This window comes from Salmo trutta, chromosome 31 (genome assembly GCF_901001165.1).
Source record: "Salmo trutta chromosome 31, fSalTru1.1, whole genome shotgun sequence".
Taxonomy (NCBI): Eukaryota; Metazoa; Chordata; class Actinopteri; order Salmoniformes; family Salmonidae; genus Salmo; species Salmo trutta.
The window spans coordinates 32,708,396-32,996,753 of record NC_042987.1 but is presented as its reverse complement, the minus strand read 5'-3'; the positions used below and the strand labels follow the sequence as shown (position 1 = coordinate 32,996,753).

General features: G+C 42.7%; 11 protein-coding genes, 5 non-coding genes and 1 pseudogene across 48 annotated transcripts; 9 read left to right on the top strand and 8 right to left on the bottom strand.

Moving 5' to 3' along the window:
- The first annotated feature begins 8,306 nt into the window (after positions 1-8,306).
- On the top strand, positions 8,307-20,852 carry LOC115170020 (CMRF35-like molecule 3). 6 transcript variants are annotated; one of them, XM_029726241.1, is made up of 6 exons: positions 8,307-8,352; positions 15,094-15,435; positions 17,179-17,373; positions 18,302-18,406; positions 18,667-18,710; positions 20,480-20,852. In XM_029726241.1, the coding sequence occupies exons 1-6, from the start codon at positions 8,307-8,309 to the stop codon at positions 20,804-20,806; spliced, it is 1,059 nt and encodes a 352-aa protein (XP_029582101.1). In that variant the 3' UTR covers positions 20,807-20,852. The 6 variants fall into 6 exon arrangements, with proteins under 6 accessions (XP_029582101.1, XP_029582100.1, XP_029582102.1 ...); XM_029726240.1 differs by lacking the exon at positions 8,307-8,352 and adding an exon at positions 14,574-14,818; XM_029726242.1 differs by lacking the exon at positions 8,307-8,352 and having other exon boundaries at positions 15,016-15,435; positions 17,179-17,241; positions 18,311-18,406.
- A 7,495-nt stretch (positions 20,853-28,347) lies between these two features.
- On the top strand, positions 28,348-34,691 carry LOC115170019 (CMRF35-like molecule 8). Its single transcript, XM_029726237.1, has 6 exons — positions 28,348-28,535; positions 28,813-29,154; positions 32,459-32,707; positions 33,728-33,832; positions 34,081-34,124; positions 34,310-34,691. Exons 1-6 carry the CDS (start codon positions 28,490-28,492, stop codon positions 34,634-34,636), a joined length of 1,113 nt encoding a protein of 370 aa, XP_029582097.1. The 5' UTR covers positions 28,348-28,489; the 3' UTR covers positions 34,637-34,691.
- A 45,143-nt stretch (positions 34,692-79,834) lies between these two features.
- On the top strand, positions 79,835-93,639 carry LOC115170021 (CMRF35-like molecule 5). Of its 2 annotated transcripts, none has more exons than XM_029726245.1 (6): positions 79,835-80,097; positions 80,375-80,716; positions 88,716-88,838; positions 89,543-89,641; positions 91,335-91,378; positions 92,379-93,639. In XM_029726245.1, the coding sequence occupies exons 1-6, from the start codon at positions 80,052-80,054 to the stop codon at positions 92,463-92,465; spliced, it is 741 nt and encodes a 246-aa protein (XP_029582105.1). In that variant the 5' UTR covers positions 79,835-80,051; the 3' UTR covers positions 92,466-93,639. The 2 variants fall into 2 exon arrangements, with proteins under 2 accessions (XP_029582105.1, XP_029582104.1); XM_029726244.1 differs by having other exon boundaries at positions 88,713-88,838.
- A 99-nt stretch (positions 93,640-93,738) lies between these two features.
- Positions 93,739-103,318, bottom strand: LOC115170023 (ras-related protein Rab-6B). Of its 3 annotated transcripts, none has more exons than XM_029726246.1 (8): positions 103,074-103,318; positions 99,570-99,628; positions 99,179-99,244; positions 98,569-98,674; positions 98,301-98,412; positions 96,432-96,525; positions 96,088-96,154; positions 93,739-94,612 (listed from the first exon to the last, which is right to left on the bottom strand). In XM_029726246.1, the coding sequence occupies exons 1-8, from the start codon at positions 103,141-103,143 to the stop codon at positions 94,548-94,550; spliced, it is 639 nt and encodes a 212-aa protein (XP_029582106.1). In that variant the 5' UTR covers positions 103,144-103,318; the 3' UTR covers positions 93,739-94,547. The 3 variants fall into 3 exon arrangements, with proteins under 3 accessions (XP_029582106.1, XP_029582108.1, XP_029582107.1); XM_029726248.1 differs by having other exon boundaries at positions 99,191-99,244; positions 103,074-103,309; XM_029726247.1 differs by lacking the exon at positions 103,074-103,318 and adding an exon at positions 101,565-101,728.
- Positions 103,319-131,466: 28,148 nt separating this feature from the next.
- On the bottom strand, positions 131,467-177,235 carry LOC115170016 (kinesin-like protein KIF1A). 22 transcript variants are annotated; one of them, XM_029726225.1, is made up of 50 exons: positions 176,896-177,233; positions 174,999-175,193; positions 168,396-168,469; positions 167,904-168,086; positions 163,037-163,105; positions 161,148-161,326; positions 160,891-161,002; positions 160,480-160,557; positions 160,191-160,256; positions 160,066-160,083; positions 159,810-159,888; positions 159,564-159,642; positions 159,164-159,306; positions 158,958-158,996; positions 158,341-158,367; positions 157,749-157,879; positions 157,384-157,463; positions 157,196-157,271; positions 156,974-157,053; positions 156,576-156,682; positions 154,455-154,553; positions 153,989-154,169; positions 153,816-153,888; positions 153,620-153,716; positions 153,331-153,491; positions 151,979-152,157; positions 151,681-151,818; positions 151,279-151,397; positions 151,046-151,140; positions 150,785-150,920; positions 150,184-150,382; positions 148,761-148,851; positions 148,471-148,589; positions 148,319-148,392; positions 148,101-148,209; positions 147,919-147,985; positions 147,737-147,821; positions 147,299-147,404; positions 146,858-146,881; positions 141,966-142,080; positions 141,692-141,825; positions 141,498-141,559; positions 140,043-140,188; positions 139,557-139,745; positions 139,286-139,357; positions 136,867-136,973; positions 134,091-134,213; positions 133,614-133,806; positions 133,197-133,315; positions 131,467-132,987 (listed from the first exon to the last, which is right to left on the bottom strand). In XM_029726225.1, exons 2-50 carry the CDS (start codon positions 175,102-175,104, stop codon positions 132,948-132,950), a joined length of 5,178 nt encoding a protein of 1,725 aa, XP_029582085.1. In that variant the 5' UTR covers positions 175,105-175,193; positions 176,896-177,233; the 3' UTR covers positions 131,467-132,947. The 22 variants fall into 22 exon arrangements, with proteins under 22 accessions (XP_029582085.1, XP_029582077.1, XP_029582072.1 ...); XM_029726217.1 differs by lacking the exon at positions 158,341-158,367 and having other exon boundaries at positions 150,184-150,364; positions 157,749-157,948; positions 176,896-177,235; XM_029726212.1 differs by lacking the exon at positions 158,341-158,367 and having other exon boundaries at positions 157,749-157,948; positions 176,896-177,234.
- A 14,145-nt stretch (positions 177,236-191,380) lies between these two features.
- On the top strand, positions 191,381-199,985 carry thap4 (THAP domain containing 4). Of its 2 annotated transcripts, XM_029726211.1 has the most exons (6): positions 191,381-191,557; positions 195,142-195,295; positions 198,082-198,191; positions 199,112-199,215; positions 199,577-199,693; positions 199,739-199,985. In XM_029726211.1, exons 1-5 carry the CDS (start codon positions 191,533-191,535, stop codon positions 199,691-199,693), a joined length of 510 nt encoding a protein of 169 aa, XP_029582071.1. In that variant the 5' UTR covers positions 191,381-191,532; the 3' UTR covers positions 199,739-199,985. The 2 variants fall into 2 exon arrangements, with proteins under 2 accessions (XP_029582071.1, XP_029582070.1); XM_029726210.1 differs by having other exon boundaries at positions 199,577-199,985.
- Positions 199,986-200,026: 41 nt separating this feature from the next.
- LOC115170014 (bcl-2-related ovarian killer protein homolog A) lies at positions 200,027-206,555 on the bottom strand. Its single transcript, XM_029726209.1, has 4 exons — positions 206,237-206,555; positions 205,117-205,245; positions 201,909-202,072; positions 200,027-201,299 (listed from the first exon to the last, which is right to left on the bottom strand). The coding sequence occupies exons 1-4, from the start codon at positions 206,442-206,444 to the stop codon at positions 201,174-201,176; spliced, it is 627 nt and encodes a 208-aa protein (XP_029582069.1). The 5' UTR covers positions 206,445-206,555; the 3' UTR covers positions 200,027-201,173.
- A 13,109-nt stretch (positions 206,556-219,664) lies between these two features.
- On the bottom strand, positions 219,665-219,737 carry trnav-cac (transfer RNA valine (anticodon CAC)). The gene has a single exon. It is a non-coding gene; the product is annotated as a tRNA-Val (tRNA).
- A 953-nt stretch (positions 219,738-220,690) lies between these two features.
- Positions 220,691-220,763, bottom strand: trnav-cac (transfer RNA valine (anticodon CAC)). The gene has a single exon. It is a non-coding gene; the product is annotated as a tRNA-Val (tRNA).
- A 3,699-nt stretch (positions 220,764-224,462) lies between these two features.
- On the bottom strand, positions 224,463-224,535 carry trnav-cac (transfer RNA valine (anticodon CAC)). The gene has a single exon. It is a non-coding gene; the product is annotated as a tRNA-Val (tRNA).
- Positions 224,536-225,192: 657 nt separating this feature from the next.
- trnav-aac (transfer RNA valine (anticodon AAC)) lies at positions 225,193-225,265 on the top strand. Its single transcript has one exon. It is a non-coding gene; the product is annotated as a tRNA-Val (tRNA).
- Positions 225,266-225,668: 403 nt separating this feature from the next.
- Positions 225,669-237,774, top strand: stk25b (serine/threonine kinase 25b). Of its 2 annotated transcripts, XM_029726207.1 has the most exons (12): positions 225,669-226,065; positions 231,447-231,677; positions 231,866-231,922; positions 232,212-232,320; positions 235,267-235,424; positions 235,795-235,980; positions 236,360-236,505; positions 236,705-236,810; positions 236,899-236,970; positions 237,093-237,229; positions 237,334-237,348; positions 237,451-237,774. In XM_029726207.1, the coding sequence occupies exons 1-12, from the start codon at positions 226,036-226,038 to the stop codon at positions 237,488-237,490; spliced, it is 1,287 nt and encodes a 428-aa protein (XP_029582067.1). In that variant the 5' UTR covers positions 225,669-226,035; the 3' UTR covers positions 237,491-237,774. The 2 variants fall into 2 exon arrangements, with proteins under 2 accessions (XP_029582067.1, XP_029582068.1); XM_029726208.1 differs by lacking the exon at positions 237,334-237,348 and having other exon boundaries at positions 225,670-226,065.
- Positions 237,775-239,858: 2,084 nt separating this feature from the next.
- Positions 239,859-256,907, bottom strand: LOC115170012 (septin-2B). Of its 2 annotated transcripts, none has more exons than XM_029726205.1 (13): positions 256,642-256,907; positions 254,320-254,357; positions 251,557-251,671; positions 250,090-250,176; positions 249,777-249,900; positions 249,212-249,346; positions 245,419-245,536; positions 245,045-245,146; positions 244,568-244,713; positions 243,962-244,078; positions 242,177-242,249; positions 241,806-241,903; positions 239,859-241,488 (listed from the first exon to the last, which is right to left on the bottom strand). In XM_029726205.1, the coding sequence occupies exons 2-12, from the start codon at positions 254,341-254,343 to the stop codon at positions 241,817-241,819; spliced, it is 1,128 nt and encodes a 375-aa protein (XP_029582065.1). In that variant the 5' UTR covers positions 254,344-254,357; positions 256,642-256,907; the 3' UTR covers positions 239,859-241,488; positions 241,806-241,816. The 2 variants fall into 2 exon arrangements, with proteins under 2 accessions (XP_029582065.1, XP_029582066.1); XM_029726206.1 differs by having other exon boundaries at positions 243,995-244,078; positions 256,642-256,896.
- Positions 256,908-260,481: 3,574 nt separating this feature from the next.
- trnap-ugg (transfer RNA proline (anticodon UGG)) lies at positions 260,482-260,553 on the top strand. Its single transcript has one exon. It is a non-coding gene; the product is annotated as a tRNA-Pro (tRNA).
- Positions 260,554-271,550: 10,997 nt separating this feature from the next.
- LOC115170011 (transcription factor Sox-14-like) lies at positions 271,551-273,290 on the top strand. The gene has a single exon (XM_029726203.1). It carries the CDS (start codon positions 271,907-271,909, stop codon positions 272,639-272,641), a length of 735 nt encoding a protein of 244 aa, XP_029582063.1. The 5' UTR covers positions 271,551-271,906; the 3' UTR covers positions 272,642-273,290.
- Positions 273,291-274,729: 1,439 nt separating this feature from the next.
- On the top strand, positions 274,730-277,295 carry cldn18 (claudin 18). The gene is made up of 5 exons (XM_029726202.1): positions 274,730-275,088; positions 275,963-276,127; positions 276,433-276,580; positions 276,680-276,790; positions 276,934-277,295. The coding sequence occupies exons 1-5, from the start codon at positions 274,872-274,874 to the stop codon at positions 277,034-277,036; spliced, it is 744 nt and encodes a 247-aa protein (XP_029582062.1). The 5' UTR covers positions 274,730-274,871; the 3' UTR covers positions 277,037-277,295.
- A 739-nt stretch (positions 277,296-278,034) lies between these two features.
- The window catches only part of LOC115170009 (selenoprotein F-like), a 14,548-nt pseudogene continuing 4,224 nt past the window's right edge, over positions 278,035-288,358 (bottom strand).

Below are 288,358 nucleotides of genomic sequence, written 5' to 3'. Positions count from 1 at the left end.
GAGGATACCATTTAAAGTGATCTAGAGAGGATACCATTTAAAGTGATCTTGAGAGGATACCATTTAAAGTGGTGCATGACCACTTAACTTACCTGGGACTAAAAATACCTAGAAATCCAAAGCTCATCTTCATGCTTAACTACAGTGAACTGGTTGCAAAGCGAAATCAAAACATAGAGAGCTGGAGAATACTGCCTCTTTCTATGATGGGGCACATTAATGCAATAAAAATGGTTTCTCTTCCCAGGATCCTTTATCTTTGCCAGGATCTTCCAATTTTTCTTACCTCTTCATTTTTTAAGACTTTGGACTCGACAATCTTGTCATTTGTCTGGGGTTACAAAAACCATTGTAAAGCCCAAGGAAAGTTTTGATTTAGGCCTACCCATCTTTAAGCATTACTACTGAGCTGCAAATGCCAGGGCATTAACATACTGGCAACTAGGTTTCCCTGATAAGTTGGACACTTGTCCACCTGTGGCTAAATATGGAAGTCAAGTCTGAAACAAGTTCCTCTCTTCCAGCCTTGCTTTGCTCCAAGGCAGAGTGCCCGAACAAACTGACAGGCAACAACTTTGTTTTGTGAAATTCTTTAAGAATTAAGCATGTTTATAAGGTGCCTGATACCTCTGTATACACCCTGATATGCTTGAATCATTATTTTGTTCCATCTCGGTCTGATAAGGTGTTTGTTGAATGGAGGGAGAAGGGGCTGGCCACAGTTGAAGACTTATACATAGATTAGCATCATTCATCCAATTAAAGAATCAATTCAAAGTCAGACACTAAAGTCAGACACTATATCAAAGGGAAAATTCAAAATGTTGACACCTTCCATTTACAACATTTGTTTTATGATTTCCTACAGCGCCCTCCCAACTCAAAACACCTCATCTCACAATTTGTCTCCTTTTTCTCCAACTACACAGAGGCCTCTACTGGTCATCTCAAGGAGACCTGCGGTAAAGAGTGAAATACTGAGATCTCAGATGATCTGTGTGTAACGTCTGCTTCCAACTCACACTCTCAAACACATAGATCCCGTGAACGCAGCTCACTTTCCAGATCCCAATCACCTGAATTCTGATCACCTGTTCACACACCTGTATGTCATTCACACACACTATTTAGTTCAGTTCTTTGCACCCCATCATTGTGAGGTGTTTGTTTTGATATACATTCTAGTCGGAGCGCTGTTATTTTTGTATTAGTCCTCCTGTGTATTGTAGTTTTTGGGTCATCCTCACTAACGATGCCTTTTTGCCTATTCCCCTGCCTGTACTTTTGCCTATCAGATTTCCTGTCATCAACCTCTTGCCTGATCTCCCGGACTACGTTATTAGCCTTTTCCTTGCCTGTACTGTTACCTTTCTGGAGTCCCTGTGTATGACTTTCTGCCTGCCCCTGGACCCGGCTACCTACCTCCTCCTATGGTCCTTTACAAATAAACACCTGCTGCGCCCTGTGCTTGAAACCAGCAGTCTGTTTCCCATCGTATTCAGTACACTATGGGGAGAAGCACTGCCTCTACTAGTCATCTCAAGGAGACCTGCGGTAAAGAGTTAAATATTGAGATCTCAGATGGTCTATGAGGAGAAGCCCTCCCGGTCTAGAATTCACTCCTGTTCCATCATTGCCAGATATAAATTGATACAATACAAAGTCATGCATAGACTTTATTACTCCAAATTACATAGAATTTATCCCCAGGTCTCCCCACTGTGTGACACATGTAAAGCCTCAGAGGGTTCATTAACTCGTCTTTTTTGGCTTTGCCCCTTACTTAATAATCTTTGATTGGTACTCAAAGGTATATGAGAGGGCCATTGAACATGATGCAGAACTTGCTCTCCTTGGCTGAGTCTGTTCTAAGATCATCCTATGAGGAAGGGTGACAGCAAAAAAATGATCCTCACAGAATGGAAGTCACCCACCCCCCTTTGCTTCCATATATGGCTAGCAGAAATGATTAATACCATTTACTTGGAAAATATTCGTTTTTTCAGGACTAACTTCTCCAGCAGATTTCTCAAGATTCGGGGTCCGTCTCTGGACCATCTTGACAGACACTGATTGTGAACACTGACTAGGAACGCTTACTGTTGTAACTGTCACTGTTGCTCTGTTCTTGTCCCATGTCTTGCTTAAGCAATACTTAATTTCATGTCTGGCAGCTGTGTTTTTTTGTTATTCTTTTGTGTTCTCAGTTTTCTCCTATCACAGCCATTAAACGATGTAACTGTTTTAAATTCACCATTGGCCTCATGGTGAAATCCCAGAGCGGTTTCCTTCCTCTCTGGCAACTGAGTTAGAAAGGATGCCTGTATCTTTGCAGGGACTGGGTGTATTGATAAACCTTCCAAAATGTAATGAATAACTTTGTCAGTTTATTTATTTCCCATCTACCAATAGGTGCCCTTCTTCGTGAGGCATTGGAAAACCTCCCTGGTCTTTGTGGTTGAATCTGTGTTTGAAATTCACTACTCAACTGAAGGACCTTTTGTATGTGTGGAGTACAGAGATGAGATAGTCATGTTAAACACTATTATTGCACACAGAGTGAGTCCATGCAATTTGTGACTTGTTAAGCAAATGTTTACTCCTGAACTTAACACTTTCAATAACAATGGGATGAATACTTACTGACTCAAGACAATTTCGCTTTTCATTTGAAATACATGTGTAAAGATTTCTGAAAACATAATTCCAATTTGACATTATGGGTTATTGTATGTAGGCCAGTGACACAAAATCTCAATTTAATAAATGTTAATTTCAGGCTGTAACGCAACAAAAGTGGAAAAAGTAAAGGGCTGTGAATACTTTCCAAGGTACTGTACATCTCAATCAATTCAGGAAGTAACCAGCAATGCAGATTCTCTTCTATGCTTTTCATTAACCACGTTTCCACCCACAGTTTGATGCATATAAAGTCGTACAGTCTGAAAAAAAATCACATCTGTGGTAGAAACTGTAAGTTTAGGTACAATTTGATAAACGCTGACAGATCATTTGATCTTTCGATATGGTGGGGTCTTTTTGTGTCTGTAAAATTAATAATGCGAGAAAAGCTGGTGAAACTCCTTTATGCGCAAATATTTACACAATAACAATCATATCGAAGTAAACTTGGAGTCACGTAATGATGTGGTGTGTGGTCCTCCCACTACAACTCGGGAAACTATGCAGTTTATTCGGCTACAGATGAAATAACTTTTGATGAACTTCATAGGGTAGTGAAAGTGCACAGTGATGAGCTTGATTCTCCTTTCCAATGAATATCGCTGGTTATATTCTGGTGACACATCGATTGAATTTTGACTGCCGTTTGATAAATACAAATATTCTCGCGCTTATCCATAATAATCTCATAATGAAGACTAGCCTACCCAGTACCCTCACAGTCTACTGTATCTTTGAGCTGTTGGCTAGAGCGCACATGCCAAGACCAGAGTAGAAACATTTGCTATTTAACGTAAATGTTTTTGTGACCAACAATAGGTGGAGTTTAAAATGTGATGGAAATACATTGAACTTTGGATTTTTTTTTCGGGTACATGAAAACTTTAGCAGAAAAAAAATAAGTATATCATCACAAACCGCAACAAATTTGTTTAGTGGAAATACCATTGGTCGGGGGAAAAAAAGGTTTTGGTTGTTGCTGATTTTCGAATATTTCGGCGAAATTCTGTCACAAATTGGATGGAAACCTAGCTAAATAGAAATATTTTTGGAATTGGAATTTGGTTTACTTTTTGAATTGACTGTAATTTAAATGGAATTGACACCAACTTTGTTGGAAGTTTAGGGATTTCATCTGTTACACACTCAAGCATACTGTATGTATGAGACACATTCTCTCTTTCTCTCCCTCTCAAACCCAGTTTCACCAACTCTATCATCCCCACCTACCGCCACCTCCCAACCTACTGCCAACTCCATCTCACCATCATCCATTTTACCATCAACACACAACAGATCTGGTAAATAGACGTTGAGCCTTTTTACACTACGCTAGTTTGTAAACAAATTTTCGTATTGTAAAGAGAAGGATCTGGTGTCAAATCTGACTTTGGAATCAGATTCCCAAGCCACATCCGCAGGTAGTGTGGGACACTTCTATACCAGATTCCCCACTCTCAGAGGTATAGTATAAAAACGATGTCTCTCTGACAACACATGCCCCTGCAAGAATGACTTTAATACCAGCACACAGCATTTGTAGTGTTAGCCAAATGAAGAATTAAAACCTTTTAAAATATCAACACATTTGTGAATTGATGCCTAATTCAAGTGTGCAATATGGTTTAGATGAGAATCTCCTGTATAGTTTGAACAGCTAGCCTTCTTTTGTCAGTCTATATACTATGGTGTATACAGTATGCTAATAGCTGCACCCAGACATGAAGCATGAATGTTGGCCAGCACATCCAAGGCTAATGTGAGGACAGGATGTAAACAGAAAAGTTACACATCTCATGAGGAAGAGAGGCAGATCTTACTTCACATATTAGTGTAAAAGGCCCTATGTAAGTTGAACAGAAGTGCTGATTGTAAAGTATGTGTTCTAATGGTACTGTTTGTGTCTGTGTTCTGATACATCAGTGGTCATCATAGTATCTGGGACTCTGGTCATGCTGCTATTGGTGCTTGTGGTCAGCCTGCTCATTGTCTATAGATGGAAACTCAACCAGGAAACAGGTGGGTAATAATCTCCCTCACACACACACACACACACACACACACACACACACACACACACACACACACACAAGGGGAAGTTACTCACACCCCGTCTTCAATTCCAAGAATCCATTTGCATATACAATCCTCCTTTGACCCTGGTTGAGAAATAGAGGTCTCATTGTGAACAGGGCTCTGAAAACCACCTGAACAGACTGCTGGGGCACAATAGTAACATGTGTGAAGTGTGTGTGTGTTTGTGTTCCACAGCTGACTCCTCAGCACCCAGGGTGAACACAGACACTAGGATCAACATAGAGGACAGTGTGTGTGCGCGGGCCTGTCTGTTTGACTGACTGTGTGTGTGTGTGTGTGTGTGTGTGTGTCTTCCACAGCTGACTGCTCAGCACCCAGGGTGAACACTGCGATCAACATAGAGGTCAGTGTGTGTTCGTGCAAGCGACTGCCTGTGTGCATCATTGCATGTCTGTCTTTGTGTGACAGAGAGAGAGAGAGTTAGATATATATTTATATATAAATAGATAGATAGAGAATGTTCTAACCCCCCAACCCCTCTTTTTATGCTGCTGCTACTCTCTGTTTATCATATATGCATAGTCACTTTAACCATATCTACATGTACATACTACCTCAATCAGCCTGACTAACCGGTGTCTGTATATGGCCTCGCTACTGTATATAGCCTGTCTTTTTACTGTTGTTTTATTTCTTTACTTACCTATTGTTCACCTAATACCTTTTTTGCACTATTGGTTAGAGCCTGTAAGTAAGCATTTCACTGTAAGGTGTATTCGGCGCACATGACAAATAAACTTTGATTTGATGTTCTTCCCTCTCTCATCATGTCCTCATGTCCCTCTCCTCCTTTTCCTCCTCTCCAGGGTTGTCATGGATATGGTGACTATAAGGAAATAAAGGACCGCTCCCTACAGTCCAGCTCTGGTGGTGCGACCACCACCATCTACGCCAACGCTAACTTACCCACAAGCCCCTCTGACTCTCTCAATTACACCAGTGTCAACTTTCACAAGAACCCCAGCTGCCCCAATGAAGTTTCTGTCGCTTCTCTAAAGTGGCCACTTCTTCTGGTGACTATGCTACTGTCAACATTGGTCAAAGCCCCACCTACTCTACTGTCAATCATCCACACAGCACCTCTGAGGCTCCTCCCATCTACTATAGAGTCAGCAAACCCAGAGACACCTGAGTCACTGACAACCAATCACGAGGGACATGTTATTATAATAGTTATAACTATATGTTCCACTGACAGCCTCTGTTTTTAGAAAACAGCTGCACGATCAGGGCCTGACTTCCCGATAGCGATAGAACTTAGGCTTACAAGTGTTTTAACGATGCATAGTTCCTACAACGGCCGAAGATGTAACTTGCGTTTTCTAAAACACCACGCAGCGAGAACATTCGCTAAGTGACCATTGGACCATGTGTCGATACTGATAGGATGGAAAGAAAAGCAGTGTCAGTTTCTACATTCAAATCTTACCATGGCATTAGAATTATTGGACAATATTGATGACTGTTCAGCTCCTAGATATACTGAACAAAGATATAAACGCAACATGCAACAATTTCATTAGTTACTGAGTTACAGGTCGTATGAAGTAATAAGTCAATTAAAATAAATAAATTAGGCCCTTTTTCTATGTATTTCACATGACTGGGCAGGGGCACAGCCAGTCATGTGAACCTAGATGCAGAACCAAGCCGGGGGGGGGGGGGGGGGGGGGAGAATTCTCTGTCAAAGACCCTCAATTATGGAACATCTTGTCCTGTCAAGTAAGAGGGGCAGACACCGTTGAAGATTTTAAATCACTGTCAAGAACACACCTTTTAAAATCACAGTTAACAATGTATCTTTTAGCTTGGACTTTAATCAGGGATTGTTTTAGACATCCTCTGTGTTTTATGTTATTTTATTCATCCTTTTACTGCTTCCTGTTTGCTTCTACTTTTTTTAATTTGATTGTTTTAATGTAAATTGTGTTGCAATTTTTAAAGCACTTTAAATAAAGTGGCACTGCAGTTAAAAATGTGATTTGCCCTTTTTTTATGATATTTCTCCACTATGAGGTCGAAATAACACTCTGAAATTGTGAAATTTATGATATTGCCCTTTTTGTGTCAGGGCTGTTTGTAAAAAAAAAAAAGCCTGGATTTTCAGCTTGGTCAGGTGGGATGGAGTTTTTGGCCAAGATCTTGATGTCACAATCTGATCGTATTACAATAGACCAATGACTGTTCCTCTGGGTAAAGGGGTGAGCTCTAGACCAATCAGGGCTGTGCATGTCAATATCTTCAAATTTGTTTCCAAATGCCCACATTTTTATTACATAAACACACACAGTGATTTATTAGACATACAATGATGATTAAAAAATACAAGACTGCATGGGGGCATTAAGTTTGATTTCATTAGATATTTTCACATCAATGGGAAAATGTAAATGTTTATGAATGTGTGTTGTCCCTGTCAACTAGATACATGATACATAAACACACTCCCTCTCAAAACGATTTGTCATTTGCCTGAGAAAATCACATAGTGATTGTTGGTCATATATTGAACTGATTTAACAGTCACCAGGGTTACAGTCACCTTACAAGTCACGTCTGTAACTCTGGTGCTGGACTCCTCCTAGTGGTGGTCTTCCGTCTTTGCAGTCTTTTACGCGTCCTGCATTCAATTTCACACTAAAAACTGTATCTGCCCTTTCTAAAATACATACCCATATGTCCAGTTATAAATCAGATCCGTCCTGAAACTGTACATGTGTAAACAAGTATTATTACTCCGTCTGGAAAACACACCTCATTCACCTTTTACGGTTACAAATAACGCCCTATTTGCTGAATAATTGGTAACAAAATAGTATGGAATTAGGACATAGCAGTTTCTAAAAAGCAATGACAAATCTGATCAAACGTTTTTTGAATGTGTTGACAGTTTGTTTTAATCTATGATGTATTTAACAAAAGGACACTAACAGAATCTGAAAAGTGTGTTAATGGTCAGTTTAAAATTACATTTAAGCAATCGTTTGGGCAGTTATAAATGTAACTCATTAATACATGTTAATACATGTTCATAGGTTTCCACTTTACAATAAGGTATCCTTTCTGTAGTTTTACATGTTGGAAATGTATATGAACACGATCAGTGGGATTAAACTTTATTTTAACGTATCCTCACAGTAGTTATTAATGTAAATAATTTATTGATCAGAAATAGCATCTTGATTTGTGCACTTATTCCTTGACCATTGATATGTTGTAGGTCATTTTGAGATCTTGTGGAGTACATCACTGACATGATGTCAGCTGGTCCTTTTGTGGCAGGGCTGAAATGTAGTGGAAATGTTTTGGGGGGATTCAGTTCATTTGCATGGCAAAGAGGGACTTTGCAATTAATAGCAATTCATCTGATCACTCTTCATAACATTCTAGAGTATATGCAAATTGCCATCATACAAACTGAGGCAGCAAACTTTGTGAAAATTCATATTTGTGTCATTCTCAAAACTTTTGCCCACGACTGTACAGGGTCTAAAGAGACTTGAACTAGTTGGGATCCAGAAGTCATCATGGTTATCCTGCTGGTCCTCACACTGAAGATTGTCCTCCTCTTAGGTGAGTACATCAGACTGAATGAACACATCTCCAGTGACTCCTCTATAGTTGGATACATTTGGTTATAACATTTTACAGTGTAACTCCATTCACTCACTGATAATGTTGTTAGATAAAGGGGAGGGGACACTGAGGAACACAAGGTCCAGTATGTACTGATGAATGTGATGGGGAACACCAGTGGTGTACCAGACCAGAATCCACTCTTACAGTATGTGAAATGGAAGCTGGGGTGTTTGTACTGTTCGTAAGGAGACTGTTGGTGTGTCCTACAGCTGCTGTGTGGAGTGTGTGTTCAGCAGAGTTGATCACAGTGGAAGGATATAAGGGAGCAGAGGTTCAGATCAGATGCCCCTATAAAGAGGGGTGGAGGAGCCACCAGAAGTACCTCTGTAAAGGGGATTGTCCTGTTTATAATAAATAATTCACTGTCATGTCCTTGGAACCATTCCTTGACAATCCTAGCCTTGTGTCATGGGTCATTATCCTGCTGAAAAAATCCATTTGCAAATGGATACACCACTGCCATGATTCACCTGATTGGCAATGATGTTCAGATATCTTGTGGCATTCAAACGTTGCTCCACTTTTATCAAGGGGCCCAAATGTTTGCCATGAAAACACACCGCTCACCACAACCACCTGCAATGTTGACATGCGGCATGATGGATGCACGTAGTCATGTGGTTTTCTCCATATCCTAGTCCTCACATCAGCGTAAGACAGCAGCAACCGGGATTCATCAGACCAGGCCACGTTTTTCCAATTCTCCAGTGTCCAGTGTTTTTGTTTCTTAGAACCACTGCAAATGCAGATTCTTGTTATTTGCTGAAAGAAGTGGAACTCCGTGAAGTTGTTGGCTGCCAAACCCAATTCGTGTCAAGGTACGACAAGTTGTGCATTCATTTATGAGTCTTTCGGCACCAATGTTGTACTGGACTGTCAGTTGACTAACTGTAACCTGTCTGTTGCTCTGCACAATTCCTGTCAGCCACCTCTGTCCTCCTTAATCAATGACCCATTTTTCCCACTGGCCTGCTGTTGGCTGGATGTCCTTTGGGTGGTGGACCATTCTTGATACACACAGGAAACTGTTGAGCGTGAAAGACGCAGCAGCATTGCAGTTCTTGACACACTCAAACCGGTGCGCCTGGCACCTACTACTATACCCCGTTCACTGACATATTTTGTCTTGCCCCTTCACCCTCGGAATGCCACACGTACACAATCCATGTCTCAAGGCTTAAAAATCATCCTTTAACCTGTCTCCCTCCCTTCATCTACACTGATTGAAGAGGATTTAACAAGTGACATAAATACGGGATCATAGCTTTCACCTGGATTCACCTGGTCAGTCAATATCAATGGAAAGAGCAGGTGTTCCTAATGTTTTGTGTACTCAGTGTATATTAAGGTTACGACTGCATTTCCATTGTGAGACAGATTGATCAGGACACAGTTGTATGTCAGTGAAGTGAGAAGCTTAGATGGAATACAATGAGGGAGAGGGCTGGGTGTGTCTGTCTGACTGGAAGCGTGACAAACAGCTGGACCACAACTTAACTTCCTGTGTGATGTATTACATGTTTCTACATCTGTCTCAGATTCAGAAACCTGTCAGTATTACTCAACTGTCTTCAGATGACCTATATTTAGGGCATCCTGTGTATGAGAGATAGAGAAAGGGAGAGTTGATTTATTTTCCATTGTGTACTTTAACTATTTGCACATAATTTAGGCACTTTACATAGCCATACTATGACATTTAAAATGTCTATTCCCTTGAAACTTGTGAATGTAATGTTTACTGTTTATTTCACTTTTGTTTATTATCTATTTCACTTGCTTTGGCAGTGTAAACATATGTTCCCATGCCATTAAAGCCCTTTGAAGAGAGAGAGAGAGAGAGAGAGAGAGAGAGAGAGAGAGAGAGAGAAAGAGAAAGAGAGAGAGAGAGAGAGAGAGAGAGACAGAGAGAGAGAGAGAGAGATTTGCGCAAAAGAGGCAGAGACAGACACTGGCTTGGGAAAACAGAGCACAAGCGGAAACATTGTGTTAGGCGCTGATTCAGATTTAATGTCCAAATAGAGAGAGAGAGACCAGATTTTTTGGAGAAAAAAAATTCTGACAAGGAACATTTTTGAGAGAGTGAGAGAGAGATTTTGTTAGCTAAATGACAACTAAAATATCTGACCAGGAAGATTAGAAACCACACCTCCTTCTTTACACCTGTCAGTTCAATTTCAGGCAAATTCAGCAAATACACTGACATTACAATTCTCTTCAATCAGAATCAGAATCATCTTTATTCACTAAGTACATTTACACATACTCAGAACATTGCTTGGTGTAATGGTGCTGCTAGTGATAGACAACATGCTAGTGATATACAACATGCTAGTGATATACAACATGCTAGTGATAGACAACATGCTAGTGATATACAACATGCTAGTGATAGACAACATGCTAGTGATAGACAACATGCTAGTGATATACAACATGCTAGTGATAGACAACATGCTAGTGATAGACAACATGCTAGTGATATACAACATGCTAGTGATATACAACATGCTAGTGATAGACAACATGCTAGTGATATACAACATGCTAGTGATAGACAACATGCTAGTGATAGACAACATGCTAGTGATAGACAACATGCTAGTGATATACAACATGCTAGTGATATACAACATGCTAGTGATATACAACATGCTAGTGATATACAACATGCTAGTGATAGACAACATGCTAGTGATAGACAACATGCTAGTGATAAACAACATGCTAATCAGCCCCTCCAGGATAAAAACATTTTAAAAAGTGATTTCCTCGGCCAAAAATGCTTGATTTTGTGGCAGCTTTTCTGAAATTCTGCAAAAAGAAATTAACGTTAATTTTATATAAAGCAATAAAAAGTTATATGTGCTCAGTTTTATGAAGATTTTAGTTGAATACATAATACAAAAACAATTAGAAACATCTGAAGTGCTCAATTTAGTTTATTTTCCTGAACAAACAGCTCTGTCATAATCCACTCTCACATTCACTCACACTCACCTCTCCTCTTCATCAGGCTTGGGGCTTGTTATCAACATGAGATATACCTCCCATTCCCACTCACACTCACCTCTCCTCTTCATCAGGCTTGGGGCTTGCTATCAACATGAGATATACCTCCCATTCCCACTCACACTCACCTCTCCTCTTCATTAGGCTTGGGGCTTGCTATCAACATGAGATATACCTCCCATTCCCACTCACACTCACCTCTCCTCTTCATTAGGCTTGGGGCTTGCTATCAACATGAGATATACCTCCCATTCCCACTCACACTCACCTCTCCTCTTCATCAGGCTTGGGGCTTGCTATCAACATGAGATATACCTCCCATTCCCACTCACACTCACCTCTCCTCTTCATCAGGCTTGGGGCTTGTTATCAACATGAGATATACCTCCCATTCCCACTCACACTCACCTCTCCTCTTCATTAGGCTTGGGGCTTGCTATCAACATGAGATATACCTCCCATTCCCACTCACACTCACCTCTCCTCTTCATTAGGCTTGGGGCTTGCTATCAACATGAGATATACCTCCCATTCCCACTCACACTCACCTCTCCTCTTCATCAGGCTTGGGGCTTGCTATCAACATGAGATATACCTCCCATTCCCACTCACACTCACCTCTCCTCTTCATTAGGCTTGGGGCTTGCTATCAACATGAGATATACCTCCCATTCCCACTCACACTCACCTCTCCTCTTCATTAGGCTTGGGGCTTGCTATCAACATGAGATATACCTCCCATTCCCACTCACACTCACCTCTCCTCTTCATCAGGCTTGGGGCTTGTTATCAACATGAGATATACCTCCCATTCCCACTCACACTCACCTCTCCTCTTCATTAGGCTTGGGGCTTGCTATCAACATGAGATATACCTCCCATTCCCACTCACACTCACCTCTCCTCTTCATTAGGCTTGGGGCTTGCTATCAACATGAGATATACCTCCCATTCCCACTCACACTCACCTCTCCTCTTCATTAGGCTTGGGGCTTGCTATCAACATGAGATATACCTCCCATTCCCACTCACACTCTCTCTCTCTCTCTCTCTCTCAAAAAACCCCATATATATTCAAATATGATCAATCGCTTTCAATTTGAGGATCGATATTTCTTTTGCATAGATTGTCTTCAAAATACTTGAGATTGTGATTTTTTTCTGAAAGGGTCGTAAGGGAGATAAAGAACAGAAAACGTAGAAATAGAGTATTGTGGTTGATATGTACTTTTAAAACAGTATTACCATTTCAAAAAAATCTTGAAAGATTGTGCTTTCGTGATCCGTATTAAGTTTTACAGAGAGTTTAAAATGACAAAGAGGACAAATTGCACTCTGTGCTTTGAGCAGCGCTCTCCATAGACAGACTGGGGAGAGCAGAGTGCCGACCACCCTACTAAAGCCAAGGTTAGCGAAGTAAAAGTTTGAGCAGAACGCCACTCACCTTGATTCTTTCAGTGCTTGCCACAGTCCTCCCTGCTACCACTTCCGTCATGGTGATCTGCCGCTGCTGTGGGAACTGTTCTGACCTTCTCATATGCTTGCTGATTGGAAGTGACTGTTGATTGTCAACTTTCTCTTGTGTCCAAAAACATTTGGAAATTGTTTTGCACGGTCTTTAGCTGTTATTTTGTTGGCAAATGAGATTGATTTCTGTTCATTGATTGTACTGCCTGTCAGCCATCAACAATCACCCATCATCTTTGCATGTGAATGTGAAAACTTTGTTGACGTGTGGTTGGATTGGGCCATTTTCCATGGTAACAGTGCAGTAATTGGTCAAAATTACAAACCCGCTTTTGATTGGACCCTTTATTGAGCTAAAAGTGGGGGATTGGTCAAAATTGCGAGCTCTCACATAATATGCGCTGATTCGTTGGTTTTGCATTGAATTATGCGATCACAGAATTGTGGAATCCTGGAGGGACTGGCTAGAGATAGACAACATGCGAATGATAGACAACATGCTAGTGATAGACAACATGCTAATCATAGTGATAGATAACATGCTAGTGATATACAACATGCTAGTGATAGACAACATGGCAGTGATAGATAACATTCTAATGATAGACAACATGCTAATGATAGTGATAGACAACATTTAGAGACAGAATACAGACAAAAGAGTTTACATACAGTATACACAGCTAGGTAGAGTGAGCATAGAGCTATAAGAGAATGAGCACATATGTAAATGTATAGTGGCTATACGGCTGATCTTTCCTGTAAGCTTCTTTGCCCTGGAGTTGTAAAGGACCTCGATGGAATCAAATCAAATTGCATTTGTCACATGCTTCACAAACAACAGGTGTAGACTAACAGTGAAATGCTTATTTACGGATCCTTCCCAACAATGCAGAGAGAGAAAATAGAAATGATAGAAAAATAGAAAAATAATAACACAAGGAATAAATACACAATGAGTAAGGATAACTTGGCTATGTACACGGGGTACCAGTACCGAGTCCATGTGCAAGGGTACGAGGTCATTTAGGTAGACCAGCCTTTCAAAGCACTTCATGGCTACAGACGTGAGTGCTACGGGTCGGTAGTCATTTAGGCAGGTTACCTTGGCGTTCTGGGGCACAGGGACAATGGTGGCCTACTTGAATACATGTAGGTATTACAGACTCGGTCAGGGACAGATTGAAAATGTGAGTGAAGACACTTGCCAGTTGGTCAGAGCATGTTCTGAGTACACGTCCTGGTAATCCGTCTAGGACTGCTTTAAAGTCCCTGGCCACTAGGAGCGCCGCCTCTGAATGAGCATTTTCTTATTGGATTATGGCCTTATACAGCTTGTTGAGTGCGGTCTTAGTGCCAGCATCGTTTTGTGGTGGTGAATAGACAGCTAAAAATAACTCTTGGTAAATAGTGTGGTCCACAGCTTATGGTGGTTATGCCACACATTTAAGCCAAGTTTATGAACCCTTTATAAAACAGGACATACGGTTATAGATGATTTATAACACATTCATGTAGTGGTTATGAAGCCTTTAAGAAGGCTTTATAAAGGCTTTATAAGGTGCACTTCATTTAAAGCAGGACTAGGTTTTTATTTAACATATATTGTTGGAATAAACTATTAATAAATGGTGAGCAAACTCTTTATAAATGTCTTGGTTTCAGGAAGTACTTAGTCAAACAGAAGGACTTCCGCGGCACAGCGTACACACACACACACACACACACACATTGAGAGTGGTTCTCATACACACTGCAGGAGCAGACCTTCCTGTACTGGGGTGGTAACTGGACGTAGAAGTATTGAGGGGACTGGAGTAAACAGGATGTACAGGGTATAAAGAGACTTGAACTAGCTGGGAGCCACAAGTCATCATGGTTATCCTGCTGGTCCCCACACTGAAGATTGTCCTCCAATTAGGTGAGTACATCAGACTGAATGAACATATCTCCAGTGACTCCTCTATAGTTGGATACATTTGGTTATAACATTTTACAGTGTAACTCCATTCACTCACTGATAATGTTGTTAGATAAAGGGGAGGGGACACTGAGGAACACAAGGTCCAGTATGTACTGATGGATGTGATGGGGAACACCAGTGGTGTACAAGACCAGAATCCACTCTTACAGTATGTGAAATGGAAGCTGGGGTGTTTGTACTGTTTGTAATGAGACTGTTGGTGTGTCCTACAGCTGCTGTGTGGAGTGTGTGTTCAGCAGAGTTGATCACAGTGGAAGGATATAAGGGAGGCAAGGCAGAGATCAGATGCCCCTATAAAGAGGAGTGGAGGAGCCACCAGAAGTACCTCTGCAAAGGGGATTGTCCTGTTTATTATAAAGACAAAGTTATTAAGACTGAGGAGGGGGGAAACAGTGCTTCTAAAGGGAGATACTCGCTGAAGGACAACAGAGAGGAAAGTGTCTTCATTGTGACCATCACCAACCTGACGTTAAAGGATGCTGGGAGTTACTGGTGTGGAGTGGACAAATGGGGGCAAGATAACTACATTAAAGTCAACCTTGAAGTCTCTGAAGGTAGTGTAAACCTTTGATTCTCATCCTCAAAACTTGATCACTTTCATACCCAACATATTACATTATACATTCCTAATCAAGCTTCTGCTATTGACCCAAATCCACTTCATTCTGTGTTTTTCATTCACTGTTGCAAACTGTTTTTTTTTTTATTAATGATGTATACACATTTATCTCAAGTCAAAATTCCACCCTAAACGAGACCAGGTCATTCAACTGGCGTGAACAATGGGATGAAAAACACACATTATAGTGCATGTATCGGAGGACAGATCACAGATAATGTCACGTTTGTGTGTAGAGAAGGACCAAGGTGCAGCGTGAGTATCATTCCACATCTTTATTAATATGTGAAACTATGCAAGACATACAATAAACTATGAACAAAACAACAAACCATGATGACAGAGGTGCAACATGCACTAACTCAAAATAAGATCCCACAAACAACAGGTGGGAAAAGGCTGCCTAAATATCATCCCCAATCAGAGACAACGATAGACAGCTGCCTCTGATTGGGAACCATATCAGGCCAACATAGAAATAAGTAACATAGATTTCCCACCCTAGTCACACCCTGACCTAACCAAATAGAGAATAAAAGGTATCTCTAAGGTCAGATAACTATACATTAGACAAGGAAGTTTCATGGTGTGCAAGTCTTTGTCATTGTAGTTTCCAAACCACTCTTGTTCTGTTATGGTATGTATTTATTTGATAATAAATGGGCTGAACTTCTTTCTGAGCGCTAGGCCTACATGTTTGTTTAAATGACAGATTGGTGCTGTGAGAATCCCACTGCAGTGACTGGCTACAGTATGAAGAACGGTCAGTCTCCATCCACTGTGTTTATGATGAAAAGTATGAAGACAATCAGAAATACTTCTGCAAAGAGAAGACATGATCTAAGTGTCTAGGTGATGTTAAAGTGACAACAACCAAAAGCCAGAACGGGAGGTTCTCACTGTTCCACAACAAGACAGACAGAGTTTTCACCATGACCATCAGCAGACTAACCCAAGAGGACGCTGGGAGATATCTATGTGGAGTACAGAACAACCACACATTTGATACCATGTCAGCAGTCAGGCTATGACTGCGTGTACAAAACGTTAGGAGCACTTTTCTAATAATGAGTTGCACCCCCTTTTGCCCTCAGAACAGCCTCAATTTGTCAGAGCATGGACTTTCCAAGGTTTCGAAAGCATTTCACAGGGATGCTGACCCGTATTGACTCCAATGCTTCCAACAGTTGTGTCAAGTTGGTTGGTAGTGGATCTCTACTCCGAATATCTTGTTCCATCTCATCCCACAGATAATCAATTAGATTGAGATCTGGTGACTGGGCAGGCCACTGCAGTGAGCTGAATTCACTGTTGTGTTCGTGGTCCAGACATCACTAGAGCACACAGATCATATTATCACCATTCAGATAAGTGAAGAGCATATTACTTCCTGGTACACATTATGATGCTGTGTTATTATTTAGTTATTATTAAGGCACATTTCATTCTATCACATAAACATATTTGTGTATTATACATAGATGGATCTGGCGTCAAATCTGACTTTGGAATCAGATCCCCCCTCTTAGTGGTGTAGTGTAAAGACATGGTGCTCCGACAACACATCTCTGTGCAATAACTACTTTAATACCAGTAGACAACATTTTGTTGTGTTAGCCCAGTGAAAAATGTCCACACATTGTCACAACAACTGTGTTTTGTGGTCCTTTGTTTTTAGCGACACCAACAATAACCACCACCACAAGAAAACCTGCTACAACAACAACAGCATCAAACCGAGGTTCACCAACGCTGTCATCCTTAGCCACCTCCATCTCACCATCATCATCCATCTCATCATCATCATCCATCTCACCACCATCATCCATCTCACCACCATCATCCATCTCATCATCAACACAAAATGGATTTGGTAAATAAACTTTATGACTGCTTTTACACAGGCATCTAAACACAGCCCAAAAATCTGACCACTCAGATCAGCCCCGAAAAAGATAGGATGTGAAAAGATCTGATGTCCTTGGTCAAAAGACCAATTAGTGGAAAAAACTGTGTCAATGCAGCCTATGAGCCTTTTTACGCTGCACTAGTTTAAAACCAGTTTCTCAACACATAATTTTGTAATGTAAAGAGACTGATGTGGCGTCAAATCTGACTTTAGGTAATGTGGGACACTTTTATACCATATTCCTCCTGAGTGGTAGTGAAAAGACAATGTCTCTCCGATTCCACATGCCCCTGCAATAATTACGTTAATACCAGTAGACTGTCACGCCCTGACCGTAGAGATCCTTATTATTCTCTATGTTTGGTTAGGTCAGGGTGTGACTCGGGTGGGGAGGTCTATGTTTTCTGTTTCTTTGTTTTTGGGCCAGTGTGGTTCCCAATCAGAGGCAGCTGTCTATTGTTGTCTCTGATTGGGAATCATACTTAGGCAGCCTGTTTTCCACCTGTGTTTGTGGGAGGTTATTTTCTGTTTAGCATTCTGAGCCTGACAGAACTGTGCGCGTTCGTTTTTTCGGCGTTTGTATTTTGTTTGAGTGCTTATTGTAATAAAGTATCATGAACACTTACCACGCTGCGCCTTGGTCCACTTCTCCCTCTTATGACGAGTGTTACATAGACAGCATTTGTGTTGTGTGAGGCTGCGTTTACACATTGTTGGCCACCACATCCAAGGCTAATGTCAGGACAGGATGTAAACAGAAAAGTTACACATCTGATGTGGAAGAGAGGCAGATCTTACTTCACATATTACTGTAGAAGACCCTATGTAAGTTGAACAGAAGTGCTGATTGTAAAGTATGTGTTCCAATGGTACTGTTTGTTTCTGTGTTCTGATACATCAGTGGTCATCATAGTATCTGGGATTCTGGTCATGCTGCTATTGGTGCTTGTGGTCAGCCTGCTCATTGTCTATAGATGGAAACTCAACCAGGAAACAGGTGGGTAACAATCTCTCTCACACACACACACACACACACACACACACACACACACACACACACACACACACACACAAGGGGAAGTTACTCACACCCCGTCTTCAATTCCAAGAAACCATTTGCATGTACAATCATCCTTTGGCAGTGGTTGAGAAATAGAGATCTCATTGAGAACAGGGCTCTGAAAATCACCTGAACAGACTGCTGCAGCCCAATAGTGACACGTGTGAAGTGTATGACACTGTGTGTGTGTTCCACAGCTGACTGCTCAGCACCCAGGGTGAACACTGGGATCAACATAGAGGTCAGTGTGTGTGCGTGCAAAGCCTGCCTGCATGCGTCATTGCATGTCTGTGTGATGTGTGTGTGTATATATATATATATATATATATATATATATATATATATATATACACTGCTCAAAAAAATAAAGGGAACACTTAAACAACACAATGTAACTCCAAGTCAATCACACTTCTGTGAAATCAAACTGTCCACTTAGGAAGCAACACTGATTGACAATAAATTTCACATGCTGTTGTGCAAATGGAATAGACAACAGGTGGAAATTATAGGCAATTAGCAAGACACCCCCAATAAAGGAGTGGTTCGGCAGGTGGTGACCACAGACCACTTCTCAGTTCTCATGCTTCCTGGCTGATGTTTTGTTCACTTTTGAAAGCTGGCGGTGCTTTCACTCTAGTGGTAGCATGAGACGGCGTCTACAACCCACACAAGTGGCTCATGTAGTGCAGCTCATCCAGGATGGCACATCAATGCGAGCTGTGGCAAGAAGGTTTGCTGTGTCTGTCAGCGTAGTGTCCAGAGCATGGAGGCGCTACCAGGAGACAGGCCAGTACATCAGGAGATGTGGAGGAGGCCGTAGGAGGGCAACAACCCAGCAGCAGGACCGCTACCTCCGCCTTTGTGCAAGGAGGAGCAGGAGAAGCACTGCCAGAGCCCTGCAAAATGACCTCCAGCAGGCCACAAATGTGCATGTGTCTGCTCAAACGGTCAGAAACAGACTCCATGAGGGTGGTATGAGGGCCCGACGTTCACAGGTGGGGGTTGTGCTTACAGCCCAACACCGTGCAGGACGTTTGGCATTTGCCAGAGAACACCAAAATTGGCAAATTCGCCACTGGCGCCCTGTGCTCTTCACAGATGAAAGCAGGTTCACACTGAGCACGTGACAGACGTGACAGAGTCTGGAGACGCCGTGGAGAATGTTCTGCTGCCTGCAACATCCTCCAGCATGACCGGTTTGGCGGTGGGTCAGTCATGGTGTGGGGTGGCATTTCTTTGGGGGGCCGCACAGCCCTCCATGTGCTCGCCAGAGGTAGCCTGACTGCCATTAGGTACCGAGATGAGATCCTCAGACCCCTTGTGAGACCATATGCTGGTGCGGTTGGCCCTGGGTTCCTCCTAATGCAAGACAATGCTAGACCTCATGTGGCTGGAGTGTGTCAGCAGTTCCTGCAAGAGGAAGGCATTGATGCTATGGACTGGCCCGCCCGTTCCCCAGACCTGAATCCAATTGAGCACATCTGGGACATCATGTCTCGCTCCATCCACCAATGCCACGTTGCACCACAGACTGTCCAGGAGTTGGCGGATGCTTTAGTCCAGGTCTGGGAGGAGATCCCTCAGGAGACCATCCGCCACCTCATCAGGAGCATGCCCAGGCGTTGTAGGGAGGTCATACAGGCACGTGGAGGCCACACACACTACTGAGCCTCATTTTGACTTGTTTTAAGGACATTACATCAAAGTTGGATCAGCCTGTAGTGTGGTTTTCCACTTTAATGTTGAGTGTGACTCCAAATCCAGACCTGCATGGGTTGATAAATTGGATTTCCATTGATTATTTTTGTGTGATTTTGTTGTCAGCACATTCAAATATGTAAAGAAAAAAGTATTTAATAAGATTATTTCTTCCATTCAGATCTAGGATGTGTTGTTTAAGTGTTCCCTTTATTTTTTTGAGCAGTATATATATATATAAAGAGAGAGAGTTATAGATATATATATATACATATGTCCTCATGTCCTCCTCCTTTTCCTCCTCTCCAGGGTTGTCATGGTGATGGTGACTATGAGGAAATAAAGGACCGCCTCCTACAGTCCAGTTCAGGTGGTGAGACCACCACCATCTACTCCCCGGCCAACTTACCCACAAGCCCCTCTGACTGTCTCAACTACGCCAGCGTCAACTTCCACAAGGACCCCAGCTGCCCCAATGAAGCCACTGCCGCCATCACTAAAGAGGGCACTTTTTCTGGCGACTATGCCACTGTCAACGTAAGTCAAAACCCTGCCTACTCTACTGTCAATCATCCACACAGCTCCTCTGAGTCTCCTCCCATCTACTCCACAGTGAGCAAATCCAGAGACACCTGAGTCACTGACAACCAATCACAAGGGACATACACTCACTGGCAACCAATCACAAGAAACATGTCATGAACTACGTTTACCACTAACAGCCTCTTGAGCACTGAGCTCTGTTTTTAGCAGACAACTGCATAATGTGCTTCATGTCCTCACAATGTGTTTCCCTGACTTCTCTCTTCCATCAGATGTGTTTCCCTGACTTCTCTCTTCCATCAGATGTGTTTCCCTGACTTCTCTCTTCCATCAGATGTGTTAACCTGACTTCTCTCTTCCATCAGATATGTTTCCCTGACTTCTCTCTTCCATCAGATGTGTTTCCCTGACTTCTCTCTTCCATCAGATGTGTTTCCCTGACTTCTCTCTTCCATCAGATGTGTTTCCCTGACTTCTCTCTTCCATCAGATGTGTTTCCCTGACTTCTCTCTTCAACTTGTCATAATGTTTATGTCATTTAATTGTATGTTAATATCTGCAGATAAATATTGGCTCACTATTTGGCAAGCACTGAAAAAGGTATCACACCTTTTTGACCAAGGCGTTATAACAGTCTATTAATGTTTTTTTACAAATGTATAATTGATTAAATAACCATGAATGATGTATTTAGAAAGTCCTTATAAAGGGTGCCTTTAAAAACACCCCCTTTTAGCTTGGCCTTTAACCAGGGATTGTTTTAGACGTCCTCTGTCTTTTATGTTATTTTATTAATCCTTTTTACTGCTTCCTGTTTGCTTCTACTTTTTTAATGTGATTGTTTTATTGTGAATTGTGTTGCGATTGTAAATGCAATTTAAATTAAAGGATAAGTGCAGATAACTTCCTTTTTTTATGATATTACCACACTATGAGGTGGAAATAACACTAGGAAATTGTGAAAATTATGATAATTACCTTTTTGTGTGAGAGCTGTTTTAAAAGAATGCCTGGAATTTCAGCCTGTTCATGATCCCACAATCTGATCTGATTATAAGGGAGTAATGACTGTTCATCTGGGTAAGTGGGTGGGCTCTAGGCCATCCTATCAGCCAATCAGGGCTGTGTTTGTTTCCTAACACCCACACGATCAACGGCCAAAAGAGGCTCAGGGAAATACATTATAAAAAATATTATTTTTACATAATTTCATCAAATAAACACACACAGTGATTTATTAGAAGTACAGTGATTATAAAAAAATAAACATTGGAATAACTGCTTGGGGGCCTTAAGTTTGATTTGATATTTTCACATACAGTATGTTACAGTTGATCCAAAACAGAGCAGCACGTATTGCACTTAGATGTACACGGAGGTTCAAATGTCAACGACATGTATGTCTATCTCTCCTGACTCAAAGTTGAGGAGAGATTGACTGCATCACTATTGGTCTTTGTGTGAGATGTTGATGTGTTGAAGCTACTGAACTGTCTGTTTAGGCAGTTGGTTCACAGTTCAGACACTCATCGGTACCAGACAAGACATGCAACCAGAGGTCTCTTCACATTCCCCAGGGCCAGAACAGAGGCTGGGAAACACAGTATTAAGTAGAGCCACGACTACATGGAACTCTCTGCCACCCAGGTAACTCAAGCTAACAGATACAAGACCAGCTTATGGCAGGATAGAGACTGTGAAGAGACACAGACATGTTTATGCATTTTGTATTGTTTTCTGCATTGTATTATGTGTTGTATTATGTATGTGATACGTGGTTAGGATTCGACTGTGATATGTGGTTGTCTCGTCTGGCTATCTTAAGATGAATGTACTGGCTGTGGGTCACTGTGGATGGGAGCGTCTGCTGTATGGCTCAATTGTAATGTAAATGTAGTGCTGTATACTTCTGTACTTTATTTGTTATTTTGTTTCATGTTTGGACCCTATTGTGATTTTTTTCAGTACATATGTGGCAATGATTTATTTCAGAAAACTAGTTCCCTCTATGTGCTCTAGGTCATTGGACACCGTTAGACATGCACGTGGTTATTCTTGTAACTGTTATGGCCAACTATGGTTACACCTCTTGGGTCTTTTCCAGAACAGGGGGTTCCCCTTTCAGGGGAGTCAGCAGGATGTCATGTATTGGTTAATCCTGTAGAGTGCCATGGTCTGTTGCTATGAAACTATTTCTGTGACTCTACAGGTTGCATGTCCTAATATGAAGGCAATATAATAACGGTGGCTAAATGCCAGTGGTGATAAGCCATTAAGAGGAGTTACTATGAGCATGACGTAAGAAGGACAAATGTATAAGTATTCTGTGCCAAGGTTGGAAGGCAGTTGTTTTCATGATTCCAGCTCGGCTTTTATTATGAAGTAATAAAAAGTCTATTTGAACTCACATGCTCCGGTATTTGTGAAATTTGATTGACCAAATATTTCCACGACAACCCCAGGAAGAGTAGTTGCCTCAGCAACAGCTAAAGGGGATCCTAATAAATAGTAAATACTACTAAATACATCAATGTTGCCTCTAAACTGCACCTCGCGCTGGCGAGCAGTACCCCGAGACTGCCATGCAGAAGAAATATCAGCACACGGAGAGAAGCATGAGATTGAACTTTACTCAACTTTCCAGAGCTGTAGTAACCAACCGGTGGATTGCAATCGACTGGTCGATCTCTGAGCATTTCTGTACAACGCCCAACGATAAAGCCTTGTGTTCCTATTTTTTTTACTGTCTCGGGCTGTTATTCATCTTGGGCTGTTAGCGGTAGGAGAATTGTTGCCATGTGGAACCATTTCATGTGTCTGAAGGTTCAAACTCTGCCTTCCCGGCGGGCCCAGAGAGCAAATCAAGTGCACTAAATAGGGCTACCGCTGGCCAATCGGATGGCTTAGAATACCGTGTCTGCAGTAACCTATCAGGCATAAGAGAAAGCTTCAAAAAAATATCCTAGTGTGAGAATTCAAAACATTTAAAACCATGACTAGAAAGAGGCTGTCAACGAATACAGCAAATGGCCGTGATATGTGGTTGTCCCACCTAGCTATCTTAAGATGAATGCACTAACTGTAAGTTGTTCTGGATAAGAGCGTCTGCTAAATGACTAAAATGTAAAAAGTAGAACTGCTTTTTTTATGAGTGAGTTCATGTTTAACTTCTTACTCGCCACTGTCAACACTTTGTATTCAACACTTTTATAAGCCACAAAATACGCATTCTTCCTATTTCCACTCAGCGCTACAACAAGCACTGCAGCAGTAATGAATGAGTAGGAAAGTGTATCTATGGGCTTGCGTTGATGTTATTATTAGCACATTGGGTCTTTTTTAATATCGAGGAATATTTAACTTTCTCTGTTCATAGGAATAACATTAATTTGTTCCTGAGGCAGAAATAACGCTGTGCGACTCGAGTTTTGCCATCAGCTGAAAGAAGGTGTCCCTTTTTGGTCAGTGTCAGTGGAGGAAAGGGAGAGAGGAGGGATGTTGAGAGACGAACCCTCTGTCTGCTGCTCTCTCCCTCCGCTGAAATTGACCATCAGATACAGCCATCAACAGCCCAGTAAAATACAAATAAAAAGTTAATTATTTAATTGTATGCAGACTCAGTTGTGCCTCACAAGTAATACAACAAAGGATGTATTACCGGTGTGATCATACAGCCTACCTCAAATTTTGAAATAATATTTTTTTGAATGGCCCGGACAACAATGCATTGGCAGGGCAATTCAAGCAAAGCAAACATGCGATGATAATGTATCGGGCTTATATTGTAGCTTACAGCACAAACCTCATTGCTGCAGAACTGTTTTTATTGGTTAATGTTGCATAGGCTTATGTTTTGTAAGTCATGCTAAAAAGAACCTGAGCTTGTCACAGTATCCAACGAAGGTGGCGCCCCTCCTCGGTCGGGCGGCGCTCGGCGGTCGTCGTCGCCGGCCTATTAGCTGCCACCGATCTATGTTTCTGTGTCTTTTGGTTTTGTCTGTCTATCCCGCACCTGTTTCGTGTCTGTCATTAGTGGGGGGTTGTTTAGTGTGTATTTTCAGGTTGGGTTCTCGTGCGGGATTGTTTATTGTCTACTCAGGACAGTTGTGTGTGTGGCCTGTTTCGCTGGCCTGTCAGCTTTATTGCCGGGCTGCGCCCCGTGCGTTTTTTCTCGTGTTTATTTTGGGAATGTGTTTTCCCTGGCGGACTTTATTGAGCGCCCTGTGCCTTTCGGCTATTGTGTTTTTTCCCGTTGCATTAAAACACTGTTGCTCCGGCCCTCTGACTCCTGCGCCTGATTCCGCATCTGCACTGGTCCTAGAATTCCGTTACAGAATCCCGCACCACTCATGGTGGTCTCTCAACACGCCAGCCTCCTCCACCGCCTAGGCTCGGCCATGGACCAGGTGTTGGCCCGGTTGGAGAGCTGGGAGAGAGGTGCTTCCCCAGCCAGACCAGCTCCGGTCCCTCACCCTGCGCCCCTACCCACACCCACTGAAGCGGCGCCGGCGGTATCCGGATCACACCTCCCAGGGAGTTAGATGGGATGGCCGCTGGGTGCAAGGGTTTTTTGCTCCAGTTAGAACTGTACCTGGCGACCGCCCCCCCCCCGACGAAGAGAGGGTGAGCATCCTCGTCTCGTGTCTCACGGGTCGAGCCCTGGAATGGGCCAATGCGGTCTGGGATGGTCCAGACTCGGCTCGGGGCAACTACCCTGAGTTCACCCGCCACTTCCGGGCGGTTTTCGATCATCCCCCGGAGGGCAGGGCGGCGGGTGAGCGGCTATTTCATCTGAGACAGGAGACGAGGAGCGCTCAGGATTTCGCCCTGGAATTCCGGACTCTCGCCGCTGGATCGGGGTGGAACGAGCGGGCCCTGATAGACCACTATAGGTGTAGTCTTCGCGAGGACGTCCGCCGGGAGCTGGCTTGTAGGGACAACACCTCCACACTAGACCAACTGGTGGATTTGTCCATTAGATTGGACAACCTACTGGCTGCCCGGGGACGTTCCAGTCGGGGCCTGTTCGTTCCGCCTCCCAGTCCTCCTGCTCCACAGCCCATGGAGATAGGGGGGGGGCTGCGTCGAGGAGGACCGGAGGGGGGGTCTCTCCTGCACCCGCTGTGGGCGCAGAGAACACACTGTGGACCGGTGCTGGAGAGGTCCACCCGGGAGTTCGGAGGGCAGGCAGAGCACTACTTCGACCCCCCAGGTGAGTCCGCACCAGCCACACCCAGAGCCCCCTGTCGAACACATGTACACCTCGGTTTGTTTTCCTGATTTTTCCCCTCACTTCCAGTATAGGGCACTAGTCGATTCAGGTGCAGCTGGGAGTTTTATGGACCGTGGGTTAGCTAAGAGGTTAGGGATTCCCCTGGTTCAGCTGGACCAACCCTTCCCCGTGCATGCCCTAGATAGTCGACCGCTAGGGTCAGGCCAAGTAGGGGAGGTCACAGTGCCACTGGTTATGCAGACGTGGGGGGGTCATGAGGAACGTATCAGCCTGTTCCTCATTGACTCCCCGGCGTTTCCGGTGGTACTGGGAATCCCCTGGCTAGCCACTCACAACCCTCAGATTTCGTGGAGGCAGAGGGCTCTTACGGGGTGGTCGAGGGAGTGCTCAGGTAGGTGCATAGGAGTTTCCATCGGTGCGACTACGGTAGAGAGTCCAGACCAGGTCTCCACCGTGCACATTCCCTCAGAGTATGCCGATTTGGCTATCGCCTTCAGTAAGACGAAGGCGACTCTATTACCACCCCATCGACGAGCGGATTGTTCGATAAACCTCCAGGCTGACGCGGTTCTTCCTAGGAGTCACGTGTATCCTCTGTCTCAGGAGGAGACAGTGGCTATGGAAACATATGTCGCTGAATCCTTGAGACAGGGATACATTCGGCCATCCAAGTCCCCGGTCTCCTCAAGCTTTTTTTCGTGAAGAAGGAGGGAGGTCTGCGCCCGTGCATTGACTATAGAGGTCTAAATGCTATCACAGTGGGTTTCAGTTACCCGCTACCTCTCATTGCTACGGCAGTGGAGTCATTTCACGGGGCGCGCTTCTTCACGAAATTAGATCTCAGGAGCGCGTATAACCTGGTGCGTATCCGAGATGGAGACGAGTGGAAAACCGCATTTAGTACCACATCGGGCCATTATGAGTACCTCGTCATGCCGTATGGGTTAAAGAACGCTCCCGCTGTCTTCCAATCCTTTGTGGACGAGGTCCTTAGGGACATGCTCGGGCAGGGTGTGGTGGTGTACATCGATGACATCCTGATCTACTCCGCCACATGCGCCGAGCATGTGTCCCTGGTACGTAAAGTGCTTGGGCGGCTGCTGGAGCATAACCTATACGTCAAGGCTGAGAAATGTGAGTTCTCCAAACGAGCTGTCTCTTTTTTGGGATACCGCATTTCCACCTCGGGGGTGGTGGTGGAATGTGACCGCGTTACGGCTGTGCGTAATTGGCCAACCCCAACCACTGTGAAGGAGGTGCAGCGGTTCTTGGGGTTCGCTAATTATTATCGGAGGTTTATCCGGGGTTTTGGCCAGGTGGCGGCTCCCATTACCTCACTGATGAAGGGGGGTCTGGTGCGGCTACGATGGTCAGCAGAGGCGGACAGAGCCTTCCATCGTCTGAAGGTGCTGTTTACCAACGCTCCTGTCCTGGCGCATCCGGATCCCTCTTTGCCATTCATAGTGGAGGTGGACCCGTCCGAGGCTGGGGTAGGAGCTGTGCTATCGCAGCGCTCGGGCGTTCCTCCGAAGCTCCGCCCATGTGCATTCTTTTCCAAGAAGCTGAGCCCGGCGGAGTGCAACTATGATGTGGGGGACCGGGAGCTGTTAGCCGTGGTCAGGGCTTTGACGGTGTGGAGACATTGGCTTGAGGGGGCACGTCACCCTTTTCTCATCTGGACCGACCACCGTAACCTGGAGTATATCCGGGCAGCGAGGAGGCTTAATCCCCGTCAGGCAAGGTGGGCCATGTTCTTTACGAGGTTTCACTTTACCCTCTCGTACATTCCAGGTTCCCGGAACCGGAAGGCTGACGCACTGTCGCGTCTCTACGACACCGAGGAGCGGACTTAGTGCCAGCATTGTTTTGTGGTGGTAAATAGACAGCTAAAAATATATCTTGGTAAACAGTAAATAGTGTGGTCCACAGTGTGGTCCACAAAATGGTGGTTATGTCACACATTTAAGCCAAGTTTATTAACCCTTTATAAAACATGACATACATTTGTTATAAATCATCTATAACCGTATGAAGTACTTATGAACCTTTTAAGAAGAATTTATGAAGACTTTATAAGGTGCTCTTCCTTTAAAGCAGGATCATGTTTAACATATATTGTAGGAATAAATGATTAAATCACGGTGAGCAAACTATTTATAAATGTCTTAGAAATTGTTTATTGATGGAAGTTATTACAAAGTGTCACTGAGAAGTGAAACCGTTTCAGGAAGTACTTAGTCAAACAGCAGGACTTCCGTGACTCAGTGTAGACACACACTCACACACACACACACACACACACACACACACACACACACACACACACACACACACACACACACACACACACACACACACACACACACACACACACACACACACACACACACTCTCTCTCTCTCAGAGTGGTTCTCATGCACACTGCAGGAACAGACCTTGCTGTACTGGGGTGGTAACTGGACGTAGAAGTATTGAGGGGACTGGAGTAAACAGGATGTACAGGGTCTAAAGAGACTTGAACTAGCTGGGAGCCACAAGTCATCATGGTTATCCTGCTGGTCCCCACACTGAAGATTGTCCTCCTCTTAGGTGAGTACATCAGACTGAATGAACACATCTCCAGTGACTCCTCTCTATAGTTGGATACATTTGGTTATAACATTTTACAGTGTAACTGCATTCACTCACTGATAATGTTGTTAGATAAAGGGGAGGGGACACTGAGGAACACAAGGTCCAGTATGTACTGATGGATGTGATGGGGAACACCAGTGGTGTACCAGACCAGAATCCACTCTTACAGTATGTGAAATGGAAGCTGGGGTGTTTGTAATGTTTGTAATGAGACTGATGGTGTGTCCTACAGCTGCTGTGTGGAGTGTGTGTTCAGCAGAGTTGATCACAGTGGAAGGATATAAGGGAGGAGAGGTTCAGATCAGATGCTCCTATAGAGAGGAGTGGAGGAGCCACCAGAAGTACCTCTGTAAAGGGGATTGTCCTGTTTTTAATAAAGACAAAGTTATTATGACTGAGGTGGGGGAAAACAGTGCTTCTAAAGGGAGATACTCTCTGAAGGACAACAGAGAGGAAAGTGTCTTCATTGTGACCATCACCAACCTGACGTTAAAGGATGCTGGGAGTTACTGGTGTGGAGTGGACAAATGGGGACAAGATAACTACATTAAAGTCAACCTTGAAGTCTCTAAAGGTAGTGTAAACCTTTGATTCTCATCCTCAAAACTTGATCACTTTCATACCCAACATATTACATTATACATTCCTATTCAAGCTTCTGCTATTGGCCCGAATCCACTTTATTCCATATTTTTCATTCACTTTTGCAAACAGTTTTTTCAATTAATGATACATTCCCATTTATCTCAAATCAAAATTCCGCTGTAAATGAAGCCAGTTCATTCAACTGGCATGAACAATGGCATGAAACACACAGTATAGTACATGTAATGGTTTAACTTGTAAACAATGTAATTGTAAACATAAACACTATAAAGACTCAAACCATGGTAAAAACTACAATGTTGATCTCGTGGATGGTCAGTCCTTGCATCTATAGCTCTGTTTATAAATGTTAGTGGTTAAATTTCTCCAGCCCAAACCCTCAGCTGTTTACCAAAAACAGTGATGGTGTGGCCACTTTGTTGATGTTTGAACTGCGGATATCCCCTTTAAGAGAACCGCGTCTCACATCAAAATTCTGCCCTAAATGAGTCCAGGTCATTCAACTGGCGTGAACAATGTGATCAAACACACACAGTATAGTACATGTAATGGAGGACCAATGATCACATCATTAATACATTAGACATGGATGTTTCATGGTGTGCAAGTCCTTGTCATTGCCGTTTCCAAACCACTCTTGTTCTGTTATGGTATGTATTTATTTGATAATAAATGGGCTGAACTTCTTTCTGAGCGCTAGGCCTACATGTTTGTTTAAATGACAGATTGGTGCTGTGAGAATCCCACTGCAGTGACTGGCTACAGTATGAAGAACGGTCAGTCTCCATCCACTGTGTTTATGATGAAAAGTATGAAGACAATCAGAAATACTTCTGCAAAGAGAAGACATGATCTAAGTGTCTAGGTGATGTTAAAGTGACAACAACCAAAAGCCAGAACGGGAGGTTCTCACTGTTCCACAACAAGACAGACAGAGTTTTCACCATGACCATCAGCAGACTAACCCAAGAGGACGCTGGGAGATATCTATGTGGTGTACAGAACAACTACCCAGGCGATACCCTGTCAGCAGTCAGACTATAGACTGAGTGGACAAAACATTAGCAACACTTTAATAATATTGAGCTGCACCCCCTTTTGCCCTCAGAACAGCCTCAATTCGTCAGGGCTTGGACTCTACAACATGTCCAAAGCGTTCCACAGGGATGCTGGCCCGTATTGACTCCATTGCTTCCCACAGTTGTATCAAGTTGGTTGGTAGTGGATCTCTACTCCAAATAGCTCATTCCATCTCATCCCACAGATAATCAATTAGATTGAGATCTGGTGACTGGGCAGGCCACTGCAGTGAGCTGAATTCACTGTTGTGTTCGTGGTCCAGACATCACTAGAGCACACAGATCATATTATCACCATTCAGATAAGTGAAGAGCATATTACTTCCTGGTACACATTATGATGCTGTGTTATTATTTAGTTATTATTAAGGCACATTTTATTCTATCACATAAACATATTTGTATATTGTACATACAGTTGAAGTCAGAAGTTTACAAACACCTTAGCAAAAAACATTTAAACTCAGTTTTTCACAATTCCTGACATTTAGTCCTAGTAAAAATTCCCTGTCTTAGGTCAGTTAGGATTACCACTTTATTTTAAGAATGCGAAATCTCTGAATAATCTTCGAGAGAATTATTTACTTCAGCTTGTATTTCTTTCATCACATTCCCAGTGGGTCAGAAGTTTACATACACTCAATTAGTATTTAATAGCATCGCCTTTAAATTGATTTACTTGGGTTAAACGTTCTGAGTAGCCTTTCACAAGCTTCCCACAATAAGTTGGGTGAATTTTGGCCCATTCTTCCTGACAGAGCTGGTGTAACTGAGTCAGGTTTGTTGGCCTCCTTGCCCACACACTCTTTTTCAGGTCTGCCCACAAAGTTTCTATTGGATTGAGGTCAGGGCTTTGTGATGGTCACTCCAATACCTTGACTTTGTTGTACTTAAGCCATTTTGCCACAACTTTGGAAGTATGCTTGGGGTCATTGTCCGTTTGGAAGACCCATTTGCAACCAAGCTTTAACTTCCTGACTGATGTCTTGAGATGTTGCTTCAATATATCCACATAATGTTCCTCCTCATGATGCCATCGATTTTGTGAAGTGCACCAGTCCCTCCTGCAGCAAAGCACCCCCACAACATGATGCTGCCACCCCCGTGCTTCACGGTTGGGATGGTATTCTTTGGTTAGCAAGCCCCTTTTCCTCCAAACATAACAATGGTCATTATGGCAAACAGTTATATTTTTGTTTCATCAGACCAGAGGACATTTCTCCAAATACGATCTTTGTCCCCATGTGCAGTTGCAAACCGTAGTCTGGCTTTTTTTATGGCAGTTTTGGAGCAGTGGCTTCTTCCTTGCTGAGTGGCTTTTCAGGTTTGGTCAATATACTGTGGATATAGATACTTTTGTACCTGTTTCCTCCAGCATCTTCACAAGGTCCTTTGCTGTTGTTCTGGGATTGATTTACACTTTTCACACCAAAGTACGTTCATCTCTAGGAGACAGAACACGTCCCCTTCCTGAGCGGTATGATGGCTGCGTGGTCCCATTGCGTTTATACTTGTGTACTATTGTTTGTACAGATGAACGTGGTACCTTCAGTCATTTGGAAATTGCTCCCAAGGATGAACCAGACTTGTGGAGACTTGGCTGATTTCTTTTGATTTTCCCATGATATCAAGCAAAGAGGCACTGAGTTTGAAGGTAGGCCTTGAAATACATCCACAGGTACACCTCCAATTGACTCAGATTATGTCAATTAGCCTATCAGAAGCTTCTGAAGCCATGACATCATTTTCTGGAATTTTCTAAGCGGTTTAAAGGCAGAGTCAACTTAGTGTATGTAAACTTCTGACCCACTGGAATTGTGATACAGTGAATTATAAGTGAAATAATCTGTCTGTAAACAATTGTTGAAAAAATTACTTGTGTCATGCACAAAGTAGATGTCCTAACCGACTTGCCAAAACAGTAGTTTGTTAACAAGAAATGTGTGGAGTTGTTGAAAAACGAGTTTCAATGACTCCAACCTAAGTGTATGTAAACTTCCGACTTCAACTGTAGATGGATCTGGCATCAAATCCCCCCTCTTAGTGGTGTAGTGTAAAGACATGGTGCTCCGACAACACATCTCTGTGCAATAACTACTTTAATACCAGTAGACAACATTTTGTTGTGTTAGCCCAGTGATAAATGTCCACACATTGTCACAACAACTGTGTTTTGTGGTCCTTTGTTTTTAGCGACACCAACAATAACCACCACCACAAGAAAACCTGCTTCAACAACAACAGCATCAAACCGAGGTTCACCAACGCTGTCATCCTTAGCCACCTCCATCTCACCATCATCATCCATCTCACCATCATCATCCATCTCATCATCATCATCTATCTCTCCACCATCATCTATCTCTCAACTATCATCCATCTCACCACCATCATCCATCTCACCCCCATCATCCATCTCATCATCAACACAAAATGGATTTGGTAAATAAACTTTATGGCTGCTTTTAAACAGGCATCTAAACACAGCCAAAAAATCTGACCAATCAGATCAGCCCTGAAAAGGATAGGATGTAAAAAGATCTGATGTGCTTGGTCAAAATACCAATTAGTGGAAAAAGAACTGTGTCAATGCAGCCTATGAGCTTTTTTAAGCTGCACTAGTTTAAAACCAGTTTCTCAACACATCATTGTCACGTCCTGGCCAGTATATAAGGTTAATTGTTTGTAGTTTGGTCAGGGCGTGACAGAGGGTATTTGTTTGATGTGGTTCAGGGTGGTGTGTTTGATTTAAGGGTGTTGGTTTTAGTAATTCCGGGTGTTGGTTTATGTTTGGGTATTTCTATGTGGAGTCTAGTATGTCTGTTTCTATGTCTGGTGAATTGGGGTTGGGACTCTCAGTTGAAGGCAGGTGTTGTCTATCTGCCTTTGATTGAGAGTCTCATATATGAGGGTGTGTTTGTGTTTGTGATTTGTGGGTGATTGTTCTGTGTAAAGCCCTATGCTTTGCCAGACTGTTATTTGTTCGTCTTCGTATTTTGTATGTTCATTCTTATAGTAAATAAAAGTCAAGATGAGCATTCACGTACCTGCTGCATTTTGGTCCTCATTCACCGACGACAACCGTGACAATCATTTTGTAATGTAAAGAGACTCATCTGGCGTCAAATCTGACTTTAGGTAATGTGGGACACTTCTATACCAGATTCCTCCTTCTGAGTGGTAGTGAAAAGATAATGTCTCTCCGATTCCACATGCCCCTGCAATAATTACTTTAATACCAGTCGACAGCATTTTTGTTGTGTGAGGCTGCGTTTAAACGTTGTTGACCACCACATCCAAGGCTAATGTGAGGACAGGAAGTAAACAGAAAAGTTACACATCTCATGAGGAAGAGAGGCAGATCTTACTTCACATATTAGTGTAAAAGGCCCTATGTAAGTTGAACAGAAGTGCTGATTGTAAAGTATGTGTTCTAATGGTACTGTTTGTGTCTGTGTTCAGATACATCAGTGGTCATCATAGTATCTGGGATTCTGGTCATGCTGCTATTGGTGCTTGTGGTCAGCCTGCTCATAGTCTATAGAGGGAAACTCAACAAGGAAACAGGTGGGTAACAATCTCCCTCACACAAACAAACAAACAAACACACACACACACACACACACACACACACACACTGTGTCAAATAAAGGGAAATAATATTGTCGCACCCAGTTTTCATATCAAAGAAATCATTTGCATATACAAATATTATTTGGCCCTGGTTGAGAAATAGAGGTCTCATGGTGAACAGGGCTCTGAAAACACTAATAGTGTGAAGTGTATGACACTGTGTGTGTGTGTGTCTTCCACAGCTGACTCCTCAGCACCAAGGGTGAACACTGGGATCGACATAGAGGTCAGTGTGTGTGCGTGCAAGCGCCTGCCTTTGAGCATCGTTGCATGTCTGTCTTTGTGTGACAGAGAGAGAGAGTTAGATGTATATTTATAGATAGATAGATATATAGAGAGATAATGTTCTAATCTATGTTCTTCACTCCCTTATCATGTCCTCCCATCCCTCCTCCTTTTCCTCCTCTCCAGGGTTGTCATGGTGATGGTGACTATGAGGAAATAAAGGACCGCCCCCTACAGTCCAGTTCAGGTTGTGAGACCACCACCATCTACTCCACCGCCAACTTACCCACAAGCCCCCCTGACTCTCTCAACTACGCCAGCGTCAACTTCCACAAGAACACCAGCTGGCCTAATGAAGCCACTGCCGCCATCACTAAAGAGGGCACTTTTTCTGGTGACTATGCCACTGTCAACGTCAGTCAAAGCCGTGCCTACTCTACTGTCAATCATCCACACAGATACTCTGAGGCTCCTCCAATCTACTCCACAGTGAGCAAAACCAGAGACACCTGAGTCACTGACAACCAATCACAAGGGACATACACACACTGGCAACCAATCACAAGAAGCATGTCATGAACTACATTTGCCACTAACAGCCTCTTGAGCACTGAGCTCTGTTTTTAGCAGACAGCTGCATAATGTGCTTCATGTCCTCACAATCACTGACTTCTCTCTTCCATCAGATGTGTTTCCCTGACTTCTCTCTTCCATCAGATGTGTTTCCCTGACTTCTCTCTTCCATCAGATGTTTCCCTGACTTCTCTCTTCCATCAGATGTGTTTCCCTGACTTCCCTCTTCCATCAGATGTGTTTCCCTGATGTCTCTCTTCCATCAAATGTGTTCACCTGACTTCTCTCTTCAATCAGATGTGTTTCCCTGACTTCTCTCTTCAATCAGATGTGTTTCCTTGTCTTCTCTCTTCCATCAGATGTTTTTCCCTGATGTCTCTCTTCCATCAGATGTTTTTCCCTGATGTCTCTCTTCCATCAGATGTTTCCCTGACTTCTCTCTTCCATCAGATGTTTCCCTGACTTCTCTCTTCCATCAGATGTGTTTCCCTGACTTCTCTCTTCCATCAGATGTGTTTCCCTGACTTCTCTCTTCCATCAGATTTGTTTCCCTGACTTCTCTCTTCCATCAGATGTGTTTCCCTGACTTCTCTCTTCCATCAGATGTGTTTCCCTGACTTCTCTCTTCCATCAGATGTGTTTCCCTGACTTCTCTCTTCCATCAGATGTGTTTCCCTGACTTCTCTCTTCAATCAGATGTTTCCCTGACTTATCTCTTCCATCAGATGTGTTTCCCTGACTTCTCCCTTCCATCAGATGTGTTCACCTGACTTCTCTCTTCAATCAGATGTGTTTCCCTGACTTCTCTCTTCCATCAGATGTGTTTCTTTGTCTTCTCTCTTCCATCAGATGTTTTTCCCTGATGTCTCTCTTCCATCAGATGTTTCCCTGACTTCTCTCTTCCATCAGATGTTTCCCTGACTTCTCTCTTCCATCAGATGTTTCCCTGACTTCTCTCTTCCATCAGATGTGTTTCCCTGACTTCTCTCTTCCATCAGATGTGTTTCCCTGACTTCTCTCTTCCATCAGATGTGTTTCCCTGACTTCTCTCTTCAACCATATTTGTTTCCCTGACTTCTCTCTTCAATCAGATTTGTTTCCCTGACTGATGTTTATGTCACTTAATTGCATGTTCATATCCGCAGATAAATATTGTCTCACTATTTTCCAAGCACTGAAAAAGGTATCGCACCTTTTGACCAAGGCATTACAACTGTCTATTAACATTTTTTTTACACATTTGTAAATGATTAAATAAGCATTAATGATGTCATGATAAACTCCTTATAAACGGTGCCTTTAAAAACACCCACTTTTAGCTTGGCCTTTAACCAGTGATTGTTTTAGACGTCCTCTGTGTTTTATGTTATTTCATTCATCCTTTTACTGTTTCCTGTTTGCTTGTACTTTTTATTTGATTGTTTTAATGTGAATTGTGTTGCGATTTTCAATGCATTTGAAAATGTGATTTTCCAGTTGTTTTAATGATATTTCCACCATATGAGGTCGAATTAACACTCTGAAATTGTGAGAATGATGATAATGCCCTTTTGTGTGAGAGCTGTTTGAAAATAATACCTGGAATTTCAGCCTGTTCATGATGCCACAATCTGATCTGATTATAATAGACCAATGTCTGGTCATTTGGGTAAGTGGGTGGTCTCTAGACCATCCTATCAGCCAGTCAGGGCTGTTTATGTAAATATCTTCACATTTGTTTCCCAACGCCCACACGATCAGACTGAGAATTTCAATGTCCACAAGAGGCTCAGGGAAATACATTATAAAAAATATACTTGAGTTATTTTTATCAAATAAACACACACAGTGACTATTAATAAATTACATTGAAATAACTGCATGGGGGCCTTAAGTTTGATTTGATATTTTCACATACAGTATGTTGCAGTTGGTACAAAACAGAGCAGCACGTATTGCACTTAGATGTACACAGAGGGCAAATGTCAACGACATGTATGTCTATCTCTCCTGACTCAAAGTTGAGGAGAGATTGACTGCATCACTATTGGTCTTTGTGTGAGATGTTGATGTGTTGAAGCTACTGAACTGTCTGTTTAGGCAGTTGGTTCACAGTTCGGACACTCATTGGTACCAGACAAGACATGCAACCAGAGGTCTCTTCACATTCCCCAGGGCCAGAACAGAGGCTGGGAAACACAGTATTAAGTAGAGCCATGACTACATGGAACTCTCTGCCACCCAGGTAACTCATGATAGCAATAAAAACAGATAAAAGACCACCTTATGGCAGGATAGAGACTGTGAAGAGACACAGACATGTTTATGCATTTTGTATTGTTTTCTGCATTGTATTATGTGTTGTATTATGTATGTGATACGTGGTTAGGATTCGACTGTGATATGTGGTTGTCTCGTCTGGCTATCTTAAGATGAATGTACTGGCTGTGGGTCACTGTGGATGGGAGCGTCTGCTGTATGGCTCAATTGTAATGTAAATGTAGTGCTGTATACTTCTGTACTTTATTTGTTATTTTGTTTCATGTTTGGACCCTATTGTGATTTTTTTCAGTACATATGTGGCAATGATTTATTTCAGAAAACTAGTTCCCTCTATGTGCTCTAGGTCATTGGACACCATTAGACATGCACGTGATTATTCTTGTAACTGTTATGGCCAACTATGGTTACACCTCTTGGGTCTTTTCCAGAACAGGGGTTACTCTTTCAGGGGAGTCAGCAGGATGTCATGTATTGGTTAATCCTGTAGAGTGCCAAGGTCTGTTGCTATGAAACTATTTCTGTGACTCTACAGGTTGCATGTCCTAATATGAAGGCAATATAATAACGGTGGCTAAATGCCAGTGGTGATAAGCCATTAAGAGGAGTTACTATGAGCATGACGTAAGAAGGACAAATGTATAAGTATTCTGTGCCAAGGTTGGAAGGCAGTTGTTTTCATGATTCCAGCTCGGCTTTTATTATGAAGTAATAAAAAGTCTATTTGAACTCACATGCTCCGGTATTTGTGAAATTTGATTGACCAAATATTTCCACGACAACCCCAGGAAGAGTAGTTGCCTCAGCAACAGCTAAAGGGGATCCTAATAAATAGTAAATACTACTAAATACATCAATGTGAAAATTAAAATGTTTATTAATGTGCGTTGTCCCTGTCAACTAGATACATAAACACACTGCCTCTCAAAATTATTTTTCATTTGCCTGAGAAAATTACTATGATTGGTGGTCATATGGTGAACTGATATAACAGTCTCTTCCTGTATGTCTGTAACCCTGGTGCTGGACTTCACCTAGTGGTGGTTTATAGTCTTTGCAGTCTTTGACTTCTGTCCAGTGGGACAGAGGGTTAATACTCACCATCAATGTTGCCTCTAAACTGCACCTCGCGCTGGCGAGCAGTACCCCGAGACTGCCATGCAGAAGAAATATCAGCACACGGAGAGAAGCATGAGATTGAACTTTACTCAACTTTCCAGAGCTGTAGTAACCAACCGGTGGATTGCAATTGTTACGAACCGGCTCAGGGTTCGCAACAAAAGGGAGACAACGTGGAGACAAGGTGTATCAAAAATATATATTTATTAAATAAAGCAACTAAGAAGTTAACAATGGCATGTGTAATCAGTAATCAGTAATGTAAGTGAGTGTGTTGCATACTTGAATGTAATATTGCAGAGTGTTGAAAGGTGCCAAAGCAAATAACCAAAAGAACCACAAAACTCCCCAACCAATATCAACAAGGTGTCTGCGTGGAGAGAGTCTTCTCAATGAATGGGGAAGAGGTCCATTTATCCTGGGAAACACCTGAGCCCAGGTGTTTCCCCTTCATCTGACGACCCTTCCAACTCCGCCCACCGGCCTCCTAATAAAGAAACAAGAACAAGAGAGAATACGGCAGACAGAGTGGGAGGGTCGTCACACAATCGACTGGTCGATCTCTGAGCATTTCTGTACAACGCCCAACGATAAAGCCTTGTGTTCCTATTTTTTTTACTGTCTCGGGCTGTTATTCATCTTGGGCTGTTAGCGGTAGGAGAATTGTTGCCATGTGGAACCATTTCATGTGTCTGAAGGTTCAAACTCTGCCTTCCCGGCGGGCCCAGAGAGCAAATCAAGTGCACTAAATAGGGCTACCGCTGGCCAATCGGATGGCTTAGAATACCGTGTCTGCAGTAACCTATCAGGCATAAGAGAAAGCTTCAGAAAAATATCCTAGTGTGAGAATTCAAAACATTTAAAACCATGACTAGAAAGAGGCTGTCAACGAATACAGCAAATGGCCGTGATATGTGGTTGTCCCACCTAGCTATCTTAAGATGAATGCACTAACTGTAAGTTGTTCTGGATAAGAGCGTCTGCTAAATGACTAAAATGTAAAAAGTAGAACTGCTTTTTTTATGAGTGAGTTCATGTTTAACTTCTTACTCGCCACTGTCAACACTTTGTATTCAACACTTTTATAAGCCACAAAATACGCATTCTTCCTATTTCCACTCAGCGCTACAACAAGCACTGCAGCAGTAATGAATGAGTAGGAAAGTGTATCTATGGGCTTGCGTTGATGTTATTATTAGCACATTGGGTCTTTTTTAATATCGAGGAATATTTAACTTTCTCTGTTCATAGGAATAACATTAATTTGTTCCTGAGGCAGAAATAACGCTGTGCGACTCGAGTTTTGCCATCAGCTGAAAGAAGGTGTCCCTTTTTGGTCAGTGTCAGTGGAGGAAAGGGAGAGAGGAGGGATGTTGAGAGACGAACCCTCTGTCTGCTGCTCTCTCCCTCCGCTGAAATTGACCATCAGATACAGCCATCAACAGCCCAGTAAAATACAAATAAAAAGTTAATTATTTAATTGTATGCAGACTCAGTTGTGCCTCACAAGTAATACAACAAAGGATGTATTACCGGTGTGATCATACAGCCTACCTCAAATTTTGAAATAATATTTTTTTGAATGGCCCGGACAACAATGCATTGGCAGGGCAATTCAAGCAAAGCAAACATGCGATGATAATGTATCGGGCTTATATTGTAGCTTACAGCACAAACCTCATTGCTGCAGAACTGTTTTTATTGGTTAATGTTGCATAGGCTTATGTTTTGTAAGTCATGCTAAAAAGAACCTGAGCTGTAGATCTCGGCTTGCATTTTGACTCAGAAAGTAATCTTGACTCAGTAAAGGTAGGTGACCACTGTTCTAGAGTTTTCCCTGTTAAAACTATCAAAGTTTCCCTTTACTGTGGCAATTGTGATTGAATCAACGCAATATTAGTCACTTTCAATGCAACATACTGAAACAAAACGAATTAGGCAAGAGATTTTGTTGTAGACAGAATGATTCAGATTATATTGCATTGACACGCACGACTAAGCCATTACACTACACAGACCGGTGCGGCATTATATTTTTTTGAAATGTTCCTACATTCTTTACAAATGTAATGCGGAAATGTCTTGAGTCTATAAGTGTTCAACCCCTTTGTTATGGCAAGACTAAATAAGTTCAGGAAGAAACATTGGCTTAACAAGTCACATAATAAGTTGCATGGACTTCTTAAGGCTAGGGGGCAGTATTTTGATGTCCGGATGAAAAGCGTGCCCAAAGTAAACTGCCTGCTACTCAGGCCCAGAAGCTAGGATATGCATATTATTAGTAGATTTGGATAGAAAACACTCAGACGTTTCTACAACTGTTTGAATAATGTCTGTGAATATAACAGAACTGATTTGGTAGGCGAAACCCCGAGCACAATCCATCCAGGGAAATGTTTTTTTGACGTCAATCTGTTTTCCATTGAGGTTTCTATGGGAAGACCTTTTTAATAGGAATATGGTTGCAGTTCCTATGGCTTCCTCTATATGTCAACAGTCTTTAGAAATTGGTTGATGTTTTTCTTTTGAGAAATTAAGAAGTAGTCCTGTTCTTTCCATGTGTCACTCGGAGGGACTCAAGTCTTTTGGTGCGCATGACCTGGAACGCGCTTCACATTGTTTTTATCCGGTATTGAACACAGTATTTCCCGTCTTAAATTGTATCAATTATTTACGTTTTAGGGTACCTAAGTTTGGATTAGGAAAGTTGTTTAAAATGTTTGGACCAAGTTTACAGGTAACTTATTAGATACTTTGTAGGCATGTTGGGCGAGTTGAAACCGGTGTATTTCTGAATCAAATGCACCAAATAAATGGACATTTTGGGGATATAAAGAAGGAATTTATCGAACAAAAGGACCATTTGTGATGTTTCTGAGACATTTTGGAGTGCCAACAGAAGAAGATCTTCACAGGTAAGGCATGAATTATATCGTTATTTCGGACTTTTGTGTCGCACCTGGCTGGTTGAAATATGATTTTCATGTGTTTGTATGCGGGGTGCTGTCCTTAGATAATTGCATGGTCTGCTTTCGCCGTAAAGACTTACTGAAATCGACACTGCGGCTGGATTAACAAGAAGTTAAGCTGTATTTTGATGTATAACACTTGTATGTTTTATGAATTCTTATTATGAGTATTTCTGTTTTTGAATTTGGCGCGCTGCAATTTCACTGGATGTTGTCAAATCAATCCCGTTAACGGGATTCGAGCGGGAATGGGGGTGAATGTCACGTCCTGACCAGTAATAGGGGTTATTTGTTATTGTAGTTTGGTCAGGACGTGGCAGAGGGTATTTTGTTTATGTGGTTCGGGGTGGTGATTTATTTAGTAGGGTGTTTGTTTAGTTAGTTCCGGGTTTTTTGGGGTTATGTTCTATGTTTGTATTTCTATGTGGTTTCTAGTCTGTTGTATTTCTATGGCTAGTTGATTGGGGTTGGACTCTCAATTGGAGGCAGGTGTTTTCTAGTTGCCTCTGATTGAGAGTCCTATATATGGGTATGTGTTTGGTTAAGTGTTTGTGGGAGATTGTTCTTGGATTGCTGTGTTGCCTTCAAGACTGTTATTTTGTCGTTCATCGTTTTGTTATTTTTGTATACGTGTTTGGTTGCTTTTTTCCTTCTTTAGATGAGTATACATGTCCCTGCTGCGTTTTGGTCCTCTCCTTACGACAACCGTGACAGAATCTCCCACCAAACATGGACCAAGCAGCGGAGGAAGGAGCGGCAACAGGTGGAATATCGGGAGACATGGGCAGAGATGAGGATAAGAATTTCCAGGGCTATGGAGGAGTTAAGGGAGCCTGAGAGGCAGCCCCAATAATTTTTTTGGGGGGGCACACGGGAAGTTTGGCTGGGCGAGGATTGAGCCCCAGGCCAAATCCCCGTACCTTTCCCAAACAACCAGTGACTGGACAGGTCCCGTGCTTCGGAGTAATGTGTACTATGGCAAGGCCAAGTATTTTTAGGCCGGTATGCGCAGTACCAGCGCCCCGCATTTGCCAGGGGGAAGTGGGCATCCAGCCAGTAAGGGCGATGCCAGTTCTGTGCTCGAGACCGCCAGTACGCCTCTACGGTCCACTGTTTCCCGCTCCACGCACTAGCCCTGAGGTGCGTGTCTCCAATCTGGCACATCCTAAGCCAGCACCACACACCAGGCTTCCAGTGCGTAATCTCAGTCCAACCCGTCCTATTCCTGCTCCCCGCACTAGTCCCGAGGTGCGTGTACCTAAACTGCCACTTTCAGTACCAGCACCACGCATCAAGCTTCCAGTGTGTCAGCCTAGTCCAGTACGTCCTGTTCCCGCTCCCCGCACTAGCCCTGAGGTGCGTGTCCCCAAACTGGCACGTCCAGTACCAGCACCACGCATCAGGCTTCCAGTGCGTAATCCCAGTCCTACTCGGCCGATTCCTGCTCCCCGCACTAGCCATGAGGTGCGTGTCTCCAGGCTGATACCTCCAGTACCAGCACCACGCATCAGGCTTCCAGTGCGTCAGCTCAGTCCAGAGTATCCGGCAACAGTGTCCAGTCCAGAGTATCCGGCAACAGTGTCCAGTCCAGAGTATCCGGCAACAGTGTGCAGTCCAGAGTATCCGGCAACAGTGTGCAGTCCAGAGTATCCGGCAACAGTGTGCAGTCCAGAGTATCCGGCAACAGTGTGCAGTCCAGAGTATCCGGCAACAGTGTGCAGTCCAGAGTATCCGGCAACAGTGTGCAGTCCAGAGTATCCGGCAACAGTGTCCAGTCCAGAACCGAGTGAGTCTGTCTGCGATCCGGAACCGAGTGAGTCTGAATATAACTTTGAATTGTGTGAATCTGCCTACAGCTCAGAACCGAATGAGTCTGCCTACGACCCGGAACTGAGTGGCTCCGCCTACGGTCCAGAGCCAAGAGGCTTTGTCTACAGTCTGGTGGACAGTAGGCCGGAGCCAGAAGCACCTCCTGTATAGGTGGGTTGGGGAGGGGGGGTGTAGCACAAGTGCCGGCGGTGACGGCAGCCACCCTCCCTTCCCTCCCATTAGTTTAGGGGGATTTTTGTTTGTTTTTGGGGATTATGTTTTTTTTGTGTGAGGTGCATCTGGGGTCTGCACCTTTGGGGGGGGGGGGGGGGGGGGGGGGGGTTACTGTCATGTCCTGACCAGTAATAGGGGTTATTTGTTATTGTATTTTGGTCAGGACGTGGCAGAGGGTATTTTGTTTGTGGTTCGGGGTGGTGATTTATTTAGTAGGGTGTTTGTTTAGTTAGTTCCGGGTTTTTTGGGGTTAAAAACATACAAATTATTTTAAGAATTATAGATACAGAACTCCTTTATGCACTCGCTATGTCCGATTTTAAAATAGCTTTTCGGTGAAAGCACATTTTGCAATATTCTGAGTAGATAGCCCAGCCCTTCTGTCCAATCAGCAATCAACAGTCAGGCTGTAGTAATGTGCTTCCCAAATGGGTCCCTTTTTCCAACATAGAGGTCTAGTCAAAAGTAGTGCACTGAAGTAAGAGGGTGCCATTTTGGACGCATACGTAGTGTACACGGTCGCCATGGAGCCCCCTCAGCTCATACGTAGTGTACACGGTCGCCATGGAGCCCCCTCAGCTCATACGTAGTGTACACGGTCGCCATGGAGCCCCCTCAGCTCATACGTAGTGTACACGGTCGCCATGGAGCCCCCTCAGCTCATACGTAGTGTACACGGTCGCCATGGAGCCCCCTCAGCTCATACGTAGTGTACACGGTCGCCATGGAGCCCCCTCAGCTCATACGTAGTGTACACGGTCGCCATGGAGCCCCCTCAGCTCATACGTAGTGTACACGGTCGCCATGGAGCCCCCTCAGCTCATACGTAGTGTACACGGTCGCCATGGAGCCCCCTCAGCTCATACGTAGTGTACACGGTCGCCATGGAGCCCCCTCAGCTCATACGTAGTGTACACGGTCGCCATGGAGCCCCCTCAGCTCATACGTAGTGTACACGGTCGCCATGGAGCCCCCTCAGCTCATGGGGAGCCGCAGCCGTGTTCCAACGCCACGCAGAAATTCCCCATCGTCCTTCACGCCATGCAGTGTTAATCCTTAGAGCAAACTTCCATATGTTTGGACAAACTTAATTAACACCAAACACTTCCTAACAGAGCTGCATTAGTCTAAGCTGATATTTTTTTTCTTCTAATTAGATCATTTTTATATGTGCGACAATGTTCAGGCGATGTTTAATGGCCATCGAATACTACTAACGTATATTGTGGTCTTCATTTCAATTCCTCCTCTGGCTTTTGCATCAGCCATCAGCCATCAGCTCAAGTGATGCAAAGCCACAGCACCAAGGCAATTAATCACTAAGTCATTAGCTATGCATCAATTACTCAAGACGCCTGCCACGTTTTTGATTAGAGTGAACGAATCATGGAAGGCTGACTAACTGAATATTTAAGAGTCCGCTCCAATACGCTCTTTAATCCCTCTCTGTCTGACGACCCCTGGCAGAAGGCAGAGCACATCTGTCCATGATACAGGAACGTATTGATCAGAACAACCCTATATCGATAGACTGATACACATACATTCCAATGGTGGGTTCCCCAGTTCCTTTTGTCAGAAACGTAGTCCACTTGCTGCATGGTGCCCGCTCAGTGGTGTGGCTGTATACCTGTCTGCCAGATATCTGTATGCTACTTCTTGTAGATTAAATAATATATTTAGTTGGACAATAATCAGATCTGTAGCCCATAACCTGTATGGTTCAAGTATCACTGCCCCTCCCCTGGGATGTGTGCTCACTGTGCTGCTATGGGCTGTGGTGCTATGGTCCCACTCAGTACTCAATAGTGGTATGAAACATAACCCTGGGTATTAGTGAATAATTGTTCACTAGCCAGATGATAGAAAGTCATTGCTCATCAGTAGGGCCATAAACAAAAACAGATACATTAACAGTAGGGCTACATCCCTGGCACCATCAAGGGGTGTGAATAGTTGCTGAAGGCACTGTAGCAGACGCTCTTATTCAGAGCATTTAGGATTAAGTGCCTTGCTCAACGAGAATGAACAGATTTTTACTTAGTCAGCTCAGGGATTCAAACCAGCATCCTTTCCGTTACTGGACCAACCCTATTAACCACTAGGCTACATGCCACCCTAAGTACAAAATCATTAACAAATTATTTAAAAGTTGTTGTCACATCTGCTCCTGCTATGCCCTCTTGTGTTCATCCGGTGTCTTCTTGACCTGCAATTACTCCCCCAGTACACTCTCTCTCTCTCCCTCTCTGTGTGATTGTGTGGTTGGAGACAGGTGTGCTGGAGTCAGAGCGCATTCCTACCAGCTGCAACTCGTTCCATAATCAAGACCTCTACAAATACTCAGTCCTGACACTTCCACTCTGCCAGATCGTAATCTCTGCTCAGTCAGTTTATGATTCTAGCTATTTATGATTATTCAAGGTCCTGTTACCCTGCTGTGTCTGCCTGCGCTTTATCCTCTCATTGCAGTTTTGCCACTCTGGCTCCTGTCTCCTGTTCCACATCTCACTACCCTGTTCTGGATTCACCACACCACCACTCCATTGGATTCCCCTCCAGACCTGTTTACCATTTTCCAACCCAGCTCACTCCAGCCTCAGCCTCCATGTAGTTTCCTACAACTCATCCGAGCTGCCCCGGATGTGCACTTCATATCTCCCTGTGTTACAATAAATACCTTGGTTCATTCATCCCTGTTTCCTCGTCTGAGTCTGCTCTTGGGTTCCCCTGTGCCGCTCCGCCTAACAGTTGTTTGAATAACTGTCTATATACAGTAAGTTTTTGTTTAATATGTATTGTAGGAATACATGATTACTAAATGGTGAGTAAGCTATTTATAAATGTCTTAGAAATTGTTTATTGCCGGACATTATTATCAAGTGTTACTGAGAAGTGAAATGGTTTCAGGAAGTACTCAGTCAAACAGCAGGACTTCCATGGCTCAGCGTGGACACACACACTCAGAGTGGTTCTCATGCACACTGCAGGAGCAGACCTTCCTGTACTGGGGTGGTAACTGGACGTAGAAGTATTGAGGGGACTGGAGTAAACAGGGTCTAAAGAGACTTGAACTAGCTGGGAGCCACAAGTCATCATGGTTATCCTGCTGAAGATTGTCCTCCTCTTAGGTGAGTACATCAGACTGAATGAACACATCTCCAGTGACTCCTCTCTATAGTTGGATACATTTGTTTTTAACTCCATTCACTCAGTGATAATGTTAGATGGAGGGGACACTGAGGAACACAAGGTCCAGTATGTACTGATGAATGTGATGGGGAACACCAGTGGTGTGCCAGACCAGAATCCACTCTTACAGTATGTGAAATGGATGCTGGGTTGTTTGTACTGTTTGTAATGAGACTGTTGGTGTGTCCTACAGCTGCTGTGTGGAGTGTGTGTACAGCAGAGTTGATCACAGTGGAAGGATATAAGGGAGGCAAGGCAGAGATCAGATGCCCCTACAGAGAGGAGTGGAGGAGCCACCAGAAGCACCTCTAAAGGCAGCAAAATGGAGTGTATAAAATTTTTGGGAGACAACGATATTGAGACTGAGGATGAAGAATGGACCTCTAAATGGAGATACTCCCTACATGATGACAAAGGGGTCAGAGTCTTCATTGTGACCATCACCAACATGGTGTCAGATGGTGCTGGAACATACTGGTGTGGAGTGGAACGATTTGGACTGGACCCTGAAGTGTATGGAGGTACTGTAAACCTTTGATTCTCCTCCTCAAATCTTTACCACTTTCATACTCAACATTTTACTTAAAATATTCCTAGTGAGGCCTCTGCAACTGGCCCGAATCCTAACTTGAGATCCCTACACATTACTCAAGATTTCAGGCAAATTTTTTATTGGCTCAACCTCAATGCGTGATTTACATGATCATCCACAAGATGATGGAAAAAGGAAACCGCACACTGCTCTTGATCGTATCACTGATCTTTAATAAGCTTACGTATCGACCTCACTGCCATTGTCAGAGCTTTTGTGAGTTTAAAAAAAATTAGCACCCTTATGTAGACCTAGCCCCACCCACATCCGTTCCACGCATCGAAAGGGGTTGAGGTGAAGGAAAAACAAATAAGTGCTACCAAATATATTAATATTCATTTCATAAATATTAGAATAAAGTGTGTAAATAAGACGTATTAAACACAATGAGGACATAGACCTCCCGAGCAAGTTTCATTAATCATTGGGTACGTTGTACGAAAAACAGAGTAATCTTAAATAGGAGCATAATTCATGTTCAAATTCATAACATACATAGGCATTTCATCATTAAGACCTTTATGAAATAATGTCTGGAGGGTGAAAATCCCAAAACATTCTCTTTTACTCAGAGTATTATTGTCACCTCCCCTGTCTGATATCTTAACTTTCTCTATGCCACAAAATCTAAAGGTAGAAACGTCATGCTTTAGGTCATTCAAATGTACTGCGACTGGATAATCCCTGTCATTTCTCCTGATTTAACTTTTATGTTCACTGATTCTCTGTTTGAGAGAACGAGAGGTTTTACCTACATAGCACAGCCCACGTGGACATTTAATAATGTAAATAACATGGGTGGGGGAACATGTAGTAACGTCATTTATTTGAAACCGTTTTCCTGTATGTGGGTGGCAGAAAAATTCACACTTCATCATATTGTTGCACTGTGCGCATCCTCTGCATTTATAGCTACCATTTGACAGAGGGCGTTAAAGAGCCTGGCTGATTTTCTTTTGTGGCTGGCAGTTGGCATGAACCAATTTATCGCGTAAATTGCGACCTCTCCTATACACCATAAGTGGTGGATTTTTAAATTCAGCCGCAAAACTGGGTCCGATGATAAAATATGCCAGTGTTTCTTGACTGCATCTCCCACTTTTCGCGGGTTCATGGTGGTTGTGAACATTACGGAGTGTTCTTTAGCTTTAGCGGGTCTTTTTTGTTGCAGTTCATCTCGTGTTTTTCCCAATGCCAAATTAAGAGCTTCATCCACACATTGTGGCGATTAGCCTCTTAGAAACCTAGTGCGCATTTCCCCTGTTTTTTTCTAGATAATCCTCTGTAGAGTGACATATACGACGCAGTCTGAAACTGGCTTCTTGGAAGTCCTCTTTAATGGCTTAGGATGGAAGCTGTCCCCCTGTAATAGAGTATTTCTGTCCATTTCCTTTCTACACAGTTGTAAACAGGGTTCCATTTGATTTCTCAATCCACGTATCGAGGTAATGAACACGTTGAGTGTCACATTCAATAGTGAATTTGAGATTGGGGTCAGTGTCATTGCGTAGTGCCATAAAGTCTGACAGCTCTTTTTCCGTTCCTTCCCATATCCCAAAAATGTTGTCAATATATCGATACCACTTCAGGACTTTATTCTAAAATTGATTTTTGTTTTCATTATTAACAAAACGTTCTTCAAAAATACCCACATAAAGGTTAGCATAGCTCGGAGCAAATGTGGAGCCCATCGATGTTCCATTCTTTGGAGGTAGTATTCATCATCAAACCTGAAATAATTATACGTCAAATCCTATTCAGCCAGCTCTAGAATAAAGTTTGTTGGTGGATATTCGTTACTGTCTCCCAAATAGTGAGCTAGTGCTGCCAGCCCCCCCCCCCCCCACATGGGGAATGCTGGTATATAGACTCTCCACATCTAATGTGACCAAAATACAGTCTTTTATTAAACCCATTATTGGTGAGATCTTGTTAATGAAGTCTATAGAGTCTTTCACATATGATGGCAATGCTTGCACATGAGTTTTAATAGTCTACAAAGTTCGACAACGGCTCTAGCATTGAGCCTATTCCTGCAATCACTGGTCTGCCTGGATAATTGCCTTGTTGTGTTTTAGGTTTGTGTAATTTCGGTAAAATGTACAGGCGTGGACGTATGACACATTTGCAGCAAAGATATTCAGGTTTTGAGATAATGTCACGTCCTGACCAGCAGAGGGAGTAATTGTATTAGTTTTGGTCAGGATGTGGCAGAGGGTTTGTGTTTTTGTATGTATTTCTACGTTCTGTCTAGTTTAGTTTTTCTATGTTTAGGTTTGGGTGTTGGACTCTCAATTGGAGGCAGGTGTTTCTAGTTGCCTCTGATTGAGAGTCCTATAATTAGGTGTGTGTTTGGTTTGGATTTTGTGGGTAGTTGTTTTTGCATTGCTTTTAGTATAGCCTGCAAGACTGTTGTACTGTCGTGTTTCTTTGTTTTTTTCGTGTTCACTAATAAATAACAATGATGAGCGCGCAACCCGCTGCGCCTTGGTCCATTCCTGACGACAGATGTGACAGATACGGTTGTTTAATAGGGCTTGCTCCAGATTAGAGCATATTTCCCTTTGGAACACCTGTGTGGGATCAACACTCAGTTTTCTATAGAAACGTTCATTGCTGAGTTGTCTCTGAATATCTTCTTTATATTTTTCATAGTCTAAAACAACCACAGCACCCCCCATATCTACAGGTTTAATAACCAAAGATGAATCTTTCATTAATTCATTAATTTCATTAATTCAAGTGCCTGTTCTTCTGTTCTAGTGAGATTCTTCTGAATGTGGATTGTTTGTCTCGTATATACTGACATTGCTTCTTGTTCGACTAACCTACAATAGGTATTAATCGAGGAGTTGTTAACCATAGGACAGAATTTGCTATTGGGCTTAAAATGGGTACAAGTTCTTTGATCTGTTTCTAGGCCTGAAACAGTGTTTTGAGAAAACACTCGCTTAAGTTTAATCTTGCGAAAGAATTTAAACAGATCTACTTACGTATCGAATGGTTTATCTGTACATGTAGGTACAAAAGAGAGGCCCTTAGATAAGACTGAGACTTGTGCGTCAGTAAGGTATTCTTTTGGAGAGGTTAATTACCCCGTCCTGCTGTAGCTCCATGTCCACGGCCTGTATTCCTGGTCCCCTCTTCGACCGCTTGCCTCTCCTACATCGTTTCTTTTCTTTCGCGGAGCCTTGTGTTGCTTCCGGGCTAAACTGTGTGCGACGGTAGCTGGAGTCGCTGTCTGTAGGGAATTCGCTCTCAGTGGATGCCTCTGTGTCCAAGTTTCCATGTCCTCCCGCTTCTGCGTATCTGCGTCACCCGATCAGTAGTGCGTCCCTACGTCAGCCTCTCCGTGCTCCTGTCCTTACACCTAGTTGAGCTGGTAGTCCTCTGTGTCTTGCTGATATTTCTTGATCTTTGTTGCTTGTAGAAAGTCTCTGTATTTCCCAATGGACTGATTTATCGTGTCTATGGTTGTGAAATTAGGGCCTAGAATCTCCTTCATTACAACCTCATGTTCACTAATCTAAACTTCAACTTCTTTTACTTCCTTCAACACATGTTCAATGATTAACTTCTCTAGGGCCAGTGGGACGATTTCATCCCACCTACGTAACAGCCAGTGGAATCCCGTGGCGCGTTATTCAAATACCTTAGAAATGCTATTACTTCAATTTCTCAAACATATGACTATTTTACACCATTTTAAAGACAAGACTCTCGTTAACCTGTTAGGGCTAGGGGGCAGTATTTACACGGCCGGATAGAAAACGTACCCGATTTAATCTGGTTACTACTCCTGCCCAGTAACTAGAATATGCATGTAATTATTGGCTTTGGATAGAAAACACCCTAAAGTTTCTAAAACTGTTTGAATGGTGTCTGTGAGTATAACAGAACTCATATGGCAGGCAAAAACCTGAGAAGATTCTGACCAGGAAGTGGCCTGTCTGACAGGTTGTTGTTCTTCTTGCCTCTGTTTATTGAAGACTGAGGATCTTTGCTGTAACGTGACACTTCCTACGGCTCCCATAGGCTCTCAGAGCCCGGGAAAAAGCTGAACGATATCGAGGCAGCCCCAGGCTGAAACACATTATCGCTTTTGACAAGTGGCCGATCAGAGGACAATGGGCTTAGGCGCGTGCCCAGGTCGACCCTGTGCTTTATTTTCTTTCGTCTGTTTACCTAATTGCAGATTCCCGGTCGGAATATTATCGCTTTTTTACGAGAAAAATTGCATAAAAATTGATTTTAAACAGCGGTTGACATGCTTCGAAGTACGGTAATGGAATATTTAGAAATATTTTGTCACGAAATGCGCCGTGCTCGTAACCCTTATTTACCATTCGGATAGTGTCTTGAACGCACGAACAAAACGCCGCTGTTTGAACATAACTATGGATTATTTGGGACCAAACCAACATTTGTTATTGAAGTAGAAGTCCTGGGAGTGCATTCTGACGAAGAACACCAAAGGTAATCAAACGTTTCTAATAGTAAATCGGAGTTTGGTGAAGGCTAAACTTGCTGTGTGTCTAAATAGCTAGCCCTGTGATGCCGGGCTATCTACTTAGAATATTGCAAAATGTGCTTTCACCAAAAAGCTATTTTAAAATCGGACATATCGAGTGCATAGAGGAGTTCTGTATCTATAATTCTTAAAATAATTGTTATGCTTTTTGTGAACGTTTATCGTGAGTAATGCTAGTTCTGAATGCTAGTTCTGGGGGGTATGCTAGTTCTGAACGTCACATGCTAATGTAAAAAGCTGTTTTTTGATATAAATATGAACTTGATTGAACAAAACATGCATGTATTGTATAACATAATGTCCTAGGGTTGTCATCTGATGAAGATCATCAAAGGTTAGTGCTGCATTTAGCTGTCTTCTGGGTTTATGTGACATTATATGCTAGCTTGAAAAATGGGTGTCTGATTATTTCTGGCTGGGTACTCTGCTGACATAATCTAATGTTTTGCTTTCGTTGTAAAGCCTTTTTGAAATCGGACAGTGTGGTTAGATTAACGAGAGTCTTGTCTTTAAAATGGTGTAAAATAGTCATATGTTTGAGAAATTGAAGTAATAGCATTTCTAAGGTATTTGAATAACGCGCCACAGGATTCCACTGGCTGTTACGTAGGTGGGACGATTTCTTCCCGCCGGCCCTAGAGAGGTTAATCTAACCACACTGTCCGATTAAATAATACTGCCCCCTAGCCCTAACAGATTAATAGCATTAAATCTAAAGAACATTTGTTGAGGATTTCACCCCATTTCTGAACGAAAGTTGTAATTTTTCCCTATTGTAGGCTCCTTCTTTATTCTCAGTCCACTTGGAATGAGCTTGTTGCGCCAATACTCGCTAAGAGTAGTGCCATGTAGGAACAAATGAGTAAAGGAATGCATCTCAAGTTAGAGTTCTGCCCTAAACTAGGTTAGCTCATTCAACATTCGTGAACAATGGGATCAAACACACCTATAGTATGTGTTGGAGGACCACAAATTACCAACAATGATGAGACAGCCTACAGGGAGGGCCCTAGGAGTGTGGTGCCAGGAAAATAACTTCTCACTCAACGTCAACAACAAAAAAAGGCGCTGATCATGGACTTAAGTAAAAAGCATAGGGAGCACCCCCCTGTCCTCATTGACAGGACCGCAGTGGAGAAGGTGGAAAGCTTCAAGTTCCTCTGAGTACACATCACTGCCAAACTGAAATGGTCCACCCACACAGACATTGAGGTGAAGAAGGTGCAGCAGCTCCTGTTCAACCTCAGGAGGCTGAGGAAATTTGCCTTGCCACCTAAATCTCTCACAAACTTTTACAATACAATACAATTTTACAATACAATTGAGAGCATCCTGTCGGGCTGTATCACCACCTGGTACAGCAACTGCACTGCCCGCAACCACAGGGCTCTCCAGAGGGTGGTGCTATTTATAGAATGGATGAAATGGAGGAGGGGTCACGAGTAATTAGAATTGGGGTTTACAAACGAAAAATGAACTTTTAAATGTTTTTAGTTCATGTACATGAAGGGCATTGTGGTGCGGTGGTTATGGAGAATCGGAGGGAAAAGAGACCAGTGAATCGTTAGACTCGGTGGCGAGATAATGTTGCGGTATCTAAGGGTAGTACATGCTAAATAAAGGATACATAAATGATGGGGTGGATTAAAACAAACATTTAATGATTGGAGTGAGGACAGTGGATTTACCATTATCATATTTGCTTTGTAATTAACACTTTTGGATTGCTGATTAGATGTAGCATAGTGAATGCTAACAAAATGTACACTTTCTTTTCCAGGAGAGGAGGGGGTTTCATTATCTCCCTTTGGAATGTTTCTGTGGTCTTGGGGAGAGCAGTTAGTGATATTCGGCAGTTGTATGAGTATAAAAGTCTCCCAGCTAAGTAAGGCCTGTTAATTTTTGACCTACGGTTTACCACACACACACAAACATGCACACACAACTTCCCGGTTAGGAATATGGGTTAGTAGTGTTAATACCATGGGATTTATTGTGAGGGATCTTTTCAATTTGGTTTTAAATTGGGTATGCAGAATGATGGACATGTTTAAAATGGTTTCTGAAGGACAGGGAAAGAAAAGGGAAAGAAAATACTTAATGGTGTTGAATGACCTGTGCCTTTCTGGTGAGGCCTGATCATCCTCATTAGTAATGATCAAGACAGGTGGGATTTAATTATATTATGAAGGAAGGACATCAGTCTCTAGTCTATTTTACCATTACCTTTTGGAATACCATTATTTCCTTATGGAGTTGTCAAGAGTTGTAATTCTAAGTTGATTTGGTTATTCAAATTTGTTTATTTTAACATGCAGTGTTTGTTTTGAATTACAGTGTGAATCATGTGTTCAAAGGAAATTACCAGTTCCCTGGGGCCCTGGCCCTTTGGTAAATACACACATGTATTTTGTTCAGCCTACATATAGAAGGAAAAATATGTTAATAAGGATTGACAGTTACTCCAAATGGATTGTGATATGTATATTGCTGATTTTGTTTTTGTCTGTTATGATACAAATTTCCCCCATGGGTTAGAGTTCTACCTCCCTGATCTGGTTACTCTTCCAGAGAGGTTGCCAGTTTAATAAGGGAGTATGAACCAAGTTTGAAAATGATTTCAACAGTAACAGTATGTTGTTAAGCTCTTTGACATATGTCTTAGGAATAATAGTATTAAGAAAATTAAATCAAATCAAAGTTATTTATATAGCCCTTCGTATATCAGCTGAAATCTCAAAGTGCTGTACAGAAACCCAGCCTAAAACCCCAAACAGCAAGCAATGCATGTGAAAGAAGCACGGTGGCTAGGAAAAACTCCCTAGGAAAAACTCCCTACAAAGGCCAAAAACCTAGGAAGAAACCTAGAGAGGAACCAGGCTATGAGGGGTGGCCAGTCCTCTTCTGGCTGTGCCGGGTGGATATTATAACAGAACATGGTCAAGATGTTAAAATGTTCATAAATGAACAGCATGGTCAAATAATAATAATCATAGTAGTTGTCGAGGGTGCAACAAGCACGTCCGGTGAACAGGTCAGGGTTCCGTAGCCGCAGGCAGAACAGTGGGAACTGGAGCAGCAGCATGGACAGGTGGACTGGGGATAGCAAGGAGTCATCATGCCAGGTAGACCCGAGGCATGGTCCTAGGGCTCAGGTCCTCCGAGAGAAAGAAAGAAAGAGAGAAAGAGAGAATTAGAGAGAGCATATTTAAATTCACACAGGACACCGGATAAGACAAGAGAATACTCCAGATGTAACAGACTGACCCTAGCCCCCCGACACGTAAACTACTGCAGCATAAATACTGGAGGCTGAGACAGGAGGGATCAGAAGACACTGTGGCCCCATCCGATGATACCCCCGTACAGGGCCAAACAGGCAGGATATAACCCCACCCACTTTGCCAAAGCACAGCCCCCACACCACTAGAGGGATGTCTACAACCACCAACTTACCGTCCGAAGACAAGGCCGAGTATAGCCCACAAAGATCTCCGCCATGGCACAACCCAAGGGGGGGGCGCCAACCCAAACAGGAAGACCACGTCAGTGACTCAACCCACTCAAGTGACGCACCCCTCCCATGGACGGCATGGAAGAACACCAGTAAGTCAGTGACTCAGCCCCTGTAATAGGGTTAGAGGCAGAGAATCCCAGTGGAAAGAGGGGAACCGGCAAGGCAGAGACAGCAAGGGCGGTTCGTTGCTCCAGCCTTTCCGTTCACCTTCACACTCCTGGGCCAGACTATACTTAATCATAGGACCTACTGAAGAGATAAGTCTTCAGTAAAGACTTAAAGGTTGAGACTGAGTCTGCATCTCTCACATGGGTAGGCAGACCATTCCATAAAAATGGAGCTCTATTGGAGAAAGCCCTACCTCCAGTCGTTTGCTTAGAAATTCTAGGGACAATTAGGAGGCCTGCATCTTGTGACCGTAGCGTACGTGTAGGTATGTACGGCAGGACCAAATCGGAAAGATCGGTAGGAGCAAGCCCATGTAATGCTTTGTAGGTTAGCAGTAAAACCTTAATCAGCCCTTGCCTTAACAGGAAGCCAGTGTAGGGAGGCTAGCACTGGAGTAATATGATCAAATTTTTTGGTTCTAGTCAGGATTCTAGCAGCCGTATTTAGCACTAACTGAAGTTTGTTTAGTGCTTTACCCGGGTAGCCGGAAAGTAGAGCATTGCAGTAGTCCAGCCTAGAAGTAACAAAAGCATGGATTAATTTTTCTGCGTCATTTTTGGACAGAAAGTTTCTGATTTTTGCAATGTTACGTAGATGGAAAAAAGCTGTCCTTGAAACAGTCTTGATATGTTCTTCAAAAGAGAGATCAGGGTCCAGAGTAACGCCGAGGTCCTTCACAGTTTTATTTGAGACGACTGTACAACCATCCAGATTAATTGTCAGATTCAAACGAAGATCTCTTGGTTTCTTGGGACCTAGAACAAGCATCTCTGTTTTGTCCGAGTTTAAAAGTAGAAATTTGCAGCCATCCACTTCTTTATGTCTGAAACACAGGCTTCTAGCGAGGGCAATTTTGGGGCTTCACCATGTTTCATTGAAATGTACAGCTGTGTGTCGTCCGCATAGCAGTGAAATTTAACATTATGTTTTCGAATGACATCCCCAAGAGGTAAAATATATAGTGAAAACAATAGTGGTCCTAAAACGGAACCTTGAGGAACACCGAAATTTACAATTGATTTGTCAGAGGACAAACCATTCACAGAGACAAACTTATATCTTTCCGACAGATAAGATCTAAACCAGGCCAGAACTTGTCCATGTAGACCAATTTGGGTTTCCAATCTCTCCAAAAGAATGTGGTGATCGATGGTATCAAAAGCGGCACTAAGATCTAGGAGCACTAGGACAGATGCAGAGCCTCGGTCTGACGTCATTAAAAGGTCATTTACCACCTTCACAAGTGCAGTCTCAGTGCTATGATGGGGTCTAAAACCAGACTGAAACATTTCGTATACATTGTTTCTCTTCAGGAAGGCAGTGAGTTGCTGTGCAACAGCTTTTTCTAACATTTTTGAGAGGAATGGAAGATTCGATTTAGGCCGATAGTTTTTTTATAATTTCTGGGTCAAGATTCGGATTTTTCAAGAGAGGCTTTATTAATGCCACTTTTAGTGAGCTTGGTACACATCCGGTGGATAGAGAGCCGTTTATTATGTTCAACATAGGAGGGCCAAGCACAGGAAGCAGCTCTTTCAGTAGTTTAGTTGGAATAGGGTCCAGTATGCAGCTTGAGGGTTTGGAGGCCATGATTATTTTCATCATTGTGTCAAGAGATATAGTACTAAAACACTTTAGTATCTCCCTTGATCCTAGGTCCTGGCAGAGTTGTGCAGACTCAGGACAATGGAGCTTTGGAGGAATACCCAGATTTACAGTGAATGGATGGTCGGGCATTTCCAGATTCAGAAGTGTCTTAAACTGTTATTTTGCTCTGTCCTCTCAAGTTATGGCAAAAGTGGTGTTAGATTGTGTCTTAAAACCTGTTTGGGCTAGGGGGCAGTATTGAGAATTTTGGAAAAAATATGTGCCCATTTTTAACTGCCTCCTACACCAACTCAGAAGCTAGAATGTGCATATTATTGTTCAGGGTTGGATAGAAAACACCCTAAAGTTTCTAAAACTGTTTGAATGGTGTCTGTGAGTATAACAGAACTCCTATGGCAGGCAAAAACCTGACAAGGTTTCATGCAGGAAGTGGCCTGTCTGACAAGGAGTCGTGCGTCTTGCATCTGTTTATTGAAAAGTAAGGATCTTAGCTGTAACGTGACAATTCCTAGGGCTCCAATAGGCTCTCAGAACCCGCGAAATACCTGAAGGTTGACGAGGCGGCCTCTGGCTGAAACAAATTATCGCCTTTGGTAAGTGGCCAATCAGAGGACCATTGAATGAGGCGTGTGCACGATTCGCCCCCGTGGAGAAATTTAATTCGGCTGTTTAGGCTCATTGCAGATTCCCGGTCGGAATATTATCGCTTTTCTACGAGATAAATGGCATAAAAATTGGTTTTAAACAGCGGTTGACATGCTTCGAAGTACGGTAATGGAATATTTAGACATTTTTTGTCACGCCAATGCGCCATGCGCGAGACCGTGATGTAGCATTCTGATAGTGTCTAGAACTCACGAACAAAACGTTGCTGTTTGGATATAACGATGGATTATTTGGGACCAAACCTACATTTGTTATTGAAGTAGAAGTCCTGGCAGTGTATTCTGACGAAGAACAAGAAAGGTAAGAACATTTTTCTTATAGGAAATGTGATTTTGGTGAAGGCTGAACTGGGTGGGTGTCTAAATAGCTAGCCCTGTGATGCCGGGCTATGTACTTAGATTATTGCAAAATGTGCTTCATCCGAAAGCTATTTTAAAATCGGACATATCGAGTGCATAGAGGAGTAATGTATCTATAATTCTTAAAATAATTGTTATGCTTTTTGTGAACGTTTATCGTGAGTAATTTAGCAAACTGTTAGTAAATTCCCCGGAAGTTTGCGGGGGGTATGCTTTTTCTGAACGTCACATGCTAATGTAAAAAGCTGGTTTTTGATATAAATATGAACTTGATTGAACAGACATGCATGTATTGTATAACATAATGTCCTAGGTGTGTCATCTGATGAAGATCATAAAAGGTTAGTGCTGCATTTAGCTGTGGTTTGGGTTTATGTGACATGATATGCTAGCTTGAAAAATGGGTGTCTGATTATTTCTGGCTGGGCACTCTCCTGACATAATCTAATGTTTTGCTTTCGTTGTAAAGCCTTTTTGAAATCGGACAGTGTGGTTCGATTAACGAGATTCTTGTCTTGAAATAGCTGTAAAATAGTCATATGTTTGAGAAATTGAAGTAATAGTATTTCAAACGATTCAAAAATCGCGCCACTGGATTGAAGTGGCTGTTACGTAGGTGGGACGAATTCGTCCCACATGCGCCAGAGAGGTTAATGCATGGAAGGGATAATTTGACCATGAACAGTGTGTGAACCTCCAAACCCTCCCTAACCGGCTGAAGAAGGAGCGACAAAGGTGTTCAATCCGACAGTAACTTTTAACACTCCTATCTGTGACCTGAGTCCGAGCCATTAACCTGAGTATGGGCGGCAGGAGTGCGCTATGAGTCCTGAGACCACGCATGTGGAGTGATCATGGAGAGAGATCACGTTCAAATGTCTCTCATGCTGCTGGTGTACTGGTGGGAAAAATGGACCAGGCAGACTGGTGGTGGCGCCTCAGGTGAGAGACTCGTGTACGTGGGAAAAACTGATACATTTCTTTGGATGTTGAAATCGGGACATTATCAAGGGTCATCAAATGTGACAGGCATGAGTTACATATGTGCCGTTGGGAAGATGAACTAACGCTATCTGAAGAAGAACCAATGAAGATACGCTAGAAGATAAGTGCCGGGAGAAGGGGGAGTGGTCAACCGTGCCCGTAATTGTTTAGTTGGGGTGTCAGGTTTATTGAGGAGGTTTGCACACTGCGAAATTTATAGTAATTGGACTAGGAATGCATTGAGATACCGATCTGTCATTACAATGCCACTTGCGACAGGAAAACAGGGACAAATGGGGGTTGTAATGAGAATAGTTATTACCAGTAATATCTGGTCCCGTTTATAAATGTACATTCTAACCGTGATGATGTGTGCTAGGTTGAGAAGCTTGAATTCGAATGATGGACTCAAAGTAAAGCACTAAGGATTGTCATTCTAAATTTGGGTAGGATAATTTATAAAATGTTTTAATTATGATTTGGATAAAGCAAGAGAGAGAGCGCTACTCTCAATCTGTGGGTGGGTGCACTGCTAGAATTTATTGGGCCTAGGGAGGGTTTCTCTCCTTAGAAACCTTATCTTTAAGTGTCCTCTGAGAGGGCGGTTACTAGAGAACACTAGATGATAGCTGGAGTCAACCATGAAGGGTTTTTTGTTTTACAACGTCATCATAATCCTAATGTTAAAGCATATCAATACATATGGATTGCTGCATGATACGGTACAATCAATTGCATACAAGGCTCATAGTCCCATTAATTAAGGGTGGTGTTAAAATATTAAAGATTTACTTTCTCTCTTCCCTGTTCAAGTCAATATGTTTTTAGGTGTCGTGGAACATAGGGGTGATCTTTGTTCCAGAGGAGCCATGCAAATGAACTGAATCCCCCAAAAACATTTCCACTGCATTTTAGCCCTACCACAAAAGGACCAGCTGACATCAAGTCAGTGATTCTCTCGTTAACACAGGTGTGTGTTGACAAGGACAAGGCTGGAGATCACTCTGTCATGCTGATTGAGTTCGAATAACAGACTGGAAGCTTCAAAGGGAGGGTGGTGCTTGGCATCATTGTTCTTCCTCTGTCAACCATGGTTACCTGCAAGGAAACACGTGCCGTCATCATTGCTTTGCACAAAAAGGGCTTCACAGGCAAGGATATTGCTGCCAGTAAGATTGCACCTAAATCAACCGTTTATCGGATCATCAAGAACTTCAAGGAGAGCGGTTCAATTGTTGTGAAGAAGGCTACAAGGTGCCAAAGAAAGTCCAGCAAGCGCCAGGACCATCTCCTAAAGTTGATTCAGATGCGGGATCGGGGCACCACCAGTACAGAGCTTGCTCAGGAATGGCAGCAGTCAGGTGTGAGTACATCTGCATGCACAGTGAGGCGAAGACTTTTGGAGGATGGCCTGGTGTCAAGAAGGGCAGCAAAGAAGCCACTTCTCTCCAGGAAAAACATCAGGGACAGACTGATATTCTGCAAAAGGTACAGGGATTGGACTGCTGAGGACTGGGGTAAAGTGATTTTCTCTGATGAATCCCCTTTCCGATTGTTTGGGGCATCCGGAAAAAAGATTGTCCGGAGAAGACAAGGTGAGCGCTACCATCAGTCCTGTGTCATGCCAACTGTAAAGCATCCTGAGATCATTCATGTGTGGGGTTGCTTCTCAGCCAAGGGAGTGGGCTCACTCACAATTTTGCCTAAGAACACAGCCATGAATAAAGAATGGTACCAACACATCCTCTGAGAGCAACTTCTCCCAACCATCCAGGAACAGTTTGGTGACGAACAATGCCTTTTCCAGCATGACGGAGCACCTTGCCATAAGGCAAAAGTGATTACGAAGTGGCTCCGGGAACAAAACATTGATATTTTGGGTCCATGGCCAGGAACCTCCCCAGACCTTAATCCCATCGAGAACTTGTGGTCAATCCTCAAGAGGCAGGTGGACAAACAAAAACCAACAAATTCTGACAAACTCCAAGCATTGATTATGCAAGAATGTCAGGATGTGGCCCAGAAGTTAATTGACAGCATTCCAGGGCAGATTGCAGAGGTCTTGAAAAAGAAGGGTCAACACTGCAAATATTGACTCTTTGCATCAACTTCGTGTAATTGTCAATAAAAGCCTTTGACAATTATGAAATGCTTGTAATTATACTTCAGTATTCCATAGTAACATCTGAAAAAAATATCTAAAGACACTGAAGCAGCAAACTTTGTGTAAATGTAATATTTGTGTCATTCTCAACTTTTGGCCACGACTGTACAGTACATATGAGATGAGTCATGCAAAATTTGCAAACATTATTAAAGTGAGTAGTGTTCCATTATTCAAGTTGGCAGTGATTTCAAGTCTAAGGGCAGCAGTCTCTAATGTATTAGTCATGGATATTTAACAGTCTGATGGCCTTGAGATGCTGTAGAAGCTGTTTTTCTGTCTCTCAGTCCCAGCTTTGATTCACCTGTACTGACCACGCCTTCTGCATGACAGGGGGGTGAACCGGCAGTGGCTCGGATGGTTGTTGTCCTTGTCCTCTTTAGCCTTCCTGTGACATCGGGTGCTGTAGGTGTCCTGGAGGGCAGGTAGTTTGCGGTGATACAGCCCGACAGGATGCTCTCAATTGTGCATCTGTAAAAGTCAGGGTTTTAGGTGACAAGCCAAATTCCTTCAGCCTCCTAAGGTTGAAGACGCGCTGTTGCACCTTTTTTACCACACTGTCTGTGTGGGTGAACCATTTCCGTTCCACCCATTGTCCTATTATGCTGCTTTCAAGAGGATTTGTTGCTGATCTTTTGAAAACGATGCAAACGCTTGCATGGCAGCATTTCCTCCAAATGCAGCAGGCTCCATTTCCACCTTACACTCCATTTTCCTGACCAACACCTATAACAGGACTCTGTTTATTTTCCCTTTCCTCCCTGTTTCCTTGTGGTTTCAATGGGCCATTGAAACCACTGTTAGTGACTTTCACTGTGGCTGCATTAATCACCCGTACAGATGCGGAATAAAAGGAATTAGCTTCCACTCTCTACCCTGCATGTGGTATTTCATCGCCGCGAGAATGCTGGTCCACTACCCCGCCCGCAATTGCTGTTTTGATCACAGGTTTCAAACCTGCCATCAAAGCCGATGTACAAATTCTATCAATGTTCTCACGTACCAAGTCTTTCTGCAGCTGAGTATGTCTTCTAATTCCGGGTTTATCAGTTTGTATTTCTTGTTGATAGAATGCTGACATCAAAACGCTAGTATATTGAGCTTTTGATTCTGGTTTTATGTCATTGTGCCAAGTCACAATTGCCTCCCTGAATTTTCTATTAGACTGGAATTTCCCAATAGCTGGGAAATGCTGACCAATTTGATGCAGTTTGCAAAATATTTCCCATATTCGAGCCGAATTGGTAGAATGCTCACGTGCCTCTTTCAGCACCTCTAAAGATTTACTAAACTTTTCTTCCTCTAGCCCCACTTTACAGGGAGAATTGGGGCCGCCTGTCGCCATTTCAATAGTTATTATTCCGAAACCTCTCCCAACGGTGTCCAGTGTATTTAGAATTCTTCACTCCCGGCTCTAATACACTCCTTCTATTAACTATTTTCCAAAGTAGCGCTACCTACTTCCCCGGGGGAATAGTTATGGTATGTGTGCCTATTAATTGGTCACGGCACTTAATACTTTGTATTAGAACCAATACTATAGCGTCTGCAAATGTATTTACTGGAGAATACGGATGACCTAATATTTTATTCAAGTGTTACGCCTTAAATATCACTGTTGTTGATAACACACATTACCAAAATGATTCACAGTTGTCTTCCTATTTCCACATAATCTGTCACGGTTCCCCGTCCCAATAGGGCATAAACCAACCTCTCTCCTTATTTTATTTATTGAACCTTTATTTAAATAGGCAAGTCAGTTAAGAAGAAATTGATACTGCTAATATACTCAAATCATGTTCAAACAACATTTGAATATCTTCTTCCTTTTCACACCATGGATGAGGCTCTCCTCCAGACACTTTATCCATCCCCTGGCACTATACTGCCTCACAGCCACTGCGGCTGAGACTTTCACCCTCTCGTTACAGGCTTAGCAGGGAACCAACCCCACCCAGGTCTTACCCCCTGGGACTTACCCTCTGCAGGTACCAGCCTGCTCGGGCTTACCTTCCGGGACTTATCCCACTCTTTATGATACTAGCAGGAACCAACCCACTCTGGATTTACCCCCTAGGACTTACCCTCTGCAGGCACCAGTCTGCTCGTGCTTACCTTCCGAGACTTACCCTATACTGTAGAGCTACAACCGGTCGTAATACAGTGGGACTACTGAATAATCTCAGGCTTTCTAGGTCCGTATCCTATAATTGACTCAGCCTACGACTCATCTCCCCAAGATTTCAGAATGAGTGATAAAAGGTGTAGGAACTGTGCCTGCTCCTGTTCACTGATTCAGAATCTCTAGTTCGACTGTAAATCATGGTGAACCCTGCTCACAGCGCCAACTGTTAGGTTCTAAATTACCATTAGTAAAGCTTAAACCAAGTTTATTCACCCATTGGGTCACACAGCTGCATAAGACAAAGACATATTTCCACCAGTGGAAGTATACAGTTGAAGTCGGAAATGTACATACTATTAGGTTGGAGTCATTAAAACTTGTTTTTCTACCACTCCATAAATTTCTTGTTAACAAACTATAGTTTTGGCAAGTCGGTTAGGACATCTACTTTGTGCATGTCAGACTTTTTCCAACAATTGTTTACAGACAGATTACTTCACTTATAAATCACTGTATCACAATTCCAGTTAGTCAGAAGTTTACATACATTAAGTTGACTGTGCCTTTAAACAGCTCGGAAGATTTGAGAAAATTATGTCATGGCTTTAGAATCTTCTGATAGGCTAATTGACATAATTTGAGTCAATTGGAGGTGGACCTGTGGATGCATTTCAAGGCCTACCTTCAAACTCAGTGCCTCTTTGCTTGACATCATGGGAAAATCAAAAGAAATCAGCAAAGACCTCATAAAAAATTGTAGACCTCCACAAGTCTGGTTCATCCTTGGGGGAAATTTCCAAATGCCTGAAGGTACTATGTTCATTTGTACAAACAATAGTATGCAAGTATAAACACCATTGGACCACGCAGCTGTCATACCGCTGTCACGCACTGACCATAGAGAGCCCTTGGTTCTCTATGGTATAGTTGGTCAGGGCGTGACTGGGGGTGTTAAGTTAATTTCTATGTTGTGTGATTGGTATGGTTCCCAATCAAAGGCAGCTGTTTAGCGTTGTGTCTGATTGGGAATCATATTTAGGCAGCCATTTCCCCACTGTGTTTTGTGGGATCTTGTTTTTGTGTAAGTGCCTGTTTGCACTTCACTGTCTTCATGTTTCGTTTGATCATTTATTGTTTTTGTATTTTGCTGAAGTTTCACGTTATAATAAAGATGTGGAACGCTACTCACGCTGCGCCTTGGTCCAATCATTACGACGATCGTGACAGAAGATCCCACCACAACAGGACCAAGCAGCGTGCCCAGGAGGAGAGTGTATCCTGGACTTGGGTGGAGATCCTGGATGGGAGGGGATCCTGGACTTGGGAGGAAATCCTGGCAGGACGGGATCGCCTTCCTTGGCAGGAGCGGCAGAGGGAAGGTTATGATGGACATAGAAAGCCCAAAAAACAGCCCGAAAATATTTGGGGGGGGGCACAAGGGGTGGTTGGCGGAGCCGAGGAGTGAACCAGAGCCAGTCTGGGAGAAGAGGGAGAAACTGGAGGAGAGTGAATGGAGAGAATCAGACACCATCAGTGAATTGAGGGAGAATTTGGAGGAGAGAGAAATGAGAGAGTTATTGAATTGGTGGAGGATGCACGACATTTGCCCTAAGGAGCGTGTTATCGGTTTAATGCCACCTGAGTCAGCTCTCCATACTCATCCTGAGGAGCGTGCTCTCAGTCTGGTGAAAGTTGTGCCGGCTCCACGCACCAGGTCTCCAGTACGCCTTCCCAGCCCTGTACGTCCTGAGCTAGCTCTCCACACTCGCCTTGAGGAGCGTGTCATTTGTCCGGTGCCATGTGTGCCGGTTCTATGCACCAGGTCTCCAGTGCGCCTCCACAGCCCAGTATGTCCTGTGCCAGCTCCTCGCACTCACCGTGCGAAGGGTGTCATCAAACCGGTACCATTGATGCCGGCTATATGCACTAGGTCTCCAGTACATCTCCACAGCCCAGTACGTCCTGTGCTAGCTCCACGCACCAGGCCTCCAGTGCGCCTCCCCAGTACGGTACGTCCTGTGCCGGCCCCATGCATCAGGCCTCCAGTGAGCCTTCTCAGGCCAGAGCTTCTGGCGACAGTTCCCAGTCCAGAGCTTCCAGCGATGGTTTCCAGTCCAAAGCTTCTGGCAACAGTTCCCAGTCCAGAGCTTCCAGCGATGGTTCCCAGTCCAAACCTTCGGGCGACGGTTCCCAGTCTAGAGCTTCCGGCGACGGTTCCCAGTCCAGAGCTTCCGGAGACGGTTCCCAGTCCAGAGCTTCCGGAGACGGTTCCCAGTCCAGAGCTTCCGGAGACGGTTCCCAGTCCAGAGCTTCCGGAGATGGTTCCCAGTCCAGAGCTTCCGGAGACGGTTCCCAGTCCAGAGCTTCCGGCGACGGAGTACTGTCACGCCCTGACCATAGAGAGCCCTTGGTTCTCTATGGTATAGTAGGTCAGGGCATGACTGGGGATGTTCTATGTTGTTTATTTCTATGTTGGTGTGCTTGGTATAGTTCCCAATCAGAGGCAGCTGTTTAGCATTGTCTCTGATTGGGGATCATATTTAGGCAGCCATTTCCCCACTGTGTTTTGTGGGATCTTGTTTTTGTGTAGGTGCCTGTTTGCACTTCACTGTCTTCACGTTCCGTTTGATCATTTATTGTTTTTGTATTTTGCTGAAGTTTCACGTTATAATAAAGATGTGGAATGCTACTCACGCTGCGCCTTGGTCCAATCATTATGACGATCGTGACAACCGCTCAGGAAGGAGACGCATTCAGTCTCCTAGAGATGAACGTACTTTGATGTGAAAAGTGCAAATCTATCCCAGAACAACAGCAAAGGACCTTGTGAAGATGCTGGAGGAAATAGGCACACAAGTATCTATATCCACAGTAAAACGAGTCCTATATAGACATAACCTGAAAGGCCACTCAGCAAGGCACTGCTCCAAAACCGCCATAAAAAAGCCAGACTACGGTTTGCAACTGCATATGGGGACAAAGATGGTACTTTTTGGAGAAATGTCCTCTGGTCTGATGAAACAAAAATCGAACTGTTTGGCCATAATGACCATCGTTATGTTTGGAGGAAAAAGGGGAGGCTTGCAAGCCAAAGAACACCATCCCAGCTGTGACGCACGGGGGTGGCAGCATCATGTTGTGGGGGTGCTTTGCTGCAGGAGGGACTGGTGCACTTCACAAAATAGATGGCATCATGAGGAGGACAATTATGTGGATATATTGAAGCAACATCTCAAGACATCAGTCAGGAAGTTAAATCTTGGTTGCAAATGGGTCTTCCAAATGGACAATAACCCCAAGCATACTTCCAAAGTTGTAGAAAAATGGCTTAAGGACAACAAAGTCAAGATATTGGAGTGGCAATCACAAACCCATGACCTCAATCCTATAGAAAATTTGTGGGCAGAACTGAAAAAGCATGTGCGTGCAAGGATGCCGACAAACCTGACTCAGTTACACCAGCTCCGTCAGGAGGAATGGGCCAAAATTCACCCAACTTATTATGGGAAGCTTGTGGAAGGCTACCTGAAGCGTTGGACCCAAGTTAAACAATTTAAAGGCAATGCTACCAAATACTAATTGAGTGTATGTAAACTTCTGACCCACTGGGAATGTGATGAAATAAATAAAAGCTGAAATAAATCGTTCTCTCTACTATTATTCTGACATTTCACATTATTAAAATAAAGTGGTGATCCTAACTGACCTAAGACAGTGCATTTTTTTAACTAGGAATGTATTGTATGGATTTAAAAAATGTATATCATGGTTTTTTTAACCCCTTTTTCGTGCTATCCAATTGGTAGTTAGTCTTGTCTCATCGCTGCAACTCCCATACCGACTTGAAACACAACCCAACCAAGCCGCACTGCTTATTGACACAATGCCCACTTAAGCCAGCCGCACCAATGTGTCGGAGGAAACACCGTACTCCTGGCGACCATGTCAGCGTGCGCTACAACCGGCCCACCACAGGAGTTGCTAGTGTGCGATGGGACTTGGACATCCCTGCCGGCCAAATCCTTGCCTAAACTGGATGACACTGGGCCAATTGTGTGCCGCCCCATGAGTCTCCCAGTCGTGGCTGGCTGCGACAGAGCCTGGACTCGAACCCAGAACACAGATCACTGCGCCACTCAGGGGGCCCCCTAAAATAGATTATTTTTTAAAGCCTTAGCAATCTACACGTGATACGTGATGTTTGCTAACTTATATATTTTTTTATATCTTATTTACATAACTATTCAGACCCTTTGCTATGAGACTCATAATTGACTTTCCATTGATCATCTTTGAGATGTTTCTACAAATGGATTGGAGTCCATCTGTGGTAAATTTAATTGATTGGACATGATTTGGTAAGGCACACACCTGTCTATATAAGGACCCACAGTTGGCAGTGCATGTCAGAGCAAAAATCAAGCCATGAGGTCAAAGGAATTGTCCGTAGAGCTCCGAGACAGGCACAGATCTGGGGAAGGGTACCAAAAAATGTATGCAGCATTGAAGGTCCCTAAGAACACAGTGGCCTCCATCATTCTTAAATGGAAGAAGTTTGGAACCACCAAGACTCTTCCTAGAGCCGCCCGGCCAAACTGAGCAATCAAGGGAGAAGGGCCTTGGTCAGGGAGGTGATCAAGAACCCAATGGTCACTCTGACAGAGCTCCAGAGTTCTGTGGAGATGGGAGAAACTTCCAGAAGGACAACCATATCTGCAGCACTCCACCAATCAGGCCTTTATGGTAGAGTGGCCAGACAGAAGCCACTCCTCAGTAAAAGGCACATGACAGCCTGCTTGGAGTTTGCCAAAAGGCACCTAAATACTGTCAGATAATGAGAAACAAGATTCTGTGGTCTGAAACCAAGATTGAACTCTTTGGCCAGAATGGCATGCGTCACGTCTGGAGGAAACCTAGCAGCATCCCTACGGTGAAGCATGGTGGTGGCAGCATCATGCTGTGGGGATGTTTCTCAGAGGCAGGGACTGGGAGACTAGTCATGATCAAGACAAAGATGAACGGAGCAAAGTACAGAGAGATCCTTGATGAAAACTTGCTCCAAAGCTCTCAGGACCTCAGACTGGGGCGACAGTTCACCTTCCAACAGGACAACAACCATAAGCACACAGCCAAGACCATGCAGGAGTGGCTTCGGGACAAATCTCTGAATGTCCTTGAGTTGCCCAGCCAGAGCCCAGACTTTAACCCTATCTAACATCTCTGGAGAAACCTGGAAATAGCTGTGCAGCAATGCTCCCCATCCAACCTGACAGAGTTTGAGAGGATCTGCAGAGAAGAATTGGAGAAATTCCCCAAATACAGACTCGATGCTGTAATTGCCGCCAAAGGTGCTTCAACAAAGTACTGAGTAAAGTACTGAGTAAAGGGTCTGAATACTTACATAAATATTACATTTCTGGGGGATTTTATTTGACAAATTAGCAAAAATTTCGAAAAACCTGTATTTGTTTTGTGATTATGGGGTATTGTGTGTAGATTGAGGTAAAAAAAATAAATGTTTAAATAAATTTCAGAATAAGGCTGTAACGTAACAAAATATGGAAAAGTATATGGAAAAGTGAATACTTTCCGAAGGCACTGTACACGGGGTACCAGTACCGAGTTGATGTGCAAGGGTACAAGGTAATTGAGGTAGATATGTACATATTGCAGGGGAGGCTCCTCAGAGGAAGGGGAGGACCATTGTAATGTAACATTTTAATTGTATGTGTCCACATAACTGAGTATGTGACTAACCTTGTGAAACTGCCCTATTATAATCTCCTGTTCTTGGGAGTATAATCCTGTGTTTCAAACCAATTTGCTCCTGTGTCCTTGTATAGATAAAAAGGGAACTGAGAGTCCTGCCCAAGAACAGGAACTATAAAGAAATGTGCTTTTCACCCAATGCTTTGGAATTCAGACTGTCTACACTGTAACTCCAGCAGATCCTTATTTTATAATATCCACCACAATTTGGCTGACGTATTGTTGACCTTTAGCTCCGAGAGCTGTGACTCTAGGGTAAATTCCTCCTCTTCAAACGAGGGACGTCCACTGGAGTTGAGGGTCAGCAATCGCTCAGTCAATGTTTTACTAAACTGGTGGGTCATCATTTGAAGATTCTTTATGTGAATGAAATTGCTTTGCGATAAGGGATAGAGGAGCATGCTCTACCGCACAGTGCGATGCGGGTAGACCGGTTAGGATGTCATGTTAGACTAGAATATCAGGTTAGGGATGGACTTACTAACCAGTGGACAGGAAGAACTTTTTCTCATACAGTTGAAACTAACTATAATAACAAAACTGTGTTTATGTAGGTACGATATCCATTTGGACTAGTTCTCCAGTGGTTCAACGACAATAGGGCAATATTTTAGCAGCCATGCAATTGCATGGTTTAGGTTGTAGGAACTGATCACTCCTCTATGTTGTGTGTGAGTGTAAAGAGATAGGAACTCAAGATGAGATCATCCTCGAGCAAAAAGTGTTTTCCAGCCACCACATGCTACACAGGGCCATTGAAAGTAATAGTAAGCAAATGGGGACCGATTGTTGCGAGAACGTGTTACAATGGCACAGTTTAACAAATTTAGATTTTCCCGAAGAAGGCACCCTCAATGTCGTTAAGTTGAAATTAGTCAGAACAGTTGGAGAAAGTAGGGAAAGGCAAGAAAAATAATATAGGATGGGATAATTTTAGAAAGTGGGAAGTTGAAGCAGAGACAAGGACAGATAGAGAGAGGATAAGTGCAGAGGTAATGATGAAATCTGAAGAAAAGAAAGGTAAAGCAAGTAGGAACAGATGTAAAGATGAACTGTATCAACATCATCCACCACACTACACTCCCCCCACCTCCACAACCAGGACCCTCAGCAGCAGGAGTGGGGGCTGTGGGGGCAGACGGCGGAGAATCTGAGGAAGACGAAGAAGAAAAAGAAACACCTTTGACCACCACACACACTGAGTTCCGACACCTCAGGACCGCCCCTGCCGAGACCCTAAGCCTCCCAAATGACTGGTCACCAAAATGACCTGTTGAGTTTATCCAGACTTACCACTCCATCCCCCTCCTGTTTCCACACCACCCAATGCTGCACTGTTTCCCCTGACGTCAATACCAAATCCAGTGGCGGGCCATGACGCGAACGCCACTCCAACCATCCTCCTATAATAATCTCCTGTTCTTGGGAGTATAATCCTGTGTTGCAAACCAGTTTGCTCCTGTGTCCTTTTATAGATAAAAAGGGAACTGAGAGTCCTGCCCAAGAACAGGAACAATAAAGATATGTGCTTATCACCCAATGCTTCAGAATTCAGACTGTCTACACTGCGCTGTGTAACTCTGTTATTCTCTCTGAGCTCAGAAATAAAGAATCTTGGTTTGATTTGGACTCCAGCAGATCCTTATTTTATCATTTCCACCACACCATCCTACTCAATGTATTTCAGAAAAATGAAAACAGTTAAACATTAAAAAGTTATCCTTTTTAGATAAAACTATACTAAATATGTATATTCACGTCACCAAATAATTGATTAAAACACACTGTTTTTCAATGAAGGTATACAGTAGCCTCAGCAGCACTCTTTAGCGTAGCACCATGGTGTAGCTGGAGGACAGCTAGCTTCTGTCCTCCTCTGGGTACATTGAACAATTCAAAACCTACAGTAGGAGGCTGTCACGTTCGTTGTAATGATTGGACCAAGGCGCAGTGTTGCTCTATAGGAGAAAGCCCTGCCTCCAGCTGTTTGCTTAGAAATTCTAGGGACAATAAGGAGGCCTGCGTCTTGTGACCATAGCGTACGTGTAGGTATGTACGGCAGGACCAAGTCGGAGAGATAGTTAGGAGCAAGCCCATGCAATGCTTTGTAGGTTAGCAGTAAAACCTTGAAATCAGCCCTAGCCTTTACAGGAAGCCAGTGTAGAGAGGCTAGCACTGGAGTAATATGGTCAAATTTTGGGGTTCTAGTCAAGATTCTTGCAGCCGTGTTTAGCACTAAGAGCCAGAGAGAGATAACTATCTATGTTTCGTAGTGTATATTTTTTTATTTTTACTTTCATTACTTAGCTAGCAAATGCAGCTATCTAGTTTAGCCTACTCAAACACCCGGTTGAAATAGAGAGGGATGCTATGTTAGCTAGCTGGCTATGGCTAGCCAACACTGGAACTCTTCCAAGTCAAGGTAAGCGTTTGATTTTATTAATTTATTATCACCGTGGCCCACCGATGTAACTGCTAAATTGCTTGCTGTACACGGTACTGCATGATTGTTGCCGGTTTACTAACGTGTTAGTTCTAGTAGCTATGTTGACTATGACGTAAATATGGTGACAATGATGTTGTATTGTGCATTGAAGTCCACAAGCAAATGGAAAGGTGAGAAAAGGAGAGAGCGTAGATGTGAGAAGGAATTATATATACAACAAGCAAAGTGATCATGTGGTTTATATGTGGTTGTGTTCGCGTGTGATCAGGGGTGTATTCATTCTGCTTATTCTGTTAAAAAACTTTTCTTAAACGGAAGTAAATGGAATGAAACGGAGAAAAACACCTACATTTGTCCAACAGAAACTCTCGTTTGCAACTGTTGGAATAATGATAACAACCTAGATCAGCTAAATGCAGGCAAGAGAGTGCATGGCAGTATTGAATGTGTCACTGTCTGTCAGCTTGATTACTCTTATTTCTCTCGACCTGTGCACCTACGTTGTAACTTTTAATTGTTGGACTAGGTTATGTATAGGGAAAATTCTAGTATCATGTAGTAGCCTAAACCAATCGATGTTACATTGAGCTGGGTGAATGGAATATGAATAACAGTCATCCAATATGCTATAATAGAAATAAGGCTGTGTTCATATATTTTTTTTAAATGTCCTCCCTCATCATAAACAGCACAGACAGACACTGACATATAGAGTTGAAGTCGGAAGCTTACATACACCTTAGCCAAATACATTTAAACTCAGTTTTTCAAAATTACTGACATTTAATCCTAGTACAAATTCCCTGTCTTAGGTCAGCTGGGATCACCACTTTATTTTAAGAATGTGGAATGTCAGAATAATAGTAGAGAGAATGATTTATTTCAACTTTTATTTCTTCCTCACATTCCCAGTGGGTCAGACGTTTACTTACACACAATTAGTATTTGGTAGCATTGCCTTTAAATTGTTTAGCTTGGGTCAAATGTTTCGGGTAGCGTTCCACAAGCTTCCCACAATAAGTTGGGTGAATTTTGGCCCATTCCTCCTGACAGAGCTTGTGTAACTGAATCAGGTTTGTAGGCCTCCTTGCTCACACACGCTTTTTCAGTTCTGCCCACACATTTTCTATAGGATTGAGGTCAGGGCTTTTTGATGGCCACTCCAATACCTTGACTTTGTTTTCCTTAAGCCATTTTGCCACAACTTTGGAAGTATGTTTGGTGTCATTTTGTGAAGCGCACCAGTCCCTCCTGCAGCAAAGCACCCCCACAACATGATGCTGCCCCCCCGTGCGTCATGGTTGGGATGGTGTTCTTCGGCTTGCAAGCCTCCCCCTTTTTCCTCCAAACATAACAATGGTCATTATGGCCAAACAGTTTGATTTTTGTTTCATCAGACCAGAGGACATTTCTCCAAAAAGTACGATCTTTGTCCCCATGTGCAGTTGCAAACTGTAGTCTGGCTTTTTTATGGCGGTTTTGGAGCAGTGGCTTCTTCCTTGCTGAGAGGCCTTTCAGGTTATGTCGATATAGCACTCGTTTTACTGTGGATATAGATACTTTTGTACCTGTTTCTTCCAGCATCTTCACAGGGTCCTTTGCTGTTGTTCTGGGATTGATTTGCACTTTTCGCACCAAAGTACGTTCATCTCTAGGAGACAGAACGCATCCCCTTCCTGAGCGGTATGATGGCTGCGTGATCCCATGTTGTTTATACTTGCGTACTATTGTTTGTACAGATGAAAGTGGTACCTTCAGGCGTTTGGAAATTACTCCCAAGGATGAACCAGACTTGTGGAGGTCTACCATTTTTTTCTGAGGTCTTGGCTGATTTCTTTTGATTTTCCCATGATGTCAAGCAAAGAGGCACTGAGTTTGAAGATAGGCCTTGAAATATATCCACAGGTACACCTCCAATTGACTCAAATGATGTCAATTAGCCTGTCAGAAGCTTCTAAAGCCATGACATCCTTTTCTGGAATTTTCCAAGCTATTTAAAGGCACAGTCAGCTTAGTGTATGTAAACTTCTGACCCACTGGAATTGTGATACATTGAATTTTAAGTGAAATAAACTGTCTGTAAACAATTGTTGGAAAAATTACTTGTGTCATGCACAAAGTAGATGTCCTAACCGACTTGCCAAAACTATAGTTTGTCAACAAGAAATTTGTGGAGTGGTTGAAAAACGAGTTTTCATGACTTCAACCTAAGTGCATGTAAACGTCCGAGTTGTCACGCCTTCTTCACGACTGTGTTGGTGTGTGTGGATCATGATAATTCCTTTGTGATGTGGACACCCAAGTAACTTGAAGCTCTCATTCCACTACAGCTCGTTGATGTGGATGGGGGCATGCTCGGACCTCCATTTCCTGTAGTCCACAATCAGCTCCTTTGTTTTGTTAACATTGAGGGAGAGGTTGTTGTCCTGGCACCAAACTGCTGGGTCTCTTACCTCCGCCCTGTAGACCGTCTCATCGTTGTCGGTGATCAGGCCTACCACCGTGCTGTTGTCTACACACTTAGTGATGGTTTTGGAGTCGTGGGTGAACAGAGAGTACAGGAGGGGACTTAGCATGCAACCCTGAGGGGTCCCTGTGTTGAGGGTCAGCGTGGTGGATGTGTTGTTGCCTACCCTCACCACCTAGGGGCGGCCCGTCAGGATCCAGTTGCAGAGGGAGTTGTTTAATCCCAAAGTGTTGAACGCTGAGCTGTAGTCAATGAACAGCACTCTCACGTAGGTGTTTGTTTTGTCCAGGTGGGAAAGGGCAGCGCGGATTGCAATAGAGATTGCATCATCTCTGAATCTGTTGAGGTGGTTTGCGAATTTGAGTGGGTCCAGGGTGTCTGGGATGATGGTGTTGATGTGAGCCATGATCAGCCTGTGAGCTAAGGCTACAGATGTGAGTGCTATGGGGCAATAGTCATTTAAAGAGGTTACCTTAGCATTATTGGGCACAGGGGTTATGGTGGCCTGCTTGAAACATATTACAGACTGGGTCAGTGAGAGGTTGAAAATGTTAGTGAAGACACATGCCAGCTGGTCAGTGCATGCTCTGAGTACGTGTCCTGTAATCCGTCTGGCCCTGTGGCCTTGTGAATATTAACCTGTTTAAAAGGTCTTACTCACATCGGATTTGGAGAGAGTGATACACAGTCATCCGGAACAACTGGTGCTCTCATGCATGTTTCAGTGTTGCTAGCCTCGAAGCAAGCATAAAAGTTATTTAGCTTGTCTTGTAGGCTCACGTCACTGGATAGCTCATGGCTGTGTTTCCCTTTGTAATCCATGATAGTTTGCAAACCCTGACACATCTGACGAGGATTCAATTTTAGTCCTGTATTGACGCTTTGCCTGTTCAATGGTTTGTCAGAGGACATAGCGGAATTTCTTATAAGCTTATAATGGATTTTCTTATAAGCAATTAGTGTCCCGCTCCTTGAAAGCAGCAATTCTAGCCTTTTGCTCACTGCAGATGGTGCCTGTAATCCATGGCTTCTGTATGGGATATGTACGTACGGTCACTGAGGGAATGACATTGCTGCAACTCCCCAATGGGCTCGGGAGGCAAAGGTCAAGTCATGCATCCTCCGAAAACTTAGCCCGCCAAACTACGCTTCTTAACACCCACCCGCTTACCCCAGAAGCCAGCCACACCAATGTGTCGGAGGAAACACTGCTCAACTGATGACCGGGGTCAGCCTGCAGGTGCCCTGCTCGCCACAAGGAGTCACTAGAGCGTGATGAGCTAAGTAAAGCCCCCCTGGCCAAACCCTCCCCTAACCCAGATGACACTGGGCCAATTGTGCGCCACCCTAGGGGACTCCCGATCACAGCCGGTTGTGATACAGCTCAGGATCAAACCCGGGTCTGTAGTGACGCCTCTAGCATTGCGATGTGCCTTAGACCACTGTGCCACTCGGCCACATCAATGCACTTAATAATGAAGCTGGTGACTGATATGATAAACTCCTCAAATCAGATTGCAGCCGATGACCGTCTCTGCAGACTGGACAATGAATTGCAGTTTGTCCTTGCAGCGGGTAGATGCAGACCCAAACCAGACGGTGATAGAGGAGGTAAGGATTAATTCAATGATTGATGTATAAAGCCGGATCAGAATTGACTGGGAGATTGAGTTTTGTCAGCTGCTGCAAGTAGTACATACGCTGGTGTGCCTTCTTGGTGACCACTGTGACAATGTCCTCCCTTGTGAGGTTGTGGGAGATGATGGTGCCCAGGAATTTGAATGATTCAGCCATGCTAACAGCTGAGCCATCAATCTCGAGTGGTAGAGATGGTGGGGAGCATTTTCTAAAGGCAACTGTCATTTCCATGGTTTTGTCCGTGTTGAGTTCCAGGTTCTTGTGACTGCTCCAGGCCACTAGCTGGTCGACCTCTCCACGGTACATGGACTCATCGCCGTCAGTGCTGAGACCAACCAGAGTGGTGTCATCTGCAAATTTTGCATTATTATAGGTGCAGTCATTTAGAAACATTTCCAAAAATGTGGATTTGGAATTTGGTTTACTTTCTGAATTGACTGTAATTGAAATGGAATTGACCCCAAACCTGATAGTAGTTGAGTGATTGGAAATATGTGGGTGGCAGCCTTCCAGCTACCACAGAACTCCTGTACTTCATCCATTGTCGGTCTACCTCCATCACCACCAGCATCTTCAAAGGGAACTGGGACTTTGTCAGTGGACAAGGGGTCCTCAGATTCAGGGTTCTCAATGGCTGGGGGGCAGCTCCTCACTGTCACTGTCAGAATCTGATTCCTGACTTTCAGACTCATTGTCAGAATTTTTAAAAATCTCCAGAATTTCCGCATTTGTGAGTTGTCTCCTTTTGAAAGACATTGCTAATGCTACAGCTTAGCTCACTAGCTACATACATAAACAACAACACTGAATGGTTCAGAGTGAGAGGTTATGTGATTGACTGCCTGCACGTGCCATTTGTATCAAATTATTGATATATTTACTCTTTTATTCACGTTTTTCAAGTGCCGGTGATGAATCATGCATTCCGATTCTTGCATTGATTGTAATGTGCACATATTATGTGTGTAAAATACTTTTTTGAAGGTTGTACTGATTATGATGAGCTAAGCTAATTCCAGCAATGTGTGTGTAGCCATGTTTGTTGACATACAATGCATTCTGGGTTTCACATAATCGTCTGTTGGACCGAAAATGTTATAACAAAATGAGGGGCATAAGGGTTCACTCATTTTTTGAGGACTTCCGGAAATGAATGGTGGGATGTGAACAATGGTGGACGACACCACCCTTTGAACATGCATACTATAAATAGACCAAACTCATCTTGTCTCCTCTTATTATTATCTTTGGTTTCTGTGAGGAAAAAAAGCATGGCAGTGAGCAGAAACTACCCATCGTCGGATTACTTTCGATTTCTAGAAGGTGTTTTACTCAAATATTTCGATCCATGGTGAGCTCACCCGTGATGTGATTAATTATAAATAGTAATTTATATTAGCTAATTCATATTGTAGTTGGTCAGCGAGAGTTATACAAATATGACCGCATGTGTTATTTCAATCTTTCCTCAATTAGCGCTAAGACAAATGTAGCCTACATTTTTCCAATTTGGATGATTGTGTTATGCTGTAGATACTTCTGTGAATGTCTGAACATTGCATCCAAAAATAAACTGCTCACATTCTGAACATAACTTTGTAAGGACTGTGTTTGTGCAAAATGTTTCTGAAAAAAGTGTGGCCAGCTCAAATGCTGATTGTTGCATCATTGGAAACTGGCCGTTCTAAATAAGCATTCTAAAGAAGCGTTCTAATCACACCAGTTTGATCGTACGCTACAGGGACCACTGTAGAATGATCACACCCGTGTGTTGGTACATGTGAAAAGGTTAAAGTGTACATTTCCCAGCTGTCAGGTTTACATCTAAATATTGCGAAATGTATGTGATTAAACATGAAACTATTTGTGAAAGATGTAATGGGATGTTAACCTTCTAAATGAGAGTATGGATGTTCATATAAAGTTTAACTAGTCAGTGGCCACGCCCCCGTGAGGCCAGACATAACATCAGGTGTCATAGAACCGCCACATTTTTCCACAGAGTATTAAACCACTTCCTACAAAATATACATTAAGTCAGAGAACATCGGAACATCGGAGTCCCCACGTTGGAACTGCTACAATTCTATAGACCAAAATATGGAGCTGACGCTACATGTTGAAATGGTTAAGAACTACAACTCTGTAGGCCACGGAGACCATACAGATGGCTTCCCTGTGGCTCAGTTGGTAGAGCATGGTGTTTGCAATGCCAGGGTTGTGGGTTCAATTCCCACGGGGGGCCAGTACAAAAACAACAAAAAAATGCATGAAATGAAATGTATGCATTCACTACTGTAAGTCGCTCTGGATAAGAGCGTCTGCTAAATAACTAAAATGTAAATGTAGTGTTGGCTACACGGCTGGAAACGGTTAAACTCTGAGAATATCAATCCCTACAGAATAGGAGCAAATCCTAGACGTATAATTACTAGTCTGCAGCTGGAAATTACGTAAGTCTAGGACAAGAATACCGACAACTGCCGAAACAACTGTTCTATAAAACATCCATGTGTACGCCTGACGTATCCATAATTAACACAACCAGAGACTTTCTGTTGATTGACACTCCAGCAGACGGACCGGATTCCAACAGAGAAGACAACGACATACGGGTGTAAATATTTACCCTACCATTTAAAAGTTTGGGGTCATTAGAAATGTTCTTGTTTTTGAAAGAAAAGCTCATTTTTGGTCCATTAAAATAACATCAAATTGATCAGAAATACAGTGTAGACATTGTTAATGATGTAAATGGCTATCGTAGCTGGAAACGGCAGATTTTTTACGGAATATCTACATAGGCGTACAGAGGCCCATAAAAGGCAACCATCACTCCTGTGTTCCAATGGCACGTTGTGTTAGCTAATCCAAGTTTATCATTTTAATAGGCTAATTGATCATTAGAAATCCCTTTGCAATAATGTTAGCACAGCTGAGACCTGTTTGCCGATTAAAGAAGCAATAAAACTGGCCTTCTTTACACTAATTGAGTATTTGGAGCATCAGCATTTGTGGGTTCGATTACAGGCTCAAAATGTCTAAAAACAAAGTCCTTTCTTCTGAAACTCGTCAGTCTATTCTTGTTCTGAGAAATGAGGGCTATTCCATGCGAGAAATTGCAGAGAATCTGAAGATCTCTTTCAACGCTGTGTACTACCCCCTTCACAGAACAGCGCAAACTGGCTCTAACCAGAATAGAAAGAGGAGTGGGAGGCCCTGGTGCACAACTGAGCAAGAGGACAAGTACATTAGAGTGTTGAACAGAGGTGCTGATTGTAAAGTATGTGTTCTAATGGTACTGTTTGTTTCTGTGTTCTGATACATCAGTGGTCATCATAGTATCTGGGAATGTGGTTATGCTGCTATTGGTGCTTGTGGTCAGCCTGCTCATAGTCTATAGATGTGAATTCAACAAGGAAACAGGTGAGAAACACTCACTCTCACACACACCCACACAAATAAGGAAATTACTCTTTTCACATCCAGTTTTCAATTCCAAGAAACCATTTGCACATACAATCATCCTCTGGCCCTGGTTGAGAAATAGAGTTCTCATTGTGAACAGGGCTCTGTGTGTGTGTGTGTGTGTGTGTGTGTGTGTGTGTGTGTGTGTGTGTGTGTGTGTGTGTGTGTGTGTGTGTGTGTGTGTGTGTGTGTGTGTGTGTGTGTGTGTGTGTGTGTGTGTGTGTCTGTGTAAAATGTTCTAGTCTATGTTATCTATCAAAGACCCTCAGTTATGGAACAGCTTGCCCTAAAATTAGCAGAAACCATTGAGGTTTTTAAAATCACAGTTAACAATGTACCTTTTAGCTTGGACTTTAATCAGGGATTGTTTTAGACGTCCTCTGTGTTTTATGTTCTTTTATTCATCCTTTTTACTGCTTCCTGTTTGCTTCCACATTTTTAATTTGATTGTTTTAATGTAAATTGTGTTGCGATTTAAAATGGACTTTAAATTAAAGGGCAGTGCTGTTAAAAACGTAATTTGAAATTACAGTATTTTGTTTACATTGTTGACAAAAATGACAATCCATTTTAATTCCATTTTGTAACATAACAAAACGTGGAAGAAATCTACGGGTGTGAAAACTTTCTGAAGGTGCTGTAGCAGATGGTCTTATCTAGAGCGACTTACAGAAGCAATTAGGCTTAAATGTCTTGTCAACGAGAACACCCTGATTTTTCACCTTGTCAGCTCGGGGATTCAAACCAGCATCCTTTCGGTTACTGGCCCATAGGTTACCTGCCACCCTAACTAGTAAATCATTAACAAATCATTTACAAGTTGTTTGAAAATCTGTCTATGTACAGTATATGTTTTTATTTAATATTTATTGTAGGAATAAATTATTAATAAATGGTGAGTAAACTGTATATAAATGTCTTAGAAATTGTTTATTGCCGGACGTTATTATAAAGTGTTACTGAGAAGTGAAATGGTTTCAGGAAGTGCTTAGTGAAACAGCAGGACTTCTGTGGCTCAGCGTGGACACACACACTCAGAGTGGTTCTCAAACACACTGCAGGAGCAGACCTTCCTGTACTGGGGTGGTAACTGGACGTAGAGGTCTGAGGTGACTACTCTGCGTCTTTTATCCGTATTTTTTTAAACTGCACTGTCAGTTAGGGGCTCGTAAGTAAGTATTACAATTTGATTTCGTTTGATTTGACTGGAGTAAACAGGGTGTACAGGGTCTGAAGAGACTTGAACTAGCTGGGAGCCACAAGTCATCATGGTTATCCTGCTGGTCCCCACACTGAAGATTGTCCTCCTCTTAGGTGAGTACATCAGACTGAATGAACACATCTCCAGTGACTCCTCTCTATAGTTGGATACATTTGGTTATAACATTTTACAGTGTAACTCCATTCACTCACTGATAATGTTGTTAGATAAAGGGGAGGGGACACTGAGGAACACAAGGTCCAGTATGTACTGATGAATGTGATGGGGAACACCAGTGGTGTATCAGACCAGAATCCACTCTAACAGTATGTGAAATGGAAGCTGGGGTGTTTGTACTGTTTTTAATAAGACTGTTGGTGTGTCCTACAGCTGCTGTGTGGAGTGTGTGTTCAGCAGAGTTGATCACAGTGGAAGGATATAAGGGAGGAGAGGTTCAGATCAGATGCTCCTATAGAGAGGAGTGGAGGAGCCACCAGAAGTACCTCTGCAAAGGGGATTGTCCTGTTTTTAATAAAGACAAAGTTATTAAGACTGAGGCAGGGGGAAACAGTGCTTCTAAAGGGAGATACTCGCTGAAGGACATCAGAGAGGAAAGTGTCTTCATTGTGACCATCACCAACCTGACGTTAAAGGATGCTGGGGGTTACTGGTGTGGAGTGGACAAATGGGGACAAGATAACTACATTAAAGTCAACCTTGAAGTCTCTGAAGGTAGTGTAAACCTTTGATTCTCATCCTCAAAACTTTGTCACTTCCTAACTAAACATATTATAATATACATTCCTAATCAAGCTTCTGCTATTGACCTGAGTCTTAACTTGAGATCCTGCACATTATTCAATTTTTTATGCACATTATTCATTGACACAATGCATGCATTGTTCTGTTATGCACATATAGCAATTGCAGGGGCAATCTGCAATTGCTACGTACAGTACCAGTCAAAAGTTTGGACACACTTACTCAATCAAGGGTTTTTCTTTATTTTTACTATTTTCTACATTGTAAAATAATAGTGAAGACATCAAAACTATTAAATAACACATATGGAATCATGTAGTAACCAAAAAACTGTTAAATGAATCAAAATATATTTGAGATTTCAGATTCTTCCAAGTATTCTTTACTTTGATGACAGCTTTGCACACTCTTGGCATTCTCTCAACCAGCTTCATGAGGTAGTCACCTGGAATGCATTTCAATTAACAGGTGTTTCTTTCCTTCTTAGTGCAGTTAAGCCAATAAGTTGTGTTGTGACAAGGTAGGGGTGGTATACAGAAGATAGCCCTCTTTGTAGAATGCTGTGGTAGCCATGCTGGTTAAGTGTGGCTTGAATTCTAAATAAATCACTGACAGTGTCACCAATAAAGCACCATCACACCTCCTCCTCCATGCTTCATGGTGGGAACTACACATGCGGAAATCATCCGTTCACCTACTCTGAGTCTCACAAAGACACAGAGTTTGGAACCCAAAATCTCAAATTTTGACTATTCAGACCAAAGGACAGATGTCTAATGTGTGTTGCTCGTGTTTCTTGGCCTAAGCAAGTCTCTTCATATTATTGGTGTCCTTTAGTAGTGGTTTCATTGCAGCAATTCGACCAAGAAGGCCTGATTCACACGGTCTTCTCTGAACAGTTGATGTTGAGATGTGTCTGTTACTTGAACTCTGTGAAGCATTTCTTTGGACTGCAATTTCTAAGGCTGGTAACTCTAATGAACTTATCCTCTGCAGTAGAGGTAACTCTGGGTCTTCCTTTCCTGTGGCGGTCCTCATGCGAGCCAGTTTCATCATAGCGCTTGATGGTTTTTGCGACTGCACTTGAAGAAACTTTCATCGTTCTTGACATTTTCCGGATTCATGTCTTAAAGTAATCATGACTGTTGTTTCTGTTTGCTTATTTGAGCTGTTCTTGACATAATAGGGACCAAATATGGCTATCTTCTGTATCTCACCCTTACCTTGTCACAACACAACTGATTGGCTCAATCGCATTAAGAAGGAAAGAAATTCCACAAATTATCTTTTTAACAAGGCACACCTGTTAACTGAAATGCATTCCAGGTGACTACCTCATGAAGCTGGTTGAGAGAATGCCAAGAGTGTGCAAAGCTGTATACAAGACAGAGAATGTGTCACATCTTCCGCCGAAGTCGGTCCCTCTCCTTGTTCGGGTGGTGTTCGGCGGTCTACGTCACCGACCTTCATTTTCATTTTCCATTGGTTTTGTCTTGTCTTCCATCACACATGGTTCCAATTCCATCAATTACATGATGTGTATTTAACCCTCTGTTCCCCCCCATGTCCTTGTCCGTAATTGTTTGTTGTCAGTGCTTGTGCACGTCTTGTTCTGGTGTGCGTCGGGTTATGTACCCATGTATTTTATTGTTCTGTATCCGGTGGGTTTTGATAATTAAACTTAGCCGTTGGAAACACAGTTTTGCTCTCCTGCGTCTGACTTCTCTGCCGCCAGTACGCACCCTTGACAGGATGGCTACTTTGAAGAATCTCAAATATAAAATATATTTTAATTTATTTCAGACTTTTTTGCTTACTACATGATTCCGTATGTGTTATTTCATAGTTTGTCTTCACTATTATTCTAGAAATACAAATAAAAATAAAAATAAAGAAAAACCCTTGAATGAGAAGGTGTGTCCAAACTTTTGACTGGTAGTGTACATTTTTGTACTTTTAAATAAATGATATATTCCCATTGATTCTTGAAGTATATAACTTATAAGTGCCTCATGAGCTTAGTTCAACTGTCATACCCCACTAAAATTCAAAATATAAGCTTGTTTTACTCCATTGTTTGTAAACAAACAAACACTGGATAGACAAACCATGGTTAAAACTACAGCTTTGATGTAATGGATGGTCAGTGTCTATATTTCTCCAGCCCCATCCGTCAGCTGTTTAACAAACAGTGATGGGGTGACTGCTTTGTTGTTGTTTGATCTTCATTTTTTCCCCTTTAACATCTCAACAAGATTTCACCCTAAATCAGGTCAGATCCTTCAAGTGGCGTGAACAATGGATTAAACACACAGTATAGTACATGTACTGGAGAACCACAGATCACACATCATTAATGCATTAGACAAGGAATTGTCTTTGGAGTTTCCAAACAACTCTAGTTCAGTTATGGCATATCCTTTTCTTGTGATAAATTGGTTGAACATGTTTCTGAGCGCTAGGCCAAGATGTTTGTTTAAAATGACAGATTGGTGTTGTGAGAACCTCACTGAGGTGACATTGTGTGTATTGTGTGTATGAAGAAAAGCAATGCCACGTAAAATGCCACGTTCTCACTGTTCGACAACAAGACAGCCAGAGTTGTCACCGTGAACATCACCAGCCTAATCCAAGAGGATGCTGGGAGATGTCTCTGTGGTGTGCAGAACAACCACACTCTTCATACCCGGTCAGCAGTCCAGCTAGATTTCAAGAGTAAGGGTTCTGTTGCATGAGCCTATTCTGCATTGTGAGACAGATTGATCAGGACACAGTTGTATGTCAGTGAAGTGAGAAGCTTAGATGGAATACAATGAGGGAGAGGGCTGGGTGTGCCTGTGTGAGTGGAGGCGGGAAAAACAACCAGTAGTATATTAAATGTGTCTACATCTTAGACCTAGCTACATGGTCTGTAACCTGATTTGATGTGACCATAAAGTAAGCATGTGCGGCTAGGTGTTGAATTTAAATTTTACAGACACTCTTATCCAAAGCGATTTATAGTAGTGAGTGCATACATTTTCATATTTATTTGTACTGGTTCCCATGAGAGGCAAACCCACAACTCTGGCATTGCAAGTGCCATGCTCTACCAACTGAGCCACACTGTAATGAGCATGATGAGAGACAGAGAGCTGGTTTCAAGCATATGGCGCAGCAGGTGTTTATTGTAAAGGACTGTCATGACGTTGGCCTGTGGGTAAGGTTTATGACCCCCATAAATACCTTTCTCCCTTCCCCTCTCTCTCTGACCCTACTGAAGGACTTTTGAATAGCCTTTGTTAAATATAGAGAGTCTGGAAACATCAAACAAGTGGGGGGAAAGGAACCATATTTCGGTAACAGAACCAGTTAGAAATATACCAGGTACTTAACCTGTTTAGGATAGGGGCAGTATTTACACGGCCGGATAAAAAACGTACCCGATTTAATCTGGTTATTACTCCTGCCCAGAAACTAGAATATGCATATAATTGTTTGATTTGGATAGAAAACACCCTAAAGTTTCTAAAACTGTTTGAATGGTGTCTGTGAGTATAACAGAACTCATATGGCAGGCCAAAACCTGAGAAGATTGCATACAGGAAGTGCCCTCTCTGACCATTTCTTGGACTTCTATAGCCTCTTTATGGAAAATAGAGGATCTCTGCTGTAACGTGACATTTTCTAAGCCTCCATAGGCTCTCAGAAGGCGCCAGAATGGGGAATGATGACTCTGCAGTCCCTGGCTGAAAAACAGTAGGGCATTTGGATAGTGGTCGATCTGAGAACAATGAGACGGGTGCGTGCGTGCACGTGAAGAGTCCATTTTACATTTTCAGTCTTTGAACGAAAACGACGTCTCCCGGTCAGAATATTATCGCTATTTTACGAGAAAAATTGCATAAAAATGGATTTTAAACAGCGTTTGACATGCTTCGAAGTACGGTAATGGAATATTTTGACTTTTTTTGTCACGATACGCGCCGGCGCGTCACCCTTCGGATAGTGTCTTGAACGCAAGAACAAAACGCAGCTATTTGGATATAACTATGGATTATTTGGAACCAAAACAACATTGGGTGTAAACTAGAAGTCCTGGGAGTGCATTCTGACGAAGAACAGCAAAGGTAATCCAATTTTTCTTATAGTAAATCTGAGTTTGGTGAGTGCCAAACTTGGTGGGTGTCAAAATAGCTAGCCATCATGGCCGGGCTATCTACTCAGAATATTGCAAAATGTGCTTTCACCGAAAAGCTATTTTAAAATTTAACACCGCGATTGCATAAAGGAGTTCTGTATCTATAATTCTTAAAATAATTGTTATGTTTTTTGTGAATGTTTATTGTGAGTAATTTAGTAAATTCACCGGAAGTTTCGGTGGGTATGCTAGTTCTGAACGTCACATGCTAATGTAAAAAGTTGTTTTTTGATATAAATATGAACTTGATTGAACAAAACATGCATGTATTGTATAACATAATGTCCTAGGAGTGTCATCTGATGAAGATCATCAAAGGTTAGTGCTGCATTTAGCTGTGGTTTTGGTTTTTGTGACATTATATGTTAGCTTGAAAATGGGTGTGTGATTATTTCTGGCTGGGTACTCTCCTGACATAATCTAATGTTTTGCTTTCGTTGTAAAGCCTTTTTGAAATCGGACAATGTGGTTAGATAAAGGAGAGTCTTGTCTTTAAAATGGTGTAAAATAGTCATATGTTTGAAAAATTGACGTTTTTGGATTTCTGAGGTGTTTGAAATTCGCGCCACGCCCTATCATTGGATATTGGAGCGGTGTTCCGCTAGTGGAACATCTAGATGTAAGAGGTTTTAATGAGTATGGATGTCAGTTCGGTTGTCATCTGAGACTTTATGACTGATGACAGGACAACATAAACTGTACCTGGGAAAGTCTACACATTCTAGTTATCAGATTCACATGGAATTGTTGTGCAATTTAAATGTTTGATATTGAAACTGTTTGTTAGGAGATTAAATGTAATTTTAGCTTCCAATAGAGAGAATTGGGTTTTCATAAGGAAAGAGCCCTGACCAATCAGTGGCCCACCCCTGTGAAGAGACAGGGGTTATAAACGATGAAACACACCCTTCTCCCCTCGCCACTATATGTCTTTGACAAAATGTAACCAGCCAGTTCCGGGTACGTGAGGTCTGCAGCCTCTGCGTTAAAAGGACTCACATGTCAAATACAGAACTAAGCCAACCTCAGCGTGAGCTTTGGTTGCGAATGGTATGAACTTTGAACTCTTATTCACTACAGAAGTGATACTTCCTAGTCGTTGAGTTAGCAGCGGCCGCTGTAGACGTGGGCTAGGAAAGGACGGACGACGTATCCACTCTAACACACAACGAAGATACTACAACGTATCCATTTTACCACCAGAGACATTCTTCCGAGGACAGGAAGATCTTTGTTGGCCAACACAGCCAGCATCTACGACCAACCTACCGAAGCGCAGATCAGAGTAAATATTTATTGCATTTTCCTTTTCCAAATGGGCGGTAATTTAGAATGCATACGATACTGTATTTACGATGGCATAGCTGCTTTCTTTATTACTCAATCATCCCGCTCTTTCATTCAAGCCCAACCCCCTTTCTTTGTCTAACAAGCCGCCATGCCGGTTTAGCCCACTAGGGCACATTCTCCTATCATTTCCTTGTAACCATATCTGTTTGTTATGCATTTCTGTGAATTATTTAGTTAGTAAATAAATAATTTTAAGACAATTGATGTATGGATGACTCATAGTGAAGACTGGGTTCGTGCAGATTTACGATTTACGACGTTTGGAATGAGATTGACGTGAGGTAAACTAACACATCATTAAAGGAGGCTAATCGATCAGATATTATAATATCTGAAAGTTAAATTAGGAAAATTATAACTTTGTAATCTGAATATTTTCCTTGGTGCCCCAACCTTCTAGTTAATCACAGTTACACGATTAATCAGTTTAATCACGTAATAATAATTACAGAGAGTTATTTGATAAACATGTCTTCCGTTTTAATGATGCCATAGACACGACAGGACCATAGGAGGAGGCAGGTAGCTGGGTCCAGGGGCAGGCAGAAGGTCATACACAGGGGGTCCAACAAGACAACAGTACAGGCAGGGAAAAGGCTAGTAATGTCACCTGGGAGATCAGGCAGATAACAGGAAATCTGATAGTTTTTGCCTGCCTCACTAGCCTGTCATACACAGGAGGATTAAATTACAGTAAAAACAGCGCACCAAATAGAAGCGTGTCACAAAACAAACAATACCTCACAATGATGGGGTGCAAAGAACTGAACTAAATAGTGTGTGATAATGACATACAGGTGTGTGAACAGGTGATCAGAATTCAGGTGATTGGGATCTGAAAAGTGAGCTGCGTTCAGGGAATCTATGTGTTTGAGAGTGTGAGCTGGAAGCAGACGTTACACACACGGGACCACAATGTCTGTACCCAGGAGACAGCCATTTTATCTTAGGTCCAGGGCCAGCTCCTCCTTGACCTCTTGGTCGGCCAGTCCAAGTGGATTATTATTTGTTCAGATGGTGACGAAAAATAAATATGTAGAAAAAAGAAAAGTAGAAAAAAAGCATGCCCAAACTAAAGACTCAAAAACAAACGAAAGGCCTCATGGCTACCAAACAAAAACCAGCAGCCTCATGGCTCTGCCAGCTGGGACACTCACCTTAATTGGCAGCACTTGTGTGCAACTAGAAACTTGGCTCAGCATCTAGACCCAGTTGGTGCTGCCACCTGAGGATGTAGTGTGAAAGTGTATCTTGGTAGTGTGTTTGTCTATGTCCTAACACTAACCTTCCCCCATATCATAACACTATCAACACACAACGGATCCTTTTTACACTACGCTAGTTTGTAAACATATTTTTGTACTGTAAAGAGACAGATCTGGCGTCAAATCTGACTTTGAATCAGATTCCCGCCTCTGAGTGGTATAGTGTACAAACAATGTCTCTCCGACTGTCACGGCCTGACCAGCAGAGGGAGTAATTGTAATTGTATTTGGTCAGGACGTGGCAGAAGGGTATTTGTTTTGTATGGTTCGGGGTGGTGGTTTGTTTAGTAGGGTATTTGATTTATGTATTCCGGGGGGTTTTGGGTTATGTTCTATGTTTGTATTTCTATGTGCTTTCTAGTTCTTTGTATTTCTATGTCTAGGTTTGGGTGTTGGACTCTCAATTGGAGGCAGGTGTTTTTAGTTGCCTCTTATTGAGAGTCCTATATATAGGTATGGTTTTTGTTTTGTAGTTTGTGGGAGATTGTTCCATGTATAGCTTATGGCCTTACAGGACTGTTTATTCGTCGTTGTGTTTCTTTTGGTGTACGTGTTTATTTTGTTTTTTCCTTCTTTCCTTAATAAAAGAAGATGAGTGCACATATTCCTGCTGCGTTTTGGTCCACTTTATCCGACGACGACCGTTACACCGACAACACATCTGTCACTGATTCCCCGTACTCCTGCTCATTCCGTGCACCAGTTCCGGAGGTCTACGTCACCGGCCTCTAGGCGGCACTGAACTGTCCTATTACGCACACCTGGTTCCCATTCCCCCTGATTAGTAATTGTATATATGTGCCCTCTGTTCACCATTGTGTGGTCGGTTATTGTTCCCATGACTGTTGATCTTGTGAGTACCTGTGCTTTGTTGTATTGTGTACTCGTTATTATGGGTCTCGTCCTGTGTATTTAGAGGTTTAACCTCTTGTTTGGGTTACATCCCTGTGTTTTTGTACATGTGTGTGTTTTGGACTTCGTCCCTGTGTCTTTACGTGGCATGTTGTATTTGTGGGTGGAGTTTTAAAACCCCCTATTACGTATTCCTGTCTCCAATCCTTTTATACAACGTGACAACATCCCCCTGCAAGAACTACTTTAATACCAGTAGACAGCATTTTTGTTGTTAGCCAAGTGGAAAATTGTTACTTTGTTTTGTGGTCCTTTTTAGCAGCACCAACAATCACCACCAAAACAGAACCTACTACAACCGCATCAAACCCAGGTTCACCAACTCCATCGTCCTTAGCCACCTCCATCTCACCATCATCCATCTCATCAACACACAATGGATCTGGTAAATAAACTCTTATGGCTGTGTTTTTCACTAATTCAATCAGATCAGCTCTGAAAAAGATGATTTGAAAATATCTGTGATTGGTCAAAAGTTGTGTGAACGCAGCCTATGAGCCTTTTAAAACCACTGTATACTGGTTTCTCTTTGAGACTGGTTTCACAACACGTACTTTTGTAGTGTTAAGTTACTGATTTGGAGCCAAATCTGACTTTAGGTAGTGTGGGACACTTCTACACCAGATGCCCCACTCTGAGTGGTATAGTGCAAAGACAATGTCTCTCGGGCAACACATCAGATCTTTTTCAGAGCTGATCTGATTGGTCAAAAGATCAGAATTGGGGCTGCCTGTGTAAATCAGCCTTAAACAAATGGGGAAACTGTTCACACCTGTGAATTGATGCATTACTAAAGTATGCAATATGGTTTAGATGAGACGCTCCTGTATAGTTGAACAGCTAGCCTTCTTTTGTTAGTCTATATACTATGGTGTATGCTAATAGCTGCACCCATACATGAAGCATGAATGTTGGCCACCGCATCCAAGGCTAATGTAAGGACAGGATGTAAACAGAAAAGATGCACATAAAATGTAACATTTTATCGAAGAGGCAGATCTTACTTTACATTTTAGTGTAAAAAGGCCCTATGTAAGTTGAACAGAAGTGCTGATTGTAAAGTATTGGCGCTACTTGTCTGTGTTCCAGGAACATCAGTGATCATCATAGTATCTATGAGTCTGGTTACATTGCTGCTTGTAGTCAGTCTGCTTATAGTCTACAGATGGAAATGCAACAAGGAAACAGGTGAGAAAACATGCTGTCAAAACATTTAAATGCCCCTTTTCACACTTCATTTCAAATAAATAATTTGCATATTCATGATTGCACATTTCGTCACAATTGTTTTTAGTGTTCTCTTGAGGACTCATGCCTGACTGGCTAGTGCATTCTCTACTGGCTAGTGCATTCTCTACTGGCTAGTGCATTCTCTACTGGCACTGATTAAGATTTAGTCTAAAGTGCATTATAGTGATTTGGAAACAAATAATTAGTAGGAAAACCTGTCATTGTGATGTCATCAGATTGACTTTAGGTGTAGTATAACGTTAGCTAGCTAAGAGTGTTAGTAAATTCACTCTGGCTATCTACTCTGATTTCAGAGCATTCATCTGTGACAGGAGTGCAGAATAACTGAATTTACGAACTGCAACACCTGCTGATTATGACCGGTGTCAGTAAACGTTGGCAAAAAAACGCCATTAAATTGTTGCCCGCAGCAGTTATAGTATCAAAGCTCTAGATAACATAAACAGCCTAACCAGCTCTGCTAGGATGAGTAAAATGGTCAGTGTCACACCCTGATCTGGTTCACCTGTCTTTGTGATTGTCTCCACCCTCCAAGTGTCGCCCATCTTCCCCATTATCCCCAATGTATTTATACCTGTGTTCTGTTTGCCAGTTGCCCGTTTTTGTTTCGTCAAGCCTACTAGCGGATTTCCCGCTCTCCTGTCTCTAGTTCCTGGTTTTTTTGTTTTGATCATTCTGCCTGTCCTGAGCCTGCCTGCCATTCTGTACTTTGTCACACCACCCTGGATTATTGTCCTCTACCTGCCTACCGTTCTATACCTTTCGTACTCTGCTCTGGATTTCTGACCTTTGCCTGCCCCCCTGTTTTTGTAATAAACTTTTGTTTCTTCGAAACTGTCTGCATCTGGGTCTTCTCCTGAGCCTTGACAGAGTGAGAAATTCCCTCATTTGTGTCGGTAGTATCTAGCAAGTTAGCTAACTTTAGCCAGTTAGCTTGGGCGCTTGACTGCTGTTGTGAAATCAGAATGCTCGGATCAACCCTACTCCTCGGACGGAGCGTCCAGTGTTCTCTCTGAACTCTCCGAGAGTGACACGCTCTGAATTTACTATGACAATCTGACAATGTTCTGAATTTACAAATGCCCAGAAAACACTGAGCGCACTCTGGCACTCCAGAGTGAATTTACAAACACACCCATAGTATGTTAGCTAGATAAGAGTGAGGGGAGCACACTGAATTATCGCTAATTAACATGAGCATTGCTAGATAGTTTTGACAAACTTGGCTAACTAATGACAACATTGCCATCTGTCTAAAGTAAATTTGACAACATATTGATGACAAAATTGTTTCCTACAAAATAGCTGCCTAATGACAATGTCATGCATTTCCAGGCTACTATAGTGTAATTTAAACAAAACAATCATAGCCCCTGTTAAGAATGACTGGGCACCACTCGACTTTTGGGCATCAGTATGGCTGAGCGTCATGAGAATGTTGATGACAATGGTGTGACGTAGGTGCAACATGAGTACAAATCATCCTTTGGCCCTGATTGAACAATAGAGGTCTCATTGTGACAGTGTGCACTCAGCTCCCTGTTCTTGGAAATGCAGCTCTCAAATCCACCTGAACAGACAGCTGGAGCCAAATAGTGAGCTGTGTGGTGTGTTTGTCTGTGTTCTACAGCTGTCTCCTCTGCACTGACGGTGAACACTGGGATCAACAGAGAGGTCAGTGTGTGTGCCCCCGTTGGTGGAAATGCAGCTCTCAAAACCACCTGAACAGATTGCTCAGTATTGGGTATCCAGCAATGTGTAACATAACTGTGTAGCTTCTTGATATGTCACCTGTCAGGTGGATGGATTATTTTGGCAAAGTTGAAATGCTCACTAACAGGGATGTAAACATTTATGTACAAAATTTGAGAAAAGCTTTTGTGCATATGGAACATTTCTGGGATCTTATTTTAGCTCAGGAAAAACATTTTTGTTACTTCGAAACTGTCTGCATCTGGGTCTTCTCCTGAGCCTTGACAGAGTGAGAAATTCCCTCATTTGTGTCGGCAGTATCTAGCAAGTTAGCCAGTTAGCTTGGGCGCTTGACTGCTGTTGTGAAATCAGAATGCTCGGATCAACCCTACTCGGACGGAGCGTCCAATGTTCTCTCTGAACTCTCCGAGAGTGACACGCTCTGAATTTACTATGACAATCTGACAATGTTCTGAATTTACAAACGCCCAGAAAACACTGAGCTCACTCTGGCATTCCAGAGTGAATTTACAAACGCACCCGTATGTTAGCTAGATAAGAGTGAGGGGAGCACACTGAATTATAGCTAATTAACATCAGCATTGCTAGGTATCTGACAAACTTTGCTAGCTAATGACATAGACAGATGGCAAAAGTAAATTTGACAATTTTGATGACATTGTTTCCTACAAAATATCTGCCTAATGTAGCAATGTCATTGAGTGTGAGCATGCTGTTTAATCAGCTTCTTGATATGCCACACCTGTCAGGTGGATGGATTATTTTGGCAAAGTAGAAATGCTCACTAACAGGGATGCAAACAAATTTGTGTACACAAATGTAATGTTTTTTGTGCCTATGGAACATTTCTGTGGTCTTATTTCAGCTCATGGGACCAACACTTTGCATGTGTTTTTGTTCAGTATATGTTCTTCCCGCTCGTATGTCCTCCCATCCCTCTCCTCGTTTTCTTCCTCTCCAGGGTTGTGATGGTGTCTACGAGGAAATAGACGACCGACCCCTAGAGTCCATCTACGCCAACTTACCCACAATCCCCTCTGAATCTTAACTATGCCGGTGTCAACTTCCACAAGGACCCCAGTTGCCCCAAAGAAGCCAGTGCTGTCATTTAAGAGGGCACTTCTTCTGGTGACTATGCCACTGTCAACATTGGAAGGAGTAGGCAGGGTTTTGACCATCTACTCCAGTCAGCAAACCCAGAAACACCTGAGTCACTGTCAACCAATCAGAAGGGACATACACACACTGGCAACAAATCAGTGACATGTTATTAACTGTGTGTCACCTCTTGAGCGTTGAGATTTAATTTGTGCAAACATCTGCATAATCTGCTTCATGTCCTCACAATCAGATGTGCTACCTTGACTGCTGTCTTTCATGTCTCTGCTCACCTTGTCTTAATGTTTAGGTCACTTAGGCCTAATTTGCATGTTAATATCTAAGTAAATATTGGCTCACTATTTGGCAAGCACTGAATTTTGACTAAATGCATTATAACTGTCTAATGGTTTTTAACAAATAGACATTAAGGGATAATCAACAAGGGACTCTGCATTCTGTGGAAAAATAATGCACGATTTGGAAGTTGTGTGCCACCACGCACAGCGCCGTGGCACTAACCTTCACGGAGTTTCATTATATTCCAGGGAACGCATAGAGCCCCGAGTTGACTATACCACGGCTATAACACATTTTCCTCTAGAAATGCACTGATATAGCTAGCTGGCAAGTTTCCTAGATAGCTACAGTAGTTACCTAACCAAACAGACTTGCTACAGTAGATTAGCTAAGCAAACCATCAGTCCTCCTAGCTTGCTATTAATGAAAATCAATATTGCCAATTATGTTTTCAATTTGACTTTTGCTTTCAAAAGCAGGTTAGACCCCTGGTAGTGTCAAATAGGTAGTAGTCTCTAACCATGTTCTCCATTTCCCCCCACCATGTGCCCACTATGCCCAACATCATTAAATAGCTATTGACTCGATACCGGTACCCCCTGTATATAGCCTCGTTATTGTATTACTTGTTTCTTTTATGATTTTACTTTAGTTTTTAGTAAATATTTTTGTAACTCTTTCTTGAACTGCATTGTTGGTTAAAGGCTTTAAAGTAAGCATTTCACGGGAAGGTCTACGCCTGTTGTCAGAGCCTGTGACAAATACAATTTCAACTGTAAATGAGAGGATCATGTTATGTAGAATTAAAACATGTTATATTCTGACTTAGTCTGATATACAGTATGTATTTGAAAGGATCATAAATATAATGACGAGTAAAGCAGAAGAGACACTTTTGAAAGACGAGACCATTTTGAAATGTGTAAGTGTGGATGGTTAGAAGAGTGAAGCCCTTTTAAGCTTTTATTAATCATTAAACATTGTTACATTATTCATACCGGTGAACAATGACCACTTCTACTAAGGGACGTTCACGACATACATATTACATTATTATATACAGTGCAGTACAGTGGATCGTTATGTGAGTTGCCGGGGGAACGGGAGGAGGGCATGTGAAATTCCATTGGCTTTTTCTTCTTGTACCACAGCACAGTTGTTCTATAAAAGTTGCCCATTGAGTTACACATTTTCACAGCTACAGTAACTTAAGGGTGAATCTACAGTAAATCAACTCCTGTGGGGAATATGAATTGGGACACATTGTTGATATGAGTATGCTATTATTACGCTATAAAACATTCTAAGTTAGTCGAGCAGCTCCGGGGTTCGAGAGCCAGAGGAGAGGCATGAGATCAGCGTGCATGCGTGCTGCAGACATTCAGACAGGGCAGCCATCTTGAAAATGGACTGGCCCACTTTTCCCCATTTAAGCCTCATTTTTGGTGCTTTCCCTTTTATATAAAAAAATACAAAACATAACGGCGAAAATAATTCAAGTTTCATTCCATTTTCCCTTTTTTTTCTTTTTTTTTTCTTGTCTGGCACTTAGCTACATATTGACAAAGTATACAATATTTTACAACTGAAGACTGAAATAACACTTGATTCGTCTAATCGGATATATACGGTATAAGGCCCATATCCAATCAGAAAAGTCAACTGGAAGCTAACCAGTAGGAAACAACACAACAAGCCTATGGTGTGAAGGAAGCTGTCCGACAGCTCTGCATTAACACGAGCACCCGCCCTCTGGGACAGTGGGTTCTGCTGGTTTGTCCAGCTTTATGTCAATCACTGGAAAGTGTCCAATTAAGGAAAACTTGGGGAATACATAGAAAATGGTTAAACATTATCTGCATATTCCATTCTAAACAACAAAACTGTGTCACATAACATAGTCAACAAAAATTACTTTAATGCAATATAATAGACCCTCTACCTTTCTCTCTCACATCACACAATTCCACACTATATGTCACTACAGTACACCGTCCTTCCAACCACAATAGTGTATTCTTCATCATGTCTCCCTAGTACAGCTCTGCTACCTAACTTGAGCCCTAAGGGCCCCGACATTATACATCGGGTTAGGAAGGACCTGTTTTTTAAATCAATAACTAGGGTATTGGCCAGGCTTGGGTATCATTTTAAAGAACTATTCAATTGATCAATAACATTTTGAAGCTGAGCCATTCACACCCTCCTGCTCTTATTCAGTGTCTCTGTACAATCATCTCTTAACATCATAACACGGTGTCAACTGGAGAGATTATTTCACACTTTTGTCAGAGTTTAGAGTGATCTAAAGAAGCTACTTAACAACTGTCAGTCCCTCTCTCGTCTGGTGAGCAGCCAACTCAGTCAGTCCCTCTCTCGTCTGGTGAGCAGCCAACTCAGTCAGTCCCTCTCTCGTCTGGTGAGCAGCCAACTCAGTCAGTCCCTCTCTCGTCAGGTGAGCAGCCAACTCAGTCAGTCCCTCTCTCGTCTGGTGAGCAGCCAACTCAGTCAGTCCCTCTCTCGTCCGGTGAGCAGCCAACTCAGTCAGTCCCTCTCTCGTCCGGTGAGCAGCCAACTCAGTCAGTCCCTCTCTCGTCCGGTGAGCAGCCAACTCAGTCAGTCCCTCTCTCGTCCGGTGAGCAGCCAAGCGGAGCCATTGTTATGGATACTCACACATGTAGAGAGCGTATTGGAGCAGATAAACGCAGCAGTGCAGGGATGGAGCGGGGGACAGACAGAGAGGAGCAGCTAACAGTACGGGCCAGGGAACGGTAGGGCCTGAATGTCGTGGGTATTGGAAGGGCTCAGGCTTAAATTTCATGCCCGTGTAGGGCTCTACTCCCTAGGTCCTACCCTGCTATACCGTCACTAGGCTGCTATCCTGCTATACCATCATCAGGGGGGATCCTTTCCCCTTGTCCTATACTGCCCTACAAAACCTTTCATCTGTTGTAAAGGCCAGGTATGTTATCTGATTAATGTGGTATTTAATTCCTGAAACAAGAACAAGCCAATCGATCAAAATACATCATGAAGTACCATAACGTAGTTACTGAACTTTGCCTTCGTAGGGCAGTATAGATTCCATACAAACCAATGATCATATTACTGGTTCACTGCACAGGAGATGGCAGCCTATTTCTGCCTACTTCTTTATTACCGTACCAGCAACCACAATGAGTTAAAGGATTCTTTCCCTCTACTGAGTTTCTCTTCATTGTTATGAGCCTTGATTAACAGTGGTGAGTCACTCTCTCTGTTCTAAAGGATACTGCCTTCAGGGTTCACATCGTCCAAACTCTCCATCCCAGGTAAGGTTGCTGCCACACGCCGAAACAGCTGGAGAGGGAGGGAGGGAGAGGGAGGGAGGGAGGGAGGGAGGAAGCAAAAGAGAGAGGGAGGAAAAGAGAGAGGGAGGAAAAGAGAGAGCGAGAGAGGAGGGGAAATAGTTTGAAAGAATAGAATCAAACTAACATAATAAAACAACATACTAGAAAGAATTTCCACAGTCTAAATCTTATGTTTGAGTGAGTGACATGAAGCAAATTAAGAAGCTAAAATTCTGAAATGTTGACTGCCTAATTAAGAAATGCTAAATTTATATAGCAAGAATCACCTGTTTGACATTGGTGCCTGTCTTGGCACTAGTTTCGATGAACATCACGTTCAGTTCTTTGGCTCTCTGCTCTCCTGCCTCAATAGTGATTTGCCTGTGGGAGAATCAGACCATAGCATTCAAATGTTTCAAGGGAAATACTTGATAGACATCGTAAACGATTTATGTAGAACCAATGATGTTGAACAATTGATGCATAATTGAATCAAATCAGGTGACTCATGTTCACGCAGTAAATGCATATATAATCCATTTAAAGGGATTGAAAAAGTAGCTTTAAGGCAGACAAACTACCCCTCCGGAAAGCTTATACAGGGATTCTGGCCCATGTTGACTGCAATGCTTCCTACAGTTGTGTCAAATTGGCTGGATGTCCTTTGGGTGGTGGACCATTCTTGATACACAAAGGAAAGTGTTGAGTGTGAAAAACCCAGCACCGTTGCAGTTATTGACACATAAAACAGGTGGCTTGGCATCTACTACCATACACCATTCAAAGGCACTTAAATATTTTATCTTGCCCATTCACCCTCTGAATGGCACGCATACACAATCCATGTGTCAATTGTCTCAAGGCTTAAAAATCATCCTTTAACCTGTCTCCCTCCCTTCATCTACACTGATTGAAGAGGATTTAGAAAATTACATAAATAAGGGATCATAGCTTTCACCTGGATTCACCTGGTCGGTCTATGTCATACTAAGAGCATGGGTTCCTAATGTTTTGTACAGTCAGTGTATATGTAATACATTTATCAGATATAAACTAGAGCAGGGATCATCAACTAGTTTCAGACAGCGATCATCAACTAGTTTCAGACAGGGATCATCAACTAGTTTCAGACAGGGATCATCAACTAGTTTCAAACACGGATCATCAACTAGTTTCAGACAGGGATCATCAACTAATTTCAGACAGGGATCATCAACTAGTTTCAGACAGGGATCATCAACTAGTTTCAGACAGGGATCATCAACTAGTTTCAGACAGGGATCATCAACTAGTTTCAGACAGGGATCATCAACTAGTTTCAGACAGGGATCATCAACTAGTTTCAGACAGGGATCATCAACTAGTTTCAGACAGGGATCATCAACTAGTTTCAGACACAGATCATCAACTAGTTTCAGACAGGGATCATGAACTAGTTTCAGCCACAGATCATCAACTAGTTTCAGACAGGGATCATCAACTAGTTTCAGACACAGATCATCAACTAGTTTCAGACAGGGATCATCAACTAGTTTCAGACACAGATCATCAACTAGTTTCAGACACAGATCATCAACTAGTTTCAGACAGGGATCATCAACTAGTTTCAGCCACAGAACACATTTTTTTGGAGGATGGTCGGGGGGCCGGAACATAATTACTAATAATTTGTAGAGCGCAAATTAACAGCAAGAAGCCCAGACAGATATAATGTTTCACTAAAACATATTCATTACAAACCTTGCTGACATTTGTATACAATCATGTGTCTTTCTATTATGCATGGGAACACTTGGGACCATATTTCTTACATTAAAATAACTTGGAGCTGATTTCCTGTTGTTTTTACAGTCTTGCAGTCCTGGGGTGTCAGGTAGCCTTGTGATTAGAACATTGCGCCAGTAACCGAAAGGTTGCTAGATTGAATCCCCGAGCTGACAAGGTAAAAATCTGTTCTGCCCCTGAACAAGGCAGTTAACCCACTGTTCCTAGGACGTCATTGTAAATAAGAATTTGTTCTTAACTGCCTTGCCTAGTTAAATAAAGATAAAATAAATAAAAAATGATGTCCAACAACCTTGGGGGACAAATACTACCACCCGTGGGCCAAATACGGCCCGCGGGCTGCCAGTTGCGGAACCCTGAACTAGACCCACCTCTTCTCCTCCAGGTCTGTCTTGTTGCCCACTAACATGATGATGACATCACTGCCCCTCTCTGTTCGAACATCATCAATCCACTTACAGGTCTGCTGGAACGAGTTCACGTCTGTGGAGGGAATACATCATTTACAACCTTTTTACTGTATTTTACTGTGTACACCAAAACGACAAGCCATTATAGTACATTATAGTAGTGTGTGTGTGTGTCTGTGTCTGTGTGTGTGCGTGTGGTTCTGCTTGTTGTGTGAGTTGCAGTGCTCACTTGTGATGTCATACACCACCACAGCGACAGTAGAGTCCCGTATGTAGCTAGGAATCAGACTCCTGAAGCGCTCCTGGCCAGCTGTATCCCACAGCTGCAGCCTCACCTAGATAGATAGCATACACAGAGATACAGTACTGGCTAAACAACAGCTCTGTATTGACACGTGTATTTAAGTTCATTTCACCAGGTAAGTTAAATGAGAATACATTGTCATTTATGAATGCCTCATCGATGTAATTAGTATGTAGTATGTACAAGTATGTATAGTTCTGGTGGAAGGAGTATGTATAGTTCCAGAGGAGGCTGGTGGAAGGAGCTATAGGAGGATGGGCTCATTGTAATGGCTGGAATGGAATAAATAGAATGGAGCCAAACATGTGGATTCCATATGATTTATGGGGTTGATACCAATCAATTTATTCCATTCAAGCATTACAATGAGCCTGTCCTCCTACAGCTCCTCCCACCAGCCTCCTCTGGTATAGTTAGTATGTATTGTATACTAGGAGAATTGGAGTGCTATTGTACTAGTTAGCGTGCTAGGCCACTAAAAGTGTAGAAATAATGTAGTCTGTGTTGATCTGTGTGTTCCTTTCAGGAAACTGACAGAGTTTCTTACTGTTCGGTCCTCCAGGTACATGGTCTTTGATAAGAAGTCAATCCCAATGGTTGCCTGTCAAATAAAACAACAGGAAAGTGATATTAGCAATAATAGAACAATAAAATAAGTCCCACAGGGTACAGTGTTTCACCCTCTATAGTTTGTTATTCACAAAATAAAATATGTATTGTGATAGATAGGAAACATAAAAAGCTATTCAGTTTGTAGGCCAAGTACTGACATCTAATCAAATCTATGCTAATTAGATTTGTATTGCCCTTTGTACTATAATTGATGTCCTGTAATTTCTTTGTAATTGATGTCCTGTAATTTGTTTGTAATTTATGTCCTGTAATTTGTTTGTACCTGAACATTAAATGAAGGAGCCAAGTTTTACCTGATATGTGTTGTCAAAGCTGTCGTACATGAACCTGGTGATCAGTGATGTTTTCCCCACTGGAAGATGAACAGAACACAAGGGTGAACATACATACATACATACACACACACACACACACACACACACACACACACACACACACACACACACACACACACACACACACACACACACACACACACACATACATACATACATACATACATACATACATACATACAGTGCATACAGAAAGTATTCATACGCATTGACTTTTTCCACATTTTGTTATGTTACGGCCTCATTTTAAAATTGATTAAATTGGAGGGGGGGGTTCTCATCAATCTACACACAATACCCCATAACGACAAAGTAAAAACAGGTTTAAACATTTTTGCAAATGTATACAAGATAAAAAACTGAAATATCACATTTATATAAGTATTCAGACCCTTTAATCAGTACTTTGTTGAAGCACCTTTGGCAGCAATTACAGCCTCGAGTCTTCTTGGGTATGACGCTACAAGCTTGGCACCACTGTATTTTGAGGAGATGCTCCCATTTTTCTGTGCAGATCCTCTCAAGCTCTGTCAGGTTGGATGGGGAGCATCGCTGCACAGCTATTTTCAGGTCTCTCCAGAGAGGTTAGATTGGGTTCAAGTCCGGGCTCTGGCTGGGCCATTCAAGGACATTCAGAGACTTGCATTGTATTGGCTGTGTGCTTAGGGTCGTTGTACTGTTGGAAGGTGAACCTTCGACCCAGTCTGAGGTCCTGAGCGCTCTGGAGCAGGTTTTCATCAAGGATCTCTCTGTACTTTGCTCGTTCATCTTTCCCTCGATCCTGACTTGTCTCCCAGTCCCAGCCGATGAAAAAAATCCCCACAGCATAATGCTGCCACCACCATGCTTCACCGTAGGGATGGTGCCAGGTTTCCTCCAGACGTGACACTTGGCAGAACAAAGAGTTCAATCTTGGTTTCATCAGACCAGAGAATCTTGTTTCTCATGGTCTGAGAGTCCTTTAGGTGCCTTTTGGCAAACTCCAAGTGGGATTTAATGTGTAATTTACTGATGAGTGGCTTCCGTCTGGCCATTCTACCATAAAGGCCTGATTGGTGGAGTGCTGCAGAGGGTTGTCCTTCTGGAAGGTTCTCCCATCTCCACAGATGAACTCTGGAGCTCAGTCAGAGTGACCATTGGGTTCTTGGTCACCTCCCTGACCAAGGCCCTTCTCCACCGATTGCTCAGTTTGGCCGGGCGGCCAGCTCTAGGAAGAGTCTTGGTGGTTCCAAACTTCTTCCATTTCAGAATGATGGAGGCCACTGTGTTCTTGTGGACCATCAATGCTGCAAAAATGTTTTGCTACATTTCCCCAGATCTGTGCCTCGACACAATCCTGTCTCGGAGCTCTACAGACAATTCCTTTGACCTCATGGCTTGGTTTTTGCTCTGAAATGCACTGTCAACTGTGGGACCTTATATAGACAGGAGCCTTTCCAAATCATGTCATTATGGGGTATTGTGCATAGATTGATGAGGAAAATGTTTTATTTAATATATTTTAGAATCAGGCTGTAACGTAAAAAAATGTGGGAAAAGGGAAGGGGTCTGAATACTTTCCTGACGCTCTGTACATACATTGCTTTCAGAAAGCATTCAGACCCCTTGACTTTTTTCAATCAAATACATACATACATACAGCTAACTGCCAAAATAATTCTGGAGTTGTGCCTGAGACAGAGTTTTCCAACACCATCAACAAAACATCAAATGATGGAATTTCTTGTGGAAGACTGGTGTCACATCTCTCCAATAGAGTTCCAGACACTTGTAGAATCTATGCCAAGGTGCATTGAAGCTGTTCTGACACACCCTATTAAGACATTTTATGTTTCCTTTATTTTGGCAATTACCTGTATGTACCGTGCAGAACATACATTGTCTACATACATACATAAATAAATACATACATACATACAGTAAATACATACTGTTACGAAATCAATAACTTGCCTATGGATAATGTTGCACTCGCTTTGTCTAGGTGTCTTAGGCTCCTTGTAGCTAAGTACATCACAGTTAGTAACCTACAGAAGGCTATGGGCAGTGGCCATTACAGGCTTGAAATCAGCACCACACCGCTACATTACCACATACCTTACGGAAAACCATTAGGGTGTTAGCTACATACAAATGCAATAACACACATGCTCACAAACACACACACACACAGAGAGAGAGAGAGAGAGAGCGAGAGCGAGAGAGAGACAGAGAGAGACAGAGAGAGACAGAGAGAGAGAGAGAGAGAGACAGAGAGACAGAGACAGAGACAGAGAGAGAGAGAGAGAGAGACAGAGAGAGAGAGAGAGAGAGAGAGAGAGAGAGAGAGAGAGAGACAGAGAGACAGAGACAGAGAGAGAGAGAGAGAGAGAGAGAGAGCACCATGGGCAGCTACATCTCAGATTAATTTTCTATGGAAAGCCATGACACCTACCATTACATACACACGCACATACGGTACACACACACACACACACACACACACACACACACACACACACACACACACACACACACACACACACACACACCCTAACACAGCATTCATTCTATTACAAATAAACCAATAGTATTTTTCACTTCCATGATCGTACCGAGATGTGTATAGCCATTCCGACTGTCTGATGTGTGACCAGCGACCACATATTCCAAGAGGTGTATAGCGCTAAACCATTATCGATCTAGACTCCTGAATCTGTGCCATATCAACCACGTAAACAGTCATTGTTCCCTAAATGATTGAGTTATTCAATACATCATCATGTTACGACACGGAAAAACCATTCGTGACTATCATTATGTTACGGAACTGTGAGTCAAGTGATGGAGATTGGAGACAGTGACTGCGAGGTTTATACATTCTACAGACATCGCCAACCTGGGTGTGTCCCGAACTGACACATGGGATCTGTTTGTCTGTTTATTCCTTTTAAACCTAAAACAAATTCTAGCTTGTCATGTCATACATTGTAATGTTACATTTACGCCTATAATCAACGATGGAATTGTGATAACATGTTATTATAATCTTGAAACAGAACGAATCTTTCTGCCGGTCACTGCACCACATCAAAACATCCAAATTCGTATTTCACGTCGTCTACTGTATTCTTTCTCTAATACCAATGATATATAAAAAAAATAAAACATGTTTAAATAGAGAAATTGGTTAAAATAAAATATTAACATCTGGAAACCCGGGAAGACAGATGTATTTCATGACGTTTTAGATCACAATGGATGACTAATCACATTTTCTACAAAAACAAAACCGTGACAGGAACCGGTGAATTGGTTGGTTGAGCTAACATATTACACGACCTCTCAAAACATTTACAAAATAATGAAAACTTTCAAATAGACCAAATAACACAGTTATGGCCTTCAGGGTGCATTAGCATGTTTGGCAACTGTTAGCCAAGCAAGCCTCCAAGCCAAGGCTCTCCAAAATGCTCGACTCACCGCTCTGTTCTCCTAAAAAGACGAGTTTAAATTTCCTCAGAGGGTTCCCCAAGTCTCCTCCGGCGGACATGGTTACAGCGATAAAACTCTATCGGATTATAATAGAGGTTTTCTGATGCAGAGGCGTTGTTTCTTTCACTATCGGTGTGTCGGGATCCTCCTCTGCTCACATAATGATGGGAATGCAGCTCAGCATCGTCCTGTCAATTTAGGATGCGTGTGCGCCTGTGCGCGACCTCACCTTATTCGTTCTCTCACCTTCTGAAATATTACGGCATTTTCTTCCGTTATCCCTTACATTTACACCGTGTATGCATATTCAGCAAAGTAAGTAACATAATGCAATAGCTGTGTTTTCAGGGTCGTTTTTTTCCCAAACACATTGTATTATAAACAATTTGTGATAGTAATATGACATTCACTTTCATTCACATATAGTGTAATTGATACAAATCTTCATAAAATTAAAAACGAAGCGAATACTGTACAATATACCCGTAGCATATACCGTTTTTCATGATAAACAAACCGAAAACATTCCTTTATCAAAATCCCATATGAAGTTATCAAAAGTCCCTTCAAAATAAAATCTACAATGTTAATACTACATAATATAATAATGACATGGTCATTTAGCAGGCACTTTTATCCAAAGCTACTAACAGAGCTGCCATTGACAGTGGCACATATTCAGTTTAATTGGACAATGCGGGAATTGAACCTGCAACCATAGTGTTTCCAGTATTGTGATCTAACTTGAGCTGAAGGATCCAATGGCCTTGACCCTCTCAGGCTCAGTGCCTTCCTCTTACACCGGCCTCCCAGGCTCCTTCTCAATACTCAGGCCAGGCCTGTGCTGGTTGTAATCTCCAGCCAGCCAGGAATAAGAGCACTGGCCCACCTGTAGTCCAATAACCCGAAAGGTTGCTGGTTCGAATCCCCAGAGCTGACTAGGATAAACATCTGCTGATGTGACCTTTAACAAGGCACTTAACCCGAACTGCTCCTGTAAGTTGCTCTGGATACGAGCATCTGCTAAAATGTGTACATTTCAAAGTTCACAAAAAACAAGGACAACAAGACTTTGTTCGTGGTGACCCCTAATTTACAAGCACATCAAGTGCATTTGCACCTGTTCCGAAGGATGTTGTTTGTTGTTATAGTAACCGCAGGCGCTCAGTTTATTCCCAGAGGCCTGCTTCCACCAGACACAGGCATAGTCAATGGCCGGTTTAAACACAGCAAGGGCTGGCAGCCAGGCTGAAGTATATATGAAATACATGAGTTGAAACATATTTGTAATCTATACTGAACAAAAATATAAACGCAACATGCAACAATTTCAAAGATTTTACTAAGTTACAGTTAATATAAGGAAATAGGTCAATTGAAATAAATTAATTAGGCCCTAATCTATGGATCTCACATGACTGGGCAGTGGCACAGCCATGTGTGGGTCTTGGAGGGCATAGGCCCACCCACTTGGGAGCCAGGTACAGTCAAACCGAATGAATTTTTCCCCACAAAAGGCTTTATTACAGAGAGAAATACTCCCCAACTGTCAGGTGGATGGATTATCTTGGCAAAGGAGAAATGCTCACTAACAGGGATCTAAACAAATTTGCGCACAAAATTTGAGAGAAATTAGCTTTTTGTGCATATGGAACATTTCTGTGATTTTTTTTCTCAGCTCATGAAACATGGGACCAAAACTTTACATGTTTTGTTTATATTTTTGTTCAGTGTAGATGGGGTTGTGGGATGAATCCAGTGAAGACCATGAGGATCATGGAGGGCAGGAGATGGGGGTTGCTCTTGGTAGAGGAACCTGGACGGGCAGTGCCCATCCCCATGACGGCCCCACCAACAGTCACAGCAGGCACAGCGGGCACAGCAGGCACAGCAGGCACAGCAGGCACACAGCTACACACAATGCATAAGCAAAAGGTTATGCAGCCTCTGACTAGTTTATATTACAGTCTTCCAAATGTCTTTGAAATACTGCTGTCTTGCCAGTTGCCACAGATCTGTGACCAGGCTAGATATCAAATATAATAATAATAATACAATAATATATTATTCTAATAATTTATAATCATAATATAATCATAATAAGTATATATTATAATAATCTAGAATAACAATAGCAATCTATAATAATAATCATAATTTATAATAATAATCGTGAATAATAATATATAATAATAATCTCTAATAATAATCTAATAATACTAATATATAATAATATATAACAATATTCTCTAATAATAATATATAATAATAATAATCTCTAATAATTACCTCTAATAATAATATATAATAATATATAATAATCATCATCTCTAATTATAATATATAATAATAATCTATAATAATATTCTCTAATAATAATATATAATAATAATAATAATTTCTAATAATAATATCTAATAATAATATATAATAATAATAATATATAATAATAATATATAATAATAATAATAATATAATAATAATAATATATAATAATAATAATATATAATAATATATAATAATAATAATAATATATCATAATAATAATAATCTCTAATAATAATCTCTAATAATAATATATCATAATAATAATCATCTCTAATAATATAGCATAATCATCATCTCTAATAATAATATATAATAATAATATATAATAATAATAATATATAATAATCTCTAATAATAATATATAATAATATATAATAATAATAATATGTAATAATATATAATAATAATATATAATAATAATAATATATAATAATAATAATATATAATAATATAATAATAATAATATATAATAATAATATATAATAATAATAATATATAATAATAATATATAATAATATATAATAATAATAATATATAATAATATTTAATAATAATAATATATAATAATAATATATAATAATAATATATAATATATAATAATAATATATAATAATAATATATAATAATAATATATAATATAATAATATATAATAATAATAATAATATATAATAATAATATATAATAATAATAATATATAATAATAATCTATAATAATAATAATAATATATAATAATAATAATCTATAATAATAATCTATTATAATAATAATAATATATCATAAAAATAATATATAATAATAATATTAATAATAATCTATTATAATAATATATAAAAATAATATATAATAATAATATATAATAATATTATATAATAATAATATATGATAATAATCTCTAAGTATAATATATAATAATATTATATAATAATAATATATAATAATAATCTCTAATTATAATATATAATAATATTATATAATAATAATAACATATAATAATATTATATAATAATATTATATAATAATAATAATATATAATAATAACCTCTAATAGTAATAATATCATATAATATTAATCCATGGGACTTTTGTAGCACTTTTCAAGGACCCAAAGTCGCTTTACAATTGTAGAAACTAAACAGATCAAACAAGGCAACACCAGACTAGCAGCAGGAAGAAACAAAGTCATGAAACAAAGAGAAGGGGGAGGGGTTTAAGCAGGGAAAAGAGTGAGATGTGCCAGTGTGTGAGTGAGCGAGCAGGTGATGTGCATGTGTGTGTGAGAGATAACATTTGATTTGATTTGAGTGTGTGTGTGGGGGGGGGGGGTGGTTAGGGGTAGGCCAAGGAGAAGAGGTGGGGCTTTAGGAGAGACTGAAAGATAACATTTGATTTGATTTGAGTGTGTGTGTGTGGGGGGGGAGTCACAGATGGCTGGAGGGAGGGAGTTCCAGAGCTGTGGAGCTTGGACTTGGGAACGGCAAGGTGGCCTGCTGTGGTGGAACAGAGTGAGCGTGTGGGTTGGTAGGGGAGAAGAAGGTCGGAGAGGTAAAGGGGGCAAGGTGGAGAAGAGCTTTGTAGGTCAGAAGGAGGATCTTGTAGTTAATGCGTTGAGAGACAGGGAGCCAGTGGACTTCATGGAGGATGGGGGTGATGTGCTGCCACGACTTTGGGCTGGAGGAGTCGGGCTACAGAGTTCTGAACCAGTTGGAGCTTATAGAGGGAGCTTGCGTTGATGCCGGGAGAGTTGGAGATTAATACATGTATGAGGGTTTCAGAGGCAGGACGGGAGAGGGAGGACCTGACTTTGGAAATATTGTGGAGGTGGAAGAATGAAGATTTGACAGGGGATTTGATATACAGTATTTGACAGGGAATTTGATATACAGTATTTGACAGGGGATTTGATATACAGTATTTGACAGGGGATTTGATATACAGTACTTGACAGGGGATTTGATATACAGTATTTGACCGGGGATTTGATATACAGTATTTGACAGGGAATTTGATATACAGTATTTGACAGGGGATTTGATATACAGTATTTGACAGGGGATCTAATATACAGTAATTGACAGGGGATTTGATATACAGTATTTGACAGGGAATTTGATATACAGTATTTGACAGGGAATTTGATATACAGTATTTGACAGGGGATTTGATATACAGTATTTGACAGTGAATTTGATATACAGTATTTGACAGGGGATTTGATATACAGTATTTGACAGGGGATTTGATATACAGTATTTGACAGGGGATTTGATATACAGTATTTGACAGGGAATTTGATATACAGTATTTGACAGGGGATTTGATATACAGTATTTGACAGGGGATTTGATATACAGTATTTGACAGGAATTTGATATACAGTATTTGACAGGGGATTTGATATAGAGTATTTGACAGGGGATTTGATATACAGTATTTGACAGGGAATTTGATATAGTGATATAACTCAGGATAACCTATTCAGTACCTGGACTCTGTGAGAGTTTAGTGGGTCGATAGTGACATTAGTGCAGCCAGTGTGACAGAGAGAGATGTACTCTGTGTTGTTCGCTCCACACACAGGGTTAAAGACATAATTCAGACAGGAACAGTTGGAGTTACAGAGAGGGAGAAACCTGGTAAAATAATAACAGAATAGAATAGACTAGAATATTTGCCAACCTATCAGCGATGGTTGCTTTGGCTACAACGGTGCAATATGTTGAGTACACAATACAGTCAGTGGTCTATATAAAGTGAATGACGTAGAGACAGCATAGGGAGACTGAACATTAATAATTGAGGTAGGATTTGTATCGCCAAAGGTAACAAATGTCACACAGTAAAGTGCAGCACAGTAATGAGGGGTATTTTCATACAGTCCACTGGTCCAGTGTGTCACTGTAGCCCACGTTGACCCCTGCCACTCTCTGAGTGGAACAGCCCATGAAGACGAGAGGTACACAGAGCAGGATGGAGAGGGAGAGAGGTACCAAACACAGATTCATCACCCCCCCGCCCAGCAGCAGCCCTACAGCAACCGTGGGCAGGTTGATGCCCCTGGACAGAACCAACAGGGTGGAGGTCACAGTTGGGTTTAGGGTGGAGAGAGAGGGATGGAGGAAGAGGGATGGGGAGAGAGAGGGATGGGGAGAGAGAGGGATGGAGGAAGAGGGATGGGGGAGAGAGGGATGGAGGAAGAGGGATGGAGGAAGAGGGATGAGGAAGAGGGATGGGGAGAGAGGGATGGGGAGAGAGGGATGGAGGAAGAGGGATGAGGGAGAGAGGGATGGGGAGAGAGAGATGGAGGAAGAGGGATGGAGGAAGAGGGATGGGGAGAGAGGGATGGGGAGAGAGGGATGGAGGAAGAGGGATGGGGAGAGAGGGATGGGGAGAGAGGGATGGAGGAAGAGGGATGGAGGAAGAGGGATGGAGGAAGAGGGATGGGGAGAGAGGGATGGGGAGAGAGGGATGGAGGAAGAGGGATGGAGGAAGAGGGATGGGGAGAGAGGGATGGAGGAAGAGGGATGGAGGAAGAGGGATGGAGGAAGAGGGATGGGGGAGAGAGGGATGGGGAGAGAGGGATGGAGGAAGAGGGATGGAGGAAGAGGGATGGAGGAAGAGGGATGGGGAGAGAGGGATGGGGAGAGAGGGATGGGGAGAGAGGGATGGAGGAAGAGGGATGGAGGAAGAGGGATGGAGGAAGAGGGATGGAGGAAGAGGGATGGAGGAAGAGGGATGGGGAGAGAGGGATGGAGGAAGAGGGATGGGGAGAGAGGGATGGAGGAAGAGGGATGGAGGAAGAGGGATGGGGAGAGAGGGATGGGGAGAGAGGGATGGAGGAGAGAGGGATGGAGGAAGAGGGATGGGGGAGAGAGGGATGGGGAGAGAGGGATGGGGGAAGAGGGATGGAGGAAGAGGGATGGGGGAGAGAGGGATGGAGGAAGAGGGATGGGGGAGAGAGGGATGGAGGAAGAGGGATGGGGAGAGAGGGATGGGGGAAGAGGGATGGGGAGAGAGGGATGGAGGAAGAGGGATGGGGGAGAGAGGGATGGGGAGAGAGGGATGGGGGAAGAGGGATGGAGGAAGAGGGATGGGGGAGAGGGGGATGGAGGAAGAGGGATGAGGGAGAGGGATGGGGAGAGAGGGATGGGGAGAGAAGGATGGAGGAAGAGGGATGGGGGAGAGGGGGATGGAGGAAGAGGGATGGGGAGAGAAGGATGGAGGAGTAGAGGTAAGAGGGGATGGGGAAGAAGGATAGGGAAGAAGATTAATGGATGGAGAGGATGGGGGAGAATAAAGGGGGTATCGGTACAGGAGCAGAGAGAGAACGGTAGGGGAAAATTCCATTGCATCTGAAAGTCATTGCTTCATATTTTTCTGTCTGTATGTGCTCTTCTTATTACTAACGGTGGAACAGTGACATACTTAAACCTATCTTGTCCACGTCTACATAGATTCAGAGCATCATGGAACCCAGGAGGTACCAGAAGGCTGGCCCAAAAACAGAGATGGCGAACGGGGTGGCTGGAACACATAATAAAGTAATTGTGAATAAAATATCAACCAGGTGATACATGAAATATAACTCATCACCAAGGCCAGATTCAACGAACCCTCAGAAATGATTTCATTGATAAAATGCTCAGATCAAATTAATATCTCCAACAAAACATTTCACAACAAAACATTTCACTGTTAGTCGACACCTGTTGTTTACGAAGCACGTGACAATTATTTATTTTTTTAGCTAAAGAATGTGTCAATGAACATTTTGTCTGGTTCTCCTATTAGAAACGTCATTACAGATTCAGGCAGTACTGTAGCAGTGGCTTACCAATGTAAAGAGCAAAGTCATCCACATAGGAGATGCCAAACAGCACCTGGGAAGCAGCCAGGGTCAGCCACTGTGTACGCTCCTCAGAGGGGTGTCCGCTGCCCCCCTGTCTGCACACCTCAGGGGCAGAGGAGTTCTCTCTGGGAACACACACGTCCCACAACCCTTCAGCTAAAAACAACAACACATGCGTATATTTCTCTGTAATCAGTTCAGTACCTTTGAAAAACATGCAGTGAGCGTTATTATTGCTTGTGCCAACCCATTCACATGAAGTACAAAAACATTTAAATATATATATATATATTTACACTACCGGTCAAAAGTTTTAGAAAACCTACTCACTCAAGGGTTTTTCTTATTTTTACTATTTTCTACATTGTAGAATAGTAGTGAAGATATCAAAACTATGAAATAACACATATGAAATCGTGTAGTAACCAAAAAAGTTTAAACAAATCAAAATATATTTTATATTTCAGATTTGTCAGATAGTCACCCTTTGCCTTGATGACAGCATTGCACACTCTTGGCATTCTCTCAACCAGCTTCACCTGGAATGGTTTACCAACAGTCTTGAAAGAGTTCCCACATATGCTGAGCACTTGTTGGCTGCTTTTCCTTCACTCTGCGGTCCGACTCATCACAAACCATCTCAATTTGGTTGAGGTCGGGGGATTGTGGAGGCCAGGTCATCTGACGCAGCACTCCATCACTCACCTTCTTGCTCAAATAGCCCTTACACAGCCTGAATGTGTGTTGGCTCATTGTCCTGTTGAAAAACAAATGATAGTCCCATTTACGTCATTTCCCACTAAGCCCAAACCAGATGAGATGGCGTATCACTGCAGAATGCTGTGGTAGCCATGCTTGTTAAGTGTGCCTTGAATTCTAAATAAATCATAGACAGTGTCAACAACAAAGCACCCCACACCATAACACCTCCTCCTCCATGCTTTACGGTGGGAAATACACATGCGGAGATCATCCATTCACCCACACCGCATCTCACAAAGACACTGCGGTTTGGAACCAAAAATCTCCAATTTGGACTCCAGACCAAAGGACAGATTTCCACTGGTCTAATGTCCATTGCTCGTGTTTCTTGGCCTAAGCAAGTCTCTTCTTCTTATTGGTGTCCTTTAGTAGTGTTTTTTTACAGCAATTCGACCATGAAGGACTGATTCACACAGTCTTCTCTAATCAGTTGATGTTGAGATGTGTCTGTTACTTTAACTCTGTGAAGCATTTATTTGGGTTGCAATTTCTGAGGCTGGTAACTCTAATGAACTTATCCTCTGCAGCAGAGGTAACTCTGGGTCTTCTATTCCTGTGTCGGTCCTCATGAGAGCCAGTTTCATCATAGCACTTGATGGTTTTTGCGACTGCACTTGAAGAAACGATCAAAGTTCTTGAAATGTTCTTGATTGACTGCTCTTCATGTCTTAAAGTAATGATGGACTGTCGTTTCTCTTTGCTTATTTGAGCTGTTCTTGCCATACGGACGTGGTCTTTTACCAAATAGGGATATCTTCTGTGTATACCCCCCCTTGTCACAACACAACTGATTGGCTCAAACGCATTAAGAAGGAAAGAAATTCCACAAATTCACTTTTAAGAAGGCACACTTGTTAATTTAAATGTATTCCAGGTGACTACCACATGAAGCTGGTTGAGAGAATGCCAAGAATGTGCATGTCATCAAGGCAAAGTGTGGCTATTTGAAGAATCTCAAATATAAAATATATTTCGATTTGTTTAACACTTTTTTGGTTACTACATAATTCCATATGTGTTAATTCATAGTTTTGATGTCTTCACTATTATTCTACAATGTAGAAAATAGTAAAAATAAAGAAAAACCCTTGAATGAGTACAGTAGGTGTTCTAAAACTGTTGATATATATATATATATATATATATATATATATATATATATATGTATACTGTAAACAGTGACAGGATTTACAAAAGAATCGCTTGATAACCTGTTGAAATATAACTAAATTGCTATAATGTTAAACTAAAACTGAGAATTTAATTATTCAAGGTTTTCTCTAGAGGATGCTATCATGAGCCCGCCAGAGCAACACAATTAGACCTGTATTCATAGTCAAACTAGTATCATGGACTTCCTGCACTGTAATGCTTAGAATTTTGGCAAAAATGCACTGTAATATATTGAGTAAAATATTTGGGTTTGTCTCCTTACCAGCTAACATAGAGTGGTACTGGTAGGGCTTGGACAGGAAGTGAGGTAAGGTCAGGGTGGCAGCAGCACAGGACATGAACAGCCCTTCCAGGCCATTGAAACGAGGCCGGTGGACCCGGCTCCTAAAGTAACTGACAAACACCACTAGCACCATGTTCCCCATCTGCAGGACACACACATGCAGTCACAGCCCAGTGGGCTTAATACAGTGGGCTAAATTAGAGTGTTTCTTAGCAATCTTAAACACATCTACTTTGAAACAAAAGTATACACCTCACACACATGGTTATGGGCTTAAAAAATAATACACCTATACCATGTCAGATATAGATTTGAAAGAGTTTGCATCCCAATATTACACTTTAAATATGCAGTGCATTTGGAAAGTATTCAGACCCCTTGACTTTTTCCAGATTTTGTTACATTACAGCCTTATTCTAAAATTGATTAAATATGAGATTTTCCTCATCAATCTACACATAATGACAAAGCAAAAACAGGTTGTTGTTTTTTTAGGTCGAACAAATTGTCTGTAGAGCTCCGAGACAGGATTGTGTAGGCACAGATCTGGGGAAGGGTACCAAAACATTTCTGCAGCATTGAAGTTCCCCAAGAACACAGTGGCCGCCATCATTCTTAAATGGAACAAGTTTGGAACCACCAAGACTCTTCCTAGAGCTGGCCACCCGGCCAAATTCAACAATCAGGGGAGAAGGTCCTTGGTCAGGGAGGCAACAAAGAACCCGATGGTCACTCTGGCAGAGCTCCAGAGTTCCTCTGTGGAGATCGGAGAACCTTCCAGAAGGACAACCATCTCTGCAGCCCTCCACCAATCAGGCCTTTATGGTAGAGTGGCCAGATGGAAGCCACTCATCAGTAAAAGGCAGCCTGCTTAGAGTTTGTCAAAAGGCAACCTAAAGGACTCTGACCATGAGAAACAAGATTCTCTTGTCTAACGAAACCAAGATTGAACTCTTTGGCCTAAATGCCAAACATCACGTCTGGAGGAAACCTGGCACCATCCCTACGGTGAAGCATGGTGGTGGCAGCATCATGCAGTGGGGATGACGAAGGTTCACCTTCCAACAGGACAACAACCCTAAGCACACAGCCAAGACAATGCAGGAGTGGCTTCGGAACAAGTCTCTGAATGTCCTTGAGTGGCCCAGCCAGAGCCCAGACTTGAACCCGATCGAACATCTCTGGAGAGACCTGAAAATAGCTGTGTAGCGACACTCCCCATCCAACCTGACAGAGCTTTAGGGGATCTGCAGAGAAGAATGGTGGAAACTCCCCAAATACAGTTGTGCCAAGCTTGTAGCGTCATACCCAAGAAGACTCGAGGCTGTAATCGCTGCCAAAGGTGCTTCAACAAAGTACTGAGTAAAGGGTCTGAATACTTATGTAAATGTGATATTTAGGTTTTAATGTTTTTTATACATTTGTTAAAGTTTATAAAAACTGTTTTTGCTTTGTGCTTATGGGGTATTGTGTGTAGATTGATGAGGGGAAAATAACGATTTCATCCATTTTTTAAAAAAGGCTGTATCAAAATGTGGAAAAAGTCAAGCGGTCTGAATACTTTCCAAATGCACTGTACATCCATAAAGACTGAAATATAACAAAAATGTTTGTCATAGATACACTGTATTTTCAGCTGTTTAAAAAAAAGTGTATTAATTCATTTTTAATTTTTTGTTAAAAATGTGCCTTTATTTTTTCTAGGCAAGTCAGTTAAGAACAAATTCTTATTTTCAATGACGGCCTAGGAACAGTGGGTTACCTGCCTTGTTCATGGCAGAACGACAGATTTGTACCTTGTCAGCTCGGGGATTTGATCTTGCAACCTTTCGGTTACTAGTCCAACGCTCTAACCACTAGGCTTATGAAAAATATTAATAACATTCCATCCAGCTAGTGCTGGAGAGATTTTACAGTTACACATGACTTTGTGCTATCCCAGTTGAGAACGGCAGATGGTGCTATACCTCGTGGAGGGAGGAGATGGTGCCCATACTGTAGATATGCTGTTGAAACCGGAGGGGTGCTCTATTGTGGTGATGCAGCTCTTGACGTAGGCACTTTGCAGCAGCTGGATGAGCTGGAGCAGACTGTGACACAGCACAAATAGCTTGGGGGGACAGTGAGGGAGGAAGAGAAGGGAGAGAGGGGGGTAGAGAGGGGGTAGAGAGATAAAGAAGAAAGGAGACAGAGACAGAAAGAGAGACGAAGAGAGCGAGACAGAAAGAGAGAGGAAGAGAGAGACGAAGAGAGAGAGACAGAAACAGAGACAGAGAAATAGACAGAGAGAGACAGAAAGAGAGATGAAGAGAGAAGCGAAGAGAGAGAGACAGAAAGAAAGACAGAGACAGAGAGAGAGACAGAAAGAGAGACGACGAGAGAGACAGAGAGAGACAGAAAGAGAGACGAAGAGAGAAAGCAAGCAAGCAAATTTTCATGTTTAACTGTATGTCCCACTACTGCATGGGCCCCAATTGGATTCTTGGAAAATCTAGTATAACACCTGACAGAAGTATGGCTCAACATCAGGGAACTTCCCATAATTTATACTGAAAAAATATATATAGGAATATCTACCAGAGCTGTTGCCAGAGAATTGAATGTTAATTTCTCTACTATAAGCCGCCTCTAACTTCATTTCAGAGAATTTGAGAGTACAGTCGTGGCCAAAAGTTTTGAGGTGGCCAAAGGTTTTGAGAATGACACAAATATTAATTTTCACAAAGTCTGCTGCCTCAGTTTGTATGATGGCAATTTGCATATACTCCAGAATGTTCTGAAGAGTGATCAGATGAATTGCAATTAATTGCAAAGTCCCTCCTTGCCTTGAAAATTAACTGAATCCCCCAAAATCATTTCCACTGCATTTCAGCCCTGACACAAAAGGACCAGCTGACATCATGTCAGTGATTCTCTCGTTAACACAGGTGTGAGTGTTGATGAGAACAAGGCTGGAGATCACTCTGTCATGCTGATTGAGTTCGAATAACAGACTGGAAGCTTCAAAAGGAGAGTGGTGCTTGGAATCATTGTTCTTCCTCTGTCTGTCATGGTTACCTGCAAGGAAACACGTGCCGTCATCATTGCTTTGCAAAGAAGGGCTTCACAGGCAAGGATATTGCTGCCAGTAAGATTGCACCTAAATCAACCATTTATCGGATCATCAAGAACTTCAAGGAGAGCGGTGAAATTGTTGTGAAGAAGGCTTCAGGGCGCCCAAGAAAGTCCAGCAAGCGCCAGGACCGTCTCCTAAATTTGATTCAGCTGCGAGATCGGAGCTCCACCAGAACAGAGCTTGCTCAGGAATGGCAGCAGGCAGGTGTGAGTGCATCTGCACGCACAGTGAGGCAAAGACTTTTGGAGGATGGCCTGGTGTCAAAAAGGGCAGCAAAGAATCCATTTCTCTCCAGGAAAAACATCAGGGACAGACTGATATTCTGCAAAAGGTACAGGGATTGGACTGCTGAGGACTGGGGTAAAGTCATTTTCTCTGATGAATCCCCTTTCCGATTGTTTGGGGCATCCGGAAAAAAGATTGTACAGAGAAGACAAGGTGAGCGCTACCATCAGTCCTGTGTCATGCCAACAGTAAAGCATCCTGTGACCATTCATGTGTGGGGTTGCTTCTCAGCCAAGGGAGTGAGCTCACTCACAATTTTGCCTAAGAACACAGCCATGAATAAAGAATGGTACCAACACATCCTCCGAGAGCAACTTCTCCCAACCATCCAGGAACAGTTTGGTGACGAACAATGCCTTTTCCAGCATGATGGAGCACCTTGCCATAAGACAAAAGTGATAACTAAGTGGCTTGGGGAACAAAACATAGATATTTTGGCCAGGAAACTCCCCAGACCTTAATCCCATTGAGAACTTGTGGTCAATCCTCAAGAGGCGGGTGGACAAACAAAAACCCACAAATTCTGACAAACTCCAAGCATTGATTATGCAAGAATGGGCTGCCATCAGTCAGGATGTGGCCCAGAAGTTAATTGACAGCATGCCAGGGCGGATTGCAGAGGTCTTGAAAGAGAAGGGTCAACACTGCAAATATTGGCTCTTTGCATCAACTTCATGTAATTGTCAATAAAAGCCTTTGACACTTATGAAATGCTTGTAATTATACTTCAGTATTCCATAGTAACATCTGACAAAAATATCTAAAGACAGTGAAGCAGCAAACTTTGTGAAAATTAATATTTGTGTCATTCTCAAAACTTTTGGCCACGACTGTACGTCCAACCGGTGTTGAACCAAAAATGAACCACTTCAAACAAAACACTCGATAGCAACGACAGCAAACAGTCCTGTCTGGTCCCAAATGAACAAAACAGAAAACAATCCCCCACAAAACCCAAAGGAAAAACCTGCTCCTTATGTGTGACTCCCAATCAACAACAACGAACTTCAGCTGTGCCTGATTGGGAGCCACACAAGGCCCAAAACAAAGAAATACAAAAAACCTAGAAAAAGCACATAGAACGCCCACCCAATGTAACACCCTGGCCTAACCAAAATAAAGAACAAAAAACCCCTCTCTATGGCCAGGGCGTTACCGTACCCCCCTTCCCCCCAAGGTGCGGACTACGGCCGCAAAACCTGACACTGAAGGGGAGGGTCCGGGTGGGCCTTCTTACGGCGGCGGCTCAGGTGCGGGACGTGGCCTCTGCCCCACCCTTGGCGTTGCCCTCTTAGGTGGCGCACCTGGCCGCGCCGAAGGTCTGGTGGGCGACCCTGACTTCGCCCGGTTGGCGGGCGACCCTTGTTGTACCCGGCTGGCGGACGACCCTGGCTGCGCCCGGCTGGCGGGCGGCGATGGCTGCGCCCGGCTGGCGGGCGACCCTTGCTGCGCCCGACTGACGGATGACCCTGGCTGCGCCCGGCTGGCGGGCGGCGATGGCTGATCCGGACAGGCGGGCCACTCTGGCAGATCCGGACAGGCGGGCCACTCTGGCAGATCCGGACAGGCGGGCCACTCTGGCAGCTCCGGACAGGCGTGCCACTCTGGCAGCTCCGAACAGCCGGGCCACTCTGGCAGATCCGAACAGGCGGGCCACTCTGGCAGCTCCGAACAGGCGGGCCACTCTGGCAGCTCCGGACAGGCGGGCCACTCTGGCAGATACGGACAGGCGGGCCACTCTGGCAGATACGGACAGGCGGGCCACTCTGGCAGATCCGGACAGGCGGGCCACTCTGGCAGATCCGGACAGGCGGGCCACTCTGGCAGATCCGGACAGGCGTGCCACTCTGGCAGATCCGGACCGGCGGGCCACTCTGGCAGCTCTGAACAGGCGGGCCACTCTGGCAGCTCCGAACAGGCGGGCCACTCTGGCAGCTCCGAACAGGTGGCCACTCTGGCAGCTCCGAACAGGCGGGCCACTCTGGCAGCTCCGAACAGGCGGGACCCACTGGAGGCCTAGTCCTGGGAGGAGGCACAGGACGGACCAGGATGGGGAGACCCACTGGAGGCCTGGGCCTAGGAGGAGGCACAGGACGGACCAGGATGGGGAGACCCACTGGAGGCCTGGTCCGAGGAGGCACAGGATAAACCGGGCTGTGGGGGAGCACTGGAGTTCTGGTACGGACGCTCGACATGCTTACTCCAGGCTGAATGCCCACTTTGGCCCGGCACGGGCGGAGAGCAGGCATTGGGCGAACTGGACCCTCCCAGCGCCCTGGAGACCCAGTGCGCAACGCCGGTGCAGGATAACCTGGACCGAGGAGGTGCACTGGAGACCAGACACGCTGAGCTGGCACAACCCGTCCTGGCTCGATGCCTGCTCTCGCATGGCACTTGCGGGGGGCTGGCATGTAGCGCTCCGGGCTATCAACGCGTACTGGGGACACCGTGCGCTTTACCGCATAACATGGTGCCTGACCAGTACTGCGCTGCCTCCTGTAAGCACGGGGAGTTGGCTCAGGTCTACCGCCTGACTCCGCCAGTCTCCCTGTGTGCCCCCCCCAAAAAATTTGGGGGGCTGCCTCCGGTGTCCGTTGCGTTCCCTCTCTTCGTACCAGCGCCTCTCAGTTCTCGCCACCTCGATCTCCCACTGCGGGCGGCGATAATCCCCAGCCTGAGCCCATGGTCCTTTACCGTCCAGGATTTCCTCCCAAGTCCACGACTCCAGATAGCTTCTCTCCATTTTTTTCAACATCCATGAGTCCCGATAGCTCTTCTCCTTCCTCCGCTGCTTGGTCCGTTTCTTGGTGGGGGATTCTGTAACGGTCGTCGTTGCAAGAAAACCAAGATGCAGCGGAGGTTGTGTGTTCATCTTGATATTTAATAAAAATGAACCACTACAAACAAAACACTCGATAGCAATGACAGCAAACAGTCCTGTCTGGTCCCAAATGAACAAAACAGAAAACAATCCCCCACAAAACCCAAAGGAAAAACCTGCTCCTTATGTGTGACTCCCAATCAACAACAACGAACTTCAGCTGTGCCTGATTGGGAGCCACACACGGCCCAAAACAAAGAAATACAAAAAAACTAGAAAAAGAACATAGAACGCCCACCCAATGTAACACCCTGGCCTAACCAAAATAAAGAACAAAAAAACCCTCTCTATGGCCAGGGCGTTACAACCGGCCTCACAACCGCAGACCAAGTGCAACCACCAGCCACCAGGACAGCTGATGGAACTGAGGAGTATTTCTGTCTGTAATAATTAACTTTTGTGGGGTAAAACTAATTCTGATTGGCTGAGTCTGGCTCCCCAGTGGGTGGACCTGGCTCTCAAGTGGGTCAGCCAATGCCCTCTCATCCATGGCTGCGCACCTGCCCAGTCATGTGAAATCCATAGATTAGGGCCTAATGAATTTATTTCAATTGACTGATTTCTTTGTATGAACTGTAACTCAGTAAAATCTTTGAAATTGTTGCATGTTGCATTTATATTTTTGTTCAGTATAGCATTAGGCACTGTTGTAATGAGTCAATGCAAAAACAGTTTGTAATTTGTACTTGGGCAGACATCAGGTTATGTTAAAGGGGCTTATGTTATTGCTGATTTTAAAACACATTATACTATTGATGTAAAACAAACTTTCCATGAGATAGATTGTGGATTGTGTATGTGTGCCAATCAGAGGGTGAATGGGCAAGACAAAATATAGAGTGCCTTTGAACAGGATATGGTAGTATGTGCCAGGCACACTGGTTTGAGTGTGTCAAGAACTGCAATGCTGCTGTTTTTTTTACCCTCAACAATATCCCGTGTGTATAAAGAAAGTACCACCACCTAAAGGACATCCAGCCAACTTGACACAACTGTGGGAAGCATTGGAGTCAACACGGGCCAGCATCCCTGACAAACGCTTTCGACACCTTGTAGATTCCACGCTCCGACGAATTGAGTCTGTTCTGAGGGCAAAAGGGGCTGCAACTCAATTTTGGTGTTCCTAATGTTTTGAAAACTCAGTGTGTAACGGTCGTCGTAGGAAGTGGACCAAGGCGCAGCGGGTTGAGTGCTCATTTTAACTTTTAATATAGAACACTGAAAATACAAAACAAGGAAACGCACAGTAATGCAGGCTACACACAGCAATGCACAAACAACCTCCCACAATACCCATAACAAACACACCCCTATATATAGGACCTTCAATCAGAGGCAACGAGAAACAGCTGCCTCCAATTGAAGGTCCCAATCCCAATTAACTAAACATAGAACTAAACACCCTAGATCAGACATAGAAATACACAACATAGAACCTAACCAAAAACCCCGGACTAATCTAATCAAACACCCCTCTACATAAACACATACTCTAACACACCCCGAACCACATAAAACAAATACCCCCCTGCCACGTCCTGACCAAACTACAATAACAAATAACCCCTTACTGGTCAGAACGTGACAGTACCCCCCCAAAGGTGCAGACCCCGGATGCACCTCACACAAAAAAATATACCCAAAATAAACCCCCCAAACTAAAGGGAGGGAAGGGAGGGTGGCTGCCGTCTCCGACGGTTCCCGTGCTACACCCCCCCCCTCCCCAAACCTCCTACTGTGGAGGTGGTTCAGGCTCTGGCCTTAGTCCCCCACCTAACCAGTCCCCCCCTGCTGAATACCTCGGCCTGAAGCGCGTCACTGTAGACCTTGGACTGTAGGGCGACTCTGGGAGCTCCGGACTGTAGGGCGACTCTGGGAGCTCCGGACTGTAGGGCGACTCTCTCGGTTCCGGACTGTAGGGCGTCTCTCTCGGTTCCGGACTGTAGGGCGTCTCTCTCGGTTCGGGACTGTAGGGCGTCTCTCTCGGTTCCGGACTGTAGGACGTCTCTCTCGGTTACGGACTGTAGGGCGTCTCTCTCGGTTCCGGACTGTAGGGCGTCTCTCTCGGTTCCGGACTGTGGGCCGTCTCTCTCGGTTCCGGACTGTAGGGCCGTCTCTCTCGGTTCCGGACTGTGGGCCGTCTCTCTCGGTTCCGGACTGTGGGCCGTCTCTCTCGGTTCCGGACTGTGGGCCGTCTCTCTCGGTTCCGGACTGTGGGCCGTCTCTCTTGGTTCCGGACTGTGGGCCGTCTCTCTACGGGGCACTGTCGCCGGAAGCTCTGGACGAGGCACTGTTGCCGGACACTCTGGACGAGGCACTGTTGCCGGAAGTTCTGGACGAGGCACTGTTGCCGGACACTCTGGACGAGGCGCTGTTGCCGGAAGGCCTGATGCGTGGGGCTGGCTTAGGACGCACCAGACTAAGGACACGCACCACAGGGCTAGTACGAGGAGCAGGGACAGGACGAGCTGGACTGGGCTGATGCACTGGAGGCCTGGTGCGTGGGGTGGTAGTGGAGGTACCAGACTGGAGACACGCACCCCAAGGCTAGTGCGAGGAGCAGGAACAGGACGAGTTGGACTGGGCTGACGCACTGGAAGCCTGGTGCGTGGGGCTGGTACTGGAGGTACCAGATTAGAGACACGCACCTCAGGGCTAGTGCGAGGAGTAGGAACAGGACGAGTTGGACTGGGCTGACGTACTGGAGGCCTGGTGCGTGGGGCTGGTACTGGAGGTACCAGACTGGAGACACGCACCTCAAGGCTAGTGCGAGGAGTAGGAACAGGACGAGTTGGACTGGGCTGACGCACTGGAAGCCTGGTGCGTGGTGCTGGCTTTGGAGACGCCATACTGGATACACGCACCTCAGGGCTAGTGCGAGGAGCGGGAACAGGATACACTGGGCCGTGAAGCATTACTGGAGGTCTGGAGCACACAACCCCTACGGGCTGAGTGCTCACTCGAGCATGGCACTTGCGAGGGGCTGGAATCACTCTCACCGGACTGTTCGTGCGCATGGGCGAGATCGTGCGCACTCCCGCATAGCACGGTGCCCTTCTGATCCTCTGTTCCCCATAATAAGCACGGATAGTTGGCTCAGGTCTACTGGTTGCCCTAGCCAAACTACCCGTGTGCCCTCCCCCCAAAAATGATTGGGGCTGCCTCTCCGGCTTCCTTGCCAGCCGTGTTCCCCAGTATAGAGCCTCATACCGGCGCCGCTCCGCCTTGGCTGTCTCTATCTCCTCCAGTGGGCGACGATATTCCCCAGCCTGGTGCCATGGTCCAGCCCCGTCCAGGATCTCCTCCCATGTCCAAGTTTCCGTATAGTCCACATAATTCCTTTGTTGCTCCTTCCCCCGCTGCTTGGTCCATTTGTGGTGGGAGGTTCTGTAAAAGTCGTCGTAGGAAGTGGACCAAGGCGCAGCGGGTTGAGTGCTCATTTTAACTTTTAATATAGAACACTGAAAATACAAAACAAGAAAACACACGAACACACAGTAATGCAGGCTACGCACAGCAATGCACAAACAACCTCCCACAATACCCATAACAAACACACCCTTATATATAGGACCTTCAATCAGAGGCAACGAGAAACAGCTGCCTCCAATTGAAGGCCCCAATCCCAATTAACTAAACATAGAACTAAACACCCTAGATCAGACATAGAAATACACAACATAGAACCTAACCAAAAACCCCGGACTAATCTAATCACACACCCCTCTACATAAACACATACTCTAACACACCCCGAACCACATAAAACAAATACCCCCTTGCCACGTCCTGACCAAACTACAATTGTAACGCCCTGGCCATAGAGAGGGGTTTTTGTTCTTTATTTTGGTTAGGCCAGGGTGTTACATTGGGTGGGTGTTCTATGTTCTTTTTCTAGGTTTTGTATTTCTTTGTGTTGGGCCGTGTGTGGCTCCCAATCAGGCACAGCTGTAATTCATTGTTGCTGATTGGGAGTCACACATAAGGAGCATGTTTTTCCTTTGGGTTTTGTGGGTAATTGTTTCTGTTAGTGTTTTGCACCTGACAGGACTGTTTGGCTGTCAGTTTTCTTGTTTTCTTGTATAGTGTTCTCTTTGTTTGTATTAAATTCTAATGATGAACACTAACTCCGCTGCACCTTGGTCTTCTTCCGACGACAGCCGTTACAGAATTACCCACCAACAACGGACCCAGCAGTGGAGGAAGGAGCAGCGCCAGGAGGAGCAAGGATCCTGGACCAGGGAAAGAAGGGACTGGACATGGGAGGACATCCTGGACGGCAAGGGATCCTACACTTGGGAAGAGATCCTGGTCGGAAGGGATCGCCTCCCATGGGAACAGGTAGAGGCACTCAGAAGAGTGGAGGCAGCAGGAGAGAAGGACCAACGGTATGAGGGAACACGGCTGGCAAGGAAGCCCGAGAGGCAGCCCCAAAACATTTTGTGGCAGAGTCAGGTTGGAGACCTGAGCCAGCTCCCCGTGCTTACAGGAGGCAGCGCAGTACTGGTCAGACACCGTGTTATGCGGTAAAGCGCACGGTGTCCCCAGTACGCGTGGAGAGCCCGGTGCGCTACATCCCAGCTCCTAACATCTGCCGGGGGAGGTTGGGCATCGAGCCAGGACGGGTTGTGCAGGCCGTGCACTCTAGACCTCCAGTGCGTCTTCAGGACCCGGTCTATCCTGTGCCTGCACCCAGGACTAGGCCTCCAGTGGGTCTCCCCATCCTGGTTAAGCCTGTGCCTCCTCCTCGAACCAGGCCTCCAGTGGGTCTCCCCATCCTGGTCTGTCCTGTGCCTGCTCCACGGACCAGGCCTCCAGTGGGTCTCCCCATCCTGGTCTGTCCTGTGCCTGCTCCACGGACCAGGCCTCCAGTGGGTCTCCCCATTCTGGTCTCTCCTGTGCCGCTTCCACGGACTTGGCCTCCAGTGGGTCTCCCCATCCTGGTCAGTCCTGTGCCTGCTCAACGGACCAGGCCTCCAGTGGGTCTCCCCATCCTGGTCCGTCCTGTGCCACCTCCCAGGACTAGGCCTCCAGTGGGTCTCGCCAGTCCGGAGCCGCCAGAGCTGCCCGCCAGTCCGGAGCCGCCAGAGCCGCCCACCAGTCAAGAGCCGCCAGAGCCGCCCGCCAGAAAGGTGCCGCCAGAGCCGCCCGCCAGTCAGGAGCCGCCAGAGCCGCCCGCCATTCAGGAGCTGCCAGAGCCGCCCGCCAGTCAGGAGCTGCCAGAGCGGCCCGCCTGTCCGGAGCTGCCAGAGCGGCCCGCCTGTCCGGAGCTGCCAGAGCGGCCCGCCTGTCCGGAGCTCGCGGCCCGCCTGTCCGGAGCTGCCAGAGCGGCCCGCCTGTTCGGAGCTGCCAGAGTGGCCCGCCTGTTCGGAGCTGCCAGAGTGGCCCTCCTGTCCGGATCTGCCAGAGTAGCCCGCCTGTCCGGATCTGCCAGAGTGGCCCGCCTGTCCGGATCTGCCAGAGTGGCCCGCCTGTCCGGATCTGCCATCGCCACCCGCCAGCCGGGCGCAGCCATTGCCGCCCGCCAGCCGGGCGCAGCCAGGGTCGTCCGCCAGCCGGGCGCAAAAAGGGTCGCCCGCCAGCTGGGCGAAGTCAGGGTCGCCCACCAGACCTTCGACGCGGCCAGGTGCACCACCTAAGAGGGCAACGCCAAGGGTGGAACAGAGGCCACGTCCCGCACCGTAAGGCCCACCCGGACCCTCCCCTTCAGGGTCAGGTTTTGCGGCCGGAGTCCGCACCTTGGGGGGGGGGGTACGTAACGCCCTGGCCATAGAGAGGGGTTTTTGTTCTTTATTTTGATTAGGCCAGGGTGTTACATTGGGTGGGCGTTCTATATTCTTTTTCTAGGTTTTGTATTTCTTTGTGTTGGGCCGTGTGTGGCTCCCAATCAGGCACAGCTGTAATTCATTGTTGCTGATTGGGAGTCACACATGAGGAGCATGTTTTTCCTTTGGGTTTTGTGGGTAATTGTTTCTGTTAGTGTTTTGCACCTGACAGGACTGTTTGGCTGTCAGTTTTCTTGTTTTCTTGTATAGTGTTCTCTTTGTTTGTAATAAATTCTAATGATGAACACTAACTCCGCTGCACCTTGGTCTTCTTCCGACGACAGCCGTTACAACAATAACAAATAACTCCTTACTGGTCAGAACGTGACACAGTGTCTATTACACTGTAGCGATTATGGAAACCGATTCATGCCAAAACAAATATACTGGTAATGTTGTTTTGGCATGAATCTCCTTCCATATAATGATATGCAATTACAGGCCCAGTGCAGTCAAAGTTCAGTTTTTCTTGTGTTTTTTTTATCATATTGTACAACAGTTGATGAAACTAACACTGTAAAAGTTTGAACAACTTGATCAATGTTGTTTCCTGATAGTCCCTGGTACAATCTAGATAGGACTTTCTACTCAGCAGGTTTGCATGGGAGGGAGTTTCGGCTTTCCATGAGGTAAATTGGTTAGTAGACCAATAACAAAGACAGTTCCAAACCTCTACCAATAACAGCTAGTTTAAATTTGTCCCTCCCCACTCAGACTATTCTCAGACAGTCCAAGCAAAATTCTTGCTTGAACATTTTTGGGGGGCCCATTTTAATGGAAATCTATTACAGTAATGTACTTAATTGTTACCCATAAATTCTTTTATATTGATACAAAACGGCTGATTAGGGCATTTACTGTCCAACATAAATCAACAATCTAAAAGCTGTAAGGATATCATGATCAAGGATGTATTCAGCTTCTTTCAATTGATTTGCAATGACATAACACTCATGCACACTCATTCTGAATTAATAGTCTCTCCAAAAGCACCAAAATGCACTGAACAGTCTAATAACACAAACAAGTTTTACAAATAAATATCAAAAGACAAAGTTAAAACCAGGACTAATGTTTGAAATCCTTCCAGAAAGCAGGCTGTGGTTGGTGTCTTCACAGATCTTGTTGTTGCTGAAACAGGAAAAATTCTGTGGCGCTGCTACACTTTAGAAGCTCTTCTTCTGGACTGGCAGTCTACACTATGAACTAGCCTTCTTTCCTTCTTATGTCACGTCCTGACCAGCAGAGGGAGTAATTGTATTAGTTTTGGTCAGGACGTGGCAGAGGTTTTCTATGTGTAGGTTGGGTGCTGGACTCTCAATTGGAGGCAGGTGTTTCTAGTTGCCTCTGATTGGGAGTCCTATAAACAGGTGTGTGTTTTTCTTTGTGGTTGTGGGTAGTTGTTTGTGAGCACTGCTTTTGTTTAGCCTGCCACACTGTTCTTGTCGTGAGTATTGTTTATTGTTTTTTCCTGTGGATGCTTTACTCGTGTTTTATTAAAAAGATGAGTATCCACATTCCCGCTGCGTATTGGTCCTCCCTTCAACACAACAACATTATCTGTGACATCTTAATGTGTTTGAGCCAATCAGTTGTGTTCTGACAAGGTAGGGGTGGTATACAGAACATAGCCCTATTTGGTAAAAGACCATGTCCATATTATGGCAAGAACAGCTCAAATAAGCAAAGAGAAACAACAGCAATAGTAGCCCATAGTCACAACTCAGATAGGGCACCTTCTGAGTGTTAATTATTCAACGATGGGATTGGATGTCCAGGGATGAGGAAGTACAGTAAATCAGAGGAGACTGGTGGGAGGAGCAATAGGAGGATGGGCTCGTTGTAATGGTAAACAAATATATGTAAACCATGTTTGACTCTGGTCCATTTCAGCCATAACGAGCCAATCCTCTTATAGCTCCTCCCACCAGCCTCTGCTGAGTAGACCCATGGCTATGTGGATGTACAGTTAAAGTCGGAAGTTTACATACACCTTAGCCAAATACATTTAAACTCAGTTTTTCACAATTCCTAACATTTAATCCTACTAAAAATTCCCTGTCTTAGGTCAGTTAGGATCACCACTTTATTTTAAGAATGTGAAATGTCAGAATAATAGTAGAGAGAATGATTTATTTCAGCTTTTATTTCTTTCACCACATTCCCAGTGGGTCAGAAGTTTACATACACTCAACTAGCATTTGGTAGCATTGCCTTTACATTGTTTAACTTGGGTCAAACGTTTCGGGTAGCCTCCCACAAGCTTCCCACAATAAGTTGGGTGAATTTTGGCCCATTCCTCCTGACAGAGCTGGTGTAACTGAGTCAGGTTTGTAGGCCTCCTTGCTCGCACACGCTTTTTCAGTTCTGCCCACAAATTTCTGTGGGATTGAGGTCAGGGCTTTGTGATGGCCACTCCAAGCTTTAACTTCCTGACTGATGTCTTGAGATGTTGCTTCAATATATCCACATCATTTTCCTCCCTCATGATGCCATCTATTTTGTGAAGTGCACCAGTCCCTCCAGCAGCAAAGCTGATCTGATTAAACAGCATGATATTTATAAAGGTGCACCTTGTGCTGGGGATAATAAAAGGCCACTCGAAAATGTGCAGTTTTGTCACAAAACACAATGTCACCGATGTCTCAAGTTTTGAGGGAGTGTGCAATTGGCATACTGACTGCAGGAACTGTTCACCAGAGCTGTTGTCAGAGAATGTAATGTTAATTTCTCTTCCATAAGCCGCCTCCAACATCGTCCAATGTCGTTTTAGAGAATTTGGCAGTACGTCCAATCGGCTTCACAACACCAGACTACATGTATGGCGTCGTGTGATGTCAACGTTGTGAACAGAGTGCCCCGTGGTGTCGGTGGGGTTAAGGTATGGGCAGGCATAAGCTACGGACAACAAACACAATTGCATTTTATCAATGGCAATTTGAATGCACAAAATTACCATGCCGAGATCCTGAGGCCTATTGTGATGCCAATTTTTTTAAAGGTATCTGCGGCCAACAGATGCATATCTGTACTCCCAGTCATGTGAAATCCATAGATTGGGGTCTAGTGATTTTATTTAAATTGACTGACTTCCTCAAATGAACTGTAACTCAGTAAAATCAATGAAATTGTTGCATGTTGTGTTTATATTTTTGTTCAGTATATTTCATTAGTTGAATTAGATGTGTTAGTGCTGGGCTAGAGCAAAAACCTGCACACCATGTATAGTAGGGGCCGCAGGAACAGGTCTGAACAACACTACATTAGAGACACTTACGATTTTAGATGTCCAGTTGAGTTATTTTGTTGCTACAAATTTCAAACCAGCACATCCTTGCATCCTTGTATAAGGTAGGATCTATGAGTTTTAGATGATTGGCGATGCCAGACAACAAAATCCAGACAAAGGACACAAGCAAATGTTGCATAAGTTCCACATTTATTTCACTTTATTCTGACAAATTGTTTACGTGTCCACAAACATTAGAAGACACTAGAACTCCAACACTCAAAAGATAATGTGAGCACTGAGATGACATCACAGGCCAGTTATTATGGAACGGGGGTTACATCTGTGCGATCGGACCCACCACTGCCAATCAGGTTCATTATTGACAAGACAAGAGCCATTCAAATGTCAAGGTCAATGCAGAGTCATTTAGGCGGGCGTTTAGTATACAGGGCTGTTCCTATACAGAGCTGCACTGAGGGGGATAGGGCGTCATTAGCTAGCAGTGAGGGTAAGAGAGAGCAGGGTGAAGAAGAGGCAGATCCACATGCTTGGATCCAGGAAATGTAATGCTACATAAAAAGCTGTCAAAGCAGTAACAGAATCCATCTGTATTTGTATATATAGCCGGCTCACGGAACTTCAAATGCGTCGTTTTAACTTCTTCTTTGAGGACGGAACTTCAGATATCCTAGCTGTAAGAAGTACCCTAGTTTTAAGAAGTGTCCTAGTTTTAAGAAGCATCCTAGTTTTAAGGAGCATCTTAGTTTTATGAAGTACCCTGGTTTTAAGAAGTATACTAGTTTTAAGAAGCATCCTAGTTTTAAGAAGTATCCTAGTTTTAAGAAGCATCCTAGTTTTAAGGAGCATCTTAGTTTTATGAAGTACCCTGGTTTTAAGAAGTATACTAGTTTTAAGAAGTATCCTAGTTTTAAGAAGTATCCTAGTTTTAAGAAGTAGAGTTACGAGTTAGTAGACGATAAACGCTAAAGCGACAATAGTACAGTTTCAAACAAAACAACATCTCCTTCTTTTGAGGGATAATATTGTAACCCCCAACCAATCTTATGCATTCTGTTCATTCTTAATATGATAAATGATGATGTGATAAGTACAATAAATTATACTTGGATGACAATTCAATAGCCCTAATATTCCTTACTCATATAATCCACCTCCAAATAGAAACAAGAATTCATAAATAAAGCTTTCTTTTCTTCCATTGGTCGAGCAGGCAAAATAGTGGCATACCAGTGTACACCAAAGTAAAAAATTGCATACAACACACACCAAGATGACCACGACTGGGTCGGCAGGTAGCCTAGTGGTTAAGAGCGTCGGGCCAGTAACCAAAAGATTGCTGGTTTGAATCCCCGAGCCAACAAGGTGAGAAAAAAACATCTATAGATGTGACCTGGAGCAAGGCACTTAACCTTAATTGCTCATGTAAGTCGCTCAGGAAACGAGTGTCTGCTAAATGACTAAAATGTAAAAAAACGGATCCACAATATGAAACCCAGAGATAGGTTGTATTTTAATTAGATCATAGTATTTATCTTGTGATAGGATGTATTTAAGTTTCAGCATTCTAGAAACAGAAAACAAAGAACCGTGTGATTTTCCACTGAAACCAATCAACTCTCAATTATTGCACTTCAGTATATACGCAATATATTCCTAATAGGAAGGATATAGGAAGATATGTTCATAATTGAGGATATAAGCACTTATTAACATCAGTTGGGGAACATCATGTGTGATTATGCCATGTCTTGCATGTTGCTCCCTTGCTGTGGCTATCTGAGCATGCTCTGTAGGTTGGCAGGCCTAAGGCATGCATAAAAACCCAACACTTTGTGTTAGATGGGAGAATTGTGTTTGACCAAAACACGAACCTCGCCATACAAACAAGGAACAACAGTAGGACATGATCCAATTGGCTGTCTGGCCATGGCTGGTCTGCTGCACTCACACATAATGTTGCTGTAAACACAACACTAACGCTTGGTTTTCAATAAAGCAAAAGGACGTACAAAAGCATAGAACACTCAGACTATGAGACAACAGGCAACTTTAGTTTGAAATTGTCGATCTCCTATGGCTGCTAGACCAACGTAGCACTGAAGAGTCACTTTGCTTCAGTCGGCAGTGCCACCTTGATTCACTTGGACTATTCTCGTTTCAGATAGCAGTTTGTGGTCATCTGGGTGTGAAAGAATGGTCACAGCAACAATAAACCACAGCCAAAGTCCGCAGGATGTGCGACTTCATAACATCTACAGGTTCATACTGTATAGGTTTCTGACACAGACACCAGGCTGTAAAACAGCTATACAAAAAAGCATAACGAAGGATGTTAGCTGCTACTTTACACAAGAAGCTAGTGTAGTCTATAGACTGTACACATATTAGTTGAAATGGATAGAATCACATGGACACACGGCATCAATATTAGGTTCATAGCATCAGAGTAAATAAAAGCTTGCTGTGATACATGTAACATCGAGCTAATGTGGTGGACGTCAATGATATTAAAGTGTGGACTTGATGAAAGACAGGAAAAAGAGAGAGAGCGAAGTGGAGAAAGGGAGGCACTACCTGGTGCATAGCGATGCACTTTCAGACAACTCGACTGGCGGAAAAAAGGTTACAAATATCCCACTAACCTATCAATAGAGTATAATCACAGGTTTTTTTATTATTCAATGTACTGTAACCCACCACCATAGAAGGTAAAGTAACCCACCACCATAGAAGGTAAAGTAACCCACCACCATAGAAGGTAAAGTAACCCACCACCATAGAAGGTAAAGTAACCCACCACCATAGAAGGTAAAGTAACCCACCACCATAGAAGGTAAAGTAACCCACCACCATAGAAGGTAAAGTAACCCACCACCATAGAAGGTAAAGTAACCCACCAGCATAGAAGGTAAAGTAACCCACCACCATAGAAGGTAAAGTAACACACCACCATAGAAGGTAAAGTAACCCACCACCATAGAAGGTAAAGTAACCCACCAGCATAGAAGGTAAAGTAACCCACCACCATAGAAGGTAAAGTAACCCACCACCATAGAAGGTAAAGTAACCCACCAGCATAGAAGGTAAAGTAACCCACCACCATAGAAGGTAAAGTAACCCACCACCATAGAAGGTAAAGTAACCCACCACCATAGAAGGTAAAGTAACCCACCACCATAGAAGGTAAAGTAACCCACCACCATAGAAGGTAAAGTAACCCACCACCATAGAAGGTAAAGTAACCCACCACCATAGAAGGTAAAGTAACCCACCACCATAGAAGGTAAAGTAACCCACCACCATAGAAGGTAAAGTAACCCACCACCATAGAAGGTAAAGTAACCCACCACCATAGAAGGTAAAGTAACCCACCAGCATAGAACACAATAAACATCCTCTTGCTGGAGAGGAGCCATTGTTAGTGTATCCACGTGGAATATTTCACTTATAAACAGACATTCAGGGCCAATAGCAGAATCGTAGGTTTCGCAAAGGATTACATTAATATCTCACTAAAACCTAGGAGCCATTTTTTCAAGTCTACATGACGGAGGATATATTCAGTATTTTAAATAGATTGGACTGCTTTGGTTAAAAACAACTGAGTGAATGGGACAGACATCAACTCAAGAGAATAAAGTCGATATAATGCAACAATAAAGTACCATGCGACAAAACTGATCAGTGGTCCCACACAAATAAATTAAACTGGTCAGTGGTCCCACACAAATACATTAAACTGGTCAGTGGTCCCACACAAATACATTAAACTGGTCAGTGGTCCCACACAAATACATTAAACTGGTCAGTGGTCCCACACAAATAAATTAAACTGGTCAGTGGTCCCACACAAATACATTAAACTGATCAGTGGTCCCACACAAATACATTAAACTGGTCAGTGGTCCCACACAAATAAATTAAACTGGTCAGTGATCCCATACAAATACATTAAACTGGTCAGTGGTCCCATACAAATACATTAAACTGGTCAGTGATCCCACACAAATAAATTAAACTGGTCAGTGATAAATAAATTAAACTGGTCAGTGATAAATAAATTAAAACTAAAATAACAAATAAATAATGTATATACACAAAGAATATGTAAACGGTCAAGGACACATTGCTCTCCAGTGTGAGTCAGGCAGCTGGCGTATTATATTGCCTAATGCTCTACAAACATGTTACTATGAAATGTCAACACAGTGAACTCACCATTCTCCAAGCATGGAAGGCAAAGAGTCATCCTATTGCCCTATCATATCCCCATGATCCTAATCTGTCCATGACATTATCCAACTATTACAGCACCCCACTTCCATTCCACTGTATACTGTCAAAAACCTGGATATATCACGTTCATCCTATACTGTCTTAAACCTTGGATACAAAACAGATGCAACGACAACGAGTTACAGTATGCGACTGGCAGCCATTTCAACATGAGGTAAATGTGGATATGCTGTTTTAACATGAGAACACACACACAGAAACAGATATCTCTTATGAGAGGACTAGAAAAGGGAATATACCATGTCACCATTAATATTTTTCTTATCAGTCTACAGTGTTTATAAGAAATACATGAGTGGCATTGATCTGGGGTATAATGTACAGTTAGAGTGGGGCGGTAGTAAGTAGCAGGCCATTGGAACTGATAACAACTTGGACTAAGACTTATACACTATAACGTTTCTCTTTGTTTGGATAAACCCTATGGGGACTGTTAGCATGTTAGATAACGGTAAAGTTTACGTGCACATGACAATGGGGCGTGTCACAACCAGGCACAATACAGCCAGCAGGGGTAAGCCCCACTTCACAGGGTCGGGTTGTTAGTTAAGTCTTACATGGGTATTAAGGGTGTTTAATGGGTAGTTTAAACTGTGCATGTTCCAGGTAACCAGGAAGAGGCTTCAAATAGGGCATCAGCTGGGATGGTTTTAAGTGCAGTTTGGGGAAGTATCAGCAACAGGATAGAGCACTGTTAGGACAGGGAGAGCTGTTTAGATGAGCTATATACAGGAGAGGGTCAGTGGAGCTTTGAGATTGTGTTGTTTTTTTGTTTTCTCTCCCCCCCCCCCCCCCCGCGCATGTTCCTCTCTCTCACATCCTTGGGCCTGACTTTCTTCTGGAGAGCTTAGACCTTGGGGAGGGAGGGAAAAGAGGGGAGGGTTAATGTTTGACAGAAAATGATCAGGGGTAGACAGTGAATTTGAATTAGAAATTAGCTTGAACAAGTGTTTACGAGGAGATTTAAGTAACCTGGTATTACACAAAAAATACAATTTTGAGGAGGGGTTTTCATTGATGAACACGAGGTAACAAGGTTGAAGCAGTGAGGGGTTACTATACCTGATGGTTCCGGCGAGCAGGGGGTTAAAAGCATACAGCCAGTCGTGCATCTCCTTGTCATTACTGGCTTGGAGAAGTATTCCGCGATGCTCGGTGCACACTGCAAATGTGTTTGGAGTCTAAAAGCAGAAATTATTTAGATCACTAAAAGGATCTGGTAAATTAACTACAATTGGACAGACACAGGAAATCAATGGTATAAAAAATATATTTATTATCTATATTTTTTTTAAATATTTGTCTATAAACAAAAAATATATCCAAGAAGTACATTCCAATAAACATATTAGTGGTAAACTGTATTTTTGGTATATCCATAGTATATGTGTAATATATTAGTGATTTATTTTTTAAATGTATATGGTATATTTTTGCTATATTTATGATATACTTGGAAGAAGTTTCTGTCAGTCCTACCCGGAGCAGAGTCTGCTTGTCCTCGCTGTATTCCACCTGGGCAGAGGAGAGGTTGATGACAGCGCGTTCCACATTGTCCCTGTCGTTGCGGTACAGGTAGACGTAGGGCCGGCGTACCACCACATAGCGCTTCACCCAGCCACTGGTGTGGGGCTCCAGGAAGTGCAGGTAGCCTTTCTTCGACACGATGGGGCTGCAGCCCAGGGGAGATAGAAGGACAGTTATATTTCACTTATATATGAAGTAAACATCATATTTTATTATTTATTGTTGATTTAGTAGCAGCCCATCCGAATAACTTAAGTATTGCTCATATATTTTTTCATCTTTATAGTGATTCCAAACAATTAATCTAGCAGAGATATATCATAATTCACCCCAATATCAAACTGTATGACTCATCTGACCTCTATGGAATCCTGTACAGCAGTCTAGTCCTAGCTGAAATCGCTAAGCCCCAGAGTGGTCTGGTCTCACCTGACGCGGATCTCCTGGATGTCAGGGACGAAAGTGCAGCCTCTACCCGGGATCCTCTTCCTATCTACAGGGCTAAAGGGGTCCAGGTCTGGGGTTGAAGCTCCAGAGCTGGGCTCAATGTGTCTGCAGACCAGAGATAACGTTCTATCAATGTTCTCTCAATGTTCTTAAAACATTGTCTGTGCTTTCTCAATGTTCAATCAATGCCCTTTTAACAAAGCTCTTTCTGCAAAGCGAATTAATTAATTTGCATATACAGTGCATTCGGAAAGTATTCAGACCCCTTGACTGTTTCCACATTTTGTTACATTGCAGCCTTATTCTAAAATTGATTTTTTTTAAAAATCAATCTACACACAATACCCCATAATGACAACGCAAAAACAGGTTTTTAGAACTTTTTGCAAATGTATTTAAAAAAAAACTGAAATTTAACATTTACATAATTATTCAGGCCCTTTACTCAGTACTTTGTTGAAGCACCTTTGGCAGCGATTACAGCCTCAAGTATTCTTGGGTATGACGCTACAACTTCGGGAGTATTTCGGGAGTTTCTCCCATTCTTCTCTGCAGATTCTCTCATGCTCTGTGGGGAGCTTTTTTCAGGTCTCTCCAGAGATATTCGATCGGGTTCAAGTCCGGGCTCTGGCTGGGCCACTCAAGGCCAGTCAGAGACTTGTCCCGAAGCCACTCCCGCGTTTTCTTGGCTGTGTGCTTAGGGTCGTTGTCCTGTTGGAAGGTGAACCTTCGCCCAAGTCTGAGGTCCTGAGCGCTCTGGAGCAGGTTTTCATCAGGGATCTCTCTGTACTTTGCTCTGTTCATCTTGACCTCGATACTGACTCGTCTCCCAGTCCCTGCCACTGAGAAACATCCCCAGAGCATGATGCTGCCACCACCATGCTTCACCGTAGGGATGGTGCCAGGTTTCCTCCAGATGTGACGCTTGGCATTCAGCCAAAAGAGTTCAATCTTGGTTTCATCTGACCAGAGAATCTTGTTTCTCCTGGTCTGAGAGTCCTTTAGGTGCCTTTTGGCAAATTCCAAGCGGGTTGTCATGTGCCTTACTGAGGAGTGGCTTCCGTCTGGCCACTCTACCTTAAACCTCACTAGGGTAGGGGGCAGCATTCGGAATTTTGGATGAAAAGCATGCCCAAAGTAAACTGCCTGCTACTCAGGTCCAGAAGCTAGGATATGCATATAATTGGTAGATTTTGATAGAAAACACTCTAAAGTTTCCAAAAACTGTTAAAATAATGTCTGTGAGTATAACAGAACTGATATGATATGGCAGGCGAAAACCTGAGGAAAATCCATCCAGGAAGTGCTATTATTTTGAAATGCCTGTTTTTCCATTGAAAGCCTATTCACCATACAAAGACTTATGACCCACCCAGTTCACGATCCCTATGGCTTCCACTACATGTGGCCAGTCTTTAGGCATTGTTTCAGGCTTTAACTCTGAAAAATGAGGGAGAAACACCACTTTCAATGAGAGGACAGTGGAAATTTCCAGACATGAGTCCAGCGCATGACCGGGAGCGCACCTTTCTTGTTTCTCCTTTTCTATTGACGAAGCTTTTGTCCGGTTGAAATATGATTGATTATTTATGACAAAAACAACCTGAGGATTGATTATAAACATCGTTTGACATGTTTCTACGAACTTTTATGGTACTTTTTAGATTCTTCGTCTGCATGCGGTGACCGCGCTTTGTTCCAATGGATTACTGAACAAACAAACAAAATTGAGGTTTTTGGATATAAAGAGGGAATTTATCGAACAAAATGAACATTTATTGTGTAACATGGAGTCTTGGGAGTGCTACCATATGAAGATCAACAAAGGTAAGTGATACATTTTATCGCTATTTCTGACTTTTGTTACTCCTCTTCTTGGCTGCTAACTGTTTGTAATGATTTGTCTGCTGGGCGCTGTTCTCAGATAATCGCATGGTATGCTTTCGCCGTAAAGCCTTTTTGAAATCTGACACAGCGGTTGGATTAACAAGAAGTTTATCTTTAAGCTGGTGTATAACATTTGTATCTTTTATGTATTTTTATTATGAGAATGTCTGTTTTGTTGAGTTTCACGCTCTGCAATTTCACCGGATGTTGTTTGAGACAGTGGATTACTGAACAACTCTGGAGCTCAGTCAGAGTGACCATCGGGTTCTTGGTCATCTCCCTGACCAAGGCCCTTCTCCCCCGATTGCTCAGTTAGGCCGGGTGACCAGCTCTAGGAGAGTCTTGGTGATTCCAAACTTCTTCCATTTAAGAATGATGGAGGCCACTGTGTTCTTGGGGACCTTCAATGCTGCATACATTTTTTGGTACCCTTCCCCAGATCTGTGCCTCGAAACAATCCTGTCTTGGAGCTCTATGGACAATTCCTTTGACCTCATGGCTTGGTTGTTGCTATGACATGCACTGTCACCTGTGGGACCTTATAGACAATCTTATATAGATGATCGATGGAGCTCAATTTCGAGTCTCATAGCAAATGGTGTGAATACTTATGTAAATAAGATATTTCTCTTTCTTATTTTTTATAATTATTTCTAAAAACCAGTTTTCATGTTGTCATTATGGGGTATTGTGTGTAGATTGATGAGGAAAAACATTTATTTAATCCATTTTAGAATAAGGCTGTAATATAACAAAATGTGGAAAAAGTCAAGGGGTCTGAATACTTTCCGTATACTACTTGTCAATAGCAGGTCTGGGGTGAATAAAATGGGAGTGAGGGGTGACAGTTGAAAGGTGAAAGGACACATACCTGATGTCATAATGTCCCTCCACCAATGAGGGGCAAGTAGAGGACGGCGTTAGCGTGCTCAGACCAGAAGAGGACGGTGACATCAGCGACGCTGACATCTCAGACAGCTGAAACACATACACACAAGCATACACAGATAATCACACACACACACATACAAACAAACATGAACATATACACACACACAATAAGCACACACAAACACGCACATACAATGACACCATTATACATTCATCAACAGTTCCCATGTATTGCATTTGGAGGGTCTGCAAGGTCTATGACAGAATCTGATACTCATCAAGTAATCTGATGAGGTCATGAGAGGACATGTGTTCCAGCCCCAGGCTTTGGTTACACATGTAGAGACAACATGCTGTATTAGGGACAGAGAAGCCTGACATTCTCTGAGACGGGGGTGGGAGGAGAGGGGGGTTGGAGGAGAGGGGGCTAGGGGTGAGAATGAGAAAATCTGTAGGTTGGGTGAAGGTTTACGAGTGATGATGAGCAACTGAATATGAATTAATTAATTAAGTGTGGTGAATACGGTAGTTATTTTGTTTTAAGGTTAAGTTCTTCATTAGAATGTATTTCCTTCTGAGAATTCAGTTATTTGTTAGAGTTTAGTTCTTTGTTTAACAAATAAGTAAATGATCAGAAAGGCTGCGTGTGTCAACTAGACAGGGGATCAGGAGGGGAAGGATGTAGATGACAGATTTCTTGGGTGGGATCAGTGAGAATGGGCTGGAATCTATAGGGAGCACGTTTGATGGTATACAAAGTGCTTTGGGCTAGGGACTGGCTGGGTAAAAGTATCCTGCACGGTGTACTGTAAATTGATTATAAAGGGGGTTAACGGGCCTGGGGGCTGGGTTCTGTAAGTGGGTTATAGAGGGGGTTAACAGGCCTGGGGGCTGGGTTCTGTTAGTGGGTTATAGAGGGGGTTAATGGGCCTGTGGGCTGGGTTCTGTAAGTGGGTTATAGAGGGGGTTAACAGGCCTGGGGGCTGGGTTCTGTAAGTGGGTTATAGAGGGGGTTAATGGGCCTGGGGGCTGGGTTCTGTTAGTGGGTTATAGAGGGGGTTAACAGGCCTGGGGGCTGGGTTCTGTAAGTGGGTTATAGAGGGGGTTAAAGGGCCTGGGGGCTGGGTTCTGTAAGTGGGTTATAGAGGGGGTTAAAGGGCCTGTGGGCTGGGTTCTGTAAGTGGGTTATAGAGGGGGTTAATGGGCCTGGGGGCTGTAAGTGGGTTATAGAGGGGGTTAAAGGGCCTGTGGGCTGGGTTCTGTAAGTGGGTTATAGAGGGGGTTAAAGGGCCTGTGGGCTGGGTTCTGTAAGTGGGTTATAGAGGGGGTTAACAGGCCTGGGGGCTGGGTTCTGTAAGTGGGTTATAGAGGGGGTTAACAGGCCTGGGGGCTGGGTTCTGTAAGTGGGTTATAGAGGGGGTTAAAGGGCCTGGGGGCTGGGTTCTGTAAGTGGGTTATAGAGGGGGTTAATGGGCCTGGGGGCTGTAAGTGGGTTATAGAGGGGGTTAAAGGGCCTGTGGGCTGGGTTCTGTAAGTGGGTTATAGAGGGGGTTAACAGGCCTGGGGGCTGGGTTCTGTAAGTGGGTTATAGAGGGGGTTAACAGGCCTGGGTGCTGGGTTCTGTAAGTGGGTTATAGAGGGGGTTAAAGGGCCTGGGGGCTGGGTTCTGTAAGTGGGTTATAGAGGGGGTTAAATGGACTGGGGGCTGGGTTCTGTTAGTGGGTTATAGAGGGGGTTAACGGGCCTGGGGGCTGGGTTCTGTAAGTGGGTTATAGAGGGGATTAACAGGCCTGGGGGCTGGGTTCTGTAAGTGGGTTATAGAGGGGTTTAAAGGGCCTGGGGGCTGGGTTCTGTAAGTGGATTATAGAGGGGGTTAACAGGCCTGTGGGCTGGGTTCTGTAAGTGGGTTATAGAGGGGGTTAAAGGGCCTGTGGGCTGGGTTCTGTAAGTGGGTTATAGAGGGGGTTAAAGGGCCTGTGAGCTGGGTTCTGTAAGTGGGTTATAGAGGGGGTTAAAGGGCCTGTGGGCTGGGTTCTGTAAGTGGGTTATAGAGGGGGTTAAAGGGCCTGTGAGCTGGGTTCTGTAAGTGGGTTATAGAGGGGGTTAACAGGCCTGGGGGCTGGGTTCTGTAAGTGGGTTATAGAGGGGGTTAAAGGGCCTGTGGGCTGGGTTCTGTAAGTGGGTTATAGAGGGGGTTAAAGGGCCTGTGGGCTGGGTTCTGTAAGTGGGTTATAGAGGGGGTTAACAGGCCTGGGGGCTGGGTTCTGTAAGTGGGTTATAGAGGGGGTTAACAGGCCTGGGGGCTGTAAGTGGGTTATAGAGGGGGTTAAAGGGCCTGTGGGCTGGGTTCTGTAAGTGGGTTATAGAGGGGGTTAACAGGCCTGGGGGCTGGGGCTCACCTTGCTCTCACTGGCACTGCTGCTCACCTGGCTGTACTCCCTGTTGAAGGTGTGCATGAGCAACCGCAGACACTGAGACCGCAGGAGGAGGAGAGGAGGAGAAGAGGAGAGGAGAGGAGGAGCAGAAAAAATGTATTATTATTACTAATAATCACAACTATTAAAAGTCAAAAAATGAGAACGAACTAGAAAGTGTTCTGGCAAGTAAGCGTTGTATTAGGAGTTCCAAGGTAGGCCTGGTTCCTAATAGAAGCCAGGGACTTGTAGTCACCTTGGCAGCCAGCTCCCTTTGCCTCTGGCTGGGGCTTTCCAGGGCGGGACTGCCCCCGGGGCTGTAGCTGAGGATGGGGCTCTTGGCAAAGTCGCTGATGTCGTCACTCTTGCAGAGCGCGTCCTGCCCCGCGGCCAGGGTGGCCTCTAGTTTTTCCCTCAGCAGCAGGTAATGCCTGGTCTTCTCTACCTGTAGTGACACACAGAGAGAAACCGCTGAGTCTCTGGCACAAAATGGCCACTATCCATTATCCAGGTAAGTGACTCATTGGTGAGTAGTACCGCCACACAATACTATTTTGAAAACAGCTACTGTTTATGAATGGAAACGTAATTGATTATTTATTATTCAGACCACATTTCAATGGCAAAGTATTGTTTGTTGATTTCATTCATTCATTCATTCATTGACTAACTATCACACTTGACTCCACCCCTCTGAATTCCGGCCCCCCACCCTACAGACCCTACCAATCCCAGGCCTCACCTCCTGCAGCAGGCTGAGTTTCTCCAGCTCCCACTGGTGGTCCAGGATGAGGCTGTCGCTACGGGGCCTCCATCCAGCCAGGTTCTCCTCTCCACGGACGTACGCCACTGAGGTGTCCAAGACGCGCCTGCGCCGCCGCTGCATGCCTGAAGGTAAAAAAGGGTAAAAAGACAACAATGTCAAATATAAAAACAGAACTACGTTTATATACTGCCTATATACTACCTATATACTGTCTATATGCTGCCTATATACTGTCTATATACGGATATGCTGTCTATATACTGTCTATATACTGCCTATATACTGACTATATACTGACTATATACTGACTATATACGGATATGCTGTCTATATACTGTCTATATACTGCCTATATACGGATATGCTGTCTATATACTGCCTATATACGGATATGCTGTCTATATACTGTCTATATACTGTCTATATACTGCCTATATACGGATATGCTGTCTATATACTGCCTATATACGGATATGCTGTCTATATACTGTCTATATACTGCCTATATACGGATATGCTGTCTATATACTGCCTATATGCTGCCTATATACGGATATGCTGTCTATATACTGTCTATATACGGATATGCTGTCTATATACTGTCTATATACTGCCTATATACGGATATGCTGTCTATATACTGTCTATATACTGCCTATATACGGATATGCTGTCTATATACTGTCTTTATACTGCCTATATATGGATATGCTGTCTATATACTGTCTATATACTGCCTATATACGGATATGCTGTCTATATACTGCCTATATACGGATATGCTGTCTATATACTGTCTATATACTGCCTATATACGGATATGCTGTCTATATACTGTCTATATAATGCCTATATACGGATATGCTGTCTATATACTGTCTTTATACTGCCTATATATGGATATGCTGTCTATATACTGTCTATATACTGCCTATATACGGATATGCTGTCTATATACTGTCTATATGCTGTCTATATACTGCCAGAACACACTGGGGATGTGGGTTGTAGCTCATTCCAGATTTATCTCCAAATAGAGTGACTGAACTGTTAAATTGACAGTTACACACACAAGTTGGATGAAATGCAGCCCAGATGCTTGTGTAGAATTAAGCAATAAGGCACTAGGGGGTGTGGTATATGGCCAATATATCACGGCTAAGGGCTGTTCCTGGGAACGACGCAACACGGAGTGCCTGGATACAACGCTTAGCCGTGGTATATTGGACATAGACCACAAAGCTCCGAGGTGCCTTATTGCTATTATAAACTAGTCACCAACGTAATTAGAGCAGTAAAATACATGTTTTGTCATACACATGGTATACGATCTGATATACCACGGCTGTCAGCCAATCAGCATTCAGTGCTCGAACCACCCAGTTTATAATTGTGTTTATAATCAAGCATTCTGCCATTCCTTTACTCTACCTGGACTTCCGGCATCAGCGACATGGCAGAGACTGACTTCATACACTCCAGTGACACGGTTACTGAGGAAGAGAAGAGAGAACAGAGTTAGTACTGTCAGATTCCACAGAGAGGGCTTGAGGTGGGGCCTACCCATATAGAGATATATAACCTACAATAATACGTTCTAATTCTATTTCTACGGGCCTAGCTACCTCTCTGAGGGCCTTAGGCAGCCGGTGCTGAAAAGGTTTCTAATGGAGCGAGAGGCGGGGAGCTTGGCGTCACGGGAGTAGAACACCATACAGAAGTCTTTGGTGATCACTGTCGGCTGGGTGCAGTTCTCCATCTGAAAGGAATGGACCAGAACCAGCATTAAACTTACAGCACTTTACATTGTAGTGTACAGGCTAACTCACCACTTACCCCCATCAATATAGAGAGCCAACCTGGGTGATGTTTCAGGGTTGCAGTGAGCGAAATGTTTACCTCTAGGTAGGCTGAGAGGGTGATGTAGATCTTCTCTCCATAGGGAGTGACGCGGTTCAGAAGGAGGGAGTTGTGCATGGAGCTGTCCCATGCTGCCTCAAACCGGTAAAACGTCCTGTAGGTAAACACAAGGGAAAAAGTGAGTGTTTTTTGTGTATAGCACAGGAGGCTGGTGGTACCTTAATTGGGGAGGATGGGCACGTGGTAATGGCCGGAGTGGAATTAGTGGAAAGGTATCAACAACATCAAACACATGGTTTCCGTGCATTTGATGCCATTCCATTCGCTCCATTCCAGCCATTATTATGAGCCATCCTCCCCTCAGCAGCCTCCACTGGTGTATGGACATTGTTTTCAATTTGTCAATGATGAATGAATGGAAACTTGTAGTATGACTTTCCTTCATCGGCATAGATCAGGCAATATCAAGAGGAAAGGGTATTCAGTTGTGCAAGCCCCTCAAAGACAAGGGGTACTGAAACAAACTCTATACATGGACAGAAACAACAGCTTTGAATTCATTGCTAAGCGTCAAGCCAAATGAACATGTCGGGTTAAAAAAACTGCTGAAAAAAGTTAGAAATGAAACAACAAAAAGCAAAGAAACAAAGAGTTGAGAAGGAGAAAGGTTGTATAAAGAGAGGAGAGAAGGAGAAAGGTTGTATAAAGAGAGGAGAGAAGGAGAAAGGTTGTATTAAGAGAGGAGAGAAGGAGAAAGGTTGTATTAAGAGAGGAGAGAAGGAGAAAGGTTGTATTAAGAGAGGAGAGAAGGAGAAAGGTTGTATTAAGAGAGGAGAGAAGGAGAAAGGTTGTATAAAGAGAGGAGAGAAGGAGAAAGGTTGTATTAAGAGAGGAGAGAAGGAGAAAGGTTGTATAAAGAGAGGAGAGAAGGAGAAAGGTTGTATTAAGAGAGGAGAGAAGGAGAAAGGTTGTATAAAGAGAGGAGAGAAGGAGAAAGGTTGTATAAGAGAGGAGAGAAGGAGAAAGGTTGTATTAAGAGAGGAGAGAAGGAGAAAGGTTGTATTAAGAGAGGAGAGAAGGAGAAAGGTTGTATAAAGAGAGGAGAGAAGGAGAAAGGTTGTATTAAGAGAGGAGAGAAGGAGAAGGTTGTATAAAGAGAGGAGAGAAGGAGAAAGGTTGTATAAAGAGAGGAGAGAAGGAGAAAGGTTGTATAAGAGAGGAGAGAAGGAGAAAGGTTGTATTAAGAGAGGAGAGAAGGAGAAAGGTTGTATAAAGAGAGGAGAGAAGGAGAAAGGTTGTATAAAGAGAGGAGAGAAGGAGAAAGGTTGTATAAAGAGAGGAGAGAAGGAGAAAGGTTGTATTAAGAGAGGAGAGAAGGAGAAAGGTTGTATAAAGAGAGGAGAGAAGGAGAAAGGTTGTATAAAGAGAGGAGAGAAGGAGAAAGGTTGTATAAGAGAGGAGAGAAGGAGAAAGGTTGTATAAAGAGAGGAGAGAAGGAGAAAGGTTGTATAAAGAGAGGAGAGAAGGAGAAAGGTTGTATTAAGAGAGGAGAGAAGGAGAAAGGTTGTATAAAGAGAGGAGAGAAGGAGAAAGGTTGTATTAAGAGAGGAGAGAAGGAGAAAGGTGTATAAAGAGAGGAGAGAAGGAGAAAGGTTTGTATAAAGAGAGGAGAGAAGGAGAAAGGTTGTATTAAGAGAGGAGAGAAGGAGAAAGGTTGTATTAAGAGAGGAGAGAAGGAGAAAGGTTGTATTAAGAGAGGAGAGAAGGAGAAAGGTTGTATTAAGAGAGGAGAGAAGGAGAAAGGTTGTATAAAGAGAGGAGAGAAGGAGAAAGGTTGTATTAAGAGAGGAGAGAAGGAGAAAGGTTGTATTAAGAGAGGAGAGAAGGAGAAAGGTTGTATAAAGAGAGGAGAGAAGGAGAAAGGTTGTATTAAGAGAGGAGAGAAGGAGAAAGGTTGTATTAAGAGAGGAGAGAAGGAGAAAGGTTGTATTAAGAGAGGAGAGAAGCAGAAAGGTTGTATAAAGAGAGGAGAGAAGGAGAAAGGTTGTATAAAGAGAGGAGAGAAGGAGAAAGGTTGTATAAAGAGAGGAGGAGAAGGAGAAAGGTTGTATAAAGAGAGGAGAGAAGGAGAAAGGTTGTATAAAGAGAGGAGAGAAGGAGAAAGGTTGTATTAAGAGAGGAGAGAAGGAGAAAGGTTGTATAAAGAGAGGAGAGAAGGAGAAAGGTTGTATAAAGAGAGGAGAGAAGGAGAAAGGTTGTATTAAGAGAGGAGAGAAGGAGAAAGGTTGTATTAAGAGAGGAGAGAAGGAGAAAGGTTGTATTAAGAGAGGAGAGAAGGAGAAAGGTTGTATTAAGAGAGGAGAGAAGGAGAAAGGTTGTATTAAGAGAGGAGAGAAGGAGAAAGGTTGTATTAAGAGAGGAGAGAAGGAGAAAGGTTGTATAAAGAGAGGAGAGAAGGAGAAAGGTTGTATTAAGAGAGGAGAGAAGGAGAAAGGTTGTATAAAGAGAGGAGAGAATGAGAAAGGTTGTATTAAGAGAGGAGAGAAGGAGAAAGGTTGTATAAAGAGAGGAGAGAAGGAGAAAGGTTGTATTAAGAGAGGAGAGAAGGAGAAAGGTTGTATTAAGAGAGGAGAGAAGGAGAAAGGTTGTATTAAGAGAGGAGAGAAGGAGAAAGGTTGTATAAAGAGAGGAGAGAAGGAGAAAGGTTGTATAAGAGGAGGAGAGAAAGGTTGTATAAAGAGAGGAGAGAAGGAGAAAGGTTGTATTAAGAGAGGAGAGAAGGAGAAAGGTTGTATTAAGAGAGGAGAGAAGGAGAAAGGTTGTATAAAGAGAGGAGAGAAGGAGAAAGGTTGTATAAGAGAGGAGAGAAGGAGAAAGGTTGTATTAAGAGAGGAGAGAAGGAGAAAGGTTGTATTAAGAGAGGAGAGAAGGAGAAAGGTTGTATAAAGAGAGGAGAGAAGGAGAAAGGTTGTATTAAGAGAGGAGAGAAGGAGAAAGGTTGTATTAAGAGAGGAGAGAAGGAGAAAGGTTGTATAAAGAGAGGAGAGAAGGAGAAAGGTTGTATAAAGAGAGGAGAGAAGGAGAAAGGTTGTATTAAGAGAGGAGAGAAGGAGAAAGGTTGTATTAAGAGAGGAGAGAAGGAGAAAGGTTGTATAAAGAGAGGAGAGAAGGAGAAAGGTTGTATAAAGAGAGGAGAGAAGGAGAAAGGTTGTATAAAGAGAGGAGAGAAGGAGAAAGGTTGTATAAAGAGAGGAGAGAAGGAGAAAGGTTGTATAAAGAGAGGAGAGAAGGAGAAAGGTTGTATTAAGAGAGGAGAGAAGCAGAAAGGTTGTATTAAGAGAGGAGAGAAGGAGAAAGGTTGTATTAAGAGAGGAGAGAAGGAGAAAGGTTGTATAAAGAGAGGAGAGAAGGAGAAAGGTTGTATAAAGAGAGGAGAGAAGGAGAAAGGTTGTATAAAGAGAGGAGAGAAGGAGAAAGGTTGTATTAAGAGAGGAGAGAAGGAGAAAGGTTGTATTAAGAAAAGAGAGAAGGAGAAAGGTTGTATAAAGAGAGGAGAGAAGGAGAAAGGTTGTATAAAGAGAGGAGAGAAGGAGAAAGGTTGTATTAAGAGAGGAGAGAAGGAGAAAGGTTGTATAAAGAGAGGAGAGAAGGAGAAAGGTTGTATAAAGAGAGGAGAGAAGGAGAAAGGTTGTATAAAGAGAGGAGAGAAGGAGAAAGGTTGTATTAAGAGAGGAGAGAAGGAGAAAGGTTGTATAAAGAGAGGAGAGAAGGAGAAAGGTTGTATAAAGAGAGGAGAGAAGGAGAAAGGTTGTATAAAGAGAGGAGAGAAGGAGAAAGGTTGTATAAAGAGAGGAGAGAAGGAGAAAGGTTGTATTAAGAGAGGAGAGAAGGAGAAAGGTTGTATAAAGAGAGGAGAGAAGGAGAAAGGTTGTATTAAGAAAAGAGAGAAGGAGAAAGGTTGTATTAAGAGAGGAGAGAAGGAGAAAGGTTGTATAAAGAGAGGAGAGAAGGAGAAAGGTTGTATTAAGAGAGGAGAGAAGGAGAAAGGTTGTATAAAGAAAAGAGAGAAGGAGAAAGGTTGTATAAAGAGAGGAGAGAAGGAGAAAGGTTGTATAAAGAGAGGAGAGAAGGAGAAAGGTTGTATTAAGAGAGGAGAGAAGGAGAAAGGTTGTATTAAGAGAGGAGAGAAGGAGAAAGGTTGTATTAAGAAAAGAGAGAAGGAGAAAGGTTGTATAAAGAGAGGAGAGAAGGAGAAAGGTTGTATAAAGAGAGGAGAGAAGGAGAAAGGTTGTATAAAGAGAGGAGAGAAGGAGAAAGGTTGTATTAAGAAAAGAGAGAAGGAGAAAGGTTGTATAAAGAGAGGAGAGAAGGAGAAAGGTTGTATAAAGAGAGGAGAGAAGGAGAAAGGTTGTATTAAGAGAGGAGAGAAGGAGAAAGGTTGTATAAAGAGAGGAGAGAAGGAGAAAGGTTGTATTAAGAGAGGAGAGAAGGAGAAAGGTTGTATAAAGAGAGGAGAGAAGGAGAAAGGTTGTATTAAGAGAGGAGAGAAGGAGAAAGGTTGTATTAAGAGAGGAGAGAAGGAGAAAGGTTGTATTAAGAGAGGAGAGAAGGAGAAAGGTTGTATAAAGAGAGGAGAGAAGGAGAAAGGTTGTATTAAGAGAGGAGAGAAGGAGAAAGGTTGTATTAAGAGAGGAGAGAAGGAGAAAGGTTGTATAAAGAGAGGAGAGAAGGAGAAAGGTTGTATTAAGAGAGGAGAGAAGGAGAAAGGTTGTATAAAGAGAGGAGAGAAGGAGAAAGGTTGTATTAAGAGAGGAGAGAAGGAGAAAGGTTGTATAAAGAGAGGAGAGAAGGAGAAAGGTTGTATTAAGAGAGGAGAGAAGGAGAAAGGTTGTATAAAGAGAGGAGAGAAGGAGAAAGGTTGTGTGTTATACCTATGGTCAACTCCCAGGGAAACACTGCAATACAGCGAAGCACAAAGAGAAGAGGACGAGCGGGTTAAACAAGCAGCTTGGCTGAGGATTTCACAGCAGCAAAGTGACCAAAATATACAGTGTTAATATACAACAACAAATAAAAAGAGAAAAATAGACATACTGCAGCAGAACATTATGGAAAATCATATTCAGCTGTTGTTGTGAAAGAGAGAAACAAGCTAAAGCCATTGATTCATAACTACAGTATGCACAGTATGCACAGTATATCCAGTATGTCCAGTATGTACAGTATGTCCAGTATGTACAGTATGCACAGTATGCACAGTATGCACAGTATGCACAGTATGCCCAGTATGTCCAGTATGCACAGTATGTCCAGTATGTCCAGTATGTACAGTATGTCCAGTAAAAAGCTGAGAAAGGGGAAAGCATACGTACTTGTCGTCATACGAAGGCCAGACGTAGCCTGCCGACAAGATGTTGAGGGAGAGGATGTTTGGGTCAATGATGGTCTCGTCAGCCTCCGGAGTGTTCCGGATACGCCCTGAGAGAGGTCAAAGGTCAAAAGTCAGAGATGGATGTTTATGATCCACCCGACACAGCCAGAAGAGGACTGGCTACCCCTTAGAGCCTGGTTCCTCTCTAGGTTTCTAGGGAGTTTTTCCTAGCCACCGTGCTTCTACATCTGCAGTCTTTGATGTTTGGGGTTTTAGGCTGGGTTTCTATATAGCACTTTGTGACATCTGTTGATGTAAAAAGGCCTCTACAAATACATTTGATTGATCGATTGATGTACTGTAAAGATGGAGCTAGTGGATCTTTATTGTCATTACGCTCTGTTGTCTCCTAATAAAGCATTCTTCCAGCCGTACTCACCCACCACCAGCTCCTTGACCTCCTTCCACTCTACGTCATTTCCTGTCTCGTGTGCTATGGTAACTGTGATCCTCCTCTGGATGCCCTGTGGACAGGTCACCACACAGGAAGTCAACACTGGGCTTTGAATAACTGAGAAATAGATTCAAATCAACTCCCCTGAATATGTTGCAATTCTTTACCTGGTGAAGGAGGAAGGTTCCATGGCAAGGCATGCCACCTCTGTGGTCCACCACTGAGGGGATATAGCTGAGGACAAACACAGAACAAATGTACAAACTATATGAGTAGATTATGATTGTTGTGTCCATTTGATTCCTTGATATGAACGGGGAAGTAATGAAACAGATGTAAGGTTGCTCACTCTCCGTTGGCCTCCAGCTCACAGATCTCAAAGAAGGCCATGAGGTCATATTTGGAGTGACACGGGCCTGCCATGGAGCGGGTCAAGGTGTTTAGCTTGGTGGCCGGCACTGTGAAAGAGAAGGAATGAATCTGGCCCATGAATCTGGTTAACGTTCTGGCACTGTGACAAAATACTAAGATAAAGAGAAGGACACAAAGCTATGTTTGACCCCTCACCTGGTTTAGACAAGGGCATGACCCTCGGGAATTGCCTCCTAGAAGGTCGAAGGGGACTGTAAAAAAAGTGTGAACTTTTAAAATGGACTATTTTAGCAAGACAGTGAAACAGGATCATTTGAAGAAGAAGAGAACAAGTAGAGTTTTATCACCTGATGAGGTCTTTGCAGAGAGGTGGGAACGGCTGTTTCTGGTAGTGACCAAACACCTCGAAGACGATGGGCTGGGTCTTGATGTACTCCACAAACGACTTGGTGACCTCTACCGTGATCTAATAGACAAATCAAAAGCGAGGTTAGCCATCACTCAATAAGGCCTGTAACAATGGATGATATGAGGAAATAACAAAATAAATTGATTAATTAGTGGTAATATCATAGAAATGAGACTTGACCTATTAGTTGTAATGAATAAGAATATATTGTTTCTGGTCAGTGCTTACATTCTGTACATGGTAGAATCCCAGAGGTGGTCCCCTGCCAGTGTTCTTCAGTGGCTCAGTGGAGAACGCCTCGTCATGTCGGTGGATGAAGCTGGAAGTAGAAAAACACATTCAATCAATATTAAATATGAATTAATCATGTACATTGAGTGTATACAAAACAATATACATTCAACTACTGCACTGTAACATTACTAATATACACTGAGTGTACAAAACATATTTCCATGACATAGACTGACCAGGTGAATCCAGGTGAAAGCTATGATCCCTTATTGATGTCACTTGTTAAATCCACTTCAATCAGTGTAGATGAAGGGGAGGAGACAGGTTAAAGAAGGATTTTTAAGCCTTGAGGCAACTGAGACATTCACAGGGTGAATGAACAAGACAAAAGATTTAAAAGTGCCTTTGAATGGGGTATGGTTGTAGGTGCCAGGCCCACCAGTTTGTGTCAAGAACTGCAACACTGCTGGGTTTTTCACACTCAACAGTTTTCCGTATCAAGAATGGTCCACCACCCAAAGGACATCTAGCCATTGGAGTCAACTTGGGCCAGCATCCCTGTGCAACACTTTTGACACCTTGTAGAGTCCATGCCACGACAAATTTAGGCTGTTCTGAGGACAAAAGGGATAGTGTTCTTAATCTTTTTTACACTCAGTGTATACTATTTACTACTCTCAATATCCTGCACTGATTATGAGCACATTTGATGGACACTTGTCTTTCACCGTCAGACGAGTCTGCCATAGGAGTAACACTAACCCTTAGGAATAACACTAACCCTTAGGAGTAACACTAACCCTTAGGAATAACACTAACCCTTAGGAGTAACACTAACCCTTAGGAATAACAATAACCCTTAGGAATAACACTAACCCTTAGGAATAACACTAACCCTTAGGAATAACACTAACCCTTAGGAATAACAATAACCCTTAGGAATAACACTAACCCTTAGGAATAACACTAACCCTTAGGAATAACACTAACCCTTAGGAATAACACTAACCCTTAGGAATAACAATAACCCTTAGGAATAACAATAACCCTTAGGAATAACACTAACCATAAGATTTAAGTTTGTTTAAATCAAGAGAGGATGTGGTGGTTTCTGGATAGAGAGAAGTGACAGGTCCTGAATGGCACGGCACTGTCATAGCATAGCTATGAGACAGTTAGAATACGAGGACTGCCTGAGTTAAAGTACCTGAACCATAGACACTTGTAGTTGTTCCTAAGAAGAGATTTTAGAAACAAATGCCCCCATATGCAACATCATCATCATCATCATTCAAAATGCTTTTCCTCACTGACATCTTGTCAAGTCTCTCTCAAAAACATTGAACCTAAACCTCAAGACACTTCCTGGTCAAATAAAGTCTAAAATACATCAAAATGTTGGGTGGGAGGCACTAACTTGAACTGGCAGAAGATATCGGCATATTCAGCAGAGATGCTGGAGGCTTGCAGCACGGTGACCCTGAAGGTGAAGGTGGATCCGATGCGGAGGTGGGACAGGGCCTTCTCCTGGTTCAGCTCCAGGGGTAGTTCCAGACCCAGAACCCCCTTCAATGGGCTCTGAGGGGCCTCCGGAGTGGCTGTGATGGGGGACAAGTCTGTGGTCATAGTGAGTACATGTTGACCTTTCAGTTAACATTTAATTGACATATTATGGTTTATTTGGATAGGAAGCGATACGAAACACATCGACACATTGAATAAACAATAATCCGATGCATTACACCCTAGATAGGCTTACATAAATATGTCTTCTCTAAACATATTTGTGCGTATAATATCTGAGGAACACAATGGGAATAAGTCCTTGACTTTGTTTGTCATCCTCAATGATTTGTACTGTGGGCGCTGCCATTGTACACCACTGAATATCTCTTTATAGTAGAAAGGGGGGGCCTAGCGTTGAGACCACACTTGCAATACCAACAGAACTTCCATAACACATTATATTACAGAGAAATCAGGTGTGATGATGAAGATGATGACTAAGATGCCCTCACCAGCACAGGTGTTGTTGTTGACCTCGTCAGGGTCAGCTCCTATGTCAGAGGTCTGTCCCTCCCCCTCAACAAAGCGGAGCTCCTCTTGGGAGGTGTTAGAGTGGGACATGCTGCCGGAACACGACTCTGTCTGGAACTGACCAGACAAACACTTGATATAATATATATTAGAACCCTTTTAGATAATGACACTGTATTGTTTTCGATACAGCATGCAGACAGTGGCTTGGCAAGCACTCAAGTTTTTATAGCATCTCTTACTGATTCTACCTTCTCAAACTGTTGGTCCTCAAAGGAGATCTTGGCAGTTCCTGACTGTCTGACACCAGAGCCATAGTCAGGGGCTTCTTCATCAGCTGGGGAGAGAAGACAGCTGGTTGGTTACAAGTCCAAACACTCAACAAATACTAGAAGAATCCATAAACAAACTGTAATAGCTGCTGTATCACTCTGTCTCAGTCTTTCTCAGTTTCACAAGAGTCAACTCTCTGTACCTGAGATGGCCTGCACTGCCACCCTGAGGAAGCCCTTCACCTCTCCCTTCTCACTGACGATGGCCACGCGGTGCACCAGGGGCACGGGGTACAGCAGGTTACTCAGGTACACAAAGGCCCTGCGGACGGGGACAGAGAAGGAGAGTGGGAGCAGGAACAGACACGGGGCAATCATTTCAGAGCGTCATAGAATCTTGATGTGGTCTCTAGTGGGGCAGGTCTACTAGCCCGGGCCCTGTTCAAATGTTTTTCATGTGTATCCTCCCCTCTGTATCTGTATCGTATTGGATCTGTTTCCTTTTGCTCACATAATGAAAACACTGGCTGCTTAGTTATTACCTCAAGGAAGTAAGGGAAAGACGGCTACATTTGAAAAGAACAGGGCCTGGGTCCATGACTGACCTGCCCACCAGACGGAACCATGGGAAGCGGTCATAGAAGGGGTCTCCCCCGGTCAGGGCCTGGTCACAGTCCTCCACAGTGCTGCTAGGCACCTCCGCCGCACGGTCGTACATCTCCCTCATCAGGTCCAGCCTCTGCCTACAGGAGGCAGAACAGTCAACACACATCAGCACAGATTACATCAAACCAACAGACACAGTAAAGTAGATGCTGGGTAACGTAAACCCATATAGTCCTACATACCAGAGCTATGTGCAAAATAAACCTGTACAAACTCCCACGATCCCCCCACACATACCTGAGTTTCTCCAGGGTCCAGTAGTGTGTGGCCCCGTTCTTCTGGTCCTGGACCTCCACTGCTACGATGGTGCGGGGGAAGGGCTGTCTCTCCCTCTCCTTGGTCACGCTGGGGGGCAGCAGGTCCGGGGGCAGTGGGGAGTACAGTGTGTCGGTCAGCAGCACAAACTGGAACTGGACCTGCAAAGGAGAGAGTGGATCATTTTAACATGTTAGCAACAAAATAGTTTTGTTTTAGAATGTTGTCATCAAATCTCATTTCACTGACTCATCGAACCGATTCACAATTGGTAAGGTTCAATGACGACGCAAGGGTCTTTTTTTGAAATACCAGTCTTTGCTGACACGTTGAATGGATTTACAGTTTCCTAAGACAGTTAACATTTTAGTCATTTAGCAGATGCTCTTATCGAGAGCGACGTACAGCAGTGAGTACATCCGTTTTATTTTTTTTTCATACTAAGAATAGTACCCGTCTGATTCTGTGCACACTCAATTGGTAGATTGACTGAACTGACTAACAACGCAGTTTCATTTTACTGATAACTGACAGTTTCACCATTGAATCGTTGTTCTACTTTATAGATATAATGTACAGTGAGCTCCAAAAGGTATTGGGACAGTGAAGCATTTGTTGTTGTTTTGGCTCTGTACTCCAGCACTTTGGATTTGAAATGATACTTTGTGCCCAATAGAAATGAATGGTAAATAATGTATTGTGTCATTATGGAGTCACTTTTATAGTAAATAAGAATATAATTATTTACCATTCATTTCTATTGGGCACAAAATAATCTGAAACACAACCCAAAAAAACAGCAAATGCATCTAACAAGTGTGTAGAGTCACAAGCTTTATGTAGTCATTGCGTGCTGAGAATATGGGACCAAATACTAAACTTTTGACTACTTTAATACACATATATGTGAATTTGTTCCAATACTTTTGGTCCCCTAAAATGGGTGGACTATGTACAAAAAGCGCTGTAATTTCTAAACGGTTCACCTGATATGAATACAAAATACCCTCAAATTAAAGCTGACTGTCTGCCGTTCAACCACATGGTCATTGTATCAATCCAAAGTGCTGGAGTACAGAGCCAAAACAACAACAAATGTGTCACTGTCCCAATACTTTTGGAGCTCACTGTATATTTTATTTTTATTTGACCTTTATTTAACTAGGCAAGTCAGTTAAGAACAAATTGTTATTTTCAATGACGGCCTAGGAACAGTGGGTAAACTGTCTTGTTCAGGGGCTCGGGGACTTGATCTTGCAACCTTTCGGTTACTAGTCCAACGCTCTAACCACTAGGCTACCTGCCGCCCCAAAATATTATGACAGTGTACCTACCTTCTTCTTGAGCTCCACACTGATGGCGTTGGCTTCCTTGAGGAAGATGGCGTTTCCCCACAGCAGGTCCCTGAGGGAGGTAAACTGGTAGAAACGCCACTTACGGAATGCCCACAGTGCAAGCTCCGTCTCACACTTGGTCCATGGAACTATGGGAAAAACTTAAAACATTCCATCATTCTAAAAATATTCCATTGGCTGGCCTCAGCAACTGGCATCTTATTTCAAAACCATTGTAAAAATGTGAAAAAGGGTGGTCTAGGTGGAAAACTGTCAATCACTGTCTCACCTTCCTCCTCAGGCTCCTCCTCTTCCTCTGGGGGGTCCAGGCAACGGGAGTTTCTGTCCACCTGTTTCTGCAGGGCCTCCAGTTTACTCTCATAGTCCTAGGAGAGACCATGGTACAGACACATCAAATCACATGACAGAATATAGCGGATATATCTCATACATATTTCAAAAAATCTCTTAGTGGCCTGTCTTACCAGTCTCTGTTGTTCCAGAAGGTTACTGGCCTCCTCTCGTTCTCTTCGGTACTGATCTTCTAACTCTTGAAGCCTGCAGACAAAACGATCACAAATCAGTTTTAAGCTATATAAAAGGATGATAGTTCATTACAGCTGGTGCTTTGCCAAAGGTAGCCCATCGATTATTGTACCTTGACTCCATCTCCTGCTTCATGTCGATGCCCTGTTTCTCCAGCAGCTCTCTCTGGGCGAAGGCCCAGTCCACGGGCTCCACGGGGGTCTCAGCGCAGGGCGTCCTCTCCCGCTCCTGCCGTGCCTGCTCCGGGTCATTGAAGCGGAACACATGGCTCTTCCCCATGATAATGCGGTTCCCTGGGGTCAGGAGTCAAAGGTCAATCCGAGGTCAACCGCATCATGCATCACTCGTTTCATACATTTTTACCTATTGATGTTTTTCTAAGCCTGGAGTGTTCGCGTGTGAATCACCTGTGATGATTCTTTGTTTATTTGTAGATGTTGTATATGGAAGCAGATTCATGCCAAAACAAATAAAACATTTTAAAATAAAATCATTACAGAGTTTTTCAGTATGTTTTACGTGTGTGGTAAATATGTTTCCCACGCTCAGTGGAAGATGCTGAGGGGTTCAAGACTTACCTGAGCGAAGCAGAGTAGGCGTGGTCACCAGTTTCCCGTTGACATAGATCTCCGCCCCCTCGCAGGGATCCAGGATGACGTTCCCTGTGTCATCATCATCAACAGACAAGAACCACCGGGGATGGTGAACATTTGGCCATTCTACTGACTCTCTTGCACTGGTTCTCTGCACACTCACTGGACTCTACCCACACACTCACTGGACTCTACCCACACACTCACTGGACTCTACCCACACACTCACTGGACTCTACCCACACACTCACTGGACTCTACCCACACACTCACTGGACTCTACCCACACACTCACTGGACTCTACCCACACACTCACTGGACTCTACCCACACACTCACTAGACTCTACCCACACACTCACTGGACTCTACCCACACACTCACTGGACTCTACCCACACACTCACTGGACTCTACCCACACACTCACTGGACTCTACCCACACACTCACTGGACTCTACCCACACACTCACTAGACTCTACCCACACACTCACTAGACTCTACCCACACACTCACTAGACTCTACCCACACACTCACTGGACTCTACCCACACACTCACTAGACTCTACCCATTCTACTGCCAGTATAACACCAGTCTTCCTAATCTATAGTCTATAACCCAGTCATCCTAATCTATAGTCTATTAGCCAGTCATCCTAATCTATAACACCAGTCTTCCTAATCTATAGTCTATAACCCAGTCATCCTAATCTATAGTCTATTAGCCAGTCATCCTAATCTATAACACCAGTCTTCCTAATCTATAGTCTATAACCCAGTTTTCCTAATCTAGTCTATAACACCAGCCATCTTAATCTATAGTCTATAACACGTCATCCTAATCTATAGTCTATAACACCAGTCATCCTAATCTATAGTCTATAACACCAGTCATCCTAATCTATAGTCTATAACACCAGTCATCCTAATCTATAGTCTATAACACAGTTTTCCTAATCTATAGTCTATAACACCAGTCATCCTAATCTATAGTCTATAACACAGTTTTCCTAATCTATAGTCTATAACACAGTTTTCCTAATCTATAGTCTATAACACCAGTCATCCTAATCTATAGTCTATAACACAGTTTTCCTAATCTATAGTCTATAACACCAGTCATCCTAATCTATAGTCTATAACCCAGTCATCCTAATCTATAGTCTGTTAGCCAGTCATCCTAATCTATAACACCAGTCTTCCTAATCTATAGTCTATAACCCAGTCATCCTAATCTATAGTCTTTTAGCCAGTCATCCTAATCTATAACACCAGTCTTCCTAATCTATAGTCTATAACCCAGTTTTCCTAATCTAGTCTATAACACCAGCCATCTTAATCTATAGTCTATAACACCAGTCATCCTAATCTATAGTCTATAACACCAGTCATCCTAATCTATAGTCTATAACACCAGTCATCCTAATCTATAGTCTATAACACAGTTTTCCTAATCTATAGTCTATAACACCAGTCATCCTAATCTATAGTTTATAACACAGTTTTCCTAATCTATAGTCTATAACACCAGCCATCTTAATCTATAGTCTATAACACCAGTCATCCTAATCTATAGTCTATAACACAGTTTTCCTAATCTATAGTCTATAACACCAGTCATCCTAATCTATAGTCTATAACACAGTTTTCCTAATCTATAGTCTATAACACCAGTCATCCTAATCTATAGTATATAACCCAGTCATCCTAATCTATAGTCTATAACACCAGTCATCCTAATCTATAGTATATAACCCAGTCATCCTAATCTATAGTCTATTAGCCAGCCATCTTAATCTATAGTCTATAACACCAGTCATCCTAATCTATAACATAGTTTTCCTAATCTATTGTCTATAGCCCAGTCATCTTAATCTATAGTCTATAACACCAGTCATCCTAATCTATAACATAGTTTTCCTAATCTATAGTCTATAGCCCAGTCATCTTACTCTATAGTCTATAACACCAGTCTCACTAGTCCCAGTCTGTACAGTCTCTATAACCTCTGCTGCACTCAGGCATAATCTGCCAATTATTCCTCCCATAGAAATATAACTAATAGAACTAGCATGGTTCGTCCACAGTTGGTAAATTCAGTCTCACCTTCTCCCCCGGGGCCTGTGGTGCTGCTGAAGGTGCAGTGCTCGCCCTGGATAAAATGGCCACTGAGCACGATGTCCTGGCGACTTCTGGCGTCCTCACGACCCACCCTGAAGGAAAGATACAGAGGATATGGAGTCTAGAGTGATTTGCTGTATGCAGATGTGTTTCTTGTAAGAAAGCTATTTCAGTATTCACATTCTGAAGATGATAAAATATCCTAGCCCACTTCACAGGACCATTCATTACCTTTGATATTCCAGGTAGTAAACTTAAACAGCTGACCCCCTACTCCAAATCCATATATACTGTACTACAGGACTGTTGGCCACCTCAGTCCAAAATAGTTCTCAATGAAAAGTACACATTTCCTGCAGGTCAAAGAAAGCAGTCGTTCTTACTTGGTGGTCCCATCTTTGATGTAGTAGAGTAAGCACTCAGACATCAATGGGTCCTCGTTAAGGTTCACCAGGTGAGGGGTCTGAAAGAAAGACATGAACATTAGGACTTGTGTCTAACTGTTGTTGACAGGGGTTGTTGTAGCATGATGGGAAAAAATTATTATGTACAGAGCATTATGGGTACTGTAGCGAATAGCATTACTGTATTTTTGAGGTTCTGACCTTCTTGGGGGAGAACACGCCCACGGTGCCTCCATCTTCTCTTATGGCCACACCCATCTCAGCCAGCAGGGCTTCCCTACAGATAGCAGAGAGCCACGTTTTTTGGGGTTAGGGTTTGGGTTAGTTATAACGGTTATTTAAGACAGAGGGACTCAGATGAGGATAAAGGTGAAATCCGTCTGACACACCTCTGCATCCGGATATCTTCAGTGCGGCGCAGCTTCTCCTCCCATGTCTCATTGAGCTCTGCAATGATTTTCTCTGTTTCCTAGGGTGGAAAGAATGACAAATGTCTAAATTGGTATGGTACACACATGGTATTACTAAGCATTGTGGTTAGCCTCCCTCAGCCTTGCCATCTCTCTCTAATTTTCTTCTTCTCCTCTCTATCTCCATCTGTCCCCAGCCGTCTCTCTATCTCTCCACCGCCTTCCTCTCCTCCTCTCTCTCCCCTTCCCACCCTGTCTCTTTCTCCTTCAATCCCTCTAGCTCACACAGTCACCTACTCACTCCCCCACTACCTCTCATTTCACCCTACCTCCCTGCTCCCTACCTTGAGTCTCTCTATGGCCTCCTCGGAGGCAGGGCTGAAGATGCGGTCGTGCAGGTTTGCCATGGAGCCCGCGCGGCTGGACAGAGCAGAGAGTGAGGGGGAGGGGCTCATCCCAGTCATGGCATTGGTCACTGTGGATAGATCACCCATTTGATTGACAGCCTGGCGATTATTGACAAAGTTGTTGTAATCACACAAGTCTGCCAGAAGAAGAGCGGGAGTGTGTGGGGGAGAGAGGGAGAGAGAGGGAGCAGACAGCAGGAAGGTGAGGAAGAGGAGACATTGGGGTGGAGAGAAAAACAGAGAAATGGACATATGGAAGAAAGGGAAGAGCAACAAAAAGAAGAAGAGAGCTCAAAAGATGGATTGTAGAAGCAGACAGGTGCTTACCAAAGCCACTGCAGAGAGAGCGAGAAAAGAGCAACTTAAACTGATGGAATATGTTAAGCATACGATAAGTTAGAGCCAATGCATTTCTCTGACATTCATATGCAAAATACATCAAATACCAAGCTAAAAACAAGCAATGTTATATGAAGACCAGCCATTATATAGGGCAGCCAGTCTAGAAGAAATGTCTTTTAGTTCTTACTTGCAGCATAATCTCCAGGCTGAAAGGCTGTGAAAGCATTATTGAATTAAATTCAATGCAATTCCAAAAAACGTTATTCATCCGCAAGGGACAATTATGCCGGGCAAGCAGTGTGAATTAGAAGGCAGCTGAGCTCTAGAGCCCCAACCAGAGCTCACATTAAGAACCTGGCATATCAAATCTCCTCTACAGAAGCAGAGCGTCCAATCAGCTAGCTACACACCCAGAGAACCAGTGTAACCAAGGCTGCATGCATCCCAACAGTCTAAAATGGCTTCCTCCCCTCGTCTCCTCTTCTTGATCTACACTGATCTGAAAGGACTGGACAGGTGAAAGTCTGTTCCCTAAGAGGAGTCCACCATCGTGCTTTCACCTACCCCATGTTTGCAGATCAGTGCAGATATACGAGAGGAAATGAGAACATGGAAAGTACTATGAGAGCAGTTTCTTGTCTACAGGGTCTGCTGGTCTCATGTAAAACCTTTCTATAGGTTTTAGATGAGTTTTGGTTCGGAGTCCTGTCATAGCTCTGGGGTGTAAGGACTTTAGTGTCATAAGAGTTTGAGCTTTATTATCAAGTTAGCTGCAAAAGCGTGAGGTTGCCAGAATATACACACTTTTCAAACCAGCTATCACAGGACCAGGACATCGATACGCTGAGAGGAGAGGGGAGAGAGAAGAGTGTGTGTGAGACACTCATCCTGTGTGTGTGTGTGTGTGTGTGTGTGTGTGTGTGTGTGTGTGTGTGTGTGTGTGTGTGTGTGTGTGTGTGTGTGTGTGTGTGTGTGTGTGTGTGTGTGTGTGTGTGTGTGTGTGTACTCACTGTCTATGATATCTCCCAGGCCCTGAGCATAGAGGAGGTCCTTGAGGCGACACACCTCCTCCTTCAACTCACGCACCAGACGGTTGTTGGGGTCCTCGTTGATAACAGCGTTACAGCGGATCTGCTTAGCGCGGTCTGCATACCTGAGAGAATGAAAACCATTAAAGGGGACGTTCACCCCAAAATCTCAATTCTACTTTTTTCATAATTATATTGACAGTGAAAAAATGGGAGCCTTCAAGGTATCATTATTTGAAGCTCCTGGATTACTTTCTGGTTTAGTCTCACAATGCATTGTCATTACACTTCACAAATGATGACAGTGATAGTGTACTATAGGGTCACCCAATGACTACTATGTTTTTAACCGGAGAATGTTACCTCAGAGCTGGGTTCTTACCTGAGGGTGCTCAGGGTCTCGTCATAGTTGATATCAGCAGGGCTGAGGGCTGCCACCATGGCGGTGCGAGAGTTACCTCCTAATGGACAGAAAGGGGAAAACAGATGAATTGTGGATGAGGGCGGGAGGAGGAAAGATTATTTAAAGGGTATATGCAGAGGAATTAAACAAAAGAGTAAACAGTGATGAGGATGCTACAATTGGCGTAGTCGGCAGGATCTGGGCTACTAGGTGGAAAGTGCGTACCCAGGTTCTCTCTCAGTAGCCAGGTCAGCACTGAGTCTCTGTATGGGATATGGCTCTCCACCTTCTTCTTCTTCTTGTTCTGTTAACAGATAATCTTCCCGATTAGAATACTGCTTCAATAGAAGTGCATTTACATGTTGACAAATGTAGGCATACTGGTATAAGAAGAAACGCTTGTTAATCAACCATCTCTTAATACCACTTCCCCAAATATTTTCTCATGACAGAAATTGAATAAGTAATTGAAATGGTGTACCTTATTTGGTGCTGAGTCCTAGAAAAATAAGACATTGACAGTATTGAATTAATAGACAGTCTTACCAAATTGCTTAAATTACCATACAGACAAAGATCTGTGTACAGAAGAGAAAGGACTCTAACCACTTCAGCTAAAGCAGAGATGACTTTTCCCAGTGTGGTTAGAGATTTGTTGATATTTGCTCCTTCCTGAAAAGGAACAGATGGGGCGTAGTTAATCAAACGAGAAGCATTGCTTGGGACACAAAAACTACAATCTCCACAATCTCGAGACACAGAGCCGAGATGCTTTGTCAAATGCATAGACATGTCAACTAGAAATGTTAACTCAAAACTTTGAGGAATTCATACATCGACATCACTGGGGGATCAAATTCAGCCCATAAAGTATACCCAAAAAGGACCCTCTCACCTTCAGCCTGGTTCCTTTGGCTCCTGTAGAGTCAGCTCTCTCACTCCCAGCCAGATCCACCAGGCTGATCTTGCTCACCTGCAACAAGAAACCACTCGGATGTCATCATTTATTTTGGCATGAATCTGCTTCCATACTCTGTATTACAAAGGAAAAATGCCTAGATTCCAAATACACAGTGGTAGCCCCAATAAACACTCTTTGAGGGCTTATCTGTAATGAGCATTTGAGTAGTGTTATCATAAATAAAAACACTGTGGATGTCCAGATAACATGGCAATAGATCTCAACTATAAAAGTGTAAACCCTACATATTGGTCAGAGTTATTAACTCTATGGCCTCAAACTATTGCAGAAGCTTGAACAGGAGGTTGAACCTGGTCATTCATTTGTTATAAGCCTGTACCGTACCTTCTCAGACGTGTTCTCTGAATCCATGTCGTGTTTCTTCTGAGTGAAGATGATGTTGAAGACAGCGTGAGAGCGGCTGCTGGTCTCGTTCATGTTAGTGGCTGCCACCGTCCTGAAGGAAGAGAGAATTTAACCTTATAACATCCATCCATCCCTCCCTCTTTCATCCACCATCCATCCTCCCTTCCAACCCACCCACCCGCCCACCCATCCATCTATCATCCATCCATCATCCATCCACTGAAAGTCCCATCTACCTGGCCTTGTTGCCAGACTCCATCAGGTCCTGGATGTCGTTGTAGGAGGTGACGGCCAGTTTGGACAGGTCCTCCACGTAGGGCCCCATCAGGGGGTGCTCTCTCACACGCAGGTTCCCTTTGTTCTTCGGGTTCAGCAGGTCACGCACACGCTCACAGTAGATCTCCATGTAGCTCACCTGTGGAGGTCGTCAATACTCTATAGAAGTGCCAATCAAACTAACTAAGTGCCAATCAAACGTCTATTGAGCACTTGGGGTACAAAAGACACTCTTATCAGAACTCTTATCTTATGTTTGTGTTATGACAATACTGTGTCCTCCCCATTGTTTTTACATATCACTTGTCTTGGGGTTAAGCACCCTAATGTGGATTTGCCATTTCATGACTGTCAACCACGTTAGGATACAGTTATGGTGGATTCTATATAGATTTAACAGAGCTATTCATATCACCCTGGAGTTAAAGTAAAGGTCCCCTCATTTTGAGTGTTATATCGTATTTGTGCATCACTGAGTGATGTCATAACAATTCCCAGGGTAATTTCATGTTTTCATGTGTATCTGATTTATTGGCGTTCAAACGGGCAGAAATCTGTCCGATATGATGAAGCACCGTGATAAAGTCTCTCTCACTATACTGGAAGTTAATAGGAACACGACTTTTCGATCGCGAAAACCTATATCATACATCAGATTTCAATACTGGCCGATGTCATAACTCGGGGGGATGTCGTCTCTCGAATGCGCCATTGATCTTATGTTTGCAATATTCCTACCTGGAGAAATTGGTAATTTAACGGAGGGTCTAGCACATTTTTCCTATTTGTCTGCCTCTTTAGTCCAGGATGCATTGCATGGTGCCGTTGCTAGATCTATTATAGAAAGGAGACAGGAATCCAATGAATGAAGGATTTTATAACGCCCCACCCAGCAGACTGTCGACCAATCGCGTTCACGTCGTGATGTTGCGTCACGCGGTTGCTAAGCTAATCATCACGCAATCCCTTCTCAAAGTCATTGTATATTTCGAGAAACGTGCCTATTTGCCTCGAGAGTACGAAAAGTCGCAATTCCAAAGCTATACGATACTACAGATAGCAAGTTAATTATCTCACAAGATTTGTAATGTTTTACTTCTTGTTGACGAAATTCATGCTAATGTTGGGTTTTTGAGCTAGCGCCCAAAATACTCCCATTCAATCTTTGAAGGATAGCGCTCCTTGTCCCCGAATCGCCCAGAATGGACCGTGCAACCAATTGACGTAGCATTGGCAACATTTCCCATCTGAAAAGTGTATCTGTCGTTGCGAATGTCAGGCTCCACTTTGTTTTTTTATTTATTTATTTTTATTTCACCTTTATTTAACCAGGTAGGCAAGTTGAGAACAAGTTCTCATTTACAATTGCGACCTGGCCAAGATAAAGCAAAGCAGTTCGACAACATACAACAACACATAGTTACACATGGAGTAAAACAAATATACAGTCAATAATACAGTAGAAAAATAAGTCTATGTACGATGTGAGCAAATGAGGTGAGATTTGTGAGGCACATCAATCTGTAGGTTGAACATGGTGAGATAGTAGACTCCTAAATTGATAGTGCAGTTTGTTTAGGCAATTTTACAGCTAACTAGCTACGTTACATGCTGATATTATTGTGTGTAGCTACGTTTGCTAGCTAGCCAGCCCATAGAGAGAGCAATGCACTGTGGATTTTGTAGTCGACTTGAGCTGAAACAGATTTCCACAACGATTTTCCATGTTGCTACCAACCTTACTATAACGCCAAAACGTTAACACTTTAAAATCCCTAACCTACTATTGAGTAGGCCTCTCCTGTATTCAAGTTTATTCTAAAAACCCTAGAGGGTCGGGAGCACTCACCTCTACAGAGTAGGACAAGCTGTTGTCGGTATTGCTGTCACTGATCTTGGTGAAGAGGTCCTCACACAGCTGGCAGAGAAGAAAGCATGGACGGTTAATTGTTATTTGTTGTTATTATTATTATTATTGTTGTTATTTGTTTTTATTAAGGATCCCCATTAGCTGCTGCCCTCTTCCTGGGGTCCAGGAACATTAAGGCAGTTATATACAATTTTAAATATTACATGACATTATATCTCATAACACTTTCACAACCCATTAAGTGTGTTCCCTCAGGCCACTACTCTACTATCACATATCTACAAAATGCATGTGTATGTGTAGAGTGAGTGTCTTCTCATGTATATGTGTGTCTGTGCCTGTGTGTGTGTGTGTGTGTGTCTCTTCACAGCTTATTAGTAACTGGAATAAGCAATTTCATATATGTGTCAAGTGCAGCGTATGGTTGCTCCTCATTGCACACCACAGACCAACAAATATTCTTTAAATCAACAACATAGGAATGAATACAAAACTTCTTGTATGACCTCTTATACACTTTATTAGGGCCAGCCTTTGGAACTTTGGTTTTCCTAGATATGGTTACTAAAAACCAAATGAAATTGTATTTGTCACAAATGCCAAATACAACAGGTGTAGGTAGACCTTACAGTGAAATGCTTGCTTACAAGCCCTTAACCAACAATGCAGTTCAAGAAATATAGTTAAGAAGATATTTACTAAATAAACTAAAGTAAAAAATAAAAAGTAACACAATAAAATTACATAACAATAATGAGGCTATATTCAGGGGGTACCGGTACCAAGTCAATGTGCGGGGGTACAGGTTAGTCGAGGTAGTTTGAGCATGTAGGTTGGGGTAAAGTGACTATGCATAGATAATAAACAGTGAGTAGCAGCAGTGTAAAAACAAAGGGGGGGGGTCAATGTAAGTAGTCCGGGTGGCCATTTGATTAATTGTTCAGCAGTCTTATAGCTTGGGGGTAGAAACTGTTAAGGAGCCTTTTGGACCTAGACTTGGCCCTCCGGTACCACTTGCCGTGCGGTAGCAGAGAAAACAGTCTATGACTTGGGTGACTGGAGTCTTTGAAAAAATGTTGGGCCTTCCTCTGACACCGCCTAGTAGATTGGTCCTGGATGGCAGGAAGCTTGGTCCCAGTGATGTACTGGGCCGTACGCACTACCCTCTGTAGCGCCTTACGGTCGGATGCCGAGCAGCTGCCATACCAGGCGGTGATGCAACCGGTCAGGATGCTCTCGATGGTGCAGTAGTACAACTTTTTGAGGATCTGGGGACCCATGCCAAATCTTTTCAGTCTCCTGAGGGGGAAAAGGTGTTATTGTGCCCTCTTCACGACTGTCTTGGTGTGTTTGGTCCATGATAGTTTGTTGGTGATGTGGACACCAAGGAACTTGAAACTCTCGACACGCTCCACTACAGCCCCGTCGATGTTAATGGGGGCCTGTTCGGCCTTCCTTTTCCTGTAGTCCACGATCATCTCCTTTGTCTTGCTAACGTTGAGAGAGAGGTCGTTGTCCTGGAAACACACTGCCAGGTCTCTGACCTTCTCCCTATAGGCTGTCTCATCGTTGTTGGTGATCAAGCCTACCACTGTTGTGTTGTCAGCAAACTTAATGATGGTGTTGGAGTCGTGCTTGGCTACAAAGTTGTGGGTGAACAGGGAGTACAGGAGGGGAGTAAGTACGCACCCCTGAGGTGCCCCTGTGTTGAGGATCAGCGTGGCAGATGTGTTGTTGCCTACCCTTACTACCTGGGAGCGGCCCATGAGGAAGTCCAGGATCCGGTTGCTGAAGGAGGTGTTTAGTCCCAGGGTCCTTAGCTTAGCGATGTGCTTTGAGGGCACTATGGTGTTGAATGCTGAGCTGTAGTCAATGAACAGCATTCTGACATAGGTGTTCCTTTTGTCCAGGTGGGAAAGGGCAGTGTGGAGTTGGGGCGGTATGCAAATTGGAGTGGGTCTAGGATTTCAGGGATGATGGTGTTGATGTGAGCCATGACCAGCCTTTCAAAGCACTTCATGGCTACCGACGTGGGTGCTATGGGACGGTAGTCATTTAGGCAAGTTACCTTCGCATTCTTGGGCACTGGAACTATGATGGTCTGCTTGAAACGTGGGTATTACATACTCGGTCAGGGAGAGGTTGAAAATGTCAGTGAAGATACTTGCCAGTTGGTCCACGCATACTCTGAGTACACGCCCTGGTAATCCGTCTGACCCTGGGGCCTTGTGAATGTTGACCTGTTTAAAGGTCTTGCTCACATCGGCTACGGAGAGCGTGATCACACAGTCATCCGGAACAGCTGGTGCTCTCATGCATGCTTCAGTGTTGCTTGCCTCAAAGCGAGCATTAAAGGCATTTAGCTCATCTGGTAGGCTTGCGTCACTGGGCAGCTCGCGGCTGGGTTTCCCTTTGTAGTCCGTAATAGTTTGCAAGCCCTGCCACATCTGACGAGCGTCAGTGCCGGTGTAGTAGGATTCAGTCTTAGTCCTGTATTGACACTTTGCCTGTTTGATGGTTCGTCTGAGGGCATAGCGGGATTTCTTATAAATGTCTGGATTAGTGTCCTGCTCCTTGAAAGCCGCAGCTCCATGGCTTCTGGTTGGGATATGTATGTACAGTCACTGTGGGGATGACGTCGTCAATGCACTTATTGATGAAGCCGGTGACTGAATACGGAAGCCGGTGACTGTGCTAGCAAAACAGTCCTGTAGCATAGCATTTGCCTCATCTGACCACTTCCGTATTGACGAGTCACTGCTACTTCCTGCTTTAGTTTTTGCTTCTAAGCAGGAATCAGGAGGATAGGATTATGGTCAGATTTGACAAATGGAGGGCAAGGGAGAGCTTTGTATGCATCTCTGTGTATGGAGTAAAGGTGGTCCAGAGTTTTTTTCCTCTGGTTGCACATGTGACATGCTGGTAGAAATAATGTGACATGGATTTAAGTTTGCCTGCATTAAAGTCCCCGGCCACTAGGAGCGTCGCTTCTGGATGAGCATTTTCTTGTTTGCTTATGGCCTTATACAGCTCATCAAGTGCGGTCTTAGTGCCACCATTGGTTTGTGGTGGTAAATAGACGGCTACGAATAATATAGATGAGAACTCTCTTGGTAGTGTGATCTACAGCTTATCATGAGGTATTCTACCTCAAGTGAGCAATACCTTCAGACTTCTTTAATATTAAACATCGCACATCAGATGCTATTGACAAATAGACACACATCTCCGCCCCTCGTCTTACCACACGTAGCTGCTCTGTCCTGCCGATGCACGGAAAACCCAGCCAGCTCTATATTATCTGTGTCGTCGTTCTGCCACGACTCGGTGAAACATAAGATATTACATTTTTTTAATGTCCCATTGGTAGGATAGTCTTGGCTGTTGATCATCCAGTTTGTTTTCCAGTTATTGCACATTGGCCAATAGAACCAATAGTAGTGGTGATTTACTCACTCGCCTACGAATCCTAACAAGGCACCCCGACCTTCTCCCTCTGTATCTCCGCCTTTTCTTCACGCAAATTACAGGGATTTGGGCCGGGTCTCCGGAGAGCAGTATATCCTTCGCGTCGGACTCATTAAAGGAAAATCTTTGTCCAGTTCGAGGTGAGTAATTGCTGTTCTGATGTCCAGAAGCTCTTTTCAGTCATAAGAGACCGTAGCAGCAACTTTATGTTCAAAATAAGTTACAAACAATGCGAAAAAGCAAACAGAATAGCACAGTTGGTTAGAAGCCCGTAAAACGGCAGCCATCCCCTCCGGCGCCATTACTATAATGTGATCACTACATCCGATGGATATGGATACTGCTTTAAAGCAAATTTCTGCAGCATTAGTAAAGATGTGATCAATACATGTTGATGATTTCATTCCTGTACTGTTTGTAACTACCCTGGTAGGTTGATTGATAACCTGAACAAGGTTGCAGGCACTAGTTACAGTTTGAAGTTTTCTCTTGAGTGGCCAGCCAGATGAAAGCCAGTCAATATTTCAATCACCCAGAAAGTATACCTCTCTATTGATATAACATACATTATCAAGCATTTCACACGTTATCCAGATATGGACTATTAGCACTTGGTGGTCTATAGCAGCTTCCCACAAGAATGGGCTTCAGGTGAGACAGATGAAGCTGTAGATCATGAATATAAACGGCTACACCTCCACCATTGGCATTTCTGTCTTTTCTGTAATGTTATAACCATGTATTGTTACCACTGTATCATCAAAGGTATTATCTAAGTGAGTTTCAGAGATTGTCAGAATATGAATGTCATCTGTTACTAGTAAATAATTGATTTCATGAACCTTGTTTCTTAAGCTACATATGTTCACGTGGGCAATTTATTTTGCACTTTTCTGGGATACTTGATTGTTTTCATTGCTTTATTGGGATGCTTAGCAGAAGTAGACATGCTCATGTTATTTATGTTAGTGCAGGGTGTGCTGCACACAGTGGACTAACAGTGCTAACAGTATAACTCTGGTTCATAGGCACATGATTACTGCATACAATATCTGTCGGATCAGCAGAGGCATTCAGGGTAGTTAAGAGCGACATAAATTAGGTTACTTACATTGTGTCTTCCAACGCACAAGGGATAATGTACATTTGCTGAAGCATTATGACAACTCAGCGACACAATGGTAGGGATTAACTGAGCTGGGCTTGGGTCATTGAACACAGAAATCAGATTGTATTATAAATAAGAGGCATTTTTTGGTATAAACCTAAATGTGTTTTCGTAGTTTCAGTATCTGACATGTACGTGATGAAGTATCTATAGATTATGATGATGTCTTTACTACATTTTGTCATCCATCCATTTATCCATCCATCCTACCAGAGGGATAATGCCTTGCTGATCCTTCTGGTCCTGCTTTCCCATCATGGTGTAGCTCTTCCCTGATCCAGTCTGGCCATATGCAAAGATACACACGTTGTAGCCCTCAAAGGCATGCAGCAACATCTCCTCTCCAATGTCTTTGTACACCTGCTTCTGTGAATGATAGTTAATGTCGTCCGGCTGCAGAGAGAATGAGAGAGAGAGAGAGAGATAGAGAGAAAGAGGAGAGAGAAACAGAGAGAGAGAGAGAGAGAGAGAGAGATAGAGAGAGAAAGAGGAGAGAGAAACAGAGAGAGAGAGAGAGGGAGCAAGAGCGCAAGAAGAGAGAGATAGAGAGAGCGCGAGAGGAGAGCGAAACAGAGAAAGGGATTGAGGTTTAATACACCTTTATTAAGCAATTGCAGAGTAAATACTGACCTCATGACTTGCATGATCTTTAAATGCACAACATTCAAGTCTCTAGTGTGGGACTTGTGTGGCAAAACAAACCGTGGTATGTGACCAGTAGGAGTAGTCGAAGTTGAAGCTCTTGTTCTCCTTCGGCTGTTTGGGGTTTAGGATCGCTGAAAGGACAGACAGGAAGGAAACAAAGGTTAGAAGAATACAAACCAAACCCAGAAATCTAAACCAAGTAAACGATTGTGATACACTGTATATGGCAGACCAGATATATAATATATTTGGCTGACTACATACAGTAAATACAATTAGTGGAAAATGCATTGTCATCATTTCAGGAAGAATTGTGGAGCTGGTGGAATCTGAAACTAGGCCAGGCGTTTGTGGAAAACTGAGCAAGTCCCTCTCTGTGAAAGCTTTAATGGCCAAGGCACAGAAGCTGAGAAAGCACCTGGCAGCAGCTGGTGTCTGTGGCCCATAGAGGTAATGCAGCGATGAGGTTCATCTGAGCCTGACTGAAACAGCTGCATCATCAGTGGTGTCTGACCAATCATGATGTCACTTATGTCATAGACTGGGGAATGTACTCTAGACGCCGTTCACGTGCTAGCAAGTCGAAAATGTCAGAGTTTCCTAGTTCTGACTAGCACGTGAACGGCGTCTAGAGTACATTCCCCAGTCTATGACATAAGTGGCATCATGATTGGTCAGACACCACTGATGATGCTGCTGTATCAGCATTAGGTATTGATAGAGATATGTAGGAAGTCACAGGAAGGATGTAGGCAGTCACATGAAGGATGTAGGCAGTCACATGAAGGATGTAGGCAGTCACAGAAAGGATGAGGGCAGTCACGGGAAGGAAGTAGGCAGTCACAGAAAGGATGAGGGCAGTCACAGGAAGGAAGTAGGCAGTCACAGAAAGGAAGTCGTTGAAAGTCGTAAGACAATGTTTCAGTTGAACAGAAGAATGCGTCAGTAACTATGTTTCCATCCAAATATTTAAAAATCCGCATAAAAAACGCACACAAAATGTACTTTTTCACTTACGTTTTCATATACAGAATACAAATCTAAAGGTCAATGTGTTTCCATCTCAATTCAACTCTACCGATAGTTTTGTCACAAAAACTGTTGAATTTAAATAGCAAATGTGCCTACTCTTGTCTTTGCACCTGTTCTGTAGCCAACAGCTCGCAGGTAGGCTGTGCAGAAGGCTAGACTACATGATGAGATTATTATGGATAAGAGTGAGAATATTTTTATTTGTCAAACGCAGTCAAGCATCGATCATCATGTCACCAAAATCAGACACTCAATATTTATTGGAAAGGAGCATCAAGATCACTGTGCACTTCACCACCTTGTGAAGTTCATCATAACTTATTTAATCTGTAGCCTAATAAACTGCATGATTTCCCGAGTCGTAGTGGGAGGACCACACACCATGTCATCGCTTAACTCCAAGTTTGCTTCTTATATGATGGTTATTATATCAATATTTGGTCATAAAGGCGTGTCGACTGCCATGTTTAACTAAATTCATTTTACAGACACAAAAAGATCCCACCATGTCGAATCAACAAATTATCTGTCAGCATTTATACAATTGCACTGAAACTTCCTGTTTCCATCACAGCTGTCGTGATTTTTTTTTGTTCATAACAAATGACTTTAATCACATAAAAACTGTGGATGGAAACATGGTTACAATCCCTCAGTGATACAAGAGATGGGATTTCTGCAAGCGTTCCCATCCTAATAGTCTAAAGTTCCTTGAAATAACCGTAGAGTGGAAGCAAACAGGAATGTGTTTACATGGTAAACAGTACACTGTATTACCTCCACCAAAGTAATTTCAGATATTTCCAGACATCTAACCTAATCTGTACCATGCCAAAGATTGTGACAATGAGGTCATAAACAGACCCGCCGACAGGCACAAAGCAGCGGAATAAGACACACCCACATCAGCTGACCCAGTGTCTCAGCTCAGACAGAAACAACGAGGCCTTTTGGACACTCTGGCTCGAGGGATAAGACGCTCTAGAGGTCCACACACACAGACACACTCAGTTCTGACTGGACCCTTTGTTTCACTTCCTATGGAGATGTGTTACATGCTCCACTGCCCACCGTCGCATTGCTTTCAAGCGTGTGTTCCAAGCAGAAAATGGCAGAAGCGCAACGTTTCATTGATTCTCTACAGTAATTCTCCACAGTATAAATTATTGAGCAAACAAGGGCCTATGGTGTGAAGTGATGAATTTCTGTAAATAAGCTTGAAATAGTGTTAGATCCAATTTTATAAATACATGTCTTTTAAAACCATATACAATGTCATATTGCCAATGTCTGATGAAAATCTCTTCTCTCCAAAACATAAACTTTTCTTGACCACATTTTCCCATGAATGAACATAAAAATATGGGAACTTCAGAATTATTATTATTTATTTAACTAGGCAAGTCAGTTAAGAACAAATTAGTATTTATAATGACGGGTTAACTGCCTTGATCAGGGACAGAACGACAGATTTGTACCTTGTCAGCTTGGGGATTTGAGCTAGCAACCTTTTGTTTACTAGCCCAATGCTCTAACCACTAGGCTACCTGCTTGGTCCTTGGTCCATGAGTCATGAAATGTTCAGAGTACATTGGGGGGAGTTACTGGTCTCAACAAATTGAAAACATTTACAATGTAATGGCAAAAAAGGAGTTACAAGATTTTTCATCAGACCCCGACAATATGAGATCGTCTCCTGAAGGCCCAATCTAAATCAGACCATATTAGTAAATATTTCATCAACTGTATTTATTATTGACAAGAACATATTTGCCTGGAGTTATCAGACTGGAAAATGATGTATATCACAATGGAAGGCCTTTCAAGGATTTGTCACGCCCTGATCTGTTTTCACCTGTCCTTGTGCTTGTCCTTGTCTCCACCCCCCTCCAGGTGTCGCCCATCTTCCCCATTATCCCTGGGTACTTATATCGGTGTTTTCTGTTTGTCTGTTGCCAGTTTGTCTTGTTTGTTCAAGTCAACCAATGGTTTGTCTCAGCTCCTGCTTTTCCCCGGTCTCTCTTTTTCTCGCCCTCCTGGTTTTGACCTTTGCCTTGTCTGTCCTGACTCTGATCCTGCCTGCCATCCTGTACCTTTGCCCCACTACTCTGGATTATCGACCCCTGCCTGTCTTGACCTGTCGTTTGCCTGCCCCTGTTGCTGTAATAAAAATTGTTACTTCAACACAGTCTGCACTTGGGTCTTACCTGAAACTTGATAGGATTCATCAATACATATTCCGGAGATCACTATAGAACAGTGGCTACATTGCCTACTATAACAATGGCAGACTAGGCATAAAACCAGTATTTCCCCCACCAGTACTTAGGCAATCACTGCCTTCATCAGTTGGCCCCCAACTAAAATATTTTAGATTTGACATACACTACATTACCAAAAGTGTGTGGACACCTGCTTGTCGAACATCTCATTCCAGAATCATGGGCATTAATATGGAGTTGGTCCCCCCCCCCTTTGCTGCTATAACAGCCTCCACTCATCTGGGAAGGCTTTCCACTAGATGTTGGAACATTGCTGCGGGGACATGCTTCCATTCAACTACAAGAGCATTAGTGAGGTCAGGCACTGATGTTGGGTGATTAGGCCTGGCTCGCAGTCAGTCGGCATTCCAATTCATCCCTAAGGTGTTCAATGGGGTTGAGGTCAGGGCTCTGTGCAGGCCAGTCATGTTCGTCCACACCGATCTCGAAAAACCATTTCTGTATGGACCTCACTTTGTGCACGGGGGCATTGTCATGCAGAAACAGGAAAGGGCTTTTCCCAAACTGTTGCCACAAAGTTGGAATCACAGAATCATCCAGAATGTCATTGTATGCTGTAGCGTTAAGATTTCCCTTCACTGGAACTAAGGGGCCTACCCCGAACCATGAAACACAGCCCCAGACCATTATTTCTCCTCCACCAAACTTTACAGTTGACACTATGCATTGGGGCAGGTAGCGTTCTCCTGACATCCGCCAAACGGTGAAGCGTGATTCACCACTACAGACAACACGTTTCCACTGCTCCAGAGTCCAATAGCGGTGAGCTTTACACAACTTCAGCCGATGCTTGGCATTGCGCATGGTGATCTTAGGTTTGTGTGCAGCTGAGCTGTTGTTGCTTCTAGAAGTTTCCACTTCACAATAACACCACTTACAGTTGACCGGGGCAGTTCTAGCAGGGCAGTAATTTTACAAACTGACTTGTTGGAAAGGTGGCATCCTATGACGGTGCCATGTTGAAAGTCACTGAGCTATTCAGTAAGGCCATTCTACTGCCAATGTTTGTCTATGGAGATTGCATGGCTATGTGCTTGATTTTATACACCTGTCCGCAATGGGTGGGGCTGAAATAGCCGAATCCACAAATTTGAAGGGGTGTTCACATACATCTGTATACAGTGCATTCGGAAGGTATTCAGACCCCTTGACCTTTTCCACATTTTGTTACATTACAGCCTTATTCTAAAATTGATTAAATAAAACAATTTTCTCATCAATCTACACACAATACCCCACAATGACAAAGCAAAAACAGTTTTTTTTACAAATATATATTTTTTACCCCCCTTTTTCTCCCCAATTTTCGATCTTGTCTCATCGCTGCAACTCCCCAACGAGCTCGGGCTAGGCGAAGGTGGAGTCATGCGTCCTCCGAAACATGACCCACCTAACCCCACTTCCTAACACCCGCCAGTTTAACCGGGAAGCCAGCTGCACCAATGTGTCGGAGGAAACACAGTTCAACTGGCGACCGGAGTCAGCCTGCAGGCACCCGGCCCGTCACAAGAAGTCACTAGAGCGCGATGAGCCAAGTAAAGACCCACCGGCCAAACCCTCCCTAACCCGGACGACACTGGACCAATTGTCGCCGTCCTATGTGACTCCCAGCCATGGCCGGTTGTAGCACAGCCCGGGAATGAACCCGGGTCTGTAGTAACGCCTCTAGCACTGCGATGAGGGGCCTTAGACCGCTTCACCACTCAGGAGGCCCTCGAAAACAGGTTTTTAAAAATGTTTGCAAATGTTTTAAACATTAAACAACAACAAAAAAACTTTTTTACATAAGTATTCAGACCCTTTGCTATGAGACTCGAAATTGAGCTCAGGTGCATCTTGTTTCCAATGATCATCCTTGAGATGTTTCTACACCTGTGGTACATTGAACTGATTGGACATGATTTGGAAAGGCACACACCTGTCTATATAAGGTTCTACAGGTGACAGTGCATGTCAGAGCAAAAACCAAGCCATGAGGTTGAAGGAATTGTCCGTAGAGCTCCGAGACAGGATTGTGTCAAGGCACAGATCTGGGGAAGGGTACCAATACATTTCTGCAGCAAGAACACAGTGACCTCCATCATTCTTAAATGGAAAAAAATTGGAACCACCAAGACTCTTCCTAGAGCTGGCCACCCAGCCAAATTGAGCAATCGGGGGAGAAGGGCCTTGTTCAGGGAGGCAACCAAGAACTCGATGGTCACTCTGACAGACCTCCAGAGTTCCTCTGTATAGATGGGAGAACTTTCCAGAAGGACAACCATCTCTGCAGTACTCCACCAATCAGGCCTTTATGGTAGAGTGGCCAGACAGAAGCCACTCCTCAATAAAAGGCCCATGACAACCCGCTTTGAGTTTGCCAAAAAGCACCTAAAGGACTCTCATACCATGAGAAACAAGATTCTCTGGTCTGATGAAACCAAGCCTGAATGTCAAGATTCACGTCTGGAGGAAACCAGGCACTGCTCATCACCTGGCCAATACCATCCCTATGGTGAAGCATGGTGGTGGCAGCATCATGCTGTGGGGATGTTTTTCAGCGGCAGGGACTGGGAGACTAGTCAGGATCGAGGGAAAGTTGAACGGAGCAAAGTACAGAGAGATCCTTGGATGAAAACCTGCTCCAGAGCGCTCAGGACCTCAGATTGGGCGAAGGTTCACCTTCCAACAGAACAACGACCCTAAGCACACAGCCAAGACAACGCAGGAGTGGCTTCGGGACAAGTCTCTGAATGTCCTTGAGTGGCCCAACTAGAGCGCAGACTTGAACCTGATCGAACATCTCTGGAGAGACCTGAAAATAGCTATGCAGCGACACTCCCCATTCAACCTGACAGAGCTTGAGAGGATCTGCAGAGAAAAATGGGAGAAACTCCCCAAATACAGGTGTGCCAAGCTTGTACCGTCATACCAAAGAAGACTCAAGGCTGTCATCACTGCCAAAGGTGCTTCAACAAAGTACTGAGTAAAGGGTCTGAATACTTATGTAAATGTGATATCCGTTTTTTTATTTTTAATACATTTGCAAAAAAAAATTACAAGCCTGTTTTTGCTTTGTCATTATGGAGTATTGTGTGTAGATTGGTGAGGGGGGAAATTATTTAGTCAATTTTAGAATAAAGCTGTAACGTAACAAAATGTGGAAAAAGTCAAGGGGTCTGACGAAGGCCTTGAGACCGAAATGTAAAACGTAATAAAGAGTAGTGAAACTAGCAAGAGTAATGTGAGTAATGTAATTCAATTATTACCATTCAACTGCAACAAAGATAGCTCAGATGTGCAAGTGCTTTTTGCATTTTCTTACAATACTAGAAATGTCTTATAACACCAAATATCCAATGCTCACTTGTGGTGTTCCCTGTCATCTGGATGATGCACTTGCTCTCCTTCCCGATCTCTCGAGAGTTGAAGGGGCGGACCCGGACCGCCACTTTCACTGAAGCCCCCGCCATGCTTCCTGTCAGTGGGGGGCAACGTGATTATAGATGAGTTCAGTCAGGAGGAGAGGGGAGGGGCTTGTCGCCAGGTAGACACCTGACACCTGTGGAGAGGGAAGTCATGGTGAGATGAAGCTCTGAATGAAGATCTGATTTTAACTACTTTGTAATGCCATCATCTAACAGAAAAACAGGTCACAACTTTACATAACCTGCATGGTTGCATTATGATGCAGTTATAGTGCATTGAAAGACTTCATGAGGACCTGGCCCCTTATAAGGTCTTATACTCATCTTATAATGATCCTGACTAAATGCCAGCCAGTTACCTTGTTTTTAGTAGCACTGTATGGTTGTAAGGTCTAGGCACATATATTCCCCTTATGAATTGACTGCTAGATGACACACAGTGTTTCTTATTCTGGAAGAATCACATGACATGTTGTCATTGACTACTTGTTGCACACAGAATGAAGTTCTCCTAAATCTATTTTTGACAACCACAAACGTAGACTAGGCAGCCCTACATGCTGCGTCATTCGCCACCTCCTCAATGAATTCGGATGACCCACATCATCACCTGCACTTCATTAATCAATGTATCGGTATAGTTGATTCGCCTATGATACAACATCATGCCATCATCACAATGTAGGCCCTCCTTCTTACTTTTTTTCTTTAGTCGGATAATTCAATACCTAAAATTAAAATATTCTCAATAAATTGCGTCATTTTAGTCGACTATAAACTAGTACATGTTGGGGTAAACATTCTAATCTAGGCTATCTAAAATTAAAATGGCTGCTTTCATCGTAGCGGACATCATTCCTTCTTTTTCTCCATCCTCGACGGACCTACTTACAATGGGCGCGTCTACAACGCTGCAGCTGACAATGCCGACTTTACTGCACCTGCCTGAGGAGTCATAGCCTATGGGTAAATAATATGTAGCCTAACTGGGGCCTGCGTCTGTTGTCCTATATTGACCAAAAAATGTACCACCCATTACAAAATGGGTTGGCTTGTTACGTTTCACGAATTCGTTGATTCTACAGACAGCAATATCCACGCGACGCAGCAGCTAAACATCTCAGTCATATCATTTTATGTGCACACTGTCAGAGCATCATCAAACCTACAGCCCGCAAAAATAATGTAATAAATTACATAATTCACATCGATATTAAAGTCACAAATGTTAGTATGCAGCAACCTAGTTCGTGGTTTTTTGTTTACACTCGAAAAGACCCAACATTCATAATGTAAATATTGTTATCTCCACCATCTAGCGCTGCCGCACCTCAAAACAAACGCACTGTCGAAGCAATTTAATATAGGCCATCGCTCAATTTACTGCTAGGCTATTTGCCCACTGTAGAAATCAATGTCATTGAATTCCTCCAGACATAAATTAAACCCTGCAACACATTAACAAATTCATGATGATCAGATTTAGTTGTTTATTTTGGACTGTGGATCTGATCAAATTAAAGAGGCTATTGACAAGATGATTCTGTAAATCTAAAAACAATTGTTTCACAATGTCTAATCATGTGGATGCCAATTTTCCTCAAAATAACAACACATTTAGTTTACATTATCCAAATAATCCAGACTTCATGCATAAACATGTCGCAGTGCCCTTTTAAGATTCTTAAAAGCCCCAAGATAAGGAAGAAGAGCCTCAAAATGGCCAATCCAAACCATGAGGAACAACAACACCCTTGGTTCCCCACTGCGTCAACCCAAGACCGTGATCAAAAGCAACATCTCATCAGAAAAGAACAAAACCTCAAAGTGTCTTACCAAACCACCTCGAATTCAACAACCGCAGTGGGTCCCTCCTTGATATTTTTCCTTCCGTTAATATCAGCTAACAGCCTCCCTCAGTGTATCCATGCAGGGAGTATCCGCCCGGAGCAATAGAGAGAAACGGAGAGAGCTAGACCACCCCAGTCAGGGCTATGGCTGGGTGGGTTCTAACAACAGGGCCTGGTACACAGTGGTGCGTCAGTCGGTCTGCCAGCCAAGGGTAGGGGAGAGAGAGGAGGGGACTGGACTGGATTAATGCAGGAGGCGAGCTCAGAGAGAGAGAGATAGAACGTCCTTTACGGTAGGGCCAAAAGAAATGGTGCTGATGATGATGTCAATGATGACATCATCATCAGCATCATCGGAGTGGAGCAGGTAGAGAACAGTGAAGCAGCGCAGAGAAGGAGGGAGGGGGTGAGGGAGGGAGCAGTGAAAGGAAAGGGAGGGGTAGGAGGAGAAGACCAGGTTGAGGGAGGGAAGGAACAGGGAAGGAAAAGGGAGGGGTAGGAGGAGAAGACCAGGTTGAGGGAGGGAGGGAACAGGGAAGGAAAGGGAGGGGTAGGAGGAGAAGACCAGGTTGAGGGAGGGAGGGAACAGGGAAGGAAAGGGAGGGGTAGGAGGAGAAGACCAGGTTGAGGGAGGGAAGGAACAGGGAAGGAAAGGGAGGGGTAGGAGGAGAAGACCAGGTTGAGGGAGGGAAGGAACAGGGAAGGAAAGGGAGGGGTAGGAGGAGAAGACCAGGTTGAGGGAGGGAAGGAACAGGGAAGGAAAAGGGAGGGGTAGGAGGAGAAGACCAGGTTGAGGGAGGGAAGGAACAGGGAAGGAAAGGGAGGGGTAGGAGGAGAAGACCAGGTTGAGGGAGGGAGGGAACAGGGAAAGGAAAGGGAGGGGTAGGAGGAGAAGACCAGGTTGAGGGAGGGAAGGAACAGGGAAGGGAAAGGGAGGGGTAGGAGGAGAAGACCAGGTTGAGGGAGGGAGGGAACAGGGAAGGAAAGGGAGGGGTAGGAGGAGAAGACCAGGTTGAGGGAGGGAAGGAACAGGGAAGGAAAAGGGAGGGGTAGGAGGAGAAGACCAGGTTGAGGGAGGGAGGGAACAGGGAAAGGAAAGGGAGGGGTAGGAGGAGAAGACCAGGTTGAGGGAGGGAGGGAACAGGGAAGGAAAAGAGCTGGGAGGGAGGGGACATGCAGGTACCAATGGGAAGCCCCCATTATACAAAGCACAGATAGTTTGAGGTGGTGCAGATCTCATTGGTTTCTCACTGAGCTAAACAGTAGAGAGTAAGGTTGTAATTCTATACCTACAGTACTACAACAGAAATCTCTGGCTGGCTGTTCAGTGAATGAAGTCTTTGTTGTTCAAGTTCAAGTATTTAGCTGTGTGGACAATAGTTAACAATATAGGCTATTGTTTCTCATAAATATGGTTTCTTTGTCTAGTGACCACAACAAATGTGTGTTATAATACTGGACTGTAACACTATTAGAGAGTAGAGAGCAGAGATATGTTAATACATCTTCTAAGAAGTAAGCATGTATTTTATTGTATTTTAAATTTTCATGAATGATCTATGTGAAGGAAACAAATTATACTTGAATGGGATTTTCCTCCCTCCAAGATACTGTTGTTCTCTTCCAAGATATTCCTTGTAAACTCTTTCATCAGATCATTTCACAAAGTAATCCATTTGAATAAACAGGATTTATCCTTGATCACATACTCTGTCAGAGCCTGGTCATAGAGGAAGCTGAGGAGGGTAATATAAGCTCATTGATTGGACCCCATCTGCTGGACAGCTGTCACTACTACATAAAGCCAACATACACTGAGTGTACCAAACATTAGGAACACCTTCCTAATATTGAGTTGGAGAAATGTCCTCTGGTCTGATGAAACAAAAATAGAACTGTTTGGCCATAATGACCATCGTTATGTTTGGAGGAAAAAGGGGGGGGCTTGCAAGCCGAAGAACACCATCCCAACCGTGAAGCACGGGGGTGGCAGCATCATGTTCTGGGGGTGCTTTGCTGCAGGAGGGACTGGTGCACTTCACAAAATAGATGGCAACATGAGGAAGGAAAATTATGTGGATATATTGAAGCAACATCTCAAGACATCAGTCAAGAAGTTAAAGCTTGGTCGCAAATGGGTCTTCTAAATGGACAATGACCCTAAGCATACTTCCAAAGTTGTGGAAAAATGGCTTAAGGACAACAAAGTCAAGGTATTGGAGTGGCCATCACAAAGCCCTGACCTCAAGCCTATAGAAATTTGTGGGCAGAACTGAAAAAGCGTGTGCGAGCAAGGAGGCCTACAAACCTGACTCAGTTACACCAGCTCTGTCAGGAGGAATGGGCCAAAATTCACCCAACTTATTGTGGGAAGCTTGTGGAAGGCTGCCCGAAATGTTTGACCCAAGTTAAACAATTTAAACGCAATGCTACCAAATACTAATTGAGTGTATGTAAACTTCTGACCCACTGGGAATGTGATGAAATAAAAGCTGAAATAAATCATTCTCTCTTCTATTATTCTGACATTTCATATTCTTAAAATAAAGTGGTGATCCTAACTGACCTAAAACAGGGAATTTTTACTAGGATTAAATGTCCGGAATTGTGAAAAACTGAGTTTAAATGTATTTGGCAAAGGTGTATGTAAACTTCCGATTTCAACTGTACTACAGTGTATCTCCAATGTATTTATCTCAATTCACACTTTTGATGGCTGCTACTTCAAATTGAAGCCCTAAATTCCTCTCTCCTCAGACACAATACCCTGTTTCTTGTAGATACAGTTGCATCTCTTGGGGAAACACCTATTTTCATGGACCAGCAGAGTAAGAAAACTTTGAATCTTGGTTAACCCGGAACTAAAATATGGTGTAATTTGGTCAAATGCTTGGTACCATTAATGTTCACGTAGTCTGTCCATGAGATATTAGAAAATGTCAGACTCTTGTTTCATTGTCAGTATGTCTGTATTAGTGTAACATGTTATCATCATTTTATTGTCTTTGTAGATATTGACATTCTGTACGATGACTCTCAAAAGGCCTTGAATGTACCCCCTGGCACAGCACCCATCTCTTTCAATGAAAGAGCATGGTAAGGACTCTGTGTGTATTTGTGTGCATGCCTGTGTGTTGTATGAGTTACAGAAGAAAGAGAGGGATAATTATTGAATTGATACAAAGTGAATGTTTGAAATTGGAGAAATATGGACTTTTACACTCCCTCTTGAAAAGCCCCGCTTTATCTCAGCTCACTGGTCACCATAGCAGCGCCCACCCGTAGCACGCGCTCAAGCAGGTATATTTCCCGGGTCACCCCCAAAGCCAATTGCTCCTTTGGCCGCCTTTCCTTCCAGTTCTCTGCTGCTAATGACTGGAACAAACTGCAAAAATCACTGAAGCTGGAGACACATATCTCCCTCACTAGCTTTAAGCACCAGCTGTCAGAGCAGCTCACAGATCACTGCACCTGTACATAGCCCATCTGTAAATAGCCCATAGAACTACCACATCCCCATACTGTATTTATTTATTTATCTTGCTCCTTTGCACCCCAGTATCTCTACTGGCACATTCATCTTCTGCACATCTACCATTCCAGTGTTTAATTGCTATATTGTAATTACTTCGCCACCATGGCCTATTTATTGCCTTACCTCCCTTATCTTACCTCATTTGCGCACAATATATATACACTTTTTTATCTACTGTATTATTGACTGTATGTTTGTTTATTCCATGTGTAACTCTGTGTTGTTATATGTGTCGAACTGCTTTGCTTTATCTTGGCCAGGTCGCAGTTGTAAATGAGAACTTGTTCTCAACTAGCCTACCTGGTTAAATAAAGATGAAATAAATATAAAATAAAAAATACACACAAATCTAAAGGGATGGAATAAGAATATTTACATATAAATATATGGATGAGCGATGGCCGAGCGGCATAGGCAAGATGCAATAGACGGTATAAAATAGAGTACACACATATGAGATGAGTATGTAAGATATGTAAACATTATTAAAGTGACTAGTGACAGTCTTTGTCTCCCTCTAGGGGCTGGAGGAGCCTTGGAGTCACCACAAGGAGGTGTCAGGGTACCTTTGGAAGGCACTACAAGTCCTTACACCATGGCAACCCTGCCTCCCTACAAGCTGTGGGTATTGATCATGTTCCGGCCTCAATTAGAAAAGGGGACCGTCTTAAACAGCTAAACCAAAGGGAACGTTTTTGAATTTACAAACTACAGGCCACTAAGTACCCTGGTTTAAATCATACAAAGTGAGGCAGCAGACTTTGTGAAAATTCATATTTGTGTCATTGTCAAAACTTTTGGCCACGACTGTACAATGTCCTCTTTTGAACAGCTTTTTCCAATCAACCCTGATTTGAAGAGGGAGTGGTTACATAATTCATTGGACAACACCTAGTTGGCAAAACTATACACATTAAAAAGTGAAATACTGTTGATATGTTATCAAAAATGCAACTCTTGGCTAAAAGCATCATTACCCCTAGAAAGGTAGTTCTAACCTTGAATATGACTGGGCAAAGTGGTAAGAATAGGAGAGCTATCTACTTGATAGTACACTTGATCACAGCAAACATGGACCACAACAGTCTAAACCTAGCTGAGGGCAATAGAGCAATTTATCCACTAGATGACAGCAAAAGGGACTTATCACGACCTGACAGGAAAGGTGAGAAATCCATATCTTCATTTAAACCAGGGTTAAATGAAGATATGGATTTCTCACCTTTCCTGTCAGGTCGTGATAAGTCCCTTTTGCTGTCATCTAGTGGATAACTTGCTCTATTGCCCTCAGCTAGGTTTAGACTGTTGTGGTCCATGTTTGCTGTGATCAAGTGTATTATCAAGTAGATAGCTCTCCTATTCTTACCACTTTGCCCAGTCATATTCAAGGTTAGAACTACCTTTCTAGGGGTAATGATGCTTTTAGCCAAGAGTTGCATTTTTGATAACATATCAACACTATTTCACTTTTTAATGTGTATAGTTTTGCTAACTAGGTGTTGTCCAATGAATTATGTAACCACTCCCTCTTCAAATCAGGGTTGATTGGAAAAAGCTGTTCAAAAGAGGACATTGTACAGTCGTGGCCAAAAGTTTTGACAATGACACAAATATGAATTTTCAAAGTCTGCTGCCTCACTTTGTATGATGGCAATTTGCATATACTTCAGAATGTTATAAAGAGTGATCAGATGAATTGCAATTAATTGCAAAGTCCCTCTTTGCCATACAAATGAACTGAATCCCCAAAAAACATTTCCACTGCATTTTAGCCCTGCCTCAAAAGGACCAGCTGACATCAAGTAAGTGATTCTCTCGTTAACACAGGTGTGAGTGTTGACAAGGACAAGGCTGGAGATCACTCTGTCATGCTGATTGAGTTCGAATAACAGACTGGAAGCCTCAAAAGGAGGGTGGCGCTTGGAATCATTGTTCTTCCTCTGTCAACCATGGTTACCTGCAAGGAAACACGTGCCATCATCATTGCTTTGCAAAAAAAGGGCTTCACAGGCAAGGATATTGGTGCCAGTAAGATTGCACCTAAATCAACCATTTATCGGATCATCAAGAACTTCAAGGAGAGTGGTGCAATTGTTGTGAAGAAGGCTTCGGGGCGCCCAAGAAAGTCCAGCAAATGCCAGGACTCTCTCCTAAAGTTGATTCAGCTGCGGGATCGGGGCTCCACCAGTACAGAGCTTGCTCAGGAATGGCAGCAGGCAGGTGTGAGTGCATCTGCACGCACAGTGAGGCAAAGACTTTTGGAGGTTTGCCTGGTGTCAAGAAGGGCAGCAAAGAAGCCACTTCTCTCCAGGAAAAACATCAGGGACAGACTGATATTCTGCAAAAGGTACAGGGATTGGACTGCTGAGGACTGGGGTAAAGGGATTTTCTCTGATGAATCCCCTTTCCGATTGTTTGGGGCATCCGGAAAAAAGCTTGTCCGGAGAAGACAAGGTGAGCGCTACCATCAGTCTTGTGTCATGCCAACAGTAAAGCATCCTGAGACCATTCATGTGTGGGTTTGCTTCTCAGCCAAGGGAGTGGGCTCACTCACAATTTTGCCTAAGAACACAGCCATGAATAAAGAATGGTTCCAACACATCCTCCGAGAGCAACTTCTCCCAACCATCCAGGAACAGTTTGGTGACGAACAATGCCTTTTCCAGCATGATGGAGCACCTTGCCATAAGACAAAAGTGATAACTAAGTGGCTCGGGGAACAAAACATCGATATTTTGGGTCCATGGCCAGGAAACTCCCCAGACCTTAATCCCATTGAGAACTTTTGGTCAATCCTCAAGAGGCGGGTGGACAAACAAAAACCCACAAATTCTGACAAACTCCAAGCATTGATTATGCAAGAATGGACTGCCATCAGTCAGGATGTGGCCCAGAAGTTAATTGACAGCATGCCAGGGCGGATTGCAGAGGTCTTGAAAAAGAAGGGTCAACACTACAAATATTGACTCTGCATCAACTTCATGTAATTGTCAATAAAAGCCTTTGACACTTATGAAACGCTTGTAATTATACTTCAGTATTCCATAGCAACATCTGACAAAAATATCTAAAGACACTGAAGCAGCAACTCTGTGAAAATTAATATTTGTGTCATTCTCAAAACTTTTGGCCACGACTGTAGTATCATAACTTTGTACTTACTCCCTGACGAAGGCCAAGCAGCCGAAATGCTTCAGAGTTTTTAAACTTTGTTTCCATTGAACATGCCATACAAATAAAGGCATTTTAATGAATTATATGAAGAGTGCCTTGGTCCTCCTTTCTTTTTGAGAACTAATGGGTGATTTAATATTTTCTACCTGTTCAACACTAATAAGATTTAACCCAAAGGCCGGCAGATGGCGATATTTAGTCATTTCAGTTTACCGTGCAAATGCATTGTATGCAGCCGGCAAAACATTTGTATCTCTCATGGACCGGTTGTACATAAAACATTATCCATTCAGGCAGCATAGGATTCGATTTCCTCTTGAACTTTTTTTATGTTGAGAAGAAAAACGGGGGAAATATGCGTACTTTCGTTATGAAGTAAAATTTTCCACCGCCATGCTAGAGTGGCTAAATGCTAAGGTTAAATGAAATGACAAAATTTCGCCATCTGCTGGCCTTTGGGCTAATTAGGGTCCCCTGGCAAAACTATGGTTCCTACCCTGTCATAGTAGCTTTTTTCTTCATTATCCTGTATGAAGGTTTTTGTTTGAACTTAATTAAATCAGAATTATATCAGAATGACATAATATCAAATCTAATTTTATTGGTCACATACATGTGTTTAGCAGATGTTATTGCGGGTGTAGCAAAATGCTTGTGTTTCTGGCTCCAACAGTGCAGTAATATCTAACAAGTAATATAGGCCTATACCAGTGGAGGCTACTGAGGGGAGGACGGCTCATAATAATGTCTGAAACGGAGCAAATGGAATGGCATCAAACCATGTGTTTGATGTATTTGATACTATTCCACTCCAGTCATTAACCACAAGCCGCAAAATACTACATCTCCCATGATTCATCTGTGCACCTGTGGGAGAAGTGTGGGGGATGATTAAGAGGATGAGTGGGGTAAGAAGGGAGTGGGATTATCCAGTGTTGATGAGTGGGAAGGATGTGGCAGTACAGATGAGGAGAAGGCAGAGAGGATGGCCTAGCGTTTGTCGAAGTACATACAGTAGGGGGAAAAAGTATTTGATCCCCTGCTGATTTTGTACGTTTGCCCACTGACAAAGAAATGATCAGTCTATAATTTTAATGGTAGGTTTATTTGAACAGTGAGAGACAGAATAACAACAACAAAATCCAGAAAAACGCATGTCAAAAATGTTATAAATTGATTTGCATTTTAATGAGGGAAATAAGTATTTGACCCCTTCTCAATCAGAAAGATTTCTGGCTCCCAGGGGTCTTTTATACAGGTAACGAGCTGAGATTAGGAGCACACTCTTAAAGGGAGTGCTCCTAATCTCAGTTTGTTACCTGTATAAAAGACACCTGTCCACAGAAGCAATCAATCAGATTCCAAACTCTCCACCATGGCCAAGACCAAAGAGCTCTCCAAGGATGTCAGGAACAAGATTGTAGACCTACACAAGGCTGGAATGGGCTACAAGACCATCGCCAAGCAGCTTGGTGAGAAGGTGACCACAGTTGGTGCGATTATTCGCAAATGGAAGAAACACAAAAGAACTGTCAATCTCCCTCGGCCTGGGGCTCCATGCAAGATCTCACCTCGTGGAGTTGCAATGATCATGAGAACGGTGAGGAATCAGCCCAGAACTACACGGGAGGATCTTGTCAATGATCTCAAGGCAGCTGGGACCATAGTCACCAAGAAAACAATTGGTAACACACTACGCCGTGAAGGACTGAAATCCTGCAGCGCCAGCATGGTCCCCCTGCTCAAGAAAGCACATATACATGCCCGTCTGAAGTTTTCCAATGAACATCTGAATGATTCAGAGGACAACTGGGTGAAAGTGTTGTGGTCAGATGAGACCAAAATGGAGCTCTTTGGCATCATCTCAACTCGCCGTGTTTGGAGGAGGAGGAATGCTGCCTATGACCCCAAGAACACCATCCCCACCGTCAAACATGGAGGTGGAAACATTATGCTTTGGGGGTGTTTTTCTGCTAAGGGGACAGGACAACGTCACCGCATCAAAGGGATGATGGACGGGGCCATGTACCGTCAAATCTTGGGTGAGAACCTCCTTCCCTCAGCCAGGGCATTGAAAATGGGTCGTGGATGGGTATTCCAGCATGACAATGACCCAAAACACACGTCCAAGGCAACAAAGGAGTGGCTCAAGAAGAAGCACATTAAAGTCCTGGAGTGGCCTAGCCAGTCTCCAGACCTTAATCCCATAGAAAATCTGTGGAGGGAGCTGAAGGTTCGAGTTGCCAAACGTCAGCCTCGAAACCTTAATGACTTGGAGAAGATCTGCAAAGAGGAGTGGGACAAAATCCCTCCTGAGATGTGTGCAAACCTGGTGGCCAACTACAAGAAACGTCTGACCTCTGTGATTGCCAACAAGGGTTTTGCCACCAAGTACTAAGTCATGTTTTGCAGAGGGGTCAAATACTTATTTCCCTCATTAAAATGCTAATCATTTTATAACATTTTTGACATGGGTTTTTCTGGATTTGTTGTTGTTATTCTGTCTCTCACTGTTCAAATAAACCTACCATTAAAATTATAGACTGATCATTTCTTTGTCAGTGGGTAAACGTACAAAATCCGCAGGGGATCAAATACTTTATTCCCTCACTGTAGCTCAGTAAAATTGGTCAGAGGAGGGGCAGAGGGGGAGACAGAGAACGAGAGAGGAGCATCCTGAAGTGCTGGATAGGAAGGAGGATGTAAATGATGTGTTGAATGCACCATTTACCAAGGCAGAGATGAAAAGGGCAATAGGTAAGGCTGGGTTAACTTCACTTGGGAAAGATGAGGTGTACTATGTTATGTTGTGTGCTATGTTATGTTGGCCCATCTTAGTGATGAGGCACTGGATAAGGTATTGGTGTTGTACAACACAGTGTCGGAGGAGGGGAAACTACCAGGCAGTTGGAAGGAGGCAGTAGTGGTACCAATCGGGAAGCCAGAGAAGAACCCAACGAGGCCAATAGCTTTAACATCACATGTATGTAAGATTATGGAATGCATGATTATGGAGAGGCTAACATATGTCCTGGAGAGCAGGGGGCTAGTATCGCCATATCAGAGTGGGTTCAGGAAGGGAAGGGGAACTATGGACCCAGTGCTCTGCTTAGAAGCAGAGGTCAGGAAGGCTCAGGTGAACAAGAAGACTGTTGTAGCAGTCTTGTTTGATGTGGAAAAGGCATATGATATGATGTGGAAGGAGGGATTCTTAATCAAGCTTGATATTATGGGGGTAGGAGGAAGAATGTACAACTGGATAAAGAATTTCCTGTTTGGAAGGTCTATCCAGGTGAGGGTGGGAAAGTCACTATCAGGCAGCTAGCTACCTGGTGGATAATGGCACACCAAACGGGAGCATGATTAGTCCTCTGTTGTTCTCAATCATGATCAGGGATGTTTACTCTCAGGTACGGCTGGATATTGGGAGGTCGTTATTTGCAGATGATGGGGCCTTATGGAAGAGGGGAAGAAATGTGCCATACAAAGTCAGGAAGGTACAGGAAGCAATTGATGAGGTAGAGCGGTGAGCATTAATGTGGGGATTCAGGTTCTCTGTAAAGAAAACTCAGACAGGGTTCTTTACCAGGAGGAAGGCGGGAGATGAGGTATGCTTGAGGTTATATGGGAGAAACTTGGGTGGGGGCCTTCAGGTTCCTTGGGGTATACTTTGACACTAGACTGACCTGGGCAGAACACGTTGAGAGAGTGGTGGGAAAGAGTAAGAAGGTGCTAATTGTGATGCGCTGTCTGACGTGGAAGGATTCCTCTGATGACATTGAGGAGTACACCACATCAGTCATTGGCTTCATCAATAAGTGCATCAATGACGTCGTCCCCACAGTGACCGTACGTACATACCCCAACCAGAAGCCATGGATTACAGGAAAGATCTGCACTCAGTTAAAGGCTAGAGCTGCCACTTTCAAGGAGCGGGTCTCTAACCCGGAAACTTATAAGAAATCCCGCTATGCCCTCAGACGAACCATCAAACAGGCAAAGTGTCAATACAGGACTAAGATCGAATTGTACCACACCGGCTCTGACGCATGTCGGATGTGGCAGGGCTTGCAAACCATTACAGACCACAAAGGAAAGCACAGCCGAGAGCTGCCCAGTGACACGAGCCTACCAGACGAGCTAAACTACTTTTATGCTCGCTTCGAGGCAAATAACATTGAAACATGCATGAGAGCACCAGCTGTTCTGGAAGACTGTGTGATCACGCTCTCCGCAGCCGATGTGAGCAAGACCTTTAAACAGGTCAACATTCACAAGGCCGCAGGGCCAGACGGATTACCAGGACGTGTACTCAGGGCATGCGCTGACCAACTGGCAAGTGTCTTCACTGACATTTTCAACCTCTCCCTGTCCGAGTCTGTCATACCAACATGTTTTAAGCAGACTACCATAGTCCCTGTGCCCAAGAACACTAAGGTAGCCTGCCTAATTGACCATCGACCAGTAGCACTCACATCTGTAGCCATGAAGTGCTTTGAAAGGCTGGTCATGGCTCACATCAACACCATTATCCCAGAAACCCTAGACCCACTCCAATTTGCATACCGCCCCAACAGATCCACAGATGATGCCATCTCTATTGCACTCCACGCTGCTCTTTCCCACCTGGACAAAAGGAACACCTATGTGAGAATGTTATTCATTGACTACATCTCAGTGTTCAACACCATAATGCCCTCAAAGCTCATCACTAAGCTAAGAGCCCTGGGATTTAACACCTCCCTCTGCATCTGGATCCTGGACTTCCTGATGGGCCGCCCCCAGGTGGTAAGGGTAGGTAACAACACATCCGCCGCGCTGATCCTCAACACAGGGGCCCCTCAGGGGTGCGTGCTCAGTCCCCTTCTGTACTCCCTGTTCACTCATGTTCACTCATCGGCCAGGCATGTTCCCTGTTCACTCATCGGCCAGGCATGACTCCCACTCCATCATTAAGTTTGCTGACGACACAACAACCAACAACGATGAGACAGCCTATAGGGAGAAGGTCAGAGACCTGGCAGTGTGCTTCAAGGACAACAACCTCTCCCTCAATGTGAGCAAGACAAAGGAGATGATCGTGGACTTCAGGAAAAGGAGGGCCAAACAGGCCCCCATTTACATTGACAGGGCTGTAGTGGAGCGTGTCGAGAGTTTGAAGGTATTTGCTGTCCACATCACCAACAAACTATCATGGTCCAAACACACCAAGACCGTCGTGAAGAGGGCACGACAACACCTTTTCCCCCTCAGGAGACTGAAAAGATTTGGCATGGGTCCCCAGATCCTCAAAAAGTTATACTGCTGCACCATCGAGAGCATCCTTACCGATTGCATCACCACCTGGTATGGCAGCTGCTTGGCATCCGACCGTAAGGCGCTACAGAGGGAAGTGCGTACGGCCCAGTACATCACTGGGGCCAAGCTTCCTGCCATCCAGGACCTCTATACCAGGCGGTGTCAGAGGAAGGCCCTAAAAATTGTCAAAGACTCCAGCCACCCTAGTCATAGACTATTCTCTCTGTATCCCACTTGGCAAGCGGTACCGGAGCGCCAAGTCTAGGTCCAAGAGGCTTCTAAACAGCTTCTACCCACAAGCCATAAGACTCCTGAACATCTAATCAAATGGCTACCCAGACTATTTGCATTGCCCCCCCCCCCTTTTACACCGCTGCTACTCTGTTGTCATCTATGCTTAGTCACTTTAATAACTCTACCTACATGTACATATTACCTCAACTAACTGGTGCCCCCGCACATTGACTCTGAACCGGTACCTCGTCTATAGTCTCGCTATTGTTATTTTACTGCTGCTCTTTAATTACTTGTTACTTTTATTTCTTATTCTTACTCATATTTTTTTGTGTGTGTTTTTTAAACTGCATTGTTGGTTAGGGGCTCATAAGTAAGCATTTCACTGTTGTATTCGGCGCATGTGACTAATAACATTTGATTTGATTTGATTTTACAGGCATGCTGGGAACATGAGCGATGACAGAACACAAGTTTTGGGTGGGTAGGTAATACCCAGGCAAAGGAGATGGGACTGTATGGAAGGGAGTTTAGTCCATGGTAGCTATTTCTGTAAATCCACCATGGCTACTCCCACCTCCAGTAGTTGATCTAGAAGTGTTGGAGAGACTACAGAAAGATAGGCAGGGTGTTGATCCATCTGATTTGTTTAATAGATGTCTGGATACTGTGTATCAGGATTTTGTGGCCATTTACACAGATGGTTCAAAAGATCTAAGGACAGGACGTACTGGGTCAGCATTTGTAGTGCAGGTATGTGGGGTGGAAGTCAGAAAATGTATTACAGATAATCTGGCTGTATATACATCGGAGCTGATGGCCATACTGTTGGCCTTGCAGTGGGTGGAGGAAGTCAGGAAACGTATTACAGATCATCTGGCTCTATATACGGCGGAGCTGATGGCCATATTGTTGGCCTTGCAGTGAGTAGAGGAAGTCAAGCCAGACAGAGTAGTTATTTGCTCTGATTCATGTGGTGTTAATGAGTCTTTAGGTCACGTAGTAGACAAGACCTTCTTTATGAGGTGCTACAAACCCATGGCAGGATTAGACAGATGGGTATACAGATAAGATTGATTTGGGTCCCAGCCCATGTGGGAGTGGAGGGGAATGAAGCAGTTGATGTACTGGCTAAACAAGCACTTAGAAGCGGGGATGTTGATGTTGTAGTTTCAATGAGCAAGGCAGAGGCAAAAAGCCTGATATGGACAGTGATGGTGCAGAGATGGCAGGAGCAGTGGAATAGAGCAACTAAGGGCATGCAACTAAAGACATCCTCCTCCCTCATGTGGTACCCTTCCTGCAGGCTCATCCTGACATGACCCTCCAGCGTGACAAGAATGCCAGTGTTCTGCCATGGCCAGCGAAGAGCCGGATCTCAATCCCATTGAGCACGTCTGGGAACTGTTGGATCGGAGGGTGAGGGCTAGGGCCATTCCCCCAAGAAAATGTCTGGGAACTTACAGATGCCTTGGTGGAAGAGTGGGGTAACATCTCACAGCAAGAACTGGCAAATCCGGTGCAGTCCATGAGGAGGATATGCACTGCAGTACTTAATGCAGCTGGTGGCCACACCAGATACTGACTGTTACTTTTGATTTTGACCCCCACCCTGTTTGTTCAGGGACACATTGTTCCATTTCAGTTAGTCACATGTCTGTGGAACTTGTTCAGTTTATGTCTCAGTTGTTGAATCTTTTTATGTTCATTCAAATATTTACACATGTTAAGTTTGCTGAAAATAAACGCATTTGACAGTGAGAGGACGTTTCTTTTTTTGCTGAGTTTATTTCAAGTGCAGAGGAAAGTCAGGGAGGGGAGGACGGCAGGAGGGGACAGAAGAGAGGAGGCTATTTTTACAAGATTAAGGGTGGGACACAGCCAGTTGAATAAGTCCTTAAATGTGATTGTAAAGGATCCAACAGGAAAGTGTGATTATTGTCAGGAAACAGAGACAGTGGAGCATGTATTGCTACAGTGTGGGCAGTATCAGAGGGAAAGGGAGAGGCTGAGATCTGGTATGAGGGAGAAGGGGATACAGGAAATGAGTTGAATTGTATGTTGAGTAGAACGTCATTAGATATAGTTTCAAAAATGCTATATTTTTTAAGAGCAACGGGGCTGGCAGGAAGTATTTAGTTTCTCCCTGTCTCTGGCCCACACTCCAGTACAGTAGGTTGCAGTAATGCACCATAACGTTGGATGCCAACCGCCGATAAACCTCACCGAAGAAGAAGATTAATCTGTGAAAAAGGGGGCGTCAGTAATATGACAGCCTGAGAATAATATTGTCGCAGTATTATAGGCACCATTTCACTGCTTCGCGAAAGATTGGTCTTCCTTGCTAACATAATGATATACTTTGACTAAGACAACCTTGCAATGGCGTGCCCTTTTCACCAGTCAGGTAAGGCATTTTTTACAATCTAATTCCAACGGTGAAACATTTTATCCTTGAACTGCTTACTTAGCCTACTCTCTATACATGAATATGCAATGTCAACAGCATACCAACTCGATACAATTTTACTCGGTAGATATAGCTTTACTTTATTTAGTTTTTACATAAAACACTTGAGACATTGCGCTTTATGTAGGTTGGCTATAAGGTTAGATTCATGATATCGATAACGGCCCAAGAAACACATTTTCTAAATTTCCTTATGGCCCTGCTACACTTCAACCATCTGGCGACTTCACCATTCATTTTCTAGGTTAAGGTTGACTCAATCGTTTTAAACTTGTTTTACTATTGACAGTTACAGCTGATTTAGGGATTGTATATCTATTCACTCACTTTAAATATGTAATTTGATGCATTAGTTTGTCTCTGACTTGTTTAATTAAACGTTTTGCCGCCAGCTCCTTATATCAGAGCATGAAAGTGTCCTGAATTAGCCTAGTACCCAAGTGCGCCCAGCTATATCCTGTCCCGAGATTGGTTTATCCCGGGAAAACAAAGTTGTTTTATAACTAACCCAAGATAGACCACGGCCAGTCATTTCCAATGGGAGCAAATTAATCCACCCGATTAGACTACAATCACCCCACTTTAAAAGGTAAAAATCATCACACCATTCATATAGTACGTGTAGTACGCGTAACCTTGGAATAGTGAATCAGAACCACACATTGTACTGTGTTGGCAGAACAGGTGTGGTTAGAATCCCCGAGCTGACAAGGTACAAATCTGTCGTTCTGCCCCTCAACAAGGCAGTTAACCCACTGTTCCTAGGCCGTCATTGTAAATAAGAATTTGTTCTTATTAACTGACTTGCCTAGTTAAATAAATAAATAAATAAAAAGCAAGCAAGCAAGTAGGTGGGCGAGCCAAGCACAACCTAGTGAGATCCTATTGGCCCGTTCTAGCATAGGCCTACATTTGCTTATTTCCAATAGGGTACGTCTACACTGAAGTGTGCTGTGCAATACGTCAATTCGCCCTTGCATTACTTCTAAAGAACGCAAAATTAAAACTTTGGCAAAGGATAAAGTCTACAAAACGTAGTTCACTCTGTTCATAACATATTATAGTTTTGTAAACATAAAAATATATTGAGGTCAAATGTTTAATCGATGAGAATTTGCATAACTTCAGCCAAAATGCATCTAACTCCATCTTCTCCCACTGCCGGTGTTGTGCCGAAAAGCTCCCCCTGCAAGCCAGAACCCCCTCCCCCTGCAAGCCAGAACCCCCTCCCCCTGCAAGCCAGAACCCCCTCCCCCTGCAAGCCAGAACCCCCTCCCCCTGCAAGCCAGAACCCCCTCCCCCTGCAAGCCAGAACCCCCTTCGCGTGAACGCGCGCACGCACTCAATTCTTCATTGCTGCGACTTGCTTGCTAGTTGAGATTTCTGATCACGTTAGGCTGCGTTTCATGAAAAAAAATGCCTGTCCTTTGATCATTTGATCGAAGACATGGCTATTTGTTTCAAGTGTATTAGTCTATAAATAAATATCTTTGCCAAAATTCGTAATCTCTCCCATGTCTTATTTGACTAGTAGTTCTGAAATGTTTCTTGCTTGCCTAAATTTTACTCCCTCTGTTTAATATAACACACATTATTAATTTCGGTTGCCTATCCTGACGTGAAGTTTGTTCTATAGAAAGTATTTGACTCTGTTTGCCAAAAGTTTTGACTCTAGCCACAAAATTAAGGAAATTAGAAGGGGGGGGGGGGGTTCGCAAGGCTATTTTCTTGCCTGCCGAAATTCCTTCCTCATTATTGTCCACCTCAAATGTTTATCTACAATTATATTAAATTAGAAATTGAACATACCAGTGTTTGAGGAGAGTGACTGCTATTTCTTCCCTTATGATAACATCTTTGCCTGTATTAGAAAAGACAATCCACTCTTCCTTCAGAAACACATTCAGCAAACTGGGGAGAATTTTTTTTTAATGGGAATTTCAGTTTTTCCTAACAAAATTGTTACACTTAATTCTAATTCGCAAGTATACAATGAGATGGCTATAATATAATTTGACAGTTCTGTTTTGCCTTTTAGTCAATATACTATCAGTAGGTTAATTGTACATTACTTATACTCTCATACTTACTTTCAAGGCAAAGACCCCACAAGAAGTAACATCTTGTTGACATGGATGAGGAAGGGTACCACACACCCCTTCTCGCTCAGGAATGATCTGAACATATGTTAATACAAGTACAGCATTTTGAAACACTTTATTGATTACAATATAGAGATTAATAACAGAGGGGAATCTGAGAATGCAGGGATTCCAGCGGGGTGTGAGTAGAAGTAGTCAAATCTGGAGCTGACAAGGCTCTGACTTAGAATCTTGGGGGCATCGCTGGATGGCGTGGAGGAAGAAGCAGAACGTTCAGGTTAGGGCTGGAATGTAAATGACGTGATCATCTCGGGTTATCTAACATCTGAGAATGGGCAGTCATTCCCTCAGATGAAGAGCATCTCCATCTTGCTGATTCTGTGCTGTCATCCAGGTGGAAATCACCTGCATATCTGATGTAGGAAAAGAGAAGTTGCGTGTCCTGTGAATATATATGTATGTATGTATGTATGTATATGTATGTATGTATGTATGTATGTATGTATGTATATATATGTATGTCTTGCTATATTTATTTTAATTTCTATTATTATTATTGAGGGCAAAGGGACCTATTGGGGAGGGGATTCTTCATGAGGCACATTCAGTCATAGTTTTGTTTATTATACATTTATTTTTCATTCTATTATAAGTTTACTGTGATTATGAAAATGCACTCATGTTGACGTGTATATTTGAAATACTTCACCCAGAGTACTTTATTTATTTTATTACTAAGATACCTACATTCTTAAAACAGAAAATGTGTAAAATAAATGTAGGAAAGCACAATGGGATGGGGAGAGAACAGTAGAGGGCTCTGAACTATTATTGTTGAAATAACCACATCCTTGTGACTAGAGTCTAATCATTCCTGTGGCACACAGAGGGCATGATAGGTCATAAATGATTCTGAATTGTGCCAGGCCTTTCTATAGAACAAACTTCATGTCAGGATAGGCAACCATAATTAATATTTGGTAGTGAGTGGAAACGCCAAGCAGATGCTTCACATTTTTACTTCCGGTGAAATATCTGACTGAGGGGATGCTCAAGAATCGCCAAGGTTCAATTCTTGATGGCTGGCACGCATACATTCTATTTTGTGAATTTAAATAAAGTACATTTTGGTTGCATATGGCCTCGACTACACCACTGGTTATTTTACTATAGATTTATGATGTCAAGAAGCTACTATGTTCAATGTAAACAAAACAACTTGTGTAATTGGAGGATCATTTAGTGCAACAATTAATAGTAAAGCAACGCAACCCGTATAGTGGAGCTGAAGCGGCGAGCGACTACGAGTTTTTGTTGTGTATTCATAGGCTACATCGAAATCAGATACGCGCCGTGGTTGTCCGGCTAAGCCTACGCAAATGACTGTCCCCTATATGAACCCCTTGTGTTCCCCCATAGCTGAGCTGAACCCCACGCTGCTGGCGTTGGACTGGCTTCTCGGGGTCTGGGAGTCCGATGAGCCAGGAGAGGGCTCCTTCTCCTCCATACCACCTTTCCGCTACAACGAGAGACTGCACTTCTCCCATGTGGGCCAACCAGTCATCAACTTCATGTGAGTTGGACTGGCAGCTGACTAGGGTACAGCAGGCCTAACAAAAATCACACTACACAAGGAGAGCCTGTCAAGGTTGTGCTTAGCCTGCTATGATCTTATTGAATCATGTCCTTTCTAGCTCAGTAGAGTAGGGCGCCTGTAACCATACATATGTCAAATGTATGCACGCATGACTAAGTTGCTTTGGATAAAAGTGTCTGCTAAATGACTAATTGTTTTGGATTCAACGTCTGGCATAAATGAGCGTTTGGGTCAGGGAAGTTTCCTCTCAACCTTTACAAGCCAGAATGTTGAATAAAATTATATTTTGACTGACTTTACCTGTGGTCCGTGTGGTTGGTCCTTTTGCAGGTTGGTGTGTGAGACAATATATCCACAGGAAAGTAGAATTACATCAACTTTTCTGCAAAAAAAGATGATTCTGAGATAATTGGCTTTAAATTTCTGAAGTGTCAGCAATTTTTATCTTGAATTTATCAAACATGAATTTGGGTATTGAATACTATATAGGCAGGGAGCATTTTAACTAGGCTGTCAACATTTGGACAAAAATGCAGATAGAACTTTAGTCCCAAGCTCTCCATGGTAAACACCGCCCAAGGAATAATTACTTGCAGGTTCCTTCTTGACAATGCAACAATGGATGAGAATATGAACAGTAAATGGCTGACTAGAATAAATAAAATACAGGAACAATTTTATAGTCCAATATTTAAACATGTTTTGGGGAAGGCAGGGATTGGGCGGCAATTGTGTAGTGCATGTGTGCAGAGACTCAGCAGGTGAACTGGACTAACCAAGTGTTCAGCAGTCTGACGGTTTGTAGATAGAAACTGTCTCGGCCTGTTGGTATCAGACCTCATGCTCTGATACCGTCTGCCTGACTGTAAGGAAGTAAACAGCTGGTGTGTGTGTGTGGGGTCCTTGATGATATGCGGGACTTCCTCATGCACTGTGTCAAGTAGATGTCCTGGATGGGTGGGAACACGGCCCCAGTGATGCACTGGGCCGTCTTCACCCCCTGCTGGAGGGCCTTGTGGTTGTGGACAGAGCAATTCCTGTACCAGGCCATGATGCAACCGGTCAGGAAGCTCTTGATGGTGTAGTATTGGGAGAGGACTGGGGGTTGGCATGCCAAATTACTTCAGCCGCCTTAGGAAGTAGCGGCGCTGTTGCACCCTCGACTGGTGGTGTTATTGGTCCATGTCAAGTCCTCAGTGGTAAATGCTGACTAATGCAGTCCTGTTGATGTGGTTTGGAGCATGTTCCTTTGCTTTCTGAAGTCAACAGTCAACTCCTTTGTTCTGCTGATATTGAGAGGTTGTTGTCCTGGTACCTCAATGCCAGTTCAGTTACCACCTCCCTATAGGCTGACTCGTTGTTGGTTATCAGGCCTACAACCGTGGTGTCGTTAGCAGACTTGGAGTTGGTGTCACGCAAAGTTGGTCGTAGGTGAACCGGGAGTACAGCAGAGGGCTGAGGACACGCCTGTGTTAAGAGTAGTGTGGTGGTGTTGTCAATCCTCAGCCTGGGGTTTGCCCGTCAGGTAGTCCAGGATCCAGTTGCAGAAGGTGTTGTCCAGACCCAGGACTTTGAGCTTGGTGTCAAGCATGGAGAACAATAGTGTTGAGTGCTGAAATGTAGCCAATGGGACGATAGTCATATTAGATAATGTCAGCATCGGCCCGATGTGCAAAACCGATGTCAAAGCTGACATGCATACCTATATAACGTAGATGTAATGACTGCACGAAAAATACTGCGCTACACAGAACAAAAGCAGAAAAATACTAAGCGCACACTTCCAACAAGTTCAAGTCGAGCAGTCATTTGAAAGAGTGAACATTTCAGCGAGACAACTCAAAGGCGAAATCCATCGACGCCAAGATAATAGAATTCATTGCCCTTGACAATCAACCGTTCTCTGTCGTGGATGATGTTGGCTTTCGCCGACTGGACGAGCACCTCGAGCCCCAGTACACACTACCAAGTAGGCGCTATTTTTCAGATGTTACCCTACCAGAGTTGCACAGTATTGTTGAAACCGACATCCATGAGCTACTTGCTATGGGCGTCACTGCTATTAGCTTCATGACTGACATTTGGACCAGCGACGTCAGCCCCATGAGCATGCTGAGTCTGACAGCACAGTGGGTCGATGAGGATTTCGTACTGAGGAAAACCGTATTGCATCCTCAATGTGCTGGTTCTCATACCGCTGCTGCCATTTTTAAATGGCATTTGAGAACCTGTTTAAAACTTGAACACACTCCTAGCTCCATTCGAACAACTGAATCGAGAAATACGTTCATCAACTGCGTCTGCAGCAGACGTGATACCCTCTGTCATGGCATTTAAACGCCTGCTCAACAAAACTGCCGACACAGACCGTGGGGTTAACTTGCAAAAGTACTCTACAAGAGGCTGTGAATAAGCAATTCGGTGGCATTCTCTCAGAACCACCTTTACTGTCGCCACCATGCTTGATGCTAGGTACAAGGACCGCTACTTCGACGCAAACAAGCGGGGTTTACATGAAATGTTAGACATCTGGACAAGATGGGAAAGGACACTCGGTGCGTATCGAGGAAGAGGCCATGGACAGAGCGCTGAAACTTCACTGCTTGACATGTATGATGAAATCCTCTACGAGGTCATGAGATAATTTCTGAACCAAATGCTAATTTATGCCCGACGTGAAATTCGCCGTTGGGTTTCCGGGCTAGGATGAACATGCAGTGTTATAATAATCATGTGTACATTTTATTTCCCCTGTTCTGCAGGTTTAATGCATTCAATGCTGAGAATAAGAAACCTATGCACAGGGAGTGTGGCTTCATCAGAATACAACCAGGCGGCAACAGAGTAGCCTTCATTATAGCACAGAACTCAGGTACGAGACTGTTCAATGCTTAGACCTAGCCTATACTTACCCCTCAGATCATTTAGAGCGTTGCCCGAGTGGAACTTGAATCTGCAACCTTTCATCTGTCAGTTCAACTAAGCTATTAAACCAGCAGGTCTGAACCTCTAATCTCAGATAACCCAAATCTGAAGTCTCACGTAATTAGTCAGCTGCTCGATTTAAGTTCTGGTTCCATACGTATTGAGGGAAGAGATGAAAAGCTGCTAGAACGAGGAGCGGAACCAGAACAAGGAGTTCCACCCTCTCTCTTTGCAAGTTATGGCCAAATGTCCCCTCCAAATTTCGAAAGATGCCAACGCCTGCGAATTAAAAAAAATATTAAAAAGTACACATGAAACATGGGTTTCATGTGTACTCTTGTCTTATTGTTGATGGTGTCATCTGAATCCCCCTGGCCTCGCAGCCACTGCATGCTAAAGGGGAAATGCTTTTTGTCTATTGGTTTCTCACAGACCATACAACAACAACTTACACCAACTTATTTGTTCCTGGCTGTTTTGTAGATTTGTGAAGATATCAAAATACTTAAACTTACATGCAAAATACCTGCTGTTAACTTTAAAATGATTGGAATGAATTATCCAAAGAGTGTAAAGAAGAGGCCACCAAGGGTGGGCCACTTAATCAAAAGCTTTGATTTGGGAATTCTAAATTCCAACAGAACAAAGTGTTGATACAGAATAGATCCACCATTGAGCACAAAAACAACACTTGTTACAGAATATTTTACATAGAAATAACATCTGTCAGACAACACATGCCTGACAAAACTACTGCTGCTCATTATCCCATTAGTTCCCAACAGATTCTACAGTACCGGTTATGTTTGCATAGATCTGTCCATGAGAGATCAGAACCTCTTAAATCTGGTGTTCTCTTCTCTACAGGCCTGGTGGAGATTGAGGAAGGAGACCTGACTGGACAGCAGTTAACTCTACACACCCATGCCCTGGCCAGAACCTCCTTCGCTAAAGAACCCCATGTACAGCAGGTGAGACTGCCACTTTCCAGTCTGTCGATACTCTTTTTGATCCAACAAAATTTGGCCTATGCCCCTAATAGATATTCAATGGTTGGTCCAAAAACAACTTACTGCTTTGCTATTTCCTGATCTGTAAATACCGGGGAGCTTAGGGCTTGGGCTTAGAAGCTACCTTGTGCCAAGTTGCTTAAAACTTTCTGGTCCTTTTGGATCTTGACATTTGTTACGTCAAGTTTTACAAAATTGACAGATCCAATAAAGTTAACGAATTTAACAAGCTCCCTTCCAATTGGATACTCTGGTGTCAAGTGCACTACTCTGGTTAAACCACAGTCATTAGGATATGATGGATGCCTGTTCTCTCCCTCAGATTTCCAGAGTGTTCCAGCTGAGACCAGATGGGAAGCTTGAGCAGACTGTCTCCATGGCGATGGAGGGTGGGCCACTTATGCAGCATTTGCACATCACCTACCGCCGCTCCTCTTGACCACCAGGAGGTGACAGGGAGTAATAACAAGCACTAGACTTTGTTCCATTTGATTTTCTTGCCCCTTAATTAATGCTGATCTAGGTTAGTGTTGTGTTTTCTCCCATTGGGGTTTGGGGAGGATAAAACAGATTCTAGATGTGGTCATTGTGCCAAAAGACAGCTGCTTGTGTAACAAGTGATAAGTGTGTTCAGCCCTTAATTTAATGCTACCATAATCAAGTTGTCCTTCTCATAGAGGCTGTATTGAACCCAATGGATCAGTTGAATAAAAACAAATGTAACAATCTAATTGTGGTGATCTCACTCCTGTTTACAGCACTTATCGCGATAGTGTTTAAAAGTTTATTTTGCATATGAAAGTATATACAGCACAATAAGTAAATACTGGACCACAGGAAATATACTTTAAGATTCAATCGTCACTACAGTATCTGAATAAAATACATTAGTAAGGTTTAAAAAAATATCCAACATTCTAAAATATCCCCCAAAGGCATCATTCTGTCTTGTAATCAATGGGAAAGTATTCATTAGTGCACACCGTAACAAAACATTGCGACAAATGCAAGGTTGACCCTCCCCGTTTCGTTCCTAGCAAATACACCACTGAGATCAACAGCACTGTAAAGTGTGCAAAGCCTGGCTAGACTGTTGCGTCCCACAACAGTAATAGCTCATCATACAATTCATGTCCTCTACAGTGGTGCAGCAAAACAATTGGATTTATTGTCCATAGAGCAAATGCTATCGCTTTGTCCATTTCTTCAGTGTAAAGTCCCAGAGATGATATGCCTACCACAGTACTCACTCCGACACAGTAGTGGAAAATGCATTACGACACTGAAAGATACATGGTTCTGTACAAGTACTTTAAGCAAAAGTTGATCTGAAGCGTATGAGTCGTTCCACAAAATAAGTTCCTTTTGCGTCCCTTTGATTTTAAGTAGAAATTGTGCACATTTAAATTTTCAAAGCCTATTATATTAATGACGTGCCCTTTAATATAGACCACATGGAAAATTAAACAAAATACATGCGAAAATGTTGCATTTTGACTTCTAGTCTGATGCATCATACCGGCTGAATTTGGAAAGCTATACATCTTAAACTTTATTGCTGACATGCAAAACATTTTGGGACTGTCAACAATGGACTCATGAAACAAATACCAAGACTTTGGGTGGAATTGTTAAGTTGATCATCTGCTCTAATGACAATGTTAAATTTAGGTCGCACTAAAAAGGGCACCTAATTGGTGGAACTACCCATATGAAATTGACTACTCTTTGGAAGAAGAGCAGTCATTGTTTTGATATTGATGATTGTACAAATGTGATACTGTGACTTGTACTTGGCAAGAAGGAAAGTCACTTTAGACAGCCATCAATCTTCCATCATGTTCCATCATCAAGTCTGACTGAAGCGTCAGGACTTCCAAGGGTGCGTTCTTTCAACCTGAATTCTTCTCCCAAGTCTTTCATGGCTCCTTCATAATGTAGATGTACAGTGTTGATAGAAAGTGCTTGCAGGATTGGGCAACGGGAGACAGCCAATGGGTCTGAGGAACGGCATCTAACTTCACCACACACCTCTTAATGTCCGTCTGGAAAAAGACAGGTCACATTGGAAATGCCTAAGAGAAACTGGCAGGACATTCTTTGCATCCTCCATCCTTGCCACCTTCTCAACATGTATTGAAGGTCAGGAAAATAACCTTAGATCTAAGATATTTGAAGGAGGGCGACGTAAGGAATCAAGAAAAGACAATTGAGAAGCCAAAATCTCTGTTGATGTTGCCCGTTCATTTCCACTGAACCACTAGAGGGCAGCATAAGCTAAACTCTGCATCCTTCAAAAAACTACATTGAGGGGAAGGTCTGCTGGATTCAGTAAGCATCCTGCTTCGAATACCCCGACAGCGTCATTGCATTTGGTACACCAGAATTACATTCAGTTCCAATGAAACGCAGCGATTGCGTTCGGCGTGGTGCATACATAGGATTTATCGAACATATTCGTCAAAATGTATGCGTTAGACGGCTTGACAGAAATGGTAGCAGAAGGTGAATGTTAAACTTTTGTTGCATACTTATCCAGATGAAGCTGCATACTATTTTGCGCAACGACGCTGTCGGTGTGTTCGAAGAACCACAACGATGTGGTAGTTACGAAACAAAACTGTCCCTTGGTGAACAACAGTCCAGCCACTCACCCATCCTCCGCGTTTCTTCAGCCAAGGGGCCAGGTTCTTGCGGACAAACTGGCCCAGGCTGTCCACTATGGTTTGGACCGTAGCTGGCTGGTTCTGTCGCACGCAGTCCACCGCCAGAGCCCCAGCCACGGCATACATAGATACCACCTTCCCCCATGTGATACCTGTGGTCGGGAGAGCGAGAATCACGGATCAGTTGGCTGATTGTGGTTAGTTGATAATGACGCTTCATACTATGTATTGCAATACTGCAACATTAATAAAAAGTACATAGCTCATATCAAAACAGTTGAGGCAGTTACTGCTGATAAGTGTGCACTGCAGTTCACCAGTCCCAATTCAAACACAGTGGGGTCCGAAATTGACACCATTGATAACGATTAGCAAAAGTGACCAAATTAAATAAATCAAATACTGAGCTATATTAGAGACTCAAAAGAGGGGTATTTATATGTTATAGTAATACAGTTGCTCAGAGAAAGATGAATTGTTAAACAATCTTTAAAAAAAAAAAGGGGGTAAACATTGACACTCGTTTTCAATGCCTTAACTGCACTGAGCCTTTTTGTAGAACACGGAGGGATCTTAGACCATTCTTCCACACACAATCCTCCCAGATCCTTGATGTCCTTATGAGCCCTTGATGAGCTTATGGTGGGCCTTCTTCCATTCAAACCACAGGTTTTCAATGGATTTCAAGTCCGGAGATTGAGATGGCCATTGCAAAATGTTGATTTTTGTGGCCAATAAACCATTTATTTGCATATTTTGATGTGTGAAGCCAAGTTTCAGCCTCCTGGTACTGGGTAAAGTTCACGATGCCGATGTTCAAATCCATGTGCCAATGCCCTTTAGCAAACAGGCATTTATATTTGTTGGAGGACAAGAAAATACTCTTTGGCCATGCACAGCAGTGGTGGGTTTGGCGTCGCAATAAGAATACAAGAGCAGAAAATAACCCCATACCTGCTGTAAAATAGGGTAGTTGATCTTTGATGTTATGGGGCTATTTTGCTTCCACTGGTCATGGGGCCCTTGTTAAGGTCAACGGCATCATGAATTTTACCCAGTACCAGGACATTTTAGCCAAAAACCTGGTTGCCTCTGTCAGGCGACTGAAACTCTTCCAGCAAGACCATAACCCCAGGCACGTGTCAAAATCTACAAAGATATGGTTAATTGGCAACAAAAATCTACATTTTGCATTGACATCTGTCTCCACTCTCCAGACTTGAAACCCATTGAAAACCTGTTGTTTGAAGTATTGAAAACAGGGGTGTCAATCGTTTTGACGCCTACCTTTGAGAAATGTTTGCTAATTTTTATTAAGGGTGTCAATTTCAGACCCCATTGTACAGTATTTTCAATTGCTCTACTTCAACATGCTGCAGTCTAGTGCAGAGATACAGTGCCAAGACACTGCATACTTCAGAAGTCAACTGTACAGTATGTCCATTATCCAGAGAGAAAGCAAGACGGTTGCAGTCGCATCAGAGCTCTACATCAAAGAAACGGTCATTAGTTTCCTAGTAAAGCCGTTTGGCTGTCAGACGTATTATGACTGATGCTTGAAGAACGGAAAAACCTGCACTCACTGAAATAGTCTGCTTTGATGTATATATTTTTTGCATCAGAGGTCAGAACAAACGCGTTTCGGGGGCATCCTTCATCAGCGTTTAGAGAAGAGGCATTGGCCCATATTTATAGAGGACGTCACACTGCAGTACTGCTTCTTTCTTTGCATTATAGTCATTTAGCAGACGCTGTTATCCAGAGCGACTTACAGGAGTGATTAGGGTTAAGTACCTTGCTCAAAGCCATAGACACATTTTTCACTTAGTCGGCTCAGGGATTCAAACCAGCAACCTTTTGTTTACTGGCCCAATGCTCTTAACCGCTGGGGTACCTAACGCCATTTTTCATAATCATTATTTACATACATTTTTCTACTATTTTCCACAAGAGCTTCAAAATAATAATATTAAACAAAGAAATGCACACCTGTTGCTCACAGGAAGCAAACTAACAGGAGCTATTCATATGACTGTGATGCAACAAGAAGGCTAATGGCATTAGCCTCCTTTAAGCCTTTTTTGTTTGCCTTCACTGACTGACCTGTGACCTGGTTCTAGGGATCTATGGACCTCAGGGAAGGCTTAAACAAGCTAACTCCCTCTGGGACAGGGAGTTACTCACGTCGTCTAACTCCCTACAGAGATCTGACGTGAGACGACCCAGCCAAGACTAGATTGTCTGGGGATAAGGAGAAGATGGAGGAAGAGAAGGGGTAGAAGGGAAGGGAGAGAAATCGGGGACATTGGGGAAGCAAGATTAGTTTGTGCACTTGGCAATGAGTTAAAGAGGCAAGGTTACACGGAACGTCTAGCCAAAGCACTTCCTTATCGAATGTAATCCAATGATGTCATAATGGTCGGAAGTTGAAACACTTCAATCGTTTTTTTAAGAACAGTTCATGATCAGAGTTGGGATTTTGATCCATTACAATCCATTATTCTGAGTGCAGCATTTGATTGACATTAAATCCTTATTTATTAGTCTCTATTGCAATCATTACATGTAAGGAATCTTGCTTATCTTTTTTTAGTCTAATAAATATACTGCCGTTTAACACCACATCCCAAAAGGCCAATGTTGCCTTGGTCAAAGGTTTGTTTTTCTGTCTGGAGGAATCCCACGGTGTTCCAAAAATGCCTCTGGTGACGTCAAAACAGTCACAGTTCTGCCTAAATGCCTGCTTGAAAAATGCTTTCGAATGTAGGCTATTTTTATCTTTCCAGACACAGAGCCAAGTTTGAGCGACATATTATTAATGCAGTCCAGGGGACCCATGTTGTACTGTAGCAGTAATTCATGTATGGCATTGAATTACCTTTTTGCTCTTTAGTGACATGATCCATAGCAGAAACTGTGTGTACTAGTGACGGAATGTGAGCTGTTAGATAAAAATAAATGCATGTTTTTGTCAAAGTTTCAACTTGTCTATGTCCAATAGACAGAAAAACATGTCAAGTAAAGAAAATAAAGATATAGGCTACTGTGTGATGCTTTTACACAGCAGAGACTGCATGTACCAGTGACGGAATAGGACAGTTGTTCCAGACACCTGATGTTCTTGTGTGTTGCCAAAACTCAGCCCTGACTGGTCAGCTTATGCAACATCAACCCCCAACCCTTTGAAGTTGTTCACCTGCTGCGAATATCTCTGTTGCCACGGCAACGAAGGCATCAGAAACCATGGTCTCCATGGCTACTGAGATGTTGAGCTGTCTCGCCACGTTCCGGTAGACACTGGGCCGCATGCACTCCAGCTCATCACCTAGGAAAACCAGGGGCGACCACAAGGCTAAACATTTAGGAACAGGATGGCGCTGAGAAAGCATGACTGGTCTATCAACCCAATAAATTACTTAAAGTGGCAATCTGCAATTGAGACAATAAAGTGCCTCCCCGCCTGTTTGGGTAAAAAGCTGAGGGAATGGGGCTGGAGAAATGGAATTGCTCAAATTCTTAGACAGAGCTATGGATGCAAGGACTGACCAGCCATGATATCAAACCTATAGTTTAAATCATGTTGAGGCTATATAGTGTTAACATCTACTTTGTTTACAAACATTGGAGTAAAAAAAACACTTATACTTTGGGTTCTGATGGAGTACGACAGTTGAACATAGCTCGAGGCCTTTATTTATATTCTTCAAGAATCAATGGGTACATATTAATTTATACATCCAAAATGGATGCAGCAACTGCAGCTTGTTTCACTGTCTAATAAGGGGCAATCATTGAACCACAGGGGCGTTAGGATAACCAGACTGGTCATAGAAACTAAGTCAGTTTTTCCCCAAAACTTTTTGGCTTTTATAGATGTGCTGTGATCGACAAAGTAAACAAATCTATTGTCTTGGCCACAAACCAAGCTGAACAAATCAGCCATAGCCCACAACCCACCAGTGTGTCCAGACAGATCCTGCACCACCCATTTAGTAAATATAGATGAGGAACAAGAGGGGCCTGTGTGGTATGTAAGTGTCATCTCACCTGTCTCAATTAGCATACCAAACTGAACCATTCAGTAGCTTGATTGCCCTCACCTCGGACTGCCAGCCGGGTTTTTAATAGCATTCTGGGTCATGCATGTCGGTCTGTGCCAGTCCTTAATCTCAAGGCAAGCCACTGATATACACGTGGTGGACAAATCCAGTACAGTGTGTACCATATTTATTCAGTGGAACATAGGGATTCTCAAGAGAAACGAGGCTATTTTTTATGTGAAGTTTCACATGTAACGGTTTGCAGCAGGTTCTTACCGAGACAGAGAAGCACAGCAGCCACATCACAAAGCGTTGAGTCCACCTGAGTTTTGGACGAGCCTAGCCCATAGAGGTTGAGCCTAGAGTGTATGTAGTCCCTACACAGTGCCTTGGACTTGGACACCAGTTCTTTGTCGGACGGGGAATGATCAAAGGCCTCCATCATCCCGGCTGCAAACACAGAAGAGCGACGAATCACCTCCATCTCCCAAGCAGGATTCTGATTAGGAAAAACCTGACCACTTCAGTGTATCAGTGCCTGAGTGGTTCTGCTCAGCGGCAGCTCCCAAAATGAAGATAATCTTTAAATCTGTAATAATAAAAAAAAAAAGTTTTACATGTTAACAAAATATATATTTTGAATGAAATACGAATAAGAATGGTCAAAATGCATTCAAAATCTTTAATTTAATAAACCACTTTGTTATGTAACTCCAAGTAGGTTGTATGATTCATAAACTTGCCATAGGGGCATAGCCAAGACCGACAATTATCAGTGGTCTACAATTATTTAATATCCATATATATGTACGAAAGAAATGTCAAGCTAGAATAGCCTAGTGAGGTATTATGAGTATCTTCCTAAATTGATATAGAAAATTCCACCCGACACCTGCTGAAAGACACGCATCACAGTGATCTTACCGATGACATTTTGATTGGATTCAAATCATTCCTTGGGTGCCAAGGTCAAACATGTATATCCCTTCGGAAAAGTACTGTCGAATACAGTGTTCAAATTACAAATCCTGTCTGCATACCGTCACAATTTTAACAAACAACGCAATCTCAACGCAAAAATCGTTGATGAAATTCCTTTTCTTGCGCGCGCGACCTTTTACAATAAACACAGAAAACAAGCCATATTAACAAATGTAGCTACTAGACAGTACTTTGTGTGCGGACCAAATTCATAGAAAACGGTAGGTCCACTCTTCGGTTTCCTTCTATAGCAAATTCTTTGGGTTGAGATGACGCGAAGCGCAGCCAAAGAGTGCATCTTTTCATGCCCCACCCTCTTCACCGGTCGCAGTGCTCAACGGTCGTTGGCCCCGTTCATAAACTTTACATCCTAAATGTATTGTTTTCTTCTTTAACTTAATATGCATGAATATTCATTTGAACATTCATTTTATCATATGTCTTGCTTATCTCAAGGAATTTCATTCACATTTTAATTTAAATTAAGGGAAAAACTAGGCTACATAAAATAAATAGGCTAACCTGGCTGCAACTCAATAAAATAATGATCATATGGCCTAGTAGCTATAAAACATTTAAGGGTATTGAGCACCCGTGGCACCGTTCCCATTGTTAAGCCTTATTATGTCTATATTTAAATTGACCTAAACGACAGAGACGCCAAGAGTGGAGCACCTTCAAATCACATGGATTTTGTGTTGTAGATATGTGGTAGAAGAGTAGTGGCCTGAGGACACAAACCTAATGTTGTTGTGAAATCTGTTGTAATTGAATGCTTGTAATTGTTTATAAATGCCTTCATTTTGCTGGACCCCAGGAAGAGTAGATGCTACCTTGGCAGGAACTAATGGAGATCCGTACTAAATCCTAATGCACATACAGGGGTTAGAATGCTTAGAAATATAATCCACCTCTTTATGAGCAAATTTACATGCTCTCTAAACTCCAAATCTAGACTATACTAATAAACCATTCATGTATTACAGTAGATGCATTAATTGATTTATATCAGGGTAAGGATTTCATTTGGGATATTATACTACTTTCTACCTGTCACGTCCTGGCCAGTATAAGGTTAATTGTTTTGTAGTTTGGTCAGGACGTGGCAGAGGGTATTTGTTTTATGTGGTTCAGGGTGGTGTGTTTTTGTTAAAAGGGTGTTTGAGTTAGTAATTCCGGGTGTTGGTTTATGTTTAGGTATTTCTATGTGGAGTCTAGTGAGTGTATGTCTATGTTTGGTTAATTGGGGTTGGGACTCTCAGTTGAAGGCAGGTGTTGTCTATCTGCCTTTGATTGAGAGTCCCATATAGTAGGGTGTGTTTGTGTTTGGTATTTGTGGGTGATTGTTCTGTGTTGAGCCTATGCTTTGCCAGACTGTTTTTGTCGATAGTATTGCTGTTTGTTATTTTGGTGTTCATTTTGTACTTATTAAAACTTCGAGATGCGCATACACATACCTGCTGCGTTTTGGTCCTCCTTAACCGACGACAACCGTGACACGACCCCTCCTCTCTTTCAGTTTCCGTAGTGTAGAAGTTATTGCGTTTGCCTAAGCCACAGGGGCCGGTCACATACAGTAATGTACAATTATGGACAGTACTTAAAACAAATTAAACATGAGTCCAAACCACTTCAATCAATGTAAATAGATGATCAGCTCCTTTCCTCTAGATGTTGGAACATTGGTGCGGGGACATGCTTCCATTCAGCCACAAGAGCATTAGTGAGGTCAGGCACTGATGTTTGCCGATTAGGCCTGGCTCGCTCGCAGTTGGCGTTCCAATTCATCCCAATGGTGTCCAAAGGAGTTGAGGTTGGGGCTCTGTGCAGGCCAGTCAAGTTCTTCCACACCGATCTCGACAAACCCTTTCTGTATGGACCTCGCTTTGTGCACGGGGGCATTGTCATGCTGAAACAGGAAAGGGCCTTCCCCAAACTTTTCTCCCAAAGTTAGAAGGACAGAATCATCTCAAATGTCATTGTATTCTGTAGTGTTAATATTTCCCTTCACTGGAACTAAGGAGCCTAAACTATGAAAAACAGCCCCCAACCATTATTCCTCCTCCACCACACTTTACAGTTGGCATTATGTATTCGGGCAGTTAGTGTTCTCCTGACATCTGCCAAACCCAGATTAGTCCTTCGGACTGCCAGATAGTGAACTGTGATTCATCACTCCAGAGTGATAAATAACTATGAGAGAGAAAAAAATTGTAGAAATATACATTTTTGTACATATTACAATAATTTTATAGCCTAGGTTTCATTTACAAACATCATCGGAAATTAAATTGACACATGCACATTCGCACTGAGTTGCCATCACAGGAGGTTGGTGGCTGCTTAATTGGGCAGAACGGGCTCGTGGTAATGGCTGAAACGGAATCGGTGGAATGGTAGCAAATACATCAAACATGGTTTCAATGTGTTTGATGCCATTCCATTTGCTCCGTTCCAGCCACTATTATGAGCCGTCCACCCCTCAGCAGCTTCCAATGGTTGCCATCTTCATGAAACAGAAACGAGCAAAAGGTTGATGGTTGTATTTGATTAACGTTTATTGAAAAAGTAGGGATTTCAGCAAACAAACAAAAGGCACGCAACTACAGAGGACAAACATTTGATTTTATTTCATAGGTACATGGTAGGTGTTTCATAATGACATTTTATTTTATTCATAGGTACATGGTAGGTGTTTCATAATGACATTTTAATTTATTGCCATTGGGCAAATCGATGTAGTCAGAGCTAGATTCCACAAAGCCTGGTCTCTGCTCCACTCTGTTGGTGAAGTTCATCATAAACTTCCTTTATCATGGAGTCTAGTCTCGCAGCGCTGCAGCACTCCACCAACGCTAAAGTCATCTAACATAAATCATGTAGTCTATAGTAGAAAGAGTAGTAGCCTATGGGGTTTTTATGTAGCCTACAGACTGAAGACCATAGGCTATTTATGACAATGTTATGAGACAGACCCTTTTTTTACATCATGCACATGTCTGGGCAGCAGGAAGCCTAGTGGTTAGAGCATTGGGCCAGTAACCGAAAGGTCACTGGTTTGAATATCCGAGCGGACAAGGTGAAAAACCTGTCGATGTGCCCTTGAGCAAGGCACTTAACCCTAATTTGCTCCAGGAGGGCTGTACTTCTATGGCTTACCATAAAATAACACCTTTCACTGCACCTATATTGTATGTGACAATACATTTGTATATTTTTTTATCCAATCAAATAGTCTGGTGCCCTATCAAATAGAAATGTGCTTCGATTTGAATATGACAATACAAAGTGACAACTCACTTAACTATTTTTCGAGTTATTACATCAAACCGATCAGGATGGCAAAGAACGCTGAAGTCATGTCGGCAACAACAAAACATTCCATGGGGTGATGTATTATGGAGGACCTGGCTAGCCAGCCTATTCCCTATAATGTAAACTCCAACAGAAATTATTTCAAATGTATAACTTCAAATTAAACCAAATTGTTTGCACTCATGACTACTGGTTTCAATAAAATTTTCAGCCAACTTACAAGCATTTTTTTTATGAATGTATTGTTACAAATGAACTTGCAAGGTTGCTAGCTAACTAGCCTGCTAACATTATGTTAGCACTACAGGTAGTGCTATCACCATCTAGCTTACAGCTATAATAAAGTAAACCACATTTTTGGAAATACATAACCTCATCTAACCAGCTATAAAAAAATGTTAGCTTTATGCAGTTGTCTTAGCCAGCAAGCTAGCCAGCCAGCTAACGTTAGCTATTTAGCCAACTAGCAATTAGCCTAGCCAGCCTAGCCAACCACCACGGTTATGGTCAGCAAGATAGAGCCCAACTATTGGAGACCAGCTAGAACACAATTAGCACAACACAACTAAAACATAACCACAGATCAAAGCAAAAAATGAGCAGAGACTTACAGATTGATGGCTGGGGCCCATCCAATGGTAAACATTTTAAAAGCATGCAGGCTGAGTTAGTTACCAAAGGCAGGGGAGGCGGGCACTTCACCAGCCGATGGAGAGTCAGGGAAATCCCAAATAGATACAGTAGATTCCAGATGTCCGTCAGCTAGAGCGCTAGCACTAAGCCAAGGTGGAAAAACGTACAAAACTCCCATAGCCTACTTCACAAAGAACATGCCGAAAAGTTGACAAAACAAAAGGAGAGCAGACAAGGTTCTACAAAATTAGAGCAAGCAAGTATGATTTTCTCTTTCATCTTGATCCTACGGCAGAAGACACCAGAGCCTGCTGTTCTAAGTTCTAACGGGTTTGCAATAGATCAGTGTGGAGCGATGCCCAGTGCGCCTTCCGTCAGAAGGAGCAAGCAGACCGCCAGCGCAGTGAGACCACCGTGTTCCATCCTGGTGATCGTGTTTGGCTCTCTACCAGGAACCTCCCACTCCGTCTGCCCTGCAAAAAGCTGAGCCCCCGGTTTGTGGGGCCATTCAAGGTTCTCCGGAGGGTCAACAAGGTGACGTATAGATTACAGCTCCCCGGTGACTACCGTATCTCACCTTCATTTCATGTCTCCCTTCTCAGGCTGGTGATTCCTGGTCCCCTGGCTGAGGCTGTCCCGCACGACACCCCTCTGCCTCTCCTGGACGTCGAGGGAGGTCCCGCCTATGCCATCAGATCCCTACTGGACTCCCAACATTGTGGTGGTCAGCTCCAGTACCTGGTGAACTGGTAGTGGTACGGTCCAGAGGAGCGGTTTTTGGTTCCGTTGGAGGAAATTCTGGATCCCAACATCATCCGTGATTTCCACTTTCACCGTTCGCACTGGCCAGCTCCTCGCCCTCGGGTCCGTCGGCCTGGCCATGTGGCTGGAACCGCGCTTCGGATTGGGGGGGTACTGTCACGTCTACCCCTGCTCCCCCTCTCCGGCACTCGACGTCGCCTCTTTACTAATCACTGGCTCTGACAACCATTATGCAGACCTGGCACCATCGTTACGCTCAACTGCACCTCATTATAAGACTCACCTGGACTCCATCAGTTCATTGATAATCTCTCCTATCTTTTTATTTTATTTAACCTTTATTTAACTAGGCAAGTCAGTTAAGAACAAATTCTTATTAACAATGGCGGCCTACCAAAAGGCAAAAGGCCTCCTGCGGGGACGGGGATGGGGGCTGGGATTTTTTTTTAAAGTAAATAAAATTAAAATATAAGACAAACACACATCACGGCAAGAGAGACAACACAACACTACATAAAGAGAGACCTAAGATAACAACATAGCATGGCAGCAATACATGACAACACAGCATAGTAGCAACACAACATGACAACGACATGGTAGCAACACAGCATGGCAGCAGCACAACATGGTAGCAGCACAAAACATGGTACAAACATTATTGGGCACAGAAAACAGCACAAAGGGCAAGAAGGTAGAGACAATACATCACACAAAGCAGCCATGTGTCCATGATTGAGTCTTTGAATGAAGAGATTGAGATAAAACTGCCCAGTTTGAGTGTTTGTTGCAGCTCGTTCCAGTCACTAGCTGAAGCAAACTGAAAAGACGAGCGACCCAGGGATGTGTGTGCTTTGGGGACCTTTAACAGAATGTGACGGCCAGAACGGGTGTTGTATGTGGAGGATGAGGGCTGCAGTAGATATCTCAGATAGGGAGGAGTGAGGCCAAAAGGGTTTTATAAATAAGCATCAACCAACGGGTCTTGCGACGGGTATACAGAGATGACCAGTTTACAGAGGAGTATAGAGTGGAGTGATGTGTCCTATAAGGAGCATTAGTGACACATCTGATGGCCGAATGGTAAAGATCATCTAGCCGCTCGAGAGCACCCTTACCTGCCGATCTATAAATTACGTCTCCATAATCTAGCATGGGTAGGATGGTCATCTGAATCAGGTTTAGTTTTGCAGCTGGGGTGAAAGAGGAGCGATTACGAAACCAGGTCTAGATTTAACTTTAGCCTGCAGCTTTGATATGTGCTGAGAGAAGGACTGTGTACCGTCTAGCCATACTCCCAATTATTTGTATAAGGTGACTACTTCAAGCTTTAAACCCTCAGAGGTAGTAATCACACCTGTGGGGAGAGGGGCAGAACAAGATTAAGGGCAGAGAAAGCTTGTTGGACACTAAGAAATCTTTGTTGTAGAGCGTTTAACAAAAAATCCGGGGAGGGGCCAGCTGAGCATAAGACTTTATCATCTGCATATAAATGGATGGGAGAGCTTCCTACTGCCTGAGCTATGTTGTTGATGTGAATTGAGAAGAGTGCTAACGTCCCACCTCGACAACAGCCAGTGAAATTGCAGGGCGCCAAATTCAAAACAACAGAAATCTCATAATTCAAATTCCTCAAACATACAAGTATTATACACCATTTTAAAGATAAACTTCTTGTTAATCCAGCCACAGTGTCTGATTTCAAAAAGGCTTTACGGCGAAAGCATACCTTACGATTATGTTAGGTCAGCGCCTAGTCACAAAAAAACATACAGCCATTTTCCAGCCAAAGAGAGGAGTCACAAAAAGCAGAAATAGAGATAAAATTAATCACTAACCTTTGATGATCTTCATCAGATGGCACTCATAGGACTTCATGTTACACAGTACATGTATGTTTAGTTCGATAAAGTTCATATTTATATCCAAAAATCTCAGTTTACATTGGTGCGTTATGTTCAGTAATGTTTTGCCTACAAAACATCCGGTGATTTTGCAGAGAGCCACATCAATTTACAGAAATACTCATCATAAACTTTGATGAAAGATACAAGTGTTATGCATAGGATTATAGATAAACTACTCCTTAATCCAACCGCTGTGTCAGATTTCAAAAAAGCTTTACGGCAAAAGCACACCATGCGATAATCTGAGTACAGCACTCAGCAACCAAAACAAGCCATACAGATACCCGCCATGTTGTGGAGTCAACAAAAGTCAGAAATAGTCTTATAAATATTACCTTTGATGATCTTCATCGGAATGCACTCCCAGGCATCCCAGTTCCACAATAAATGTTTGTTTTGTTCAATAAAGTTAATCTTTATGGCCAAATACCTCCTTTTTGTTTGTGAGTTTATTTCACTATTCCAAATGCACAAGGCGCGGGCACTAAGTCCAGACGAAAAGTCAAAAAAGTTCCATTACAGTTTGTAGAAACATGTCAAACGATGTATAGAATCAATCTTTAGGATGTTTTTATCATGAATCTTCAATAATATTCCAACCGGACAATTCCTTTGTCTTTAGAAATGAAAGGGAATGGAGCTCGTGCTCACGGCTGCGCGCGGGACTAAACTCAAGGCTTTCAGCCAGACCACTGGTTCAAACAGCTCTTATTCGCTCCCTTTTCACAATAGAAGCCTGAAACAACTTTCTAAAGACTGTTGACATCTAGTGGAAGCCTTAGGAAGTGCAATCTGACCCCACAGACACTGTATATTGGATAGTCAATCACTTGAAAAACTACAAACCTCAGATTTCCCACTTCCTGGTTGGATTTTTCTCAGGTTTTCGCCTGCCATATGAGTTCTGTTATACTCACAGACATCATTCAAACAGTTTTAGAAACTTCAGGGTGTTTTCTATCCAAATCTATAATAATAATAATCATATCTTAGCTTCTGGGCCTGAGTAGCAGGCGGTTTACTCTGGGCACCTTATTCATCCAAGCTACTCAATACTGCCCCCCGTTCCCAAAGAAGTTAAAACGTAAATAATCGATCAAATTTAAGACGGGATAAAATGTGTTCAATAGCGGATAAAATGAAAGTGGAGCGAGCTCCAGGTCACGCACCCCAAACAAAACAGTCCACTTGGCTATAAACCCAGAAAGGAAAGGGCTACTTCTTCGTTTCTCAAAAGAAAACCATCAACCAATTTCTAAAGACTGTTGACATCTAGTTGAAGCCATAGGAACTGCAACCAGATGCCTCAGAAATCTAGATTCACATAGAATACCAATTGAAAACACAGTCACCTCAACAACAACAAAAATTCCTGGATGGTTTGTCCTCGGGGTTTCGTCTGCCAAATAAGTTCGGTTATACTCACATACATAATTTTAACATTTTTAGAAACTTTAGAGTGTTTCCTATCCAAATCGACCAATTATATGCATATCCTAGCTTCTGTGCCTGAGTAGCAGGCAGTTTACTTTGGGCTCGCTTTTCATCCAGACGTGAAAATACCGCCCCCTAGCCCGAAGAGGTTTTAAGGGACATGGGCAGCTGTGAGGAGGAGGGTTTACTCTCCAGGTCTTGAACAGTTTTCCAGAACTTCTTGAGGTTAGACCCACAGAGAGAGAACTGCTCCTTAAAGTAACTAACTTTGGCCTTCCGGATAGCCTGAGTGCAATTATTTCTCATTTGCCTGAGCGAGAGCCAATCATCCTGAGTATGCATTCGCCAAACGCAATTCTTAAGGTGGAGTAACTCTGCAAGATCACGGTCGAACCAGGTGCTGAACCTGTTTTTAATTCTAATTTCCTTTATGGGGGCATGTTTGAAACAATATCACTAAAAATATTTTAAAAAGAAGGTCCAAGTGTCTTCGACTGAGGGGATCAAGCGGATTCTATACCAATTTACAGAGGCCAGGTCATGAAGGAAGGCTTGCTCATTAAAGTTTTTTAGCAAGCGTCTATGACAAATCAGGACAGGCCGTTTCACTGAGCAGCATTATGAACACAGGCTGTAAAACAGTGATCACTAAGGTCATTACAGAAAACACCAAACTGATACCTATCAGGATTATTTGTGAGGATAACGTCGAGTAGAGAAGTCTTTTCTGGGTGTTTGGAGTCATACCTTGTGGGATTGGTAATAAACTGAGAAAGATTTAGGGAGTCCCATTGCTTTAGGACTTGGTCAGGTGGTTTAAGCATGTCCCAGTTTAGGTCACCTAGCAGGACAAATTCAGATTTAGTGTAAGGGGCCAGGAGATAGCTTAGGGCAGGTAGGGTACAGGCCGGTGCTGATGGAGGACGATAACCTAATTGGTGGAGTGCTGCAGAGATAGTTGTCCTTCTGGAAGGTTCTCCCATCTCCACAGAGGAACTCTGGAGCTCTGTGAGATGAACATCGAGTTCTTGGTAACCTCCCTGACCAAGGCCCTTCTCCACCGATTGCTCAGTTTGGCCGGGCGGCCAGCTCTAGGAAGAGTCTTGGTGGTTCCAAACTTTTTTCACTTAAGAATAAGGGAGGCCACTGTGTTCTTGGGGACCTTCAATGCTGCAGACATTTTTTGGTAACCTTCCCCAGATTTGTGCTTCGACACAATCCTGTCTCTGAGCTCTACGGACAATTTCTTCGTCCTCATGGCTTAATTTTTGCTCTGATAAGCACTGTCAACTGTGAGACCTTATATAGACAGGTGTGTGCCTTTCCAAACCATGTCCAATCATTTACATTTACCATTGGTGGACTCCTATCAAGTTGTAGAAACATCTCAAAAATGATCAATGGAAACAGGATGCACCTGAGCTCGATTTCAAGTCTCCTAGCAAAGGGTCTGAATTATTATGTAAATAAGGTATTTCTTCTTTTTTTTTATTAAAACCTGTTTTCGCTTTGTCATTATGGGGTATTGTGTGTAGATTGATGAGGAAAAACATGTAATTTAATGCATTTTAGAATATGGCTGTAATGTAACAAAGGTGGGAAAAGAGAAGGGGTCTGAATACTTTCAGAATGCACTGTATGTTCAGTACCAGTCAAAAGTTTGGACACACCTACTCATTCAAGGGTTTTTCTTTATTTTTATTATTTTCTATATTGTAGAATAATAGTGAAGACATCAAAACTAAGAAATAACACATATGGAATCATGTAGTAACCAAAATGTATTTTATATATAAATTCTTCAAAGTAGCCACCCTTTGCCTTGATAACAGCTTTGCACACTCTTGGCCTTCTCTCAACCAGTTTCATGAGGTAGTCACCTGGAATGCATTTCAATTAACCGGTGTGCCTTGTTAAAAGTTAAGTTGTGGAATTTCTTAACTTTTTAATGCGTTTGAGCCAATCGGTTGTATTGTGACACGGTAGGGGTGGTATACAGAAGATAGCCTATTTGGTAAAAGACCAAGTCCGTATTATGGCAAAGAACAGCTCAAATAAGCAAAAAGAAACAACAGTCCATCAATACTTTAAGACGTGAAGGTTAGTCAATCCGGAACATTTCAGGAACTTTGAAGGTTTCTTCAAGCGCAGTCGCAAAAACCAACAAGCGCTATGATGAAACTGGCTCTCACGAGGACCACCACAGGAAAGGAAAACACAGAGTTACCTCTGCTGCAGAGCATAAGTTCATTAGTGTTACCAGCCTCAGAAATTGCAACCCAAATAAATGCTTCACAAAGTTCAAGTAACAGACACATCTCAACATCAACTGTTCAGAGGAGAATGCGTGAATCAGACCGTCATGGTTGAATTGCTGCAAAGAAACCACTTCTAATGGACACCAATAATAAGAAGAGACTTTCTTGGGCCAAGAAACTTGAGCAATGGACATTAGACCGGTGGAGTCCAAATTTGAGAATTTTGGTTCCTACTGCTGTGTCATTGTGAGACGTGGAGTGGGTAAACAGATGATCTCTGCATATGTGGTTCCAACCGTGAACCATGGATGAGGAGGTGTGATAGTGTGGGGGTTCTTTGCTGGTGACACAGTTGCTGATTTATTTAGAATTCAAGGCACACTTAACCAGCATGGCTACCGCAGCATTCTACAGCGATACACCATCCCATCTGGTTTGTGCTTAATGGGATTATCAGGACAATGACCCAACACACCTCCAGGATGTGTAAGGGCTATTTGACCAAGAAGGAGAGTGATGGAGTGCTGCATCAGATGACCTGGCCTCCACAATAACCTGACCTCAACCCAATTGAGATGGTTTGGGATGAGTTGGACCGCAGAGTGAAGGAAAAGCAGCCAACAAGTGCTCAGCATATGTGGAAACACCTTCAAGACTGTTGGAAAAGCATTCCAGGTGAAGCTAGTCGAGAGAATGCCAAGAGTGTGCAAAGCTGTCATCAAGGCAAGGGTAGCTACTTTGAAGGATATAAAATGTATTTTTATTTGGCTACTACATGATTCCATATGTGTTACTTCATAGTCTTCACTATTATTCTACAATGTAAAAATTTAGAAAAACCCTTGAATTATTAGGTGTGTCCAAACTTTTGACTGGTACTGTATGTGTATGTATTTCTTTGTTTATTTTCAGTCATTGGCCTACTTTGTCAAAATGTGTTTCCGCCCGGTCTCAAACCAGGGACCTTTCCCAAGTAAGGCAAACTACACTACTTGAACTGCTTTAGGTGGTACTTGGGTGTCAGTTTGCCTGGGTGGTGGATTAGTCACTCTCAGAGCCTAATTAACTCAGAAATTGCTTTGTCTATTACCTTAATATTGATGTAGTGTTTTTTTATAAAGAAATGTCCAGGACTGTTCTATATATGTATAGTGTTGGCCAGAATTTGGCCGCAGGTGATTTTATTTGGCCCCCTTCAGTTTTCTGAGCAAAATATATACATATATATTTTTTCTTTCCCCCAAAATAGGGCTTTTACTACAAACAGAAATACTCCTCAGTTTCATAAGCTGTCAGGGTGGCTGGTCTCAGACGATCCGGATGTGGAGGTCCTGTGCTGACGTGGTTACACATGGCCTGTTGGACGTACTGCCAAATTCTATAAAATTATGTTGGATGCAGTTCATGGTAGAGAAATTAACATACATTTATTTGGCGATAGCTCTGGTGGACATTCCTGCAGTCAACATGTCAATTGCATGCTCCTTCAAAACTTGAGACATCTGTGGCATTGTGTTGTGTGACAAAACTGCACATTTTAGAGTGGCCTTTTATTGTCTCCAGCACAAGGTGCACTTGTGTAATGATCTTGCTGTTTAATCAGCTTCTTGATATGCCGCTGATATGCCGCACCTGTTAGGTGGATGGATTATCTTGGCAAAGGAGAAATTCTCACTATCAGGGATGTAAACAAATTTGTACACAAAACTGGAGAGAAATAAGCTTTTTGTGTGTTTGGAAAATGGGAACTTTTATTTCAGCTCATGAAACATTGGACCAACAATTTCCATGTTTGTTTATACTTTTTTTCAGTATAGAAACAATTAGTAGACTGCAAATTGACTGCAGTCATCCGGAACAACAGGGCTTTCACGCACGACTCAGTGTTTTATTCCTTCTCCCGTCATTTAGCTCGTTTGGGAGTTCTGCATCACTGGGCATCTCACGGCTGGATTTTCCTTTGTAGTCTGTTATCATCTGCAAACCCTGGCACATACGACGAGCGTCGGAGCCAGTATAATAGGCTTCCACCTTCCTCCTATATTGTCCTTTTGCATGTTCGATGTCTCATTGGAGGTCATAGCGGGTTTATTTATATGGGTCCATGTCCATGTCCGTGTCCCGTGCCTTGTAATTGGTAGCTCTAGCCTTTAACCCAGCATGGATTTTCCCCGTAATCCGTGGTTTTTGGTTTGGATACCTTCATATAGTCACTGTGGGGACGCCGTAGTCTATGCACTTATTGATGAAGCCTGTGACTAATGTGGTAAACTAGCCTAGCCTCTGTTTCATCGGAACCACTTCCGTATTACCATTGCTGCTGTTTTTTGTTTAAAGAAATGTTCAAGCCTGTTCTATTTATGTAGCCCTTTGGATTTGTTTGTTTATTATCAGTTATCGGCTCTGTCAAAATATGTTTCCGCCCGGTCTCGAACCGGGGACCTTTCGCGTGTGAGGCGAACGTGATAACCACTACACTACGGAAACTTAGGAAAGTTTTACTTGGTTGTCATTTTGACTGGGTGAAGGGTTCGTTGCTCCTTGGTTGTCATTTTGACTGGGTGAAGGGTTCGTTGCGCTCAGAATCTGATGAAATCAGAAATTGCTTAGTCTATTACCATTGCATTTCCACTGGTTATCTGATGACATGTCTAAAACAGTTCCATTCATGTATACTGTAGTCCAGATTTAGACGCGGGACGATTTTTTTCCTTGAGCGGATTGTTAGGGGCCCGAAACATAATTACAAATAATTTGTAGTACGCAAATTGACCACAAGAAGTCAAAACATATATAATATTTGACTAAAACATAATCATTTCAAACCTTACTTACATTTCTATACAATCAATCACATATATCTCTATTATGGATATACTTCAATATTTCAACATTTTAGATCACTTGGAACTGATTTGCTAGGGTGTTTTTACAGACTTTTATGTCCAACAATAATAATAAAAACTATGCATTAAAAAACTTGGGGGGCCAAATAAAATCACCCTCAGGCCAAATTCGACACTCATGCCGACAGCTGAGGAACCCTACTGTACGCCTATGTATTTGTCTTTTTTTTCTTAATTTTGGCCATATCTATTCTGTTCAAATCTTTGTTACCACTGCATCTCTGTGCAAGAGGCGTCAATACAGTCCCTGATTCGATTCCAGGCTGTATCACTTCCGGACCAGCGTCGTCCGGGTTTGGCCAGGATTGGCCATCATTGTAAATAAGAATTTGTTCTTAACTGACTTACCTAGTTATATAAAAGTTAAATACAATAAAAATAAATAAAACCTTTCGGCCTTTGCTTGTGAGGCAAACGTGATAAACGCTACGATATGGAAACTTACAGAAGATAGCAGAAATATTGGGAGTAGACAAACCCCTACCACCCATTTTATCCCAAATGAGCTCAAAATAAATAATGTTCACTAAAATGTGTTTCCGCCCGGTTTCGAACCGGGGACCTTTCGCGTGTGAGGCGAACGTGATAACCACTACACTACGGAAACTGAACATCAAGACGGCTTGGGTATAAGTTTGAGTGGAGGGGGGTTCGTTGCGCTCAGAACCCAATGAAGGCAGAGGTTGCTAAGTCTATTTCCATCAATGGTGGAAAAAGTACCCAACTATTATACTTGAGTAAAAGTATAGATACCTTAATAGAAAGTTACTCAAATAAAAGTAAAAGTCACCCAGGAAAATAACACTTGAGTAAAAGTCTAAAAGTATTTGGTTCTAAAGATACTTATGTATCAAAAGTAAATGTAATTGCTAAAATATACTTAAGTATCAAAAGTAAAAGTAGAAGTCTAAATACTTTAAAATTCCTTATTTTAAGCAAAGCAGATGGCACCCTTTTCTCGTTTTAGAAATGTATGGATAGCCAGGGGCACACTCCAACACTCAGACATAATATAAGAAAGATGCATTTGTGTTCAGTGAGTCCGCCAGATCAGAGGCAGTAGGGATGACCATGTGTTTTCTTGATAAGTGCGTGATTTGGACCATCTCCTGTCCTGCTAAGCATTCAAAATGTAACAAGTACTTTGGGTGTCCACAAGAATTGACCACAAGAAGCCCAAACAGATATAATATTTGACTAAAACATAATAATTTCAAACCTTGCATATATTTGTATACCATCACATATATCTTTATTATGCGTGGGAATACTTGGAACAGATTTCCAAAACTAAAATCACTTGGAAGTGATTTGCTGGTGTTTTTACAGACTTTTATGTCCAACTATAATAATAAAAAATATATATAAAAAAACTTGAGGGGCGAAATAAAATCACTCTCTGGCCAAATTCTGCCCCCAGGCCATCAGCTGAGGAACCCTACTGTAGGCCTATGTATTTGGGGGTTTTCCAGTTATTGATCAAATCTATTTTGTTAAAATATGTTTCCACCTGGTACCTTTTGGCCTTTGCGTTTGAGGCTAACGTAATAACCACTACACTATGGAAACGTACAGAAGATAGCAGAAGTAGTGGGGAAGATTGGGAGTGGACAAACCCCTACCACCCATTATATCCCAAATGACCCCAAAGTAAATACTGTATGTTTACTAAAATGTGTTTCCGCCTTGTCTCGAGCCAGGGACCTTTCACTGTGCTGTCTTGTTGCATAGCCAGACAGACAAACCTGGTTTCGAAGCAGTTTGTATTATTCTGTACGTAAATCCGAGAAAGTACATTTAATATTATATGTCACATTTTGTATGGTATGTATTAATTTGTCAATGTCCATCACCCATTTCGTATGATATGTTACAAATAAAAAGTTGTATGATATGTTACGAATTTGCAAAACATCCAATTGTTATGAATTTACAAACCGTACTATATGTTACTAATTTTGCAAAAACGTATGATATGTTACAAATTCTAGCTAGGTGGCTAACGTTAGCTAGCCTATGGTTTAGGGTTAGGGTTCAGTTTAGAAGTTAGGTTAAAGGGTTAAGGTTAGGGTTAGGGGAAGGGTTAGCTAAAAGGGTTAAGGTTAGGGTTAGGTGTAGGGGAAGGGTTAGCTAACATGCTAAGTAGTTTCAAAGTAGCTAAAAAGTAGTAAGTAGTTTCAAAGTTGCTAATTAGCTGAAATTGTCCAGGATGAGATTCAAACTCGCAACCTTTGGGTTGCTAGACATTTACGTTATATAGTTGTCGGTGATGAGATTCAAACTCACACCCTTCGGGTTGCCAGACATTCATGTTATACAGACTGGGACAATAAGAGATTGTCTTTGAGGACACTTGCCAGCTGGTCTGCGCATGCTTTGAGAACACGCCTTGGTATTCCGTCTGGCCCGGCGGCCTTGCGAGTGTTAACCTGAATAAAAGTTTGGGGTGGGATGCAGTAGGCTACAATACAAATAAAATTATTTGTTATGTACCAAGGCCATTCCCTGGCTACCATCCACTGACATTTGTTCTCCACAATGAATGTATGTAGCGATTCAAATTCAGGGTCGAGTCATCAGGCAACCAAGGCCAAGGAATGGAGAGAGAGTTGACCTGGAGGGAGTTCCAGACCTCAGCTTTTTATCAAGCAGAAAAGCAGAGATGGGTGGCTAACAAGAAAAAATTAAACACACACACACACTCTCTCACACACACACATTAGTATGTAAATATGTCAATATATATTGTAATTACTTGTTTATTTTATATGTATGCTCCATTTTATTTTAGGATTGGAGATATTTAGGCATGCAGATTATGTTATCCATCTTCCACAACGGACATGTGCAGTTGTGGTTACTCACAGTTGGTGGAAAGATCATGGTTAGGAGAGATGGTGGCTGACAAGAAGAAAAAAAAATTCAACATGCACACACATATTCTCTCTCCCTCTCTCCCACACATGCACACAATAGTCTGTGTGCTTTTGTCTGTTACAAAACATGACTCTCTCATTCACCCACATTGGACCCAATGTAAATAAATTGTAATAACTTGTATATTTTATGTATGTGCCATTATATTTTAGGATTGGAGATATTTACACCTACATATCCATTATCAAAAAGTCTTCAATAAAGTACATTCACAGGTAAAGCAATGCCTTTGGTTTATTGCATATTTCTCTGAATAAAATATGTGACCAAAAGGAAGTCGGCAGTCCTGCAACCCTTGGCGTGTGTGCAAGTTTTGTCATCTGGAGCTGAAAAATAAAAAGATGGGATCGAGGGGAGGAAGAGTGCAGTTTAAAGGTTTATCATTAATAACTGACACAATTCTATAATAAATACATATTAGAATAATAATATATAATAGAGTGACCAACAGTTAATGTATTGGGATTGTTTAGTGTTTTAATTACTTAACAAGTAGTTCCCCAAGGTGGGATCAGACCGTGTCTGAAAAGCAGCAGAAAAGGTCAAATAAGGTCACCAAAATGTCCGTTGTGGCTATACACGAATGTGATAACCACTACACTACGGAAACTGAAAGAAAGGGGAACTTGGGTGTCATTTTGTCAGGGTGGGGGGGTTCATCGAGCTCAGAGAACCTAATGAAGTCAGATATTGCTTAGTTTATTTGCATTGCATTGCCACTGGTTATTTGAAGAAATGTCCAAGACGGTTCTATTTATGTATACTGTAGGCCAGGGATCATCAACAAGATTCAGCCGCGGGACAATTTTTTTCTTGAGCGGATGGTTGGGGGGCAGGAACATAATTACACATAATTTGTAGACTGCAAATTGACCACAAGAAGCCCAAACAGATATAATATTTGACTAAAATATAACAATTTCAAACCTTGCTTACATTTGTATTTGATAACATATTATGCGTGGGAATACTTTGGAACAGATCTACAAAATGTAAATCACTTTTTGCAGGTGTTTTTACAAACTTTTGTTCTAACAATTAAAAATAACTTCTTTTTTTTTACTTGGGGGGCCAAATAAAATAATTCTGGGAGCTGTGAAACACTACTGTAGGCCAATGTATTTGTTCATTTTCAGTTATTGGCCCTATCTATTTTATATATCTATTTTATATATTTATTTATATTTTATATATCTATTTTATATATCCCAAAGGGGAATGATTATTAAATGGCTTTTACGTAATGTGATTGAAGAAATGTCCAAGTCCCCCCTTCTATTTAGTCAATTTATTTGTTGATTTAGGGTACTGCCATTTATTTGTTGACTTTATTTATTTGAGTTAGGGTACTGTCAAATTTTGGAAAAAGTGTTTCCGCCCGGTTTCGAACCGGGGACCTTTCGCGTGTGAGGCGAACGTGATAACCACTACACTACGGAAACTGACAGTTGAAAAGAAATAGTGCTGATGATTAGGAGTGGCAAACCCCGACAGCCTATTTTAACCAAAATTAGCTTAAAGTAAAATATTGTCACGAACCGAGGACCTTTAACTGTGATGTCCTGTTGCACAGACAGACATGTGACTGTTGGATCTTTCTCTGAGTTCAAGTACTTCAGTACTTACCTCAGTATGATGGCGATACAGGTATCTTTTAGAGGCACAGGATGTAGCTGAAGAGAGAGTAGTGGGAAATGAGTGATATTACACTGACAATAATTGCTCTGTGAGAGAAGAGCCTTCAATTCAACACAATTTTACTTATCCCAGCTGATCCCCTCCCAAATATTACATTTTTCGTGCTTCATGTCCAAATCAACCTAAAGAAACTCAAATTGATTGTGTAGCTCAATGCTGTCACTAACAGATCATTTCGACATAAAGAGCGGGAAATGGTAAAATAGCTACTATTGACTTTCATTAGATTTGTGCCACAAATGCTAAAACTTTTGCATTTCCCAGTGTCAGGGAAACAAAGCATGGATTGCTGTCATACCTTGTCCATAAACTGCCAACACTACAGGGTAAAGAAACCAGTCATTTTATAATTTGGATAAATTCTCGACTTAACTTCAGATGTGGAGTGCATTTCGTATCTAGTTTCCGTAGTGTAGTGGTTATCACGTTCGCCTAACACGCGAAAGGTCCCCGGTTCGAGACCGGGCGGAAACACTATTTTCCAAAATTTGACAGTACCCTAAGTCAAATAAATAAAGTCAACAAATAAATAACAGTACCCTAAGGCAGTACCCTAAAATCAACAAATAAATTGACTAAATAGAAGGGGGGACTTGGACATTTCTTCAATCACATTACGTAAAAGCCATTTAATAATCATTCCCCTTTGGGATATATAATTATTCAGTTTGAAACAAAACCCCCTTGGAGTTACATATTTACTGCGTTGCATGATATAGTTGTTTATGTAACAACTTGCTACAATTGGAGATAAATGGCAACAGTGTATGTGTATGATACGATGAACTGTGGATAAAATGTACTTTGTGTCTGACGCGACTGCGCGTGGAAATACAACTCCCACAACCCTGCACTCCTTGAAAGACGCACATGCGCTGTTCAACCCATTATTTTGTCCTCCTCAAGCAACAAATAAAGAACAGGCTGAGTGTTCTTTGATATGAATTAAATATTAATATACGGAAACATTTTTGTTCCTGTTCAATGTCACTCTTATACATGGAGTTACACGATACATAGCTTGCATCTTGGCCGGGCTGTAAAGCCCGCCGTCGGGGGATTTGAGGCCGAAAACACTGCGGAGTGACAGCACGATAGCTTGGTTGTTTAGCTATTTGGTTAGCCAACCTGCTAACGGAAGGGGTTCGAGAGGAGGGAAAATAAGATAAGAGGAATTTTGACAACTCCGTCTTTCAGGCAGAAAGGGCTGCGGCTGCCCTTTTCCTGTCAAACCTGCCGACCGGATGGCGCACCTACGCGACATGCAGAACCAGGTAGGTAGCCTAATCTGTAGGGACTGTCACCCCGTTTAGCCAAGGCGAACCCCGATGATGGGCGGGTTTAGGTGGGTGGGGGCGCCTAGCTAAACCATTACACACTGACACAGGCGACTGGAGATTTCGAAGATAGCGGAGATGTACACACCCATCCGAAATTCATTCAGCCTCCAATGTTTAATCTTGTCTCTGTCAACAACACACATCCTCCTAATCCCCATCAAGTAAACCAGCTAACTAATAACATTGTAGCATATTTTCACGATTTATATTGTAGCCTATTTGCACAACATATGATCAAATTACCTTTCTGAACTGTAATAACCTCTTTCAAATAGTTTATCCAAAACCAGAATGGCCAAATGTCTTGACAGATCCAGTTTGCGAGCTAATAAAGCCTGTATTTGTGCCTGTTACTAAATCCTGTGTTGTCACTGCTTTCCTGTGGAGCAGAATTCCAGGCTGGACCCTGAGGAATACCTCACCAAGCAGGAGCGTATTGGGAATATTCCATTTTATTTGGAATGGCAACCAGACAAAATTAAAAGGGCCTATTTATATAATGAATATGAATTCAGAGAGCAGAAATGATTAAATCATTAATTAGAACTCTCACTAAAGGCTTCAGTTATACAAAAGTTATACTTAAATCCAAACTGGTTCTCTAGCAAATTCATAAGAACGTTTCACTCCATGATAAAGAATGGCCTTTTCCTTTTTATTCAGATTACAACCTCGCTCTTTCAGTTATTGAAATGGAAATCATCTCCCAAATATCACTTTCTTTTTCAATTTCTATTTAATCCATCAGAAAAAAAATGGAACAAATAATACAACAAACATTGTGATTAAACTCAAATATACTAATAAATAAACAAAACGTTTGGGGAATAAAAAAAGTATCTTTGTAAATTATATCATAAATTGTATTTATTATTTATTTAACCACTTAGGCTAGTTGAGAACAAGTTCTCATTTACAACTGCGACCTGGCCAAGATAAAGCATAGCAATTCGACACATACAACAACACAGAGTTACACATGGAATAAACAAAACATACAGTTAATAAGAAACAACAACAACAGAATAAAAGAAAACAAAAAGTCTATTTACTGTGAGTGCAAATGAGGTAAGTCAAGGCAATAAATAGGCCATGCTGGTGAAGTAATTACAATATAGCAATTAAACACCGGAATGGTAGACATGCAGAAGATGAATGCGCAAGTAGAGATACTGGGGTGCAAAGGAGCAAGATAAATAAATAAATAAATACAGTATGGGGATGAGGTAGGTAGCTAGATGGGCTGTTTACAGATGGGGTATGTACAGGTGCAGTGATCTGTGAGCTGCTCTGACAGCTGGTGCTTAAAGCTAGTGAGGGAGATATGAGTCTCCAGCTTCAGAGATTTTTGCAGTTCGTTCCAGTCATTGGCAGCAGAGAACTGGAAGGAAAGACGACCAAAGGAGGAATTGGCTTTGGGGGTGACCAGTGAGATATACCTGCTGGAGCGTGTGCTACGAGTGGGTGCTGCTATGGTGACCAGTGAGCTGAGATAAGGCGGGGCTTTACCTAGCAGAGACTTGTAGATGACCTGTAGCCAGTGGGTTTGGCGACGAGTATGAAGCGAGGGCCAACCAACGAGAGCGTACAGGTCGCAATGGTGGGTAGTGTATGGGACTTTAGTGACAAAACGAATGGCACTGTGATAGACTGCATCCAGTTTGTTGAGTAGAGTGTTGGAAGCTATTTTATAGATGACATCACCGAAGTCGAGGATCGGTAGGATGGTCAGTTTTACGAGGGTATGTTTGGCAGCATGAGTGAAGAATGCTTTGTTGCGATATAGGAAGCCGATTCTAGATTTAATTTTGGATTGGAGATGCTTAATAATGTGAGTCTGGAAGGAGAGTTTACAGTCTAACTTTACACCCAGGTATTTGTAGTTGTCCACGTATTCTAAGTCAGAGCCGTCCAGAGTAGTGATGCTGGACGGGCGAGCAGGTGCGGGCAGTGATCAATTGAATAGCATGCATTTAGTTTTACTTGCGTTTAAGAGCAGTTGGAGGCCACGGAAGGAGAGTTGTATGGCATTGCAGCTCGTCTGGAGGTTAGTTAACACAGTGTCCAAAGAGGGGCCAGAAGTATACAGAATGGTGTCGTCTGCGTAGAGGTGGATCAGAGAATCACCAACAGCAAGAGCAACATCATTGATGTATACAGAGAAGAGAGTCGGCCCGAGAATTGAACCCTGTAAATAGGACTGGTGGAGTTGTCACACATGAAGCTAACAAACATATATGGAAATGTCTGCTCTACCCAAAATTACAACCAACTAATTGCAGCATTACTGTAAAAATGGAAGAGGAAAGTGGAAGGGGGAAAAAAGTAGGGAACTTGTCTGTCGGCCCTGCATTGAAGACCATAATTGTTTAAAGAAAATTGTGATAAAAGTATACCAGTTTAATTTAAGGACCAAAACATTGACAGCTGTGCCATATAGATTGCAAAATAGTTGGGAAGAGATTTTTGACGTACCGATTCCATGGCACATGGTTTATGAACTGATACGCAAAACGATGCCGGATTCAAAACTTAGAATTTTTCAATTTAAATTATTATACAAAATTCTTGCAACCAATAGAATGTTATATAGGCTGTATCACATCTGGCCGTGATTGGGAGTCCCATAGTCCCATAGGGCGGCGCACAATTGGCCCAGCGTTGTCCAGCTTTGGCCGTAATTGTAAATAAGAATTTGTTCTTAGCCGACTTGCCTAGTTAAATAAAGGTTAAATAAAAATAAAATAAATGAACAAAAAATTATATGGGGGATACAACCTTCCCAGCTCTGCAGATTTTGCTGCAAAGAGACAGAGTCATTAGATCATATGTTTTGGTACTGTCCATATGTAGCTTGTTTTTGGTTGCAGGTCCAGGAATGGCTGAAGAATTGCAACATTTACCTGCAGATAACTCTGCAGATAGTACTACTGGGTGATTTGAAAAGTCATATTAAATCGATCAATAATATAATAATACTTTTAGCAACATTTGTATTTATTTACAATCTGTAGAAATTATGAAAATAGAAAGGTTCAGAACTTTTGTGAAACATCACACCACAGTTGAAAAATATATGGCAAATAGAAATCCAATATGGATGGTGTTAAGAGATAGATGGGAGGGGTTGAATGGAGCTGAAGGTTGTGAATAATAACAACTAATAACAACAAGATAACTAATGTAAAACATACTGTGTCTGTAAAACGTATATAGGTTCAGAACTTTGGTGAAAGAAATAGATGGGAGACGTTGAGGTTAGAGGAAGGACAGGAGTAAAAACCAACAAACTATAACTACTGTAAAATAGATTGTGCCCGTAAAATGTATATGGTACGTATAAAGCTGGAAGTAGAAGCCACTAGTTTACTCCAATTAGGGGAGGGGTGGTAGCGTTAGAACTTAATAAAGGAAAATATATTGACTGGTATTGTATATACAACTCATTCCAGGGTTTTTCTTTATTTTACAATTTTTTACATTGTAGAATAATAGTGAAGACATTAACTATGAAATAACACATATGGAATCATGTAGTAACCAAAAAAGTCTTAAACAAATGTAAATATATTTGATATTTTTGATTCTTCAAAGTAGCCACCATTTGTCCAAACTTTTGACTGGTACTGTGTGTGTGTGTGTGTGTGTGTGTAAACTCAGCAAAAAAAGAAGCGTCCTCTCACTGTCAACTGTGTTTATTTTTAACAAACTTAACATGTGTAAATATTTGTATGAACATAACAAGATTCAACAACTGAGACATAAACTGAACAAGTTCCACAGACATGTGACTAACAGAAATGTAATAATGTGTCCCTGAACAAAGGGGGGGTCAAAATCAAAAGTACCAGTCAGTATCTGGTGTGGCCACCAGCTGCATTAAGTACTGCAGTGCATATCCTCCTCGTGGACTGCACCAGATTTGCCAGTTTTTGCTGTGAGATGTTACCCCACTCTTCCACCAAGGCACCTGCAAGTTTCCGGACATTTCTGGGGGGAATGGCCCTAGCCCTCACCCTCCAATCCAACAGGTCCCATACGTGCTCAATGGGTTTGAGATCCGGGCTCTTCGCTGGCCATGGCAGAACACTGACATTCCTGTCTTGCAGGAAATCACGCACAGAACGAGCAGTATGGCTGGTGGCATTGTCATGCTGGAGGCTCACGTCAGGATGAGCCTGCAGGAAGGGTACCACATGAGGGAGGAGGATGTCTTCCCTGTAACGCACAGCGTTGAGATTGCCTGCAATGACGACAAGCTCAGTCCGATGATGCTGTGACACACCGCCCCAGACCATGACAGACCCTCCACCTCCAAATCGATCCCGCTCCAGAGTACAGGCCTCAGTGTAACACTCATTCCTTCGGCGATAAACGCGAAAACGACCATCACCCCTGGTGAGACAAAACTGTGACTCGTCAGTGAAGAGAACTTTTTGCCAGTCCTGTCTGGTCCAGCGATGGTGGGTTTGTGCCCATAGAAGACGTTGTTGCCGGTGATGTCTGGTGAGGACCTGCCTTACAACAGGCCTACAAGCCCTCAGTCCAGCCTCTCTCAGCCTATTGCGGACAGTCAGAGCACTGATGGAGGGATTGTGCGTTCCTGGTGTAACTCGGGCAGTTGTTGTTGCCATCCTGTACCTGTCCCGCAGGTGTGATGTCCGGATGTACCAATCCTGTGCAGGTGTTGTTACACGTGGTCTGCCACTGCGAGGACGATCAGCTGTCCGTCCTGTCTCCCTGTAGTGCTGTCTTAGGCGTCTTACAGTACAGACATTGCAATTTATTGCCCTGGCCACATCTGCAGTTCTCATGCCTCCTTGCAGCATGCCTAAGGCACGTTCACGCAGATGAGCAGGGACCCTGGGTATCTTTCTTCTGGTCTTTTTCAGAGTCAGTAGAAAGGCCTCTTTAGTGTCCTACATTTTCATAACTGTGACCTTACTTTCCTACTGTCTGTAAGCTGTTAGTGTCTTAACGACCGTTCCACAGGTGCATGTTCATTAACTGTTTATGGTTCATTGAACAAGCATGGGAAACAGTGTTTAAACCCTTTACAATGAAGATCTGTGAAGTTATTTGGATTTGTATGAATTATCTTTGAAAGACAGGGTCCTGAAAAAGGGACGTTTCTTTTTTTGCTAAGTTTATATATATTTGCATACAAGTATATGGGGGACTGGAAGTGATGCAGACAATTACATTGATGGAAGCTACAATCTATCTGCAATATTAAAGCTGATCTGCCCCATAAAATAATAATAAAAAAAGCTTACTAGGTCCTTCTATGATGTCACTGCTTTCTTGTGGAGCAGAATTCCAGGCTGGACCCTGAGGAATACTTCACCAAGCAGGAGCGTATTGGGAAGGGCTCCTTTGGAGAGGTCTACAAGGGCATCAACAACCGCACCAAAGAGGTGGTGGCCATCAAGATCATTGACCTGGAGGAAGCCGAGGACGAGATCGAAGACATACAGCAGGAGATCACTGTACTGAGTCAGTGTGACAGCCCCTTTGTCACCAAGTACTATGGCTCCTACCTGAAGGTAAAGCTAAAACGCATAGATAGACAGAGACTGAAAGAAACACACACACACAGACATACATATCACTCATACACAAATATATACACACACGCACACAAACTCACACACTCTGAGACTTCTGCCGATGTTCAGGTCAAATCTCACAGCAGGCCTTCGCATTGAAAACATCTCGGTCTCTGTTTCTCCAGGGCACTAAGCTGTGGATCATCATGGAGTATTTAGGTGGGGGATCAGCTCTGGACCTGGTAAGACAATGCCTTTCCTAATTGCCCCTGAGGGGATAAGTACAATTGTATTTAATTGAATCAATGCCAATTTTTTGATAAATAAATGCTGACTTAGATGTCTGATTAATAAATTCTGACTTACAATACAAAGGTATGAGTTGGAAAATGAGTTGGAGGATGTACACAGCACACGTATTTAGCAGAAATCTAAATAGGCTCTCAGCAAGAAACTCCCTTTCTCCCTCCCCCGTTTTCTTTCTTTCTCTTCCATTATCTCCGTCCCTTCCTACTATTTCTCTCTCTTCAGCTACGTCCTGGGCCTCTAGAAGAGACGTACATCGCCACCATACTGAGGGAAATACTGAAGGGACTGGAGTACCTGCACTCTGAGAGGAAGATCCACAGAGATATCAAAGGTGCAGGCTGCTCCCTTTGGTCCTCTATCAATCTGTCTATGCAACAGGACAGCACCCCCTAACAGAATCCCCCACCCATCAAAATGATACCCTGAGCCTGCACTCTCCTGGCAGTTTACATAGTGTAGTGGTTATCACGTTCGCCTAACACATATTTTCAAAAAGTAAACAGCAGCTGCTGTGGCTGCGGAACCAACTTTTCATTCCCCAAACTAAAGGTCTCAGTGTCTGCACATGTGTTTCATCTACTTGACGCACAGTCTCTGCTCGGTCCAGGTCCCCGGTTCAAAACCGTGTGGAAACATGTTTTGATAAAATAGATAGGGGCCGATGACTGAAAATAAACACACATACATACAGTAGGCCTATACAGTATATACAATAAGTAGAACAGTTTTGGACATTTCTTCAAATAACCAGCAACAATGAAATGGTAATAGGCTAAGCAATATTCTGCATGTGATACTCATAAACCTGCTACTCCGAAAGCACAAAGACTTCATTAGGTTCTAAGAGTGATAAATATTCAGTCCTGCAGTTGAGTTTATGTAAAGTGCACAAGAAATGGGCCTGCCAATAATAATAATCCTTATTCCAATCTCCCATTTTAGTTTTGTTAAAGATATTCTCCGGTACTTTTGCATACTTTTTAGCCAGTAGTTCTGAAAGTAGCGCCCACGAGCCAAAAGTGGTCCCCGAAAATTGCATACTACGTCACAAATGTGTACAGCACGTCATTGCTCTCTCTACTGTGTTTGCATTGTGCTAGCTGTCACTCAAATGACAAGGGGCTGAATCTCATTGGCTGAAACTCAAACTGCTAGGGGGCTGGCCCACGTGGGGGTGAATGTGGGGAAAATGGCACAGCACAGCTTCCAGAAAACTGTCGCTTTTAAACTTGGGATTTTGTGGCTAATCGAGGTAAGACAGTAACTCTCCTCATACACTACATGGTATGCGGACACCCCTTCAAATTAGTGGATTTGGCTATTTCAGCCACATCTGTTGCTGACCGGTGTATAAAATCGAGCACACAGCAATGCAATCTCCATAGACAAACATTGGCATTAGAATGGCCCGTACTGAAGAGCTCCATGACTTTCAAAGTGGCACAGTCATAGGATGCCACCTTTCCAACAAGTCAGTCAGTCCAATTTTGGAAATGCGTACTCTGGAGTGATGAGTTACACTTCACTATCTGGCAGTCTGACGAACTAATCTTGGTTTAGCGGATGTTAATGCCCTAGATTTTGGAATGAGAAGTTTGACAAACAGGTGTCCACATATTTTTGGTTATGTAGTGTATATTATGCAGGTATGATCTACACGTTGGCACATCCAGCCAAACAAAAAATGTCAAAGTACCGGAGCATGTCTTTAATAGTTAACCCTAACCCTAAAGACTGATCTGGGAAGACCATGTGGAACGGGGCCTTAGTAGAAAGCCATAGGTGCCATTGGATATACGGTTCAGCCGACACAGATCTGTCCAGTCCAAGATATCTTCAGAACAGGTTTATTACAGATACTGGGTTTAACCACACCACACTCCTTGTTTTGACTGCCTACTGTGTAAGTGTGTGTAAAAGTGGTTCTATTGAAGCTATTGGAGGCTGTTGAGGGGAGGACGGCTCATAATAATGAATGGAATGGACTTCATGGAATGGTATCAAACACATGGAAACCAGGTCTTTGATGTGTTTGAGACCATTCCATTTATTCTGTTCCAGCCATTACTATGAGTCCATCCTCCCCATTTAAAGTGCCACCAGCCACCACTGATGAAGGAATAGAAATAACCATTAGTATTGGCTTACATGACATACCATAGAGTAGACTGTGGGGGTATACAGAATATATTATGACAAGGTGCCATGGTATAATGCAAGGGGCAATGCCAAATAAACTTAGAGAATAAAGACCTATTTACTGGTAAGTAAACGTGACTGGAATGTATCTAAGGTCTTGCATGAGACCAGAACCAACGTGGAATAGTGGCCAACTGCTTCATGTGGAAAGGGACAGGCTTTTAGGCTATATGCAACATTTAGCTACATACAGTACCTACATATTGTAGCAACATTTTATAATTACATGAGGCTACATAAAATACTCCAAATGTCCACAAACACGGCTATAACTTTAACCTGACAACATGAGTAAAAGAATATGCCTAAAACGATATGGCGTTACTTATGTGCTATACCAAGACTAGCAAGCTAACGTTAAGATGACTGGCTAACATCTTGGCTTAGCTAGCTAGCAATTGCATGAAGCACATGGAAAAGGAAAACATGGTACCATAAACATGGTAAATAACTAAACTGCCTTAGCAAGCAATGACATGTCACAGTACTTACAATTAGATGCATGCACTAAACACAGGTCAAATTCAATAAAGTTGAACAGTCCAAGGAGCTTCTGACCTCGATCTCACTCGGGAAGATGGCCGGGCTCAGTTCACCGGGAATGACGAACTGTGATTGGCTGATATAGGTACTACTAATGAAAAATAAAGGTTGTTGGGCTGCTGAAACGACTGGCTAACTGTTAATTAATGGTGCTCTTTAGATAACAGGGTAGTGCTGTGATCTAACGTTACCGATAAACAACATGTATATTGTTCAATCTTGTTATTACATGTCGTTACAGTGTTAAAACAGTAGATGTTCTGATTCATCAGGGGCTGGAGATTTTGCAGGAGAATCATCCATAAAAACAGATTTCTACAAAGCAATAGCTGTAGGCCAATAGATCGACATAGAGAACATTAATTGCCATCTTCTTTTTGAATGATGTAAGTGTTGTGATGATATCTATTAAATCTAAGTTCTCACTGTAAGTCACTTTGGATAAAAGCATCTTCTAAGTGGCATTTATTATTATTCTAATATATTGACCACCAACCTTGCTGTCTCCCTCCCCTTCTCCCTCTCTCTGTGGCAGCTGCCAATGTGCTGCTGTCAGAGCAAGGCGACGTGAAGCTGGCAGATTTTGGCGTGGCGGGCCAGCTGACCGACACCCAGATCAAGAGGAACACATTCGTGGGCACTCCCTTCTGGATGGCGCCCGAGGTCATCAAACAGTCGGCGTACGACTTTAAGGTCAGTAGCCCCCACGGAGTTGGCAGTTGGCTCAAATATGTCCTAGTCTGTAGGGTTGTCAGAGTGTCAGCAGGGTTTATTTACGTTAGTTCAGGATATTCAATGAAACTCCAATCTGAGAAGAGCCTCTTATTGTCAATTAACATTTTTCTATTTTTGAATTGGAAGATCGTTTCACTTCCTTAATTGACGTGGAATTTACATGAATCCTGCTGCTGTTTAATTGTTTTTGATGTCAGGCTCTTTATACATGTTCAGCACATCCCTTATGAATTCTGTACACATAAATATTAAGTGTGTCTGTGTGTGAGCACATATGTTTTTATCTGTGTATACTTGGATGTCTTACACTTGTCTGGCTTCCTCCCAGGCGGATATCTGGTCCCTGGGCATCACGGCCATTGAGCTGGCCAAAGGGGAGCCCCCCAACTCAGACCTGCACCCCATGAGGGTCCTCTTCCTCATTCCTAAGAACACCCCTCCCACCCTGGAGGGATCCTACAGCAAGCCCTTCAAAGAGTTTGTGGAGGCCTGCCTCAATAAAGACCCGCGCTTTGTGAGTCAATTACTTTCTCCGTAGAAGTACTCCATTGACAATGATTTTCTGTTGAGTGCTAGGCTTAATCTGGGTTCTGGGAAACTGGCCCTGAGAAGTCTACTTGTTTGAGGGGACTAGCAGTAGACGACCAGTAGACAATCAAGAGCATGACTTTGTAGGCAGCCTTCCATAAAAGAGAACACGTGTACTTACGCTGTTATAAGCATTTGTTTGTTTTATTCATAGAAATAAACTTACAATACCTCTATTTTGTTGCTGGGGCACCTATATTTAGAAGTTTATCATAAGACCAACATCATTTATACAGCGCTCAAAGCAGCCATATTTAGTATGGGAATGAATGCGTGTCTTTGTACTACGCTCTTTCCCTCCATAGAGGCCAACAGCCAAGGAGCTGGTGAAGCACAAGTTCATTACACGCTACACCAAGAAGACGGCCTACCTGTCGGAACTCATCGACCGCTACCGTCGCTGGAGGTCCGAGGGCCACGGGGAGGAGTCCAGCTCAGACGACTCAGATATGTGAGGCCCTTAACACACACACACAAGCGCAGACATATACAGTGCACAATGGATGAAGCAGTTTTGAAACACACACAGACAACCTAACCAACATATTGAATATTTCTGACTGGCTGTAGATATAGAACATGCAGTTCTCTATTTTACGTGGTACTGAATTAAACATCTCAAACAGACCTACTGTCTCTTCTTCTTACAGGGATGCTGATGGTGACGACAACCAGAGTCCCGTGTGGACCTTCCCCACAGTCCGACCCAGCTCCATGAACAAACTACAGAAGGGATACACACACTCCGATACAGAGGTGAGACCATGTTGGTGCACATTTAAACACACAAACAAACGGTTTGGGCTGGGACACTGTGTGAATTTATTTTTGTCTTTTTTTTTAGTCTGCAGATTCGGTGAAACGCCAACCCAAGTCACAGTGTCTGTCGGCATTGGTCACTCCCATTTTCAAAGAGGTAACAAGTTACAGAAGTTACTTATTAGAATGTCCACATTGTGTGGACAATACAATTTTCCTTTTCTATTAACTTTATATCTATGCTGAAATCGAACTAATCTCTGTGTTTGTCCTGTCCAGTTAAAGGAGAAGCGGAGGGCTGCTGGAGGTGGCGTGGGGGCCATCGAAGAGCTGGAGAATGCCTTTAACCTGGCTGAGGAGTCCTGTCCCGGCATCTCTGACCGTCTCGTGACACACATGATGGAGAGAGTCTGCAGGTGAGTCTGGCTTCAAGCACACCCACACACACAATTCCAATACACTTCAGTGACATCCTTTTCTCATCTCTTGTCCTTTGTGACTAACCCCACTGATCTGAAAGGACAAAGAATAAAAGGTGAGGTATGACTATAAGGACAAATGAGTGCAATTCATTGGAGTCTTATCACTTCAGTGTCACCTAGTCACTCATTTAAATCTACCCTCTTCTATTCATCAGGTTCTCTCTCAATGGTAACACCACCCCCTCCTCGCGGTGAACCCCTGCTGGCTGCTACTCCAAATCCCCTTCCGTCTACTTCTATTCCCCCTCAGACCGTCCAACATCCCCCCCATGGACCACGAAAACCCCTCTGCCCCCTAGACCACCTGACCAATCTCCCAGAGAACTTTTAATTAGTTATGATTCAATATTTTTACAGTTTTTCTTTATAGAATGGAGAGTATTTAAGACAACAACAAAAAAGCCATGACATTAAGAGTGCTGTGTATACCTGTTAGATCGAGAGAGAAACAATCCTAAAATAAAGTCTATGGAAACGTCTATGGGTTTGTGAGCTTGTCTGTTGCATCACATGCATGGGTGTTGCAGGTTTTCTATTCAATGTATTTCAACAAATAACACCCGAGTCAAATACATATTTTAAATAATTCAGGTGTGCTGGTTTAGCTTGCCTGGCATATGGAGTTTGCACCTTTGGCACTATTCCATTGTGCTTGACACAAATCAAGCACACAAGTATTGCAAGTGTTTGATATATATATTCAATCTGGATCTGAAGCAAATTCTCTGAACATTTTGTTCAATATAAAAACCACCATCCCAGTTTGATCGGTGGCAAGTTCCAATGTTTCCACCTGTCCGGGTCATTTTAAGCTCCCTAGCATTCCTCACACTGGCAGTGAACGGCAGGGCCTCGGGTGACCTTAGTCTTAGCCAGGCCCGCTGTTGCCGGGTGGTCATAGGTATGAAGACTCCTTGAGAGCGATCACCATTTTACAAGCGTTTCACTATGAGAGCTAGGCTAGTGTTAGTCGTTTGAGTTTATGCTTAACCTTTTTTCCAACCCCCTCTCTGACTAGGTTGTACAAACACATCCACTGGGTTACAGTATTAATCACAGATTTTTGAACTGAACATTCTCTGATGTGAAAGGACCATAATCAAAGTAGCTCGTTTGGCAAAATGTTTGAAGAATTAAAATAAATACTGCTTGCCCTAGATATTTCCATTAATATTCTGTAAAATGTCATATTATAGATATTCAATCAGATATGTCACTCTCATCAAATGACAGACAAATGCCTGCTGATGCCTACAGAAGATGCCGATTGTAGTCTAGTGATGACCCACACGTGTCCACCAGGATGGCATAGTAGAACTCCGTTGGGGTGCAGGCGATGCCAATCTGGTCAAACATTCCCAGTGGGAGGCACCTTGGCAGCAGCTCTGCCACATCCCTCTGCTTCAGGACACTGCTGATCAACAGCACCACGTTCTCAATCATGTAGCTGTAGCATGGAGACAAGGGGGGGGAATAGTGTGGGCCTAGTTCCAATTCATTTCAAATGCTTCCTTTACTTTCTACGTCAAATCAACCACTGATATACAAAGATTTGATGGGTGAACGTGCTATGAAATATTGCCTTCACTTCCAGTCATCTGTTGCCTTCACGTTCAGATCAGTGATTACCTCAATCAAGGGAGAAAGGATTCTTTTTTTAGAAAAACTTTTCTGCGCTTAGTATTGTTTTGGCAGCATACCCTCATACCAACTACTAAGCTTTAAATAGATACATTTGGATTAGTGTAAGGAGCTCTTTTACATGTTCTCTATTGATGAACATTGCATTTCAAACTGGACAGGATCACTGAACTCATGAGTCTAAATAGATGGGCAAACAAACACATTTTTAATGTATTTTTTTTCCTCCCCAATTTCGTGCTATCCAATTGATGGGCAAATAACATTTTTAAAAGAGGAAAGAAGTCAGTTGAATGGATCAGTGACGGCCAAGAAGCTAGCAGAAAGAGGAGGAACATACAAATGTCAGGTGAGCATACGAATGTTTTGTTTAGCATATTTCACATAAGTCAAAATCCGTAGTAGATTTGAGGCTAAGGTTACTGGCATACATGTACTTAGTCAAGGAAGGTGTAGCGACTCAGACAGACAAGACAGCCAAAGAACCTGCCTGCCAGAGGCAAGGAGACAGACGTGAGGTAGTCGAGGAAGGGGGGGGGGGGGGCAGTAGACGTGAGTTTAGTCAGCATGTTCTCCTTCAGTCAGTGGTCGATGAGTGACACGGTCAAATCAACCTGAGGTGAACTGGCAATATCTTACTGTATCTTGAGTCAGAAGCCACTGGGAGAACATTACCAGACTGAAGATATGGTAATCTGTAGAAAGAAAATCTGGATAGAAGATTAGATAAGGATTTATCCCGTGGTTAGACAAGCCATTAGGCTTGAGGTGTGGTATATTTACCACAAGGGCTATTCTTAGACAATGCGAAGCAGAATGCCTTGATACAGCCTTTAGCTGTTGTATATTGGCCATATACAAGCCCCAGAATGACAAATTATGCAAACTAGAATCTAGCTCTAATAAAAACGTTAATACAAGATGGTATACATCAAGGGTTTTATTTGACAGTTATTAGATAAAAACAGCAGAAACTGGAATGTTAAGAACTCTGGCTTGGCTTGAGGGAGATATGGGCAAAGCTGGTGACAAACAAACCAGATCACCATGACGATGGCCATAGCAACTAACTGGTCCTGTCCAACGTCCAAATGTCATTCTTAACCCATTGACACACAGCCATAAAGAACATAAGGATATGGATAGATATCATATAACACGAAGTACAGTGTGCCTTTACAGCATGACCTCACACAGACTGGATGCACTTTATTCCACAATCATCAATATCACGGGGGACACACACGAAGAAAAGCAATGCATGAGCCTGGTCCGAACATCACAGTAATTCAATTTACTTCGCCAGGACTTTCGCCTCATATCAAATCACTTTACAATATGTTAAAACCTGGGGGCATAGGGAGCCTGGGCCCATATTCATAGTGTGTCAGAGTAGGAGTGCTGATCTAGGATCAGCCCTTACGAAAAAAGATTGCAGTATAACTGAGGTATGCTGCATCCAAAATAACACTTTCTTACTGCAGTAATGTTGCAATGTAACTGCAGTTACAGTGCAGTATAACTGCAGTACACTGCAGTTACTGTGTCCAAAATACCACAGTCGACTGCAGTTACAAAACGGCAATCTTTTTTTGTAAGGTAGGTCCGCCAGTCTATAACCATATTCATAACGATCTAAAAGACTAGACGGATTCTAGATCTGCACTCCTACTCAGACACTTTACAGGCCCAGGATTTATAGAGGCACATACAGTAAAAAACACCAAGGTATGTCTCCTTCATTGGTTCAGCGCTACAGGATGACTGGGAAGGTCACAGTGTCATGCATTTCAGTCATAACCAGTCGTTTCAACACAACATCAGACAGGGTTAAGCGTCGCATGCAGCGGAGTGGGAGAAAGAACCCTGTCAATGAATCCATGGATTAAGAAAATCATTTAGCTGCTTTTCCAAAGACTAGATCTTTAAGAAATATCTTTAACAATATACTATCTTTAAAGAATTCTCCAACATTGGCATGACAACCATTAAAGAAAAAAACATTATGGTTTTAGCTGTATGGCTCCATGAAAGACAGAAGAGAGTTGCTATCCAAGTTGTCCTTTCCCACTTGTAACTTGGAGCCACAGTTGGCAACATGATTGATCATTTTGTGAGTGGTTTTCGATCGGGCCAATTGGACAGCCTTGGCTATGACAGTACTGAAGAGCAGCAGCTTTCGGCTTTCTCAACAGCACAAATAAATACATTTTAAAAAAATGTAACAATGGCCACTATAATAAGAGCATACGCCAGGTTAAAGGAGGGTTATTCTCCATTTGGTGACTAACTGGCAGGGTCCAATAGTATGGAACAAATTAATAATGAGCAATATGGAATATTAAAGTGTAAATATAAAACATAATACTGCTTATATAAAAGAAAAACAAAAGAAAAAAACTCAAAATAATTCCAAGTAGGAGCGAAATAAACTAAAAAGTGGCAAGCAACCAGTACAAGACAAGGACCAGTAATCCTTCTCATTTTCACACCCTTATCTTCTGCAATCCTTCCATCCATGTCTGGTCAAGCTCAAATAACAGCTTGAAAACCTGCAAGGAAAGACAATACCATAAAATTCTGACTTGTATTTCCTAACTTTGGATGTATATGAACACTCAAGGGATCAACAAATCTGCTCGAGTATCTCTGAATAGGTCATAAAAATAATATTTACCACTTAAGACACTTTTATCCAAAGAGACTTACAATGCAGAGAGTTTAAATATTTGTAGTGTGTGTATTTTATATAGGTATTGAACCCACAACCGTGGCAATTTAGACACACAGGTCCACAATATGCCAGGGAACATTTCAGTCTTCACAGCACAGCTTGGTTGTGTTTAGTGTCAAATGGACTTGTTGTTACCGTGGTGTATTTCACACATGCTGGACATCTCCCGCACCGTCAGGCTTGATCTGCATCTGGGCCTGCATCTTGGTAATCATCTCCTGCATCCTCCTCAGCTGCACAGAACACAAAACAGCATTATGACCAACACATAGAAGAGTAACTAAAATCCCCATCCCCCTCAAAAGACCTACCTTTATCGCATGAAATAAACATATCACAGTCCTTCAAGTACAAGTGAGGGTGTAGGAGGTAATGCCAGGGTGCATTCAAGATTGTGTGAGACTCCCATAAAGGTGATATTTGAACAGACAGAGAGAGACAGGCATAGAAGGGTAGTGGGAGTGGTAGGTGGTGAATGAGAGGGATATGAATGGTTAGCCATTTACCTCAGCCTCCTTCTCCTGCAGGATCATGTCCTTGTCCATTTCCTCTGGCTCAGGCCCCTGGCCCTGCCCCTGCCTGGAACACAGACACAGATTTGGTGAGTTTGGCTCTTTGGGCTGAAGGCCCAATCATTGGGGAGACTTACCGTAAATATCCAAAGACGGACACTGGAAACCTCATACATTTCAAGTTCTTGCAAGTCTGTTTTTATATAGTTTGTGCAATCAGAAGAAAATACACGCTTTTCAATACGCTCCTTTTCATTCATAGAATGAGCAGAAAAGGTAGAGTGAAAACCCAACTGTACATATAGGGGGTCTCTGGAAGGCAGTTTAGTAAAAGCCCAAATATGGTGTGTGTGTGCAGTTTCTAGCATTCTAGTATTTAAGCAGACGTGACGAAAGCAACACGTAGAAAGAGGGGCAGGAGGATAATCACTCAGAGAGAAACAGATTGGGGGGGGGGGGGGTAGAGCAGTGGACAGCTGGCTGCTAAAGTGAAAGAGGGCAAGCTGCAGAAGCAAGAAGAGGGTCGGGGGGGTACCTCCAACAGTTCACTCATGGGATTGGACAGACCAGAGCATCATTGGGCTGATGACAAGCCAATGGGATGGCATTAAAAGCATTCCCTTCTCCTGGATTGGCTATAGGGGAAGGTCTCAAACAATCCAAAGGGTCCACACTCCTAGAGTTATGAGATGCCCATACAACCTATAACAGACTACCGTAATTTCCGGACTATTGAGCGCACCTGAATATAAGCCGCACCCACTGAATTAAAAAAAATATATATTATTTTGAACATAAATAAGCCGCACGTCTATAAGCCGCAGGTGCCTACCGGTACATTGAAACAAATGAACTTTACACAGGCTTTAATGAAACACGGCTTGTAACAAAAATAAATAGGCTTTAACGAAACACGGCTTGTAACAAAAAATTAAAAATTATCAGTAAACAGTAGCCTACCAAGAAAGTCATTGCTCCAGACCAAGCTCCCGTGCAGCAGCTCTATTTCCTTTTCCAACAGCCAGATCAATCGCCTTCAACTTGAAAGATGCATCATATGCATTTCTCCGTGTCTTTGCCACGATGAGGGTGACAAAATGACTACCGTAATCAGAATGATGGGAAGTTTGAGAGCGCTCGATTTAATCTAAACAGTAAACAAAAAAGTTGTTTGACCTTAACCCGTTCGGCAATTTCATTGGTCTAATGAAAGCTTCATGCCGCAAAAAAACTGAGCATGTCACGCGTTTATTTTTTTATTTGAAAGCGGGAAAAATCCATATATTAGCCGCGTCATTGTTTAAGCCGCGAGGATCAAAGCGTGGGAAAAAAGTTGCGGCTTATAGTCCGGAAATTACGGTATATACTGGTTAAAAACCCCATAGTCCACTAGGATATTCAACCATAACCCACTACCAAGGTCCAATTGTTGTAGAATGTAAATCCAAAATTATACATCCTGTTAAAAAAATGTATTTTCCAACAGTGTAATGTTAATGACTTAATGCTGCTGATCACCTAACTACGTATTGACAGAAGTTTGCCCCAGATAAGTGGCACTGTCTGACTGAGACACTGGATTAGTTACCCATTCATTGTCTTTATAATCAGATAGGTAATTCAATTCCAAGTCAGTCGTGTTAAAATTGTATCAACATCATCGGTTATATTCAGCTGTGTACGTGGCATTAAGTCTTTGGCTGTATATTATATTACTAGCTATGGGAGGTTTGGGGGGGGGGGGGGGGGGTATAGAAAGGCAAGCAGACAGGTACGTACACAGGAGACATAACGTAACCATGGGAGGACAACCTGCCGCCCCGTTTGAGGCGCTCCGAGCGGAAGTTCTCGTAGTGCAGGTCCTGGGTCACCTCCTGCAGATCCTGCATGTGGGTGCTGCGGATGGATAGGTATCAGTCAATCAATGAAGCACTAAACCAATGACTTAACTCAAGTTAGTCGATCACAAAAGGCTTACCTCATAATGGAATCGCCAAGCCGTATGTGAGACAGGACTGCCACTACTTATGACTGATAAGTAACGGATTGATAAAACATACACACTTATGGCCGTGGCTTCGAACACAGATTTTTCACGTGCAGAAATCTCAGCATCTTATGCTACGGCAAATCTGGTTCCAGAAAATCCGGAACCACAGCCACTCTGTTTTTACAACTGACACAGCTTTGTAAAAGACAAGCATTCATCGATAGAGTATAAACTAAATCAACCATGAACACTAAATCAAAAATCGCCATCAATTTCAAATCAGGATTCTCAAGCTGTTATTCAATGCTGCTATTCATGTCTGATATACAAAGAGCGCAGAGCAGCTCCTCAGACAATAAGGCCCAGTGTAGTCCCCTTATCTCCCACCCACTCACATCAGCATGGTGCGCAGCTTGAGGAAGTCATTGTGCTCAGGGTTCTCCACTTCCACCACGCCCCAGGGGTACAGGCGACCCCGCACCTTCTTCCCCTTGGCCTCGATCTGCTGGTTGGAGCCCACCACCGCAAAGGGAATACTGGCCTTGGGGAGGAGGAAGGAGAGGACGAGGAAAGAGCAGAGGTTAATGGCTCAAATAGCTACCATGTTCTATTCACTATGTGGCCCGTGCAGGATTCAAACCCACAACCCTAAATCAACCAACGTGAGACTTTTTTAAACGTATGTAGTTCTGTCCTTGTCTATTAATGTTCTGTATGATGTCGTGTTTCATGTTGACCCCAGGAAGAGTAGCTAATGAGGATCCTTTGGTGTTACCAAAACACTGATCTAAGATTAAATCAAAATATGTAAGGAAAGACGTTTTGCATTAGGAATCTTTGTAAGGAGATAAATGAGTTGAGGAGAGGGTTACTTTGAGAGTCCTGGTCTGCTCCTTGAATTCTTCGTCCTCGTCAGACTCTGCGTCAGGGAGGTGATAGATCTTGATACTATGCTCATCAATCTCATCCAGGATCTATAGCAACATGGAGGATGAAAAGTCATTTTGGCCATTTACTTTAGCTGCGCTTTAACTTTTGATGTGTGTGTGATATATAGACACACACAACTTTGTTCCAGAGGAATTACTTGAAACAATACAGGCACATGGTGCAGTTGTGTCTGAAGTATGATAGCTACATCCACATACCTTGTTTGACAACACTTAACCTGTTCTATCGTATACTTTTGAGAGTCAAGAGCTATAATATGTGTCCTACCCTGATAGAGCTATACTGCGTTTCCTACCCTGCGCTTGAGCCTTTCCCTCTCTCTCAGGGTGAGTGTGTCAGCCTTAGCAATGACAGGGACCACGTTGACTTTGTTGTGGATGGCCTTCATGAACTGTACATCCAGAGGCTTCAGCCTGAGAGAGAAAGGGAGAGCGGGAGGGTGTAAGAAATGGAAATTCCACAGGGGGGTGCTCATGTAAAGTCAAGGTAAACTAAAATGTTGAAAATGTGATGGTTAGTATTGCATGTCATCATATACACTGTCAAGACTGGCATTGATATGGTACTACTATTGGTGTGTGTGTCTTAGGGTTGGACAACGTCAACCTTTGTCCTATTGTGATATAGCATTGGCACCCATAAAATCTTGGTATACGATGTTATCACCCCCTATTGGCCAACCCCCAATATTTTTTTAAATATTTTTTAAAGAGCTAAAAGGAACAAGACGACTCATGACAAAATATATTTGACCAAATATTTTTTTGTAGCCTATTCCTCTGTTAGAGCGGTGGCACGAAAGAGGTGTGCGTGCCAATGAGCAAGTGACAGTTAATGAGCCTTGGTGGCTGTGCGTCGTGTGATGGGTTGTGAATCATCAAGGGCCCGGCTGCAGCCACGCAACTCTGCTGTCCCCAGAACTGGAGAATTATTCAATGATTCATGTTTTTGCCAAATCTTCCTCTTATTATTAGGCCTAGGCTTCTATACATTGTAAGTAGGCTTATATACACTGCTTTCGGAAAGTATTCAGACCCCTTGACTTTCCACATTTTCTTACATTACAGCCTTGTCCTAAAATGGATTCAACTAAATGTTTTCCTCATCAAGCTACACAAAATACCCAATAATGACAAAGCAAAAAAAAAGGTTCAGAATTTTTCTGCTAATTTATTAAAAAAACTAAACAGAAATACCTTAAATAAGTATTCAGACCCTTTGCTATGATACTCAAAATTGAGCTCAGGTGCATCCTGTTTCCATTTATCATCCTTGAGATGTTTCTACAACTTGGAGTCCATCTGTAGTAAATTCAATTGATTGGACATGATTTGGAAAGGCACAGACCTGTCAAGACAAGGTCTCACAGTTGACAGTGGCATGTCAGAGCAAAAACCAAGCCATGAGGTCAAAGGAATTGTCTGTAGAGCTCTGAGACACAGATCTGGGGAAGGATACCAAAAAATTACTGCAGCATTGAAGGTCCAAGAGCACAGTGGCCTCCATCATTCTTAAATGGAAAATGTTTGGAACCACCAAGACTCTTTCTAGAGCTGGCCAAACAGCAATCGGGGGAAAACGGGCCTTGGTCAGGGAGGTGACCAAGAACCCAATGTTCATCTCACAGAGCTCCAGAGTTCCTCTGTGGAGATGGGAGAACCTTCCAGAAGGACAACCACCTCTGCAGCACTCCCCCAGTCAGGCCTTTATGGTAGAGTGGCCAGACGGAAGCCACTCCTCAGTAATAAGCACATGACAGCCCGCTAGGGCACCTAAAGGACCTAAAGACCATGATGATTCTCTGATCTGATGAAACCAAGATTGAACTCTTAAGCCTGAATGACAAGCGTCATGTCTGGAGGAAACCTGGCACCATCCCTACAGTGTGGCATGGTGGTGGCAGAATCATGCTCTCCGGATGTTTTTCAATGGCAGGGACTGAGAGACTAGTCAGGATCGAGGGAAAGATGAACGGAGCAAAGTACAGAGAGATCCTTGATGAAAACCTGCTCCAGAGTGCTCAGTATCTCAGACTGGGGTGAAGGTTCACCTTCCAACAGGACAACAACCCTAAGCACACAGCTAAGACAACGCAGTAGTGGCTTTGGGACAAGTCTGAATGTCCTCGATTAACCCAGCCAGAGCCCGGACTTGAACCCGATCTAACATCTCTGGAGGGGCCTGAAAATAGCTGTGCAGCGACACTCCCCATCAAACCTAACAAAGCTTGAGAGGATCTGCAGAGAAGAAATGGTGGAAACTCCCCAAATTCAGGTGTGCCAAGCTTGTAGCGTCATACCCAAGAAGACTTGAGGCTGTAATTGCTGCCAAAGGATCTTCAAAGTACTGTATAAAGGATCGGAATACTTATGTAAATGTGAAAGTTTTTTTAACTTATAATACACTTGCAAAAATGTATAAAAACCTGTTTTTACCATGTTATTATGGGGTATTGTGTGTAGATGAAATCGTTTTTTCCCTTATTAATCAATTTTAGAACAAGGCTGTAACGTAAAAAAAATGTCGAAAAAGTCATGGGGTCAGAACACTTTCCAAATGCACTGTATATGCCAGTTAGGCTCTACACCCCTTGTAAAGCGGATTAACTTGCTTAAAATTAAGAATACACTTGGCCACTTTAGTTGAGACAGCATATAGGCCTATGGGCTAGGCTACATTAAAAAAAGGCATTGTTTCTTATGCTGGGCATCATTCACAAGTGATAATATATCATCCACAAGTGATAGTCTGATGGGTGACAATATTAACCTATTCTTGATTTAATCTTGTCTTTACATACATTATTTAGTATATGTGTGACATTTGTTTTGATTTAGACTGGACCATTATCATGCACCTGTATCGGAACATGCGCAGCGGGAAAAAAATGTCATCCATGCACTTAAACGGCGAATGGAGGACGCTTTCCCCGTGGTTTATTTTCATGCCAGCCAGGTAGGCTTTACTCCTGTTGTAAAGAGAAGCAATGTGCTTAAATATTAGGAAAGTTGATAAATGAAAGTAGGCCTAGCCTATAGAAAGCTGATGGGATCCTCTTTTTAATAGAGGCCATCACTGTTCTCACAAATGCATAGCCTATAGAAATGTTGCGCAACATGGGCTCTCATGAAGTGTGATTAGATTTTCTAATAAATTTGCATTGATGTCAGAGTGATTTAGAGGGAGAATAGAGTGCTAGGTACCAGGCAGTTAGCAAGTTTGGTAGGCTACTAATGACCACCAGAAACAGAGCTTGGACAAGCCTAATTACAGTGACTAAACGGTCATGTGGAACTTGACAGCCGTCATAACTCGTGACCGGTGGTGTGGCGGTAATACGGTCACCGCAACAACCCTAGACAGAGCTAAGCTTTTCACCAAAGCAGCGCAAAATGTCCAGTCAGAAAATGTTGTTTTTTGTCTCTCTCAATATCAGATGATCTAGGACATAGACAAAGCCTATATTGTTTTTTATAGCGGTGTCAAATTATTTTAAAAGCACAATCTCTCTCCATTTTGATGTGAATATTATTTAAGTTTTTGTGCATACTTGCTTTTCTCCTGCCACGCTACTTCATATTAAAACAATACATTTTTGCCATTTTCTTCTGAAATAGACATTTTCTTCATATGCTTTAGACCAGTCTAAAATAAATAATGGATTTATTTTGAAGTTGTAGGTGAGATTACATAGATTTATTAGACCTTTTAAAATGGCTTGTAGGCTGTGTGTGGAAGCCAGGAGATGCTAAATATGTATATGTTAATTAACGGTCAATTACTGTGAGACCGACAGTTATTTGCTTGACAATCACCGACTGACGAAATTTCGTGACCGCCACAGCCCTAGCTCTGTCTACAGTGTTTTCTTGCATCCTATGAATTGTTTAAAACAAATGTATTGAAAAAGGTTACGCAGGCTATAGCATGGCCCTGCTATGGGTTGCCCGGTCAGCTCTATACTGTCTGGTGCCAGTCAAGTTGAAATAGGCTATGCATTGTCGGTCATATCACCGATGGCTGTCAATCAGCTTCAAAATCCGATACTATTACCCAACCCTAGTGTGTGTGTGTGTGTGTGTGTGTACCCATGGCCCAGCGGGGAGATGAAATAGAAGCAGCAGTGAACGCGGTTGTCCACGATGTGCCGGCGGTTCAGACCGCTCTCGTCGTGGAGGTATCTCTCAAACTGGTCGTCAATGTAGGCGATGATGGTGCTGAAACTGGGGGAGAAGAGGAAGGACCATGATGGTGGGACCATGTAGTTAAACACCTTGTGTGACATCGTTGTCACTTGTTACCACAGCAACAAAGCCTAAATATATCAAATCAAAATCAAATCAAATCAAATCAAATATATCATAAAACTTTATGAAAAAACATTTGATTTTTGATCTTTATTTAAAGTTAGGGTTAGGTATAAGGTTAAAAGTGTGTTTAAGGTTAGGGTTAAAATCAATTCTATAAATAGGAGAGATTGAGCCATAATTAGGACTTTGTGGCAACCATATGACATGGGTACAAAATACATCAACGGTATTCCAGCAATAACATATTTGTCCATCCATGCACAAACAGATCATGGAGAAATAAAGTTATTAAATTTGAATGGACAGGACCAGGTCCCCTGTCTATACAACCATAGCGGCGTACCAGTCCTGGCTGTTGATGGCATCACCGTATCCGGGCGTGTCCACCACGGTGAGGCGGAGCTTCACCCCTCGCTCCTCGATCTCAACCGTAGATGCTTCGATCTGAACCGTACGCTCAATCTTCTCTGTGGATTACAATTAAAAGGAGATAAAAAAGGTTTTTACTTTCCAGATACTCTTGAGGCCACTGAATAAATGAGGGGTGATTTGGCATAATTGGTTTTAAAATTGATTCCCATTAGGTTATGCAGGAACAAATGACATTTTGGAGTAACAACTGGGAGTGTAGCCGTGGTATGCGTGTACGGTCATACCTGCTGCTCCAGGGATGATTCTCTCTGGGTAGAGATCAGTGAGGAACAAGCTGTTGATGAGGGTGGACTTCCCCAGACCAGACTCACCTAAACACAACACACAGAATCAATAGAAAAACCATCATTCCGTTCCAAAAAAAGGGATCAAATTAAAAACAGAATAAAACAGATTATATATATTGTGCCGACAACAGCCAATATAAAGGTAAAGGCAATACACCCAATATATCTGATTACTTTTTAGTCTACAAACCACAAATACTACAAAATGTATGCAGGGTTTTTCTTTTTACACAAAATACCCAATATAGCCCGCTAGTTGGCAGACATCCAGCCTGGACTCTGTATATTAGCCAAGCACTAACCAATGATACACATTAGGCCTCTCATAGCCTGGGAAATGCATTAACCTGGCAGTAAAACCACATTTATCTAAACACACAGTCACACACAGACAGACACTTTCCAGCAACAGAGGCCTGTACAGCACACAGGGCCACATTCCAGTCTGGTTTATTTTAAGGCAGAGGGGATAAGTGTACAATAGGGCTCTCCTCCTCCCCTACACCACACAGAAAAATAGGGAGATGAGAGAAAGGAAAACCCTTTCACACAGCTAAACCAGAGGACCCAGAGAAACCCCGCCTCCATCCGTTTACATAGAGACTGTCCGCAGCTGGACTCAACTGTGACCTAAACCAGGACCTCTGACGTCATCCGTGACACATCCCACTCTCTCAGACATACACGTATGCCGCACATACACATACATAAAAACACTAAAGGAAGTGATGAGATTTGGAACAGTGGTTACTGACAGATGTGAGGAGGGTGGGAAATGTGAAAATGGTGAGGCGAGGCTATGAGAAGAGGAAATTAATGCGTTTGTCAACTAGCTAACAACTGTCTGGGCTTACAGTCAAAGAACTCACATTCCATTCTGTCGACAGCATGAACTGACACCTAACTGCTTAGCACAAACTAGGCCTAATTCCAGATAAAAATAAAAAAAATTACAGAAAAAATAAAAATAAAACGCATTTAAAAAAGCCTGTACACAGTACATATGTTTCATAAGGAAGAGATGCTATACACCCACTCCAAATGAGAGGATAAAGGAAAAGCGTATCCAAAATGTTAATTGATTACTGTTGCCCGTCCCATTCCTAAAACACTTCTGATATGCCAAAACTGCGTGAACATGATCATTTTGGCACACATTCCCCATTCGAAGGCCAAGGCTCCTAATCTCTACTGAACTGAGGAAAGAACTGCCGCAAGAAAATGTCTGACTCACCAACAACCAAAAACACAGTGGTTTTGTGCAAAGCTGAAAACATATGGCGTATCCATTCTGTCTAAGGCCAAACTAAGGGAACTATAGCTAGCTACTGCATACAAACAATACAACCCTCTCCATACAAAAATACCAGACATAATTTAGGTTACAAATATTGTGACACTCACCAACTACCATGAGGGTGAACTCGAAGCCTTTTTTGACCGACTTGCGGTGCACCTGGTTGGGCAGGTTGGCAAAGCCCACATACCCTGGGGTCTCTGGATTGGTAAACTGACCCTGCTGTAAAACATGAGAGACCACCACATGTCCATTAGAACCTGAGTCATTCAACCCAGGAATACCATCATTTTCCCTGACATTTCCAGAGGCATAGGTTGTAGTTGCTAGGGTTGGGCGTTATGCAGATTTTCATATCATACCGTCCTGCCCTCAATCCGGTTTAGTACACAAGGGGGCGCCAAAACACGCTAAAAAGTAAATTGGTCGTCTACCAAAATGCTAACAAAATTAGCGCAAGTAATAGCGAATTTCCATGGAGGCTGCTAGCTAAAATAGGCTAACGAGCACAAACAAAAATAAGCGAATTACAATGACAGGGAATCCGGCTCATGAAGTTATACATATATATATATAGGTTGGAGCTACCGAATGTTTTTTTGTTGGTGAGTTTGTACATTTACATGCGAATGTGAACGAGAGACATTGAACAAATGAACAAAGTTGACGCATGCAGTACTGGCTCCCCAGAAGCGTTTATACACTGTCTGTGTAGCAGAGTCTGGAGTCACTACGGCAGCGGGCCTGCCTGCTACAAGAGGGGGGAGGTGCAGACAGCCGAGAAAAAAACGCAAGGAAATCAAGATCGCAGTGGCAGCTGTACAAATAACTAATCCAAAAAGACCTTTGCATTCTTAAACAGGCAGAAAGCTAACATCATGACGCCCCCGTCACCTAATTAATTGAGCCACTTTACTTAGATAGCAAGTTAAACTAGGGGTCTGTTAACATATAATTCTGCGTTTTTTTACACAGGATTTAAAAAAAAAATAAAAAGCATAAGGAATAGCTTGCTGCGTTTTGTAAACGATCTAAAATGCTTCTTATTGTAATTTCTGCTCGGCATCAGAAACATTTTGTGCTTCAGTTGCACTTCTAAACTCGGATGAGAACTCAGGAACGGGTATCAGCAGACAGCGCTCTAGTACTTTTCTCAGTGTAGCAAGCTCATTTTTCTCCAGTAAAATACAAGATTAACTTTAAGCAAAACATAAGGAAAAGTAGCTGGCTACATTATTCCTATGATAGGCCTAAACATTAGAAATGTGATGGCCATGCATCATTTTTGCTTTTTTATTATAAGCACATTTACTTGTGTGGCTGCCAGCAGCGTCGCACTTTGTTGTCGTTTGATGAAAATGAAGCTATTTTATGCCCAATGTGTTGCACTAATGTTTGTATTTTCTGTGAAGGAAAACTAAAGCTGCACGTTCCTGATCACTCTATTGATGCAAAAAAAACAAAAAACACATTGACTGCGGTTATTTACTTCAGTTGCTACAAAAATTAAAATGTATTGAAAAACTTCAAAGAAATAGTTTCAATGGTATTGAAAAAAAACATCGTCACTATTTCTAAATACCCCGGTATACCGCCCAAGCCTAGGTTGCCTGACAGACTGATACCTCTAATCTCTGACTGTGAACCAATGCCATACATTTGTTTGGAACATTTCCTCAAACTCTACAAACCAGAATGTTGACTAAAATTATATTTTAACTTTACCTGTTGTCCATACAGTTGGTCCTGTTGGAGACAATATATCCACAGGAAAGTGTAATTAAATCATTTTTTCAAAGAGCTGGTATAGCGTTCAGATTTATATCACCTGAAGCACGCGGAGAACCAGGTAAACACGTGCACAAGCTCAGCAAGTATGAGTGCGTCCCGTTTCATCAGGTGATAGAAATCTGAACACACTACCAGCACTTTGAAAAGTTGATTTAATTGCACTTTATTATGGACAGGTTCTCACATTCCTTCCAGCAAAAGGACCAACCGGTAGAGTAAGTAAACATTTCATTTTATTCAACATTCTGCCTTGTAGAGCTTTTGAGATTAAACCTTCCTTATCCAAACGCTCATTGATGCCCGACATATAATTCAATGCAATTCAACGTCTGGTCTTCAGGCTAGGATGGACCTACAGTATATTATAGTAATCATATCTGTGGGTTGTGCAAATCACAGCAAACATTACAACTAGCAATTAGGCAGCTACAAAAGAATCAAGCTGTACACAAATTAACTTTGTCTTGTCTCTGGAATGCATTATTGCATTCCAGTGTTTATGGCCCTAACAGGCCTATACATAACCAGGGAGAATGTGCAGTCTAGCTAAAGGGTTTAAAGTTAGGCCTAGGCCGATCTTTTCAGCTTATGAACAGATGTAAGGAAGGGATTATTACACTACCTTTCTATAATATAGCTAGACTAAGCTCATACATTGGAAATGCAATACACCCATTACTGTTCACGGCTTTGTATAACTAGTGCTCCCCCTCTGAACAAGGGGCAGGACTGAGTGAAGCCTGAGATGGCAGCGTTCTCATGGAGCCTTTCGACACAGGTCAAGGCACAACTGAGTCATGGGGAAGGAAGCAGCTGCCTGTACGCTGGCAGCATCTGCTTGAGTGGCCATGCATTCTGCAATTAAGACCCCAAATGGTTTCAGGCCCAATGGTTTAATTCTAATAAATCCTAATTTGCCAAAGCAGATCACATCACATTAGTGTAGGCCAAGTACAAATAAGCAGAGGTCATTACTGGAATATTATGAGGGAATTTTTTTTAATGTTTTTGTTGTTTTTATTTAACCTTACGTAACTGCCTGACAGTCTTAGATTAAAATGAGCTGGTGGGGAACTTACTTTGATTTTTTCCGCCTGAGACATTTTGCGCTCTCAACCTGCCAGAGAACAGAGAACATTAAAACAGATGTCAAATGTCAGGTGCATTACATGATCAAAAGTATGTGGACCCCTGCTCCTCAAACATCTCATTCCAAACTCATGGGCATTAATATGGAGTTGGTCCCCCCCTTTGCTGCTATAACAGCCTCCACTCATCTGGGAAGGCTTTGCAGTAGATGTTGGAACATTGCTGCAGAGACTTGCTTTCATTCATCCACAAGAGCATTAGTGAGGTCGGGCACTGATGTTGGGCGATTAGGCCTGGCTCACAGTGGGCGTTCCAATTCAACCCAAAGGTGTTTGATGGGTTTGAGGTCAGTGCTCTGTGCAGGCCAGTCAAGTTCTCAACTGGCCTGCAGTCGACAAACCATGTCTGTATGGACCTTGCTTTGTACACAGCATTGTCAAGCTGAAATAGGAAAGGGCCTTCCCAAACTGTTGCCACAAAGTTGAAAGCACAGAATCATCTAGAATGTCATTGTATGCTTCACTGGAACTAAGGGGCCCAAACCATGAAAAACAGCCCTAGAGCATTATTCCTCCTCCACCAAACTTTACAATTGGAACTAAGCATTGGGGTAGGTAGCGTTCTCTGGGCAACTGCCAAACCCAGATTCATCCATCGGACTGCCAGATGGTGAAGCGTGATTCATCACTACAGAGAACGCATTTCCACCGATCCAGAGCGCAATGGCAGCGAGCTTTACACCATTCCAGCCGACGCTTGGCATTGCGCATCGTGAACTTAGGGCTGTGTGCAGCTGCTCGGCCATTGACATTCATTTCATGAAGCTCCCAACAAATAGTTATTGTGCTGATGTAGCTTCCAGAGGCAGTATGGAACCCAGACAACTTATTTTATTTAACTCGGCAAGCCAGTTAAGAACAAATTCTTATTTACAATGACAGCCTCTCAAAAGGCCTTTTGCGGGGACGGGGGCCTGGGATTAAACTTTTACACGCTTCAGCGGTCCCGTTCTGAGAGCTTGAGTGGCTACCTCTTCGCAGCTGGCCGTTGTTGCTCCTAGACATTTCACTTCACAATAACAGCACTTACAGTTGACCAGGGCAGAAATTGTACAAACTGACTTGTTAGAAAGGTGGCATCCTATGAAAGTGCCACATTGAAAGTCCCTGAGCTCTTCAGTAAGCTGCCAATGTTCAGCTATGGAGATTGCATGGATGTGTGCTCAATTTTATACACCTGTCAGCAATGGTGTGTCTGAAACAGCCAAATCCACTAGTTTGAAGGGGTGTCCACATACGTTTGTATATATAGTGTACTTTTTTCAGTTTAACATGCAAATACTATATCAATAGGCCTATTTATTACTTCAAGAGAATGACAACTGTGTACACTAACAAAATGGAGGACGGCATAGCCTACACGATTTAGGGGACTGTGAGACAGGAAGTCTGCTCTCTGCTCAGAATGACTTCTAAAAAGAATGTCTCACCACAAAAAAAAAACTGACAGCCATCCCGTACAACCTTTTTTGACACTCACTTCACAAATGCATTTGTTGCTCAAGCTGGTTTTGCCTCCAACTCAACTTTCAATTCTGTACTTGTATTTATCTAGCTAGTGACTTTTCTATAACTAAGTAATGTTCAAACTGGAAGTGAAATTAAAACACTTCTAAGCTATTTCTTCCTACAGTTAGTGGAAAATTTGACTTCATCACAAGTCAGCTGACAGACACTGAAGAGGCCAGAGAAATTGACTCGAAATAGTGCCGGGCATCTTTCTTTCAAAACTACTGAGACTGGGTTATGAAAGCGCTGTCTCAATGAATGAAAATACAACTAAATTATATTGTAGTTAATTCAAAGAATGTATATCTAGCTGTCTCCGTTTAGCTAAATAACACAAAACACGAGTCTATCCAGGCATTGAATCGTGCTTGAGATGCCTTGAACGTTTAAATTAGTTATCTATCTTCTTAGCGAGCTAGCAATACACAGAGCCATGCATTTATTAAATACATGGCTCTGACAATACCTAGCCAGCCAACACGCATTTCAAGTCGGGCTGTGTAGATATAAATTGTGATACATTATGATTTCCAATGGTAGCTAGCTCACAATGACTCTCCGGCAAGGTGTCTAAAAGCAAGCTTTGAAAGCTAGCTAACGTTAACTTAGCTAGCCAACCACTTTGCTAAAGTAAAGGCTAGCTAACAAGCTACTTAGGATGCGACAGGAAGTTAAAGCGACGTATCTAATTCGACGAGGCAGTGAAATATTACAACTTGCTAATAAATACAATGTAATATTTACCTTTTCGATTGTCAGTGAAAGAAAGCCGAGTGAGGCTGGATGGACACCTCAAATTCCGGTAGACACCGAACCGTTTCTTCTGCACAGGGACCAGAATGCATTGGGCGTTGACTGTCCTCAAATAATGCAATGCCTTTCCAAAGATACTGATACTTAATCGGTGGCCTTTTTATAAATAACATCTATGACACAAATGTAGTACTACTAGCTACCAAACTTTACAATTCGTACTAATATTCCTCTTCGTCACCATCTTCATCGTTGTCATACTTCAAATCACAAGTTGCAACGTATTGGTCAGTCTGATCCAAAGTCGTTCAACTTGAATCATATAGAAAGCAATTTGCCTAAGAAATCTGTAGAGTACGCTACGATGATTACTAATATAATTGATTATATTAAGCCTATTTATAATAATAGTATATTAGTATATTATTTTTAAATATGATTATTTCAAACAGGGTAACAAAGAATTGTATAAAACTTCCCAGTGCAAAATATGACAATGTAAAACTCAATCATCTGCCTCATCAAAATCTGTAAAGATCTGCAGCAGACACCCAACCATGATGTCCAACCACTGGGTTGGCTCGAGTTACCCGGATGACTGCACTGGAGGGGCATTTTCAAGGCTGTGAATGAAACGTAAGAATAAGGTAGTCTACGATTGAGCCAGAGATATTGAGTGTGGGACTGAGTTTATTGTCCTATATGAAGCACAATGTTTAAGGCCGAAATTAGCCAACAGACTAGGTCTAGCTGTCTATAAACACTATCTTCACCACACATGCCACCACTTGCACTGCCACATCCTCATACAGTACGCCTAAATTCATTTGATAATGATGAACAGTATAGTCCCAAAGCCTAGCCATATACAGTACACTGTATGCTCAGGCTAGTCTGTGGCAGGAGGGCCGGTCATGGCTAGAATTATTTTAATTTTTTTTGCATTTTAGCTAACCCGCCTAACCCCTTTCCTAACCTGCTATGTTAATTCTCCTAACCTGCTATGTTAATTCTCCTAACCTGCTGCGATTTTTTTTTACTAAAGCAGAAGCCTTTCTCGTCAAAACCAGATGGGCCTCGGGCTCATGACATAGCCAGAATTTCGTTGGCTTGTGGGCCTGCAGAAATGTGGTTTTAATGATTTTGTTGGGGGGATAGCAGCTAACTTCCTTCAATTTTACACATTTTGTCATGGGGAAAAGAGAAAGTTGAATCAAACAACACAACAGCATTGTATTTATTTCTGCACAGGCCTACTACTAGCTATGTTTTTAAACAACATTGTGATAATGTATTTCATCTTTAACCAGCCTTATAACATAGCAAGCTTGCTCCCGGTAGAATTTGTGCAAGACCAAACATTTTTTAACAAGAATATTAGCTAAATTAAGGCAAGTTGGATGAAATGGTAGCCCGTAAAGCGTTTTCTTCATAATGAAAAGGTACATTTTGTATTTTTCAAGTTATTAGTTTGCAACCAACAACCAGATAACTGTTTAAAAGAAAACGACTGCTACAAATGAATCCTGGACAGAAACGATTTCGTGTCTTCATGGTTGGTATGTAGTTCTTTATACGTCAACATCTGCGGCTTTTGCAAGCGGCTTGTTGTTCGAGACAAGTGATCATCAACTAGATTCATTTGCGGGTCTATTTTTTCTTGAGCGGATGGTCAGGGGGCCGGGAACATAATTACAAATCATTTGTGGACTGCAAATTGACCTCAAGAAGTCCAAACAGATGTTATTTGACTAAAACATAATCATTTCAAACCTTGCTTACATGTGTATATGATCACATTGTATTATGCGTGGGAATAGTTGGGAAGAGATTTCCAAATTTAAAATAATTTGAAGCTTATTTCCTGGTGTTTTTACAGCGTTTTTTGTCCAACCATGAAAATGTCTTGCTCAGAAAACTTAAAACCACCCGTGGGCCAAATTCGTCCAAATCGCCCCACAGGCTGCCAGTTGAGGAACCCTGGTCACTAGACTCTGGGATATGATTCTCATCTTTTTTTTAATTTTGTATTTTTAGGGGCTAGATAAGCTTTAATATTGCAAACATATTTTGGGTTCTAACAATGTAATTGTCTGCATCATTTTCAATCCACCATTTTTAAATATTTGTATATGTTTTCCTTCTTTATTATTTTCCCCTAACCCTACCATCATTGGAGTAATCTAATGGACAACAATAGTTGGGCGTCTACTTCCAGTTTATACATACTATATACATTTTACGGACACGCAATATTTTACATTAGTTATATATTTGTATTTGTTTTTAGTCCCACCCTTCAGCTACCCTCAACCCCTCCCATCTATCTCTGAAAACCACCCTGTTTTGATTTCTAATTGCCACGTTTTTCAACTGTGCTGTAATGTTTCTCAAAAGTTCTGAACCTTTCTATTCTCATAGTTTCTACAGATTGGAAATTAAAGACAACACTCTGATTTACCACCCCAAGATATTCCTGAACAACGCCTATTTGCGCCCATACTGGATGGAAATTACAAGTGTAATGGCTGTGCTCAATGCAATGGCACTTATAAATGTAGATCCTTCAAACACCCCCAAACAGGGAAATCTATCCCAATTAAAGGTGTTATTACGTGTTCCACTAAGGCAGTTATTTACCTTATAACTTGTCCCTGTGGTAAAAATTATGTGGGTAAAACAAAGCGTGAATTAAAAGTACGTATCTCAGAGCACCGTAGCACCAGTAGGTGCAAAAACATGACTTACCCAGTTGCGGCCCACTTTTTGGAGGCAGGCCATTCGATTTCGTCTCTGCGTTATATTGGCATCGAACATGTCACCCTCCCGAGGAGAGGGGGTGACCTTGATAATTTATTGTTGAAATGAGAGGCTGCCTGGATCTTTAATTTAAAGACACTTGCTCCCTTCGGTCTCAACATAGACTTTGATCTGAAGCCATTCTTGTGATTATTGTGATTTTGCCATTGTAATTGTTTGTTAGATACATTTTAGACTACAAATGCTATGATCGTATGTTATCCATTTGTTTGTCTTTTTGTATGTTCCTTGTATACCATTTTTTTTTAAATATTTCAGTTAACCAATGATATTAGGCCATACTTGGCCATGATTACAAACACCTGTGTGTCTCTTGACACTATATAAATGAGTCATCTCGCAGTGTTTGTGATGATACCCTGATGAAGACAGCTTCGCTGTCGAAACGTTGGTTATTAAATTGTTGCATCTGAGCTCTTAGAGTGTGCGGATTTCCTTTATTTTCTAGAGTTCTGCTCCGCTAGCCAGCACCTCGCCTTTATAGGTGTGCGTTTCTTTTTTCTAGATGGAAATTAAAGATGAACATTTTTACTGAGAATATTATTATATTATGGCTAGATTGACTATGGCTAGATTGACTCAAGTCACCCAGAAGTGCTATTTGGAGAGTTAGCTCCAGGTAAACGTTGCAGTTCTTCAGCCATTCCTGAACCCGCGATCAAAAACAAGCTACTGTACATGGCAGTACCAAAACAAGTGATCTAGCTAATGATTCGGTCTCTTCGCAGCAAAGTCTGCAGAGCTGGAATAGTTGTATCCCCCAAATACATAACATTATATTGGTTGCAATCATTTTTATAATAATTTGAATTGGAAAACTCAACGTTTTTAATTCGTCATTATTTTGTGTATCAGTTCATAAGCCATGTGCAAGTTATGAATTTGTCGCCAACAACCAGATAACTGTGTTCACAAAAAATACGGCTATAAATTCATTCTGGAATGCGAAGATTTCATATCATCATGCTTGGTATTGTTACTTATACTTTGACATCTATGGATTTTGCAAGCGGCTCGTTGGTCTAGGGGTATGATTCTCGCTTTGGGTGCGAGAGGTCCCGGGTTCAAATCCCGGACGAGCCCGTGTTTTTGTCACCATAGTTCCAGAGTTTCATCACAGACAGGAGTTCAGTTATAAATGGTTTAATTTTTGATAGTTTTCACATTTAATTCAACACTTCCGGTATGTTGTAGCAAAGCCATTTAAACTTTTCGACCGTCTAACATACAGTACCAGTCAAAAGTTTGGACACACCTACTCATACCAGGGGTTTTCTTTATTTTTACTATTTTCTACATTGTAGAATAATAGTGAAGACATCAAAACTATGAAATAACACATATGGAATCATGTAGTAACCAAAAAAGTGGGAATAGAAAAAGGGTAATACATTTTTTTTTTTGTATATATTTTATATATATTTTAATTTTATTTTTCTATTTCACCTTTATTTAACCAGGTAGGACAGTTGAGAACACGTTCTCATTTACAACTGTGACCTGGCCAAGATAAAGCAAAGCAGTGCGACAGAAACAATAACACAGAGTTACACATGGAATAAACAAATGTACAGTCAATAATACAATAGAAAAAAATCTATATACAGTGTGTGCAAATGAGGTAAGATTAGGGAGGTAAGGCAATAAATAGGCTGTAGTGGTGAAGTAATTACAATTGAGCAATTAAACACTGGAGTGATAGATGTGCAGAAGATGAATGTGCAAGTAGAGATACTGGGGTGCAAAGGAGCAACAAGAAAAAATAACATATGGGGGATGCGGTAGTTGGATGGGCTATTTACAGATGGGCTATGTACAGGTGCAATGATCTGTGAGCTGCTCTGACAGCTGATGCTTAAAGTTAGTGAGGAAGATATGAGTCTCCAGCTTCAGTGATATTTGCAATTCGTTCCAGTCATTGACAGCAGAGAACTGGAAGGAAAGGCGGCCAAAAGAGTAATTGGCTTTGGGTGGGTAGTATATGGGGCTTTGGTGACAAAACGGATGGCACTGTGATAGACTGCATCCAATTTGCTGAGTAGAGTGTTGGAGGCTATTTTGTAAATGACATCGCCGAAGTCAAGGATCGGTAGGATAGTCAGTTTTACGAGGGTATGTTTGGCAGCATGAGTGGAGGATGCTTTGTTGTGAAATAGGAAGCCGATTCTAGATTTAATTTTGGATTGGAGATGTTTAATGTGAATCTGGAAGGAGAGTTTACAGTCTAACCAGACACCCAGGTATTTGTAATTGTCCACAAATTCTAAGTCAGAACCGTCCAGAGTAGTGATGCTGGACGGGCGGGCAGGTGCAGGCAGCGATCGGTTGAAGAGCATGCATTTAGTTTTACTTGCATTTAAGAGCAGTTGGAGGCCACGGAAGGAGAGTTGTATGGCATTGAAGCTCGTCTGGAGGTTAGTTAACACAGTGTCCAAAGAAGGGCCAAAAGTATACAGAATGGTGTCGTCTGCGTAGAGGTGGATCATAGAATCATCAGCAGCAAGAGCAACATCATTGATGTATACAGAGAAAAGAGTTGGCCCGAGAATTCATCCCTGTGGCACCCCCATAGAGACTGCCAGAGGTCCGGACAACAGGCCCTCTGATTTGACACACTGAACTCTGTCTGAGAAGTAGTTGGTGAACCAGGCGAGGCAGTCATTTGAGAAACCAAGGCTATTGAGTCTGCCGATAAGAATGTGGTGATTGACAGAGTCGAAAGCCTTGGCCAGGTCGATGAATACAGCTGCACAGTATTGTCTTTTATCAAAAGCAGTTATGATGTCGTTTAGGACCTTGAGCGTGGCTGAGGTGCACCTATGACCATCTCTGAAACCAGATTGCATAGCGGAGAAGGTACGGTGGGATTCGAAATAGTCGGTGATGTGTTTGTTAACTTGGCTTTCGAAGACCTTAGAAAGGCAGGGTAGGATAGATATAGGTCTGTAACAGTTTGGGTCTAGAGTGTCTCCCCCTTTGAAGAGGGGGATGACCGCGGCAGATTTCCAATCTTTGGGGATGTCAGACGATACAAAAGAGAGGTTGAACAGGCTAGTAATAGGGGTTGCAACAATTGCGGCGGATAATTTTAGAAAGAGAGGGTCCAGATTTTCTAGCCCAGCTGATTTGTAGGGGTCCAGATTTTGCAACTCTTTCAGAACATCAGCTATCTGGATTTGGGTGAAGGAGAAATGAGGTAGGCTTGGGCAAGTTGCTGTGGGGGGTGCAGGTCTGTTTACCGATTTGGGGTTATACCTGGTAGGTTCATTGATAATTTGTGTGAGATTGAGGGCATCCAGTTTAGATTGTAGGACGGCCGGGGTGTTAAGCATGCCCCAGTTTAGGTCACCTAACAGGACAAGCTCTGAAGATAGATGGGGTGGCAGTCAATTCACATATCGTGTCCAGGGCACAGCTGGGGGCAGAAGGTGGTCTATGACAAGCGGCAACGGTGAGAGACTTGTTTCTGGAAAGGTGGATTTTTAGAAGTAGAAGCTCGAATTGTTTGGGCACAGGCCTGGATAGTATGACAGAACTCTGCAGGCTATCTCTGCAGTAAATTGCAACTCCGCCCCCTTTGGCAGCTCTATCTTGTCAGAAAATGTTATAGTTAGGGATGGAAATTTCAGGGGTTTTGGTGGCCTTCCTAAGCCAGGATTCAGACACGGCTAGGACATCCGGGTTGGCAGAGTGTGCTAAAGCAGTGGATAAAACAAACTTAGGGAGGAGGCTTGTAATGTTAACATGCATGAAACCAAGGCTTTTACAGTTACAGAAGTCAACAAATGAGAGCGCCTGGGGAATAGGAGTGGAGCATGGCGCTGCAAGGCCTGGATTAACCTCTACATCACCAGAGGAACAGAGAAGAAGTAGGATAAGGGTACGGCTAAAGGATATAAGAACTGGTCGTCTAGTGCATTCAGAACAGAGAGTAAAAGCAGAAGGTTTCTGGGCATGGAAGAATAGATTCAAGACATAATGTACAGACAAGGGTATGGTAGGATGTGAATACAGTGGAGGTAAACTTAGGCATTGAGTGACGATGAGAGAGGCATTGTCTCTAGAGACATCATTTAGACCAGGTTAGGCTCTACAGTGAAATAAGACAATAATCACTGACCAAAACAGAAATGGACAAGGCATATTGACATTAGGGAGAGGCATGCGTAGCTGAGTGATCATAGGGACCAGTGGGTAGCTAGGCAAGCTGGAGACATGGCAATTCAGACAGCTAACGGGCCGGGGCTAGCAGGCTAGCAGAAGGGCCTTAAGATGGACGTCGCAACGGAAGAGTTTGCTTGTACCCCCCTCGGAAGGTTACTTGAGATTCTTCAAAGTAGCCACCCTTTGCCTTGATGAGAGCTTTGCACACTCTTGGTATGTTAGGTCTCAGAAATAACACAGGGATGGATCTAAACTCATTTTTCCCAATTTGATTTGAACAAATTACAGGCTCCTTGCTGTAGCATGGGCCAATTAATGATTGTTGTTATACTGATCTCTTGTGGCCCTCTTCAGTACTACCATTGTGTGCAGTTAAACCAATACACTGTAATGCCTGGTGCTGCTGGTCCTTAACACCTTGCATGTCATTGTATTGTCAGTACTAACCTCAGTGTGTGCATTGATTTGACTTGGTGTGCTTCTCCAACTTGCGTTTGTTTTCAGATTGAATTTCAGTCGTGTCTTAGCATTTTTGATCATGTCTCCTGTCTTGTTGTTTAACATTGCCCAGTGTTTACTAGGGAATCAGGGGGAAATACAACCTAGTAAGACAACAACGATGAGACAGAGGGAGTTTTGATGAAGAGGAGGATTATCAAGATTCTCCAGTCCCATATATTTTGCCTGTGTTGTGCTATGCTCTACCCAGCCCACCTCAGAAACAGGCACAATTAATCTGTCATGTCCTGATTCCCAAGAGCTCTGAGGTGCCCACAGATAATCAGTCCTGTAACCAAATCCACCTACCTACAGTACACTCACTGCCATCCCATTGGTTGAGCAGGAACATTCCAAAAAGACTTAAAAACCTCCACTTTCATGCCTGTCTATCTGCCTGTCCTCTCCCGGTAGGGGTTTATCTAAGCATACTGTTGTCATGGTGTCTCCCTACTCCCTCTCTTCTGGCTCAGTATGGCGCTTAACACGAGTACAGGCAATCTCAGTAAATACAAATCTCTCCTTACTGTCACAGCTAGCATATCATAGCTGGGGGGAACACTGTTTTCATTATATCATAAGCCTCTTAGAAGCGCCACACTGTCATTTTAGGGGGTCATATTATGAACCGTATGGATATTGCCTCATTCGCCTGTATTTGAATTGGCTCTCCTCATACAGTACATGGAAACACAAATTCCTGTTCTACTCGGAATACAAAAGCGCTAATAATTCCAGTAATTTTAACTGGCCACTTATATAATCCCATTCCTTAAAGAGGAGTCTCACCTCTAAAAGGGGTAACCAGGCTGCTTAGAGGAGAGGGGTAGAGAAGAGGGGTAAAGCTCACTAGCGGTTCTGGGGGGGGGGGGGGGGCAGTGCCCCTGTGACAACAATTTTGGAACCCCGTTGTGGCCCCCCTAAATGTGGAGTATGAAATAATTTTTACATAACACATTTTTGCTATCGTTCAGATAGTGGCAACGCGGAACACTAATTTAACCCACACATTTTCAAGAGGGACGGCTTTAGGAGGAACACAACAGTATCGTACCACATGCAAAACAATATGACAACAATAACGTCTAATGTAACTGGCCCCTCTAACAGTACAACTGGCCCCAGCTTGGCCCCCCCAGTTGAAATGGTCTAGAACCGCCACTGGTAAAGCTGCCAGGCTCAGGCTGGTACCTGGAGGGCAGATTGTTTCTGTTCCCCCCTGTGTGTCCTAAAGGAAGAGGAAGATGGTAGATAAATGTCTGTCTAGAAGTAACAGACAAACAAGGTCAGTTGGGGGTCCTCCTATCTCCCCACACCCTCAACCTTGATCTTCCTCTTCATTCCCTTTTCTTCTTCAGAGGGAATGGCACTCTCTCGCTCTCTTTCTCTCTCTAACTCTCTCACACATGAACACACCGATTAAAGGAATTGCTTGTATTGCTTTCAATACCTTCTTCCAATACTGTGGAATTCTGGCTTAAACAAACACTGTCTTCTCTTGCATCTTTTTCCCTCACTCTTCTCCTCTGGAAATAAATCCTGTAACTTTAAGCAGCGTTTAATCAGCTGAAAACACACTGCTCTCCTGCTAAGCTCTCCTGGCTGCTGATAACGTCTTACCAGCTCATTTGCATACAGTAAAAGCTTGTCTTTAATCGTAGCGTCTAATAACTGTAGGTATTAATGCTTTTCTTCAGTGAGCATCCTAACAGTTGATCCTTTAGTGATCATCTCGCATGTTGGAGTCCCTTTTCGTGTTACTGGCATTATTCTAAACCTCTGTCATCTCGATTCAGCATGTAATTAATCCAACCAAAGAGGGAAAATCACTCTGTATGTAAAACACTTGTCTAGTAAGAGCTTATTTTCCTTATTGGCTATCCCTCGGTACGTCCCTGTTTCAAATACAGTAGGTCATAAATGATGGAGTTGGTCAAGGATGCCCTATTACAAAACATAGACATTCATGAGAAAGACTGATATCATTTTCACTCCCTACTTTTCTTCAAAAACTTGAGGTTTAAATTAAGTTGAGGTAAATATAAAAGCAACTACAGGTTAGTTTAACATTGATCCCACTGGGCACACACTGGTAGAATCAACGTTGTTTCCATGTCATTTCAATTAAATTACATTGAACCAACGTGGAATAGATGTTGAATTGACGTCTGTGCCCAGTGAGATATCAGTTGTGCTAGTTTGAAGGTCATGAAACATGGTAAAGAGTTGTGACTCTTTCGTTCGCTCAGATCTAAGGTTCCGCTACCGAATGTTCACCAAGAAGGATACAAAATGAACTGGACTCTAAATCTGAGTCCAACTGAGGAGCACTTTCACCCCCTAAACCACTCTGCCATGTAAAGTAAAGCATCGTCCTGCTTAGCTGGCCCCTTTCACTTTCAAGCAGCACTTAATTTACTGCAGGACATTTTAAAATCTTTAGCCTGCATGACGCTGAGTCGCTGACAAATGCCTGGTTGTCTCTCATTGACTGCTGACTAAGTGCTATTACAAGCTTGCAGATATGCCCCACTGTAATATGGCCTTCAGGTTTATCCTGAGATGGTGGAAGTGTATTAATTTAGTCGGGCGAGCTGCGAGAGCATGCAGGGGTAGATCTCTCAACCCCCTGCAGGATTGGAGCTGTCGACCACAGACCCCAAGCATATTCTGCCATCAATGTGTCAGGGGGAAGCTATTAAAACCGCTTTACTTTTCCTAAGTATCATGAGAATAAGCACAAGATTTAGTGAAATCCCCTCCAGGGTCTGGAAAATCTGAGGGATTTTCCCCCTGAAATGTTCCCTAATGTACTCCTCGGAAGTGTCAGAAAGTGTTGTTGGATTTAAAACGTCCCCCCCTACCCCCTCAAGATACCCAGAAGTCTTGCATTGTTGGGAATTTCTGTGTATTTACTGTACGAGTAGCTGAAATGACACAATTTAAAGTGAGGTTGATGCTGAACTTTCTTCACACTCAGCTAGTGCCAAATGTCCTCTGCATACATGGATGGTCACAATATAGGTTTGGGATTTTGAAAAAAAATCCTTGGGTTTTTCAAATCAAATTTTAATTGTCACATGCTTCGAAAACAACAGGTGTAGACTAACAGTGAAATGTTTACTGAAGGGCCCTTCCAAACAATGCAGAGAAAAAAAACATTTGAAATAGAAAAACTGAAAAATAATAACACAAGGAATATTAATTTGTGATGTGGAAGTATTCAAAAGTAAGTTTTCAGGAACTTTAAAGAACAAACAACTTAAGCTTACATCACATACCTCAAGCAGAACTCTCCCAAAGTCCATGTCATTAAGGTCTACATACATTTCTACTAACATAACCACATTTGATGTATGCTTTTGATAGATGAACTACAGTAAATGTATTTTATAAAGTTATTCAATTAATTTAAAATATTGTGTAGGTTGGCATTGGGTCCCACATCAGGAAGGCACTCAGTTTTTCCCAACCACATGACCAGACTTGGAAAACCTCTGCGTGGTCAGAAAAAACAATGGCCTCCCTATCTTCAGGTCTTTTCTTCTGTCACCATGACATAAATGATTCGGGGAGACAGGCACAGTAATGCGTAATAGGGTTTTTTATTAAGCCCAAATTACGGCGTGCCGTGTAAAGGCACGGGGACGAAGACCAAACAAACACATAACAAAACACAGGGTAGAAACCCAAAACAAAAGAGCGAGGAGTACCTCGAATAAATAACACACGCGTACAATGATTAACACACGGGACAAGACCCGTAATCATCTGCGCAATCCACAAGCGCACGAAACCCCAAAACACACAGCACAGGTACTCACACGCACCAACGGACATTGTAACAATAATCGACAGGACAATGTTAAACCAAGGACACACTTATACAATTACTAATCGCTGGGAATAGGGGCCAGGTGTGCGTAATGAAAGTTCCGGAGGGATCCGTGACATCTTCCTGTTGTCAAGGTTTTATCGATCTCTTAGGTATAGCTCTTTTGTGTTTGATTGTCAACAATCTTCCCTGCCTGACGCTGGCTAATCCAGCACTACAGACTCGACGTAAAGAGAGAAGGATGCCTGCTGCCGACGTTAGAAAAATGGCAACTCTAAAATGCAGGGGGATAGAGACAGACACTGAACTAATGGACTGAGTCAGACAGGAATGGCCACATGGCGTCCGTCGTTTCACTCTCGATAAGCAAAAGGGATCAAACCGCGCAGGTTTGTTAAAGCCTGGGCTCATAGCTCGAGCGCTGTTAGGGTAGGTAACCAGCTTCCATACGTGTGTCAAGAAAGGAGATCCAAATCAGTCACAGGAGCTGGACAAGAAAGTAGCAATGAGAGTAAATGTCCGCACACTGATTGCATTGCAGCTCAGGTACACCTACTGTACCTTCACAACTCCTTATCATTCGTCAATGTGCTCGACACATACAACCTTTCTGAAAGGCCAAGAGGGACCATTCCGTACACTGTGGCACAGATATACAAGTCGGTTGATTGTTTTTCTAATGTCAACAGAATTGAGCTGCAGGTATTCAACACAAAAATTAGCAGGGCTTATTTACCTTTTGCACTCCGTGGAGTTACCAACAGAAAGTTAGTGCCCTGAGGTCCAACTATTCCTCCTTCCTTCTCCTCTTTCATTTCCTTTCTTCCCCCAGGTCTTCTGTACCTGTCAATCTCTCTCTCCAGCGTGACTTCTTCTTAATCCACCTGAGTGCATGGAGGACAGTTTTGACATAAGAAGAAAAAGATAGACTCCTGAGGACCAGTATCTTTAGAGCTCGGAGGATAACCGGATTATGACGGCCATTTTGTGCTGCAGGCAGTTTTTCTTATTACCCAGGGTTTTGTCGAACTTTAGAGAGGAAACGCCGTCCTCACAGAACATAGTCACACCCAACACTGATTTACACAAACAGACTGTACAGAAAACTACATATAAAATTGCCATCAATTAGTTAAACTTCTCAGAGCTTTTCTCAAACAGAGGAAATATTTCAGCATTATTGGAAAGAGTGACATGAGTGTTGTCATTTTCTACACACTCTCACCAGGAAAATACCAGAATTTTTGTTTACACACTTTGCTATATTAATCCATTCGCTGATTCCTTCAAACTGGCATTTTCTTTGAGCCAACAAACAGGATGTTTACCCTGTACTGTAGAAGCAATCAGCCTCGCTGCATGGTCAATGCCTCCTGTGTCTGAAGCTCTGAACTAAACCCCCATAGTAGATAGAGAACATGGCTGTTGGGTTACTGTTGATCCACTGAGCCCTGCTGCCAGGTAGTTTATCCACACAGCCCTCGGCGAGGCCCAGTTTGGACCCCAATGGTGGTTTAACATCTTTATAATCTCTGCCTCTGTATTGACGTGCACCGTTGGATTCCCTTCTGTCCATTTGTCTGCCTTTGAAGTGGCTTTGGCCTGCAGTGCTACTGATGTACAGAGTTGAGGTAATGTGGTTTACCTCTGGAAACACCTATTCCGGGTAGGCTATGTGTACATGTACTTGGTGAAAATAGTGCTTCTGATTCTGATTAGTTGGCGCTGGGTTGAAAGAAAGAAGGCCTCCACTCTGGTCATTTGTGCTTATACCCGCCACTCCCAACTCTGATCCACTGGTACCAAGTCTATCAACTCTGATCCACTGGTACCAAGTCTATCAACTCTGAACCACTGGTACCAAGTCTATCAACTCTGATCCACTGGTACCAAGTCTATCAACTCTGAACCACTGGTACCAAGTCTATCAACTCTGAACCACTGGTACCAAGTCTATCAACTCTGATCCACTGGTACCAAGTCTATCAACTCTGAACCACTGGTACCAAGTCTATCAACTCTGATCCACTGGTACCAAGTCTATCAACTCTGATCCACTGGTACCAAGTCTATCAACTCTGATCCACTGTTACCAAGTCTATCAGTGTAAAAAAACGCATAATCTGCCTGTCATGGTGGTAAACTGTTTGGTTCAAGCCCCTTTGCACATTTCAGGGTTTGTAGGATGGCCCAGGGGCTTCCAATTCTTTTGAGGCATCCCCAAGAGGGGTGTATTTTCCTTATCCCCCAAAAAAGGTGTCCTTCATGGTACAAGATTTTCATAATGTTTAATCCTAATCAAAATGATCATGTGTTATGTACAAATCTTCTCCCCCCTTCAGATGAGGTCCCTTCACTGCTTTTGGAGGAAACTTCAAGAAAAAACTATATGATCTCATGACACTTGTTTGTAAAAATATTGCTTTTTGTTTCTTTAAAGATTGAATGGGGAACACAATCTAAAGAGGGAACAAATTTAAGAAAACACTTTGTACAGTTTGTTGTCATATAAGTATTCTGGCAAGGACATTCAGACATTTGGCCCTGTCTTATCAATGTCATTTCAATATCAAGGAAAATAGCTTAAATATATATTTGATCAGATAAGGGATAGTAATTACCAGCACCTCACAATCAATGGAATCATCCAGGACTATTGAATTATTTCTGTGATTATTATTGATTACACTGGGGTGGGAAAGATGGCTGGGTCAGGTGAGACACACTGACGCATATTAAGTCATTGAGGGTGCAGTTGAGCATTTCTATGAACCTGTCAACTTTTGTCAACTTTTGAGGGCAGTTTGAGAACTGTGGAAAGTGTGGGCTTAAGTAATGATTAGGTTTGATAGGCTACCTGAAAAGACTTGGCATGGCCTATCAGTCACCTAAGGGCACAAGTATCCTAGCAGTTAAGCATGCTGGGCCAGTAACAGAAAGGTCACTGGTTTGAATACCTGAGTTGACAAGGTGAAAAATCTGTTGATATGCCCTTGAGCAAGGCACTTATAACCCTACTTTACTGGAGTGGTGATGTACTACTGTTAAACAACATATTTCACTGCATCTATCCGGTGTGTGTGACAAGAAAATATATATTTTTGACAAGACATCTTTTATTTTATTAAATGTTTTACTAATGTGGCCCTACTGTTATTATTTTTTTATATAAACAAGGTTACACTTTCTTTAACAGTGTTTCCTGATTATTTTCAGAGTGTCTCTGTTTGAGTGAAGAAGTCCATGGTAATTGCTACACATTTTAGTTGGAGATGTCATAACACCTCTTGCTTCTAGTTGGCATTTCAGGACCATGGACAAGTAGGTAATACTTGTCCACTCCAGTAAAATGGCCACGAGAGATTAACTCCAGATACATTTCCAAATTCTGAATAAATTATCTGCTGGTGGTGAAAAACGAACGGCGCCCTAAAACTCAAGGAACGCAAAAAAGGCTACAAAAAAAGAGAGTGCTTTCCTCCTCCCAAATTGCCGATTGCATAGGTTCAATTTTTCGGAACGGGATTACAATGCTTTCTACCCTCGGATTGGTTTGCCTGAGTATGACACTTCTATGATGTTGTCAGGTTGCGCGCAGACCCACGCAGCTCTATCCATACCTTTGAACTTGGCTACGTTTGGCTCCCATTCACGCGCCTCTTCACATTCTTGAGTTTGCATTGCAGGCAGCTTTCTTTTCTTGAGAAACACACAAGTGATTCAACTCGCATTGGAGCACCAGTTGCCACCGGGTGTAGTCGTGTTTTTTTAACAGAGGCATTTGTATGAACTTTTATCTTTAAACTCTGTTAATTAGCCTTCCCAATTTGGATAGGCTACGTTTTCTCTCCTGTGCCACATCTCCACACTAAAGGAGCATGAGCAGTTGGTGAGCTGAATACCAACAACTAAATCTATAGATCTTTATAACTTTGGTTGATGTTGATGCGCATTTCACCGTGCGCTATTGAGATGGCAAAACCTTTGGATCACATAAAGAGGCCCATGAACGCTTTCATGGTGTGGTCTCGCGGTCAGAGACGAAAGATGTCACTGGAGAATCCCAAAATGCACAATTCTGAAATCAGTAAAAGACTTGGCGCGGAATGGAAGTTGCTTTCCGAATCAGAGAAGCGACCATACATTGACGAAGCCAAGAGATTGCGCGCGCAACACATGAAAGATCACCCCAACTACAAGTACAGACCTCGGCGCAAACCCAAGAGCTTGCTAAAGAAGGACCGGTTCCTTTTCCCCTTTCCCTTCCTCGGGGACGCAGAACATTTGAAAGGATTTTCCACCGAGTCCATTTTGGCTTCCGCTGAGAAAGCTAGAGCCCTTTTGCCGCCGACGTCGTCACCATACTCGCTCCTTGACCCAGGTCAATTCGGCACCGGTGCTGTCCAGAGGATCTCAGAAATTCCCCACGCGCTGGCTGCCAACGGCTTGTCCTATGCGCCCTCTTTGGGATACCAGACTGGCGCGTTTGGAAGTTTGGGATGCCCCAGCCAGCACACTCACACTCACCCGTCCCCCACGAACCCGGGGTACGCCTTGCCCTGTAACTGTGGCACTTGGTCGGCGACGGGTTTACAGCCTCAGGTTGCATACATTCTTTTTCCAGGTATGGCCGGCATAGACCCGTACTCCTGTTCACCACATTCAAGTGTGTGACCACATAAAGAAAAAAGAAAAAACGCATGTGAATAAAATACATGAATGTTCACATCATAACTGTCAAAATAGTTTTGCTGTTGTCTCACATCAAGGTGAGCAATGGGCTATATCTACCACGCACGCGCAACGAGGACCGATTCTGATCATGGTAAAACTGAATATATCTATTTATTTACTGTAGATAGGTCTAAATGAATTTACATTTTCATTCTTGATTGGTTTTCCTTATTTATATGGATTTTTCGTTCTGTATTTATGTTGTATTTACTTCGTTAACTTGATGATGATATGACAATATTTTTGGGGAATATGATTTAAGTTATTTTGGCATTTAAAAAAAGGCTGTTAACAAACTTTAAATCTCAATTGTCAATATGCCTTCAAAAATCTGGATTTGTTTATTGTCAATTAAAATAGTTGTTTTTTAACAGATCAGACCATATTCCTTGGCAGCTGTTCCTAGCCAGCTACCAATAAGTCCGTTTATCAGAAGATACATAGTAAACATACCAAGTCAGATAGACACCAATGAGGTACATTTTTGTCTTATGAAATGACCACATAAATAAGACTATCAAAGTATAATTTTGCAAACGTCATCTCACATGTTCAACCAGTGGCCAGAGGAGGGCAGGATAGACCTGTGAATCAGGGTTGATTTCTAACAGAAACAGACTCTTAGTGATGTAAAATGGATGCTTTATTTTAAACTCTAATACAAAAGAATAAAGCAGTCAATCGATGCCTCTATGATTACTCATTAAACAAGTATCTGCAACATAATTGAGCAGTTTATTACAATATAATCAATTAATACCATGATGACCACTGCTACTGTGTTTTGTTAAAAGGTGATGGTTGACATGGATATGTTCATCTGCATTCAAATTCATCTAGTTGAAATTGATTTATATTCAGTTTCACATTTGACCTCCTTAATGGTTAAGGAGGATTGGGGTTGAGTTAACTGATCTCAGAACAGCGTTTGAGGTCAACTTATCTTCTAGCTTTTAGTTCGTTGATGATTTCCATTGGACCGCATTTACATTCAAATTCTGAAGCAAAGGAAGTTATTTGTTAAACCACTTATCGAATTTTAATTCCCTGCCCACCAACGACGATTAGCAAAAGCTCTCAAGATTGTGTTACCATGGTATTTTTATCAATAATGTTATTGGTCCATAATGGTCTACCAGTATTGCTTGATGAAATCCAGACTGTTTGGTTTCACTGTATAAAAACATACCCTGTACAACTTTCAGTGTGTATTCGTGTGTGTGTGTGTGTGTGTGTGTGTGTGTGTGTGTGTGTGTGTGTTTGTGTGTGTGTGTGTGTATGTGTATACGTCTGTGTGTGTGTGTGTGTGTGTGTGTGTGTGTGTGTGTGTGTGTGCGCTTGAGAGAGGCTGGCGATAAGAGAAGAATGGAAAGCCTCTCCTGCACAGTTGAACTGTTGACAAAATGATCATGTGATTAAAATGAGTTTCTGCTTGTTCTGAGTGTGAAAAGGAATGAGTCTTACTAAGCATCATATTAAAAGTATTGATGCGGTTACATCAACAAATCATCAACACTAACGTCTGGGTGCCTATACACTCTGGGACTTACCTGATGTCATTACAGGTTGCTGCTCACTCTGAATCATTCGAGTCTCACCTAAAATCACGTCTATAAATCATCTCCATCACCTATCTGTGAAGTGTGTGCCTCTTAATATGCCGTCCTGTCTATCTATCCACCTACCTGACTGTCTGTCTGTCTGTCTGTCTGTCTGTCTGCCTGTCCGTGTTCTCTTAATCCATCTCTGTCTCACTAGCTTTCTTTGTGCATGTTGGTATGTATTAGTGAGTGTGTCCCTGTCAGGGTACATAGACATTACAAATGCTCGCCATGCCGCACTATAATGGGGTTGTCTTAGCTAAAGTGATTCAGACCTCTTTATTTACTCCTGCCTAACAACGGTTGGCTCAGATGAAAGGTACCTGGTGCACCTATCTCCACTGTGCCCACATCTCTGATGAGAAACCAAACAGGAGCGTGCACGTGAGCGTGAACGTGCACATGGTCAACCGCCCACGCCACATCACACGGCGGGGCGAAACCTCAGCAACCCCACCCTACTCCACATTAGTTCCACCACCGCCCTTTCGCCTTCCCCCTCTCTCACCCTTCTACATCCCTTTCCTACACACACACACATTTCACTCACACTTCACACTCAGGAAAGTATGGCCACTGCACTCCAGACGGGTGGATTCGTCCTGGGCCTGCTCGGTGCGGCTGCCATCATCGTCGCCACGGGGATGAACAACTGGAGCGTCAAGGACCGTCAGGGGGACGTGGTGACCTCGGTGTACACCTATAAGGGCCTGTGGCAGAACTGTGAGGTGGGCACCTCAGGCTTCACTGAGTGCCGGCCCCTCTATGGCCTCCTGGGCTTCTCAGGTAAATAATGTGGAATTTATGAAACTCTTTTCCAAGTGCTTTACATTGAAGGTTTCGAAGATACTGGTTCAGGGTTCAAATTACAGATTGACTTGTATGGGGAGTTAGAGAAGAATTGGTGTGGCCATTAGTTCCTCAAAAGGTTGATCAACAATGTGTTTTCACCGAAAGTAATTACCTGTATCGCAAAATTGTGTCAAGGTTCTTATTAAATGTACCACTAAACTAGAGCAAGAGTTGTAGTTCTATTTCCACTCTGTAGTAGCCTAGTGGTCTTTTGTGTCCAAACTCACACTGGGTTGGACTTGAAACAGGGCATCACTTGAACATTTCTGACCTTGATATTGTCAAAATAATCAAGTAGATTCCTCTCATTTTAATTCTCAAGGAATGGAACATGGAACAGTTGGCCTGTATAACAACAATGGATCACGGTTTAAGAAAAAATATATACTTATTTACTTGCAGAATAGGCTCAATCATTAGCGACATTTGCAGAAAAAAAGGGAAGCTAAAAGGTTTTTTACTTATTTGACAGGGCATTTTGGAGTCTTTCTGCTTTTAAGTTTCAGACCTCTCCTCTCCCCAAATGAACTCCCGCCCGTTTCCCTGGCCTGCTCCTATCAGTATTGACTTTAGCCCCAGTGCATTATGGTTCCATAGCCAGGCTCATGTTAGGTCAACACCATTATCACAGGCAAAAAAATGACAAAGAATCAGATTCAAAATTCAAATACCAACAGAATACATTGAAGCTTGTTATTCACATTGGAACCTCTATCCCCGGTCAATTTGACTTGTAAACGCATGGGTACTAAAACAATGTGTGCCTCATACGTCAGGAATATACATAATGATTTGTGTTGTCTTCCAGGTACCTTTCAGGCAGTGAGAGCACTGATGATTGTGGGCATTGTTCTGGGTGTAATAGGGGCCATGATAGCCCTGTTCTCCCTCAAGTGCCTTAAAATGGGCAGCATGGAAGATTCCTCCAAAGCCAAGATGACCCTTACAGCGGGGGTCATGTTCATCATTGCAGGTATAGGGACGAAAAGGTTTATATTTACACATTTGAAAATGTAGCCTTTATTTAACTAGGCAAGTCAGTTAAGAACACATTTTTATTTACAATGACGGCCTACTTGCATGTTGCTTGGAGAACAGCAATTCAATCACTTATTTCTACATGTCTCTCTCTGAACGTATGTCTTTGGTGATAATGTGGAACCACCCAAGTCCTCAATCAATGAATTGTTAAAATAAACGTACAATTCCAGTTTCAGCGGCTTGCTTTTGTTACACTCTTATGGCCACTGAGCAATGAATTTCCTTCCTCTCTGTCAGGGATTTGTGCTATTGCTGGAGCTTCAATCTATGCTAACCAAATCGTGGCTAGTTTCATGATGACCACCTACAACCCCAATTATGGAGGAGGGATGGGACAGGGCATGGGGATTGGTGGTATGGGAGGAGAAGGAAATATGATGCCAAGGTAAGAGTGAACTTCATGTATCTGTATTTCCATATTTGGTCATGGTATCGCTATAGACAGGTGAGTCAGTTTCTGACTGTGCTTTTTCCTCTGTGACAGGTACACGTTTGGCCCCGCCCTATTTGTTGCCTGGATAGGAGCAGCTTTGCTCTTATTGGGCGGGATTCTGAAGTGTGTTGCCTTCAGGGGACTACAACCAGACAAGTCAACGTAGGTTATCATTTTTACATCATTTTCTAGCTATATTCAGGTAGGCCCAAAAATGAACAATGTGATGAAGGCAATATTTTGTTTACATATGTAAATGAAAGTGAATATGCAAAATTGTAATTTTCTTGCATTTGTTCCCCCAGCTACACAGGAGTTGCTTACAAAGTCCCCCAAACCCAGAACAGGCCCGTCTATGATGACCACCATGCAGAGGATGGGAAGAGAGACAACCAAAAATATGTATAATTTCTGTATCAATAAATTTGATTCTGCATTAAGAAGCATGTATTTAAATGTTGCTTCAGAATATAGTGCTCCATTTTCATATACGCTTCCTAGATTAGTTTGAAGAGTTTCAAAACATTTTACTGCATGTTATTTAAAAATGTGTATTCTGTTGTGGTTGATAGTGGGCTCCATTTTATACTGCCAGTAACTGTTTAAGTTTCATGTGGTCTTGGGTAATGTGTTATTGCTCTTTTGTCAATAAACCATTAATGTAAAGCTTTCATTTGTACAATGAAAATGCACCAAATACATTTAAAATGTTCTCCATTTCTGAAAAACATATGTTATACAATTCAAATGTCCTACCATAACATTCAGTCAGAGAACACAATACACAGAGCCCATATTTGAAAACTCTGTGGTACATACCTGGAAACTGACATTTTATTCCACTAGATGGCAAGAACGCTACACTCTTCGGCAAATCAAAACTCCCCTCCATGTTGGACCTACACTGAGTGTACAAAACATTTAACACCTGCTCCTGCCATGACAGAGTGACCAGGTGAATCCTTTATTGATGTCACTTGTTAAATCCACTTCAATCAGTGTAGATGAAGGGGAGAAGGGTTCTCAATTCTTTGAGCATGTCAATAACTGCAACGCTGCTGGGTTTATCACACTCAAGTGTTACTTGTGTGTATCAAGAATGGTCCACCACCCAAATGACATCCAGCCAACTTGACAACTGAGGGAAGCATTGGAGTCAACATGGGCCAGCATCCCTGTGGAACACTTTCGACACCTTGTAGAGTCAACACTCTGACAAATTGAGGCTGTTCTGAGGGCAAAAAAGGGCGTAACTCAATATTAGGAAGGTGTTCCTAATGTTTTGTGCACTCAGTGTATACCTGTCCCTTTTTGCTTTTAGTGAAAGTGGTAGACTCAGAAGTATGCACCACAGCACAAATGATTAAATTAAGTGTACGCACAAAGAAGACAGATACCATTAGAAATAAATACCATGAAAGACATTTTATTAATTGCAGCGTTTTCCCTCCTCCCCATACTCATTCACACACTGGGGAATCCAGTCCCTCTCCACAGCAAGACACCCAGAGAGACACACAGGGACATCAGGTCTCACATCCCAAAATGTGGTTTACTGTGAGGCCTTCATTAATGTGTGCCTTCCCAGAACATTCTCATGAGGTGAGACACTTAGATCCCCCACCCTAAGATCCCCCTGCTGACACCATTAGCAATATTTAAAAAACTATACAGGGACCACTGACAGACGGAAGGAGGAAAACAAACATTCAAAAATAAAAAGTAACAAGCACTGAAAATCTTCTTTACACTCTTTGGATAATTAATTCCAATCATTTTAAAGTTAACAGCAGGTATTTTGCATGTAAGTTTAAGTATTTTGATATCTTCACAAATCTACAAAACAGCCGTTTTACATCCTGGCACAAAATGTATTTGGGGAAAATCTACAGATAGAATTTCTTTTTTTGAAACCTGAAAATCAAACAGAGCAGTACTTCCAACACAATTAGACAATCAAATCCAAATGGTGTACAGATTTGTAGCAGGGAAAAATGTTATGACGCACTATGAATCAGTATTATATACTTCCAATTTCTCACTCAGGAATTCCTCCACGCTATCCGTGTTCCACTTCAGGATGCTGAGTTCTTCAGCGATGTTCCCGTTATCGTCCAGCAGCTTTAGTATAGGGTCTGCGCCTCTCACATACTGAAACCAACCACACAGACAAGAGGACTATCAGGACTACGGGGGCAAGCCAGTAATCCCTTTCAATTCAACATAGCCATTTCAATGGCTATAAGATGATAAAAACTCTATATACTGTGTGATATTGAGACTTTATGGTGGTGCGTGGGCTTGATGATTTTCCATACCGACAGAAGATTATGTTCCAAGACAATCTGGTTATTATAATTCCAAAGTTGTATAAAAGCTGAGAGAAACAACTTCTTTACAGCATTTGACACTTAACTAATTCATTGTACGCAACAGGCAAGATGATCTACAATTCTTTTGTACCTTAATTTGAAGACCCTTGAACATCTTCGGCTTGTCAGACCTGACAAAAGCTGTGGACAGAAAACAAGGTTAACTCATTATCGCAGCTCTAATGAATCCGTCAACGGGACAGTATTTATTTTTTCCACAAAGGTAGTAAACACAAACAGTTGGAAAACATTCCTCGGTAATCAAGTTAACGGGACCACAGTTGTGAACGCAACCGTACAGCTGTCCTAAACACAACAGTGCCACAGAGCTCCTAGGCCCTACCCCAGGGTTTCCCAACTGGATTTATTTGCCACCCCCAAGTTTTCTGAGCAAAATTATTATTTTTTGTTCAAATTTATTGTTGGATATAATTGTTTAGTTTTTTTATACCAGGAAAATCAGCTTCATGTGATTTCAAATTGGGAAAATCTGTTCCAAGTATTCCCACGCATACTAATAGAGATACGTGATCATATACACATGTTAGCAAGATTTGAAATGATTATGTTTTAGTCAAATGTTACCCGTTTGGGCTTCTTGTGGTAAATTTGCACTCTACAAATTATTGTAATTATGTTCCGGCCCTCCATCCATCCTCAAAAGAACAAAAAAATTGGCCCGTGGCTGAATCTCGTTGATGATCCCTGTTCAACCCCAACAAGCCGGCAACAATAACAGCCCCCTCAGAACAAACTGACACCAATTAGCTTTACAAGATGGGTGATCACAAAACATTACCACACAACTCACCTTGGACTTGGGTGATCACAAAACATTACCACACAACTCACCTTGGACTTGGGTGATCACAAAACATTACCACACAACTCACCTTGGACTTGGGTGATCACAAAACATTACCACACAACTCACCTTGGACTTGGGTGATCACAAAACATTACCACACAACTCACCTTGGACTTGGGTGATCACAAAACATTACCACACAACTCACCTTGGACTTGGGTGATCACAAAACATTACCACACAACTCACCTTGGACTTGGGTGATCACAAAACATTACCACACAACTCACCTTGGACTTGGGTGATCACAAAACATTACCACACAACTCACCTTGGACTTGGGTGATCACAAAACATTACCACACAACTCACCTTGGACTTGAGGGAACCTCCCCAACTTTCATCCACACACTTCCAGGATGGCCCCAGGGTAGAGCTGTGGAGGGGAAAGTACTGCATTAAGTCCTGTAGTGTGTACAAGCAGACGGTCAGGGTGCGGCGCAGGATGACCACGTTGTTCTACTGGAGGTCACCTAATTGACTAACACACAGCTCCTAAAATCCGCTCATTACTAAAACTAGCAAAACAAATCCAGGTCTCAAGGGCCACAAGGTATGCTGGTTCTCCTTACATTTTTACCAGACTTGATTATGGCGTGGTAGCCAGCAATTGCTGGCCAGTCAACGACCTTAACTGATTAATTAATTGCCAGATAAAAAGGAAAACCAGCAGGACTACGGCCATCAAGAGTTGTACACCACTGCTCTACACCAATGCAGATGTTTATCTTGACAATCCTTTGGCCAACAAAAATATGCAGTCTTAGAAAAATCCAACTTCCTTCCTGACTTTACATTTTTACACACTGATGCCCACACACAGAGAAGCTCCTGGCGGTGAATTGGCGATGATGTGATTCTGGGCAGTCTGGTTCATGAATGTGGTAGACAGGCTGTTCCTCAGGGTCATTAAACTGTGAACCTCTGCATATGCTCTGATGGAAGGCAGCTTTGTGGCTCACAGGTAATCAAAGCTCCACAACTACATTGTGGGAAAAAAGTATTTGATCCCTGATGATTTTGTACGTTTGCCCACTGACAAAGAAATGATCAGTCTATAATTTTAATGGTAGGGTTATTTGAACAGTGAGAGACAGAATAACAACAAAAAAATCCAGAAAAACGCATGTCAAAAATGTTATAAATCGATTTGCATTTTAATGAGGGAAATAAGTATTTGACCCCCTCTCAATCAGAAAGATTTCTGGCTCCCAGGTGTCTTTTATACAGGTAACGAGCTGAGATCATTGGCACACTCTTAAAGGGAGTGCCCCTAATCTCAGTTTGTTACCTGTATAAAAAGACACCTGTCCAGGAAGGAAGTTGGAGGTTGGATTTTTCTAAGACTGCAGGGGTGGCAATGATTCCTACCATGATGGCCTTTAAAAAAAGTGTTAATCAATCCCTCACACTTACAGTAAACTTTAGTTTGGCACACAATAATTTGGTCATTTTTATTATTTTCATCCTCTGAACTAACCAAGATGTCGTTCCCAGTTTCAGTGCTTTTCTAAAATGCTTGGAGTAAAAACTCATTAGAATGGGCCAAAACCCTAAAGGCCATCGCTGGCTTGCTTTACCGAGCGACAGTAATATTAGCCTGCAGAGAGGCAGCAGGGCCAGAGGTGCAGCTGAAGGAGCATTTCTGGACACACACAGAGAAATGGTTGACAAAATGTCCTCCATGCTCATCGAGACTCACATTAAACTATAAAAAGTCATTTTTACAAATGTTTCATTATGCAGCAGAATGTCAAGCGTGAATAGAACATTCTACAGTCAGACAAATGACTGCGCTTATTGAAGTGAAGGCATTAGCGCGAGCGCCCTCTCCCAGGTCTCCTAAGGGTTAAGAAGAGGGGCAGGAACCGCCGCCTTACAGTACATGTGGTCCTTTGTGGCACAGTTGGTAAGAGTGGGGCACTCTTGAGAGATCCCAAAGGCAATTCCACGGTAACGGAATTGCGCCAAGACTCAGATATTTCACTTAACATGTATGCAAAACAAAAACTATTGGATTTCAAAGTTTAATAAACCATAGAACTCTATGCACAAGGACTACATAACAATGTACACTGAACATTTTACAAAAACACATTTACTGGAAGAAGTGTGCAGTTTGGTAACAGAATTTTGATATAACATGACACATCGACCAAATCTATTTTGGTTATTGAACAACAGAAAGTGAAGTGGATTTACACCCGGTAACAGAATTTCATCATGTGTGTCTGATCTGTACTACACAGAAATGCATGGATATGATATCCACGACTGGCGACTTGCCGGCACTGAGGTCCAGCGTGACGACTCAATCACGATTTATGACATTGTTTGGATGGCTGACCATCTGCGGGCTATCAAGGTCAAACACACCTTAACTGTGGCTTTCTCCGGGTAGGGGCGTTCCCACAGAACCCTGGGAGGACGGACACCGTTGGAGGTGTGAAGACAGATGAAAATGTGAAATCGACTAAATGAATGTTACTGTGTGAATTAAATTGCCATGTTTCAAGAGTTCATAAAGAGCTATGAATTTTGATACGTTCTATTGTACTGTAAGTAGGGTTGAGCGGTATCCAGATTTTTATATCATCATACTGTCCTTCACGCTATTACCGGCTTAGTGCCAAAAAAACACAAAAAAGCCCATTCAGCGTCTATTACCAGAATGCTAACAAAATTAGCACAAGTAATAGCAAATTTCCCCGAGGCTGCTAGCTAAATATGCTAATGAGCAGCAAACAAAAATAAACAAATTGCAAAGAAAGACAATCCCGCTCATTAAGTTATAGCCTACATATATAGGTAGGAGCTACGGAACGTCATTTTTGGTCCGTTTGGACGTTTACAAGCGAATGTGAACGAGAGACATTGTGCAAATGAACAAAGTTGACTCGTGCTTGTCTGAAGGAAGAACAGTACTGGTTCTCCAGCAGCATGTCTACATGCTGTGTCTGTGTGGAATCTGGAGACGCTAGGGCAACTGGTGTGCCTGCTCTGCTTGGAGAAGAGGGGGGAGGAGCAGACAGGCCAAGACCGGAGAGGAGAAAGAAACACAAGGAAATGAAGATAGCAGTGGAAGCTGTACAAATAACTCTCCAAAGGCCTTTGACTTCTCAAACAGGCAGAAAGCTAACACAATATGATGGCCCCTCACCTTATTAATTGAGCCACTTACTTAGATAGCAAGTTAAACTAGGGGTCTGTTAACACATAATTTGCCTGTTAACCTGTTGGGGCTAGGGGGCAGTATTTGCACGGCCGGATAAAAAACGTACCCGATTTAATCTGGTTACTACTCCTGCCCAGTAACTAGAATATGCATATAATTGTTTGATTTGGATAGAAAACACCCTAAAGTTTCTAAAAAACTGTTTGAATGGTGTCTGTGAGTATAACAGAACTCATTTGGCAGGCCAAAACCTTCGTCAGAATGCACTCCCAGGACTTCTACTTCAATAACAAATGTTGGTTTGGTTCCAAATAATCCATAGTTATATCCAAATAGCGGCGTTTTGTTTGTGCATTCAAGACACTATCCGAAAGGGTAAATAAGGGTGACACGCCCGACGCGTTTCGTGACAAAAAAAAATTCTAAATATTCCATTACCGTACTTCGAAGCATGTCAACCGCTGTTTAAAATCAATTTTTATGCAATTTTTCTCGTAAAAAAGCGATAATATTCCGACCGGGAGTCGTTGTTTTCGTTCAAAGAGAGAGAAAGTAAACATGGTGTCGGCTCGTGCACGCGCCTCCAGTCTCATTGTCCTCAGATCGACCACTTACAAAATGCGCTAATGTTTTTCAGCCAGGGCCTGCAAAGCCACCATTCATATTTCTGGCGCCTTCTGAGAGCCTATGGGAGCGTTAGAAAATGTCACGTCATGCCAGAGATCCCCTGTTTTGGTTAGAGATGATCAAGAAGGCCATGAAATGGTCAGAGAGAGCGCTTCCTGTTTGGAATCTTCTCAGGTTTTGGCCTGCCAAATGAGTTCTGTTATACTCACAGACACCATTCAAACAGTTTTAGAAACTTTAGGATGTTTTCTATCCAAATCAAACAATTATATGCATATTCTAGTTATCCGGCCGTGCAAATACTGCCCCCTATCCCCAACAGGTTAACATTACACGCCAATGTAAAATGTTTTTTTTGGATATAAATATGAACTTTATCGACCAGAACATATATGTATTGTGTAACATGAAGTCCTATGAGTGCCATCTGATGAAGATCATAAAAGGTTAGTGATTAACTTTAGCTGTATTTGTGGTTTTTGTGACGCCTCTCCTTGCTTGGAAAATGACTGTGGTTTTTCTTGTCTCGGCGCTGTCCTAACATAATCTAATGTTATGCTTTCGCCGTAAAGCCTTTTTGAAATCGGACAATGTGGATGGATTAACGAGAAGTGTATCTTTAAAATGGGATATAATAGTTGTATGTTTGAGAAATTTGAATTAGGAGATTTTTGTTGTTTTGAATTTGCCGCCCTGCTATTTCACTGGCTGTTGAATAGTGTGTACCGCGGGTGGACGCTTGCGTCCCACATACCCCAGAGAGGTTAAACGCTAGGCTACCTGCCTACATCCTACAAATATGTATGGAAAAACCTGTGGCTATTTCCAAATACCCCAGTATACAGTATACCGCCCAAGCCTAACTAAGTGCTATGGATTTTTTGTTACAGGAAAACTTATTTTGTTCGTTGGATGGCGTCTACTTCAAAGAGGGAGAGACACAGGAGTGCACACCTCATTTAAAATGGAGTTGATTAGAATCTGAGTGTTTTCCTGTCTACTGTTTTAACGAGCAAAGTGTAAAACCACGTTAAGTCTTAGCCTATTGGTGATAGTAATTTACTCTGTTAGTCTAAAGTATATCATGCATCACTGGAATTGTTTGAGTGTTAATTCTTTGACTAATCTATTAGTTTAATTCATGAAATGCATTCCTTGTTTTACAGAGTAATTATTTGACTATAGACTTATACTTGAGTAGACCTATTGGTAGTTAACACGATACACATAGCACATTCTTGGGTACCACCTTGATATCGCTGATCTGCTTGCCTCAAATTAATTCTAGAACATTGGTTGCCAGGATTATCCATTGGTATGTAGTCTCTCAATAATTGCATAACGGTGCAAGTTAGACATGTTCATTATAGTCATACTGAGAGGTGATGCAAGGCTCGCTGTCTTCACTAGACTCCTCCAGAGACGTACAGGGCCTGTTGCATTTATTCACATAATATTGAAGTCAGATTGATAAATGTAATTTCTATGTTTGTGTAATTTCCATCCACTAATGGACATTGCATACCTATGCAATATCCTGCCTTGCATATTTGGGTATTATTCTACACACTGGATATTATTTTAATGAGCTCTGCCCCCAAATGAGACCTAATTTGGTTGGTCCAGACCGGACCAAATGTGAACCAATCATAAAAGTGTCTTTCACAAGTTTGGATATCAAAGCACAGCACAGTAGAGTGCAGTGGGTGTCATTTGTCACGATCCTATGAACTTCTCACATTGATGCTCATGGGTCCTTCTACATGGAAATGACCACACACTATAAATGTAAGCACTCACACTAAGTCACTTTGGTAAAAGCGTATGCTAAGTGGCATATTAGGATATATTACAGGACGGAGGTAATAATCAACATGTGGAATGAGCTGCTGCTCACACTTCTCTCTGTAGGCTTACTCTCCTAGGTAGTGTTGCTAGGATACCACAGCACTGGGGTGGCATGGGGGGCTGCTTAGTTTAATCAAGCAGAAATGACAGTTCTGTACTCCACCACTTCAGCCAACTTTGAATCTATTTGAGTAGTTGAACACATGTTAAGTAGGGATGGGACGATACAAGTATTGCAGTATGTTTTTGATGGATGTATTTTTTTATATTATTTTATTAATTTTTTTTTTTACACGAAGCAGACTTTAAAAACATGCTGTATGTAAAATAGTGTGTGCTATACAGTAGCTTGGAAAATAAATAAATGTGACTCTGGACGACAACATAATGATGTTTGTTTCCAACATTAGGGCTGTTTTCCTAATGAAGTTAAAGCCGCTTGGTGTTTTGTTTCCTTGCCACGATACTAATGAGTATCGCGATACTGGTATCGTCAGGGCTCTAATGTTAAGGATAGTGTGGAATGGGTACAATGGGGTGGTTATTTTATTTGACCTTTAACTACGCAATTCAGTTAAGAACAAATTCTTATTTTACAATGACAGCCTACCCCAGCCAAACCCTTCCATAACACGGACAACGCTGGGCCAATTGTGCTCCGCCCTATGGGACTCCCGATCACGGCCGCTGGTGATACAGCCCGGGATCAAACCAGGGTCTGTAGTGACGCCTCTAGCACTGAGATGCAGTGCCTTAGACTGCTAATAACACTAATAACATCTACACCTAATAACACCCAAAACACTAACAACATCTAACACTAACAACATCTAACATCTAATAACACACTAACATCTAATAACACACTAACACCTAATAACACACTAACATCTAATAACACACTAACATCTAATAACACACTAACATCTAATAACACACTAACATCTAATAACACACTAACAACATCTAACACTAACAACATCTAACACTAACAACATCTAACACTAACAACATCTAACACTAACAACATCTAATAACACACTAACAACATCTAATAACACACTAACAACATCTAATAACACACTAACAACATCTAACACTAACAACATCTAATAACACACTAACATCTAACACACTAACATCTAATAACACACTAACATCTAACAACACACTAACATCTAACAACACACTAACATCTAACAACACACTAACATCTAACAACACACTAACATCTAACACACTAATATCTAACAACACACTAATATCTAATAACACACTAATATCTAACACACTAATATCTAATAACACACTAATATCTAATAACACACTAATATCTAATAACACACTAATATCTAATAACACACTAATATCTAATAACACACTAATATCTAATAACACACTAATATCTAACACACTAACATCTAACACACTAACATCTAACACACTAACATCTAACACACTAACATCTAACACACTAATATCTAATAACATCTATAGCACTAACACCATCTACTAACAATAACACCAAAAACACCCATAACACCTATATCTAATAACAACTAATATCTAATAACATCTATAGCACTAACACCATCTACTAACAATAACACCAAAAACACCCATAACACTAACACCCAATAACACCTATATCTAATAACAACTAATATCTAATAACGAATAATACCCACTTAACACAGCCATGAGAAGGGCTGAGCAACATGGACAAAAATCAATATCTATAAGACTCAAACTTTTGCTCTGGTGTAGAGCCTGAACTTACCAGAAGATACCTACCTTACCGTTACGCTTGTTTACACTGAGATGCACTTAGGCTGGAACGTAAACATGGTTACATTAAGACAGTGTGGAGCCGGAGTGAGAAATAGATCGGAAAACGTACCTCAATGCAGGGATGGTTATATGCCACTGTGCTCTAAATTTGACCTTTATCCACATTGCTCTATCGAGAAGATTGGAATACTGCTACTTTTTCCTGAAAAATGCCTTTTTCGTCCACATGCTAGCTAGCAGTAGCCATTATAGAATGGCACATTACGTTGAACAACAAAGGAACTGATTGGCTGACACTGCCATTCCACAATGCCAGTGGTGGCTACTGCTAGCAGCATTGAGCTACGTTTTCTGACCCATGATTGCGTTCCGCGTAACGGTAGGGTCAGTATCTTCTTGCAAAGCCTGAACATGAGAATAGTTCATGTTTGTTTGGCCACAGAGGGTAAATGCACATGGTACCATGGAATCATATTCTGACATAGCTGATCACATGACTTGCATGTGTGACGGAGTCGATCCTTGCTCATACAGCTCACTACATCCTCTCCTCACCTCATCTGCACTGGTCTGAGAAGAACTGACCGGGTGAAAGTCAGCCTATTGATGAGCTTCCTGCACATTATTTTCACCAGGCAAGTCTTTCTAATCAGTGCAGATGGATGGACTGAGACAACGAGGATAATTGATATTAGAGGTCGACCGATTAAATTAGTCAATGCGGTGCCTGTTAATTTATCATTGAATCACAGCCTACTTCGCCAAACGGGTGATGATTTAACAAGCGCATTCGCAAAAAAAGCACTGTCTTTGCGCTAATCATTGCCTTTCTTCAAATCAATACACAAGTATATTTTTTTAAACCTGCATATTTAGTTAAAATTCATGTTAGCAGGCAATATTAACTAGGGAACTTGTTCACTTCTCTTGCGTTCAGTGCAAGCAGAGTCAGGGTATATGCAGCAGTTTGGGCCACCTGGCTCGTTGCGAACTGTGTGAAGACCATTTCTTCCTAACAAAGATCGTTATTAATTTGCCAGAATTTTACA

What these genes read in the sequence shown, in the direction of transcription:
- LOC115170020 (XM_029726238.1), top strand. Translation starts at nt 15,039, where the DNA reads ATGGAAGCTGGGGTGTTTGTACTGTTTGTAATGAGACTGTTGGTGTGT. An exon ending in GAAACTCAACCAGGAAACAG is followed by an intron (nt 18,407 to 18,666) that starts GTGGGTAACAAT and finishes TGTGTTCCACAG; the next exon opens with CTGACTGCTCAGCACCCAGG. An exon ending in ACACTGGGATCAACATAGAG is followed by an intron (nt 18,711 to 20,479) that starts GTCAGTGTGTGT and finishes CCTCCTCTCCAG; the next exon opens with GGTTGTCATGGTGATGGTGA.
- LOC115170019 (XM_029726237.1), top strand. Translation starts at nt 28,490, where the DNA reads ATGGTTATCCTGCTGGTCCCCACACTGAAGATTGTCCTCCTCTTAG. An exon ending in GAAACTCAACAAGGAAACAG is followed by an intron (nt 33,833 to 34,080) that starts GTGGGTAACAAT and finishes TGTCTTCCACAG; the next exon opens with CTGACTCCTCAGCACCAAGG. An exon ending in ACACTGGGATCGACATAGAG is followed by an intron (nt 34,125 to 34,309) that starts GTCAGTGTGTGT and finishes CCTCCTCTCCAG; the next exon opens with GGTTGTCATGGTGATGGTGA.
- LOC115170021 (XM_029726244.1), top strand. Translation starts at nt 80,052, where the DNA reads ATGGTTATCCTGCTGGTCCCCACACTGAAGATTGTCCTCCTCTTAG. An exon ending in ATCAACACACAATGGATCTG is followed by an intron (nt 88,839 to 89,542) that starts GTAAATAAACTC and finishes TCTGTGTTCCAG; the next exon opens with GAACATCAGTGATCATCATA. An exon ending in ACACTGGGATCAACAGAGAG is followed by an intron (nt 91,379 to 92,378) that starts GTCAGTGTGTGT and finishes CTTCCTCTCCAG; the next exon opens with GGTTGTGATGGTGTCTACGA.
- LOC115170023 (XM_029726246.1), bottom strand. Translation starts at nt 103,143, where the DNA reads ATGTCCGCCGGAGGAGACTTGGGGAACCCTCTGAGGAAATTTAAACTC. An exon ending in CAGGCACCAATGTCAAACAG is followed by an intron (nt 96,155 to 96,431) that starts GTGATTCTTGCT and finishes CTCCCTCTCCAG; the next exon opens with CTGTTTCGGCGTGTGGCAGC. An exon ending in CGATGTGAACCCTGAAGGCA is followed by an intron (nt 94,613 to 96,087) that starts GTATCCTTTAGA and finishes GACACTTTCCAG; the next exon opens with TGATTGACATAAAGCTGGAC.
- LOC115170016 (XM_029726212.1), bottom strand. Translation starts at nt 175,104, where the DNA reads ATGGCGGGGGCTTCAGTGAAAGTGGCGGTCCGGGTCCGCCCCTTCAAC. An exon ending in GAGTCTGGCAACAAGGCCAG is followed by an intron (nt 161,003 to 161,147) that starts GTAGATGGGACT and finishes CTCTTCCTTCAG; the next exon opens with GACGGTGGCAGCCACTAACA. An exon ending in GATTCTACCATGTACAGAAT is followed by an intron (nt 148,590 to 148,760) that starts GTAAGCACTGAC and finishes TTTGTCTATTAG; the next exon opens with ATCACGGTAGAGGTCACCAA.
- thap4 (XM_029726211.1), top strand. Translation starts at nt 191,533, where the DNA reads ATGGCGTGCCCTTTTCACCAGTCAG. An exon ending in CAACCAGTCATCAACTTCAT is followed by an intron (nt 195,296 to 198,081) that starts GTGAGTTGGACT and finishes CCTGTTCTGCAG; the next exon opens with GTTTAATGCATTCAATGCTG. An exon ending in CATTATAGCACAGAACTCAG is followed by an intron (nt 198,192 to 199,111) that starts GTACGAGACTGT and finishes TCTTCTCTACAG; the next exon opens with GCCTGGTGGAGATTGAGGAA.
- LOC115170014 (XM_029726209.1), bottom strand. Translation starts at nt 206,444, where the DNA reads ATGGAGGTGATTCGTCGCTCTTCTGTGTTTGCAGCCGGGATGATGGAG. An exon ending in AACAGAGATATTCGCAGCAG is followed by an intron (nt 202,073 to 205,116) that starts GTGAACAACTTC and finishes TCCCGACCACAG; the next exon opens with GTATCACATGGGGGAAGGTG. An exon ending in TGAAGAAACGCGGAGGATGG is followed by an intron (nt 201,300 to 201,908) that starts GTGAGTGGCTGG and finishes GTCTTTTTCCAG; the next exon opens with ACGGACATTAAGAGGTGTGT.
- stk25b (XM_029726207.1), top strand. Translation starts at nt 226,036, where the DNA reads ATGGCGCACCTACGCGACATGCAGAACCAG. An exon ending in GGGGATCAGCTCTGGACCTG is followed by an intron (nt 231,923 to 232,211) that starts GTAAGACAATGC and finishes CTCTCTCTTCAG; the next exon opens with CTACGTCCTGGGCCTCTAGA. An exon ending in TCAATAAAGACCCGCGCTTT is followed by an intron (nt 235,981 to 236,359) that starts GTGAGTCAATTA and finishes TTCCCTCCATAG; the next exon opens with AGGCCAACAGCCAAGGAGCT.
- LOC115170012 (XM_029726205.1), bottom strand. Translation starts at nt 254,343, where the DNA reads ATGTCTCAGGCGGAAAAAATCAAA. An exon ending in GGTTACGTTATGTCTCCTGT is followed by an intron (nt 242,250 to 243,961) that starts GTACGTACCTGT and finishes TCTGTGTTCCAG; the next exon opens with GCAGGGGCAGGGCCAGGGGC. An exon ending in TGCAGGAGAAGGAGGCTGAG is followed by an intron (nt 241,904 to 242,176) that starts GTAAATGGCTAA and finishes TGTTCTGTGCAG; the next exon opens with CTGAGGAGGATGCAGGAGAT.
- LOC115170011 (XM_029726203.1), top strand. Translation starts at nt 271,907, where the DNA reads ATGTTGATGCGCATTTCACCGTGCGCTATTGAGATGGCAAAACCTTTG.
- cldn18 (XM_029726202.1), top strand. Translation starts at nt 274,872, where the DNA reads ATGGCCACTGCACTCCAGACGGGTGGATTCGTCCTGGGCCTGCTCGGT. An exon ending in GGTCATGTTCATCATTGCAG is followed by an intron (nt 276,128 to 276,432) that starts GTATAGGGACGA and finishes CCTCTCTGTCAG; the next exon opens with GGATTTGTGCTATTGCTGGA. An exon ending in GAAGGAAATATGATGCCAAG is followed by an intron (nt 276,581 to 276,679) that starts GTAAGAGTGAAC and finishes CCTCTGTGACAG; the next exon opens with GTACACGTTTGGCCCCGCCC.